Source organism: Lepisosteus platostomus, chromosome 14 (genome assembly GCF_059453375.1).
Source record: "Lepisosteus platostomus isolate fLepPlt1 chromosome 14, fLepPlt1.hap1, whole genome shotgun sequence".
Classification (NCBI taxonomy): Eukaryota; Metazoa; Chordata; class Actinopteri; order Semionotiformes; family Lepisosteidae; genus Lepisosteus; species Lepisosteus platostomus.
In genome coordinates, this window is record NC_142624.1 from 25,502,764 (window position 1) to 25,733,926 (window position 231,163).

The following is a 231,163-nucleotide window of genomic DNA, read 5'->3' on the forward strand; positions in this document are numbered from 1 at the left end:
TGTTAGTCTATGGAATTCAGGCGGCTATGCTATTTTAGTTGTGTTGAGCTGGACAAGAAATCTGTTAGACCAGGTCAAGAGGCTGTACTGTGAACTTACTCTCCTGAACTTTGATCACCCCTAGGGCTTCACAGTAGCAGTAGTTGTTGGATGTTATTGTAACAAAAATAATCACATTGTGGGATCTGAACAGGGAAAGATTGGTCTTGAAGAGCTGATTTCAGAAAGTGTGTTATAAAACATGAGGCAACATTGCTGACCCACACTGTTAAGTCACATAGTCCAGCTTGTCAGCTGCATAGTTCAGGCCCTTATCTTACTTTTCCATTGTTTCATATTCTGATGGATAAACATATGACCTCCATAATCTCAAGCATTTGCTGAGAAATATATTAATGTATATTAATGTTCAAGACATACTAAATACAACCTTTCATTATAGTGAACGTGGTCTACAGTATCTATACCATATTTCAGAGATATTATTATTGTCTTTGTTAATTTGGGCACAACCAACTTTGAAATTAAATCCATGTCATACTTTATCCTAAAAATAAGGAAACACACAATTGCTTTGGTAATCCCTGTATTTAAGAAACATTGAAATCTTAATAGAAAGAGAACTGATTTGTAAGATTCCGTATAACCCCAATCCAAGTGCACATTCCTTTATATGGAGCTTTAAAGTATATTCATACTGTCTACAGTATATACAGTTTTTATCTGTCTCATTTATATCTAAGCCCTGGAGACAGAGAGAGATCACTCATTTAAAACATATCTGTGGGGCTTTTCTGAATGGCTCAACTGGTACAGGTGCTTGCCCATGTGCAGGTTGAGTCCTGTGATGATGGGTTTGATTGGATTAGTCCCAGAGTAGGAAGGAATTAGTCAGCCAGGGCTCAGCCACACAGAAATCCATGCAGCGTCCTGGGCATGCAGTGCTCTCAGATAGGATGTGCCTCTGCTCTGTTCAGCGCTCCAGTGTAGGGCTGTGCTGTGATGTGTTAAAGGACGAGTGGCTCGAAGGGTCAGAGGAGGCTGCCTACACTACCTCACTCTCTCCCGTGTGCGCTCATGGTGTTTGTAACTGAGGGCTGCGACGTGAAATCACACAACTGTCTGTTCCAAATCTGCTGGTATATAACAAACTGATTTGGAGATTATGTTTCCTGTTTTCTTTTTCCATACAGGCACACTGTCACAATTTTCTCTCCAAAAAGGCCCCTTCTTTCTGTATTTTCAATTGAGGAGGGCCCTAAATACAATAATGAAGACTCTGTTTACCCTCACAGGACATGGTGATAGACTGATAGATGATTTTCCTCCCTTGATGAAAAGATTTATGTCCCAAAAGGATAAAATAAAAAGGAACTTCGATCCTAATTCTAGTATGATTGTCTTTGGGAATGTGTTTATTTCAATACATTTTTTTTCTTATGATATTAAAAAACAGATTTTTTTCATATGAAGTATTACATAGCATTACACAGTACACACCTGAATGATGTTCTCTGTGGGTCTAATAGAATCCAATACTGATCAATACTGTGCTGATGACATAGCGGATAGCTACACACATGCTTTCTGGTACTGGTCCAGCATTCCCTCAGTTGTTGAACTCATTTTTAGATATGTTAGCTGTCTTCTGGGGCTTTAATATCCCAGTCTCTTCACTTAATTGGTGATCACTCACCAATTAACCCATCTATTAAATGTTTTCTATTATATCTTTGCTCAATAACAATAGGTACTGTAGAGTAATCTTATTCAATTACAAGCATAGGCCAGCTGTCTGTAGTAATCAATGGCTTAGACTAATAGCCAAATACTCTTGAAAGAGTCATTGTATCTTAACCGGATTGAATGAATGAATGTAATTGCACCTAGCATCTCTTTATCAATTGAGAGATTATAATGATTCCTCATTTCAGGCAACACCTAATCCTGTCCTCAGATATCAGTCACAACAACTTCAAATGGAGGTGAGGTTTCAGTTGATGTTCACATGAAGACAAATGTCTTTGGCGTAAGATACATACACATTCAGAGACCCAGGACCACATCAGTGGCTTTCTTATGGATCCTTTCTGTACCATGCGTGACTCTATTGGCTTCTGCAAACCACTCCCTTTCACAGGATACCTGTTCAGGTAAAGTGGACTTCATCTCCCAAATAAGGGAAGCAGAAGCTCAGGATAAGGACCTACAGAAATAATTCAAAGAGCATTTGAAAATAAAACAGAAAGGTGGTGGGGGGGGGGGGAGGTGAATCCAAAGAAAGTCTGAAAAGAAGATACACAGGAAATAGAGAAAAACAAAACCAAGTGATCCAGCTCTTATTCCTAAATGCCAGTTATACAGTATTAGGAACAAAATGCAAGAGGTGCAAGCTACTGCTCTAGCATACAATTATGATTAAAAAATATCATTAAGTAATAATAATAGTTCCTTGCATTTACAGTATATAGTGCCATTCATCTCAAGGGATTCAATGTGCTTTACATATAGGATAGGATGGACTTCACTGAAGTGCAGCACCCACTTAGCACAAATCAGAGTAGTCCCTAGGGGAAGAAAATCAAAGGCTCGAAGCACTGGCACAAATGGTTTAGTCAATCCATTAAAAATATAAGGGGGAAAAAAACACTATATAAACAGATTAAAAAGAGCAGCACACAGTTAGAGAAATGGAGCACAATACTGCAAATTGCAAACACAGGGAAATAATACAGCAGAGAGTGAAGCACTAGTGTCACGCAGGTATTTACCAAGGAAGAAACTGACAACCTGCCCCCAACCGATTAAAGACGTCTTAGAGAAAGTCATAGGAAAGGCATAACTGTTACAAGTGTTAGAAACACATAAAAGTTATAAATATGCATGTCCCAAAAGTCTTCAACCAGTTGTACTTAAGGAAACAAGACGCTATATATAAATGATTAAAAAAGCTATTCCAGCACTCACGAAGGACAGGGATAATGCCCATTGACAGAAAGTTGCTAAAGTTGCTAAAGCAGCACCCATCCACCGGAAGGGAAACATCCATCCATTTTCTAACAGCTTTATCCAACACAGAGTTGCTTGGGAGCCAGAGACGATCCCGACAACCAACTGGCACAAGGCAGGGTGCAGCCTGGACTGGATGCCAGTCAAGTGCATTGCAGAATGCGAAGCATAAACAGTCCAAAAATTCACAGACCTCAAGTCTAGCTTTGATTACGCGTAAGACTGCGAAAACAATAACTGGACCTCAATTTAAGGTTTCTCTGAATGATTGTAGGTATCATTTTTAAATTTGTACTTTGAACAAGACACCACAATCGGTTGAACTGGATCACTTAGCAACAAACAATCAATATAAGAGCAGGCCTCTTCCCATTGGCAACCTTTCTTATGTTTCTGTTTATATGTATCCGTGTGTCCGTTATGAGTAAGCTTATCTTTTTATGAAATCTCCCAGGTGATGTCTTAGTTTGGTAAGTTTTTGCTTATATAGTAAGTACCATATGTGTATTGGTATACAGTATGTTTATATATTTATGCAAACTTTAACCTCTTAGCCTCTGCTATTGTGGCTATTTGTACTAGTATAAATTGTGGTGAAGGAGGATGTTACTCACTTCATTGTGTATATTGAAATCAAACAGCTTACTGAGTCTGATATATTTAGTGCGGATTGTACAGGAAACTATTTTGTATATCAATAAAGTCTGAAAAAAATGTTGAGTCCTTTTGTACATATATACATATATTAGTTCTATTTGTTGGGAGCTGATATATGGAGATAAAACATTTTGTTCTAAAATGGTGATTTGTGCTTTTTCCCCTTCTGCTAATAATTTTTCTTTCATGCCTTTTAGATCATTTCAGTTGGGCTGCAAAGCCTTCTGAGCTTTTTCCCGTTCACTGCCTAACTGCTCTTTGAAAGTTCCAAGCGTTGTTCTGGGCTACAATTCTGAGAATCAAAGCGAATCAACAAAAGCTAAAAATACGAATCTATCACAACTCACAGCATGGAAAGCCCTTCGCTCCTGAAACGGGCTGAAGTGGCTTCCCCCCATCGGTACCCTTTGGCTTAATCCATGATGAGCCACAAGCTCTTTTCCTCGGGACCGGCAAAGCTGTGTAAACAAGCTGCCCAGCCTTTTTGTTGAAGTTGATGCCCTGGCTTCATTCGGAGATCCTCCGATTAATCAGCTCCTAACTACTAAACAATTTGATCAATTCCAGAGTTGGGAAAGAGAGCAGGCCATTCAACCCATTTTGCCTGTTTAGCTGTGGTCCTCATAGAGACTTAATGGTGGATTATTGCTCTATGCATGCTTGTTTGTGATGAGCTTTCTTGAATGGATTCCCATAGATTAACTCATCACAAACAAGCATGCATAGAGCAATAATCCACCATTAGGTCTCTATGAGGACCACAATTTTGTCCATCTCAGGGCAAATACAGAAACAAACACCAGGACAGTAATGCTAACTGCTGTGCCACCATGCTGCCCTGGGCAAACAGTCATCTCTTTAAATACCTGTTGAACAAATGCGGGGTCCTCAAAGAGGAACGTAAGCAACACAGATATGCTCGAGAGATGGAGGACTTGGCAAATTCCAAATTCATGAAGACTTGAGCACATTAACCTACAGGCAGCACTGTGAATAACAGACAGGACAGCTACGTCCACATGGACAGAAACACGAACCAGAGGATGCAAGAGGAAACTGCAGTTAAAATCAAGAACATGAGGCACTTCTTTGCTCAAAGGGTTGTGGGGGTGTGGAACAAGCTGCCCAGAATTTTTTGTTGAACTTGATGCCCTGGCTTCGTTCAGAGATCCTCTGATCAATCAGCTCATAAGTCCTTAACAGGCAAGATGGGTTGAATGGCCTGCGCTCTTTCCCAACTTGGGCATTGATCAGAAAGTTCTTTCCACCACAAGACAGTGACATTGACATTCAAGACAGTTTAGAGCTCAACAAGCAACAAAAAGAAAACTTTCTTGAATTGACATACTGTAGCACTTTCCATCCCAAACATTCCATCCCAAACCTCCTGGGAAAAACTAAGGTTGCTGCTGGAAGAAGTGTTAGTGGGGCCAGCAAGGGGGTGCTAACCCTGCGGTCTGTGTGGGTCCTAATGCCCCGGTATAGTGACGGGTACACTATACTGTAAACAGGCGCCGTCCTTCGGATGAGACGTAAAACCGAGGTCCTGACTCTCCATGGTCATTAAAAATCCCAGGGTGTTTTTTTAAAAAGAGTAGGGGTGTCACCCCAGCGTCCTGGCCACATTTCCCATTGGCCCTTACCAGTCATGGCCTCCTAATAATCCCCATCTATGAATTGGCTTCATTACTCTGCTCTTCTCCCCACTGATAGCTGGTGTGTGGTGAGTGTTCTGGCGCACTATGGCTGCCGTCATATCCTCCTGGTGGAGGGGAGTCCTCATTACCTGTAAAGCGCTTTGAGTGGAGTGTCCAGAAAAGCGCTATATAAGTGTAAGCAATTATTATTTTTATTATTATTATTATTATTATTATTATTATTATTATTATTATTATTATTATTATTATTATTATTTTCCATACAGTATACAGTAGGAAAACCCCTACTTCATCCACCACTCCAGTGCAGTACCTGCCTGGGAGAGGCATTGGCAGCCAATCCCACTATGCAGCAGAGAAGCAAGAAATCATCCTTCCAGATGAAACAAAGAGGATTTTATAAGATCCAAATTGTGTAAGCCCAGACTGGGGCTGCAACAGAAGATTAAACAACATATCTGATCCTTTCATATACTGACTCATGTTCACATTGTGGAGATGATAATAGCAACCTTTTCCATTTCATGAGCAAAGACTTCCTTCCTGTCCTAACAAGATTTAAAAGGATTCAATTAAACAACTCAGAAGATATACAGTATTGTAACTTACAGGTGTTGAGAAAGGATGGGAGTTTGCTTTATTTCTATGTGGATGCATATTTATTGTTTTTTTTTTTAATTTCCCATTTTTGTAATTTAATTGAAGCTCGTAGGTTAGCTGGTAAAACTGTGCATGAGGGAATATTACATCAAGATTGTGAATTTCAACAGCCATTAGCAAGACTACATTCAATTAGAATGCAAAGAATCCTCACATTGCATAACATATGACTCTCTGGGTTTATGTGAATCATATCTTTTCGGCAACTCTTACATTATCTATATATGTTTGTTAAATTTATCTGACATGCACTTGAACACAATGCTAATTATTTTTATATTTTTAATTAAAAATATAAACTTTGATAAATGGCTTGCCCGATTCAAAATATATATATAAATTCTTGTAACAGCCTAGGTATTTTCAAGCTGATATCATTAGACACTATAGGAGAAAGACGTGCGGTGGCTATGTTACTCTCTAGCCATCAATTAGATTCAGTTTCAGGGTGCTGCTCTCATATTTCTGTGTCTAATAAATTATGTTACACATCAAAAACCGTGTGGGTACCTATTTAAAAAAACAGGATTGTGTCTGAATGCATCATAAATATGAAATATGAAAGGTAACAAAATGAGACAGTCAATAAAACGTAAGATTTGTTACAGCGCTAAATGCTATGTGGGAAAAGGTGATCCTGACAATCAGAAATTATGATGAAAGAAATGTACTTTGATTGGTGGTTAATTTTTTTCTCTGATGATACGGGGCTATGATAATCCTGTGGAATAGCAGACATTTTATATTCAGGAAGCTATTAATAACAAACATTTGTGCCGAATTTAACGTTTATTTTTCAGATATGCTTTTACTATTTTATTTTTAGTATTTGAATCTGAACATAACATTTTATTCAAAACAATGAAGGGCCTATTTAGATGTTTCAGATTACAGCAGCAATAATGAAAATTTCAGGTTATGTTTGTAAGGGACATTTTACAAACTCAATGATTTAATTCCTTTGCATGAAATAGCTTCTTAATAGAATAGTAGTGTTTTTCTGTTGAGCTAAAACCTGTAATCTCAGTAGGGTTACTTTAACACCAGAAATGATTTTTAAATTGAGGAGGCACGTAATGTACCATATTTCTGTTGTCATGTTTTGTTTTTGATATATGGATTTTTAATTGATTTTTATTTTTTTTCATGGAAGCGTTTGAATTACCTATGCTCAGTACACAATCTCTCTACAATTGACCAAAAGCCCTCTTCAGTTTGATGTATCCAGAAACTCTGAAGCCTCAGATTGTGAAGCTGAACTACAGCCTTTAAAAAGAAATGAAAAAGCCACCAGGAAACGATGAGCTCATTTCTTCACAGATACCTAACCCTAACCCTATCCCTAACACCTCAGGCAGGGCACATACAGTACTACAGAGCCCTGCTGGTGGCCAGCGCCCTATCTTAAAGCAGGTGATGCCCCCTGCTGTGAATAAAAAGGACTCATAAACTGAAACTTAAATGTGAGGTGACCCTAGGTCACAACTTCTGTGACGCCTGATGATATGACAGATTGATGTGCATGTATTGAACTGGCCGCTCTTGGCCTCCCCACTTACAATTATGTCTGCCTTAATGTACACTGAACACCCCAGATAGGAGGGACCACAGACAGAGTAAACACATTTGCAGGAAGCAGGCTAGTGGCAGTCTAATAAACCGACCATGATTGATTTCAGAGAACCTACGCCAGATTGGTTTATTGTGTAGGAGGAGTGATACCAGATTTTGTGCGTTTCTCCTGTAATTGCGCTGGCCTTTGCTTTTACAGCAAATGTGTACAGTGGGTGGGATGTTTGGTGTGCTGTTGTCCTGTTCTTTAGTCAGGCTCCAAAATGTCTCTCTCTTTGATCATGTGTGCGTTTCCTTTATTTGGGAAACCCTTACTGAAGTAAAGCAAAATGCTTTGCTTATTATCCACCCAGAAAATAACAGCACAAAAACTAGAGAGGAACTGCACGACAAGCTTTGTTTCAGAACAATGCTTAAATATGTTCTTTTGCACACATAAACGAAGCATCATTACCAAAGGTTTTGTTTTACAAATGATTTGGTTTACCAGTGTAGTATGGAACACCTCAAAGCAAATAATTTGACTGTTGTGTGTGTCTGGCAAAAAGTAAATTGGTCATAGCCCTGATTGAAACATTTATAGCAAAGCTTCAGATAGATGGATATGCTGTAGCAGTTGTGTTCTCATATCATTTCGATGAAAATTTATGCTTAGGAAGGGGCCCAATAAAAAGCAACTAATTGAGCATTCCGGAACTTGCTGAGAATGGTGTCTGCTATTGACATACTGCAGTTGCAGGACCTACAACAGACTAACTTTAGTAGCTCTCTGAACTAAGATGTAGGTCAGCAATTAAAGACAGGAAAGGCTTTTCCTATGGGTACTGAGAAGGTTGTATTCATGTTACCTGATCTCTTATTAAGAGTGGGTGCAGATATAAAACTAACAGAGTACACAACACATGCCTGGGAAAAGTACATGTTTATCCTAAAGTTTTGGTTTAATGATTAACTGTGTTTTCTTAGAACAATCATCTGAAAACAGTACAACAAACAGTTGTGATATTTTTAAGATTACTATGAACTAAAGTAGTTACTAAAAATTACAAAAATAATTACTTAAATGTTTTATTCTATGATACCTTTCTTTTGTGAAGCAGAATGTTTTGTGATAAATTACTTTTGTAGTATTATTAATCTGGTGACCTGCATTAATACTAGAAAAAAATATTCTAGCATTCCCCTTTAGAAACCGATATAGGAAAAAAAGAAGCATCCTTTAGTTCTGGAATTTGTCGGATTCTGGAAACTCGTTTGGCTATTCTAGAATGTTCCGTCCGCCATGCCACAATACAATGTATCTTTTTGAATCTATCAATCAGAATGTATTTTGTGTTCCGTGTCATTTCTGTTACACGCTAATATATTCAGATAGCAGAGACTTCTCGCAAAAAAGGTCGAGCACATTCCATTAACAAATGCCGACTCCCTGCTTTTTAAATCAGCTTCACACGCAGGCTATTAAAGAGCCATAAGCGGTTTGATTGTAAATCTGCATGACCTTGAAGACGCCAAAGGAAGCACACATCTGTAAACCAATCATCACACTCCTGTTTCTGTCATCCACACGCATTCACACATGCCTCCTCAGACTGCATTCCCTGACGCTGAGCAGAAGAGAACCGGGAGGGGGGGTTGGCCACAGTGTTTAATCTTCACAAGATGAAAAACAGCGTTCTTTTATCACATAATCCATTTCATCCCAATCATACTGAATTTAGGGCCGCTGAAGGCAGTAAAAACAACAAGCAAATTGGTGCTATTAGACGCAGGTTGGTCTGCTGATCAAGACTTTCCTTGTTAGGGCAACATCGCCATTTCACGACCAACCTAATGAATGCATCTTATTGATTGCGCTAGTAATTTAGCTGCTTTAACCGCCATTATTATAAGTATGCATTGCTGTTTTACGGATAAAAACGATTTAATAGCTTATTTAGAGGCGACTTGGAGGTCTGCAGCTGCTGTCATAGTTACACATGAGCGTACATTTAAAGCTTAAAGATAGATGTGTGGAAAAAAGCTTCAAACAGGTAAGCACCCAACTGCCATGCTTAGTGTACTGAGAGCAGTGATGGCCACAATGTGATTTTATTCAATTCTGCTATTCACTGGTGTTGTAGGCCAGTCTTCAGTTAAAAGTGCACACTTCAATTCAAGGGATTTTTACTTAAAATTAAAATGAATGCCCTGTTATGATCTCACTTAGTACACTGTGCACAACTCTGGTGTATTACAAAAACGGCGTTACTGGCCAGTAATCTGTTCAAACAGGAGCAACAGGTTTAATTCCTGGCCATAACGGAATTTCATACACAACAAGGTTAAAGCTGTCTGAAATGAACCTCTTCTGTCCTGGATAAAGAAGACTTATAGGGGACTACAGTCAGGTATTTAAAGTTGTGCAAGTACTGACAGTTTCATACCAGCACCAGCAGAGAAACTGGGACCCAGCACACTAGTGGGAGCTGATCATCATTAGAACAAAGGGCTATATTAATATATTTAAAACGTATATCTTCTAAAAACACATATCAACATATTTTCTGTGATCCATTTAAAATAAAGCATTTAGTAACAAGCAATTAAAATGGTAAAACTTACCATGGCTGTTTGAATATAAATATAGTTCTTGTGGACTATGTCCAGATCCTTTTTGTGACACAAGGATTGGATTTTTCCTTTGGAAATCGGGCTCAGAGAAAACCCTACATTTCCTGTGACTTTATTCACCACAACTGCATAATTAACAATTTTTCATCCAACCCCCTGGGCTATGAAAGGCCACATAAAAATGACTAACCACTTTCATTACTTTTTCTATGAAGAGATTATTATTAATAAGATATGATTATTTTCTATGGAAAGAATGAATAGAGTCAGTAAAGTATGCCTTAATAATTGTATAGTAGTTAATTAACGCATTCACCCACATCGCAATTCCCATAAATGTTCAACTTTTGTCTGAGAAATTAAAAGCACAAGCTGCCTGGTGACCAGAAATTGTTGCTTATTTTTTTGTTAATTGAAAAAAATGGTAATTTCATGCAATATCATCTCAGAAAACTGCATATGTAATTGGTTAAATTATCTTAGGTTTGCGGGACTCTGAATTTGCAGAAAACCTACCGAAATGGATGCATATTTAAATTTTAACTTGTCCAGTTGTTTTGCTGTGATTTGGTATGCCTTTCTAAAGGTAAAATACATCACAAAAGCCAGGGAGACCACACTTATACATTAAGCAGTCACCCAATTACTCTTACAGATGAAGGAGTGCAATACCTTCTTATGCCTTTACCGTTGAAATTTACATTCTACTCCTGCCCTGTCAAAAAATGTGAATGCTACATCTAGTCCTAGACAACAACAACATCAATAATAATGTTTCTCTGTTCTTAATTCTTCTTCAAAAAGCACCATGTCCTATATGTTTTTTTAATATCTTTTTTTAAGAAGCTGCTTACTGAATTGACGTTATTATGTGTTTTTAAATAATCAATGAAAATAAAGAAAATGTTCAGTATAATCATCCATAGCTTCTGTGTATCGGTTATCCTGGATACTAATTTCTCTTGTGGCATTTAAAAAATTGTAATGTACAGTATCTGTGACGGGTGAGAAAGAAAAACAATACTGTGTGGCTCAGCTTTTCTTACTTCTTTCTAAATCCCTGGTTGCCCTCTGTGTGAATATCAGTATTATTAGGGATTTGTGGAGAACAAAAATCAATGTTTTGCATACTAATCGCCTTTACTGTATACCTTATTGGGATCAAAACACAGCAGAGCTGTACTGCATGAAGACTTTCAACTGTTTCACAAGGCTGACTCAAGGTATGTTTTTATTGTGCACGACTGCAGATAGGAATGGTTTTCACTTTTGAATAATGATTTAGGGAGCATGTTTATTTTTATGGTAAATAAGAAAGGGAACTATTTACATACTGTGGTCAGAGCAGTTGTTTTATAGCACATTGTTAGACACAATTCGTGCACAGTGTACATTTTTCAATATCACAGAAGACTGTGAAATTCACGGCATGGTTTTATATATGCCATATAGCCTAAAAGATTAGCATGGGCTGATCAGGGGCAGTGCAGAATTCTTCTGCTGTCAGCTCAGATTCTACAGGCTTGTCAAGTGCTTCACTGAGGAGCAGTAAAACCTTTTCCCTTTCCTTAACAACGGCGAAAACAACAAGAACACTCTGAGTGAAGGTGCCCACATTTCTTGCAGCGTTTGACAGGCTATGTTAAAGGCACAAATTGTAATTCATAAAGGTTAAGAAGGTCAGCACCTTTCATTACAAGTCTGAATGCACCCAGCTAAAATTTGGATGGCATACAAATGCAATGCCTTTGACTGTCACGTACCGGATTTCAAACAGAGGGAAGGTGTGTAGGACTGGAGTGGTCTGACAGTCTTACAGAGGCTGTACATTTCTGAACATTTCTTGAAAAAGCCATAAACGATTCTCTTATGCTTGTTTCACGTTAGTTCATGTAGATTTGATGCCTGTGAAAGGGAAATATAACGGCACAGCCAAGAGCCAGATTATGTGTTAGATTATGCTGTGGGACAGCTGATTCTCTATCTGTGACCTAAACTGCCAGTCATCTAAACCTTGTTGAAATAGCATAGTATAAATCACCCTGAGCTTTACATGAACCTTGTGCATCAGGTCAATACACACTACCAACTTCTCTCAGTGTAATTTAAAATAGAAATACTCTATTTCTGCCAGTTTCCTTTACTCATGTCTTTATTACTGAAGGCAACACTGAAATGAGCATATCTGTTTCCATTTTCCTTAGGTTCTTTTAGGTACAAGATTACTTCTTTTGTGTTAGCCAAGAATTTACCGTTATTATGACACCAATCCATCTTAATAATGACAATTATTGCAATCTGGTGTTTTTTAAAGTCTCAAAATGTATCTGTAAAAGTCAACAAGCCTTTTTTCTAAGGTATTAAGAATGTGTCCAACTGGCTGCAGGCTTTTCACTAGTTCTAAGAGCTCCCTCTGCTGGTCAGAGATTCCAGGAAAATAACTTTGTTCTAGGGAAACGTTCGGAATTTTTCTCCTATAAATTGCATTTCTTGTATTAAAATGTTAAATATTCAACATTAATCGGTCATTTATAAGAAATACCCATATATAAATTAAACTTTAACAGATATTGAGTTTATAAGAAGATTATTTTTATTACTTTTCTATACAGAAAAATTGAGTTGAGCAAATTTCAGCATTTCAGTGTGTGAAGTAATACAATGAAATGTGGGAACAATAGTACGACTGACAAAAATCACAATGTTTAAAACACTTGTTAGTTGTAATAATCAGAGTATAAGAAATAACATTCCAACACCATTGTGATTCACATTTTACTCAAACAGAAACACACAAGTCCTAAATATTTTGAAGTACAGTTGTGATCTCTATTTTCTGTCTGTAAGATACCCGATTGAGATCTTATAACAAATCAAAGTTAACAGCCCTGAACTTTTTTGCATTTCTTTCCCAAATGACAAAAGAAGAGCCGTGTGATGAATTGTAGACAGAAACAAGAATACCATGAAGTTTGATTAAGAGAATTAATATTTGAAAAATGGCGAATCTAATTTAAAAACACTTATTACATAAATTATTGATAAATAGTTCTAATTAGAATCAAGCGTTCACAATTCATCACGGAGACTAAAACAGGACTGACAATTGCAATACCCAAGTGAAAAGCACAAAACACACATACCTGCAGTTCTGTTATTAATCATCTCGTACTCTGCGTTCAGAGGTATTCAGAAAGGAGACCAAAGAATTTAATCCAGTGGCTAAACAACCTAAATTCTAACAGGAGAACCGAAATCTGCAGAACCATTTTTATGAAAATTGTCAATTTCTTTCTTAATCATCTTTTTTTTAAACATTTTCTTAATCATTTCTTAATTCATTATTTTATTCTCTAGACAACTAAATTTATCCAGTCAAAATCTTTAATAAATCGTAAACATGTCAGTTGTTGTATGCCCTGATAAAACATTGGTTATGACTTCGCTGTATTATGTTCTTATGGCCATACTGACATTGAGATTTGAATGCAGTAAGGCATCCAGAATTAATATCAATATCAGTCTAGACTGTTACAATATGATATTTTAGAACTACTTACCAATAAATCACCTAAATTAATTTGGTGTATGTATTTCTGATTGCTCTACTTCCCCTTAAGACGTACTGAAAGGAAAAAAAAATAGCTACAAAAATAAACTGCTCTGTCAGAATTATCTAGTGGAAAAGCTACCTGTGTTTATTCGCACCCTTATTGCACAACAGCTCCATTATGGGAAAAGAAATGTATTTTCCAAAAGGGTTTTTCACGACGTTCGATTCTGTCATTTCATTGCTTGAGGAACTTTGAGGAAGAGGTGTGAATCGGTGGCTTCGCAAAAGGCTGTGTGAGGCTAGCAGAGCTATGACTAAAAACCTTTCCAAACCTGTACAAGACAGCACCTGAAGAACCAGTAGGGGATTCTTCAATTACAGGAACGGGCACAAAGGGATGCATTGCTCAATGTGCTCATTACCTTTGCTTCCTGCCCCCACTACTGGCAAGCCATACATCAAGAATAAAAATTCTCAGTGTGAACTGCAACACGGCGTGCCCGAGGTGCACATAAGCAGGTTCCTGGGACATTTCCTTTGGGATCTAAATTTAAATTCTCTCTTCAACAGGTGTAGCCCCAGCTGTATACACACAATACTGGCGACTAGCATTGTGAGGGTAGTGTAGTATTCTTGACATCTCTTATGTTAACTGTACACATGGATTGTCGTTTTAAATGTTTCATTTTTCTATACTACTAGGCCAACACAGCTATACAGTTGTATAATCAGCTTGGATTAACAAGTAACCTTATAGTAATAATAATAATAAACTTTATTTTATTTAGCACCTTTAAAGGTGGCTTCTCAAAGTGTTTTACAGAATGACAACAACAATAAATTAAAAAGAATACACAAGATAAAACACAATTACCATATAAAGAGGAGAACGTGGATGGTGGTACTAGAAAAAGCAGAGGGGTGAAGAATGGAACCAGTTAAGTAAAGGCTTTTCTAAAGAAGAAGGTTTTGAGTCTGGATTTGAAGGAGTTTAGAGAAGGTGACTCTCTGATATCCTTGCGCAGAGAGTTCCAGAGCTTGGGGGCATAACAGGAGAAGGCTCTGTCCCCCATACAATGTAGACAGGCTTGGGGGACAGTAAGGAGAGCAGAATTAGAAGAGCGAAGGTTGCGAGGTGGGGAGTATAATAGTTCAGATAGGTACTGAGGTGCCAAGCCATGCAGAGCCTTATACTGTAGGTGAGCATGAGGATTTTAAACTCCACATGGAATTCGACGGAAGCCAGTGCAAGGACTCCAGGATAGGAGTAATGTGATCACTTGCACTAGACCTGGTCAGGATTCTGGCTGCTGAAATTTGGACATACTCCAGTTTGTTCAAAGTAGATTTAGATACCCCAGCGAGTAGAGCATTACAGTAGTCAATTCTAGAGAACACAAATCTGTTGATCAGCTTTTCAGCCACAGTTTGTGATAGCATAGGGCATAGTCTAGCGATATTTCTGAGGTGAAGAAAAGATGTTTTGACAATATGCTGCTAATGTGGGTCGAATGTTAAGCCAGAATCGAATATCACCCTAAGGTTTTTCAATTTAGACTGAAGCTCCAGTACAGAACCATCTACAGATAGGGTTACAGGACTGGCTTTACGAAGTCGATGGGGGGTGCCAATAAGCATGACTTCAGTCTTGTCACAATTAAGATAAAGGAAATTTTGAGTCATCCAAGTTTTTATAGAATAGAAACCTTTTTTCTGGTTCATGATTAATTTAATTAGTGCAAACATAGCATAGTGTGATACAGTATATCCATCAATTTTCTAACTGGTTCTTCTGATTCAGGCTTGTGGAATGCAATTCATAGGTTTTGTTTAAAAATATTCTACCATTATGCTCTCTTTACAGAACACAGTGGGAGGCATGATGGTACAGTGGTTAGCATTGCTGTCCCATAGCGCTGAGGCCCTGGTTCAGTTCCTGGGGTGCTATATGTGTGGAGTTTGTATGTTCTTCCCAGGTTCGCATGGATTTCCTTCCACAGTATCAAAACACACTGGTAAGTTAAATGAACTTTGGAAAAATGGACCCTGGTGTGTGAGTTTGTGCCTGTACCGTATGTCCACCAATGTGATGGACTGGGGTCCCATCCAGGGTTTATCCTGCCTTGCCCTAATGACCCTGAACTGGAAGAAGGGGGTAGAAAATGGATGGGTGGATGTATAGCACTATACGATGTTTGCACTAATTAAATTAATCTAGAACCAGAAATGACGGTTATTTGTCAATCCAAGTTGATTACGCAACTGTATAGGTGTCTTGTTTTAGTATGCATGCACTTTCTAGGTATTTGTGGCATCCCTCATCACTTGTATTTAATAAGATTCCCTCCTTTGTAGTTTTAATCAATGATCTTATTTAAATAGAACTTATTGTTCAATGGACTTAAAATGTAACATCTTTCATGTCAGTTTTTCACATTATATGTACAGTACTGTATATGGGGGATCTTTAATGACCACTGAGTGTCAGGACCTCAGTTTAATGTCTCATCTGAAGACAGCACCCACTACAGTATAGTGTCCCCACCACTATACTAGGACATTAGGACCCACAAAGACTTCAGGGTGGGCGCCCCCCAATGGTAACACTAACACCTCTTCCAGCAGCAATGATTGCTTCACAGGAGGTCTCTTATCCAGGTACTAACCAGGCTCAACCCTACTTAGCTTCAGGGGGTTGCCAGTTGAGAGCTGAAGGGTGATATGGCTGTTGGCTAATTAGTAATGATGATGATTAGAGCAAATTAAACTGTTTTTGCATTGAGAGGACAGGGAATGTGCGCAAAGGCCAAGTATATAGATTTCAGCTTTCAACAGTAGTGGAGTCTTTCTATTTCTGAATGTCACTGTTTTAATTTAAGGACTGTACAAGTATGTTATATATATACCTGTAGACACCTTAAATTTAAAAAGAAATGTTTAAACGTTGATTTATACAGACTCAATTAGTTCCGTGCAGTTTTCCATCCCCAAACAAAATTGCACGTCTTCGATTAATTACTTTTGCTTTTGCATTTACCTCTGTAGTCATTGCAGACGTTTATTTTCACAAACGCAACGTAAACCTCGGCTGGTTCCAATCAAGTGCAACAGTAACTTGTCAGTTCTTCTGTTTTTCAATAAAGTTGCAGCGAAGTGACCTTGACAGCCGCCATCCGGGAGTTTGCAGGGAAAGAAGCAGACGCATGCGCAGTGGTTTCTAATCGGTTCGACCTCTGTAGCCGGTAAGTGAAGGGGAAGCAGAGAAAAAGGCGAAGGAATAGAACATTTACAATCCCATCTCATCCTGTCCTGGGGATCTTTGTAATTAAATAGTGGTTCTGGGTTTCATGAGTTTTCATCATCTGTGCATGCGTGATCTTCGTTTCGGTGTTGCTGTTGCAGACTTTAGGAGCAGAATTTCCATTGACCTTAACTCTCCCTTGTTCTTCACAGAGACAGACCCGGGTTTGTGATCAATTCCGAACTCAGCAACCAATAAATCCAGACAGAATGTACGCTTGTGCTAAATTCGTTTCCACGCCTGCTCTGGTGAGTTTCTGTACCACATCTGATTTTCAAAAACCACATTTTCTGGTCTTTTATTCTTATTTCATTGCGGGCCTAGTCTTGAACTTGAGTTTTTCCTATTTGTTTTCTAAACGTTTTCTGTTCACACAGGCCCCTTCAGTTTTTAGAATGAAATGGGGAAAAAATAAATAAATACAAACGACTTACTGTTCAATGGTTACAAAAGGGCAGTTATCAATATTAAAGTGAATTCATATCTAGATATAAATCCGGCCTTTTTAGTCAAAGTCGTGCTATTTTTCTAATTGCACAGTATAATTCTAACCTCGGTAAGGGATGAACCAAGTAAATAATGGTGCATTTGGAATTTTTAGTTTGAAAATGACAGCGATTTATTTTTTGAATGACTTAGGCTGTGCTCAGGGCTTGGGCCTTACTGCCTTGCTCTGCAGCTGAGATATGTCCTCTAACTCAGGACACAAGTAAAGGAGGCCGAAACGTAGCACAACAAGCATGATTAAAGTACTGGAATTACCTTTGGTACTGAAAAACTAAATATCTACCTGGAATTGAAATTGATTATTGTTCAAGATTTAAACGCCACAGACGTTTATAATTTCAGAGAGCTCAATATATTGACGCTGTATCTCTTCCTTTCTTCTCAGTGAAGCTCAGAAATTATTTACAAATTGTTGTTCGTCTCCCATAATCCACGTTTTGGGTATGTGGTGGACTTTGCACGGGCACATTATTTTATGATCATGCTAATACTTGCCCTTAACTGTATGTTTTCTGTAGGTGCATTTTGTTTTATCTTAAATAGCTACAGTGAAGTAAGATGATGTAAATGACGTCAGCTTCCCTTAAGGTGTGGGCTGATGAGGTGTGTTCCCTGGTTGATGTGGGGTTTGTTTTGGGTGCAGGTCCGTGCTGGATCTCGGGCTCTGTACAGACCTCTCTCTGCATCAGTGCTGTCCCGGCCAGAGGTCAGAACAGGAGAGGTGAGTTGAAAGAGTAGTGCTTCAGTCCTTGAAAATGTCATTTCAGATTGGTAGAATATTGGGATCAAATTCCATTTATTGGATTTTGTTTAGTGTGCAGACCTACATTCCTTAGTGGCCGATGTGCTTAAACATGAAAATTCCTCTGAACGTCTGTGCTGTGACCTTTAAAAGTGAGAACAGAGGTGATTCTTTACCCAAAGAGTTGTGGGAGGGTGGAACAAGTTACCCGGCTGATGCTGGTACTCTGGCTTCCTTCACAAAACAGCTAGAGGAGAACCTTGGATCAATGAGGAAATTACCAAACAGACATTATGGGCCCAGTGGCCTCCTGTTGCATTCCTAAAGTACTTTCCCAAATGATTAAAATAAGCTGCATCCAGATAGAAGTGTTTTTCTTTCCCTTCTACTTTTTCTACAAAGAATTAAAACTTTTCCAGGGCAATGCTGCAGCTGTGAGCGGGCCACAGAACTCTGTCTTGGCGCTCAGGGGGTTCCAGACCAGTGCCGTCAGCAGGGACATTGACACAGCTGCCAAGTTCATTGGTGCTGGTGCCGCCACAGTAGGAGTGGCTGGATCTGGTGCCGGAATCGGGACAGTTTTTGGCAGTCTTATCATCGGCTATGCCAGGTGAGAAACATCGTCATTTTGGAGCACAGGGCAGAGGTGCTTTTACAAGAGGTAGGCAGCGTCAGTGTAGCCTCAGATGGTCATACAGTTTGGATTCATCTGTAGATCTGTTAAGATTTTCATCAGGGACGCAAGTAGGTGTGTTCAGAATTGAGTGTTTCTGAGAGTTCACAGGGCTGCTTTTTCTAGCTACAATTTTTTTTGGAAAAAGTTTCATCCATTGCAAAACAATGATTTTTCGTGATTTCATACTTAAGATTTTTGTGTTAAACTCATTCCAAAGTCCTTCTTTATCCACTGGGGAATAAGAAAGGTAAGAAAGTGTTAATTAGGTAGGTCTGTTCACTGTAAATTCATGTTAAATTGGTATTGAACAACTGTAATCTGTAGCACTTGTTTTTACAGAAGACTAATTGCAGTCTTTCATTTCTTTGCCCCTGCAGGAATCCTTCCCTAAAGCAACAGTTGTTCTCCTATGCTATTCTGGGATTTGCCCTCTCTGAAGCCATGGGTCTGTTCTGTTTGATGGTTGCTTTCTTGATCTTGTTTGCCATGTAAAAAAAAATCGGCTTCGGATGTTAATTCTACATTAGATGTAACTACGTGTTTTACAGTGGTTACTAAAACTGTTCTGTGTTGGTGTCATGAAAGTGTACATTTTTCAGGATTTTGTTGGAACACTGTCAAACTACAAAAATAAAAACATTGTAAGAATGTAACCAATGACAGAATTAAAATACACGTATTGGCTTTTTAAAGTCTCAAATCACAGTTCCATTTTGTGTTCTGGGAATCAAGGTTTGTTTTAAAATCTCGTTATCAAAATATTTGTGCATTTCAGTACATTGAAAGCAAAAGATGTTTCTTATTGAACACTTACTACACTCAATTGAAGGATAAAGTTTAAAAGCACCCTTTGTATCATGTAGACTTTTTTTGCAATAGCATTAAGCAAGAAAAAGTGCTTTGTCACTTAGATGAATAAAAATATCAGTGCAAAATTTGGGATCAAAATGGCAGGTTTCATTTTATTGGAATTACAAATTTGGAGCCAGATGACATGTTTCCAGCTCTGTTTGAGGTAATTAAACTACTTTGTCTTTACAAATGTGCAAAAAAGCAGATGCATTTTAAAAGGGGAATCTCTGAATCCTTAAACTCTCTAAACTCTATGAATTGGCTACATTACTCTGCTCTCCTCCCCACTAATAGCTGATGTGTTGTGAGCGTTCTGGCGCACTATGGCTGCCATCGCATCATCCAGGTGGATGCTGCACATTGGTGGTGGTGGAGGGGAGTCCCCATTATCTGTAAAGCGCTTTGAGTGGAGTGTCCAGAATAAGCGCTATATAAGTGTAAGCAATTATTATTATTATTAAACACATTTTTTGTTTTTTTTTCAAATTACACACTTTGATTGTATTCATATTTCTCCCTTTTTTGAAGTGACATTTGACATTTTTAACAGGTAATATTGGAAAAGGTCATGCAGAAACTGGTACAAGGTTCATGATCTGCAGATGTCCCACTTTCCATACAGATCACATCTATGAGTCTATATGAATTAAAGTGGTTTAACTGCAGTAGCATGATGATCAGGTGTCCCAGCATCTTTACCTGGTTAAATAGTCATTGGATCAATTAGAAATCAAATGGGTAAGAATTGTGAACAATGGTCTCTTCTCATCTGCAACTAGAAGCAAGAATAGGCCTAGTTGTGTTGCACCTCAAAGTGTGGTCACTACTTTAATGGTTTGAAAAAGCATAATGCAGGGATTAAGGTTCTGAACTTGAACTATTAGGTAATTGGTTTAAATACCCAGTGGAAGCTGCTGTATCCTTGCGCAAAGCACTTTAGATTGCTCCGGTAAAATTCTAGCTGGAAAAATGAGTATGAATGTAAGTTGGATGCTTCTTCTCTGTATAATCAGGATAGTGTTGAGCCGTCACAAATTCACAGCCAAAAATCTCAATAACATTACAAAGTGGATATGATTAAATTATACACTGCTTTTCGAAATTACTCAAAGCTTTTAGGAACATTTGTACAGCATTAATGTGCTGATATGGGAATACTTTTCATTAAGAACTTACAGTATTATGTGTCGTACGTGTGCAATGAGGGGAAAAGCTTGACTGAAATATTACTGAACAAGTAATAGGTTTATTCCATGCTGAAAAAAAGAAGAAAGAGAACAACGTTTCGGCCGTGGAGCCTTCTTCAGAAGGCTCCACGGCCGAAACGTTGTGTTCTCTTTCTTCTTTTTTTCAGCATGGAATAAACCTATTACTTGTTCCTTTGCAGCCTACGCATGCTGATGCAGCTACCCACCTGAAATATTAATGGCCTACAGTGAAGACTAAATTTTACATTAGAATTATAGACAGTATTGTGTATTCATTCAATGTTCTTGAAGCATATGATCTGCATAGCATCCTTCAGGTAGATACATGCTATTTTATGGAAAACATGCAATGTGTGAGGATTAAAATCGGAAAGCATCGTCTTTGAACACCATTGCAGTATATTATATCAGAGTATTTTTATAGCAACATTGTCTTTGTTATAAGGCAGGTATAGGCAAATCCAATCTTTTGAGGAATTCCTGTAGAATTAAAAGGTGCTTTTCAGTTAGCAACACGTTAAGTCCTTATAAATTTTCTGTTCTTGGACAGATTTACACAAAGTAATTTAAACCAGAGGTGGAAGAAAAGTTAGATGATCCTCTGGCTCTTCCCTCTAGGGTATTTAAGACTAAAATGGACTTCATTGGTGAATATTGGAAGAGTGTCTGACACGAAGGAAACTCTGACATGTGCAGTCCAAGCTAAAGAAACTGGCACTCTTGACTGATGTCTTCCAGATATTGAGTCGGTTAACCCCTGAAAAAAAGTGATCTGTTCCTTTTTTAAAGTACAGGTTGCCAAGCACACACTGAAGAACAATGGGTGATGGTTTGTGTGCTGCTGGCTGGTTAGTCTCCTACCTGTAGCTGAAAGAAGCTGAAATCTTCGAATTTGGGATGGAACGTTTTTGATATCAGTACTAGAAGCTGAAAACACGTGGCACATGTTGGCCTCATTTGAGTAAAATGTTTTTTTCTCCTGCAAAAAATAAAACTGGAGTATGTTTTCATCTCGTTAGCAAAGTATGCGTGTCTATATTAAATCATTGAGGACTCACCTGAAAGTAAAAGCCTTTATGTCACGTATTGTGTACACCAACATGTTTAAAATATGTAAATGTAAAAAGTAGTTTTGTCTCATCCATATTTAATACTAAATACATTCACAACGATGAATATCCAAAATGTTAAGAACACTGTGGAAATGCATATTAAGAGACGAAGTAGTGTTCTTTCTATATGTAACTTCAGTTTTTCTTTTCCAATTCCGTGTAAAGAACGAGGTGAACATTTAAAGTTTGTCTTATTTAAGCGGTACAAAGAAGAATCAAAGCTAGTCAACCCTCTGCCCCACCCTCTCGAATCAAAATGCCCTTAATGCACGCGTGTACGACCACTCAGCCCGTTTTGCGCACGCCACGTCACGTTCGTGACGCTTGCGGAAGTGTCCGCGCTGGAGTAGCGGTCGCGAGATCTGGCGGCAGCCCGTGGGATTTGGCCGTGAGAAAGGTTGAGCCCGTGGGTAAGTGTGTAAACAGGCCGTATAAACCGTGACAGCCGTGGTAAACAACGACTGCCACACCGGTTAAGGTAGCCTGCTGCTGGAAAGCAGTTTAGAGTAGCAGTCTCTACTTATTTTGTCAACGGGCGATGAATGCTTTTATACTGCAGTAACAGTAGTAATAATAATAATAATATGGCGACGGGGGTATACCCAACCCAAGCCAAGAGACTGGGATGGTATTATAATGATGATGGACTGTAAACAAGAAACCGCATCTTGACAGTAATGTTCGCCAGGCACCCTAAATGTGATTTTAATTCATTAACATAGTGTGTATATATGCATTTTGCAGTCTTCGTAATGCAGCCTCCGCATTAGTGTTTAACACATCTAAGTCCTCTGTACAGAATATCTAGAACTTCTGCTGTTATGGTAGGGCACAGGTAGCATCTTTTACATGCAGGTATTGTAAAAAAAAAGCTGTTTTACAACACAGCAATCCAGAGTTGTTCTTTTTGTTCCCTGTTCGCCGTAGAACACCACTGTCGCTTTACTTAGAGAAGGTTAGCCCTGAGAAATACTACGATTAAGTTATATAATAGTACCTCACACGACACTAACACTGAATGGGAGTCGAATACTTGACAGAAAGGGTATCAATACCTTGTTTTCGACCGGCGTTAATTTTTAATGCAACTGAAGAGGATGCTCGGCACAGTTTAATTTGAAAATAAACGAGAGACCAACTAAGCCAGCTGTATAACGCTTCCATGTATATTTATGTTAGTTTTAAAACGAGTTTTATGCTTATTTGTCCAATGAGCTAGAGACCTTTTCTATGATGCACATGGCTTGTTGGCGTGTCAGTCACTCCAGAATGCTGAGCTGTGTGTGTGAGTACTTCAGGAGGAAAGCAAAAAACACTTTCCTAGAATCGCCAACGATTTGTCACCTGAAGTATTTGTAATGTGTTCTGTGTTATCTCCCGGGCTTTAAGTTTACAGACGTTTTCAATACGTAGTCATATTTTCATTGTGTTTTTTTTTCCTTGCATGCTTATGTGTTGAAATCGAGACTAAACGTTATTTAAGAAATGGTTTGTCGCCTTTTGCAGTGGTCCATGATGTGATTACGCGTGACAGTAGGTCTTGAAAGTGTGGTATCTTTCTCATCTAGGAGATAAAAGTATCTACTGAATATGAGTGATGACAAACCCTTTGTATGCACTGCTCCTGGATGCGGTCAGGTATGTATGGGTGGCAGTTCTGAAACTCTTTTTAAAAATAAAAGTTGGAATATTTTATTGGTTGCCTGTTTTACTTAACCTTAAGACAGTAACATTGCAAAACGCGGAATTAGAAATTACACAACCCGCCTAAATATTTCAGTTCATGAAATTGTTGGCTGAATCATTTAGAGATTCATTATCCTAAATACCTTTTTTAATTTAATGTTGTATTTTTTGTAGCGTTTTACTAATGAAGACCATTTGGCTGTCCACAAACACAAACATGAGATGACACTAAAGTTTGGTCCAGCGCGTAATGACAGTGTCATCGTTGCTGGTGAGTATCAAACTGCAGATCCCAGGAAGTGGGGAGTATTTACCAAGGGAAAGAGAATCTAAAGTGTAGGAAATTGACAAAAATGTCAGTTCAGGTATGAAAAATGTTATCAATAGAATTTGCTTGTATTGACGTAACGGAAGAGATACATGTTGAACTTCATTGATCTATCAATAGAGGAACAATTAATAGTGTAATCATGCGTTGTCTTCCTTTTTGTGTTGCACATATACCTAAAACCAACATTTAAAAGCTGAAGGAGAAAAACTGCAAATTGCTGAGCTTTTATTAGATACCAGAAGATAAAGGGTGACTTTGACGTATTTAGTGACTGCAGCAGAGTGAGACCGATGAAAGTTAGTTTTTTTCACTGACAAATATAGTGGGGCTGTTTCTGTTTTGTGAGTTATGAAAAATGTGCTCTCAGCCTGTCTTCTGGCCACGTTGGAAATACTCATCAGCTGTTGATACGGTGTGATCAGTCAGTCATAGAAGTGGCTGTTTGGAGTATCTTGTCTGTCATGCCTTGCAGTTAGACTGCAATGGAATTTGTCTTGGCAATCGTGTAATCAAATCGGTCGTGTTCATTTCTTTCAGTGTAAAGGAAATCTTAAAACCCCAGCCTGACTCATAACAGTTCCAGACATTGTGGAGATATATGGTTGTTGTAAATTTATTCTAGAAAAGCCCATTTTATATTTTTTAAATATATCTAAATAGTAGGAAAAGTGACATTGAAAACCTACAGTTGGCTATGCTGTAATGCATTTCATAGTGCATCATTTGGTCTTACCTATAAGTTATCACCATCTTTTGCTGTTTTATATTTTCAATATGGGAGAACATAGGCAGCAAAACCATAACTTTTAAGTTGTGATTTGTGTGTGTATTTGTGCTATTCAACATAAAATAATATAGATTTGCATTTTGTTATTGTTCCTCTACTGATAAAAAGAGCTCACATTGTAAATCTTTCTCATTAATAGGTAGCTGTTGTTAAATCAACTGAAAGACACTTTGGTTATATATTGTTTCAGACCAAACTCCAACACCAACCCGTTTTTTGAAGAATTGTGAAGAAGTGGGACTATTTAATGAATTGGCCAGTCCCTTTGAAAATGACTTCAAAAAAGCAACAGAAGAAGACATCAAAAAGGTAACGTTTATTAAGATGCTAAGAATGGTTATAATCGTGAGGAAGTCATTTGGCCCCTCTAGTCCATTTGGTATTTAGTAGCTAATTGATTGAATGATCAAATCCAGTCGTTTCTTGAAAGAAGCCAGGGTATCGGCTTCAACAACATTTCTGGTCGGCTTGTTCCATACTCCCACAACACTTGGGGTAAAGAGGTGCCTCCTGTTCTCTGTTTAGAATGCAGGTCCATTTAGTTTCCACGTGTACAAACAAACATAAAATGTCCTTTATTTTTTACATTATTTTGAAGGACTAGTGCAAAATTAGATGCCATACTGTTCTTAAACAATACTGTTTTTAATAGAAATTTGCCATCTAGGAATTGTTGAGACTGTTGCCACTAAATTTTTTTTTTTGGTTTCTCGTTTACTTTTTAAGATTGTTTTTGTCCATATTTCAGCTACCCTTAGATTTGTCTCCACTCGCAACTCCCATTGTAAGAAATAAAACTGAAGAGCCATCAGCTGTGGAAACCACTCACCAAGACAGTCCTTTGCCTCACCCAGAATCTACTACAAGTGACGACAAGGTAAATTCTACAGAAAATCTGTTGTAGATTGGAGTAGTTCCAAACCTTTCTATTAAATGTGCTGAGATGGAACCAAAGAAAGGCTCAGATTATTCTGTTTTTGGGAACAATCAATGCATTTTTTCTGTGTTGAACTTTTTTCAGTAGTGTAATTAATATTAATTGACAATTGCCTTGTTGTGCTGGCACAGATGTAAGTGATGTATTGCTGTAGAAATTAGGTGCACATAAAAAGAGGAAGGTATTAGAGGCTCTTTGCTTTAGTGTTTTTTTTTTAATCTCTACCCTTTTATATCCAGATATAAAATAAATTTAAGTGTTTTGATGTACCTTGTACGTTGTTCTGGCAAAGTTTTCTTGCTTTTGTGAACCGTAATCTTTCTCATATTGAAAGGAGCACGATCGGGTTCTATACGGAACAAGTCTGCTGCCAGCAATGTTTGCATTGATGTTTATGGTTTATTTTACTGTCGGCATGTTAAAATATATTCCACATCAAATCACAAATAAATCTGTATCTCCAAGGAAAACCGGCATAAATTCCCCTCCAGCCCATCATCCATAAGAATATATGCACAGAATTTCAACAGGGCTGATTCTGCTGATGGTGACAGCTATAAACTGCAATGTTACTGCTTTTCTGGAGACTCATTATAAGTTTGCAGTAATTGTGGTAGTGGTTTTGCTATTTGCCCTCTGTTTCTGTTCGCTTCAGTTTGACAGACGTACTTACCAATAACTGCATCTGTGCCATTTGCCTTCATAAAGTGAGAGTGCCGTACTAACATTTTGTTGTACCGGTACTAAAGACTAAGTGAACAGAAAAAAGATCTGTAAAATAGTCTTAATTATGTAACATTTGAAAAATAACATTAAAGCAAACTGGGGCAGCAAGTGGGGTGTGTAAATTTAAGAAATTATGGGTAGTTCTTGATTTGTGGGGCAGATACATTCTTGAAACATGATGTGTAATGAAAAAAATGTTATTTTTATCGGGAAAGTTGTTTTGAATGTACGTGTAAATAAGGAGGGGTTGCATTCCGGGGTCCAGTCTCAGCCAGAGGATTGAACCCCAAAAGAGAAGCGAATATATTTATTTTACGCAAAATGTTTGTACAGCTGTATTATAAGTTATGTTTAAGTTAAATGTCTGTTAATGTTTAGCATATGAACCTTCATGTTATATTCATTCCATTCTTCTGTCCTTCACTCTGTCAGATTTTTTAATCCTGTTTAATATAAAGTCTTGCAAATAACATTGCAAATATTATTTCCTTGTTGAGAGTTTTCGATTATTATTTTAGTTATTTTAGGTTTTATACAATGTTGGGTAGCACTGTGGTTAGCCTTGCAGCGCTAGGGCCCTAGGTTTAAATCCAGGAGTGTTTGTATGTTCTTCCCATGTTCTTGTGGCTTTCCTCTGGATGCTCTGGTTTCCTCTCCCAGTCCAAACACATACTGGTAGGGTAGTTCGCGTCTGGGAAATTTGGTGGTGTTGTGAGTGTATGTGCGTCTGTGTTTGTGTCCCATCCAGGGTGTACCCTGCCTTGTGCCTGTTGCTTGCTGGGATAGGCTCCCACAACCCTGAATTTGATGAAGCAGTTAGAAAATGGATGGATGGATTTTATACAATATAAACATATGCTTACTAAACAAACCTTTAAAATAGCTTTATTGTCTTAGTTTGTATTTACTGGGAGGTGAACAGTGGCGAACAGTCAGAACAGCTGCCTGTGTGTCACCCAGGCCATTCATCCTGGTGTAACAACTGGGTACACCCACTGTTTGAGGCTCAGTGTATTGTCTCTAACAGTCTTACAAATTGTCTGTTACTGGCCATGGCTAAGTGTGTTAAAGTGCCTAATTGAGAAATGGTATGTATATTTGAGGTGGGTTAGCCCATAATGTATTACAAATTAAGAATGTGTGATTCAAGAACTGTATATTCCAGTTTCATTTGTCAACATGTGGGTTCTAACATTATTTCACGTATTTTTAATTACATTCCGGTCAATTTCTAATGCAGCTAAGGTTCAATTTGGATTTTTTTTCAGGATGTTGCATTGCAGCCGACTTCACATCCAACATCTACTATAGTTCGTCCCGCATCTCTTCAAGTCCCCAGTGTACTACTTGCAAGCTCAGATGCGAACGTTGTAATACAGCAAGCCCTACCATCTCCAACATCTAGCTCTGTCATTACTCAAGTCCCATCCTCTAATAGGCCAATAGTGTAAGTAATGTGAAAATATTACTTATTTAATCTGTATATTTTCTGTATATGCATAAATTTGATTATTTTTCAATGTTTTACTAAGAGTATATTCATTGATGTCTTAGTTATCATAGATTAGCATGATTTGCAGCGTTACCAGTTGTGTTTGTTACAGTGGCTGTGAAGTAGCGGTTATGAAAAACAGTACTTGGAATACAATGTTATTTTTAGGTGATTGTGCAATATTCACACTCAGAATACATGTTTATGATCTAATGTGTTATTATATGTATACTGAGTCTGTAAACCATGGTAACAGATTTCTTGGGTGCTTAAAAAAATACCTATGATATTTTATAGGTAATATCTGAGTAATAGAAGTGTGTTGGCATCTTCTCTTTTTTTTTCTTTCTCTTTTGCTTTCAGACCTGTTTCTGGCTCCTTCCCTGTGCTTTTACAGCTCCCTAATGGACAAACGATGCCTGTGGCGATTCCTGCCTCCATTACGAATCCAAGTGTACATATTCCCACAGCAATCCCAGTAAGTTTCGGAATTCTATACTTCTTTCTCCTTAAAGATAAAAAGTGTTCAATTAATCAAAATGCATGTGCCTTATTATGTCGGACAATCTGCTACTGGCCTTTATCTCCTGTGACCACATCCCTCTTAGATTGCTCCATATAACACCCTTAGCAACCTACCAATGCTCTAGCAACCCGCTGGCAACACAGTCTGTCAGTGTAGACAGCATCCTTTCCCGTTAAACATTTCAGGCAATATCCAATCAGTGCACAGGAATGTGTCACATGATCCAGTGAGCTCTAGTGAGTAAACGTTTAAACATTGAGACCACTGGTGGAGCAGGTGGAGTCAGGACAGAAAAGTACTTCTGATCATAAACTTTATCTGCAGTTACTACATTACTTACACTTACACTTATATAGCGCTTTTCTGGACACTCCACTCAAAGCGCTTTACAGGTAATGGGGACTCCCCTCCACCACCACCAATGTGCAGCATCCACCTGCACAGAACACTCACCACACATCAGCTATCAGTGGGGAGGAAAACAGAGTAATGTAGCCAATTCATAGATGGGGATTATTAGGAGGCCATGATTGGTGAGGGCCAATGGGAAATTTGGCCAGGACGCCGGGGTTACACCCCTACTCTTTTCGAGAAACGCCCTGGGATTTTTAATGACCACAGAGAGTCAGGATCTCAGTTTTACGTCTCATCCGAAGGACGGCGCCTGTTTATAGTATAGTCACTAAACTGGGGCATTAGGACCCACATGGACCGCAGGGTGAGCGCCCCCTGCTGGCCCCACTAACACCTCTTCCAGCAGCAACCTTAGTTTTTCCCAGGAGGTCTCCCATCCAGGTACTGACCAGGCTCACACCTGCTTAGCTTCAGTGGGTTACCAGTTGTGAGTTGCTGAGTTGATATGGCTTATGGCACAAGTTAAGTTCTAACATTTTAGATTTTGCAATGACTTGTGACGGAAATAATCACTGGGTTAATTACTTTTCGAAATAGAAAACTCTGGTCCAGCTATCATATATTTATGTGTGCACCTAACTTTCCAATAACAGAACTCGATAACATAAAAAAATTCACAAAACATAACTGTTGCGGGACTTTATCCACAAAGTAGACAAAGTCAGTAAAGCGGTAGCTAGTCCAGACAACAGGCATGGCTTATTCTTAAAAATGGGACAAAACAGAAGTAAAAGTACACATGAGCTGTAAAATATTTAATTTACAGTATATTTAATAAACATTTAAATATTTGTACAATATATAATATAAAAGTAAAATATTTAATAGAAAATATTGTTAAAAACACATGTACCAAACAGTGATTGCATGCAATGTGCATTTTTAACATTGTTTGAATACATGAGTGTAAGCAACATGACACAAAACTTTATGGATTTACACAGATCTATGACAGTGGAGTAATGTACACTAAAATGAGACAAATAAGTAAGAAATCTGAGTAAAATGTAAAAAATAATGAAACCGTAACCAACATATTTTGTGCATTATACCTTTAAATAAATCTAAAAGACATGAAAAATCAGTGGTGTTGTACAGTATAGGGGTGGGACAATTGGTATATGGGTTGGCAAATTGCTCTTGATGAGTGGTGTTGTGTTTTATACGCTTTTGTGATTTTGAAAAAAAACAGTCAGTTTAGAAAATATACTAAAATGCAAACCATATGTAAAGAAAAGCCCTGTAAAATGCACCAATAATAAATCAGGGTAAAAATAAATTCTGCATATTTTATGCTGTGATCCGTGAGGTTTCTGGACCATGGCGAATAAGAAGCTGAGGTCCTTCTTCAGACTCTGTTTCACAGAGAAGCCTTGGGTCTTGAGGAAGGCTCGTTGGGAGCGGAGCGAGGCTTTAATGAGCCGATGAAGTAAATAATGCAGGCTGATTGGAAAAGGAGCTGTCTGAATTATTACTGAGCAGGAAAAAGGCTGACTTAATGCAGTGGAGAGGCTGGTGGGAATGAAGTTGTCCAAATTTAGGCGAAAGCTCTCTGAGGAAAGAGACTGTCTGGAAACGGCAGCGAAGGCTGGTGACCCGTAGCTTAAGTGGAGATAGTGAATGGAAAAAAACGGAAAAAAGATTGAAGAAAAAACGAGCTGAGAAAAAACACCATGAGGGCCTGCTGATTCGTGCTTGTGAATCAAAAGTGATAGAAGGTGTTAGTGGGGTGAACGCCACTGCGAAGCTAGCACCAAAAGCTTAGCTCAGTGTTGGAGCACTGAAGAAGTGGGGGCAAACCATTAAATAGCCTACCCAATTGCTTGATAGAGTTTGGGAGGCTCCATATTTCTTGTCTTAAATAGTCTACAATGGCAAATATTCAGGACCACAGTGACTGAACAGGTCCTGCAAAGATCTCCCCAAGTGTAAAAATCATTCAGGAAGTCACAAAGAACCCCAGAACAGTATCGAAGAGTCTGCTGACTTTTCTCACTGCAGTTAATGTCAGTGTTCATGCTTCAAGTGTCAGGGAAAGACTGAATGGAAGTGGTTTTCATGGGAGGATAACCAGGAGGAAACCAGGACAATTTTCATAAAGATCGAATTAATTTTCCTGTCTGAAATATACAAGAATACAGGTCAACCTAGGCCAACAAACTTATTCTCAACACTTTAGTGAAAGTTAGATGTGTCTTAAAAAGCAAGAAAATACAATTGTAGAATATGAGTATGTGAAACGCTTAATGAAAAGACCTGTCTTTGAGATTTTTTTAGATCTGAGATGCTTTAGTTTTCAACCTGTTAAATGTCATGCATACTGAAAATCAAGAGTAAAAAACCAAAGGCAACCCGCTCATCAAAACAATGCCATCATGTTCTATCACTGTAATTGTTCTTACACTGCCTTTACTACTCAGAAAAACACTAGGTTGCAACAAATCAGGCATCAATAGTTGAGCTTTGAGGAAATATCTTAGCGGTCATCGTTTGGAGGCCAGATGGACATACTAGTCCATCAGTGTTCATCAACGTAACAGAACAAGATAGTGTGAGCAACACCTCAGGATTACTTGCCAGCAGTGGAGCCAAATCCTATTTAGCAGTGAGTTTAACTTTTGTGTAGACAACCCTGACAAATGACTGCGAGTGTGGCACAGATGTACAGAATGATACACTAATCGTTGTCTACCACATACCCAATAATGAGAAGGTACAAGTGTGATGGTGTGGACAGGAGTCTCTTAATTCCTACCCGTTATTGCTGCCTGTCTACATAGCACTACATTGATTCAAGTTTTTGGTCCTCACTTACAGCAAGTTCAACCTGATTCTGACTGGACCATGGATGTACTCAAGCTCCTCATGTAATAGCAGCTTCCTTATGTGATGGTTAAGCTGATAGAGCTGGATGCCCTACTCTTCCGGCTTGAACCACATTCAACATTTTTGGGATGAATTGGCATGACATGGCATTTAGGACTCAGACACCAGGCAATATGTATACAGTATGTTTGTCCATTAACTAGAAGAATGAGACAGTATCCTACAAGACAACATCTGCAGTGTGATGCAAAGTTGTACAGCATGTCATACATGTATAGTTTATATTGCTTTCAACAGTGACCACACTTGCTCCAAGCCTGTGTCTTTCACAGTAGACCACCTGTTGAGTAGTTATTAATCAGAATAAGGAATTTACCTCTGTCATGTATTTTCAACAGAATGCACCTTTTACAAAGGTTTTCCTGTGAATTTGTTGCATATTTAGGTGTTGCCAGTCAACAAAGCTGTGATCTAAAAACATTACCTAAACTTGTACATTTTTATATTAGAACAAAGTCAAGATCAAGGCAACATTTCCTTTAAAGTACTAGAAATAACAGTTTAGTGAATGCGGTATTAAAGCATGTATACTTTGCAGTTAATTTAATGTGCTTCTGTTTTTTGTTGCACTGCTTTTCTTATTTTTATATATCTCATTAAATAAAAAAATAATTGCTTTACCTTATTTTCTGAAGATTCCAGATTTGTGTTTGCAGCTGTATTTTAATACAAAACTAACCTAAATTTCTTCCTTTTATCAATTTATTATTAACCATTATTTATGCATGAATGTGTATTTTGTGGGCTTTTCACTGTGGGACTTATAGTTCACTTAGCTTATATCAATACATTATTTATTAAATATGCTATTCTTTAAGCAGTGCTCAAGCCAGCATCTCTTTGTTGAACACCAAAACCTCCACTCAACTAATGCTTAAGGTGTTGAAGCATTTCAGCAATGTAGCTGATGGGTGCAGCGAGTACCATCATGGTCACTAGTTGTGAAGACTTCCTCTGTGCACATAGAACTGTTAATGCTGGGAACAAATGAACAAATCATGTTGTTGAATATATTTTTCTGATTAACCAGTACCCAGTCACGTGGTATGGTCTCATTTTTTCATTCTAGAGTTAGAACTCTTATTCTAAGCTGTTATTCTGACCTTACGATTTTGTGCATTTAAAGTTTCAGGGAAATCCACGTAAAACACCTGGATTCAGTATGTCGCCACAAACGTGACATTATTGAGCAAAACAATGCTAGCCAGCAACATTGTACGTCACAGAATATAGCACATTTGAGTTTTTTTAATATGCATGATTTTAGAAATCATTGCTTGTATTGCAAACTGGTTAAGGTGTAGGAAGCGATGGTGATCCAGTGTCTGCTTGTTTGACTGCTGGAGTGGAACAATGAACAGCAGATGATTAGCTGCTGATAGTGGCACAGTGGGGAAAAGGCATCTATTCTTCCTGCCTGTAGGGATTTCACTTCAAAGGCTGGCAAAGAAGATGTTTAGCAATATCAGCTTGCAAGGCACTCCCATTTACAGGCTTTTCAGTACATGTATTTCATTTCTCATTTGATAGTACAAATATTAAAAGTGGCACTGTTCATACTACAGCAGGATTCCTTTTCCATCGGCAGAACTCCATCAATATGCTATGCATGTAAGCTGTTCCATTGTTTATTAATGTACAAGGTGAAGTGGTTCAGTTCGGAACTCGAAATCTGAAAAGCAGGTGTAAATCTTTCTTGATAAAATTCAGATTATTGGCTTCCTACATTGTGTTCTGTGTATGTAATGGCTCAACGTGTCATTGCAGAGAAAGTGACTTTCCACATGGCTCAGTCCATGTATGAATCGGTAATCTGCTGTTTGTTGCTGTCTTTCCCTGCACCCTGACTGTCAGCTTGTCAGACCTGTCACCATAGTGCCTAGTGTTCCTGGAATCCCTGGACCCTCCTCCCCTCAGCCTGTGCAGTCAGAAGCTAAAATGGTAATCTGCAGTTTCTTCTTTAAACTTCCGATCTGTAGGTCGTATTTCTTTATTTGTTTATAAAGATATAGTCCTATATCTAGAATATTGTTAAAACAAAAGATTTGTATCTGTAAGGAATGCTTTCAAAATACTTTTCTTTCTAGCCGGGCAAGGAAATGTAGCTCTAATAGCAGTGATACAAATCTATAACTGTATCAGTGCTGTTTTATAAGCATTTAATAAATTCAATGTATTGATTTTTTTTTCATGTAGTTCTTGCAAAATTGAAGCATATTTTTATTTGATTTTTATGGCAAAAATTAAATAATTCTACAGATAGAACTACAACTTAAAGTTGTTGTTAGTAAAAAGAAAAAGGTTAATAATCTCTTGAAGATTTTATGTTTCTCCTTAATATCCATTTGTGAAAAGGTTTCGACTAACCTTGTGCAGCGTTGAAGGACAATTTGTAAATAAGATAAGATCACTTTATTAGCCATATAAACAGTATTGTCATTTGTAGTACAAGGAAATATTTTTACAATCTTTGAGATGCAATTGTTTAGAAGTGATTGTTTTAAACTTTGTGTTTATGGTCAGAGTGTAATGTAATGCTTTACCAAACCAGTAGGGGGAGCTATGTTAAATGCCATGTCCTGGTAACTGGTATTATCATCATCATCATCATCATTATGATAATAGTGATAGTAGGTTGAGAACAAATTCACATTCATATATGTTTCTTGTAAAAAGCAGAATGCTTATATAAACATGTCCTGGCTAGTGCTTTTTTTTAAACCAAAAATTTACCCTCTTGGTTTAATTATGTATATTTAATTATGTACTAAACTTGACATAATGCCATATTGTTATTGAGATATGTTACTTGATATCATTTTATTTTCAGAAAATTGTTTTGGAACTTTGAGGCAAGAGTTTTTCTTTTATGTTGCTCGGTTCTTCAGCATATTGGAAAAAAGGTAAAAAAAAGCATTATGGAGTGATAAGAATGCACTGGTTCATTCCAAAACACATCATTTAATCAGGTTTTACTACAAAATATATCAAATCTTTTTGTTTTGTGGGATAAATTAAAATAAGAACACTAAGCCTCTATAGAATTGGTACAAACTGAAGAATGTGGTCTATTTCTCTTAATTTTGTCTTGGTTATGCAGATTATTTTATTTTAAATTTCCACAGCTCATAGTTCAAGATCAAGTATTTAGTATTATGTCTAAACTATAAAACTTCTAGTAAACGTTTGTACAGTATGAAGCTTGGGTCCTTAGTATGCATGTTTCTTTCACGAGAGGAAACTGCTGTTTTTAAGAAAAACTGCTTTCTTCTTGGCTGATGGTGACAGATTAGAAAATACAACCAGAGGATTTAGCTGTTTGTCTTGATAAAAAAATCTTATTCGGTCTTATTTCAAGGTTACAAGACGTTGGTCTTCATTTATAAAAACTGGAAAACCCAAAAGAAGCATGAATATGTATGCCCTACATATTGGTTAGGGCCGTCTTGCCTGGAGGAGGGGACAGTGCACCCTGGACTTGGAACAGCTCACTGTTGCTCCTGTAGTATCTCTTGCATAGTCTGTAATTAAAATTAATGATTGCACAGACTGTCTGCAAATTATTTTATCTTTGATCAGGAGACAGCAAACTGGGTTAGTTAAGTAGCTTTTGCATGAAAACAAATTATTTTAGAGGGCAAATATTCCAAAGTGAAGCATGCCAGCCTGTGCAAACAGATGTTGGGATTTTTTTTTTCTTATTTTGCAAGAGGACTTTCTCCCATTCTGTATTTAGAATTGAAGGGCAGGAAAATAAAATACTGTAAATGAGATCTGTCGAGGGGAGATGAAGCATGTGTTACAGAGTTCGTAAGTGTTCACAGCATGACGTTCTTGTGAAATTAACAGGTAAACTACAGAAAGAAGGTGGGGGGGCTGGGAGGATGTGGCCGTGGGGGGAGGGGGACTGGTGACTGGTACAAACTTTGGTTCACCAGCAGCGTAAGAATGACAAACTGAGAAATAGCACAGCACACAGTGGGCAGTCAACAGAGTTTGCTGTAGGGGACTTTCGTGGAGGGCTGACAGAGGGCAGCTTGGCAAATGTTCAGAAATGTACATTAAGTCAGCTAAGCCCGGCATGGAACCTTTTGTTCAGCAGAATTCATCTGACCTACCTCCCTGCGTACCAAGCTCATCAGCAAACACCTAATGAGCCCGCTCCAAGGAAACAGGCCCTCTCCCAACCTCCTTCATTTCCACACATTCTCTGGGGGTGGAGAGATGCTGCTTTACAAGGACTGATGATGCTGCAAAGACCACAATAATGATAATTAACTTGCTGAATTTAGAAGATTATGCTGTTAATTAGTTGCAAAATAAAGATAAGTAATATAGCAGCAGATGGTAGAATAACACCCATGAGAAGGAGGGTTATTACACTGATGAGTTTTTTGTGGCAGATATGAAATATGGATCTTACTCTATTTTTTTTTTCACGGTTTGTTCCAAGAGAATAATATCTTGTTTGAGCAAGAGGAAATTCTGGATAGGTATTACTGGGCGAGCAAATTTGTCTGACGGATTAGTCTGCAGCACGTCAAGGTAGCAGCTGAAATAACATGCTGTTTTTTGTATAATAATTTACAGATTCAAGGAGTTGTTTTATTTCTCGATTGCTTTTGATTTTAGTATGTTTAAGGAGAAACATAAATTGGAATTATGTTGTCAATGGTGGGCAAATTACAGATAAGATTAATTCATTTGTTCATATTTTGAAAAATTAAATGGTGTTTTTCAAAAATGGAATTGAAAAAATGGATGATTCCAATTTGTGGGTGAACTATTAACTTGATCAAAGTTGCGTAATAACTGAATTTTAGTTTAAGCATTTATTTTGACACGCAGTACACACTCACATATATATATACTTTGTCTAGTTAATATCTTAAAGCTTGGTTGTGTATGTGGGGGAAATATAAGGTAGTGTGTTTGTGTATGCATATGTGATAATTTTTGTTTAAATGACAAAACATACTTAATGTACTTCTTGTCATAGCCTGTCTCAAATTAATGGCATGTTTTTTGTATTACTAGTAGCTAAGCTGTTCCCTTGGCACATGCCCTGGCAGTACACACAGACACTCAGAAATATCAGAATCTTGAATGCACTGCATGTGGGATTATTTAAAACATCTAACATGATGCCTGAGAGGAAATAAATTCCCTTGACAAGTTGCTGAATACCACAGGATTCTCCGGAGACTAGAAAATAAACCATCTCCACTTGTGCTCCCAGGAATACATTTGTGTTTTATTTGCATTTTGTTCAGTATAGGACGCTCAGAACTTATGCCGAAAAAGGTGAAAATACACATTGCTTAAAGCTTTAAGTTACATGATTTAAAGTCTTGTATTCTTTGAGAAACTGGTGTTTTCCTGTGTTGCTGTAAAAGTACACGTGTCTTCACTTGCTTTGTTTTGCTTCTTTTCTCAAATCAGAGGCTAAAAGCTGCACTGACACAGCAGCACCCTCAGGTAACTAATGGAGAGGCCAGCGATGGGCAGAGCAGTAGTTCAGCCAGGGCACAGTCAGAGGAAGCATGCCCCCAGTCTCTGCAGCAGCCTGCAACATCCACAACAGAGACTCCAGTGAGTACTGCCAGGGGCCCTGGCTGCTCTGTGTCCAGCATAGTGTTAGCTGGCTGTAGAAACACAGTACTTAATCATCTCAAATTCAGGGTTTGTGTGCATTAAGCCTATTAAAGTGTGGTTTGTTGATCATTTGGCCTTTTTTCCTGATTGGATAAAATTAGATTCATTCTAAAGGCACTATCTTTTATCCATTAATTTGATTTTGATGATTTAATACTAGGTAACCTGCTTTTCCTTTTAAACACAAAATGGCCTATTCCTGCATGACTTTTAAAATAAAAAAATCAGCATTTGTCCTTGTGTTACCAGATACCGCTCGTGAATTTTCATCCTCTCCATTGGGTGATGGGTTAGCTGGTAGCTAGCTGTCGTCTGTTTCAATTTTTTTTTTGTGTGTGCCAGGCCTCTCCAGCACAGCCTGCCCAGCACACCCCCAGCACTGGCGGCAGGCGCAGAAGAGCCATAAGCGAAGACCCCGACGAAAAGAGGCGCAAGTTTTTGGAGCGCAACAGGGCGGCTGCGTCCCGGTGCAGGCAGAAGAGAAAGGTCTGGGTCCAGTCTTTAGAAAAGAAGGCCGAAGATCTGAGTTCAATGAATGGACAGCTACAGGTATGATTAGGCGTCTCTTTCTAAATAAGTCTGGATACTGAAGACAGTCGTGACTCGGCGCAACATGTCGGTAGCTGAATGCGAGTCGTGGCTTTCTTCGTTATCGCATCGGTGATAAAATCATTAATGGCGATTAAGAACCGTTGCAGCTTGACAGTGAAAGCAATTGCACTGCGGGTGTGGAAACCCATACATTGATACCTCACTGTCAATAAAGATGTATGTCAGCTGCTGATGAGCATATCTCTTTTTTTTTTTTCCTGTCTTGGCAATTTAAAGGATGGCCTTGAAAATCTCCAAGGAAAATGTGTCTTTTTGAACCTTCATTTTGCAGAAAGCAATTAGGATCTAATGCTGACAAGTTCGAAACAGTTCATGTAACTGTTTTCTCTGCTGATGTCTTAGAACCAAGGAAAGCTAAATTTGTGTTCCAGACAATTTAATGAGATGTTGTTTATTTTGTGTGCTATGTTCTGTGTCTATTAAACCTGAAACAGACGTGTGTGTGTGTGGGGGGGGGGGGGTCATTATTTTTTTAAGTTAAAAATTGACTGCTGTTTTGTATTGATCTTGGAATTATGTGTCTGTTAAGGGTTAAGCTAATGGAATTGGATGAGGGTAGAGGAACAGTATGCCTCAGGGTACCAAGAGCTGAGCTGTTAAGTGTGAAGAACAGAATAACTTGCACAGAAAATTGAATGTCAGAGAATTAAACTCTTCTTTATATGAAACCATTAATCAGTTGTGAAATTCTGCAATAATTCCTATGCTGACGTGCAGGCACAGCTGATCACCATAGTTGGCAGTAATGATCCATGATTACTTTAACATTATCCTTAACTATAGTTTTAATGGGGTCATGTGCCTGCCTTAGGACAGTGAATGGCCTTCTGGGCTACCAGCATATTATTTAAACTTAAAAGCTTAAAATATTTTAAGTAATTCTATTAGAGTTTTATAATACTTTCTTTGGAGCAGAACCCAGTGAACAAGATCATTGACATAATGAGGTTTTGACTGCTGTTGCTATTGAAGCTGCTGTATTTTTCATTATCTTTTCAAATGTGTTTACTAACATCATTAATTTTATAAGAGATCATTTACTGTTCTTTTAAATGATGTTAAATGTTACAGATGAGCTCTTTGGGCATGTTCATTATCTATTTGTCTGAGGCCTTTTAAAACTATAGTCTTGTGAATGAATATGTGTACAGTATATACTGTACATTCCATGGAAGGCAGTTAATTTTAACCAGGCTATTTTAAAAACAAGCCTTATTGCACTATTAACTGTGAACCGCTAGAGCATGGAATATGCAAAAAAGTTAACACTGGGAAAAAATGCTCAAATAAAGTACTAGTAGCTGTGTAATGGGGAATGGCAGGGTGTACTGTACTGAGATATGCTGGACTTCAACAGCTGTGTTTAAATCTGTTTTAGGAACAGTTCAGACTTGCCAAGAGAAGCAAGGCTAAACAGATGGATTAAAATAAATTGGCTGCTTTTGGACTAATAGATTAAGCTGCTGTAGTCCTTTAAAACAGAGCAGAAAGTGTTTAAATCTGCCAAGGTATGTTACGCTGGCACTTGGCTGCTTTAAATCCTGTTAAAGTCACCTTCACAATAATATACTCCTCTTTACTGCATGCAAAATTCCCTACTCCCTCGGGGATTATAATGACAGTCAAGTGTAAATCTTAGCAGAGTCTTCAGAGTTGCGCTGACATTCTGAGGAGCCTGCCTCGGACAAATATGTAGTTTCAGGGCCATTAAAAAACCATGATTATACTTAAGGAACAATGTAATTGAAAAATTGCACCATACTTTGTTTAATTTAGCATTTTATAATATGTATATAGGTCCATTATGAACATGGTTAATCCTACATCGTTCATATATACTATATGAATGAAGAGCAGCCTTTGAACACTGGATGTGTTCAGATTTATTCACATACAAGATTGAGGCAAAGTTTAGGTATTTGTAACCTATCATTTTTCATAAATTGTTAATTCTACAAGTCTTGGGATATACAACACCACTAGTGCTAGTGTTTCATTTAAAAGAGAATGCTTTTCCTCATGCTTCATTCCTTGTATTGCTACAACTAGATTTCTTATACAGTCATAACTACACCTTAGAACTTCTTCATCAGAGTGATTTAGAAAATGTATTCCAATTGTTACAGGTTCCATAACCACCTGTATTTTTATTGTGTAGAATAGACTTGCAAAACGTTCTGAATGTTTTCTTTATAAGAAAACGTTTATAAAACACTTTCCAGTAAATATTTTGTTTTTCTCTTTCACTATCCATGTTACTCCGAAATTGAAATGCATCATTTATTTTGTCCTAAGGAGAAACTAGTTTATTTATGATGCTTAGCAAGCAAGTAAGGAGCAGTATGCAGCCTGAGGCACAGATCTTCGAGCCAGTCCATCTTGTTTTGTAGTTAACCCTTTCAGTGATTCTCAAACTGGTACGCGCACCACTTGTGGTATGCAGCGCGCCCCCGGGATGTATGCCAGATGGCCCTGGAAATTTGTTGTGTGCACTGAAAAACTGGGAATTAAAAATTGAATGATTAAAAATGATGTAAATTTTTCATCTGTAATATACTTAATTGGTTTCAGAAAACTTGAGATGGGTTTTCATATTTTCTATTTAAATAAAATTAGATTGTCAAATACGGAGCCTACATATTTAGCTACATTGATACAGCGCGCGCTAATACTTGAGTGTTCATACTCCTTTTTAAGATTTCAGAGACACAGCTTGGCGCCACATTCGCCAACAGAACAAGTGATCAAAAATTAATATCTCGCAAAAATCAAGTATTATGTCATGGCTGAAAGGAATAGATGCCAATTGTACTGACGCCAGCTCCGATAGATCATGCACACCTACTGAGAACCAAGACGATTATACATCGGCCACTAGGGTTACCATATTTCAACATAAAAAAGAGGACACCTTGAGAAACGTTCCTATTGTCTTATCTGGGAAGGGGGTCAGGATGGAGAAGGTTTTCAAAATATCCCTCTTTTATGTTTATTGGTTAAGTAACTGTGTGAAATGCATAAGTCCCCTCTGCTGCAATCCTCTGTTTTGCTGCCAGATTTTACAAAACATCTGTTCATTTGGTTGACGAACTCTGAGTCAACATGAGCTTGCAAGTCAAGTATACCTTTATTTGCCATGGAAACAAAAGTACCAGGCTTACACACCAAACATTCAGCTTCCCAGTCTTCTCTGCCACTTCGAAAACACAGAAATTAATTTTTTAGTTCTGCTGTGAATTTACACTTTCGCTTTGGCATTGTGTTTGAGGGAAGGAAAACGAGAAACAAAATAGGGAACCATTCGAGGGAATGCTTCTGCACTGCACATACTGAGTACAGACACTGATGCCCGAATTGTCGCTGTCTCATGACATAATCATACATGTAGAGGATGAAAACTGAACGGCGACGTAGGTCTCTAGTGGGGCCAGCAGGGGGCGCTCACCCTGCGGTCTGTGTGGGTCCTTGTGCCCCAGTATAGTGATGGGGACACTATACTGTAAACAGGCGCCGTCCTTCGGATGAGACGTAGAACCGAGGTCCTGACTCTCTGTGGTCATTAAAAATCCCAGGGCGGTTCTCGAAAAGAGTAGGGGTGTAACCCCGGCGTCCTGGCCAAATTTCCCATTGGCCTTTACCAATCATGGCATCCTAATAATCCCCCTCTATGAACTGGCTACATTACTCTGCTCTCCTCCCCACTGAGAGCTGATGTGTGGTGAGCATTCTGGCGCACTATGGCTGCCGTTGCATCATCCAGGTGGATGCTGCACATTGGTGGTGATGGAGGGGAGTCCCCATTACCTGTAAAGCACTTTGAGTGGAGTGTCCAGAAAAGCGCTATATAAGTGTAAGCAATTATTATTATTATAATTATTATTATTATTATTATTATTATTATTATTATTATTATTATTTATTTCTTAAGGTGAAATGGGGTTGAAATCCTGGACATTTTTGGATATTTGAGAATTCCTGCCAGACGGAGATATAAGGATCAAAATAGAGGACATGGCCGAGAAAATCCGGATGTATGGTAACACTTTTGGCCATCGACACTAGCTCTTCTGTTGAACCTGACACAGACAGCACTGCTGGTGTTGGCAAGCGTAGGAAAATGGCTACAAGGCGGTACAAACCAAATTAACTAAGTGCTGTTTTAATTATATGTGTGTGAGTGTGTGTACGCATGCGCTCATGTTGGTCATTAAGATTTTCTGTGGTTCCTATGAGAAAATAACAAATGCAGTACTTGGATGCTTTGGTTTGATCAAGGGTGGTACTAGGCCCCAAAATTTTGAGAACCACTGTCTTAGATAATTTCTAAAGCCCTGGAACAATTTAAGCAATTTAGAGATCACATGGAATGAAAATCAGAATTTCCTTCAGTCCACAAGGACCAGTGTTTCCTTCATTGAAACATTGGTTTCTTAAGTGATCAGTGTTCTTAATTTTTTCATAATATGTGATGTAGGCTGAGCTACTGTATAAGAGTAACTGGACGGGGGCTCTCCACAACCACAGCTGGAATTCCCTGGCCTAGACCTACAATGTGAACCTGTGGCAAATGTCCATATTTCTTTAAATGCCTAGTGAGCAGCCGTCAGCTTTTTTTCATGTGCCAGAGCTGGGTGACACTTTGGAAAGCCAGTACCAGGTTTAATTTGTAATGACAGTCCCAACTTCAGGTAATGGAATAGTTCTGTCAGTCTACACAATCATGGTTGGTTGAATGTAAAGGTGAGCAGCTCTTTTCAGGTACTTTGGGACCAGGAGATTGATCGGAGACAGTAAGTGTCTTCCATGGAGTATCAGTTTTGGATTTATCAGGGGAGGACACAGGAGAGAAGAGGTTGTTAGTCAGATGCCTACAGTTGTCTTCTGACTATTATCTCTAGTGCTAAATAGACAAACAGCCACAGTCATTCTTAACATTTTTAAACAAATTTGAAATCTCAGATTTGGGAGCCTATAGGTTGAAATTACATAATCCAAGCACTTTTGGTCTGTATGTCTTCAATAATGATGTACAGCTTTTGCCACTGGTCAGAATGATTGGTGCTGTAAGATCACTGATGTCTTACTACTCTACCTACTTTGTTGGGTCAAACCATTCCCATATCATTCTGAAAAATAGAAAATCTACATTCTAAATAGGCCCTACATAGTCTCTCAAACTATAATTTCTCTTTTAATGATGAGGTGTCACAACAGGTGTCGCAAGCTTCACAACACAAGACGTGAGCCTAGTTCTCCAAGGGAGCACAGCAGACAAAAATCAATTTTCTTCTGATAAATAGTGCAAATTTTTTTACTTTCTTTTTTTAAGGTAGTTTTAAGGTAGTTTGGAACTAACTTAACCACAGCAATTTTTTATGCTACGCAATATGATTCATCAGCTTCTAGTCTTTTAAATAATTATCCTGCAAGGTCTTAAACCAATATGCATAGAGCAGCTGAAAAACGTGACAGGTTACTAGTAAATGGCTGAAGTGTTAAGCTGGTGACCAGTGTTACTGATGTAGTGCACCAAACAAGCAAGCTACTTATGTTAGTTGGATGGTGCATTTTGATTCATGTTTAGTGTAGTTTTAATATAAGATATTTTAATAATCCTTTGAATAATGCATGATGAAATACTATGTCTCAGCAGTTTAATTAGACAAGGCCTACATTTTATCATATGCAGCACTGCTCTTTTGTTATGAAAAAAGCATTTTGTTGCATTTGCATTTTGTTTTGTTTACTGCTATATACAGTATGTAAGATTGGTCTTACTTTGGTCATACAATATAATGCTATATATATATTGCATATATAATGTAATATAAAGCTAAGCAGGTGTGAGCCTGGTCAGTACCTGGATGGGAGACACTGGGAAAAACTAAGGTTGCTGCTGGAAGAGGTGTTAGTGGGGCCAGCAGGGGACGCTCACCCTGCGGTCCATGTGGGTCCTAATGCCCCAGTATAGTGACGGGGACACTATACTGTAAACAGGCGCTGTCCTTCAGATGAGACGTAAAACTGAGGTCCTGACTCTCTGTGGTCATGAAAAAATCCCAGGGCGTTTCTCGTAAAGAGTAGGGGTGTAACACCGGCGCCCTGGCCTAATTTCCCATTGGCCCTTACCAATCATGGCCTCCTAATAATCCCCCTCTATGAATTGGCTTCATTACTCTGTTCTCCTCCCCACTGATAGCTGAAGTGTGGTGAGCGTTCTGGCGCACTATGGCTGCCGTCCGTCATCCAGGTGGGTGCTGCACATTGGTGGTGGTGGAGGGGAGTCCCCATTACCTGTAAAGTGCTTTGAGTGGAGTGTCCAGAAAAGCACTATGTAAGTGTAAGCAATTATTAATGTTCTTGATGAGTTTGTATTGTGGTTTGTACTGCCGCTTTGCCGGTATGTTATGTAATTTTTTAAATAATGATTTAAAAGGTTACTGTTAGCACTTGTGTAACCTTTTATATGCCACCACACTTAGTGATATACAGTTTATAAAAAAACGTGACTCTGGGCACTGCAGCAAAACGTAAGTTTACTTTTATGGTGTACGCTATATACAGCATACTGTATGTTTTTAGAAACAAGCAAAAATATTTTTAAAACAAGGAGAGAATAGGCCTGAATATCACTGGAAAAAATAAAACATTTAATTATTGTAAGTACCTATAGTACAGTGCCTTCAGAAAGTATTCACCCCCCATTGATTATTTCTCATTCTGCTGTATTACAAAGTCAAATTAAAACATATTTTAAATGGGATTTTTTTCCACTCCTGTAGAAGTAATTCTCTATAATGCTAAAATGAAATAAAGTATTTAGATGTCTTCAGAATTATATTAAAAATAAAACTCTGAAATGTACTTAATTGATAAGTATTCACCCCCTTTGTTTTAACAACCTAAATTGGGTGAGGTATTTAATTATCGTGAGAGATCACACTAAATACATTAACAAGGTACACCTGTGTTTATTTCGAATCTACCTGTGTTCAATTGCTTGATTGCACAATATCACTGACTCACTTTGTGAGGTCTCACAACTAAAACAGCAGATCAGATCAGTCCTGCTGTCGTGAAGACCAAGGAGCTGCCCGTGGAACTTCAAGATGAAGTTGTTAGGAGGACAAAAGCTGGAGAAGTCTATAAAAAGACTGGCAAAGCTTTGAAACTTCCTAGGAGCTCCGTGAAGTCCATTATAACAAAATGGAAAAAACATGGCTCAACCCAAACACTACTAAGATCAGGCCGTCCTACCAAATTGAGCGACCAGACAAGAAGGGCAATTGTCAGAGAAGTGACCAAGAAGCCAGCTACAACACTGACAGAGTTGCTGAGCTCTTTGGCTGAAATGGGAGAAACTGTCCACCAGACATCAACAATCTCTTCAGCACTTCACAGATTTGGCCTCTTTGGGAGAGTGGCTAGAAAGAAAGCCACTGCTGAGAAAGGCCAACATTAAGTCATGCCTGGAGTTTGATGGAAGCCATGTGACAAAACCTGAACCTTTTGGAAGAACATTTTGTGGTCTGATGAGACTAAAGTTGAGCTTTTTAGGCTAAAAGCAAAGTGCTATGTTTGGCGCAAACATACCAATGTTTGAGGGTATTTTTTGGGCAATACAGCCCAACACCCAGGTAACACCATACCTACCGTCAAGCATGGTGGTGGCAGCATCATGCTCTGGGGTTGCTTTTCAGCAGGAGGATCTTGAAAGCTTGTTGCAATCAAGGGCAAAATGGATGGAGCCAAATACAGGCATATCCTTGAAGGGAACCTGTTTCAGTCAGCCAGAGATCTGCATTTAGGGCAAAGATTCATTTTCCAGCAGGACAATGATCCAGAGCACACGGCAAAAACTATCAAGGAATGCCTTGAAAAAAAGAAGGTTAGTATTCTAGAATGGCCCAGCCAGAGCCCAGACTTGAATCCAATTGAAAACCTGTGGTATGAACTGAAAATTTCTGTCCACCGACGCTCTCCATCTAATTTGGCAGAGTTGGAGCAAATTTGCATTGAAGAATGGACAAAAATTCCACAATCTAAATATGCAACGCTCATACAGATATACCGGAAAAGACTCACAACTGTAATTGCTGCTAAAGAACTATGTACAAAGCATTGAGTTGTGGGGGGGTTAATACTTTTGTAAAGGAGAACTGTAAGTCTTTCATTCTGGAGAAACAAATGTTCTTGAGTAAAAAATATTTTGATTCATAAATGTGTTGAATTTATTGCGTTATTGAAGGGTGAAAAAATTATTTCAATGTGTTAAAATTTGGAGGTGTAACAGGAAAAATATGTGAAAATTCAAGGGGGTGAATATTTTCTGAAGGCACTGTATACAGGTACTTTCAATATTTTGCCTAGAGTAACCTATTTGGGACTGCACAAGTTTTGTGTAGTTCAGTATTAGAGGAATTTGAGAATGTGATGAATTCTTAAACTTATTGTATCATGTTGCACTATAGAGGAAGCTATAAAAGTTAACAACAACCTCTCTGTTTCGTGATGCCTGCAAGTAGTGTTAGTTAAAGTTTCAGCTTCTTTTTCCCTGCAGAATGAAGTCACCCTGCTGAGAAATGAAGTGGCTCAGCTGAAACAGCTTCTTCTGGCTCATAAAGATTGCCCTGTAACCGCCATGCAGAAGAAATCTGGCTATCACAGTGAGTAATGTTCCATTATCCATAGCCTTAGGCTGTTTAAATGAAATACTGCCAGAATGATCCGAGTTAACTGTGAGAGGAACGTGCATTACTGCTTAACATTGCATTAAAAAAACTGAGCTTATTAAAGTAATATTCAGATTGTCTTTTAATACTGCAAAAGTAAGGCAGTGATATTCTGTTTAATAGTGGAAAATTATGTATTTCATAAAGATAAGCAATACCCAATTTCTAACATGTAACATTTAGAAAATGAGATGGGATCTTACATTTTCCTTGCAAATGCAATTTTGGATCTGATAGCACAGGTGTCACAACAGTGAGCCGCATGATACAAGTCTTGACCATTACCATATCACCCTGTTAGTTCTATAGACAATTCAATCAGGTTTCAAATAAGCTATTCAGTATTTCCAGCGGTTCATAATACAGGAGTTTACTGCTCTCTGTTTAGAGTTTTATATTATGTATAAACTTTTGAGAGAGATTTGTTTTCAGTGGATACCCCAAAGTTGAGTACAGAGAGTCTGAAACATTCCAACTATAAGGTTATGTATTCATGTAAAAATAAGACTACTAAGACATCCATGTGCTCTCTTTGATATCTTCATTTGCAGACATTTTTAGATTTGTCATTTAATGTAACCAACAGTGCACAGAAAGAAAATGTGGAAATTCAGTTAGATTTCTTGGTGGTAAAACAGTAGGACAGAATACATGATCTTTAATTAGGAGGGGTAAGTGGAGTCTGATTACAGATTGTTTTATTTTTTTATTGTTACTCTGAGTTTCATTGTGTTGACTTTTTGTAAGGTGTACTTTTCAGTAAGGTTTACAATTCTCAACACAGCTGCTCCTGTTCGATAAATGACATTTGTCCTTGCCATAAACAAATGTATAATGAACAACAGAGCTCCGAATGCATAAGACGGCATTTATAATATATAGCACACATCTTTGGCGTTATGATTTAATGATGTTTTGGGAAATTTGTAAATCTGTATATTGTTTCTACCATATGTACCCACTTCATTTCAATTTGGTACTGTCAGTAGAGCCACAGAAAAAAAGAGTTTTGCCGTGCATTGTAGCAGTTCCTCAGGTGCTTGCGATAAAACTTAATGGCTGCCAGATTTAAATAGTCATTGTAAGCACTTTTATAAGAACAAGCAATATTTTTTAATTTTCAAGATTCCAGAGATCCAGCATGCTTCCATCCTTAGTGCATTTAGAATATTGATTTTGTCAGCTTTGTGCTCATAACTCAAGAGCCCTTTGATCTGCAATCAGTTTAACAACATGGGGAACCACATTTCGGCGCTGAGTTACAACTTTCTGGAATATGCTGCTGACTTATATTGACAATGATTGCTTCCAAAATTAGTCAATTATAGCCCCTAGCCTGACAAGACTATGGTTCTCTTCTGAAAAGCGGCTGTGCATCACTGCGCTTATTATGCATGCCTATTGTTAACCATAGAACTGACATGACTCATAAAAATAATGGGACTGATAGCTTATGGAGTTGGAATATGCTGTCAGTTACAGACCCTATTTGATGTGGACTCAGTTGTTTGAGGTGCTTTTAGGAATGAAGAGAACTATGATTCATGTTTGTTTTTCTGTGTTGTTATTTTGGAGACCTCCATGAAAGTTAGTCTGAAATTGTGCAGCATTGCACTGAAACTCTTGTTTAGCCGTGCACTAACAAGTGAGCTATTATTCCTATTCGTGTTTAGGATTTTCCTTCATTTTTCTAATCCATATATTCAAGAAGAAAGATAGGGTGGGCTTTGGCATCTTCTTAGAGAAAATACATTTTGTGGCTGTGTCTAAGAGTAATGTCTAATTATGATTCCTTAACAAAGCTATTAAATCACTATTCAGAAATTATTATTAAATGTCTGCATATTCCTGTCTATTTTTCCTTTGTGACAACATTTATATAAGTAGAGTTTTACCATTGGGTAACAGCTGCAGTAGGTGTTAATAGGCTCAGGTAGCTACAGATCTGTTACAAAAGTAGGCTCAACTACAGTCACCTATGGCACTTTAGATTAATTTATCAACATTCTGTGTATACTATATTTAATTGAATTGTCATCTCTAAATTCAGTGGAGTTTTTTTTACCTATGCCTTTGGATATTGGACTTTACACCGATTCAGATTTCATCACTTAGATTTGAGAAAGCTACAGTACAAAAATGTTTCCAGATCACCATGTTGAAACACCCTTTCACCAGCTACTATAAGAATAAGTGACAAGCATATTTAAGATAATGAGCAGGCACAATTAAAAGTGAAAGAAAAAATGTGGCCAAGTGTGAGTTAAGCACTAAGAGTCAGTATGCAAATGGATTTGATGGCTTACATGATGGTGAAGTTTGTGCTGTGGTAATTTCTTGTGGAATTCAAAATCATATTAGGAAGTAAAAAGGTTGTGAGAATCGCCATTCAAGAATTCATTCTTCAAGTAGAGGTTTTTGCAGCGTCAGTTAACTTATTTGGGTTTAAAATCTAAAAGAAAACACTTTTGCACGTAGGTACCTGTCCATATCATTGTCAGATTGATCACATCTGTGCCCCTTTGAGTGATAAAAGGCACTGTAATTATTCATGTTCTGTATACAGAAATATAGGTAATTACTTTTACATTTTGTGTATAGCATAAAAAAAGATTAGTTATGTCTTACACTTGATGTATCCTAATCATGTTTGTTTTATACTACAGAATCAAATATGCTTTTTAGTTACACTTTCATCTTCATGGAAAGGATTATATTGGTACATTTTGAATTGCAGACTCCAGTGTTTCAGCTGTCAAAACTGAAATGAAAGACAGAAGAATCATACCACCGTAGTTTAATTTTTCAATTTAATGGTTATGAGAATGAGTTATGCAGCCAATTCTGTGACAGTAACTCTTTCAGCACCATATAAGAACAATATTAAGTGCTATACCAGGGAAACCGGGAGTGCTGTTCAACAAAACACATCACAGACCACCTCTGAAATAGCCCATAGCCTTAAACTAGCTGTCTAAATGTGTAATGGTTTACAACAAATAAGCAAAGTACTCTTGAAAACTCGCTAGGAAGCATAAACAAGCTGTGCTCTTGAGTTAGTGTTATACAAATGATGGGAATTTCACAAATCCGTGAGGTTTTTACCTGTATTTCTTCACTCAGCACCTTACAAAGATTTAAGATTGTGTTACCTTTGTCCTGTGTCATAGTCAGAAACTGCAAAATAGTTTTCGTAGTGTAGGTGGCAGGACCTGCAAAATGGAGTTGAAAGGTTAAATCCCATTTATCTTTCAGCCAAGGTGATTTGTTTCTCCATTACCATCAGAAATGTAAAAAAAAATGCCCTCAGCTTTTTGCTTTTTACTGAAACATGTATATTTAATTTACATTGATAAGCAAGATAATTTTGTCAGACTCCGAGTTATCAATCACACAAACATTGAGCAAAATAACATTAAGCAATCTCCATTGTCAAGCCTGTACAGTTGCCATCAGATTTTTGAATTATTTTCAGTGTGTATAAACGGTGAAAAGGAGGTGTTGTGACTCTCATGCCTTCCAACACAGTAATGCAGTGACATGCCAGTAAACCTTTATGAATCAGGAAGGGACATAACGAGGCAGTAATATGCTTTTACCGCCACAGTAAAACAGACATTAGATCTTCTGAATAATCCCCAATGTCTGGAGATGCAGTGATGACTCATTTGTTTAATTCAAGGAAAAATAAAAGATTGCAACATTAGGGATAAATTATATTGGCTTCTGTGGATTAGGATTTGGCAAATGATAAAATTGTAAATAATTTGACTTAGCTTTAAAAAAATGGGCAGGGACTTACAGTATTTTATCATTTTGTTTTCAGATTTCTGACTGAAGTTCTACTTTCCATGTCTGTCATTTAAACCTGAGTGTCAAATCATACTGCACACTGCTTTGGTGTTTTTTTCTTGGTTTCACAGCCTGTACTCCTAGATAAATAATATTAAGATGTAGACATCCCAGTAAAAATATTGAAAATAAAATGCGAGAACTTCTGTGTTTATGAATACTTCGAGATGAGTATGATTCAGCAATGCTTCCTCAGACTAACAGTATGCTCCCTTTACTGCGCATTAACGTTTTTTTGAGTAGGTGATGAGCATAGCCTTTACTGGCTACCAGTATGAAGGAGTTCTGGAACACTATATGGGATCTGACAACGGAGTGTTTCTGTTATGTGCCATCAGTGCTTCAAACAATTCAGTGACCATGATCTCTTTTTTTTTTCTGCAGAATATAAAGAAAATAATATAATCTAACAGTTTAATAAACAGAACATGCATTTTTATGCTTATATTAACAGATAAACAAGTATTTCAGTGAGTCAAAGTATTATTGCACAGGTTAATGGCTGTACATTGCACTTGAGATTTCAAATATTTCGACACTTTTTATCCTTAATGGGTTTTCCTCTTCTGCTTTCATTTATGAGGATGTACAAGCAGAAAGATTTTATTGTGTTCAGTGAACTAATTGTAAAAATGATAGACATGTACATAGTGTTGAATAGGAGGCGCAGAGTTGGAAACTTGCTATAACTGCTAGTTGTATCCTAATATTCGATAGTCACATGCTATTTAATGCAACTTAATTTAATCTCATTAATCATGGCATCACTATCATGTCTAGGGGAGAAAGAATAATCCCTATTTTCAGAACAGGCCGTCACTTTAAAATATTTTAGGTTTGTTTGTTTACGCACACCAGACAGTTAATATGTGAGATTAGAGTGATATATTTAAGTACGGAAATATCCCTTTTTAATTTCAGCATTCATCACCAGATCATTTCAGCTAAATACATTACTGTTGGAAATTGGAATTCGGTAGTTTACAGAGGCCTCCAGTACCTGTTTGACTTACACTGAGAATGAAATATGAGCGTTTCATGCATCCCATTAGAGCGATGTTGCTGTGTTGTCCTTGTAATAACCGTGCTTTAAAAAATGCTAATCTGGTCACAAATCTAAGATGAGGTAAAGCCGTGTAACTAATATTGCTCTTAAAATGAAAATTCTCTTACATTCTCAACCCCTAATCATCTCTCAATGCCTTGCATGTAACAGTAGGGCTTCAAGCCAGCAAATCCTCCCAGCCAGGAGGTTGGGACTCAGGGGGCTTCAAGCTTTCTCCAGCCTTGCCTGTTAACATACTTAATCATGCAGCAGAGGCGGAACTGTGGCAGGTGGGATGAAATTATCCAACATCCCTTACAAATAAGCAGGACTAGACTTTTTTTCCATTGGCAGACTGTGCTCCCATCTGCTGGAAAAAAAAAATTAAAAAAGGTGCAGCACAGCCCTGGGACTTGACTGACTCAGAGTGCTCATTATAATATGGCACATCCCCTCTGTCCCTTGCTGTAATCTCACACTAACAGGTGTAATTAAATGTAGTTTGTATGAAAGAAAGATTAATATATCATTTCCTTATGAGAAAATAAAGGACGAAATAATTTATGACAATTTAAATTACGTCGGTACCAAATCATTTTATTAAACTCCCATCAATAAGAATGCTTTGGGAGCATTACAGACATAAGGCCATTTAAATGAAATTTTATAGTAACCTACATAAAAATACCTGCAACTCACATTTTCAAATACCAAACCTAACAATTAATTACCAAGTGCCATTTAAAGTGACTTTTTATCATTAGCAGTATTAATTATCTTAGTGGTCTGCATTCCTTTATGAGGCAGTACATTATAGAGATTTTTTTTTAATCAGGATCCAATTAATTCAATGCAACTGCTTAACAGCTGGTGGCATTTAGACTCCAAGTATTGCATATTCTCCTGTGTGAGCATCATTAAAATCAGGTGCTGTAATCATCTGTCGCTGCAGTAGTTGGCAAGGTAGCCAGAAACAAATGAAAACAATTTAAGATATACTGTAACACTATTACATAACAAAGAATGTATTAAAGCCTTATTATGTTTGTTTTAAATGACATTGTATCTTTAAGTATACAAAGAATGGAATTGTCATGAGAGAAAGCTCCAAGTTTTGTAATTGGTTCACGTAAGTGTGAAATAACAAAAATGGTTTCAACAGGATAGTTAGCAGATCAAATTTTGAACCTTGATGTTTGTTCTTTTTGGGATTTGTCTGTTTACTATAGTCTTAAAGCTGTAATACAAAAATATATTTCAAACTTAGTCTTACTACATAAAACAGGATAAAGTGTCCAAGTAACATAAAACTTAGCTGTCATCCCACTCTGTATAATTTGAAATGCATTAGAAGCCTTGATTTTTACGTTTCTATTAGTCTTTTAAAATTTTACAAATATTCTGTTTGTGTTTTATTATTCATTTCTATTTGTAAGTATTCATCATAATTGTATTATGAACTTCAATAATGAAGTAAGGAACACAACTTTTTCCTTTAAGATATAAAAGAATTGGGACATTATACCTTAAGCTATTGGTATCCCAATGCTCAGTTATAATAGCAGTTGTTCAAGATGCTATTTGAACAGTAAGTACTAATGTAAATAATAAGCATTATTGTGAAAACTATTGCGAATATTGTGAAAACAGGAATCCTGAATCAACTCTGGAAAGGAGTTTAATATAGAGTTTGAAGTTCATGACGCAGCTTTCTACGTTAGTCCTTTTAGACAAGTCCCTTGTGGCTCCTCACCTGAGCCTTCTTCATTTTAGCTGGTGGGATACCTGAAAGATGTTGTCGTCTAAACTCCACACTACTGAGGATGTGAATTCAATTGAATATGTTTAGTTTCTCCTGTCACTGCTCAGTCTATTGCAGAATTTGTCCATTTCAAGAAAATCATTGAACTTAGCAGGGTATTTTGAAATACTGTGTGACTTTCCAGTATTTGAGGATAATTATAGGAGTTTCATTAGGAGAAATCGCTGGTAGTGGTGACTCTTCCCTGCCAGTCCTCTGGAACTCGATTCAAATTCAATAAGTAGCGTCATAATAAGTAAATATAATTAGAGCCATGTAAACTGTGGTTTAATAAAATCACCGTGTAGATGCCACCATTAACGTGTTGAGTAAGGACTACTGTGTCAAATGGTGTTCCCAGCATGTTGTCGTTTGTGTTGTCTAGACACCGATAAGGATGATAGTTCTGAAGACATCTCAGTGCCCAGCAGCCCTCAGGCCGAAGCCATCCAGCACAGTTCTGTCAGCACTTCCAATGGAGTCAGCTCCTCTTCGGTGGCCTCCACAGCCCTAACCTCGCTGGCCGAGCAGAGTACAGACCCAATGAAACCGCAGGTAGTGGTGGCTCTTCCTTCCCAGGCACAGTCCTCGGGGACTTGATGGGTTGGACGTGCGGTCAATGCTTTATTTCCAGCTACAAAAAGGGAAGAAGGAACATTCACTTTTCTCCGTTTTGGAGAATGCTGTATTTCTTTTTTTTTTAAGTTCGGTTATTGTTGTTGTTGTTGTTGTTTTTTTATTCTTAATACCAAAAGTACCTAGCGTGGAGCAAGTGGTCATGCTCAAGGGCACTTTCCAGTCATTTTGAAAATTGGACTGATTGTCTTTTTCTCTTACATCTATTTGAATTGATCAAATTGATTGAATATGCCAGGCACCTTTGTCTATTTCTTTTACTCGGAAAGGAGTTTTAATTTAATAAAATGATACATCACTGATGAGACATTCCTACCAAAGTATGTGTCATACAGCTTCTGTCGATTTTTCTTGACATCTTTAAAGCACTATCTGAGAGAAAAAGACACAATTTAAGCAGTCACTTTGTTTATTTATTTGCCTTTTCTAATTTTGCACATGAGGGAGAAGAAGGATTTGTTTTTAAATTGTATTTGATTGTTCACCTGTAAGTATTGGCAGCTTTTAGTGGTAAATTTTAAGACTTGTCTTGTTACACAATATCAGTGATTGAGTTGAGAAAAAATATTTTGTATGTGTGAGTGGTATGGTGCTTATACCAGTAGCACTCTGTGGTTTGAATGTTAACAGTTGCCTCCACTTGTAAAATAGTCTTAATAAGAATCTTTGCTTAGAATAATGTATGTTCAAGAACGATGTTTTGACTAACATTCCATGTGTAGTTTCATTGTTACAGATAAGGTGATTGTAGAATTACAGTAATTTTTTTCTCATTATCCAGACATCTGCTAGGTAATGAATTTTACTAAATGTGCCATTAATATTTCATATTAAATTATTCACAGGTTTCGATTTGTATTGTAGGGATTAGAAAACATTTACAAATCTGTGCCCCAGTCATGATCATTTGGATGGGATTATATAACGTATCATGTTAATGCTTTTTTATGTGTAACATTGCTTGAGCTTATAGAAAAGTGACAGTCTCAGCAAATGCTGTTCAGAAATTACACTACTGTAGCAAATTAAAATGACTTGTTTTCATTTCTTGTATTTCAAAGACAATTTGAGATTCTATGAAATGTAAATGGCCTAAATGATGATACACTGTATGTGAACTTTCAGCAATGAGAGAAAATTGTACATTGTTTTTTTATGAAATAATGCTGTATTTGAGAGCCCATTATAAATGTTTTCTTTTATAAAAATGTAGCCTTTGTGGGAGTCTTTAAAGTAGGGATTCTCAAATTCTTCTGAGCCCAGATACTGCTGAAGAGATCAGGAGACCATATTTTTTTTATTTAACATAACTGTCAAACTCACATCTTGCTTGGCAAATTATTAAAATTGTTCTATCCTTATTTTAGATAATACTAACACTACTAATAGTAAAACAACAAATATTGGGTTACAGATCACAGCATCATTCATCTGCCTTTTATCTTACAATGTATTAGCTTACTACTGTGTAGTTTTATAAAGACATGCTGCATTTCTTCAATTCAAAGACCTTCAAATGAAAATAACATTCTTGTTTAAACAGGTAATTTGTACTGTCACTGTTTTGTGCTATTTGCATGTATAAATTCTCTGAGAGAATTAAACCAATATAAAAGTCTCGGTTAAATAAGTATCATCTAACATGTCGTGCCACCTTGAGTTCTAGCAAGATGATAATAGATTCATGACTGGTTCTGTAAGTACTTCCTTTTAACTTTTTTCTGGTTCAACTGCATTAAAAGGCGTGATACTATTGTGTTGGCAGTAAAGTGTAACTTGTGAAAGTTCTGTATAAAATCATAAATTAAAGTTGTAATAAATCTTTTAATATCTCTTTAAGGTCTATAAAGGCTGTATTCCATTTTTTGTAGGTTTTGTGTACTGTCACCCAGGAATCTTTCATACCAATCTTTGGACCTCAGCTTGAAGACAGTGCTTCAGTTTTGTGTAAATTTGCCTGTTAATTGCCTTGGTTTTTAAATGAAAAGCCCTGGGATTCTGCAGTCTCCCTGAAGCACATCATTTCTTTGGTTTGGCTTAGTAAAACCAAACTATAAGGGATTCTGAAACTGAAATCTTTCTCTCAGTTTAGTGTGTACTTCACATTAAGCAAAATTCTAGATGCAATGAACTTAGCTTCCCACTCTCTGGAAGGTATACATCTTAAAATTGTACTTTTACCTTTTGATGAACCTGTTGCCCTTTTATTTTATTGTATATCTAGTGTTCAGTTTTCAGGAGGACACTGTGAAATGACTTATAATTTCTCATTATTTTTCATAAGAAGACAAATTATTAAGAAATATGAATTAATACCTTAATAATGTCATTGATATTAATAGTTGATCTTTTTTAATTATATAAATAATGGATAAAGAAAGGATACACCAGGGGAGTGATTATTTTTAGGTGAACGATTTTTGTAGGTGATGTTATATTTGCAGATGTATAGCTGTCAGCTTCTTTTGGGGGTATCCTACCATCTTGTGGACAATCGTAGAATTACAATGATGTCATTTTTTGTTCTGACTGTTGGAGAGTCCCACCATGTTATACTGTATATTGTTCAGGAGATTCCAAACCCTATACTGTAGATCAACCTTAAATTCTCAGTTGATACAAACTGGGAACACTTGTAAGTTTTGATCAGTTTGGTAAGTAAATTAGTTTAATAAAGTCTCGAATAATCAACGGTTCTTCAGACCTGGAATTGCTTGCAAAAGTATTCACCCCTTCCAATGACATATTCAGTGAATTGTAAATTATGTATGTAGTTTGTAAAGGGAGTATGTTTAATCAAAAACTGAGTGCTCAAACTTAGCACTTTTATGGGTGAAATAAGTTAGATGACAGTAAAACTGCAAAGACAAGTAAAAAATAATATGTTGATTGCATAAGTATTCACCCACCCCAAAGGGATAGTACTTGTTGAAAGCCCCTTTGGCACAAATTATGACTGCCAAAGTCTTTGTGGATTATGTTTAGACCAATTTTGCACACCAGGATTGTGCAATTTCTGTCCATTCTTTGTTGCAGAATTGCTTCGGACTTGATTGTTGATAGACAGCAAATTTCTATCTTCCCACAGATCTTCTCTCAGGTTTGAATCGGGACCATTCACTTTGTTCTTAAGTTACTCCAGTGTAACTTTGGCTATATACCTTTTTGATTTTTAGCATTCTGAAGCAAGTTTCCTTGTAAGATTTGCCTCTGTCTTGCTCCCATCTGTTTCCCCCCTCAGTCTTGACAAGTTTCTCATTCCCTGCTGATGTGAAGCAGCCCCATAACATAATGCTGCCACCGCCATGCTTGACAGTAATGATGGCGATATGCTGTGGTGAGTTTGTGGCAGACATGATGCTTTGCGTTTTTAGACCAAAAGGTTCCAGTGTTGTCTCGCCTGATCACAAAACCTTTTGAAACATGATTTCCGTCTCACTTAAATGTTTCGTTGCCAACGTCTCGTGATTTGAGAGGTTTTATTTTAGTATTGGTTTCCTTCCTGACAATCTGCCACAGAGTGACGTTATTGGGGTGTCGTTAGCTCATTGCCGTTTCTCCCATCTCAACTTAGGAATTAATTATCTCTTTCCAAGTCACTTTTGGCAATCCTCACCAATTTCCTCTTTGATCAGCTGCTTTGTTAGGAGCGATAGCATGATCTAGGATAGTACAACACATTTTCCACTTCTTAATGATCAACTTTACTGTGCTCAGCAGTATACGCAGTGTGCTTGAAACTGTTTTGTACACCTGACCTGTGCATTTCTATCATTTTATTATCCCTGACATGTTTTAGAAGCTTCATCTTTCACATCGCGTATTTAATGCAGGCGTATTTGTTCTGAAATCATGTGAACCCAATTATTGTACAGAGAGGCCATTCAGCTAACTTTGTTACTTGTCGAAGTAGTTTTGTGAACCTGAACAAATTTTGGTTTTTCTTGGCAGAAGGGGTGAATACTTACACAATCAACATGTTTTAGTTTTGGAGTATCTTTGCCGACATTTGTTTCACCTATAAACGTGTTCAGTTTAATCTTTCAAGTTTTGATGTAAATATTCACTTCTAAAAAATGTCTGCAGCATTTGGAATTCAATACAATGGAACAAAATTCAGCAAAATTGGATGAAGTTGTATACTTTTGCAAAGCACTGTACAAGATATTGATTCATTTCAGTTGTCAATTCAAATAATCTCCAAAACTATTTGGCTGAACAACTTGCCTGCTGATGTGGTTAAAATGACATTTTCAGCTGATAACCTGATGAGTTATGCCAGACCTACTGTATAACACCTCGATTGTGACTACCCAAAACTTGTTCAACCCCATTATAGACTAAGAAATGTTTATACTGAAACACAAAAGATTGCTCTAGGTTATTTCAAAGACTTCACACTTTATCTTTAATAAATTATACATAATATAAAAAGCACTTTTTCACATTCCATGCTACACTTTTACATTTTCTGTAAAACACCACATTCATTTAGAAAAAAATATTAAAAAAAACTCTATAAACTACATGGTGAGTTAGTGGACAAACGTATAAAACATAATCTAGACAATATTTTAAACATTTTCTATTTTTCTGTTGACTGGCACGTCTAAGACATAGGAAAGTATTTGCATAAAGTTTGTATCTATAAGGACAGTTACATTCATCCTTACACTTAAACTCAAGATATTATACATTAGTTCACACAACGTGCATACTGTATGTATGATACGGTATCTGGACACTAGACTAGCAAGTGCTGCTTCGACTGAATTAAGGCGTGAAAGTTTCTTTCTAATGAAAACAAATGCATAAATCGCATCGTTATACACACAACTACAATATACACATTTCCAATTCAAAGCTGTAGTTTTTTAACTGAGGCTTACATTACAGTTCAAAGTATGTTCAGTCTTCTTACACATCACTATGATGCTTTTTCTGTGTTTTTTAATCCACCCTGGGCAAATCTATAGCACCTATTTCGTTTGGCTGGTAAGTCCCGGTGTGGGAGCTGTTAGAATTGTATCCAGAGTTATAGTCAGAAGGGAGACCTACACAAACTGCGGAACAGATGAGTCTGGAGGAGACTTCCTCGTTTTCTTAACAACTGCGCATATAATGATGACTAAGGTGATTGTTATCGCCACCCCGTTTGCTCCGCTGATGTACAGAATGACGAGCTGCGGATCGGGGGTTGAGTTTTTTTCGCCCTTTGTGACAATTCCAATACAGAGATCTCTTGGTGCTACTTCACAAACTTTCTCATTAACAACGCTTTCCACGCAGACAAAGTAAGAAGTTGACGCCCTTAGATCCCGAAGATTACAAACGTTGCCTTTGTTGACGTTTATGAAGCGACTGAATCTGATGTTGCCATCGAATTGGTCGTACATTATCCTAAAATACACATGTTCTTTACCAGCGCGGGCCAGATTCCACGATATTTCTGCTGAATTAGAGGTGACCACCCTAGCAGAAATATTCAAAATAGCATTTTGGTTGTAATCGCAGGGTGTAATGTTCTTCAGATGTGATGGTTTGTTAAAAGCGGTGGTTGTGACAAGTGTCGGTGTTGCCGTATTCTGCGACATACTCCGATTACCATAAGAGGATGTTGCTTGTGTTGTTAGACTTTGAGGCTTACCTGACTCGGCACTTGTTATATGGCTCTTTGTTGTATTTTTAATTACAGTTGTGAATGAATCAGGCATGGTAAAGACCCGGGTTGCTGTTGCCCTTGTGTGAGTTTCTTTCTCTTCCTCGGTGTCGTGCTGCGTTGCCAATCTGTTACCAGTCATAAATGTACCTGGTTCATCAGAGAGCATCGTATCAGGGCAGGCTGGGTCTGCGCTTTGGATAAATTCACTGCTTACAAAATCCAGGTACATTCCCTTAAGCTTTTCTGGTTTAGAACACTTTACAAACGTAGTCAGTATCCTGTCCGAAGAAGATTTTAGCCATTTTTTTAGATCAATTATTCCGCAGTTGCAGTGCCATGGGTTATCATTCAAATCTAAAATGGATAACTGCAGGTTGGTCTTAAAAACCCCGGGATTCAGATACCTCAGGTTGTTGTTGTTTAGTTTCAATACTGTTAGAAATCGTAAACCATCTAATGCACTTTCTTCCACCGTCCCGATTAGATTGCCGCTTAAATCTATTTCCTCCACATGAAGACTGCGACTCAAAAATTGTTTCCCTATCGCTGAAATTCTGTTTCCATCAACATTCAAGACCTTCAGTTTGGATAATCCATTAAACGCGCCTGAATCGATCTCGGTAATAACATTGTTACTCAAAGAGAGCGTTTTAAGTTCTGAAAGTGTCAAAAAATTACCATTCCATATTCGCGTGATAGCATTATCGTCCAATTGTATATCCGAAAGTGATCTTAAATGTTTAAAAACGTCTCCAGATAAGATTGTTACGTTGTTCCTTGACAGATACAACTCACGCAGATTCCCCAGTCCTTTGAATACATTTCTGGATAAAGATGAGATCCTATTGTCCTCCAGATATAACATCTCCAGCATCTTAAGGTCGGAAAATAAACCACTAGGTAGAGAAGAGACATCATTGCCGCTGAGCCGCAGTTTTTTAAGGTTTACTAGTCCATTAAATGCATCTCTTTGCACCGAGGACAACTGGTTTTTGTTTAAATCCAAATAAAGCAGATTCGATAGCCCGGAGAAACTTTGACTTTCCAAAAATGAAATACGATTGTGTCCCAGATAAAGCTCCTTCAGTTTTTTTAGCGATTCAAAGGAACGAGGCTGGATACTGCTGATGACATTGTATTGAAGATCCAGTCTGTTCAGTTGCGTGTAAAATAAGAAATCACCGGTGCCAACAGACCGGATGAAGTTGCCCCCTAAACTCAAGTATTGCGCCGGTGAATGTGTTCCGAGAATCTGGGGTACGTAGGTCAATCCACTGTTAGAACAAAATACGTCCATATCGTTGCAATTACAAGCTTCAGGGCACAACGACGCTTGAATTTTGTAAGGAAAAAGTGAAATAAGATAAATTACGAACTTTGCCATTTTGAATATCTTCTTTTAAGGGTCTGCTAATGACAATCGAAATGATTTTTTCGGCCTCTTCGCAACGTTATATAGTTGTCAGAATAAAGGGGGATTTACACTATAAACCTCCACTAAGAAAATTTGAGAATCTGGGCTTTCGAGATCTCCTTTACTGTATATTGTTTGGTCAGTAATGATGCACACCAGAAAGCCCCGGAGATTGAACTTCATTTGGCATTTCCCGTCGAGCGTGATGTTTCTGCCTCTGTCTTAGCTCTTTTAACTAATCCAAAATTTCCAGTTCCGTAAACGTATATCCCCCATTTTCCTAAATGTGACTGTTAAATATAACCATCTTTCAAGAAGTGGTCCACTCTACTGTTAATTAGTAAGACCGCATATTTTTTGTGTTTGCTGAAAAAATGTCGTTTGCAGATGTCTTTTGAGAGCGGACTAAAATCATTCGACTGAATGTATTTTTTTATTAAATTGTGTCTTCTACGTACAGTATATTTACTTTTTCGTATTTTCCTGTCCCCGATTAAAATTTTATTCATAGTCTTAGAGTCAATTTCACATTCAAATTAAATGAAGATCTTCCTTCTTTCATTCAGTCTAATTTGATTAATTTGTGTGTTTGTAGAGCAAGAATTATAGTCACAGACGCCGTATTTTCTCAATTGCTAAGCTATTAGATTCTAGAATACATTAATTCCTGACGTAATGTAAGCGTTTTAATTTTATTTCTAAAAGGTACAATGACGGCATTGGCCAATATTTAATATAATATAGTAATAGTAATAATAATGGGACTGTTATTTGCGCTATAATTGTATTAGTTTTCTTTAGTCAGTTTAGTCTAATATTTAGTCAGTCTTCAATGAAAATTTGACTTTGTTTTTAGTTGTATCGAACATGCATTGTACTGCAATGCAGAGAATACATGCATAATTCACTGTAAAACAAATTATTGAAATTTCGACCAATTCAGTAAATTCACATTTAAATAGAATCTCTTCACTGCGAATGATAATGAAATCATACTGTATATGTCCAGTTTTGCAATATTCTTAATCAGAGGACAGATAATAGCTAATTATTATTTTTAAAATATATTAAATAACTATAGTTTAATTAATTTTTAAATAAGATTCATATCAATTTGTATAGTTATTACAATAAACTGTTAATTGTTCGAATTAGATACATGTATTAATCAAACGTTTTCCAAACGCTGAGTTGGCTTTCCTTAAATATTTATATTTATAAAACGAAATAAAACAGGTGTGTCTTCAATGTCTGTTATTTGTATTCGTCTTATTGTTGATTCATACTGTATATACGCTTCCAGACAGAAAGTGTAGGCGGGAGTTCACATAATGTATGTACTGAAAGGTACAGCGCATGATATTTAATTTACATCACATGACATCAGCTACTGTATTTTTCATGATCTTTTCTCAAGAATCTAATTGAAAAACAAAATCTAGTAAGAAGACAAATAAAGACAAATGTATCACTGAATAATTTCATTTAGGATGAAACGTTACTTCTGTAAATAGATTCTCAACACCCATGACTACTCAAATTTTCTATAGCTTATTTCTTTTTATACATATACAGGGATTTCATTTTCTTTCTACTGTACATTAATGTTTGCTAATTCTACAATTCATTTGCAAATTTATATTTTTCTACTCATCTGAAAGGTTAGCATAGGTTGTGAATATATAGCAAGTAATTTGTTGTGCTAAAGTGGTGCGATGTTTGATTACAGAACGTTTGTGGTCCATATTCTTGTGTATTTTAGATAAAAAATGTAATGAGATCTTCGTTAAACGTCTTACTAAAACAAGAAGCTAACCTGATTCATCATATAACACAAACGCATATTTAGATTATTTTACTAACAAAATGATCCAACGGTAAATATCCTTGTGTAAATAAGTTCATGAACTGAGCTCTAAGATTCAGTAACTGGTAGCACCTTCTTGAGCAACTGGGCGTTTTCAATTACAGTTTATCAGTCTCTCACATTGGCTTTTATTCATGTTGTCCCATTCTTTCTTAGAGAAATGCTTCATGTTGGTGAAATATTAATGTTTCCTTGCATGAACTGCTCAATTCTGGTCCTGTCCAAAAAATGTTTAATGGAGTTTAAGTCCAGACCTTGATCTGGCAAATCTAAAATTTCTTCTTCAATCACTCTATTGTAGATCCACTTGTATGTTTAAGGGTCGTCGTCTTACTGCATGACCACACTTACAGCTCAGCTTCAGCTGACAAGTGGATGACCTGACATTTTCCTCTAGAAGTTGCCGATACAGCGCCAAAGTCATGGATTCATCGATGACATCAAGCTACCCAGCTTCTGGGGCAGGAGAGCAGCCCAAAACCACGATACTTCCACAACCACACAGTGTGATAGCGTGTGATCCCACTATGGGAGGCGCAGCGGCGAGCACCTGTAAAAAGTCAACGCCCCGGGTGAGGGAACGGAAGCACCGGTGTGAGGTTAGCGGCGACCACAAATACAAAAAGAGTGGAAAACATACAACAAAAAGGCAAAAAGAAAAGTGTGCCGCTGTGCCTCGTGATTTCCAGCTTGGACTGACCCTATTTAGCAGGGTCCAGTCTGGTGAGCAGGGTGCGTAAGGCAAAAACAAAACAAGAACTTTGTGTTGTGTGTGAGAAAGGTGTGTGCCTGCCCCGGCGAAAACACGTGATGGGACAGGCAAAAAGAAAAAGAACACTTTACGCGGGTGCAATCCGTCGGTGTAAAAATCCCCCCCACCCTGCTTATCCCGTCGGCGGGTGTCAAGTGTGGCTTAATGGGACCCGCCTATCTGGGGCTCATCATCTAGCAGCCGGCACAGCTGGGACTACAAAGGTAAGGCTCCACCCTTCGACCAGGGCTCTGCCTCCACACTGGGCACGCCCCCGCGTAATGCCACACAGGCTTGAGAGTTGGGATGAGGTTTTTCTGTTGGAAGGAAGTGTTTGGTTTCTGAACTGAACTGAACTTTTTGGAGTCTTATTGCGGCCAGAATGTTCAACTTTTGACTCGCCTATCCAGAGAACCTTCTTCCAGGAGTACAAGGTGAATCCCCTGCTGATGAGAAGCAGAACTACTGTATAGCATCACTCTGCCACCACCATGCTTGGCAGCAGGGATGGCGATGACCGCTTGAGGCGCTATACTGGGTTTGCTTCATATGTATGAAACCAAAAACTGTCCAATTTTCTCTTTCCTGTCCACAAAATCACACATTTGCAGTATCATTTAGTTTTGTAAGAAAAAACCTGTTCAGTTCTGTATAAACACCCTTTGTGGAGTGACAGTATATTTTTGACCCTTGGAGATTTTCTCCCATTTCAGCCACTAAACTCTGTATTTCTTTCAGTGTTTATTTTGGCTTCATGATTTACTTTTTAAGTTCTAGGCAGTGTCTGGGACACTTTTACTTCTTAATGATCAATTTCACCATGCTCAAAAAGATATTGAAGCACTTAGAAATAGTCATTCCCTTCTCCTGATCTGTGCCTTTCTACAACTTTTTTCAACTTACTTGACGTTTACTACCTGACAGAGGATAGTCAGAGGTGGGTGTATTCCTTTTGAAATCATGCAAACTACTTTTATTGCACATAGGAAAAGGTCACTCAACTAATTGTGGTAAGGAAATTGTGTTAGGCCTTATTAAGGTCATTTTGAGCACCTAAATTAATTTGAGATAACCAAGCAAGGGGTTTTGATACTGTACTAATGCAAAAATGGATTTTCCATTTTCCTAGTAATGTCTGTTTTTTGCTCTGAATGTGTGGACTAGGTTGTATATAGAAGAAATATTAATTGCTTCTTTCAAGTGTCATGACTGCAAGCTTTAAAGTAACAAAACTGAAAACTGTGAACTGTAAAGGAGCAATCATTTACAGTATATACAATGGCTTAATAAAATGACAAACACCAGGTGCTGGAATTCATAACATTTAAGTGCAAGATGTGGAACGCTGGTGTTTAATTTCCAGTCACCCTTGTATGGTGATTGGAGACACTGTGCTTTAAGAGATACCATGTACTGTATTAAAGATCCAATTGCACTTCCTAAAAGGTACGGGATGTTAGCCCCAGTGTCCTGCCTAAATTCTACTCTAGTGTTGTAGAGCTCAGCCTTCCTTAAACTTAATTCAAGTGGTGAAGCAGTTTCTCTGTAGTTTGGAACTGCTGTGTAGTGGAGCTGTTGGCACACCCAGCTGGGTAAGCACTTCACTAGCAGATGAAGTGGATTCCCCTCCAGCATGTAAAGTTCTTGGAAAGAAATGCAAGGACCTACTGTTAAAATAGCATAATAATAATAATAATAATAATAATAATAATAATAATAATAATAATAATAATAATAAACTTTATTTTATATAGCGCCTTTAAAGGTGGCTTCTCGAAGCGCTTTACAGGATGACAATAACAATAAATAAGAAGACTACAACAATAAATAAGAAGATTTCACAAGATAGGACACAATTATAATTACAACAATACAACAATAACAATAGAGGAGACCGTGGAAGGTGGTATTAAGAAGAGCAGAGGGGTGAAAAATGGAACCAGTTAAGTAAAGGCTTTTCTGAAGAAGAAGGTTTTGAGTCTGGATTTGAAGGAGTTTAGAGAAGGTGACTCTCTGATATCCTTGGGCAAAGAGTTCCAGAGCTTGGGGGCATAGCAGGAGAAGGCCCTGTCGCCCATACAATGTAGACGGGCTTGGGGGACAGTAAGGAGGGCAGAATTTGAAGAGCGGAGGTTGCGAGGTGGGGAGTAGGGCGATAAAAGTTCAGACAGGTATTGAGGTGCCAAGCCATGTAAAGCCTTATAGGTGAGCATGAGGATTTTAAAGTCTACGCGGAATTTGACCGGAAGCCAGTGCAAGGACTCCAGGATAGGAGTAATGTAAACACTTGCACTAGACCTGGTCAGGATTCTGGCTGCTGAATTTTGGACATACTGCAGCTTGTTCAGAGTAGATTTAGATACCCCAGGGAGTAGAGCATTGCAGTAGTCAATTCGAGAGAATACAAATATGTTGATCAGCTTTTCAGCCACAGTTAATGATAGCATAGAGCGTAGTCTTGCGATATTTCTAAGGTGAAAAAAAGATGTTTTGACAGTATGCTGTACATGTGGGTCGAATGTTAAGCCAGAATCGAATATAACCCCAAGGTTTTTCCATTTTGATTGAAGCTCAAGTACAGAGCCATCTACAGATAGGGTTACAGGACTGGCTTTACGAAGTTGATGGGAGGTACCAATAAGCATGACTTCAGTCTTGTCACATTTAAGATGAAGGAAGTTGAGTCATCCAATTTTTTATGTCAGAGATGCAATTAGATAGAATAGAGACAGCCACATCAGTGTCGGGTTTGGTATGGATGTATATTTGAGTATCGTCAGCGTAAAAATGAAAGCTGAGGCCATGTGATCTTAAAAGCTGACCAAGTGGGAACATGTAAATGCTGAAGAGCAAGGGGCCCAGTATTGAGCCCTGGGGGACACCAGACTTGACAAGACCAATTTCAGACCTGTACCCATTGAGAGAGACAAAGTGACAGCGATCAGTGAGGTAAGACTTAAACCATTTGAGGGCAGTGTCAGAGACTCCAAACACAGTCTCGAGACAAGAAAGTAAGATGTTATGGTCAACAGTGTCAAAGGCAGCACTGAGATCAAGAAGGATGAGTATGGAAAGAGAACCAGAATCAAAAGCTATTAGGAGATCGTTGGTGACTTTGACTAGGGCGGTTTCTGTGCTGTGAAGTTGACGGAAGCCAGATTGGAGGGGTCGAAAAGGTTGTTTGTCATGAGGTAGTTATGTAACTGAAGTGTGACAGCATGTTCTAGAATTTTAGAGAGAAAGGGTAAGTTGGAGATGGGGCGAAAATTGTTAAGATTGTCGAGAGCCATGTTAGGCTTCTTTGGCACGGGGGTAATAGCAGCAGTTTTGAGGACCGTTGGTACAATGATTCATGTTCATGCTCAAGGATTCATGTATTATATTGAGGACAATGGGACAGAGAGAAGAGAAACAGGACTGGAATAAAGTGGTGGGAATGGGATCTAAAATAGATGTGGTGGGTTTCATGCGCGTAACTAGTTTGTTTAGGGATGCTGAGTCAAGAAGAGAGAAACTGGAGAGACGGGAACCAGAGAAGTTGGATGAGGAGGGAGGAGGCAGGTAATGTGGTAGGGCAGTTTGGCTTGAGCAGTCTGTTGATGGTGGAGAAAAGATGTCTGGGGTTGTTTTGGTGATTTTCAATGATGTGAGAGAAGTAGGTGGATCTAGCAGACTATATAGTAACCTTATAATCAGATAAGTAATCTCTCCAGGCCTGATAATGTACATTTAGGCTGGAAAGACGCCACCTACGCTCAAGTTTGCGAGAGGCTGCCTTCATGAATCGCAGATGGTCATTATACCAGGGGGCAGGGCGAGAGAAGGAGATGGTTCGAGTTTTTAAAGGAGCAAAGGTGTCGAGGGTAGATAAAAGAGCATTGTCAAGTAACTGTATTTTGTCCTCTAGAGGGTCAGAGGAAGAGAAACAGGATAAGGAGGACAGAACAGAATTTGCAAACCTTGGGTGATTAATTGATCGCCAGTTGCGGAAATTTACAGAGCGTGAGGGGGAAGTGTTAGAAACAGGTAATTCCAGATTGAAGAGAATGGCTAAGTGGTCAGAGAGGCCTAGATCAAGGGGAGAGCAGTGGGAGACAAAGGAGTCATTTGCAATAATTAGATCTAAGGTGTGTCCTTTGTTATGTGTAGGGGTACAAACAAACTGAGTAAGGTCAAAGCATCCCAAAAGAGAAAGGAAGTCAGTCAGACTGGAAGAGGTTGAATCAATGTGTATATTAAAGTCCCCTAGACTTTAAAAATATAGATATTTAAAGATATATAAAGATGGTATGAATACCAGCAGTAATAAAAACAGACAGATGGAACCCATGTTTAGAGTGAATCATATAAAAAATCATACTGCCAGTCTGAGACTTAAGAATATTAGTGCAAAATGGTGGAAGAGTAACTGAATAATGTAATTGAAAGTTGAACGATTGCTGCTGCTGTATAAACCATGAGTCTTGAGCAGGTAAGATTTCTACAAGGTGGTAGTTATAAGTACATGGCTTAGAGTTACAACACCCACACAATAACCCTCACTGCACATCACAGTATTTATACCATCATTATTTTGAGCCATCTATGTGAAAGAGGAAAATACCTTGTTTAAGGTATGAGCAACTACAGTTTGTCCTGATCCCATAAACATCTAGGCCTAATGTCAAATCAATAAACCTACAGAAACAACATTTCAGTGGGTTAACTCTCTCACTAATCAATATTTAATCAAGCATATCTTTTAGCATTGAGCATTAAATAAGTCATGCTGGAAATTACTGTGTGGTGTAGTAATGTCATTACAGTTTTCACTACTAGTTTTGAAGAAGCCACCCATCCATTTTCACTAACCATAACGGTTCACAACAAGACAAGGCCCATTCTGACAGGTGCTGGCAATAAGGTGGAACTACACTTTGACATTTTAGTTCATCACAGGGTCTGTGCACATGCACACCGATGGGGCAATTTAGAAACGTCATTTAACCTGGGTAGCATGTGTTTCTACTGTAAGAGAAAAATGGAGCCCCTTGAGAAATATATAATCATCAGGAAAAGGAGAAGTGCTGCTCACTTTTGCAAGACAAAAAAGTTGAATACATTAATGACTTTGGTATTGTTTCTTTACTGGGAGAAGCTGGAAGGATAAATGGAGTGATAGATGGGAAAATTGATAGCTGTTGGGACAACAGGATATTCTACTTTGTTTTCTGGTAGGATGAGTCGATTATGGGTTATGAGGAAAAAGATTATGACATCATATGACATTCTTCCAATGGAATACTGGTACAACCAAGAGCAAAATCTCCAACATGATCACAAAGGACAAACACACCTGGTGCTCCGCAACATCCACTCAAAATCCTCCAGGAGAAACATCTGCCTGACTGAAGGTCATCAATCCGAAAAAAACAATATTTTTGGTAGATGCTGCCAAATCTTATGCTTACCATTGTAATGTGTAGAGCACCCTCCATATTCATTCATATTGCCAATGAAATAGGAACAATAAACATTAAATAACACAGATTTAAAGATTGGATAATCTTGCCGTTTTTTGCTTAAAAACCTCAAACTATTAAACAACAATCAGATTAGTACTCTACAAAGCAATGTCATGTTTGTCCGAGAAACACAAAGGTTACATTTATTCACACATCATTTCCTTCTTCAAAGCATTGTGTTTTATTCTATAAATCCTCCTCTGTCAGGTATTACACTTCTTAGACACCTGCTGTAGTATGCTATGAGGTTATGACACTACAGAGGTGGAATGTCTGAACATTCTTCCTTGCAGAATTGCTTTGCTTTTTCTGTAGTGAACTGCCATCTTGAATTATAATCAGAAATATTCAATCAGATTAAAGCATGAAGATTGGGATGGCCCGTTAAATATATGTATTTATGTGTGCATTTAACTACTCCTTTGTTGATATGGATGCATGGTTTGAAACATTGTCATGTTGGAATGTCCATTACAACCAAGCTTGAGTGTTTGAGCAGGAAAAAAACAAATGCTTGGCCAAAATATCCTGTTACGTGTTGGATATCATGACTGACAAGTCTTTGACAGGACTCCATCAGCTGTAGATACAAAACAACCTCAAAACATAATAGACCACCCCCACAATATGTTACAGTGGGGATATGTTTTTTTTCTCAAAATTATTTTCACCTTTTTTATCCCAAACATAACTCAGATGAACATGTCCAAAAAACTCAAATTTAATTTCTTGTGACCATAAGACTTTGTTTCAGATTGATAGCATCCCAGTGCTGTGAAGAAGGAATGCTAACCTTGGTGCCACCATACTGTCATAAAAGGCCAGATGAAATTTGTAATTGCTATCAACCCAAGTATCAGTTTCAGAGTTTCACCACTCTAAAAAAAATCATGCATGCTGAAGTTGTTGAGTGTGTGCGTGTCTGTGTCTGTGTGTGCCCTGCGATGGACTAGCATCCCATTCAGGGTGTATCCTGCCTTCTGCCTGCTGCTTGCCAGGATAGGCGCTAACTCCCTTGTGACCCTGTATTGGGAAAAGTGGTTAGAAAATGGATGGAAGGATGGACTTGAAATTTGAAATTTTAAGAGCTGAAAGCAAATTTACAATCACATCCCGAAAGTAAAACAAATAAATTAGCCTGGAAAATAACAGATAACAGTGTTCCTCCAGGACCAGACTAGGGAACCACTGCTCTAATACACAGAATTAAAGGCACATCAATGCTTTGTATTGTCTTTACTTATTAGCAGGGTTTTATAGTTTACAGAATAACTCTCCAAATTCAGCCCATACAAAACAAAAGAAGGCTTGCTTCTTACCGTTCAACCAATACTTTACCCCACTATATGTGGAATGTTAGGTGGATAATCCGATTACCAGCTTTTACATAAAAACCTATCCTCTCAGCTACTTGTTTCTTTTTAAACCAACAAGATTTCCTTCAAGAATTCCTTTTTTATGATTTCACCAAAGTTTGACAGACTGGTCCTTGTCTTATCACCCTGTCTCTGTGAAAAAGCCACTTAGCTCCAGTGTGCCCCACCCTTGTATTTCCAGAGCACAGGCCTTCTTTGCTAATTAGCTCAGGGCAAACATCCCAGTGGCCTTAATAAGCTGTGGGCACCCGGGAAAAGAGGGTTTAACATTCCTCTTTTGACTCCTGGACCTACAGAATTTGTAGCAGAAAATTAAATAGGGAAAGTTCCAGAGGGTAGATATCCTGGGTAGATACTAAACACCTCTGTGAGCGTTCCCCATTTTCCACAGCAGGGACCAGGATTGTTGTGTACAGACTCCCATTTGTGACATAGAACTTTTCAAATGTTTCCTCAACACGTTTGGCTTCACCACGGCATCTGTAATCAGTTTCCTGCTTCCTTCTCTGCTCACGTGGAAAGGCAGCCTGATCTAGTTAGTGTCTGGGTGGTATGATGTACACGCCACTTTTTACTTTAACGCAAAGGAATAAGTAATCTTCCCCTGTGCTTCTCTGCCACTTTATTCTCGACTTGTTTCAAAAGCTCCTAGGTCTTCCAGGTTCATTTGTCATATCACTGTCTCACTATGTGAGCTGTGGCTCGTGGCTTGAAATTCAATTGCATGACATTCTTTCTGAGGGCATTTCTCGAGACAGATCCTTTTACTCCGAAGTCAAGTTAAACACAGAAGGAGACCAACCTACAATTTGTTTGTGTTTTGTAAAACTATTCTTTTGCACCTGAACCGCTTTGGGGCTGCTGTAGCAAAGGGACTGAATACTTATCCATTTGAAAGAAGCTTCTGGTTTACTAATTTATTAAATACAGTCAGCATGTTTTAACTCATCACAGCACGCCTACACTCATTGCCATGACATGACTTCAGCTGGATCTGGGCCTATTTCACACAGGAATTCAGTTATGCTGCATACCTCAACATTTGCCAGTATTTACTCAGTGCCAACTCTGCTTAAATTGATACTTGGCATCCCAGTCAGATTACATGTTCTCATAGGCTCATGAAAAAAAGCAGACACTGGTGTTATAGTACTGTACTTAGGCACCCCCACTGGGATTACTTCTCTTGACTGTGTTTTAACAAGTTAAATAAGTTACCTTATTTATACAAATACAGTATATGCCCTTATATATGAAAAATATATAACGTTTAAACATTTAGAAACTGATACAATTCAGTATATCTGACAGGATAATGAAAGGATTACTTGTGCTTTTTTGCAAGCCTCCCACATCTATGTACATAAAGGATAACAATTATTTTTTTTAGATGCATCATGTCAGAATATAGAATCTTCACATTTTTTGTGTAAGTTAAGGTGTCAGTGCCTATAAAATGAATCATATGGTACTATATTTCTATGGGACCTATCTGAGTTTTTTGGGTCAGATCTGGGTCTTTGGGTCTGGGTATTTTTGTACCTATGATCAGATACCTTTTTAAGATTGAAGGATAAAATGAAACAGAAAACCGTCTTACTGGTTTTGTATGGATAAAGTAGAAGTAAAGGCACTCAGGGGAAGTGGTAAAGTCCATCTGTGAAACAAATTGTGGAAAGTCAGCATTCTTACTCAATAATCTGTCCTCAAATTGGAATCAATGGGATTTCTCTGACATCATTGTTGTTTATTTATTTTGCTTTTGTCTTTGGTTAATTATCATTTAAATATGATGTCCAAATTCAAAGCTTTGTCTTAAGGGGCTTTTGCCTGGACAGAAAAGTTTGCTACCTGGCTGGGGTTGTGACACTTTTAAGTGAAAGCCTGGTATGAAACACACTTAAAATATACTTTCAATTACGATTATTAAGACTTAGTGGCATCTTTTTTTCTGACTTTGTGTTTCAATGGCTTTTATAGGTATTGAATCTTTTATATGTGTCATTTAATCTGTGATATTAAATATTAGGTGTAAATATCAAGCAACTGCTCAAAATAGTACAACAAATACAGAAACAAATAGTTAATGAAAAACGTTTTCTATTCATTTCGTTAAGGTGTTGATCCAAAATGTTACACTAGCTACTCTTGATTTTTCTTGAATAGTTCGCGCTACTTGAAGGTTTAAGTGTAGGACAGTGCCCAATGCATGCAGTGTGTAATGCATAGATGACTGCACATATTCTGTTTGCAGAATACGAAAAAAAAAACAGTTCGGACTTTATAGGTCAGATACAATACATCGAAGTACAATCACATGTACTTACTCTTTTGGTTAGAAAGAAACCAAAACGAACAAGAGGTAAAGACCACACGAATGATCTATGCGGATTAAACCATTTGTTAGATCTTTAATTAATATAAGTGGTTTTAAAATCTAATTTAGAATTACTAGTGAGTTGGAATCGTTAATAGACTTAAAAGGAAATGGAAGAAATGTAACTTAGTCATGCAGGCAAGGCAACATATTGCCTAATGCATTGCTTGTTGTTACCCGCTCTCAATTGCGAATGGGTTAGGAGCGGTTTGATCTCATCTTTGGGAGGACCGTCACCGCAAGGAATATTTTTGTTTCCATGGTAACAAGACCTGGAAAGCCTGCAGTCCCGGTGGAGATGAAGCTGGTCATGTGGTAAAACAAGATGGCGTCTCTAAACCTGATGGATACAGTGTGAGTAAGTACTGCATTTATTAGTACCCAGTAGCGGTAGTCTTTGCTCCTTATTTGTGGTTTATCCTAGTTAATGTATTTTGCATTTGTGCATTACATCTTTAAAGATCTTATCAAACTTTCCATGTATTTTATCTTCATTTTGCGTTAAATATAAGATGTTTCCATTGTGAAATGCCCTTTTAAAAAATGAAATAAGATGTGCACGTTTTTATTGGAAAATTAGTTTTGTCACGACAGTGCCTTTTGATGTTGTCTTTTTTGTAGAAGATCAGTGTACTTGTACAAGGTCTCGTGAAGGACGTGAGGCTGGGAAGTTATCAATGTGTTTGCGGTGAGAGGCTTTGTCCATACCATCGGAATCGCAGCAATAAAATGGCTCTAACAGTGTTTGGTAAGTTAATTGCTGTCTTTCCAGCCTCCGGCTATAAACATTAGGAATTTTTAGGAAAACGTTACCTTTTCCTTTTGCACGAACTAAGTGAATGTGTTGCTACTACACTTGAAAATGCATGGCTTTATTTGGAATTACGCTGTTTTACTGTGCAGAAGTCTGCTTTCTGGGCGTGTTTCTCGCAAATTCGTATCAGTGTGACAGCAGCTCCTTTGTAGAAGTTATAGTGCTAATATGTTTCTCCGCAGTGTACGAAGATCTTCGTAATGCGCTAATGCAGGGGAATGATTAAATTAAAATAGCGTGCTTTGTACTTTAATCTTTTAATTAATTAGGGGGCAGCTTTTGTTATCGATTGCTCACCATAAATCAAAGCAGCGGCACATTAGTTATCACGAAAATGCAAAGTCACGCAAGCTTACCAGTCAGCTCTGTCAGAGCTTTCAATACTATTTAACAGGACAATAACTTTAAATGCTTAGGAAGAACAAGATAAGAATGTGTTATCTTGAAACTTTTTATTCAAAATCATTGGATTGCAAATTGTTTTTCGTCTGAAGTTTGTGAAATAATATAAAACAAGTCTATACTCCTTATTCTCTTCAAATTTGAAAAGTTTGACATGCCCTAGTTTAAATTATATGGCAATAAAAGAAAATGTGCAGAATTTGCCATGCAAAAATAATACACATCAGAAATGTGTAAATTTGGCTTTGAAATATCAGACCTAAATATAATAATTAAACATCTTTGTCCCAATATCTTATGTTTGAAGACTAAGAAAACTTTACTCATTTTTCTAATGAGATAGTTAATTAAATATCTGGTATGAGACTACAGCAATAAATGATTAAATGTCTTGGAAGTATATATTCTGAAATCTCAGGCTTAAGGAAACTGCAAGTCAGATAATTGGTATAACATTTGAAGGTTTGTGCAACTTCATAAAAAAAGTAAAGATATTGTCTACTCTAAATAATACCGATTAGGTACCGATGCAGGTATCAGTCTTGCAGGAGACTATGATGTTCTGTTTTGTTAGCATTTTTAGTAAAAGCTGAAACAAATGTCCATGTGGGTGCAAAAACAGGGTTGTAGTAAAATAGCTCTGGGTCTACTTTCTGCTCCAACTATCTCTTCATTATTTATGTACTATGCAATACTCTACTTGTTTTTACATTTATGAGGAGACTTGCCATTAGTCACAGGCTGAAACAAGTTTAAGAAGGTTAAGACACCCTTAACCTTGTATATGTTGTCATACTCTGCACCCGAAAATCACCAACTGTTTTCTTACCTTCATTGTGTAATTTGTTCTCCTTATCAAGCACAAGCCAGAACAAGGAATGCTAACAATATATGCAAGTCTAGTTTTTGCAGTTTATACATAGGGAAAGTACCACCTACAATTTGAAAAGTGTCACCATTTGCACAGACTATTGCCTGTATTGACAAGCCATGTAAAATAGGCATTTTGGGATATGGAGAAACCTGAGTGGTAGGTTTGGCTACCAGTGTGGTTCTTCAACCTAAACACATCCAGAAGAAGGACTGTTCAAATGCTTTCAACTAGACACACGTGACACACACTAGACAAACATGTCATATGAATATCCTATAAATATTTAAAGTTTATGAAAAGAGGGATAATCAGTGCTGGTACAGGAATTCAGAGAAGTATATGACAAAACACTACACAAGTCACAAAGTAGAGCACTTCACTGTAGTCCGTCTAAGATAATTGTTCAGTGAGCTGCTTCTCGGGGGGTAGCAGATGGCAGCCATCTTGTCCCAACTAACAAGTAACTAGATCATAGGAAGAGCTCAGAATTGGGGGTTGGGGTGGGGAGGATGAGAGCAGGAAATGAAGGTTAATCCAAGTTAAAAGTTAAGGTCATGTGTTGTAGCCAAGCTGTCTGTATGACAGGAAACCCAGAGCTGCTGACAATGGTATCAGATGTTTATATCTAAGTTCCAACTTTGGAAAACATTTCAATGAAAGGTGTGCCATTAGCTTGGCTGAAACTGTGAAGACGTGTGACATTCACAACTCATCAAAGCAAATCATTTTCTATTGTAGCAACTTAGGTAAGCCCTCAGATGTATCGAGTATCGCAAATAAACGATCACTTTGTATTGTATGTCATTCAACGGTTTTGTATTTAGATCATCTTGATGAATTGGTCATGACAGATCGCGATACACTTGAGTGACTGTTACGTAAGCACTAGATCACTCTTGAGAGAGTTGATTGGGCGCAGATGATGTGGTTAACCTGTTGAATGCCAGGGCTGATGAAATTTAAAAAAAAGACACAAAGGAACTAGTATGACCTGCACATCAACAGAACAAAACATTTGTGCCATCGATATAAAGGAGCAACACGTCAGTTGGACCCAAGTCCTCTTTTGCTCTTTTGAACGTCTTACATTGAGTGTAGTGCAGACATGCAGAATAAGATGTAAGCTGTTCAGTACAACAGGCCTATTGATTGGAGGTTCAAGTGTTTGGGAAGGAGTGTCTAGTTGGTACACTTCTCTGCAGAGAGTGATTTATGGCGTCCTGACTGCACAAACCTACATTGAACAAGTCCTGGAACTGCAGTAGCAGCCCTTCCTGCAGGCTGTGCCAGAATGATAGCGCATGTCCTAATGCTGCTCCTATAGCAACGACTGTCTTTGAGAAATGTGAGTTAACACCACGGATGCCCTACTTGCCAGACGTGAGCCCCATTGAACCTTTGTGTGACGATCAGGGATGAAGCATGTGATCAAGGGTTCACAGACCATTGAACAGGGTAGGGTTGTCACATGTCCTGGTTTTCCCAGGATTATTTCTCTTTCTGAAGCATCCTTCCCAGGAAATCTGTAATATAGCCCTGGACATTAAATGTTCCTTATTTTTGTTGGATCCCTGATATGAACTTTAGCATCCCTCATTAACGTTGTATGTGTCCTTTTCACATCTTCTTGAATGGTGAGCTATCCTGCTCCCCATGAGGTCTTGCAGACTCTTTTGTTAGCATACTCACACATTATTACCAAACACGGTTAGTTCTCGCATTCGATTAGATGTAATGTACAGAGGAAACAGGCGATATCTGAATCATCTACACTCTCCCTTTTAGAATACTTTCAGAACACGAAGGCGCACAGTGGGGTAGGATTCTGATAGATTCGGATGGAGCCTGTACACAAATGGAGAAATGGCTGGAAAAACAGACAAAGATGAAATGCTTGCTCTCCAACCACAAAAAAAGGCATTCATTTTCATCAATAAGAACATCATTTTCACAAGGTTACATTTATTTTTTATTTATTTTTTAGAAGTGCAGTAGTCTCTGAAACGAAATCTAGGACATCTGTTTAATTATAGATAAGACCTGTTGCAGTAAGGAAAGCCAGTTTTTCACTGGGAATTCTTTGTGGTGTTCCTTTTTTGAAGGCAGAGGTAGCAACCCTAGAATAGGGTTGTGGTTGTGCTTGTCCAGGCTGGAGCAATGGTACAAAAGCTCACATTGCCGTTTGCATTGCTTCCCAGGGTGGCCGGCTGCACATGTTACTGACTTGTGACTTTCACAGTAAGCCCCCTGTTGATCAAGCTTGTTGAGGACACATGCCAGTTCACTAAGTTGACTGTCATGTTTGTTCAATACAGTCTCTGGATCTGCAACATAAAACCTCATACCATGGTGAATTTGTTGCAGTTATAAGTGATATGTTTTTAAACGTTAGTGTTGGCAGCTGTTTTTGCTATACTCCCCCTGATTTGCAATAGGCAGTTGTTTTTTCACAGTGTACCCAGTGATCTGTACTCGGGAGAATGAGGAAGTGTAGGTAGACGCCTCTGACCTGCCTGTATTTAAACCACTCACCTTTTAACATGTGACGGGTACCATAGCGCCCTACTAGAGATTCTGCACCGATTAGAGGAGAGGTGGATTCCTCCTGGACAGCACCACATGCCTGCAAGTGCCCAGGAGGTCACTGGGAGCACTGTGTTTCTGAGAGATGAGAGCCCTGTCTAATTAATCTCACTCTGCTCTCTGCAGCACTCAGCAGTTCTGCATCCTAATTACGGCTGGGTAACAACAAGAGCCAGGCTCCAACCTGTGAACATGGAGCTCAGCCTGTGCTTGCACTTGTTTTGGATGAGCCACCCAGGAGAATTTTGCTGAAAGCATTTTATTAGATAAACCTGTCTCTAAGAAATGTTTACATATCGACAGTGAAAGAGTGCCTCTTAACTTCTTGCTGGTCTCTTTTTAGAGATAGTTAGATTGCCTCACAAAAGTATTCACCCCACCCTAATAATGTCTCATGTTGATGGATTACAGATGTTCACAGTTTATTTAAAATGAACATTTTGTGTTCATGACTGCAGTGCTTATACAAACTGAACACTGGTATATGTGAAGCAGTCTGAATGTGGCAAAACCCGCAGTGGAAATATACAAAATGAAATGTACTGATTGCAGACTGAAACATTTAGCCTGTTAAGTCTTGATTTGATTGAAACACCTTTGATTGTAGTTTATTACTTTAACCAAAAAGTTCAATTTTTGCAGTGTGTAAAAACAACAAACTCCCCATGTTTGTACAGTCAGCACTTGACTTACTTTGTTGCAAGCTCCATAAAAGGTCCAAAAGGAGTTTTTTTCAGCTCCTGTCACTTATACATACCAGCTAGCTTTATGCAGGGACTCTCATCTCAAGCATCATTGTACAAATTATTTTGATGTTAATGTTGGCTTCAAAGTGGTTTTCTGTAAACAGTGTCTTGCTTACCCAGGTTTCTGAATACATCTCTAAATCCAATAGAAATATTATGGTTTCCTTGACAAATAGTACTTGTTACCTCTGCTGCAGATCACATTGGAACATTTCTGCAGTGAAATGTCTGCTGCACAGCCTGTACTTATAATATCGTATATTAGATTATCGTGAACAGGAAGGGCTGCATCATGTCGCAATTTTCACAAACTCTTGACAACATGCCTACTATATAGTACTTTCACAAAGTCCACTATTTTTTTGTTTAATTTGGAATTTGTAACATTTTGTGATACTGTCAATTTATTTTGTTACAGAGATTGGGACTACAGTTCTCCTTTAATGTAGGCTTCAAAGTTATACATGAACAGAGGCTGTTATAGGAATTTTGTGACCTTTGAAAGAATCATTTGCTTCCAATTTAGATTTACCATAGTAAAAGAGCTGAATATGTATCCAACTGAGAATTTTCTGATTTTCTTTTAAAATAATTTGAAATGTTACGTACTTTCAGCATTTTTAGCTTTAGCTGTTTTGGAATAGGTTGTATGAATTCTATATATAACTCCTATATGAAAATTCCATGATTGCTAGCTCAAATAGCAATAGAATGTGGAATCTTTATGGTGATAATTAGTTTTAAGGCGCTATTGTTGAGAAACATGACAAAGTGTGTAGGAGTGTTATGTTACTGTTTAAACAATAATTCCTTTACATAGCATTCTGGGAATATAGGATGACTAATATTCAGTAGAAATCATTCAGATTTTGGTGATGTTGTATTGTGTTATTAATTTGATTTCTTTAAATGTGTGGTGATAAAATGCAGAGGTTGCATAAACAATTCCCATTTTCACACTAAGGAACACTGTATCAGGACACCAGAAAAAGCATAAGTTGCAAAGAATGAGCAGATTGCATGAAAATGTTCAAAGAAAATTTAAAATCTACCATTGCAGATACTTGTTAAAATGCAGCTCCATAGAGCCATGTCAGCAGTTTTTATTAGGTCATCAGTATAAATTCAAAAAAAGAAAGGGGAAGAGCACAGTGTTGGTTTAAATAGATGTATAGCAGAAGTTCCTAAATGTTAATTTCACATCATTAACCATATTTCAATAGAAACATTGGTAAGAAACACAAAATGCTTTGTGGCTTCTGTCAGGAGTCTCTGTGCATCATATAATGTTGACATGCAGTTCATGGCCTTATTACCTTGTTTGCATTTTTTATGCTCTGTTTATACACAGGGGTTTTAACTATCCTTTCCAGCAGAAGGATTTAAGAAAGTCAAACTTAACTGCCTCTCTGTTATCCTGCTGAGATGTGCAAATTAAAAATCTTCCACACTGTCATTTTTTTCCCCTTTATTGTAGTTCACAATACATGTAGAAATCACATAGACTACAGTACTAAAATGGCAGTATGTATATCTCCAGAGGCAAAGTATGAAAGCTTAAATGTGATAGAATGCTGGTTTTGTTATTTGTAGATAGTCCTGTGTGAACCATTGGGAAGAACAGACAGATCACTTTTAAAGTTTTTTTTAAACCTGATTATTCTTAGTTTTTCCTAAACCATTGATATTTGAAAACATAAATACAATTTATATTTGAAGTAGGTAGCTGTGTCAGCATGCATAGGCTGCTAAGGAACAAGTAAGGGTTTATTCCATGCTGAAAAGAGCCTTCTCCACAGCTGAAATGTGTTTCTTTTCTTCTCCTTTCAGCAGGGAATAAACCTTTACTCTTTTTCCTTTGCAATTTATACCTGGTTCTGTGGTACAAGACCCTTAACATCTCAGTCACAAATCACCAAAAAGGTATTGATCAGTTTCTTTTGGATTGACAGCAACCACCTTGTAACCTGAGCTCAACAGGTTTCAGAAACTAAATGAGGCTGGATCTCATACGTGCTGGGATGGGAGACTGAGGAAAACCAGGTTACTGGTTAGTGTTTAGTGGACCAGTTGGTGGGGATCTGCCTTCAACACCAGAATTTCCTGTCCATTTCTCTGGTTTGCTGACTATGAACAGTGTGCTTTAAGAGATGCTGTGTTTTGGAAGAGATGTTAAACTGAGGTCATAGGAAAATCCCGTGACATATCGTAAGTGTAGTGGTTTTACTCTGAAGTCCTGGCTCAGTTCCATTTTGATTGGTACTGTCTGGCCCATCTAAATGTTTTCCCCTTAATTCATTTTATTTTGTTAAGTAAATTCCCACTTCTCCGCCTGATCCGCTGTCCTACTGTGGGATGGAAACTACAGTAGAAATGCAAGGAATTACTAGGAACTAGTAGCAGCAACTGTAACCCTTTAATTTTAGTTAATAATTCAATGATAAAGATCACAAAACACCCAGTTAAAGATTAAACTTGAAGGGTTTCAATAATGAAACCAGTTGTTTTGCCGCTAGGAGACACTGTTTTAGTGCAAGGAAAACCTTTACATATACTGGTAAATAAAGAGTAACCATTCATTTTCTGCTCAGAACTGCAAGTCTTTTTTCTGTATCATTAGTACTTTTATCAAAAGAAAAGGACTCCCAGAGTTTGATTGTAATGAGATTGGAGCTTGCACATTGCCGAAATGCCACCTTGTATGCCCCAACAGATCAACATTGTTGACAGCTGAGAGCAGTAATATTGAAACTTTGATCACGCAGTGAGAAGTGCACCTGTGAATTTTAGTCTTGCTTTCAGGAAATGCTTTGATACAAAGTCTGGACTGGCTGACTACTGCTCTCATAGTCCATTCAAGAACTACAATGCTTTGTTTTTCATCTTCACTGAAAATGCTGCTCACTGCTAATTCACTTTCATGGCTGCATGTGAAATGTAAGGCAATTTAGTACATTTGCTCTCTTATTTTAAACTTTATTAGTCTGCTTACAGTTCTTGACTGTTTTTTTTTTTTACTTAAAGTATTAGAAGATTCTACTGTTGTGATTAGTGCTGCTTCACAGCCCTCTGTATGGGGTTTGTATATTCTCCCCTGGGTCAGTGTGGCTTTTCTGTGGTTGGTTTGATTTCATCCCGTAGTCTAAAGACATCTTGTCCAGGTTAATTGGCATCACCAAATTGCCTTACAATGTGCAAGTACTGAATGTACTGTACATATGCTCCGCAATGGACTGGAGTCTCTTCTAGGGTGTAATCACACCTTGTTCCCTGTGCCTGCTGGATTAGGCTCCAGCTCTTCACAGGCTTCTAAGGATAAGATGGTTACTGATGGACAAATGCTTTTTGCAAACGTCTGCTACCAGGGGTAGGCAACATTGGTTTATCTAAGGAACAAGAAATCAGGTTTATTCCATGCTGGAAAGAGAAGAAAGAAAACTTCTTTGGGTGAAGAAGGCAGCTCCACAGCCGAAACATTGTGTTTTCTTTCTTGTGTTTTCAGCATGGAATAAACCTATTACTTGTTCCTTTGCAGCCTACGCATGCTGACGCAGCTACCCACCAGAACTATTGTTTTTTCTAGACAATACCATTACAAACCTTCTATCTACCAAACACTTGGAATACTGAATTGATTTTTGATTTATTTAATTGGCCCATGTGCAGTAGATCATGCCGTTTAATTATGGTATACCTGGAAAATGACATGTTAAATTGAAGAGCTAAAGTTGCCACAGTTGATTGAGTGTAATTCGTGCTGAGCGCCACCAGGTGGCGACTTAATTTTATAAATGTGCCTTATTCAGCTGTATGCTGTGCAATAATAGTAATAACGATTACAACGATTGTAAGTGATTGCATTAAGATGTAATCAACTAAGTATTTGAATTCAGTTATTTAAGTTGGTATAATACATGGACTGTATGTAATGCCATTAGGTCTGCCAAGTACCATTTTTGCAATTATTTTTTAGAATGTAAATTCTCAAAATGGTTTTCAGAAGCATCTTATTTTACAGAAAATAATTGTTGGTCTTTGTAAGTGTGTGTATGATTCATGCTTGTATTTCACAATTGTACACTGATGAATATTAAACACTGTAGTTTTTAATACAAGAGACAATTTTCATTACTTGTCTCCCAAGATAAAAATACATTAATGAAACGGTGCCTTCAGCTTCCAAGTTTGTCTTGGAATCTGCTGGCCTGCTGGCCTGACATGACAGAATACAAATCTCAAGCATGCTCCAGTTCAGTCAATCAGTCAATCAGTCAATCAGTCAGTTTATTTATCAAATGCACAACAATACAGTGTGCAGCAGTAATTGCTGGCAATGAAATGTCTTTTCTGCGAGCTCACTGGGGGTATATATCACAAAATTTAAGTTACAAAATAAGGTTGCATAATACATAATAGTGATCAATGTCTGGTGATTAATGAAGGCACAGAGCGAAGACTTAAGGATGAGACGGCAACCCGTGTGAATAGATCCAAGTGAAGAGCAGCTGGAAAGGAAGAGGACTGTACAGTGTTCCTCAAAAGGGGATCAAGGTGTAGATCCAGGATTCAGGGTGACAGGAAGATGATGACAGACCACTTAAATTGCACAAAACAAAAGTGACATACACGCAGTGTGCTGACACAGGGACAGTGGTGTGTAGTTCTACAGTTATTGTGAAACATGCTGGGGATAGGATAGTAGTGGGAGTAAGGGGTAAAGGTAAGTGCACTTTAAACAGAAGACGATCACAGATGAGTGTGGAGGAGGCCCTGTAAGGTGGTCAGGGACTGCGTAGTTCTGACCTCTATATGCAAGGCATTCCCCCAGAGAAGGGTAGTATTAAAGGATGGGGCTTTAGAAGAGGGACCGTGAAGGGAGGCTAGTCAGTGAGATAAGTGAATAATTTACATGTAATTGAAAAGACTTTTAGGGTTTCTGAAACATTGACCCGTATCTCTTTTTAAACTAGTCTTTTTTTAGCAGCGTTAATGGACGGCCATAGACAGGGTATATGAAACTCTTAATTACTCATAAAAAGAGCACGATAAAGCATGATAAACTGAGGTAAGTGCATTGAGCATGCAGTCCACCTGGTTTTTTAGAATTTCTTAGGATTCCTAGGATGAGTGAAAGCATAGAAACATATAGTAATCTTGCCCATTTAAGTGAAATATTGGTTCAAATAAGGTAATTAAGTCCAGGATGGAATGAGAATCAGACGACACTGAGTCCCAGGAGTAGGAGATATTTGGCCAGATGGGTCAAATGGCCTCCTCTCATTTGAAACCTTTCTTTGGAATCTCCGGCTTTTTAGACCTTTTGTAGACATGTTGGAAGTAAATTATTTGTGCTGTGCATCCATCATAATTTGGAAAATCTGATTAACCAGTGGAATTTAATAACTCCACTTCTGAGTAAAATGCTTGTTGTTGTGTAATATTGGGGTCATTTGTGCATCAAACTGTAGCTTTTTGTTTTACAGTTTTGCTTGATTCGTTCTGTTGCTAAGGGAACCAGCTCTTTCAGTGTTTGTGGGCTAGATCTGGAGCTGATGTCATGAGAGCACTGGCGTTTTCAAACTTCTAACAATAGGGGCTTTTCAGGAGGAGACATTTCCTTGATGTATAACGTTTACAAAAAGTAAACTGCAATCTGCGTTGCAGTCAGTCAGTTTGAAAAAGATTTTTGGGTACGTTTTCCATCTGGCCTATGTGTGTGTCCAACAAATGGTGACATACATTTGATGCTCACGGGTCTTCGATCATGTTGATGGGTTCCTGCAATCTATAAACAAAAGCATAACTGGCAGGATATTTGGGATGCAATATAAAGGCTGTAAAACTTGGAAAGACTTAAAAAGTTAAATGCTAATCATATTATAATCCACATTGGGCAGTACTTGGACTTGTGTTTTCTGCAAGTAAACAGATCTTGGCTGTTCTTTATTTAATGGACCACACAACCTACAAATATCTTGAAATCAAGTATAAAACATTGTCTTGTATAAAACTTGTCTGATGTAGTTTGACGCATTTAGTGAATTTTGTTCAATCCCAGTGCCAAACAGTTTGTTTTGCAGCACTACATTAAAATTGAGCTTAAAAGCTTCATCTATGCAAAACCTTTTTTTGTAATTTGTATGTCTTTATTCTAGATAACGATGAATATAGACCACCTGTGTGGAAGTCTTACTGTAAGTATCGCTTAATTTAATTTCATGGTTTTGTTATTGCTGTTTTTCATTGTAAAGTAATGTGCATGGCAGTGTTCGAGGAGGAGGAGTTGTGTTCTGAACTCTGTTCAGAGAGTTTTTCTTCTGTACTTGAGAGCACAGAAGAAAAGCTCCTGGCTCAATTACTGACTGTGTTATCCTTTTTGTACGGCAGTGTACCAGTTGCAGCAAGAGGCACCGCATCCCAGGCGGGTCACGTGCACCTGTGAGGTGAGTATGTGAGGAGTATGGCCACTGGTCCAATTATTCAGCTTTCAGCCCTGTTCTGAGCTTTATGTGTACAGTAAGAGTGCTGTTGCCAGTCACTCACCTCCTGACTCGTCTTCTGTCTGTATAAACCTGAAAGATTAGGCAGGCTGAGTCCACCTCTTGAATCCCACAATGCATTGGAATAATTCAGCTGCCCCCCCCCACCTCCCTTTTAGGCCCGTACATTTAAAGGGTCTTCTTGTCATTATCATCTCCCCCACAAAATAAGACACATCAGTCAAGCTAGGACCTCTCATGATCCTAGTGTTTCACTGTGGATTAGTAGATTGTTGGCATGACAGTAGCCTCAGCAGAGGAACAAGATGTACAGCTGGGGTTGCTTTTGCCTTTTTAAAAATTAAAAAATAGAAGCGAAAATGGAGGATCTTTTGTTTTAGTGTCTGTTGTAATTGTAATGCTCTAGGCAGCTTTCAAAGAGGACTCGAAGCTGTGTTGCTTTTGCTTTTGCTAGTGCGCTGTCAGCATGCCTCAGCCTCTCACAGTAGAGCCCACACACTGCAGGAAAAGAGCAGATCTATCTCTCGGCCTGCTGAAGCTTCAGCTTCTCGTTTTGCAAATGTCTCCAAAGGGGCCCAGGCTGTACATAATGGCCTCCACTGAGGATTCATTTGAGAGCAACAAACTTGCTGCACTTGTCACTTGAGCTGGTTGTGAACCACCGTAATCCAAGGGTGAATAGCTTGAAAGGATGGCAAATTACTCCACCTCATTTTATAAACTCTGCTCATGTGGTTTAGAGCTTAAGACCATGAAACCCCCACTTGTGGAATGTTTATGCTTCCAAAACCTTGTGGATCCAATAATTTTTTTTTAATGACACTACCAATACCAATGCCAATGAATTTTTAATAAATGCGATACCTATTTTCCTTCTAATTGGCACTTTTTCATGCAAGTTGTCTTAATCAGTGATATTTTTTGTACTCTAACATACATTTGAACAATACTAGAGACCTGGCTGAGCCGCAACGAGAATGTACTTATGGTAGAGGATTATCCCTCAGGTTTTGCCTCCCAACAGAAGTTCTGCTCAACAGAGCGAGGAAGAAGCTTGCAGGAGCTGATTTGAAATAATCAGAGGATCAAACAGGACTCTTCATTTGAGATTTTACCGCCTGCTGTCTCTAGTGCACCGCCAGTATGTTTAATTATAATCTATGGACCTTCAAACCCTCTCCTCTTTTCTTTCTGAAATCAGTGGTCTCTATCAGCATAACTCCTTAAACATGACGTCTATTTCCATGTCCTGTGTAGAGGACCTTAGTATGAATGCTGACATGAGTCATGATTCTCATGCTTTAACTCTCCAATCGCTGTTAGTGAGATTTATGCAAAATGTTATAGGCCATACTACCCACTCCTACCCTGGACTTGATAATTTCCCCTGGTTTTGATATGCAGAATGTTTTAATTGCAGGTTTAACCCTGTTCTATAATTATGCTGTTCTTTCTGAGTAATGAGTACATGCTTCTGAGGCACACTGCTCATTATATTAATAGTTGGTCTTGAAATTTATCAACTAATAAAATGTTCTTAGAAACTTTGTTTGCTTCTATTGTTTCGAACCAGTTAATGTTAAATGTGGGTTGATAATTGCATTGATACTCTTACTCGTGCTTTGGACTTGGTAGTGTAATTCATTAAAAAAATCTCTTCTAAAAGACTCTTCTTAATGAAAACATAACGTGATTTACATGTCTTTGTCACATTTGGTGTTTCAGATTACAAGTACGTTATCTTGCGTAGATGGATAATGTTCAAAAGTTAAAGGGTATTTTTTTTCAGAATGATCAGCAGCAAAATACTCAAAAAGCAAAATATAAGTTTTATCAACAGTGACTTGAATATCCCAACTTTACTTTTGATTTAATGAAATTTTGCAAATCTGATATTCACACTATGAATATGTTATGTTTAAGACAACTTATAGTTGTCTTAAAGATGATGTGTTTACAAACAGGAGTATGTAGAACAAAAACAGATATTACAAAGTTTAAACAAAAAATATTATTCATTTTCTGAGGTAATTCTGCTGGATCTCCTGTAGTTCTGAATACCTTCATGCATTTTAGAAATTGATCCTTGAGCAGTCGGTGTACTGTAATTATTAAAGCAGTGGTTAAAGAGAGCTGTAACCATTTCCAGACAACAATGAACCATTAACTTAAAGTAAAGTATTATATCCTGCTGTTGTAAAATATACATTTTTAGGTTTGTTTCCAGCTTCCCATACCCATTTTAGGGAAGCTGGTTTTGAATCAGTTTGAAATACATAATATAGAAAAGTTAGTAGATCGTTTTTTATGTTTAAATAATTAATTAGGTAAACTCTTAGCTAGAAGGAAGGTCCTGATACAAGTTTACTTAGCAAGCAAATTAATAAAAGTGAATATCATGGTTGATTATCAGGAATACCTGGTGACGTGCCTTCTTTCTTCCTCGGTGTGGTTTCAGCAAATAAACAAGCAACAACTTAAAAAAAAAACTGTTTGCAGACGTTTACAGTACGAGTGAGTACCTGGAATTCTGCCTTTCATGGAGGCAACTTACCTGGTCTCTCAGAGAAATGTGGTCCCCAGATACATAAGACAAAAGTGCACAAGCGAGATGGGAAAAGTTGTTTCCAATGATTATTGATTTGTGAGAAATTGTAAGCATGTAAAAACATTTAAGTATGCATATTTTCATGAGGTAATAATGCTAATTATGCATAACATTGTTAATGTTTTAATAATAAACAAAGTTTAAGAATCTGAAATGTGCAGCCTTCTCTACAAATTCCTAGTTAAATACTAGGTTACTAGTTGTACTTTTGTATATACTCATTAATAGATGGTGGTTTTGTCTGTGTTGCTTGTTGGCATGGTGCGCTTTTGTCAGAATGTAGAGAAATAAACCCTAACTAACCCTATGACGAACAGGAAGGAAACTTTGTATACCAAATTATGTACCAAGATATGAAGTAAGTCCAAGTTTCTTTTGCCTGGTGGGTACCACACAAATGAAATAAATATTCCCATTACTTGTGTAAAAACACAGCCCCTCTTCCTAAATTTAAGGTTAGTCTCTTCAGTGCAAAAACCCTATAGGTTTCTGTCCAACAAGGGCCAAAGCGATGGGTGTGGAGCTTGTTAAAGATGGTATTCATCACTTGATGCTCCTTTGTCTTCTGAGTAAGAGAAAAGAGCAGAGTGTAATGTACTGAATGCAAAGAGACTTTGGCTTTGTGACCTCTCTGGGTGACAAATTTGTGCACATTGTGCCTTCATCTACAGGCCGAAACTGAGTGGTGATCAGAATTTTCCTTGGCTGGTCTATTATTCATATAGACATCCTTAATATTCTCCTGGCATGTAATATAGATAAGAAACTTTAGTCTTGTTTCCATACTGCCCACAGCGGTGAAACAGTTGTCAGAGTAGGAAATAACGTGCTGTTATTCTTTTATGTGGGTTTAGCTTTAGTGACTGATTAGATGGTAAGATCAAAATGCAGTAGTTGATACAATTAACCATCGTATTTTTATTGGATGGCCTGAAAAACAAGTAAGGTTGTCAAGTTGTGTACTGTCCACATTCCGGTTTTGTGCCTCAAACAGAAGGAGACATCCCCTATCTAAATCACATGAGACGTTCCACAAATATCTGTTTTTGGTCTGATTCTGTTTTTGCCATTTCTTGCCCCTGAGGGACATAGTTTGAAAAGACTAGGTAAACTTATGTTTTTGAGACCAAGTTATATTTATCATTTGAACCGGGAGATAGCTTTCTAATTTCTTTTCAACGTTGCTTGGCTATTATAATAAAATGGTTGTTGAAAATTGCTAAAATAAATATGATGCTATTTGGAGGGCATAATCAACTTTAAAGTACAACATTTTCTGCACTTTCAGTAGTCTCCCAGCTAACTAAATTGTTTAGTTAAGATATGGAGGTGGAATCTTAGGAGCTTTCCTTAACATATTGTCACACTTGTAACAACCAAATGACTGTGCAACTAGCCTGCGCCCATTGGCTCCCTGTTTGATTCAGGATTTTAAAATAAAGCTTATCACATCTACATTTCTCTGTGGTTGTAGCCTCCCATAACTAAGACCTGGTGATTCCTTATGTTAATAACCAGACTCTAAAATCACAGAACACTGCCATGCTTAGTGTTCCAAGGCTGTGGGCAGTAAAGCCAGTTTAACAGTCTCTTATATAGCCTAAGTTGTATCTACACTTAGGAATTATTGGTCACCATTTATAGCCGAGACTCCCTGAAAATAAAGGATGTACTTTTACAATTTGGTTTTAGAGCTCTCAGCATTTCTCCTAACTGGTAAGTAACTGCTGTTACACTTTGCTTTTGTACATACAGTATGACTTTTATTTAAGCATCCTGTATTTAGAAATGGATAATTATTACAGTTTAGAAATTCCTTTTATTTGGCATTTTTATCATTTTTGTCTCTGTCGCTTTGAAGTGATTTGGTGAAAAGCACAGTAATAGTTACTGATAGATGGCGACCTTTGAAATTTCACTCTGTTAAAATGCCCAATCTTAAACATGATTTTTATAGGATACTGTAGCTTCAGCATGTATATCATGCTAATTGATGTTGATGCAACAATAAATATTAAAAAACACAGAACTCCAATGAGAGAGTCTTGTATTGAGTAAACCAATATTGAGGTTCTTTTATTGCTTGAACATTTGTGCATTAGGACATTATTGAGGAAAGCTAACCAGAATTGCAACAGTTGTGGTAAGCTGGACGTGCAGCTAGAATGAATAGCAGAATGCCTTTTCTTCTTCCTACCTTTGTTTTTCTTTCTATAGTCACTAATTAGCCTACACTTACAGAGGTTGTTAAACGAGAGCTTTTTTGGGGAGCTTTCTGTTCAGTGACGAAATGCAGGACGCATTCTAGCAAATCCAGAATTAATGGGATACATTAATTAACATATGCACACGTTTTTTATTTTTATCAAGTAATTATTCAGAATAATTCAAACCTTAAGGTAATGGTTGTGTGTTCTTCATTTACATTTCTTATCAGCGATGTGAAATAGGATGAGCTTGACGGTGTACCAGTGAGCTTAGAGTGTGTGACTGTCAATCACTTGTCATGGCTTTGCAGAAATGTGTGTAGGAAGGCCCTTATCTATTAAAACTGAATGTTGCTTTTTGGTGTGGTAAAGGGAAAGAAATGTATCTGGCAATGCTATTTGTCAGTCTGACATGAATCCAGACAGAACAGCTTGTTTGTTGTCAGATATTTTGATGGCTACCACCCTGCAGCACAGGGTGGAAGCATATACCAGGTATTTAATATGGATTAAAGTGCTTAAAAAGAGGAGAGCCAAATCTTTTGGGGGTATTTTAGGTGATTTCTGTACCATCACCAAGTCTGAAATCTTATAATGTTAATAGAACCTTCAATGGGAAGCAGACAGACTGTAGCACCCATTGCTTTATTAATGTGTGAGGTATGATGTTTATAGCCCTCAGCTGTGAGTCTCTGCAGATTGCCTTTTCACTTAATTAGACGATTTATTAAGTCTGATGCACGCTAATTTATGTGAATTGCGTGTCAAAACGTGGGGTTGATCTTTTTTTAAAAAGCATTAAAAAATCGCTTTGAATAATGAAACAAAGTGCAGTTGCTAAATTGTTGCTCATGAGACTGATAATGTAGCTAATAATGAAAGACCTTTGCTTTAACTTGTTTTGTATGTTTTACTCTCTTAATTCAAGCCATCCAGTATTTATGCTACCTAATTTAAAATTGTGATTAATTATAGGCAATGCACAACATATTAGCACAGTGTTTTGGACTTAAATGCTTATTTCATTGTAACAAAAATGTGATTTTTGTTCGACAGTATAAAGTAGTAAAATCTTTTTCGGCTGTGGAGAAATTTGAACTCTTTGGATGATGTTATTGAATTTAAATAAAGCCTGTCCTTTATTAAACTTTCAGTACCCTGTCTTTCAACAAGCTCACAAGCTCTGCCTTTAGATCAAGATTTATTTTACCTGGAATGAGTCTTCAGTCTTGACCTGCATTGTTTTATGACTGGACATACAGTATGAGTTAACTGTAAATGTTTCTTGATTTGTATATGCTTCTGTATATTATTTCACATTAAAATGTAACAATCCTATTGTGCAAGAACAAGCAAAGAACCACTACAAAATAAAATAGTAATGGCAATTGAACTTTTGATTTCATGTCTTGGAAGTAAAATAATCTTGTTTATATTTAAAATAGTCAACCTATTTTAATGGTAAAGGCCAAGATAATCAGACCGTTTAGATACAACACTTTTGGGCATGTTCATTTTCATATCCAAAAATACTAACCTATTGCTCTGAAGAACACTGCAGACACAAAATCAGATTATCATCAAAACAATTATAAATTGCCGTTCTTGTACAATGCAGCATACATTATAACAGGGCATAATTGAAAATGGTGAGAAGGCTTAACATATTAGTCTTCATTAACCTTACCTTCACAGGGTTATGGGTGTAAAGAGGGAGCATGCAGATGATTAAAAAATAAAACTGTGTTGTGATGAAAATATAATAACTTTCAAAATAATCAACCCCGGTAACATGGATTAACTGATGAAATCAGAATTGGGGAAACACGTAGGTGAAGGGTATAATTGATGGAACCCTATGGTTTGATGAACTCAGTCTTTGAGCTCCAGTGTCCATATAAAACGTTGGTCTAAAGCAAATAGGAAAAGGGTGTAAGATTCTGTGTTTATGGCAAGGACAGTATTGTCATTTAGCATACTTTTCTGGATATATGTTTTAAGCTGTATTTTGTCCAATTGTAGATATTATTCATGTTTCTCTTGTAAAACCTGTTTTTCGTGTAAGACTTCAGAAATGTTAGACCAAGGAACTGTTTTCCATAAGCTAAACATTTTTTGCAAGATCTTTAAAGCCAAAAACCGCCTGGACATTGGAACACTGGCAGTGTTCAGCGATCACACAATGAACCTGATCCGCTCTCAGCCGAGGTCAGTCAGCCAAGGTTGTGATGCAAAGGAGTTGTTTTAAGACTGCCTGGCTCTTGGTTATTCTAAGTATGTCTTATCAACATTTTCTGTTGTCTTAATGTTTTTGAAAAATATCTGCAGGTATTTTTGTCCATTATTTTTCAGTGAAGAGAGATATAGTGCTATTTTTAAGCTGCTATGTAGCTGTGTGTTAAAAATAGGTAAAGGTCTACAAAGTAAGATGTTGTTTCTGTTTAATAATGGCTGAAATGATAAACTAGCAGAATTGTGGCAATAACTGGCTTATATCATCATCCTTCTTGTGATGCTTATGTTTTTGCATATTAAAAGCATACATTTGAAAATTCTGAGGGTATAAAACTAACAAGAATCACATGTGGCACGAAAGATATCAGATTCCAGGATCTGAAAAGCACAGGCCTGAGTTTTAAAATAAATTGCATCCAGCAATAGTTAGCATTCTCTCCGATAATAATTAGGGGCTTAGGAGGCCTAGAGTTCTCACTACTGATGAATTTTAACACTGCTGAAATTCCGTTAGCTTTGCCAAATAGGAGAAATGTCGATATCAATCATTGTAGACATTAATTATTATGATTGATTCAACATATCTCACACTGTCCACCGTTGCTTTCAGCACTTCAGTATCAACAACAATTAGGAAGTGAGAACTTGCCCTATAAAAGAAAGCTGTTCGGGCTCTAGGTTCATGCTTATAGTTTATTTACATGGGAAGGAACATGACAATTCAGTACTGAGAGAGAGCTTGTTTTGAAATTCCAGCCTCTCTTTTGTGTTTCACACTATTTGGTAATAACAATTCTTCAAGACTTCACGTCTATAAACGTGGTGCTTGGTGAGGTTACGTTTTTGACCCAGTTTACAAATGAGTGAATTTCAAAGCCACTGCATGTGCAGTGCCTCCCTGCATTGTTTCGGTAAGCTGTTTACTGTTAAGAGTGCCCATTTTGATAAAATGCCCCTATAAATTAGTCAGTACACTGAAACTGATGGACTCGGCATCTGTGAAAATCATCTTTTTTTATTGGTAGCCCAGGGGCTTCTTGTGTTGAGTTGAAGCTAATTATTCTCTGTTAAAACATGTTGTCCTTTAGAGGGAAAACAGATACCTTAGGTCAGTAAAAAAACTAACAGACAAGGTTCACCTAATCCCAAAAGCTAACTGTTACTTTTTTGACAGACTAAAATCACCTAAGTGTTACTTTACATTCCCTTTATTCCTTGATCTCATCTTAACAATGTATTAGGAATTTTTAATTTTATTTTCAGTAATTTTCCGCTGTATTTAAAGAGTGAATTTCAGATTTTACTGCTAATATAACTAATTGGTAATGCACCGGCATTCTTTAGTTTGGATAAATTAATACCTATTGGGAATGACAGTCAAGGTTAATGTACGAATGAATCAATAGAAAATATCCATTGAGGAGCATGCTGCAAATACCATATTCCAACTGCCTGAATATCTAGTGCACACTGTCCTTGTGTGAAATCATTTCAAGGGCTATACATAAAGACAGACTATTTTATAGGCTTAGGTATGAGAATTAAGAAAATAGGCAATTTTCTTTTACCAATTCTTATAGTCAGTGACAGTTAAGTTAATTTTTAGGTGTTGGAATTAGAAACGTTTTACTTACATTTTTCCACACAGCTATGAGCTCATACGTGGCTTAATATACTGTAAAGGGATAGTGTACCATGTAATCAAGAAAGGGATTCTGTTTTGGTGTAGCAGTGAAAAATAGTTAAAGGTTGTATGAAAATACCCATAGGTAATGCTTTATGAATAACAATGTACCACCTGGTGATAGTGTAGTTTGCTCCTCGCATGGTTATCGAATTCTGTTGTACTCTGGAAAACAGTTGTTTTGATTTATTGGCTTTGCAGCCCTCTTATTTAATTCATTATCTTGTTCATTACTCTCGCATTAATTTCACTTCCTGTTATATTCTGCCTCCAGAATGATGTCGGGGTTTGAATAAATTGTCTCTCTTCGGAATTTTGCTTAAAGAACAGCCTTAGTGAAAATGTTAGCTTTAACATTCTCCTTTGTGACAAAGTAAGGTGAAGTCCTTTTACATTCTGCAACCAGATAACATTCTGAAATGTATGTATCCTAATCTGTTAAATCCATAATTCTTATACTATATCATAAAAACAGAATTAACCAATGATTATTATGCAATTGAAGCATCATCGGTACACTGGCTATGTTGGGAATGCTTGAAGCACAGTAGATGATGAAGCTCTGCACATTCTGGAGTAAATGTGCACCAATATGTTCAGCTTTGGTAACTCTATATAGTACGTCAAAAGGTTTTCCCATTAAAATTCATATGATATCTCCGGAAATTGTGTGCTGCAAAGTAAACAACCCCCACCTTGCCTTTTGTTTCTTCAATCTTCAATTTAATCTACCACATACAGCCCAGAAGTAGGAGGGGGATCTTGGGTGATAAAGTGCTAAGCAAGCAGCTTTCAGTCTGCCTCTGCAACGACCCACAGCTCAGGTTGATTATTAATGTTCACACCGCCAGCCAGCAAGAAGGTTAAATATCTGGACCACAGGGCTTGTTTCCTCAGCGTGTTGTTGATCATATTAGTGCTCTTGAGCCGAACACGCACTGTTGGAGCAAAATTGCAAAAACATTCCCGTCTCGTAAGCCATAAAGAGCCATCAAATAAGACGGAGGCGGGGATATGGTCTTTTCTCTTAAAGTTTTAATCCTGTAGACTAATTCTGCTTTCTTGTGCTCAGCTCCACATTAAATAGATTTCCTATTAGCACCAGCTGATGCCTGTGGTCTGCGTTACTGCCGGCTCTTAAAGTAATTTGATCTTTCAGCTGTATTGATGGACTCCGCAATGGAGGAAATTAGACTTCCGGAAGGAAGGAATCCACAAATGTGTTCAAATAACCTGACAAATACCCGTTTTGCAACACTTTTACAAGCATCCTTTCTAGTGTCCTTTGCAACAGGACCTCCACATCCATCTTGATATTTTCCTGTTTGAAGAATAAGATTGCAGGTTCTTTTAAAAAGTACTGTACTGAACGGATTTCCTGTTCTCTCTCTTTTCAGGTGGAAAACAGGCCCAAATACTATGGAAGAGAGTGAGTAATCTTATCTCCCGCTACCCTCATGGCCCTCTAAAGAGTCATCTTTTTTTAGGAGGATTATGAAAATAAAATAAAATCAATCAAAGAATGCTTCTGGTTTGGTATAAACAGTGCTTCTTTTTACTATCCAAAAGGTACCATGGCATGATTTCAAGGGAAGAGGCTGATCAGCTGCTAAGTGTTGCAGAAGGATGTTATCTCATTCGTGAAAGCCAGAGGCAGCCTGGGACCTACACATTAGCCTTACGGTCAGTGTAACCACAGTCTGTCTTTGATTTGATTTGTACATGACTGTTCGATTTTAGTAGCAGCTGTCTTAGAACTATAATACTGCAGAGTTATATTCCATATATCACACATTCATCTAAAGCCCAGATACAGTATATGAAACTTTTATTGTGTGACAATAACATAGATTACAATTACAAGTATAGACATGTAGATATTTTTCCAGAGGTGACTCTGTGGTTGTCACACAGTAGCTATCCCTATCTTTGAACATCATTATATGATGTATTAATGCAATCCAAAATAAAGGATGCCTTAATTTGTGTATTTAATTTGAAATGGTTCTATTTAAATACATTATTTAATTCATTCTGTTGTTTAAATGTAGTCTCTCAGGTGGCAAGTACATAAATATCAGCGTTGTTATAAGTTATATGGCGCATGATAAAATGAATTAGCTTATCTAAAATGGTCAGGTTGTGGCTTCTTTTCATTGGCAGTGCTGTGGAGATGTTCTTATCTTTGGGCGTATTTGAACTCGGGTATCCCCATGTGGTCTGTCTAATGCTTGCACATCTTTGCGAAATCTTTCAAGTCTGTCTGCATTTGTTTTGAACATTTTCTTTGAATTCGTGGTTCTGGAAAAAGTCTAAAATATCTGTGAAGTATCACTGCAGATGCATTGCTATTTAGAACTGTTTGCAATTAGCTTATAAAATTGTGCACCTATGAAAAAATATTGATGTTCTAGACTACTTAAAATGTGCATTTATTAGAATTAGTGATATGAATCATGTTGGATTAAGTATACTATGAATAAGATGGCAGACGTAAAAGAAAGTTGGTTGTCTTGACAACATATGCTGCCATATTTAAAATGATTAGCTTGCTTCTATATAAGGATGTTCCCAGCACTCATGACTGTTTTTGTGCTTAACGGAAAATTAAGAAAAATGAAAACTTTTCAAGCCTCTTCTTTGTTGAAATAAGTTTGTAACGTTTCAGCTACTGAATCACTTCTAATTTAACTTCCCTTCTTTGCTAGATATTCTCTCACATTTTAACTGCATTAAGTAGAGGGTAACTGGATTAAAGCAGATTAAAATACCACTTTATTCCTATATATTTTAATTTCTTTGAGAGCTGTATCATCTAATGCAATTTACTCTTTATGGTAAAGTCACTGGTTTCTCAAAGCTGCATCTCCTACAATTAAGCTGAAGTTGCCTCTTGGAGTGTAAAATTGGATTACAGAAGAGACTGCTTACCTCAAATTTAATTATTAAATGTAAATGGAGTTAATGAAGGGGGTACAGTAGACTTTGCCTCCCCACATTTGACACACAGGAAGAGAGTGAGCCCATTGTTATGAAAAAGGTGCAAGAAAATGAAAGATTGGATACTATACTTTGCCATTAGCTTGTCCTTCATAAAATGACAGCGCCTAAAGATAACTTTGTAGCTTCTGCTTGTAGCTTGGAAAGTTCATCTTCTCACCACACAACACTCCTATCCCTTGGCTAAAGACACCCAGATATTCAGCATTTTCCAAAACACTGACTAGGCATTCCCCCTTCAGGCTGAACCGACTCCCGCAAACTGGGGTGGGAACCTGAGGTAAAAGCCATTCAGACTGTGCCAGTGACCTTGTGGGACGTCTGGTGATATTGACCTTTAAAAAGCGTTGGCAAGGAGAATTGACTGCTGAGCACAGCCACCCTCCTTGCTGCTACTCCATTCATAGCCCCTGGCCACACATTGAAATGGTCACCTCAGTGCTATGGCTGTTTCTGTATTAAGTAATGATAGATTGCACTCTTCTGTTTTTTTTTTTGCTTCAGAACATTGTAATGTAATGCTATGTTTTGTTAAAACCATGCATTGTGACTGTCCAGATCCTTTGCACTATAAAAAGGACTATAAACGATTTCACATTGTACCCCTTTTCCTGCCTTTTAATAGTATGGTTTACCTATCACATTGTGTTTTAGGATTAATATAACCTACAGTATGGATTTATTGGCATAAATGCCATTTATGGGTGAAAAGGAAGTCACTGTGAATGGAAATGTAACTGTCATTCTGGTAATCTAACAGCCTTTAAGCTAAGGCAATGATGCGTCTAGAATGGAAAGTGCTGTGAAGTAAATATGGCCTTATCTTTTCATTGGTTTATGTTTAATACGAAAATCCGGTGTTTTTTTTACCACAGTGTTTTTTTTTTCAGCAGTGTTGTGAAATATCAGTGTAATGTATAGAATACAAGATTATTAGCACAAGGAGACTGAGGGTGATTTGCACACCACCAACCTTCCTCTGCTTATAAATCATCGTCTTTGCTGCTGTAAACAAGTTGCTCATATAATGGTGACATTTCGGCTGTGCTGCCTTCACGAACTCCACAGGAGGTCAGGCGAACTGAAAGGTTAGCGTATTAAAGAGCTGATTCCAATGTCTACTACAGAAAATGGCGGAGTAATAGAAAACTCCTTGATCCCTTTGGCTTTCTTGAGAGATCTACCATTGTGCATTCTCACGGGTACGTTCTTTCATGTGATTAAGAAATGGTAAGGGAGCAAGTGAAACTGGGTGACCTAAAAATACGTTTGTTGTTTTCTTTTTTAAATTGAAATAGATTTGGTGCAGAAAGCACCACCCCAGATGTCAAGTTAACCTTACTGGCTGAATCATACTTTGAAACTAAGTAGAATGTAGATATTCTAAGTAAAATGAAACGGCCATACATGTTTTCATTATGATGTAAAGATGCAAATATGGTCTCTTTCTTTCAGTTTGAAAAAACAATTGTGTACTTGTCCAATTTGGAAGCTCCCATTGTCCCTTTACATCTTGGCTCACAATGACGTGAGTAAGAGCACAAGAGCTCCCCTGACCTGCCAACTTAAAACCTTTCATCTTCGAATATGTTACAAGCTCTTCAGTGATGTACAGGAAGTTCACCACAGAGTGGAGAAGAGGCGCATCTCTTATTGATGTCACAACAAGCCTTCTTCTGCCCATACCATTTTCTAAAGGCAGTAGCCTTGTTAGATAAAACCTGACATATGCCTCAATATGTTGTCATGTCAAGGCAACTGAATTATTTTTAACACCTTTAGTTGTGGGTGAAGACACTCAGTTCAGTTGAGGTCAATGCTGGGCATTGGATTTTGAATTCTGTTTAAACTAGTTTTGGACTCCATTACCCCAGACATGTCCTCCACCTTGTGTGCTTTGAATAAAAGGTTTTCATGTAGCTGGTTAGGTCCAGTGAGAGATCATTCTTGTTCTCCTGGGTTTTTCTAATAGCTTTGTATATTTTTCTTTGAAAGACTGGATTTTATAGTTCTGTCGAGATGGCACGTTGCTTACCAAAACGAGAATAGACTTTAAAGAGTTGAATAATCTTTTCCTGAGGCTGTTTACAGTTAGCTTCTCATTTTGCATTTTTGACCCATAAAGTTCTTCATCCGTTTTGGTGTTGCAAAAAAAAAAAAGGCAAAAACTTTGTATATTATGGCTTAATCTGTAATAACATATAGTTTTCATGTTCACACGGTTACATGTTTCTTTCAACATTAATCATAATTTTGGTGCACAACCTTATGTAAGCTTGTCTTCAAGAGCATCTTTTGACAATAATGTTTCTGAAACTGATGGAATTCATTTCGGTCTGTAGCACATTCCGTGATGTAAACAGGAAACAAATGGTACACAAAGCCTCTGGTGTTGGCTTGAAAGAGACCCAGAGTGCCACGAGTAACTTCTTACCACATGTTGTGTTTTTTTTCCTCCATTTGTGGCTGGAAAATTGCTAACACAGGAAATTAAATCAAATCAAGAAAAAGTAAAAAGTGCAAGAATGCTGATGGAAAAGTTCTTTTACAAAAAGAATTTGGGAAATATTCTTCATTTGCAACATTTTTTGTGTGCTTTGTGCCATCCTTTAAACACTTAAAGGGACAAATATCTAGCAGCATTCTGGTTGGAGAAGATTTCTCCAAGGAATGAATGTCAGCTCTAAAAAGTATCTAAAGTGTATATAGAAAGAGGTTAATCAGTAAAGATCAAATGGAATTTCAATGAGGGAGAAATGTCTGCCGTTTATGTAGAAGTGATATCTATGCTGACATATAAATGCAGTATTGGTTATGCATGGGCTGTGGTAAGTTGAATTATTTATTCTACAAATTTTGCTTCTGCAGCAGGGTTAATGTTTCATTTAATGTGTTTACTGGGGTCAGCAAAATAAACCTGTTTTAATGAAAGACACTCCTAGTCTGGGTGTTACTGATGCAGGGCTTAAGAGAGAATTTCTTTCTTTCTTCCTAATTTTCTAATAAAAATATAGATATTAGTAAATCTGTCATTCTATTTTTACATCACATTTTTAAATGGTTTGGGTGAAAATGCAGCTTATCCAGTTATTTCTATTAATTGTCTCTCGTGCGACAAAACATAGAATCGAAGCTGGTGGCCCAAACAGTAATTTCTTCCAACATACTTTGCTGTAGTATGCAATGATTTGTTTTTAAATATGTCTGTATTTATGAACCTCAGTAGTTTTGTTTCATTGAAATGCATGTTCTTTCAAACATGAACAAGGTTTTGAAATGCAAATCTACGTTTCTTCTGTTAATATAGTAGTATAAAAAGACAGTCTGTGGTTTCCTTTATGTAGAAACATTTTTCCCTTGTCAATGTTTTCTCTAATTGCCTTCCATAAATAGGTTTGTCTTCCGATAGAATAGAGAATTCTCAGTTGCCTTATATAGCACTTTTTTAGTTCGGAAATTGGTTGGTGTAATTGGTATCGGTAGGTTGGTTGTAATGAAACCAAAATATATGTTGCTTGAAATCTCAAGCTAATATCTTAAGAAGGTTTGTAAGACTTCCTGAATCTGTCACTTTTTGATTCTTGCAGATGGAGCTCTGCTTGAATCATAGTCTTAACAAGTGTAACACATAGGCACTTTGTATACTGAGTCAAAGAATTGGCCTTTGGCGTTAACCCAGAAAGAAAGAATGATTGCCGTTGTTCCGTTTATGTAGTGCACTGCTATGGTTTTGGCAACTCAGCTGCGTTAGTGTATTTGTTGGCTCTATTTCTACACTAAATCCAGAATGACCTTTTTTTCTGCTTTTGTGATGACTTGGGATAAAAAGGTCTAATACTAATATCAGACTTCGGTATTGATCATTAGAAATAGAGGGCTCTGTTATTTGCACCCATTGAGTGCAATAACTCAGCAATGTGAAACAGAGATAGTGTAGTAGGACCTTGGGTGGAGTATGGTGCCTTTTATTCCAGTTTTTTTTTGCCTCTCACAGCTGTAGCATAGAAACTGAAAAGGCTGGAAGAGAACAAGTCAGTCCTTTTAGGGCAAGCTGGTCTTTTTTTTTCTCTCTCAGGGTTGTGCCTTTCCCTACTTCGCTCAGTAGTGCTTTTTTTTTTGGCTTTGTGGTTTCTCTGCAGAGTACCCAGGAGTGAAATGTTACACAGATGAATCCAATGCAGGCAAGCCGTTTTGGCCTCTCTGTCTTCATCCCCTTTTTCTTTCTCTTTTGAGACAGATTTGGAAACCAAACAAGAAATTTCCGCCTCTACTATGATGGGAAACACTTCGTGGGGGAAAAACGCTTCGAATCCATTCACGACCTGGTGACCGATGGACTGATCACCCTGTATATCGAAACCAAGGCAGCAGAGTACATCGCAAAGATGACAATCAACCCGATCTACGAGCACATAGGGTACACCACACTCAACCGCGAGCCTGCACACAAGAAGCATGTGCCTGCCCTCAAAGACGCCCCCGACGGGAAAGAGCCAGTGGGAGAAGATGGAAACCTGGAAGAGAGGGTAAGAAAAAAGTTTAAACCTTCGATCATTAAAGCAAACCTCATATCTATCACCCGGATGAAAAGTAGTTGAAAGACAAATGCTTTTATACATATAACAGAATTTGTGCATAATATGTGCATGCATGCACCAATAGTTCACTCTTTTATTTGTTATAGTACTCAAGGCTGGGAATTAGACTTCCCTCTGTGAAGCAGTTTTAGAGCCATTTCAGGTTTTACAAGCTGCAGATCTGCATGTAAAACTAGAAAATGGGCTGGATGTTTTACATTCTTTTCTTTAATCTGAGAAAATCAGACACTCTTTACTTGCTTGACAAATGAAGGGTTTCCTTAATGTGAATTATATGAGAACCCAAAGCTCCTAAAATATTTCATATTCCAAAAAAGTGTGTTTCTTATATCCATCCCTGTTGTGATTGCTTTTATGACAGATAGCAGCAAATCCATGCTAATTGAAAACGAGCATTGCATTACTGGTGTACTACAAATCCCTGAGGTCAATCAAAAGATCCAAATTACGTACACAAAATGCCAAATGTAAATATTCTCAGCATGTTGACAAAGTAAAATTTATTTTCTGTGCAGTGCGAATGATTGATGTATTAACTCATGCGTGTGGACTTAATTTGAATGCACTTAATTTGCTGTATACGGTACTGAGTTTTACTGTATATAGTGACTGAATTAAAATAATCTGGACCAGACGTGATTTTAGAACAGGATGCTAGAGTACAGTATTTGTATAACATTTATTTATTCCCCATGAGTGAACAGTTTAAGTTTAAGAACAGTTATAACTATTTTTTCCACTTTATTATAGTGATTATTGGCTGATGCATTTCCATTTCAAAACATGTTCAAAAAATATTTAAAACATTTGGGTGGTGATTTTACTACTATATCACTTATGGTTACAAGACAGTAATGTTCATTTATTATTTTTAGCTGTTAGTTTCCTTTATGACCACTGTCATTCTTATAAAACTGAATTTTCAATATTTCATGTGTTTCATGTGATTCAAAGTTTTCTAAGAATAGCAGCATGAGCTTTCTTACCCTGTTTAATGTCTGGAAGATTTTTGTGAGTGTCTGAAGATCACTAGTTCAAAGAAAATCTTAGGGGATGATCTGAAGAATTTCTCATATGGTTTTTGTTACAGAGTGCATTTAATGTCACTTGGATGAAAAGCAATCCTTGTGTTTCTTGGTAATGTTTGCGCAGAATCGTTTAATACTTTTCTGTAAATTACATTGGCATCTCTAAAGAGTTCCTGCCAATAGCCAAGGTACGCTTGTGCAGGAAGGTTAACCTTATTAGTGGTTTTTCTTATAAAAAGTAATACTGTCTAAAACCCTCATTTAATTAAAAAAGAATGGCAGAAAAATTCAGACATTCCCTGCTAAGGTTTGCCAGTTCTAACTTCAGAGATATCGACAGTTAATTTTGTTGTTGAAAATTTAGCTCTTTTGCTAAAAAATCAGTAATGTTGAAAAAGAATGCTTCAAAAATGAAAAGGCTTAAAGAACGTCATGATTTACAAATAAAAAAGTAGTATAAGACTTTAAGACTCTTGACAAATAATGGAAAGTTATGAAAATAAAAACATAAACCGCATTGCTTTTTTTGACTAGACATTCTTTTATAAACTTAATGTAAATATCATGTAAAAAGGTTGTGTGCACTCCCTTAAAAAACATCTCCTTCAAATTTATACACTTACAAATGGCAAGACATCTGTTTTGTAATGAATGCAAAAAAACATTTGTTTAGTTTAAGAACATAAGAATGCTCATAAATGAGAGGAGGCCCATTTACCACACTTGATAGTAGTTAACTGATCCAAGAATCTCCTCCAGCCTCTTCTTGAAATAAGCCACGGTATCGGCTTCAACGTCAGTGCTGAGTAGCTCATTCCATACTCCCAGAACACTTTTGTCTAAAGAAGTGTCTCCTGCTCTCAGTTTTAAATGCACGTCCAGAGAGGTTCCACTTGTGCCCTGTGGTCTGTTTCACTGTCCATTCTGAAGAAATCCACTGGGTTGATTTTGTCGGTGCCTTTGGCATTTTGAATACTCGGATCAGGTCCTCTTGTAGTCTTTTCTGTTCAGGATTGAAAGTATTCAGCTCCTTCAGCCTGTCAGTGTAGGACATTCGCTTAAGACCCAGAACCTATCTGGTTGCTCGTCTCTGGACTGAATCCAGAGCAGCAATATCTTTTCTATGACATAGTGAGCAAAATTGTCCACAGTATTCTAAGTGAGGCTTTACTTGTGCATTATACAACTTTACCATAACATCCCTTGATTAAATTCTACACTTTTAACTATATATCCTAGCATTTTTTCTATTTTTTAATTGCTTCTCCACGTTGCTTAGGAGTTGTAAATGATGTGCCATCATAACAACCTCTTTTTCATAAGAAGCCTCTTCTTGCTCACAGTTCCTTTTTTGATGTTATAGTTCACGTTATTTTAGCTGCATACAAATCCAGATGTTTTTCCAGTTGTACATTCTTTCAAAATCTTTTTGAATTTAATTGTGTGCTTTTGCTAATCCTCCTAACTTGGTATTATCTGCGAACTTGACTAGTGTGCTAGTCTAGAATCCAGAGTTTACTATATTCCAGAATCTAGATCATTGATGTAAATTAAGAAGAGTAGAGGTCCTTGTACAGATACCCTTTGTTTATCTGTTTATGAGCCAATTCCCATCTCAGAAACCTGTTTCTCTGAATGCCTACCACCAGTATTTGAGAATTTATGAGGAACTTTATCAAAAGCCTTCTGAAAAATTGAATACACTGTATCACCTGCCCTGTGTGAATCCACTAGTGTTTTTGCTTGTTCAAGGAACTCTAATTAGTGTTAGGGGATATCTACCTTTTTCTAAATCTGTGTTGACATTTTTCTATGGCATTATTTCCACAGAGGCGATCCTCTAATTTTGTTTTGATAATCAGTCAGACTTACTGCTCCATAATTACTTGCAGTTCCCTGATGACTGCCTATGACTGTTTGAAGAAAGAATAGGAGTAAATGACAGCTCTGTTAGGGCAGCACGGTGGCACAGTGGTTAGCATTGCTGTCTCGCTGGGGCCCTGGGTTCAATTCCAGACCCGAGGTACATTCTCTGTAGAGTTTGTATGTTCACATGTGCTTCTTTCCACAGTCCTAAGACATAATGGCAGGTGAAATGTCTCCTGGGAAAATTGGTCCCAGCATGTGTGTGACTCTGTGTCTGCCCTGCGGTGGACTGGCACCCAGTACCCTGCTTTGTGCCCACTGGTTGCCAGCTCCCCCGAGGCCGTTAATTGAATGAAGCAGTTGGTAAATGGATGGATGGGCAGCTCTGTTTGGAGCTCAGGAAGAAGAGTCTCCCTTGAACAAAAAAGGACAGTGAGTGTTCTTTTTTATAAATTTCCTTTAAACCCTAGCATCCCAAAAGGGAATCCAAAGAAATATTAATGAGAAGATAAAATTCAATCTACATGTCCCATCTGAACACATACAGTATGTGATTACCCAGATGGGTACACATTAATTCACTAGCACTGCCTGAAGAGTATAAATATTCCTGTCTTGTGCCTTAGCTTCTAGAATTCCAAAAAATAAACCCGGAGTGGTGCTAACACCATAATTCATGGCTGCCATAATTTGAACACGCATAACAAACATAAATTGAAGCACCTTATGTCTCATAATGTTTACATCTTTCAGTCACAATGGAAAAGAAAGTAATACAATCTTTTTGATGCACTGCTGGAGTTGATGGTGTTCTTCACAGGATGAAGTCTTAAGGGTGACATCTTATGTGTATCACATGCTTGAGTGGAATAGTGTTGTGTTAAGATTTAGCTTGGACTTATGTAGACAATGACAGGGCAGAAATGATAAGCTGGATAAGTTAGTCCTGTTAGAAATTCTTGCTAGACGTAGATATTGTTGGATATCTATCTTTTTTTCCCGTTATTCTCTGTCATTGGCAGCAAGAGGCTGAAATGATGGAAATTTTAAATTCCTAGTATAGAGTAGTACTATATTGGTCTCACAAAACAAGACTAAAAAAATCATGACCTTACAACTGTAGATGTGCCTGATGACTGTAATCATCATCAAATGACGTCCCATTGTGGAAGCAGCCATCCTGCTGTCCAGCATTGATTTCATATGTTGTCTTCCTGTATCGGACAGTATCCTGTATCGGATAGCTGGATCTTCAACTATGGAGCACCAGGACTGGGTATAGCATTTGCGCCTTTAGTTAGCACTGCTGCAGTCCAGTAATGCTGGATTCACTGACCCTGAGTACAACAGTGACTTCATCCCGTGAGAACCCTGCCAACTACATTCCGAAAAGTGTTAATTCTATTGCACCCAGCAAGAAGCCTTAGGCGTCATTGCAGCGTGATTAAAACAAGTAAGCCTGTGTGCCTTTTATGCTTCCTCATGTCACAATCGTACATCCAGACTCCCAGTTTTATAACTGCACGTTCAGGTGGCAATTAGGAGAGCAAAAGGGGGACTTGAGATTGTTTTTTTATTTTTCTTATATAGGTGATATATGTATGTATAGAATGTACTGTATGTTATATATTATATATTTTGTTCTATACAGTATGTTACATATATCCATCCAATATGATAGCTCTGGTTATGCGTCTTCATGTCTCAGCTCACAGCTCCAACCCCTACATCCCCACACACGGAGAATGAAGTAGTTCACTGACCCACCCACCCACCTGTAAGTCACTAATTTTTGAATACATCACAGGCAGAGCAAGCCTGCACAAGAAGCTCAGCGCTGGCTGGAGGAGAGGCAGGTTCCTCAACAACCGCCCCATAAACCTTCAGGCAGCTGGGATGTTACAGGGGTACTTATGTCACCGAGCACCAAGAGAGACCAGGCCGACTTACCACAACCCAACCTTTGAAGGCGTTAGCCAGTTGTATGCCTTTTGCTCACAGTCAGCTAGTGAGATACCCAGGCTCAAACCCATGTTGTCTGAATCACAGAGTTTATCCTGTGCTAGGGAGCCCTGTATCTCAACCTTTTACAAAACTCTGTTCAATCAGATTGTAACTAATCAGTATTTCTTAATTAATACTGCATTTAAAGGTGACAATGTTTGTATTTTCTGAAGTGAAATACTGTATACTAGACAATGGTGAAAAATTTAGCCTGTAGTTATTTTTTTAGCACTTGTACAAGCAACAACGCTTAGCATACTGATAACAGCAGTGTGTCAGAAGTGAAGATAATCTACCAGCTGATTTTGGAGACCTTGGCTTGTATCTCTTTGTGACAGCATTGCCTAAAGAATCATAATGTATGTAATAATTAGGAAAACTCATGGTCTGTGGATCCATCCTTAAATCTGATAGCAAATGGTATAACATCTGTTATCAGTAGTCTCAGTGTAGTACGGGAGAGAATGAGGGAAAGCCAACAATTATTTTGTTCACTTCAAAAAGCATCTCTCTTCCCACGTAGGGAATGTTGGGAGGCTGAACGGCATTAATTTCCTTTGGTGTTGTTTTTATGGAGTTGCCAAAATAGCCAGCGTTGCAGAAAGTAATGAGACTGTTGTGAGAGAAAAAAAAACCACATACAGCCATTACAAATTGGAGTAAGTGCATTTACTAGAATTCCATTTGTCATGGTGTGTAAATGGAAATGATTTTACAGGAACTTTTGAAAGCAGAAGAGGAGAGTTGATTTCATGGCAGTAATAAAAGTGTTTCTATGTATTCTACAACTTAAATATGTCATGTTTATTCCTTCTTCTCAGATCTTAAATAACTATGTAATGCTGACCAAGTAAGGCAAACATTTCAGGAATATGTAAATTCCTTTTCTGTTTGTTTTAGAGCTTTGATCTGTAAATGTCAGCTTTAAAGAAAGATAAAACTGCCGAATGAATCGCTGATGAGTTTTTAGGTGGAAAGGGTCATTATTTGAAGTGTTTAAAAATAGTGCAAAATTGATTTAAATGCAAATTGGTTTGTATTATTAAGGGCAGCAGCGATTTAATGAATAGAAGTTCATTATTGGAGCATGAGATTTGTTTTGACAGACTTATATAACTGAAAAACACAGAACAGCTTTGTGTGTGCACGCTCACAAAACAGTACTTTCTGTGGTACATTCAAAACAAATGACAGTGGTGGGTAAATGTAGCATTTGCAGTGGTACCTAAAGAAACCTAAACAAAAGCAATGTGTAACACTTGTAGCATTAGGTGTTATCTGCATTATCTGTGTTAATTAGGTACCACTATTAAGAAGCCTATAGTTTTCGTTCAGTGTGGAAGTGGGTTTATACTGTATATGTTCAGGTGGGTAGCTGCGTCAGCATGCGTAGGCTGCAAAGGAACAAGTAATAGGTTTATTCCATGCTGAAAAAAAGAAGAAAGAGAACACAACGTTGTGTTCTCTTTCTTCTTTTTTTCAGCAAGGAATAAACCTAGTACTTGTTCCTTATACTGTATATGTTTACCAGGGCAGCATTTATATGACAAGTTGCTACTTTAAAAACATAAACCTCTGTACAAGTCACCTGCTAGGCAATACTGTTGTGGTAACTGCTTTCTTCAAAACCCATTAGTCAGTTAACTCAAAACTTTTTAGGTATTACTCTACTGGGAGTACAGTTAACATAATATGAAATATGGCTCCTACATTAAAAAAGGCCACCTGAGCTCCATGCTGTTCTCGCATCGCAAACTCTGCCTCTGTCTTGAGAAACACTGCACCAATGGACTTGAAACTTTGAATGTTACATCACATTCAAACCTGTTTTCCCACCTGCACCTCATAAATCTTTTTTTGTGAGTCATCACATGCTTTGCAGAACATAATAGAACTCTCTCGTCATGTTATGTCATTCTCCTTCCTTAATTGTTTGGCCAGTTCATTCCAAACCTGCTTGGTATCATGCTAAAGACTGGGTGCCAGCATGAGCCAGAAAGGGTACCTGCCCGTTGTTTTACTCTCAATACTCAACCTGTACTGCAAACTGCTCCTGTTCCAGGACAAAGCCAACAGGCCAATTAATATCAGACTAGAGTGGTATCCTTCTAGTGACGGTACAGTTAACATATCTAAATGGAGTACCTAGTTGAAATGAGATTCCTATCTGGCTGCCATTTTATTCTCTCGTTGATGGTTTCCAGTACCACAAGCTGCTATTGTGTAAAAACTATTTGGTCAATTAACTGCTAAGTTGGTAGGTGTCATTTTTCTGACTATACAATTGAAATACTGCGATTGAAATATGTAATAGTTCCTGTGAAAACCAGCATGTCACTGCCATGCTACCATTTTCCAGAGTGATGTCACAGTGCCTCTGTCATGGGAAAAGCTATGCAGAGTGCACTGATACTCACACCTCACCTGTTGCAACAATACCTTTTCTTCTGCCCCCAATGGCTTATTCTGAAGAATAGGCTGGGGCTTCTGTGATAGCCCTCAAAACTGCTAGCAGTTATCACGTGTTCTTACATAATCATGAGGTTTCAGCAGGCATGGGTTGAATTTGTATTTGCAACACTTTTATAATAGGTTAAAGGTAGTCATTACATTACCACCGGGTTTATTGTAAATGTTATTTGTATTTGTATATCTTCAATTCAATGAAAGTCACTTAAATGGTATTCTTCTCTTTTCAGCAGTTCATGCATGAAATGGTTAACTTTTTCTTCTCAATTTGATATTGAATGTATCCTCTGGCAGCCATCTACTGTAGGTCTGTTTTGTACCTATGAAACATTGTCCATGCAGAAAAGGTCAGTTTAGGCTCATTTTCTCTGATGCTTCCAAATTCACTATTGATTGGCCACAATATGATATTGAATTGGGTTTTTTTTCACCACCACTTCGTTAATAATAAAAAACAAGATGTCATAATTTTGATTTGGTTTTTTAACATGGTACTTTTGTATACATTACAGTATATGCTCATGCTCATGAAACAGCAACACAAAGCGAGTGTACACAAACACATGCATTTGCTCTGCACAACAGTGACTTGATTGTATTTACTCTAGTATTTCTTTAATTAGGTAATTGTTAGACCCAAGTCAATAAACTCCCTGCCAGACTGTACGGTCAGTTTTATATTCATTGAGTGCAGACAAGACACACAATTGAGACCAGATTCCAGATTAGGCAGTTTCTGGCTGGTAGAGGGGAACACACTATTCATTTTCCAATTGGTTTTTTGCCAGAGAAACCAACTGAATAGAATTATACAGTGGATAAATTGTCCTGATGTAACTGCCCTAGATAATGCTGTGCAGAAATGGGCCTCCAAAGTTATTAAACAACATTTATTTCTGGAAAATGCAGCAAGGTTTTTCGGTATGTTAAAACACATGGTGCACCTCAGCCATTGTTCCTTTTGTTCCAGGAGGTACAGTTAATGCCTTAGGTCCGATTAATTGAACAAGACTGACAGGGGCAGCATTCAGATGAGTTACATCTGTCTGCCCACAGTGAATCAACATACTGCATATGTGAAGCATCTACAAACCTTGCATGTCAAAAGACACACCTTCGGGCTCAACAGCTCCTCTGAGGAAATTGTTCTGTTGAGAAGAGTTCAAGTAGTAGTTTACATATGAATAAGGTTTCCTGAGTCAGGACATGAATATAAAAATTTCAGAAGAAAATGTTTTTATTTTGAGGCAGAGTTAAATACCACTTTTTTAGAATCACACAGTCCTGTGTAACTGGCTTGCTGTAGTTTTCTGTTTTCAGTTTGCTTTTCTGAAAAGGCAATCAGATAATATAGAAACAATAGCATTATATCTCAGTGGAGCTCTAATTATTTTGTGACCAGGGCACTATAAAGCATTTGGTGCTGTAGATAAGAATACCACATGTCTAAGAAAAATTGCTATGATCCATTTTTGTCTAATGCACTCTAACATTTTTCCTTTAACTGTAGATGTAATTATTTGAATTACTTTCCTTTCTAAATACATTCCACTAAATATGTTACTTATGTTTTTCCTGTATTTTGTAATGCAAGGTAATGTGTTTCTTGGTGGTAGATCATTTCTGAAACAGTACAAAGCTCTGTAACCTGTTATATGGGTAGGTTGAAATGGGGGAACATTGCAACTTTTGAGGTGAAAAGACTAAAAAAGAAAAAAAAGCAATACTAGGAGACCTTAAAGTACCTTGTGTTTTCACAGATGGTATTCAGTTTATTCTGTGTACATAACAGTGAACATTTCCATAATATTGTTGCTATGTTTGTGCTGTAGGGTTAGCTTTTCCTGGAAAACAATTTAGATGACTACATCTTACCATGCATTTTCACCACATGTTCTCCTGTGTTGTGCTGGAAAGCCCATGTATATTTCCACCTATTACAGCGTGTCCTGCTCTCATAAAGGAACAGGATGAAAAATTCTGGAGTGCTATCTGATCTCAACATCAAGGCAGTTGGTGTTTCCACCTGATGAGCTGAATTGTGGGCTGTCAGAGTGGTTGTCTGCTTAGTGGGAGTTTGTGTTGCGGCAGCCAAGATGGGCTGTGGCTTTGGATTCAGAACCAGTTTTATTAATTCGTTGTGATTAGAAACGAAAATTTGCGCAGCATTTCTTGCAGAGGAAGCAGAACAAATACGGAGAGCAACCTGGGTTCGCCTTCAAATACAGAAGTGAAGAGCTCTTCTCAGATTGATTGTTCTAATGCTACTAAGCAGCCAAATTAAGACATTTTCTTCACAACATGACCAGATGCCCTCAAACCAATTGGTTTACTGTCAGTTTGAGTTATTTGCTATTTATGGCAAAATGCCCCTTACTTTAATGACCTCCCCAAGCAAGAAAATGAATGGGTTTCCTGGTGAGATAATCTCTACTACAGTTCTACTTTAAAAACAAAAACAACACATGCAAACTAACATGCATATATACAGTATATAGAATGACTGTCATCTAACACAGTAGCAGCAAAAGAGTTTGTATATAAATAGATGAGATTTATTTGTTGTTGTCCTAATGTAATTCAAGTCAGTCACGAACAACAAAGGCAGTATCTTCCATAATAAAAACAAGCTATTTATACAGCTACTCCCCCCTTTTGCTTATTCAGGATATTTTTTACAACCATAATATTAGTGTTTATTTTGCACCTCTTCTTGTGTTCTAAAGGTAGTTGTAAACCTAATTGTTAAGTGACAGTAATTGCTTTGCCCAGGACATGTGGGACATATTGATCCCCTCTGTAAAAAAGGAGAACCTCCTAATGAAAATAACTTTTACAGTACTAAAATGTAATTGTTCAAATACTCTGGCTACCAAGGAAAAGCATACTGCCTTCTCTGAAGATAAGCCCAGGAAAAATAACCATTGGCATACACAGGAAGTGTAGAGTGTACACTGTTCCTATGGCAACAGTGTACTTTGGTGCAGATGTAATAACACTCGTCCGGACTAGATAAACATGGTATCATCTCCATTTCCATTTCATAACATCAGTTATGTTTCCAGCCAGGGCAATAAAATATGAAACAGTACCAAAACTACATTTAACAAACATAATGATTGATCTGAAGGTTACCCTGAACATTAAAGAAATCATTAACTTTAGATTTATTGGTTTTAGAAAGTATTTATTGTAATATTGTATACAATCTAATTGCTTTGTAAGAATAAACTGTATCCCTTCAGCTTTTACGTTTAAAGCTGTGGCTTCTGTGTTTAGTTGAGTGAAAATCTAAATTTGTAGATGCTCGTTCAATCTGTAATTCCAAATGTGCAACCTATTTATTTTGCATGATTCACTTAATGCCGTAAATGTGGCCTTAGTAATCCGTACTGACATGCACTATTACAACAAGGGATAATTTGTGTCAGTGAATTAATAGTCATTTATGTCCCCTGATCATTTGATGCAGAAGATGTTTAATCAGTTTGGGAATGACAGATGTGTTGAATGCCTGCACAAAATGTCCATGGAAAGATGTCATTTTTTAATACGCAATTAGCTGGAGCTGCTAATGGGTTTATATCTGAGCGTTTTCACGAGAGCAGCACACTGTGTGATCTGTAAGATGAGCTGTGTGTCCAAGCAATCAGCAGTCCCACAGTCCCAGGCCTGCTTACAGTTTTATTGCCAATCCATGTGATGTTTCTGCACTGGCCATGGTGTTTGTGTGAGTGGAAAGAGAAGAGATGAGCTGATTTTGAAGTAACCTCTGCTGATGCAGGGGTCATGGCTGGTACTCACTTCAAACTACTGGTCATTACTTTGTCTTGTGATTTGTGACAAAAGTAGTCGAAAAGTTGTTGTTGTTTTTTTTTACTTCAGATTTCTTCACTATAGCTGGACAAAGATGCTCCAGGGTAATTCCGATGCTCTTGGTTTTTTATGTATATGGTATGGAAATATCTACTGATGAGATGTGTTGTGTTGAATGTTATACTAAAAGAAGAGCAGCAAGAAAATTTCTGTCATTGTAATGTGTGGAAGCTTTCCAAATTGAGAAAGGAGGAGAGTTGAAAATTCACATTCATTTGCAAGAAAGTTTTTTGCAGCTGGATGCAGCCCATACACAACTATCTACTGTGGAAGTAAAATAAAACCACAGCAGAGAAGGGCATGTGATCTGCTTGGAGCAGAAGCTTGGAGCAGAAGTCTTTTCATCACTCTCCTCTAGGCCCACTGCTAAAATGTGATCTGATTCATCGCAGTGGGCCTAGAGGAGAGTGATGAAAAGTCTTCTGCTCCAAGCTCATCCGGGGGAGTCTGTACAATGCAGTACAGTTGTATAACAGAATCGATCATTTTGAAGTTCTGCTGAAAACTCGGCATTGGTAAAGGGGTTATGTCAGATTCATGGATTTCAGTCTGTGTTGTTTTCCTAGCCAAGGGTGGGATTAACCACTTCACATCTGGTGCGCTCACAGGATGAGTTAAATATTCAGCAATTAGTGATTCTCCATTATGATAATTAAGGTAATATTTAAATACATTTTGTGCTTTTCCTTTTAGCTGCATGGCGGCAGAGCGAACATCTGTGGTTAACCACAAATGAGTGAATCGCGTTCCAAATGAATGTGAGGTGGCATCTGTGCAGGCACGCGCAAACGAAGAGATTCGGTAAAGAGGGCTTTGGCAGTTGTGTTGTGGGCAAGCCCATGCGAGCTGGCATTCATCCCTGAGCAGGGGGAAGAAGATGCAGGGGATGCTGCAGTGAGGTCTGTGGCATGTAAATATGATGAGACTCTCTGCAAAAAGCATGGAAAAAAAAAAGCGCCCAGGTAGCACACTCTAAATTTTAGTGTGTGAGGAGGTATAATTTGATCAAACATTCTGGGTGACTAACTTGCGATTGAAAGTACTGCGCTTTTACAGGGGAGAACAAAGAACCAGCCCTCCTTACGGGGACAAATCATGCATCCTTTTCTTTTGTGCTTCGCCATATACAAACGTAGAGTGCCATGCCTGCCTCACTTCCTCCCGTGACCTTGATGTGTGTGTGAACAGGCTCCATAAATCAATGTCTAGACCTTGGTGGGGAGGGGGGACTGAGTGGGATAATTTATTTGTCTTGAAATACTGTGTAATTTGTTTTTCAAGCTTTTGCAAAGTAAGCAAGAACAGCAACCTATGTAGGCACCTGGTAGTTGATACAGAAAAGGAATTCAGTGCTCAACTGCTGCAGGAAAGTCACTGTAAAAAGTTTATGGTGAATTTGCCACACAGAAAACTGGCAGCTCCTCTGATAATGTGTAAAGGTGAAAGCAGGATGGGGTGTAGGCGGTATGAAGTGGTTTTCATGATCTAGATGTTTCATACTGAAATTGAAGTTACATAATTTATGATGCTGTTGTTGGCCTTTTGTCTCAGAGAGGCTTTTTTTTCCCAATACTTCATGTTCTAAAACGTGTCTTTTCCCAGATCTCTTATTATTAACTTTAGTATTATGCAGATTCAGAGCTCTTAGGTTTCAAAATCTGTTTCTTAAATATTTACATGACTGTTTTGGATATGGCTTCCACTCTTTTCTTTTTTTTCCCTGAATGCCCAGGTCTGTTCGTTTCCCAGCGCCACACATCTGTCTGCGTAGAGCTGCATGTGTTCTGTTGTGCCGAGCTGCTTGAGTGACTAATGGTGATCATTAAACTAAAGGAGCACAGTCAGGAAAAAAAAGTATAACTCATTATGTATGTGTGAAGAGCACTTGTGCTCTACAGTCCGTGCCCCTGTGCTTGAAATGGCTTAGAAAGTTTAGGCCTAAAACGTTTTTATCGTAGCCTGTTATGCAACGTCTTCTGAAAATGTTCTTTTTCGGGGACGTTTTTGATGTTCTGGGATGTTGTGACAGCTTTCCTCTCTTGAGCACTGAGTCCACCCCGATGATAAAGGATCGCTCGTGAATTGCCCGGCTATTTATCACGGCTCTTTTCCCCTTCCAGTTTTTTTTCTCTCTCCGTCTTCTGTCAGCCTTATGTAACAACTTGAGCATTAAGGCACTGCTGTACAGCCCGCGTGCTTTCTGCACTCCTTCAGCTGCACGCAGTGACCTCGGAATAGCACTTTCCCAAAGGCATTTCTGCATCTGACCCTTCAAGATGTATCTGTGTTTAACAGCAGATCTTCACATGAAGGGGTGCTCATAATGTGTCAGTCTACCCCACAAGCAGTAACCTGCTTCTAGGAACAGAAGCAAAGGCCCTGTTTCCCAGATGAAACTAGTGTTGTCCAGAAAGGTTACTCTGATGAGTCGAGTAGAAGAAGCAGCACCCCAATTTTCTGATATTGTTGTAATTATACATCACTTTGTGTTACATAATGTTATGTAAGCAATGCCGCCTACATTGTTAAAAGAAAAAAAAAAGTGTTGCCTGTTAGCATGATCCAAACAAATGTTCTTCAATTTGTCTTTGTATTTCTCCAGCGTAATAAATGCACTGATCTTTTCTCATGTTAGACCAGAGACATAAAGCTAATTATATTTTCTTGCTGACCTTACAGAAGTTCTAAAGAGGCTATAGCCCATTATTAATCCACCTTATTATCCTTGTAAATAGGCTCACATTGTAATGCGGCAATGTTAGTCACTTTAAATATAAACCGGGTACAGATAAAAGAATGTCTGATATTAGTTGTTCCATTTAATCAATGTTTAGTCAAATTGAAACCCAGTGCTTCTACGTAATTAAATTTCATTTCCAAGCAGTAGCTCAGTGAAAAAGAACTGTCCTGTTTAGCGGTTCTATTGTGATGAGAGAGTCAGTGAAGCATGTAAATGAACATCAGCTAACACAAAGTCAGTCCCTTTCCTGCCGTTCTCAGTGAACATGCTCAATTTACCTTTTTTTCTGGCACATAAATGGTTAAGCCTGTTTTGCTGAGATATTGAGATAGAAGGTCGCTGTGGATTTTGCTAGGCTGTGGTTCCCATTTGTCATTTCTAAGAGAGCCAAGTTGATTAATAGCTAAATGGTAAACCCCTGACCAATCATATTTGTAGTCCTAATAACAAGCAGGACCTCAAAAGAAATGAACCCCCTCATTCCAGGCAAGACTTTGAAAACATGGGACACCGATTTTACCCCTGTAGATGCTGCATTTCCCCTTATATTTATCTCAAAAGAATGTTTGCATCCATCTTTTTTACAAATAGCTCATTCAGTGAAAATCATTCTACATAGCATCATGTAGACTGATCTTTTCCAAGGTCAGCAACGGAACAGCTAGTGCAGCACGCTAAAAAAAACACGTCGTTGCTCTGTTTCAAATCACTCCAGGTAAAGCTATTCTTCAGATGTGCAGTAGCGGGTAACCAGTTTCAAAACAAATGTCGAAGGCTGCATTATTACTGTGATTTAAACCTGGCTATTTTGAGGAAGGCGCTACTGGAGAGAACATATGGAACTCTAAAGAAAGTAATTAGGGGTTTGTATTCCTCTCTGTCCTTTTGCAGATTGATGTGTTATAAAAGAAAAAGATTGAATTAAGGTGCTTTGCATCCGTCTTTTTTGTGGAAAAGAAACTCAACCTGGGATGGTTTTAGGAACAGTGAAATCAATCAGTGTCAATTAAGAGAACGTTTATAGAAACTCACAGCCCGAGAGTCAGTTGCCAGTCTTCTGCTTAACAGCAGGCAATGTAATTACGAGAAAATTGCTACAACCAGCATTTTGAGTCGTGAAGATATATGCCGTATATAGAAAGATCAGTACCTTTATTTTCTTTATAATTTTAATGGTATATCTTAATGGTACAGTTTTAATGGTATAAGTAATTTTCATTGGTTTGAGTAGGCTGGTTTCATGAAATGTCTCTGCCCTGCAATCTTTGTTGTAGAAATAAAACCAGACTCAGATATCCAAAAAGACTGCACAGTGATAGGTGTTGAAATTGCTTTCTAAACATGTGGAAACAGTTTCTCTGCGTTCCCTTTGTGCACGGGGGCTGCCTCTCAGGAGCTAGCGAAGACCAATGTAAATAAGCTCAGGTCTTAAATAATTTAATAATTACTAATGTGAGAAGAGTGCAGGAGTCGGCAGACTGACTTGGTTTTGTTGCCGATTCCATCCCAGGGGCATTGTGCCAGCACAAGGCACTGCCAGCTGAGCCATGCTTCTCTAATACAGGAATGTGTTAGCATCTCGAAATCATTTCTAGCGGTGTTCATGTGTTTCAGAAAGAAACTTGTTTCGCTGACCTGTGTTCATTATTGAATAGCCAATGCTCATTTTCAGGGTTAACACCAACCCAAGAATATAAGGGAAGTTACATTCAAATGAATAGTGGTGCCTATTTTCATAAAGGTGTAGATAATGGTGTGTTCATTCCAGGAACTGTGGTTGCCACTTTGTCTTTGGAGTGTCTCTATTGAATTGTAGCCTTGTGTTAAAATTCAAATTGGTATCTAAGGTTTATTCATTTATTGAAATAATCGAGATTCAGTGCTCAAAAGAGCACTCTTCAAAAAGTTGTATGGTTCATTAAACCGATTTATTTAGCTGTTTATCTTTTTTCTTTCTAAAAAAACGTTAGAAGGTGGATTGCAGCTTTGCTAAAATTTTTATTCCTGTATTTTGTAGAAAAAAAGACTTAATGTGTGTGTCTTGCACAGTATATGTAATGCCTACCCACATCAAGACAGAAGAACTGTTTTGACAAACAGAAAATGCTAGTTCTTTGCTGTTGTGGTTACTTGCTTCAGTGTTCTATCCCTAATTCTTTGTCAAATGTATTTACTTTTTTACTCCCGTCCTCTAAAATCTCATCTGAAAATACCAAGTATCTGAAAAAAATATATGGATTTCCCTTCTTTTGGGCTTGTTAATGAGTGAAATCGGCAAGTACTTTTGCATGACAACAGAGTTCTTTTGCATAATCCTTCATTCTTTGTTTTACTGTAATGCACTGGTCACATTGATAGATGTGCCTGTCTGGAAGACTTCAAAGGTTTGCAATTCGCTGAGAAAAATACATTTGAATAATGGAAGGGCTAGAGATTTCCCGCAAGTGGAATTAAAATTGGGCCTTTTATTCTCTCTTGATTAATGTCCTAATTTTCATGATGTTGCATTACATTTAGGCTAGATATAGCTTATATATTTAAATCTCTTTAAACTGCACTAAATATTTTGGGAGAAGATGGAAGAAAAATCCTCTCAGAGAGCTTTTGCAGTATAGACAACGAAGCCAGTGACCATCTCCAGAAAGGAGATGGTCTAATTAAATGACTGTTGTTGTTGTTGTTGTTGTTTTTACAGCAGAGATGTACAGAATTCAGTGATGATGTGTGAGTCATTCATCGTTCATTATCATCCCACATTTTTTTTTTCCCTTCTTCCCTGAGCCTCCGTGCAAGTGGAGCGGGGGTTCAGAAGCGATAAGGCTCTTGTTATTGGCTAGCTGCTTCCTTAATGTGACCTGACTAATCCAGCGTGACTGCTGTAGCCCAGCCCCCTTCTCCTTTACACTGAGCTTGGCAGCAGTCCTGTAGCTAGAGACTGGCTGCATCCACCAACAGCACTGCTTGTGCTTCAGTGCAAATATCAGTCCGGCAATGTGAGATTAACAGCACTGACTTCCAAACATTTATTTCTACTGTTCCCAGCTGCAAAAGAAGACAAGGGATGATGATTAATGGATTTTGGTATCTTCACCTTTAAACAGTTCAGTGTTTAATCTACTTTTACTCTGAGATTGGTATTTGTCACCTCTCTGCCAGGAGGAAGATTGTTAAAAGGTCTTTTGAAATTCAAACAAGTTTTTTTGTTGTTGTTTTCTAACTTGACGTCGGCAATCTGCTCTTACAGAAACAATGTAAGAAACACCATTTGTTCTGCAACGTGTGGGCTAGACTTGTGCGCTAACGTGCCTTGAATACATCTGCTGAAGAGTGGATTCCGAAAGTTTGACATAAAAGACGCTGTGGAGGTTCAGCTCGGTTTTCAATTTTGTTCAGTTGTGGAACTTGAAGGCTAAATATCAAAATGCCGTCCAGAGAATCATGCTCTGGCACGAAAGGTAACAAGTCTCTGGTTCACAAGCCAAAACAAGAGACCCATCAGCAGGATATACTAGCCGCTGCACTGGGGATGAGAATGGGACCTCAGAAACCACCTGCAACTCTGTGGCAACCTCTCAAACTGTTCGCTTATTCACAGCTCACTTCACTGGTCCGAAGAGCCACCCTGAAGGAGAACGACCGGACCCCCAGATATGAAAAGGTCCATAATTTTAAGGTAGGTTATGCCTTCTGTCTCTTCTTGTTGACTGGTTTGGTAGATCGCGCATTGATGCTTGAACTGTTTTTACAGTGCTATATTACATATGTGCTGCATAGTTTTTTAAATATTACAGAAACACTCAAGATGTGTGTTTGAGAAGTGAATATGATGCCTGAATGATCAAAGTGTTTTGGCTGTTGAGGAAAGCCAGTGTGAAAAGGGAGGCAATCCAGACTTCTCTAGACTGTCGCTCATTCGTTTTGGGAAACAGATGGAGAGATTAGGAGATTTCAGGGGAACAGTTGAGGGCTGTATCCTTGTTCGGCTTCTATCAGCAAATGGTGCTCCTGCTTGCCTATTCAGATTTGCTAATGAAACGACTAGGAGATGGAGCAGGTTGCACCGAAAGGCAGAGAAACTGCTGACATTTGCACAACTGTTTTTTTTTGCCACTTAAACTGTACGCTTCATTTCACATTTTTAAGGGTTGCAGACAGATTTATGTTTAAATGTAGCGTTATGTTTGAAGATAATTCACTCCTGCAGAAAAAAATGCACCGTTTTGCTGATGTTTCCATCCACACTTCACAGGTCAGCTGAAATGTTCAAGAACTTGAGGCTTGATCAGCACAAATAATAGACTAAATGTGACATATATTTAAAAATTCAATTTCTGTGGTAGTGTTTTATACAAAACTATAAATAGAGTTGTGCCATGTTTTGGGCATGGAGACAGACTTGTGTTCTGTGAGCTAGGCAAGCAGAAGTGAGGGCTTGTTTTCCAAAATGAATAATCTTATCTTGAATCTATAATTGAATTGATCGGTTTTGAGAAATTTGTGCACCAACTGAACTAGTACTCCCAGGAACCAAAGTTCTGTTGGTGTTCTTAGTCCTGCTTTTATGAATCTCAAATCAGTGGCTTACAGGTGAAATTTATTTTATTACACGTTGTTTTTAGCTTGTGCAGTGCATCTCCTAATAGCATGTACTGTATGCCTGGGTCACACAGGCTTTGAAGAGGCTCTGTGCGTAAGCAGCGTATTTCCCTAATTGAGGGAGAGGGTTGAGTATGCCCATGCTCACAGGGCTGTTCAGAGACTCAGGAATCAGCCCAGAGTGTTCACCTCATTGGTGGGTTGGTTACCTGGCTGCATGCGGAGGCTTCCTTTGATTTTGCTGCTGCAGCAGCGTTATTGCTCATTGCCATGACAACTCGCCCCCTCAGAGTCCAGCACGTCACTGAAGAGACGTCCTGCCTCCCCCACCTGATTGCCACTTTTCACTCTTTAATAAATGTGCGAGATGATTCGTGTTTAGTTATTTTTTAACCCTTGTCCAGCCTTAAAACTTGCTTGTTTTCGAAGGGCTTTAATTCACCATCTCTTTCTTTCTTTCTTTGAATTTCACATTTATACATGGTTTTATTGTATATGTTTGGTTATTCTACTTTTTTATATGCAGCATTTATTTAAAATGCCTTGAGAATGCTCTGGGCTGAAAGGCACTAAGGATAAAATTGAATCAGATTGTTTCAACTTTTTTCTGTCTGTCTGGAAACCAATGTCAGTATTAGCCTCACAAAGTGTTACATTTTATGTTTCTGTTTAGTTCTAAAGAACATGCCATCACAAAATGGCTGTGAGACCACCCCCAAACCTGGAATATTACTAAATGTGCATATTTTGTGTTTTTTTTGTAGGTCCATACATTCCGAGGACCACACTGGTGTGAATACTGTGCTAACTTCATGTGGGGTCTGATTGCTCAGGGAGTTAAATGTGCAGGTACACTTATTATGTATATTTTCCTTTTGCCTAACATTTTTGACTCTTTCATAAGCTCTTAGGGGAGTTCTAGTTCTGTTTTTAAGGTATTTGTTACTCTTCATTTGTTCTGTCCAAGGATAATGATGTTGATCATAGTTGCTGTTGATTTCTTTAATGCAAATGTGTTTATCTCTTAGCTGTCTTTTGTGATAGAGAGGACAGTGCTTTTATACTGTACCACAGAGAAGGCAAAGTGACAATTGTAGACTTTAGTTAGTGTAGATACTATTTTACATGGGCTCTTAGCCAATGCTATGTTATCTCTTTTTTGTTAGAAGAGATACTGTTCTACATGTTAAAACTTTAGATTTTTTAATGTGCAATATAATTAACATTGAGATTTATTTTTAATTTTTTTTTTCTCAAAACTTTACTTAATGCACGTTTTATAACAGCAGGGGAAAAATGGACCCCAGTTGCTGTGATGCACTAAAATGTTAAGTGCTATATTGTGCTACCCAACCGGATAGCTTAAGTAAACACAGCTAACCAGGTTTTTAACTGTAATCCTGTAAATAACTCAATTAAACAGCCCTCAGAGGACTTATAAACTGGAAGTTTATGGTGTGAAACACAATAGAAATGCCTCTGTACATATAAAGGTAAATCTTAGTCTGATACATACCCTTTTGACATGATGTGGTGAAATCACTTTCCCTTATAAGCATTTGATGTGATAAATTAAAGCATGTACAAAGCATGTACTACAATGCATGTAAAGCCCAAGTCACTTGCTCAATTAAATGAAGAAAAAGGTTCTCAGGAAAACTACGTCTGTAATGCAAAACTGAATTTTTCCCCAAGCCACGTATGTTATTAATGTACAGTAGATAGATTTGATTAAAGTCTCAATTAACTATTCTTAAATATGGGCATTATAACATGCTACTTAATGTATATTAATATACTGCATTATGGAGTTGCTCTTGGGACCTGTCCTTCACTAAACTGTAGTGTACTTAAAGCCATGATGTTTTCCAGTATTCCTCATGGTCTGAGAGTCAGGATAATTATATGAAATGTGCATTTAGTTCTGAGTTGGCTGTCTTATTTTGCACACTCAGTTTTTGTAATTTATTAGCAGTTAATCACTGCGGTTGGGGATTCAATACCAGTACATATTTTAGCATTGGAAAATCTGCTTCACAGTGTAAAGTGTTGGCATAATTTATTGAACAGTCTAGATGTGAAATACTTTCATGAAAATTCACACTGCATGCCTTTTCAAATTGATTAGACTACATCCTACAGTTTGTGGATTCATTGTAACGTATTCTTACCGAGAGCTGTAAAACTTAGTAAGAATCATGACATGTACTGTATTTGGCAGTAACTTGGCACGTCTAGGTATTTACATCATATACATATAAGGTATTTTCTTCAACAATATTTGTATTTAAGTCAAAATGTCAAGAAATGCAGGTGAAAATGTTCGCAAATATGCAGTGGAACTCTATCAGCTTGTCCTTTGAATATTTTTAGTGCAATGTTTTCTTGTTTGATTTCCTATGATGCTTTTTATATACAGTATATAGTCTGACCAGCTCATTATGCCAACAAAATAGAGGCTGATTTATGTATTTCATATATTATTAATGTGACAAATTGTACTACACATATGTTCAAGAGAGCATAGTGATCAATTATTTATGGGTTTGTAAAGCGGAATATATTATGCTAAACATTTACTTTTTACTGAGGCTTTATATGTCAAAACATAGGTTTATTTTTTGTCTGTTGATCCACATTAGCCATAATGTTAATGAATATTATTCTTTTCAGATTTATATGAAATAGAATTTTAATTTGATCAAATTCAATTTTTTTTAATCTCTGCCACTGTTTGGTTGGGTGCCAAAGTACAAGGCACTGTCGGTGCGTGTTGTGCCACATTTCCTCATCAAAGGCTGCCTTCAGCCTAATATCATCAAGCCTGTGAAGGAAAACAAAGCTGGCATTTCTTTTTAATGATGAGAGCAGCTCGAAGCAGTTTGAAAGATGGCTATTTCCATAAGCATTAAAATTCAATAACAAAAACAGTAGCTAGGTCACAGCAGAAAACTAGCTGTGAAATTTTTAAATATTTTATTCTGTTTTGAATAGAAACTGAAAAAAATCTGAATACATTTTAAAGGTTTTATACACTATTTAGTATTTTCACCCAATAAGCAGATGTATCAGTTAATAGGTGTATTGAGCTGTAATGAACAGCTCTCACATGCGTTTAACAGCATGATTTTATTTTTGATTAATCCTTCTCTTATGTTAACTAAACCTTGGTATCAGGCTTAGAGCCAAATCTACATTTCTTAACTGGAGCGTCCTTGGTTTGAGACATAACCCAACATTATGGTTTATTTGTTTGAAGAGTCTTTTGTGTATTCAATATTTTCAAAATGCATTAAACTAAAGGTATCTGACTGAATTAGAGATCAGAACACTGACACCTAGGTATAATAAACTTGTAGATTATAGTGCTTATAATGACATTTTTTTTTAAAATAGGACAGTCTATTAAAACAGCTTTCGTGAGCACTTGAAAGATTCATATCTCCTAAGGTAATTACATTTCTGCATCACTGAATATAAATAAAGGCTTCCAGACTCCTCCAGGGTATATCTTTTAAAAAAGCAGTCAGCATGCACAGGAAAGCATTGTTCCTCAAGCTTGAAATTCTGATCCCAGAATTGTAAAGGCACTTATTTAGATAGCTGTATCTTATTTTGTTTACTTGCTGAATTATTCAACTTCTTTGATAAGATCTGTTTTTAGGGGAATTTTTAAAGCGCCTGTTTTAAGATTGGTGTACTACCAAATTAAAGCAGTTTAGGAACTTTGGAAAGGTCAGAAATTGGAGTCTGTTGGGAAATGCTTCCTACTGGTAGCTAACCATTCTCCAGATTATGTTTCTGTTTATGTGTTTTGTCTTTTATCATTGTCATTGTCTTGTTGGTAAGCTTAAATTTGACATGTTTCTTTTCCTCTGCAGAGAAGGTTTCAAATGATTTTCTCTATTAAATTAATAATAGCATTTTATGCTTTAAAAGATGTTTATATGTGCATGTTTATTGATGTTGGGGGTTAAGAGGGTGAAATGCATTGCTGTCAAGACATTTAAAAGTTTTTGAAATGTGTGCTTTCTTTCTGAATCTCGGAGGAAATGTCCTATTTAATGTTGGTAAAATAGGTCTTGTATTGCCTGCAGCAGTAACGTTGCTGCTGCTTGCTATTATAGGGATCTCGGGATTTAAGAGAAAATAGAAATCTGCTTCAGTGTGCCTAATAGAAAGGCAGTACTTTTCATGTATTATGCCTCCTGGTGATTAACATGCTTCTCTCTCCTGGGAAACATTGTTTTCATAGCATAGCTGTTAATCCACAGAAAGACCACTCATTGCAACCATGCAGTTTCCCATGCTACTAAAAGTGTACGTCTGAATTCATGTGCTCAGTGCTAACCTCTACACTGGAACACAATTTGGAAGGTAACCTAATTTTCAGTTGAACTAAGAATGTGTAAGACAAGTGCTGGGAAAAACTGTTTTAATAATTTATGCCAGATAAGGAATGGATTTACAGCTGAAACATTGAACTCAAAAGAGGTGAAACCCCTACCTTCTGTGAATTGTTTGCTCTGGCAGGGCAGAAGAATAAAGAATACCGAGTTTGTCTCTGCCAAGCAGATGAGATAATCGGTTCACGCAAATCTGAATGTGACACTAGGACTGCTCTATCGAAATGAATGGAGCTGGTGCAGTCACATGCTGGATTGCACTGCCCCCTCACAGATCTGGGGTCCAGGGTTTGAGCCCAGGCTGGGGCTCCATCTGTGTGGGGCTCTCTGGGCGTTTGTAATATCCTCCCTCTGGTCTCTGTCGTCTCCGAACCATCCCTTTGTGGTTGCGCCTGTGTGTCTTGGCTCTGAATTACTGTTACCCTTACTGAGATTAAGCAGCTTTCTGAAAGTGGATGGGCAGATGGGTGAAATTAATATATTAAAATAGTTCCTCTTTTTCCTGTCTCCAAATATATTTTTAAAGCTGTAGCACTTCGGTATATACACAAAGTTTTTCGAACGGGATTTAAAAAAAAAACGCTTTATAAAAGGTCTTTTGTTTTCATTAATTACACAGTTTATTCTGTATAACCACTTTGATGCACAAACGACAGGATCCAAATCTCTCTTTTGTTTCATAAGAAATTGAAAGTTGGCAACAGTATTTTCTAACATTTTGTCTTTCCTGTGGGGCGGGCTTTCTAAATGCTGCAACAGTAATACATTGTTTATGCTTTTTCTGAAAATGAATGAAATGGTTTATGTGAAAGATTAAAAATAATATTAATAAAAATATTGCATGCAATAATGCCTTTTGCAGTTTTGGGAAACTATAGTGAAGTTCTAAAATGAAGACTTTAGATCTACATCTAAAATAGCTTATAACTTAATATATTCTTGATTATCATTACCTGGCTTGTGTCCATATTGACATTGGCTATAGTACTTTATCCCCGATTGAATACTGGAAAAAGTCCCAGTAGAAAATGTGTTCCAGGTGCGGGGATATTTATTCATTTGTTGTAAACTTCTGTGGTGGAGCTATGTATACAGGAAATTTTCATCATTTATTATACTTTAAGCCACTAAAGGGAAGTGCACACATCTAAAAGAATTACTTTTAGTTCCTCATTAATTTTGAGGACAGAAAATTGTAGAAAGAGACCTAAAGTTATATAATGTGTCATCTAAATTTTGTGATGAACTACCATGGTTTTATCAAAATACAGAGCACATAAAGAATTATATACAAATTGCTCATAGTAAGATTCAGGAGATTAATAAATGATAATAGTGATGGTTAATAATTCACTATAGCAGGGGCCTAACTATGAAGCTGGAAACTAGGTCTAATGTTTCTAGTGTCTCGCAATGTGTAACATTTAATCTTGCTGTTAGCTACGTTGAGGCATCAGTTCAGAATGTACCAATATGGATGTACACTAGCTTCTTGTTTCCAGAATGCTGCATTAAATGAACAGTCCCAGAACATGTGCAGAAAAACACAAGCTACACTAAGATTACAAATATTGTAAGACAAGTGAGGTGTCATTTTCATAACAAACACCTTCAGGGTGTTGCGTGGGCTCTGTAGATAAATTAATACACTACACATTTCAATGAAACATCTAAAAATCACATTGACTTTATTTCACTCTAAGATTACTGTTAGTAACTGCAAAAGCTGCTTATGCTCAGCTAAGAGGGTTAGCTTACCCTAGACTAGACTAGTCAGATATTCGTTCTTCAGTGAGCACACTTATGTCATTATCTCTGGGAGAGAGGATGAACCGCAGATTTAATATTAATCTCATGGGCAACAAATCCGCCTTTTAGAGTGATTTGGACAGGAGTAAAAAAGGAACAGAGAATTTGCAGTTAAGATTAACTAGCCTTTCAAATGTTGTCTTGATCAGTGTTTGTTAACCTGCTTTTGTATTTGCTACTTCTCCATCAAAATAAATTGAGTGTTCAAGGTTATCCAAACAGCCCTGGCTGTATCCAGGAAATGGTGCCATTTGCTATCAGAGGATGGTGTAGAATTCAATGCCATGTCTAGGGCAAGTAGTGAGCAAGTAGGTGTGACTGCTTCTGTGTAACGCAAAGACACAAACAAGAATCAGTGTAAAATAGTTTCACCTATTGTTATTGCTCTTCTATTGTGTAGGTAACGCAAGATGTTTCTTGCTTATGTTAACACTGCTTTTCACTCTCATCTCACTCCTCCCCTTGTTGTGTTTTAGACTGCGGTTTAAATGTCCACAAGCAGTGCTCCAAGGTGGTTCCCAATGACTGCAAGCCAGACCTGAAGCACGTGAAAAAAGTCTACAGCTGCGATCTCACAACGCTGGTGAAAGCCCACAATACCAAGAGGCCCATGGTGGTGGACATGTGCATACGGGAGATAGAATCAAGAGGTGAGAGAGAGAGACCTACCCAACATCAAGCTTTCATTACCCAGTCTTTATGGATAAGGATATGAACAGAGCTCTGAGATTAAGGAGTATCTGGGGACACTTGCTTCTTCCACGAAAATCCATACTAGATGGACTAATTTATGTGTAACAGCTGTTTAGTGTCATTAGCATCTGTGTTTTATTGATTTACAACATTTTTTCATCCACTTCCCTTCCCCCTGCACTTTCCCACTTTAACCACTTTAAAGCCCTTACCAAGGACATTTTAAACTGTCCGACACAGCTCCTGACCAGCAACGAACCTGCAGTGCAACAGGTTTGAAACAAAATCAAGAGAAAATGAAATTTTTCCCCCTCTCTTTCTTTGCTAGCAGTGCAGGCATTTTTGAAAGAAATCCCAGAGAAATTATTTTGAGGAATTGAGTCTCAGTGCGGTTAATTAAACATAACTGGGAATAAATAATTATACTCTGAGCTGTTCCAGGTAGATAAGGTCATCTGTACTCCACTGTTGTGGCATTAATGTTTTTATCTATTTTTCTACAGGGAAATACATTTTACAGATACGTCTGAATAAGTAATTAAAACATTTTAGATATATTGTGGTATGACATCTTGCAAAGGCAATTTTCTGGCATTATTGGATGAAGCATCTCATGCTTCTTGAATATGTGGGCTATCTCTATATGTGATGCTGTGCTTATTTTAAGCTTTCCATTCTTAGACATTTTCCAGTTTCCTTTCCTAGTCAAGAATAATCTGACATTGCTTTGTACAGTTTCAGACCCAGAACAATCTGTTACAGGTTTCAAACAAAAGCTGTACTGTTAGAAATACAAGCACGACTATAAGATGGGGTTTGATGGCTCCTTTTAATTACATATGTAATATACATTTTCACCTTGTGGCATTTGTTTCCTTAAAGGTCTGAAGTCCGAAGGCCTGTACAGAGTATCAGGATTCAGTGATTTAATTGAAGATGTCAAGCTGGCATTTGACAGAGGTATGTTTTTACTTAAAATACTGCAATATCGGCTCTTTAACAGATCCCATGTGTGCTTTACACTGAAGTGCCAAATTGGGTTACACCCTAATGGGAAGATAGGAAGAAATATTGGTGCTTTAATAGTGGTATGTGCAATTGTGTCCCAGACTGAAAGATATTATATTAGCTTTTAGGTAATAAAACCCTCCAGTGGAAACAGGAATGTCACAGGTTATCTGCTGGCTATCAAAAACGTCTTCTAAGCTCCTTCCAAAAAAGTTGTTTTGTAAACTATTCCAAAGAAATGTTCTCAGGTTTTGCTTCAAATGCAAGACTTGATCAGTTACCATCAAATGGTATTCATGAAGGATCTATGGGGCCCAGTGACATTATTTGAAGTTAATACAGTCCTGTCACAAGCGCAAGCACGCTCTTAGAAACATTCCTGCCTTAAAAGAAGTGAAGGCACAGCTGCTTTCACTTAACAGCTTAAATCTATCATCTTGAAGTTTACTGGGCTCTGAGATTGCAAGCATCTTTAAATCTCTCAGAAACGAAATCAGAAAGTGTCTTATTCTTAGGTCTAAATAAGACATTCGTTCCTAAATTACAGGTTGGCAGTGAAACAACAAACCTAAACCAAAAAAATGTTTTTTGTGTGATTCTGATTGTGCCTCTGTGTGGGCTATCTTGAGTGCGCTGTTGATTGTGATTAAGAAGCAGATCAGTCTTTTTATTTTCCAAACCTGTTAGTCGAACTGAAATAGCTGACAGCTTACAGCACTAGTAAAATCTGATTTCTTGCCTCTTTTCATTTTCCAATTCCACTCAGAGCAGATTTCAGTTTGTGGCAGATCACAATTGCTTTCATATAGTGTCAGTACAGTTTCATCAATTTTTCTTAATCTTTGTCTTTTTTTTAAACGTGGGACAAGTGATATGTATGGTTTCTCTTTACAGATGGTGAAAAGGCAGACATTTCCGTGAATGTGTATGAAGATATCAATATTATCACTGGTGCACTTAAACTGTACTTCAGGGATTTGCCCATTCCTGTGATCACATATGATGCCTACCCCAGGTTCATTGAGGCTGCAAGTAAGTATAAAATAAATAAGATGTCTTACTTACATGCACATCAGGTGGGAAATATGAGTTTCAAGATCTATATTGTTAAAAAACTAGTAAAATATTAGGTAACTCAATATCTGTAGGCATTAGGGGAGTTAAAAATGAAACCTTAAAAAAATCTACAAGTCACGATCCAGTGGTATTTTTCTGATTAAGTTATAAGAAAAATCAAACCCTAAATCTTATGCTTGAAAATGAGATTCACTTACAATATACCATGCCCTCTCCACCCTTGTATTCTTCATAAATTAAATACAGAAGTGGCACTATTTTAGGTATGCGATTTCTTGCTCTGCTGCATCAGGACATTTGAAATGTCTGTTGAGCAATTTTTACAATACTGTTGATTTCAGTACTGAAGCATTACAACGCAAGTCTCTGCACTGGGGAAAAAAAAAAAACATTCCAGTTCAGAGATTTCAGACCCATTACCCCTTTCACAGCTTTTCTCTGTGAGTGGAATCTTTTGGGGGAAAAAAACCCTTATAAATTGTCAACTGTAAGTTTTATTTATATTTTCTTTTCAGGCAATAGCGAGATTATGATTGAATTTCTTTGTATAATGGAACATAAAAAAGGTTACTGAGGAGAGAAGGCAATTAAGACCATTTAGTAGTCAGTAACTGATCTGCAGTTCTCATTTAGCCACCTCTTCAGAACAGCAGGATGAGATCATAACTTAATAAAAGTTGGTAGAAATTGCTTTAGTAACATTCATTTTGATATCTGATGCTCAGTGTCCTGTCTTCCTTCTTATTCCTGTATGAAATATGAAACGCTAGTATCCCAATCACATTCTGTTTATCACGTGGCTTGTTTAGAACTGCCATGAGGAGCACCATACATTCAGCCCTTCTGCTTGAACGCCTAATTGAACTTGTTTGTATTGCAGAGCTCACAGACCCTGATGAACAGTTAGAGGCGCTGCATGAAGCGCTGAAGCTGTTACCACCTGCACACTGTGAAACGCTGAGGTATCTCATGGCACACTTGAAGAGGTGAGCCGCCCAAGGCCTCTGCCTTTCACGCTCAGTTCCATTTCAGCTCGCCATGTGTTCAAAACTCCAGATCCGTCTTGCTGGCTGGGTAGAACTGCTGCTCCCTTTACTTGAATTATCTAGTCGCATGGAGCTTGAGCCCGAACTAAAAAAATAAAAAAGATCAGAATATGCTAACAGCTAAATTGTAGCAAGCACCATTGAGGATGGTGATTATGCATTATTGGTTGTGTATTTGTCTTTTGTTTACTGACAGTTCCTTCCTTGGATGAATCGTGCGCAGTACGTGCAATGCGGTTTTTAGTGCCATTTTACACATGGTCTCCCTTTATTCTATTTGGTGTTTACTTATTTTAATTATAAGGTTTTAAAATGTGTTTTTTTCATGCAGTAAAGTCTTTTTTTATTTATACGGATATATGCGTTTTTTTATATTTGAGTGGTAACTGTAGTACCAGTCAAAAGTTTGAGTACACTTGCATGAAACCAGGTTTTTCCATGATTATCTGTGCTTTAAACTGTATAAAGGTGTCTATAAACACTTAATATTTAATTTCATGATATGTGCAATTATCTTAAACGAACGGCATTGAAAATGTTAATTTTCATTTTTAATAAAATGAACACCCTAAGCAAGCAGATTTCAGTCTGAAGCCCAGGTTAGTTAAAAGTCAGAAATAACATGGTGTTTGAACACTAAAAGAAGTTTAAAATTGTCTATGTTAGATGTTCTCACAGTTAAACTAGCATGTTACCTCATTTTGTCACCAACTATTGGTAAACAGGCAAGGGTCCGTGATGACTATAAATATAGGGAGCATGGGCAAAAGTTTGTAGTTCCTGAATGCTCACCAAGCAGGGGAAAAAGAGTCTATAATTATTTTAAGAAATGAAGGTCAGTCTTTAAGACAAATTGCAAGATCTTTGCAAGTGTCAGTAACTGCTGTGGCCAAGACTATCAAACGATATGAAGAAACTGGCCCTCATGAGGAACGAAAAAGGTCAGGCAGTCTGAAGGTGACCTCAGAATCGGAGAATACCTTCATTAGAGTCACAAGTCTGTGAATACCAGCGACTAACTACCCCTGAAATACAAGCTGAGCTCTATGCAACTAGAAGTACAGATGTTTCAACATCAGCTGTTCAGAGGAGGTTGTGTGAAGCTGGCCCCCAAGGTCCAGTTTCTGTGTTTTTTGGCCCAGGCAAGTCTCTTCCTCTTTTTCCGCACTCTTTACAGTGGTTTATTTGCAGCAGTTCTTCCTGGTAGGCCAGGTTCTGTATATGTTTTCATGCAGTGGTTAAGAAAGGGTCTCTTCCGACGAGGGTAAAAATCGGGTTGCGGGAAGACTTGCCGAAATCCCGCCACCTCGCTGCCATTAAAAGTGCACTGTCGCCCCCTGCAGGGTGACCGTAAATGAAAAAGACAATCTGATGAACGCGGAGAACCTGGGGATCGTGTTTGGGCCCACCCTCATGCGGGCCCCTGACCTGGATGCCATGGCTGCTCTTAACGACATCCGCTATCAGCGGCAGGTGGTCGAGACGCTGATCAAGAACGAAGACATCTTGTTCTGAGATGGCAGCAGCTGAACACTACGGATGAAGGAATCGGGTTTTGATTAACTCAGCTTTGAGCCTGACTTGTTAAGTCTTTTGTTTTTGCAGAGACTTGAATACGAAGAAACCTTTTTACGACAGTAATTTTTTTCACGCCAATGGATCTGTATAAAATATACCTTTTGCTTCCCCTTTTAATGGGTGTGGATTATTTTCTTTTTACCTTAAGATAAATGTATTTGCATGTCTGACTCCCCATTTTTGTCGGGGGTTGTTACAACAGAGATGGACCAAATGTGGCGGAGTTTCTTTATTTTGGATAGCCATTAGCAGTAATCTGGCATGTGTTAAAGATTGTGAAGTCTGAAGCATTGTTACTCTGCTTTTCTATTGTCCTGTGGATGTAGCTCATTATGCCAAAATGGGCAGATTTTGTGAAACACTATATCTGGATGTTACATAGATACAGTAATATTTTTTAAAAAAAGTGATGAGCTTTTTTTGTTTCGTTTAGTTGGTTTTGTTGAGTTTTATATATTTTAGGTGAATTTTTACACCTCTAACAGGAATAAAATCTAAATGTTTATGGAAGTAATCTGCCGTTCAAAATTCAACGTGCAACTTTAAATGTTTCGTTTCTGCTTTGGTTGTAATATTTTGTATTTGATTTGCGCATGGGTATATTAATTTATTAAACTGCTTTCAGGAAATTTTCTGGATTTTGTGTAGATTTGTTTGGTGTAATAATAATTGCTTACACTTGTATATCACTTTTTGTGGACACTCCACTCAAAGCCATTTACAGGTAATGGGAACTCCCCTCCACCACCACCAATGTGTAGCCTCCAACCTGGATGATGTGATGACAGCCATAGTGCACCAGTATGCTCACCGCACATCAGCTTTCAGTGGGGAGGAGAGCAGAGTGATGAAGCCAGTTCAGAGATGGGGATTATTAGGAGGCCATGATTGGTAAAGGCCAGGGTGAAATTCAGCCAGGACACCAGGGTGTACACAAGGGATCTGCCTTCCACTTGCTATCTGGACTTCTTCACACACATACCTAATTATCGGTATCAAAATCTGTTGAATGTTTAATTATGGATTTCAAAATTAAATATGCTAATGAACCTTGATTGGAGGAAATAAGGAAAGTGCATCAGTGCAAGGTAAGTGCCCTTGGTGATTGTGGTGATGTATCATGAAAAATTGACATTTTTTGATTGGCTGTGTGGCAATTCTGGATGTAACTTCACCCTCCAACAACCTCAACTCTTAACCTCACCTTTCCATAATATAGCTACAGACCCACACCAGTCTCACCCTTATTTATTTAATAAGCAATACATTCAGGAAAATCCAAAACTATTGTAATTTTGGGGTTAATGTAAATTGCACTATGATTTTTTAGTGTAATTTCTTTTTATGCAGTATTTTTTTTTTCATATTTAATTACTAGTATCAGCATTACATCTCTCATAAAGCACAACACTCAGGACCACTTTTAACCTTGTGATGTTGAAACCTGTAAAAACCATCTTTTGAAAACTGTTTCTTTTGTCATCTAATGTAAAATTTTATGACAAGTTTCATGTTGTTTTGCTCTACCTTATAAGAATTTAGAAACAGTTTTCAGCTACAAAAATTCAATGCTATCGAAAGGCAGTTTTCATATTTAGCACTTTGCATCCATTCTAAAACTTGCTCTCTAAATATGATCTATAAAGGTGCAGACACCAACTTGAATTCCAGATCCTCACATGTCACCATCATTGGGTGATCCTGATGTCTTTGCTGGGTAACTTTCCGCTCTCTCCTTGCCTCTGGGTTGGAGAACAGGGCTCATCTCTTGTCCCCATGTCCTCCTTTGAGACGCAAGAGATCTCAGACATCGCTGTTTTCAGGTTCCCTTATGGGGGCAGTCTGATCCTGCACAGCCATGCAGCCAGGAACCAGGAGGTGCTATTGCAAGCTAGCTGGATCTTATCTTCATCTCCCCTGCAGATCCTGGACTACCACCATCATTATCCACAGAGCCTCCACAAGGTACTCTGCATTTACTTTTTACAACCTCCACCTGAAAGTCCTCCTTTTCAGGAAAGAAGTTCAGGAAATTGTCCCCAACATTGCAGGGAGTGAAAGACTTCCTTCTACCTCCACAAAGCTCTGCAGGAGAACTAAAATACTAGCCTGGGAGCCTGCTTTTTAATTTGAAGCTCCTCCCCCCTTGTTAGCACCCACAAGCCTCTTAATGAGGTACTGCAATGCTATTTTTATATTTTGGGGTTAGAAAGAATCAGCATTGATGAGTGCATTTCAAACCACAATGAAAGTCAAATGTGCACAGTAATGTGTAAAACCTCCAATTTACATCACAAAAGATTAAATTTCCAGGTATATGTAGCGCCATATTCTGAGATTCAGAAAAGGCCATTAAACTTCTGGTGACATAAAGCGGCTTTGGTACACTGTAAACAAGCAGGTTTGTGGATACAGCTCTTTTAATCCAATAGAAATATTGCTCTTGATTTTGAGAAGGTTTTGCTGACAAATACTACTTCTTAACTCTGCACGCAGATCAGGATGTAACATTTCTGTGGTGAAATGCCTGCTGCTCATCCTGTACTACTTCACTCATGTGATCACATCATGTGACACTAGCCATTACGGTGACTAGTGAGCAGGAAGGGCCACTTCATGTCACAATTCACGCGAACTTCCTCTTTCGCCCATCAATGACGAAAACCGGGGTTTGCGACAACATAGCAACTATGTAGTACTTTGACAAAGTTCACAATTTTGTATTTAATTCAGAATTGGTAAAATATAAAGATACCATCATTTTTTTTTACTAGTTTTAATAACTAGTCTGAGCGTTTCGGACCACAGTTTCCCCTTGAAGACACTTTATGTAAAGCATACATACATGATACATGAGGTACATTCTTTACATATGTATTGGTGAAATTATATATAAAGAACAGCATTCTTCTCATACAAATGCTCTCAAAGATATATTTTATTTTTATATTTCCTCAAACATTCGTCGCACAAATATCACTCACTGTATTTGAATGGCTGGAGAGGCCAGCTCTCCTCCACACCACAAGAGGGCACTGTGAAAGCAGACTGGCAGTCTTCTGGTTTCTGCTTCTTGGGCTTTATTTTTGTGTATAGTGCAGGTGGGAGCTCCAGTTTACAAGTTCATTTTGTTTTCTTTGCTGTGCTGTGGACTTGGATACAACACAAATTCTCTGGCGGTAAATGCACAGCTTGTCTTTATGCTTAGAGGCACCAAATCAGGTTTGCAGGACGTGGCATAGTGCCCCCTGGTACAGTATATCCTGGATACAGTGGATCTCACATCTTATCTTCGACCACAATGCCAGTTAGTGGAAAGAATCTTTTTCTCGCAGTTTAAAAGATTAGTTGTATTTTTTTTAAAACAGGTGTATGTGAGACCAGAAATGCTGTGTATTCTAAAGAAGACATGCAATAAGAGATCGGGACAATAAACGAGACTGACGCATAGCTGTACAGTGTGTTGCAACCGCAGGAGATACTTTGATTCACATCAAATGATGTTTGATGAATTAATTATGGGTTCTATTCATTTATCCACACTAATGAATCCTAATTATATATTTCTCTCCCACCAAAAATTAAGGGACCGTCAACTGTGTCTGACGAACAGGGGCTCATTCAACATGCAGCAAGCTGACCTACTTTCTACGCAATATTTTTAAAAGATGATGAACCATTAAAATCAATATATGTAAGTGTCCAGACTGTTTCCATGGTGCTAACACTATTTCACACAGCTCCAGTCTCTTTACAGGCGTGATCACTTAGAGGAACAATCCCGTTTTCTTACTTTGAGGGTTATGACTCACTTTTATAATACTTCAGTGGGCACTGGCAGATTCTTCAGTCTTTTCTGGTGAGCTTTTCTCGGAGTTTAAAAATGGAATTTGTGAACATTAAATTAACAACGAGGCATTTTTTGCAAGCTTTGTAAATTCATTTGATTTACTTTGCATTTTTGTCTATGGAAAACATTTAAAAAAAACGGTCCGTCTTCAGCTCCGAGTTTTCTGACGTAACTTAATCCCTAAATACGTTTCAGGTTTTATGTCTCATGATTTTACAATGTGAAAATCCACTCTGTCAACAGAAGTTGTAAAAGCCCAGAAACCAGGCTACGCTGAAAATATCCTTGAAAGGCAAATTTATTATAGCTTCAGCTGCAAAAAGGATTATAATTACTAATAGGGATTTTCCTCCACCTCTTTAACCCTTGAAATGTACTAATTCCTCCTTGGCCTTGGGTAAAATGTAAATTCCAAATTTCATTAAGAAGTGAAAAATCTGGATGAAATCTTAAATAGCTGTTCGTTTAAAACGGCTCTTTTATTGCTTTTGCACTTTTGCAGGCACACATGGTCATTAAACCTCACGATCCAGGACAGTATTTCAATTTGTGGAGCCTGAAATAGCGTAGAACACGCTACAGTATATATATTCGTAATATAAATCCCCTGCATCCAAAGATTTGGTTCATCGCCATTGTCAGAAGGTTTCGGAGAGCAACAAACTGCTGTTGTGTAATTCGGATACTATGGAGCTTTCTTTTAAAGGAATATATAGGTTTTCATTTAAAAAAATGAAAGAAAATAAACAAATCCACACCAATATGGGGTCAGAAACAATTAAGATCAGACATCCAGCAGCATTACGCGGAACACAGTGGAGAGTGCCAAAAACGTTGCGTTTCCCTCTGACGATTAACAGTAGCAGGTTTTCCCCATCTTTGTAAAACACACTGGTATTTTTTTAAGATTAGGATTCGGATGGTTGGGAATGGACGTGCACGTATAGAAAAAAAATGCTACTCAATTCTGTATTCTCCGGAGTTTCTGCCAGACGCTAATGGCTGAAGCCGATGGCTTAGAGACCGGCGGAGAAATCGAGTCGCTTTGTTCCGTCTGTCCCACTACTGAGAGAGAGCAGCTGTACAATTTAAGAAGAGCGCTAATTAAGCTTCTTTTTCCATCTGGGAGCAACCTGAGCTGGTCTGATAAATTGTCTTTGTGTTCTAACTGCAAGTAATCACGCTGCTGTTTTTTTACGACAGTAAAACATCTAGATGTTATGCATTTACGATGGTGCAAGTGTTAGGTGAAATTTGATACTGCGAGACTGAAGGTTCTCGTCTAGAGGATAAAGCACAGTCCCCAATAGTTCATTGAAAATTAAAGATTTTTCATCAATAAACTCGCCTTTCGACCGCTCGTTTGTTTGTATTGTGTTCAAAATCAGTGTTTGCACTGAACTAATTACATTCGTCCAAAAAACGCCTGTCCTTGTTTCCGGAAGTATTATGCTCGTCTTTTAAAGAACCGTAATTTCCCCTCAACAGACGAACGAAAAATAACATGATCAGTTACCTTTTTAAAACCTAGTTAATCCTCTGCAGACCTGTGCTCAACAATGTTTATCCAGGCTGAAGCCAGTTTCGCGCAAGAAAGGCCAGTTTTATTTGATTTTTGGCGACATTTACCAGTCTGGTTTGATTTGTTGTGTGTGGTTTCTGTAATGATTTTTTTTTTGCTAATCAGATTAATTTAATCAAGAATAAAAGTTATCTCTTTCTTGATTGTGAAGTATCGAGCATTAGGAGCTGTAATACGAGGGACAAGCCTTTCTAACTTTGAGCGACTGTGCCCGAGTCGCCCTGTGAAGCGTACGGGCAGGCTGTTACAGTACTTGGACGGTTTCTACAAAGATATTTCATTCCTTAAATCGCCGAAAGGAAACCCGTCTCTTCTTCAAACACAGACACTGACTCACTCGTAAAAATATTGACTCGTTAGTAGGATTTTGTAGTTGTTATGTATCTTTTATTACCGTTCTGGGGGAGTTTCTGCAGAGCCTCGTTAGCGCAGTAGGTAGCGCGTCAGTCTCATAATCTGAAGGTCGTGAGTTCGATCCTCACACGGGGCAGAGCTTTTTTTTTCTCTCCGTTTACTTTTATCGGCTTTAATCAATACATAATATCATCACTATTTCATTTACACATTAACACTTCATTTATGTTAAAGTGATATTCTTGATTTTTCTAAGGAAACGAGACAATCCCCGCTAATTAGCTTGGGTGCAGACATGAAGACATTTTAACTTGATACCGGATGTCGGGAAATACTGTATCTCCCAGTGACAGCTATCAGCTGTCGGCCACTGACACAGATGGGACACAACAATAGCTCAGCTCCAGTCCTACTAAGTTGAAGAAGCAAGCAGTGAGCAGTCAGGATAGTTTTTCTCCCTTGTTTGTGTGATCAACCATGATCTGATAATATTCCCATAACGACTGATTCAACTCGAGCTGTCAATATGACTCATTTAAGGTCCTTTTCCAAGCTGGTGCCACTTTTTGTCATTTTAACGGGTAAGTTAAAATCTCCACCTTCTGGGTTGGCTTTCAAACTGAACCAAATGTTGCCACTGGGTTATACTGCATGCGATAGCGTTATTTCTTAAAAGAAAAATTACACAATGTTTTAATTAATTCTAGTGACGTGCACGAGGTGATAAACGTGTATTTTAAAATGTAATTTACAGCATATGAAACATATTAAACGACTGTTGTTCTTGTAATATTCCTGAAACCACTAAACTGTTCTTTGATTCTGAATTTAATTGACTTTTTTACACGTGTGTGCTTACTACAGTACACAACCTCTGAAGCACAAATAAAGACAGCACAGAAAAGTATGCTAAGATCGTTACAAACAAAAGGATTTTAATGTCTATGTCGAAGACAGTACACTTGGGATTCTGATTGACAGGCGCATGTGGACCCAAGCACAGCTTCTAATTCCAGTTCCACACACTGGAGTGAGGAAAGCTAGTGTGTAGAGGGGGGGGGGGGGGAGTTTCTCAATTGAATTCATATCCAGTGAGAATGTCAAAATGCAGTTCCTTTCATAATTGTATCTTGACAGTTTGCCCTATCTTGTGAAAAATTCGCAAACTGTGCAACTGCAATCTGTAAAACTTCCGCTTCAAGGTCACCCACAGAGCGCAACTGTACACCCTTGGCGTCGGTCCACTGTGCGGCGGAAATGGCTTTACAATACCTGACATTGCTGGCTGGGCTCAGACATCATTCCGCCTGTCAAGCACAAGAGGCCTGAGTTTGACTCCGGCCAACGTAATAAGAACACGTGCTATTATTTTGATCACAATCGTGTGGAAGGAAAACGCAAGGAAAAGTTACAAACGGTAAACTGGAGTAAAAATTGGGTAAATTACACAACTCATCCTCAATTTTAAATGCACTTGATTCGTCTTTCCAAACACTGGATTATAATCTTGGGAAGACGGTGGAACAGGACACTTACACCACCCTGTACCTTTTTCTTATTGCAATTATATTTAAATTATTGCACGAATAGCACCTTGCGGATACAGAACAGTAAAACGGAACTGTCCCTAAAACCACAGGTCACGAAATGTTTTTTTTTCCCCTCACTGAGGGGGGCAACATGTATGCGTCGTCACCAGCGCACAACCCCACACACATCTGCGTGTGATTCAGCGTTACGCACATATACTTTAAATGACTGAAATCAATATACAAGACGTACAAGTAACCACTAGGACAACAGTAATATCCAAAGAAAAATCTAGACCTTGAAAAGAAAAAATAATCAGACGGAAATGCCACAGAGAAAACACTGCAAAAGAAAAACCAACACTTTACTAATATTCAAAAGATGGCTTTCCTCGAGACCTCGTAATTCTCTTTTTATTTTCCATCGGTGTCAGGGTTTTCAATGAAGATTCTTCCCCCATCTTTTCACTTCTTCGTCTGGGTTTGGTTTATACTTGTGACAGTAGACTTAAATGAAGTCAGTCCTTTCTGCGTCATTACAGATCACAGATAGTTGCTGCCGCAAGTTGTAGCAGATATACTGCACATATTCGTTTGTGGAAGAAATCACCACGAGCACCGCACTCCTTGCACTGCATTTTATCTATAATCGCTATAATTATGGGTACGTTATGTTATTCTCTTACTGTCCAGCAATATTTCCCATTGTATGCAAGCGCTCAAAGTCAAAATCGCCGGCATGCAGTTCCAGCACTGCAAGACCAACAGTGACGTCACTGCCCTAACTGCGTAGCAGCGGTTTTCTCTTGATCAATGCCGAGGACAGAATAATAATAATAATTGCTTACACTTATAGAGTGCTTTCTGGATACTCAAAGCGCTTTACAGGTAATGGGAAATCCTCTCCACCACCACCAATGTGCAGCATCCACCTGGATGACGCGACGGCAGCCATAGTGCGCCAGAATGCTCACCACACATCAGCTCTCAGTGGGGAGGAGAGCAGAGTAATGAAGCCAATTCATAGATGGGGATTATTAGGAGGCCATGATTGGTAAGGGCCAGTGGGAAATTTGGCCAGGACGCCGGGGTTACACCCCTACTCTTTTCGAGAAACGCCCTGGGATTTTTAATGACCACAGAGAGTCAGGACCTCGGTTTTACGTCACATCCGAAGAACGGCGCCTGTTTACAGTATAGTGTCCCCATCACTATACTGGGGCGTTAAGACCCACAGGGCCTGCAGGGTTAGCGCCCCCTGCTGTCCCACTAACACCTCTTCCAGCAGCAACCTTTAGTTTTTCCCAGGAGGTCTCCCATCCAGGTACTGACCAGGCTCACAGCTGCTGGGCTTCACTGGGTTGCCATTTGTGAGTTGCAGAGTGATAAAATCCCATTTAACGCTTCTATGAAAGCGGTTTTCTTCGCAAAATAAGCATTGCGAGTGAATCAGTTAATTGATTACGCCAGTCAATGGACATGCATTTTCTCTCAGAAAACCGGCGACTAAGGTCTAACAATTTACAGCACGAAATCGCTGTTTAAAAGACGTTAACTTCGATGTCCCTGTGTCATTATTTGCTTAGCTTTTCCCAGTTACACTTCAGTGGAGCTCTGAGTTGCAAATTCAGATAAACAGCAACGATGGGGTTTTCGGGTGCAGCTTTCCAGTGCCATTTCGGTTTTTCGTTTTCGTGTTCTAAAAGGACTGAATTTCCAATTCTGAAACCACGAACAACAACCGGACCTTTTTTTTCTTTAAAGTTTAACCCTTTGTGCAGAACAGTGTTTAATTAACCAGTGATTAACACCAAAATTAACAGTCTTTGAACCAATTCGCCTAAACCGATCTTGTCAGCTGTGATAAGGGGGTTTCTTGAACTCAGAGACCATCGGGTTAAGCAAGCCCGTCAAAATTGATGCGCACAAACTAAGATTTTTTCCAATTCTTCTACGTTTTGGAATTGGCCCTTTCTCCCAATCGGTTCATGGAGTTCCAGGTGTTAGAGCTTCGTCCCTTTGTTTTGCTGAAAACGCATTTTCGCCAAGTTACCCTAGAATCGCAAAAAGATAATTCAGATATTTACACACGTGGGGGTTTGGAGCATCATATATGCCGCAAATAAAGCAGCGGTAAAGATTTCAGATTAGCTTGGGCTTTTCTGCTCTTATGTTTATTATTAATGTGCTCAGCGTTGGTGATGTCATAGTACGGGGCCTAACAAGGGCAACAACTATGCCTGAAACTGAAAACTGCTGGTTGTATACATTTTTAAATTACAAGTTAATAGTATTATGTTGTATGTTATTGTAACGGATTTGGGTTCTCAGGCTTGTGCCCTCACCACTCCCACCCCAGTTCGTCCCTCCACTACACAGGCGCAAACTCAGGTCTCCAGCGTCGCTCAGCAGGGGTCTTGCCGGCTGAGCTAAAGAAGACCTTCCTCAGCCCAGGCGGCCAGGATCCCTGTTATGCGCAGGGGCGTATTCGTTACATTATTATGTCCAAAGGCATGTGTATAACTAAAACACTGATACAGAACAGCCCAAGTGTAAAATCAGTTACAAAAAGTGTCTCTTTGCCATCGGTTATCTGATCACGGCAAACTTGAAACACGACATGAAAAACGTGCTAAACACGTGCACGTCTAGCCTGTCTCAGCTGCGCGCTCTGTTGGTTTTACATATCCAAGCAAATCTCGTAAGGCAGTAGGTATGTTTTTAAATTTAGGAAATAAAAACGGGACATTCCTGGATTAGTACAAGTTAGAGGTTATTCCCCCAAGATCAAGCGGATGAGCCTTTAAGACGGAAAAAATACAAATGGCGGTTTTGGGTAAAAATGCAATCTTGTCTGTCACCATTCAGAGAATTTATAGTTCGTATTGGTCATGCCGTGCTCAACTCAGCGCAAACCATCATGTGTGAAAAATTACAAATAGACATATGACATACTGTTTTGAACAATAGTGATAAGTGAAGTGAATAAGTGATGTCGTTAAAATAGCTGAAATCAGCTTTTAAAATCTCTTCGTTTTTACCGCTATTTTGTGAATTATGGGCTGTTTTTTTAAAATTTTCGAAACAGTTGAAGACAATGTAATGTTGGAAGGCAAAAGAGTAAAAGAGCACAGCAGCCATTACGCAGGTGAAAGATTAATCCACTCATTTAATACAGTACTTTAAAGGGATGCTTTGCCCTGTCTTTTGTAGGGTCTACCCTGGGCTCAGAACATGAAACGCGTCTAGTCAAAGACCTTTTCAGGGGCTATAATAAAGTGGTGCGACCGGTCGAGAACTACAAGGATCCTGTAGTGGTCACTGTGGGCCTTCAGCTCATCCAGCTCATCAGTGTGGTATGTAATCAGCAGTTTCCAAAGATTGGACAATGCTGTTATGGCAGACATCTCTTTTAACTCTTCCAAAATCCTTCTGTTGACAGGATGAAGTCAATCAGATAGTGACGACAAATGTGCGTCTGAAACAGGTAAATCATCTACAGTTCTGTAATGTTTGGTATCAGACACGAACAATAGAAACAATGTAATAGGTGAACAACACCGAAGGTCTGAGGTGTGCACTGATTGGTTCATAAATAAGAATCACAGAGTAACCCAAAAGGTTTTTGTGAACAGCCTCATGAAGAGCTGGTAAGGTCAAACATGATTACATTATGACAGCTGCTGTCACTTTTGCTTTTCCCGTTCTTTAATTAGATAAGGAACCTACACAACAGATAAAAAGCATAGTTCTCTTAAGGGCTCCAAAAATCTGTAAGTATAATGAGTGCAGCTCTCTCAGTTCCTGCTGGAATTTGATCCCGGTCGCTCGCAGGCTCGGAGCACGTACAGCGCCAGTAGCGAGATAGAGGATAAATCCACCACAGCACAAGACCAGCTCACCTGCAGCAGAGCTGCTCACTGTCCTGATTTCAGAGAGGATTGTTAAGTGGCTCAGGAGAAGAACCCTGTCCCATCAGTACAGTACTCTAGACTGGTGGACAGATCACGTGGATCTTGCTGTTTATAAAACTTTAATGTGAAGAAATGACAGTGGAGTAGTTGGCAACATGGGGCTCTGATGTGGCATAATCCACAGAGTGGCTCGATCAGGTCAGAGCCCAGCCTCAGACCCACAGTCTAGGCATTGCCACTTCAGTCTGATTCATTCAATTAAGCAAACCTTGCTCAGATTCTCCAAGTGGCAGCACTTCACAGACCCATGGGACCTGATGGGTTAGAGATGGACCGAGTGTCCTTAGCTTCCTGCACAACAGCAGGCCAACTGGAGTGCTGGGCACCTGTGAGTTTGTAGTTTTATCAGTCGGAGCTGCAGCTCTGACCTAGCGCTCCTGTCATCTCCTTGGGATAACAGTGAAAATATGATGGGGGTGATCAGACAAGTGCAAGCCTCTTAGCAGATGAGGAGGTATGCTCTGTCTTACCTCACTTATTCGGAGCCTAAACTGTCGATTAAGAATTGTGTTTTCCTAATTTAATTTAATTAGGTGGGCTGAACCAGGGAAAAAAAAGATGCAGTTAATAATGTAGACATATATATGGGCAACTGGTAGCTAAAATTATTAGAACATCTTGTTCACTGCACGATAGAATGAATGACTGTTTCATAAACATACAAGAGGTATCACTGAAAAATACTTTAGTTTAATAAATTATATTTAGAATATTTCTTATATATAATACTAATAAATGTGTGGATAGCCTTGTTTCAGATATAGAATCCCATTACTAATGTTTTATTTAAACTGTAGGCTATATTATATTATTTTTATTTACTAAGAATGTTCTTCAAAAACATGTTGGATAAAAATTCAGCACATTTGCTTTGCTGTTATGTGACAAATTTATTTTTGTTTTCATGCTCGAATTTTATTTTGGTTGAAACGTTTAAGGTCAGCATAATGTTGTTTCCGTGGTGTTTTCTATTTTTCCTTGTTTCTGCTATCTTTTACTGCTTACTCTTCTTCAGCAATGGAAAGATGTCAACTTAAAATGGGAACCAGACTCGTATGGTGGAATCAAAAAGATCCGAATTCCATCGACTGACATCTGGCGACCTGACCTTGTTCTCTACAACAAGTAAGGATCAACGAGAAAATAAAGGAGCAATTAAGTGAAAAGAAAGAAGACCCTAAAGGAAAGTGATGGTTGGGGAAAAAAAAGAATCAGATCCTCCACAATATTTGTGTTTCTCAGCTCATTTTGTTTAGGTTGGGCCAGGGGTTATTTTTCACATTTGCTTCAAACAATGATAAAATACTCTATCGACTGTGTAAATGACACGGTTCACGCAGTTCCCATTGAAGGACTTCAGTAAACCTTTCCTTTAATCTCTTATCAGTTAATGCCTAAGCTGATATTTATTTTTGTACTATTTGTAACAAAGAAAATAGGACATGTCCATGCTGGTATGAAAACATATTTTTTTTACTATGAAACCCATTTCTCCAAACTTTTAACTCCCTAAGTTAGCGCAGGGAATTTATGAACTTTCAGAAATGCTTTGTGTTTCCATTGTAGTGCTGAGGTCATACAGTATGTAAATAGCGAGAGGTGGGACAAGGTATTTTCAAGGAGCATAGGTTTCTTTCATCTTCTATTGAGGCCATAAAAAGTCACATTTTTGTGAAGTGCTAATATCATTGGAATTTCAGACTAGTGGAATTTTTAATGGAATCGAAAGTTTTAGTGTAAAGGCAGCAGGTTGAAAAGTATTCTCTGACACTTGTGAACCTTGATAACACAGGTTCTCTGAAGACTGTTAGCTGTGCCAAGCTCAATGCTATCTCTTCCTGACAGCCTGTATCTCCAGAAAAAAAACTGGATGGCTGGCTCTTTTAGGCCCTGGGCAATCTCACTGCTTGCCATGCTGTAAATATTCATCAACGTGTACACCAGTCATGGTTTTAATTGCTGTCTTTGCAGTGCTGATGGCGATTTCGCTATTGTTCACGAAACCAAAGTGCTGCTGGAACATACAGGCCTGATCACGTGGACTCCTCCGGCCATATTCAAGAGTTACTGTGAAATCATAGTCACATACTTCCCCTTTGACCTGCAAAACTGCAGCATGAAGCTGGGGACCTGGACATATGATGGCACATCAGTGATCATCAATCCGGTAATGATACACTTATTAAGCAATGGGAATCAGGAATTGTTTCCTCTTTAAACGTGCACATAGGTATTATAGAGACAAAGAACATATGTCTCACAGGGACACAGACATTAGAGTCAGATTATTAAAGTATGGTTTGGTCTTTAAAATGTCGCCAACATCTATTTTTTGGTCTTGGGATGTCTTTTCTGTTTACACTTTATTCTGCTGCTTCCTACGTACAGTAAACTGTTTTGTTTATTGCATTTAGAAATTTAGAAGGGTACATCTTCTAGTCTGATCGATGTCAGGCAAAGCTGGCTGGCCAGTTACTTGCAATCTTTGAGTTCAGAACGCAGGGATCGGTTTGGAGACAGTGTTTCCCCATTTAATTTTTCATTCAGTGCCCCCAACCCTGAAGCTCTGGGGAGCCCTTAACAAATTCTGATTGGCTTCTTTCCAGGAAAGCGATCGCCCGGACCTGAGCAGCTTCATGGAGAGCGGGGAGTGGGTGATGAAGGATTACCGTGGCTGGAAACACTGGGTCTATTATGCCTGCTGTCCCGACACCCCCTATCTGGACATCACCTACCATTTCCTCATGCTGCGTCTGCCTCTGTACTTCATCGTCAACGTCATCATCCCCTGTCTGCTCTTTTCCTTCCTCACAGGCCTGGTCTTCTACCTGCCCACAGATTCGGGTACGTACTTTCCAAAACAAGCAAGCAAAGCCAGATTACTTGAGATGTGCTTAATACAGCTCTCACAAAACCCATGGGGTAAAACAATCTCAAAGCGTTGTTTTTTTTTAACGCATTTTAGTGGTAGCCCCCTCGAAGTGTTAAAAAACGGCTCGATAAGTCCATGACTGTTTAGACAGCGATCATTTCCAAATTATTCAGCATCAAACAAAGGAGGCGCTTGTGCTTCTTGGCAGTCCAAATCAGTGGGTCCCTTGCTTTTGCTGAAATAGCACTGAATCCCCTCAGATGAACTTCATTGTTGGCTGAGACGGGGGCAGAGTTAAAAATAGCACTCAAGCACTGCTGGATGGGAAGGCACAAGGGGTGCCAGTCAAAACCCAAATCGCTGGCACAGCAAGCAGACTTGTTATCTCTGAGCCTTAAGTCCCAGACCACCTGGCAAGACAGTGCTCAGCTGCAATATGCAGCCTTTATGCACCTGGGGACGTGCAGTCCCTCTTACCCTCTTCCAATGTCATCCCAGTTTATTAAATTACAAATGACGTACATACATCTTTTTAAATGACTATTTTTAAATAAAACCTGACTGCTCAGCTTGAACACGTTATAGGTGAAAATGTCAGCGAAAACTGCAAAGGAAAAAAAACGCAACTTAAATGTAAATCTTCACCCCCCGTGCTAGGGCAAACCTAAATTAATTTAGATGTTCAAAACTACTTTGACACGTCACACAACTGGCCCGTGTCCTTGTGCAATAACAGTGGTTCACAAGATTTAAGAATAACTATCTATTTTTGTCAACTTTTTTGGTCAGGTAATGAATTTAAAACAACGATACAGAGCCATGAAGGCCAAGGAGCTTTGAAAACAACTCTGAGATGAAGTTGTGAAAAGGTACAGATCAGGAATAGGGTATAAAGGTTCGTAAATACTGGATATTCCTTTGAGCACTTTGAAAACGATCACGGAGAAGTGGAAGGGGTATCACCCATACTCCCGGGATCAGGCTGTCCCTCCGAATGCCAATAGTGACTTTGAAAGAGTTACAGAGTTCAATGGCTGAGATGGGGGAAAATGTCAATAAGTCAATAATTTCCTGGTCACTCCACAAAGCTTGCCTTAATGGCACAGAGGCAGGAAGGAAGCTCTTACTGAAACAGAAACCCATCTTAAATCCCTTATGTAGGTTTTGTGATCACACAAGAGAAAATTAGCACATTTTTAGTCTAACTGCAGAATATCACATATGGTGCACACCCAATGTATCAACCAGCCATCAGAATCTCTACCGTCGAGAATGGTAACGACTGCATTATTTTACGGGAATGCTTTTCATCAGCTGTGACTGGGAAATTTGTCAGTACTAAGGGGAAAATGGCTAGAGTAAAGTATAAGCAGATCTTAAGGAAAAACTGCTGCAGGCTGTTAAAAACCCAAAACCTGGAGGAATGTTTATCATTCAGCATGAACATAACCCAAAGCACAGGGCCAGAGCTGAGCCACTGGAGTTGCTTAAAAATAAGAAAATGAATGCCTCTGAGTGGCTCAGTCAAAGTCCTGACATTAAATTGTGTAGAAATCGGTGGCAGCAATGAAAATTGCTGCCCATCAACAATCCGCAACCAAATTAGCAGAGTTTGAGCAAGTGTGCAAAAAAGAAGGGATGAAAATTACACCATCCTGGTGCTTAAAGTTGGTAGATACATAACCAAAGAGTGCCTCTGTAATTACTGTCAATGGGTCTTCCACCAAGTGTTGATACTGTCAACTCTGGGACTCAATACTTATCCAATCAACATATTTTAGCTTTTGATTTTTCTTTGTATTTTTTGCTGGCAATTAATTCTTTCGCCCATAGAACTGTTCAGTTTGAGCATTGAGATTTGATGTAAGAGCATTCATTTAAAAAAAATGCAGGTACATCACTTGGGAATCAAGAAAATGGGACATCATTGGAAGAGGGTGATTTCTTGTAGAAAGGCACCGTATGTTTTTTTCGGTACACATTCTGCTTTGATGGGAGTGAAAGTCATTGCAGATATTGACAATGTCAGATTCACCCATTTTCTTCCATCAAGAAATACCGTGTTTTGCTCTGTTTTGGTTGGAGGTGTCTATTCTGGTATTTTCACGACAGTCGCATGGACATTTCTTGATGAAGAAAGACTGTTCTAAATTCTTTAATCCTCATTCTGTACGGATTTTCTCGTTCTGTTTTGGCTCTCATTAATGAGGAACATTTGCCCTTCTTGTCATGTGTGTTGTGAACCAGCTTTACTACTATGAGGTGCACAATAGATGTCTGGCGACCTCTTCCTTGTGCTGTTCTTGGGGGTGCCCCTAAAAAGAGACCAGCTCCTCTGTGGGATTTCTCTGCTTATCTGGGGTTGCATGAGCAGAAAGCATGAAGCATGAAGCACATGGCAGGTGATCAAAGAGAGCTTGTGGGGGAAGTTTTCTGTTTTGTACAAGGTGATGCTATCAGCCAGCTTGCTTTTCATCTAGGGACTGCAAGGGTATTGGAAGGACCTCAAAGACCATTTAATTCCATTACCCTAATGAACATACACTCGATCCAATCAGCTATTAACTTTGACAGTCAAGTACAGATGAGCCTCTGCTTTCATCCAGTGCTTGGGTCAGGGACTTGCACGCTGCACCATGGAATAAAATATCCAATAAATAGCATTACTGAAAAGTTTAATTTATTCTTGTCTCTGGGATCACATGGATTTGTCCAAGGATTAAAATCTGCCGTGCCTCACAAAGTGTTTTCTAAAGGACAAGCAAGCCCAACCTGACTGGAGTGTAACTTTGAGAGAGTTTATGCTTCTTTTTAAATTCCGTTCTCATGAATTCCGGAAAGGCCAAAGGACTGTTTATTATACCTGGCAGGTTCGTCTCCAGTGGGACTCTGATCACAGCTCATAATCTGCCTCTTTGACAACTTCCATACTAGTATGGGAGGATATGTGCCTGATTGGGATGACTACAAAGAGACTAAAATGAACAAAAAGAAAGAAACAATTAAATAACAGCACAAAAACAAGACACAGCAGATAATAATAAAGTCAGAAGGCTACCAAATTAGAGCACCCACTAGGGGTGGGATGCCGACCGTGACGAGACCTGTGCATACTTTTACAGAGATGCTTTTATTTGATCAGAGTAAGTTCCGTTTGTTATATGTGTCGGGTTTTTTTTTTATATTTCCTCTTATGATGTCTGTGAGTTGCAGCATTTGTAAGAATAATGCCCCTTGACGAAAAATGCATAGGAATAGCCATTATGTAACAATATTTGTTATACAGTCCACATATTAAGTCTAATAGGTTGGGTTTGTCTTTGCAAAAACATTGAATGCCTGAGTTTCAAATCAGCTGTAGAAACTGCATTCAATGCCAACAATACAGAGGTTTGTCAAATACATGTATGTCTGCCTTTTGATGTCTTATAGCAATAATCATCGTTAAAGCTGATGCTGTGGATTCTGTTTGTCTGATATTCCCATTTGCTTTTATCACCGTTCAGTGTAAAGAAAAACAAACTCTTTTCTGAAGCCACAGTGATTCCTTCTCCAAAAGGCAGCTATCGGAGAGCCTATTAAAGAGAAAACTGTCCAAGCTGTCCCTCTTCATCCTACCTGACACATGATAGCCCTCTGGATAAATGTATGCCTTGCTCCTCTCACCTTTTAGCTATTTTTAAATGAATTCTCATGCAGCAATTTTAAATAGCTTTGGCTTCCAATCTAGAGAGGGGTGGACTGTTAGTCCTGCGGTCTACCCAGCAGCTAGGTGTGATTATGGATGTATTTAGGCACTAGCTGGTCATTATCCGAAAAGGTATTCATTTTGTTGATGCATGGGGCTCATTACGGCGCCTACTGGCTCTTGTGGGCCACTGGTGTATTGTCTGCTGAGTGCTACAGAGCTTCTTGTCCACAGGTGAGAAGATGACCCTGAGCATATCGGTCTTGCTGTCCCTGACTGTGTTTCTGCTGGTGATCGTGGAGCTCATCCCTTCCACCTCCAGTGCTGTGCCTTTAATTGGGAAATATATGCTGTTCACCATGGTGTTTGTCATCACATCCATCATAATTACAGTGATCGTAATTAATACCCACCACCGGTCGCCAAGTACTCACACCATGCCACAGTGGGTGCGTAAGGTGAGTACAGCTGGCTGGATATTGGGTGGCCACCTTTTGTTTTGCCCTTTTATGCCTCTTTCTCAGGGTTTATTCAGTCAGAAAGGGAATAGCTACATCTGTTCCTTTCTTATCTGCATTTTCAAACACATTTTGTGTAGCAGTACACATAATGTTGGGCCCCATCACCTACTTTGCAACATCCAATAATATAACAGAACATATTTAGTCCTCGGTGCTGTAATTTTCTTATGTTGTGAAGCACAGAATAATACAGTGTGTGAATGACTGAGTAGTTGTCAGGCAGAACACTAAAACTCAGGTGATACAGATGAGATTAGCATGACGCCTGTACACGAGAGCAGTATGGCGTAGTGGTTAGGGCTCTAGGCTCCAGACTAGAAGGTTGTGGGTTGAAGTCTTGGGTATTACACTGCTGTTAGACCCTGTGCAAAGTACTCTACAACTTCAAAGCAACCGTAACGGATAAAGTAAAGTATGTCCAGGGGGAAAATGGGAAACCTCTAGACAATGAAAGGGAAGTGTTTGGTGAAGTAAATAAGTATTTCACTCAGGTGTTCACAAAAACAAAAGGCGACATCACGCTTCGGGCAGTGGAAGGACAAAGATGCTTATTAAACAGTATTAACATGGAAGAAGCAGAAGTGTTACAGGTACTAGAAATACTCACCGTTAAGAAATGTTCAGGGCCTGATGTTATCCTATCAGTTGTACTTAAGGAAGCTAGATGGTTTCCATGAGAAATGGTTTTCCAAGTCATTGATGAAACTCAACAGCTGTTCAAGACAGGAGTAGGAATAAATTAACCAATCCATAAAAAGAGTGACAAAATTGGACAAGTAAGTATAGACTAATAAGTCTGACTTCTTTTATACAGTATTTGAGGTTATGGAAACAATTATTAGAGCTAAACTAGAGGATCACCTATTTTGAAAGAGAGTCCTAAGGGGATAGTTGCCTTGTTTAACTTTTCAGAGCACTTTGAACACAGAGCATACATTATATTTGTATTGTGATTTTAAGAAGGCTTTTGATGAAGTTCTTTAAGGAAATTTTTGTTTAGCAAATTACAGGAAGTAAGCATTCAAGAAAATCTGTTTCATGTTTATTTCAGTATTATGCATATTTATCATTAATGACACGTTAGCTGTAGTAATGAGTTAAAACAACACATAAGAGATCTCCCTTTGAACAGCTCAGGTTTACCTTTCTAAAGATATGCTGTGAAAACACTCTGTAAAAGGCAAAAAGAAAATATTCCCTCAGTTTCAACATACAGTCTGCTTTCAGTTTACTGATAAGGTGAAATTGGAAAGTTTAATTTAACTGGAGATTCACCTTTAATGCCAGGGTGCAAAAGAGATTTCTGGAGCAGCATTGCCATCTACTGTCAACAAAGGGGCAGTCTCCCCTCTGTTTTCTTGCAAACTGAATAACAGTGTTATTAAAAGCTTAATAATGTCACGAAATTGAGCGTACATTGTGAATGTACTCTATTGTTTCTGCTTTTGCCAGAAAACAGTTATCAAATGTACAATTCCATCTCAGGGGCACATCAAAATATTTTTTTAAATATCACAATCATTAATTGTATTTTAGTCACCTACTGTAGCCCTTTTCTGAAGTTGTTTAACTTGATTTCAACCTTCTGAAGTTTAAATTGTGCTGACGTGTTGCTTAATCTGAGAAGTTATAATGATAAAGTTGTTGACCGAAGTACTGTATCTGTTTAATATTACTTTATATTGTACATTTGTTTGCTGCTTTCTATTTTCTTTTGATCAAATTCATTGGTGAATTTTTTTCTTTTACCTCTTGAGCAGAAATAGGAAACTTCTGAAAAACATCTCCTTTTTTATTCCATGTACAGTACTTACACAATGCCTGCACCACAAACACAAATTGCCACAGGTGTACTCTGTGTTTCGTTGCAGATTTTCATTGACACCATTCCCAACATCATGTTCTTCTCGACGATGAAGCGGCCTTCAAGGGAGAAACAAGAGAAGCGCATTTTTGTAACCGACATGGACATCTCTGAAATTTCTGGCAAACCTACTCCAGCCTCCATCACTTTCCAGTCCCCCATCACCAAAAACCCTGACGTGAGGACCGCCATTGAAGGAGTCAAATACATCGCAGAAACCATGAAATCGGACCAGGAATCCAACAACGTAAGAGCACACAAAGACATCAACATTGACAGCATGTTAAGCAAATTAATGTTGTCTTTTTTTTAGAAACATTCTTCGTCTTCCATTTTCTAATAGCTACAGTATATCCAGTAGGGGGTCGCAGGGGAACTGGAACCCAAGAATTGTTTATCCCAATAAACAATGGGCACAATGCAGGGTATACTCTGGATGGGACATCAGTCCATTGCAGAGCACACACAGACACAAGCACACACACACACTCAAACCAGGGCCAGAAGCCACTTCACCTACCAGTATAACTTTGGGCTGTGGGAGGAACCTCATGCAAACATGGACAGAGCATGCAAACTCCACACAGATAGCACCCCAGATCCAGAATTGAACCCAGGGCCCCAGCGATGTGAGGCAGCAATGCTAAACACTATGCAACAGGGTCGGCCTGTTCTTAAACATAGCATCATATCTTTAAAGGAACAAGTGATAGGTTTATTCCATGCTGAAAAAAAGAAGAGAGAAAAAACACAACGTTTTGGCCGTGAAGCCTTCTTCAGGTGTGAGAGAGACAAGGCAGTAGGCAAAGGTAATGTAGTGGGAGAAAAAAGGCTGGGAGGGAGGAGGGGTTAGAGGCAGGAGCAGGGGACAGAAAGAGAGGCCAATCAAGAGGTGTGAAGTCAGGATAGGTGTAGAAAGGTGTGAAATGAAAGTTCCAATGAATGGAGAAAATTTAGTAGAATGGTAGTCTGTCGTTAAGAGAAGGAGGAAGGTGTGATCCTAGCCTGACCCACCTGAACTATCATATCTTTAAGTAGTTTTATTTGTTGCTTTTATTTCTGGAAACTGGTGATACAGAAATTGTCACAAGAAGTTAACAGGTAACTTTAAATGAACAGGAGCCGTGGCCCAATGATTTAAGACCCATTTTAAAAACAAACATTTGTCGTTGTATATCCACTGGACTGCAATACCACAGAAACATCTTCAGATAAAAATGAAAATGTCTGCATCACCAGCTTCGCTCCACTGTGTGGTTAAGTTTACTAATCTTATGTCATAATGTTATACATAAGCAGCTATGATATTTTAGTTTCCCTGTCTTTGCGCTCCATTTTAGGTTCTACAATCACAAATAAAAGACATACGCAGCATGTTTAGCCAGTTCATTGTCATTTTTTATGAGAAACGTTCTTAAATATCAATTTTCTAACCACTTTACCCAACACAGGGTCACGGGGGAGCTGGAGCCTATCCCAGCAAGCAATGGGCAAGAGGCAGGGTACACACAGGCACAAACACACACACACTCACACCAGGGTCCAAGTTTCCTAGAAGCCAAAAAACCTATCAGTATGTCTTTAGTCTGTGGGAGGAAACCCAAGATGAAGACATGTAACAGTACAAATGGTGCAGATTGTGCCCCAGGTCTGGAATTGAGCCCAGGGGTCCGGCACTGTGAGGCAGTAATGCTGACCACTGCGCCACTGTGCCGCCCGTCTTTACACTCTACCTTCAAAAAACAATTAATTCTTGGACTGTGGATAGTTTTGAATTTGGGGATGTTTCTTCTGTGCTTTATTTGTTGTCCACTCTCTCTTCTCATCTTCCCTTTTTTCAACAGGCCGCCGAGGAATGGAAGTTCGTCGCCATGGTGATTGATCACGTCTTGCTCTGTGTCTTCATGCTTGTTTGTATCATCGGCACGCTGAGTGTCTTTGCTGGCCGTCTCATTGAACTCAATCAGCAGGGATAGGCCTTATCCTCAGCAGTGCAGTTGGAATCACACTTTGGGAACTGCAAGCATCCAGGCCTAGACATTTATTTACAAATAATGGAAATGCCCAAACCTTTGAACTTTTCACAACATACAGAAATTCTACCTTATTTCCTTGTGGCAGTAGTTTATGATGTGTGTACCTGATGTTTTTGCTCTGTTTATTTTGTTTTATGTCCTGCAACTAACATTATGTGTGAAATCGTGTTATAGATTGTTTCTAAGGAATGAAAGTTTCACCCTTCTGTACAGTAAGTACCAGTAATAGAGCAAGACAATTTTCGGGGATTTGCAAAGGTGAATGATGATGTGTGCATTGTCATCTTGAATGGAGACTGGAGAACAAGTAAAATAAGGTGTGGTTAAGGTGGATTTCTAGTCAAGTGTGAAGATAAAATTATTTGTTGAGAGATAACTGAAGGGGTTGGATTTTTGTTGGATTATTCAAGGCATAAACAATTTATTTTGTGCTGCTAAGTATGAATAACAAACTCCATGGGTTTAAAATTAAGAACAATACTAGTGCCTATGTGAATGATCTCGGCATTTTAAGTTTAACAAACCCCTTCAAACGCAGTCTGAGCTCCCTCTAGTGTTCTAGAGTGTTCAAGATTTTTGATACATGATTCTGTTTTTCGTCTTTTTATTTACGGAATTGTTTGGAATAACTAATAAAAAACTTAAAATTCTACAACGCCTTGGTGGTCTCTAAATCCTTTTCATGTTCCCCATAATTTGACATATTATTATACGTGGCGTTTGTTATCTGTCTACATTGGGAGATACTTTTTCCACAGGCCAGCATTTATCTTAAGGCTATACAAAAATATTAAAGGGGGGTTATTGAAAAATGCTAGCATTGAATTTTTCGTTTTTATGTCTATTATTTTAGTTCTTTGCACGGTAAGATGCTATACATTTGGCAATTTTACGTGAGCCCCTCCCCTTATCAGGGGACATGTGATTTTAAAGGAATTTTAAAATCTGACGAGTAGTAAAATCAACGAAGCAGCAGTAGAATAGTAAATATTGATTATGATTATGCATCATACTTGCCTAAATGAAAGTGCTGTATACACTCCATGAGATCAGGGTTCTAGCAATTCAGTCCTCTGGCTTCTAGTGAAGCAATCTTTTTATTTTCCTGGCGTTCCCTGAGAAAGAGGGAAAACACGCTATACTAGGCCACAGCTCTTGCTTTGAGTATGCAGATTATCTCCCGTTAATCGAATCACCATTCGATTAACACAAGGAGTGATTAGAAAGGTGTTTTCCCATAAAACAGAAAGCTGAATGCGAGTTAGAATACGTTCTAAATAAAAAAATAAAGTCATTTTCAATGAAAAAATACTGCCCTGTCTTCCCTTGTACTCCGATTTTTATTTTTTGGTGGAAAAACAGCAAACGCCTACATTAGAATGTGCTTCATTTTACCTTATAGTGGTAGAAAATGCAAGTTAATAACGTAACAAGTTTAAAATCATCCAAATGCAATAGAATTGGTCAAGACTGAGAAATGTTTGTTTCATATTTCTCTTTTCAGTATACACTTGTCTCTCTCTTTTCTAAAAATAAAAGTTTTTTTTTCTCAGAAAATGAACAAGAGTCACATCTGGAAACATTGCATCACTGTGAAATGTCCCGGATTTGGGAGAAGCAGAAGTTGCTCTGCAGACGAAGACTATAAATAGCTCGCTCCGACCAAAATGCCCCGTTTTCTGAATCTGTAAAGACAATTAAACAACAGTGAGTGATGTAAGAAAACTGAAAACTGAAAACAAAAGAAAGTGACAGGTAGGCGTACAAGACAAAAGTTTCTACTCCAAAATGCATCTCTCCTTTTAACGGACGCAACGTGTTGAACGGAAATAAAAAAATAACTTGTGTTTTTATAGTGAAAGGAGTGGCAGAAGTAGTTTAAAGAGACGTGAAGTCGTAACCCTGTAGATAATCGTACCAAAACGGGAAATGATTTCAGAAAAGTGAATCCAGAACGTTATGAAAACCGAGACATTGTTTGCATTAAAAACATATCTTAATAAAAGAGGCACACGGTGCGCAGAAACCGCTACACAAGTTGGAAATATTCACTGTAAAGACCAAAGCAAGAAGTGGAGTAGACATGTGTAGGATTTTTACCAAATTCCATTTTTGCACGAATTTAATGTTTTGTTCCCTGTAATGTAAGTTCTGAATGACGCGATGCAACTGTTAAAGGACTTAATGTCTGTGACAACTGTAGGATTCGACCGTTTTGGGCTCGCCTCAGCGTTTCTACCGAATTCACCGGCTTTTTTGTTACCACTTTTTTAAATTGGCATCCAGGAATTTGTAGATTGTTGCAAGGATGCCATATTTCAGAGCTGATTTAAACAGTTATTTGTATTTGTTGATATTATATGCGACATATAACGGAATTAGTTAAAAATGACAAACATATCTGAGCGATCATATTATGGTTGTTTACAGCTTATAGTTGATGCATCTGTCTAATGAATCTAATAATGTAAGTTTTTTATATTCTGATCATGTTAGCTTTGACAAAAATATACTACAATGTGTAGTTTGGGGGAAATGAAGTTACTTTGTAAAGGAGTTTATTTCTGAATGCATGTTCTTCCATATTCTTATTAATTTTAACACAACTTTAACCTTTTGGCAGTAACTTGTAACTATAGAAAACACAACGTTGTGTTCTCTTTCTTCTCTTTTCAGCATGGAATAAACCTATTACTTGTTCCTTTGCAGCTTATGCATGCTGACACAGCTACCCACCTGAATTACTTGTAACTATAACCTATTACTCTTGGAAATAGTAATAGTGTTTTCCCAACACTGACATAAAAATTGTATGATGCACACAAGTGTTTTTAAATGTAAAGATGTTGTAGAATTCAGTCAAAGTAGGGAACAGCGGGAGGGGTGGAGACTGTATATAGCAAAATATTCAATCCAGTTGGTTAGCTGACATTGGCCACAATCTCCCTACACAGTAAAACAGCTTCATGCTTTGTGTTCTCCTTTTTAATAAGGATATAGGAAGGAGTTTGATCACTGTATTACGTTTCATTTTGTAGCAGGTCCAATAGGTGAGAAGTTTAACATCTATGATAACCCTTGCAATGTTTGTAAAGCCATGTTTATTTGAATAGGCCTTGATGTTTGGTGGTTATGTTGCTCCATTGGTACCTTTGACTTTTTTATCATTTGCATCTGTTGTATAGTGAAAGACTGGAGAATGTCTATAGCATATTTCTGTTTTAATACAGGCCGTGTAGCGCAGTGTTCTGAATTACAACCTTGCCTCCTTTTCTGAATGATATTATATACCTGTAGATACAGAATGTGAAACACAAGGTCTTTGAACTCGCATAGTCAAGAATTCAGTGTTTCATTTGATGTTTTGAAACGTGTTTATAAGACAAATTTTCTATTGGGGAAAAAAATAGGCTTAGAATTTGCCTTGTATAATCTTACACCTCTTGACTTCCACACTTAAAACAGGATTGCAAAAGCAGTGTAACAGTAAAAGTTCTGCTGATGCCTTGTAGATATTGTATTATAAGTATATTCACATACTTTTTAGTTTTTGTTCCCCTTTGTCTGTTTTACTGTACTAATATGACAGTTACTATAAATGCTCACAAAGAAAATGCTGTGTGTGTGTGTGTGTCCTGTTTAAGCACATTAACATCTCTCTGCTTTTACCAGGCTACAGTAGATTACAGGCCTACACTATCTCTGCTGGTCCGGCTTCAATCAGTGACTTGAATTACAGGATTATTATCACGGTATATTGCATCAAAAGAGAAAAAGATGTAATAGCTGTTAGCTATACAGTGGTTGTTTGTCAGCGATGTTTTATCTTTCATAGATTGACAGGTGCAAGGCAAGTTGTTAATTTACCTGCTCCAGCTGATCAGTGTATAATTGGTAAAAGATAAAGAAGCTTCAATGGGATAAAGAGGTACTGTGGGCGTTTCCCACAGAGCAATATTGTTCAGGCCAAACTTATTTAATTTTTTTTCTTTTATGAAGTAAACAGGAAGTTACAAAAGTGTAAGCTTAGGCTGAGAATGTGAAAAAGACTAGGGCAGGAGTCTTAAATTCAGTTCCAGGAAATGTTAGCATCTTCTGTTGTTTTTTTTTGTTTAAACCTGGGTAGTCAATTAAACACTATGTAAGAACTATGTTAGTGGTTTTACCTTGATTTCTTTAGTGAAGACCATGTTTACAGTTTCTGACATTTTCCAACTTTTGACTGCTCTGTCAGCTTTGCAGAAGTGCTTTTAGGTAGTAGTGGTCTGTTTACCTAATCATCTTCCTGGTTAGACATTTAAAGGATTTTCTTCATGCCTTTCACAGTTGATTGTTCAAAATACTCGCTTCAGCTCATTAAAGGAACAGTTATGTAGATCTTTATGAAGTGCAGACTTCTATGCAGACATTTTGGAGTCTACTTAGAAGAAGATAATTAGTTAAATAACCGGGCCCACTATGTAACTGAGAGCTCAGGTGTAACAAAGCCTAGAAGATGCAAAACCCTCCAAAAACCAAGTGTGAGACACCTGAGCTAAGGGTTGAACGCACTGATCTTGAGTTCCATACCTAAAAGTTCTCTTCAGCCTATTTTCTGTCTTTGGTTGGTTAAAGGAAGGCAGATCTCTGATTCTGATCTAGAAATTCATCCCAGCCCGCTAATATTGAAAGAATTTTAAAAACAATGGGATTCCCTTGCTATCTGAATCAGTTACATAGAAGTGTCAGTTGGAAACCAATTGTGATCTTGCCAATCACCGAATGTACTCTTCTCTTTACTGAAGCTGTCTTTATGCAAAACTGTAAAAAGTGCAAATTCATCACACTAGGTAAGACAATAACCTCGCGCTATCTTGTAATTAAAGAACATACGGCTACACACATAGTAAGTGAACCAATTCATCTGAATTTTTAAAATCCTATAGAACATCTTGATTCTGTTTCAGTGTGTTAGTGTGATAAAAGAGAAGTATACTGAAAGGCCTGTACCGGTCGGTATTCTGGTGATTTGAATGCACTGGTTATTGTTATGCAAAAAGTGCTTGATCTATGTGGACTGAACTGAAAGAGTTTCTTTTTCTCTCAGTTATGTCATAATTTGTTAAGGTTAAGAAAAAAGAATTTTTGCTGCTCTATATTTTGTTCCGCAAACTAGTAGAGCGTTTGTAGAATAATTGTTAGTTGCACATCTATGTGAAATTGAACGTTAATGGCATCAATTATGTGTTGGTTATGATCTTCTTAGTTAGAACGCTCTTCCCAGCCATGTAATGAAAGCAGAAATATTGGAGTGTTTCAGGAAGAGTCTGGGTGAGATCTGGGATTTAATAAGCGAATGGACCTCTTGCTAATTTGATCTCTAAGAGACCGCCTCTTATTTATGAATTGGCTTCATTACTCTGCTCTCCTCCCCACTGATAGCTGATGTGTGGTGAGCGTTCTGGCGCACTATGGCTGCCGTCGCATCATCCAGGTGGATGCTGCACATTGGTGGTGGTGGAGGGGAGTCCCCATTACCTGTAAAAGCGCTTTGAGTGGAGTGTCCAGAAAAGCGCTATATAAGTGTAAGCAATTATTATTATTATTATTATTATTATTATTATTATTATTATTATTTGTGACAAGAGTGAAATGAGTGAAGTGTGTTACCTTACTAGAGACCTTCCTCTTGCAGAATTAAGTCCTTTAGTGACGAGTTCCCTAAATTGCTGCTTTGTTAATTTTGTGGTGCGTCATAATGAAGGTCATATTGGGATAGTGTTAATGTTTACCCCAGTTTGGAAAAATAAGAACTATGTTTCGTGGTTTTACCTTGAGTTCTTTAAAGAAGCAGTTTTTTGTCTTTGGACTTCTCTTTCGGCTTTGCAGAAGTACTTTAAGGTAGTAGCGGTCAGGGCTCTTGACTTGCCACTTGATGGTTATGGGTTCAAATCCAAGGTCTAAATGACACGATTTCAAGTTCCTTTGGATAAGAAGCCAAAGAAACGAATAATATTTTGTAACATCAAAAGTGCGAAAATTGTTAATGATGGAATTCCAAGTGCTCTTAAAGCCACTGAATGATAATAGTATTTTTACTAACTAAAGGTTACTGAGGTTATTAACGAGTACAGGAATGTGTGAAGGAAAGCTGTTGAGCTTTGTGCTACAGCTGTGTTTTGATAAATTGGGAAATGTATATGTTTGTATTGTCAGAGGCCAAGAGTACAAAAAAGTGCCTCTTGGCCGAAACTGGTCTCAATTTTCGCAACCGAATATAAAACTACTCTACTTCAGTGTACAATCCCTCTTGGACCAAATGGGAATTCTAGGTTTGCCTCAGGGTTATCACTTTTTTAAATGGAAAGAGTTTCACCTGTTGGCACAACCTAAATATATTGCTTTTAATACAGAGAGGGACTCTCATTCAGAACAGAATTTTAATTTGGGTAAAAATGAATGACTTTTTAGCTTTTTTTAGCTTTTGCCATTGATCTTTTTTGTGTACATGTTTGATGTTTTTTTTGCTAAATCTGGGTAAATGTATTGCACTGCCTGCCAGGTCAGCTCAGACCTCTGCCTTGCTCTGTACAGTACATAGAGATTCAGCAGATAGCATGACCTGCAAGCCACACAAGTTTTATGAACACGATACGATCGGTGAGCGGAGTGAAATCTTGTTCAAACTTCCTGTAGAACTGTAAAAGAGGCAGGGTCAGACAATCAGTTCTGGTAAACGGCAATATTAATGCTGAAGGCAACCAAGTAGGCTGTCCTTTCTGTGAATTGTGACTGGTCCATTGTAGTGCATGAATTCATTATTGCTTACTCACTGACTGCAAGGAAGAAAATAACATCTTTTTAGCCATTAAGAGCACAAATAGTAATGAAAAGGTCTCTATATGATGGAGTTTCTCCCAGACAAAAAACCTTCTGTACTTCACTGGTAATGAATATGTGGCTGATGGCAATTTGATTACAATACTCAGAGGTTAGGATAGTTCAGTGTTGAGACTATTAACTATAGAAAACCCAGTGGAAGTGCTTTTACCATCCTATCTAAAAAGGTAATATTCTGGTTGCAAAAGGTCCTTAAAAATCTTCTATAATATTCTCTTAGCCTTGGTTTAGTGGGTTTATTTTTACCTTCAAGGAGAAAGAATTCTGACAAGTTACTTTTTGCAACCTGTAGAAAAACCAAAGCGCTTCTTGTAAGGGGTTCTATGTTCTCCTTGGTCCGATCTATGAGGTTTCTCTGGTCACGGAAGCGTCTAGGTGCAAGCGATGGTGAACTGGAGTAGAAATCTAGCCGTGAATCTTCAATGTAGAAGGATGCCCTAGACTGGCTGGAGATCAGTAGCAGGGGAAGGTGATTCTAAGCGGCGCATGACTGTGAGCAGAGCTCAGAGAGAAGAGAGCACAGTGAGGAAGTGTGACGCGAGGTCTGCTGGTTACAGGAAGCCTTCACCGACGAAGGAACTAATGTTAGTGAAAGCTGCTGAGAGCACTAAGGTGAGCATTTCTAAGGTTTTTTTTTTGTGTGTCGCACGAACAATCAGCATGCAAAAAGAAAAGAAAAGGCCTTGTTTTTAATTTTCCTGCGGCTGGTACTGGACTCTCCTATAATAACGCAAGTATTTTAGTTTATATTATTATTCTTTTATTTAATGGCTAGTAACTCTTTGTACCACCGTCATGGTGTTTGAACCCTAACCACAGGAGGAACTGAAATATAGCAGTCCACCAGAAAGTGGAACTTTGACTTGTACTATGAAAGAAAACAAGGAAATGTAAAGAGGTATCAAGATATTGAGTTAGTTCTCTTTTATCATGCCGTTTATTTTTTTAATTTAAAATTAATTCTGAAATAAAACTGTTTGGCCATCGGTGAACTAAAGTATCAGTGAACCCAAAAGAATCCCAATACTCTTAAGGTTTTGTTTGAGCAGTATGCAGCAATTCATTGCTAATTGATTGAATATATTCGAATATATATCAAATACATAATAAATTATCTGCATTCGTAGTTATTTGCCTTATTTAATTGTTTGCCAATACACTCTTATGTAGTAAGACCAAACTGGATTAGCTTCCTGGTTTATGGAGTACCTACTGTTTTGCGAATCGGTCTCTTTTGTTCGAACATTGTGTGGGGAAAACCAACAGACAAACAGCCAGCTTGTTAACTTCCGCTGTCTTCAAACCATAAAAACGTATTCCTTTTGGTCTGGGGTAGCATGCAGGACCAAGTGGTTGAAATTGATGGTGAAACTGTTCGACCCACTGATTTGCATCATTTTCATTTTTTTGCGTTATTAGGATTTTTTTTTTTTCCAGAAAGGCCACTTAAGCGTGTTAAGTAGTATACCTTTGTGCTTGAAAACACAACTCTTTTGCCGTTTCATGCTGTTTTATTACTGAAAAGGATTGTGAAATCTCGGCGGCACATCCTCAGGTGCATTACTTGCAGATTCTTTAACTGCCGTAAAATGAATTTAGCTGGACACTACTGTATTGCTTAGGGGGGTCTTGAACTGCCATGGGATCGTTAAATGAGCAGGTTAAATGGTCGACAACACCCACAAAACATAATAACGGATATGACAGGAACAGTCATGTTGTAGACTTCTCAGACTCTGCAGCAACAAAGGGGGTGACAGGGATACAAAATGACATACAGTACCAGCTTTGGTGTGCCACACCTCAGCAAATATACAGTAACATTGGACAGCAAATATTAAATTCAAAGTTTTAATCTCTACCTGATTAGTGTGTAAAAACATAACCATTTGAAATATTTAATACATTTGCTAACTGTAGGACCTATACAAAGTAAAACTTAGTTTTAAGGGAAACAGGTTTGTGTGGTCATAGGTTAGTGAAGGCAAGACAAAATGTGTAACTAGAGATATCGGTTTTGCCCTTTTGATAGGAAACTGTAATGAAGTATATAGTATAATAAAAGTATTTTATTGAATAGAACAAAGTAGGCTCTTTTTGTGACTTTTCATATGAAAATGAGTGGGTGATTTCATTTAAGAGGAAAACTAATTACCTGTTTTAACCAATGCATTTTCAGAAGCAACTATTATTAATATAGCATTGTGGAAAACGCAAAAACATTTGACATAAAGCGTTGCATGTATGAGTTCTAGTACAATAAATCCTTATAGATTAGTAAAACTCTGCCATAGGAGTAAAGTGGAAACCGCTCTTCCATGTTGCTTTATTTTTATGTAATGTACTGTATGTTAAACAGCTGCCATTTAACTCATTTTAAGTGTGCAAGCAACAGGCCATTGAACGAAAAAACTTCTTAAATATGTCCCAAAGGGGAAGCACCTCCTATGGGAAATCCCATGTTCTGTTTCCATGACCATCTGCAGAAGTTTTGCTGTATGTCCCACTGCTTGATGGTTTTTTGTTTTTGTTTTACAGAAGTATTAAAACAAAAACATACTTTAAAAAGACAACCAATCCACAATGGCAAAATTCTAACTTTCAAGCTGAGAAAGCTGCATAGGTGGGGGGCTTTGTATTCAGTCTCTGGAACGTTTGAGTAAGCCTGGTCACCTACATGTTCATAATGTTAATTATAAGATCTAAGCGTTTGATTCGAGAATCATTTCAAAACTGTCGGGCAAAAGCTCCACAATTTAGAACGTAGAACTTGCACTTTGGTTGAAACGGGACTGTTTTTTTGCTCTGGTGACAGGAATAAACCGTCCTTAGTCCGCCTAAGGGCTGCAGAGTATCTGTGTTAGAGGCAGCAGATCGGAGACAGATGTACAACCAGACAAACTGCCAGCATTTTATTGTTGGCAGAAAAATAGAGAAATGTTTATTCACATCCCCCAGACTGTAAGCTCTGAGAATGCCTTTTCATTTTGAATGTGCTGTATCCGAGGGAATGCTTTTTTTTTTGGGTTGTTTTCATACAGGATGTTATTTGAACCAGTCAGCAAAGATTTGGACCGTGCTGTCTGACTAACTGCCATGTACAGGGGGGAGAAAAAAAAGCTATATAAGACATACTGCATCCCATTCATCGCTTAGCAAGGAACGTAGCATAATAGAAACCCAAGGCTTTAAACTGCAAGTCCACCCACGGAAGATTTTGTCGAGATTCGTTTGAGGCAGAGCAATTGAAGCTTCATATTTTTTTACACCTGAGAACTGCAATACAATGAAAAAAAATGGTGTCAATTCAGTATCCTCTTTGATGCGGCAAAGACCATTTCAGCTTCCATTCTATAACTCAAACCAAACAGAAGAAGGGCAAGGTGCTACTGTAACATGAGGATTCTGTGAGAATGACATCAGCCTTCATCTGCAACTACACTTTCTCCAGCGTAACTTCACATGTAGGTTTAGTTCTCTGGCAGGCTGTGTCATGTAACCTCTTCCAGGCCTGGAGGGGATTATTATCGGGACCTCATCTTTGTTCTTTTTATGGCCTTCGAATGATATTTGGGGCAGTTCTAAAAAGCATCTGAGAAATATGCCGGGTGAATCGATGGAGGAAACCAAGTGTATAAGACAATACACAGCACTTCACATTCCACCAGTATCTTGCACGTGCTCAACAGCCCTCACCCAAGATGTTGTGAACCCGGATGTCGCCAAAATAGAAAACTTCAGACCATGTTTGTCTTGGTGACATCCTATTTTTAAGACTGATCTTAATGGCTTATTTTTGTGAAAGCAAGCTATGTGGGATACTAACTGTACGTTTACTCAGTGATGCCTACACACGACTACACGCAGCCCACAAGCCTTTTCTAAAACCCCAGATAGTGCTCCGTAGGTCTTGTTTGAGACAAACCTGCTGTTTTTACATAGTGTCATGACGCGTACTAGTAAGAAGTGAAATAGCAGTGGCATTGCTAAAGAACTGCCCCCTTGACATAAGCTATTTCCTGAAATACATGAAAATGATATTAAGGTGATTGAAATATTCTGGTGTCAGTTTGTGGATAGCAAGTGCAAGTCTTTGTAGGTGAGGTAACCTTTTACAGTTTGCATACTAGTCCTCCCCTGAGCTTACAGATTCTACTGAGCAGCGCTCTTTCGCTCTGATTTATAGTCTTCAGGCGAGCAGGTTTGTAATGCATGCTCGATCGCTCGGAAATAGTGATGCACCCGCAGAAAATCATTGCAAAACTTTCCTTTCAAAGCTAAAAAAAAAACTGACCTTAGTGTTGGATTTATGATTATACAAAAAGTATCCCTTAGCAACAGCTTGTGCAGTATTTTGGCAGTAGAAGGTCTGCGTCCAGATGGATTATGACTCAGCCTGTTAAAAGCAGCTAATGAAATCGTTAGCAAGAAAAAAGGGGAATATAATTTTTTACTTTTGTAATTGGCAAGATTTTGAATTATTGGCTGGTGGCGTACAGCTATCCCATCATGAGCGGCATCGCAGGGGATCATCTACACACTTAAGGTGTTACCTGAAACATTACCTCGACCCTGTGATCTGCCCTTTAGAAGAGGATTGTAAAGTCTCCATTCTTGAAAAAACTGATAAGAAGCTCTGATCTCTCTTTCTTTAAATCAAGTTCTATCTCCGGCATTCTAGCCTAACAATTCTATGTTTCCCGGAAAAAAAAAACATATTCCGACTTGCATGCATTGCTGACCTGATTTGTTTTGACGTTAACAGTGCTGTGGGAACAGTATACAGAGAAGACGTCCAGCAGTCCTGAAAACAAGTGGTGCCACTGGCAGCTGGTTAGATGAGGAGCACAGCTGTCGGAGCAATAATGAAACAGACTCTGCTGAACGAATCTGTTGTGGTTTTTGTTCTGTTCTTCTTTCCCCACAAAAACATCATTTCATAATTTCTTTTTGAATTAATAGCCGGTTTGTGGTCATGCCACTAGTGTGGTGGCTAATTTTCTTTTGTACTAAAGGGGTTTGGATGTTTCTGACACAGGCAGTACCTGTCTTGCTGATGTTTAAACCTGTGAAATGGCCTGTAGGTCATCACAGCTCTTGTCCTGGGGCTGAGAGGCCTGTCGCCTTGTGGTGAGAGAAAAACTAAAGAGAAGAGAAGCTAAGAGATCTACTTCTTATCCAAAGGAAGTCCCTGTCTTCAAATTTTCAACATTTCTGTAGTATTCAATTATGTATCAGTAACAATAAAAATCAGAAAATAGTATGGTTACTGGAATTTTATTACACATATTGATTAGACAAATTTAAGAACTATTTGGAATCTTTACTGGCGGCATATTGCATGGCTTTTTTGCAATATAGAGAATCATTTATGTACACCTTTATTTTTTGAGAATATGTACACAATATTTATCTGTTGTATGGCTCTCCTTGTCTCTCATACACACAATGTCTGGAAACTTTTTGATCCGATATCCACAGCTTAGTTCACTGAATTTGATACCAACAGATTTGAAGAAAGCATCATCTCTTGCTGCATTGGAATATTGCATTCTGTTAAAAAAAATAAACACATCGATTTGTTTTAACAGTAATTGAAAGAATATTAAATGAGGCTTCCTCTGCTCCTGCAATGTGTTGGTTGTTTGTGAGCAATGCTACTCTCTGCCTGTTTGCCTTGAGGGTGGAAAAGGAAGATGAAAGGCAGACATTTTAAGAGTGTAAACTGCAGTCTGAGAGTCTCAAGCAAGATGCTTCAAAGGGCAGCTCAGCATGAAAGGCAGTGCCAGCATGATGCTCAGGCACTTTTTCCCCTTAATTCAACACCAAGAGCCTTAGCAGCTGAGGCACTTTCTGTCAGAGCCACATTTCTAGAAGAACATTAGGAAACAATTACAGGAGGAAAGTGCTTCAGTAGCGCGAGTAGCCTTTTACGCTAAATTTGGAGCGTTCGGTGTAATTCTAGCATCTCCACAAAGTAAGGGAATTTCTATGCAGGCTTTGTGGTGGATAGTCCTGGATGACTTTTTTTTATATAAATTCAGCAGAACATGCCTTGCAAGTACTTTCATTGAAAATCTGACGAAGGAAAATGGTACGGATGGGTTCCAGATTGACTCCACTCTGCTGAATTATCGAGCACCATCTTTCATGGTAATGCATGAAAAGGCCTATTGTTCCAGATATTCTGCTAATGTTAGCAAGCAGCATGTGTGTCAGTAGTGCAGGCGTTCCTCACAATACTCGATATGTCATGCGGAGTCTGGCCTCAGGGACTGGGTTTCAGCTCTGAAGAAAGACATTCAGGAGCTAAAAATAAGACTCGGACAGACAAGAATATTGAAGTCAAGACAGTCCTTCCACGTCAGCACACAGGATTTAGAGACAGATTCTTTTCATCACTGTTGAAGCTTGGTATTTATATCACAGACAATTAACACTACAAAAATAAAAATGTTGCCGGAAAAAGGGGTAGTTGATCATCAGGTCTAAGGGTTTCAAAATCTTGTCTGTATTGCGATATGAAATGATTATTCCAGAAAAATACATAAAAGGAGATTTTAAAAAGTGAAGGCATACCATTGCTTTGTTTTTCCTGACCTCTTGTTCTTTTGGATATTCAGGTGTAGACATTTTCTGGTATCTCCCCTGATTTAGTTACGTGTCAGTTGAGGTTTGTGAGAAAGTGCCTCTACATGAAAAACAAGCTTTTTTTATACAGTATGTCATGTGTGGTCGAAGGCATGGCTTCTTCACACACTACTTTTTGAAAGGAAGCTTGGGAGAGTTCCAAAAGGCGGTTAGCAAATAGTTATGTCCAATTATCTGGCTGGGCTCGGTACACATTCAAATGAGACAAATGGTATCCCAGAGCAGTTGCAGCAGTTGCAGGTTTATTTTTGTAAAAAGAGAGCAGCTTTCAAACTGTGGCTCACTGACTGCAGCTGTCTCAGTTCTGAGAAAGGAGCTGAGTTCAGGGTGGTGTTTTACTATGGATACATGTACACATTCCAGGCTGATTATAGTAAGTAGGTTATAATAGTGGAGGACTCTGAATTTAACCAAGGTTTAATGAATTGCAGGTAGAAATATTCTATTTGGTACTCAAAAGTGTTTGGGAAGAATTTCACTCTTCGATTGTAACAAAGGCAGAACAGTTGGTACTGTTCTTCAGAATGGATGTGGCCTTAAAGAATGGAAATCACTGTTCCCTGAGAGCTGGTTTAATGAGACGATCTCCTCAAGTACATTGGAGAGGATTCATTTCTATAGCGATTTTGTCAGTACTGGGGTCTGTTTCTTGAATGTTTTGAAAATGACTGAGGTTTGTTCATAATTTTAGTCGTTTGACACATCCGTTCATTTTGTGATTACTGACATCCCCAGATTTGGACTTTTTCTTATCTCAACAAGAAAACAGTGTTTTTTGTTTGTGCTTTTGTATGTTAGCTAAACATTTTCAAAATGTCTTCAATAAAATACTTTTTGATTGTATCCACCTTCAAAATTCATCTTTCTGCCCTCTTTTCAATATATGCTTACACCCATATGCCAGTTCTTTGTCTCCAGGGTTTATTTTAGTTAAAATATTTAATAATTTTCTGGCCAAGTGCCAATTTGTCACTGGAAGATAGGGACCCCGTACATGCAGCTACTTCTACTTAGGTGGCAGAGGAAGTCTGAAGACTGGACAGAGAGAGCTTTGTGAAGTAAAAATAACAAGTGCACTAATGCAGGAGATGTGTTAATTCTGAAAGGTGGGAAAACATCCACCATATTTAAATGTCATTTGTCAACACAAACCTCTCTTATATTCCAGGCAGAACAATTTTGTAGGAGATTTAAATAAAATGCATTGTTCTCTACGTGGGCATACACTGTAATTAAAAAACATGGTCATTTTAAGGAAGAGTTTAATGCCTCTTTAGATGAAGGCATGCAAATTCCGTCTATTGGTTAAAACACTTAATATTGTTACTATGAGGTGTTGTTTGTTTGGCTTTTTTGTGCTACAGCGACTCGCAGTAGGCATTTCTCTGTAGTACAGAGCAGCAGTGCTGCGAAGCAGAAGCGTTAAGCAGCAGGATGGCTTGTGGGTTTGGTTGAAGCACGGATCTTCCTGTTGACCAGTTTCACAGGAAGTCAGAGGCCTAAGTTAAACCAGTCTAATTCGTTTCAGTTTGACATGCAAATCCAATACTCTTGTCTTGTGAGCTCTTATTAATGCGTGTTCTGCAGACAGGAATTACAAAAACAGTACAATTTAAATGCATTTCTATGCAAAGTAGTCTTTCAGGAATCCTGATGTGTCTGTTGAAAATAATTTAAGAATTACACAAGGCAGTACTGGCTAGGTCCCTTTCCTAGGGCTAAATATGAATTATTTTTTTTGTATACAACTGTGGCTTCTTTCGGCTGTTTTATAGTAGGCTTTTTATAATAGTCAAACCCAGGGCAGGAGCAAGATCAAACAAGTGAAATTAGGTTTTGATTGCTTATTTCTCATTTTTATTTAAAAAAACAGTTTTTGTAAGGCTGTACCTACATTATCATTTCCTTGTGAATACACACTATTGAGTTCAAAGCGCGAGTAATGCTTGCTAACATGCTTGCAACAAAAAGTATTCAGAACCTTACAGACCTTCAGGCACCATTGCAAGAGCCCACTTTCAGGAAGTGGATCACAAAACAAGATTGATTGTAATGACTTTATTTTAATTTAGAAATGAAAGGTCTTTGCGTGCTTCTTCAACACCGTTAATGACGAGAGGAGTAGACAAATTGTCTTCTCTTATATTGCAAGTCTTTATCCGGCTATTCAAATTTGCTAATGATCAACGCTTGCTTATTATATCCCCAAAATATGCATCAGATGTCATCAGAACATTATTCCCAAAGGAACGAGTAACCTACACTAGAATTTTTTTCATTAATCCAAATGACACAATTAGGTTTTTTTAGATGAATAAATCAGATTGCTTAATACCTGTGAAAAAGATTTCCGTAAGAAATTCTGATCCCCCCCCCCCCACCATGAAAACTAAAGTGGAACCACAGCTCAGCTCCAGCAGGTGCATAATGAAGGTTGCTCATCGAATCTCCCAGATGAGGAATGAACAGGTTGCCCTTGTGTTTTCTGCCTGGCAGGAGTAAGAAGCTTCAGAAGGAATACTGAGGAGAGAAGATGCCTGTCCCCCCCCCTCCGCCGGCCGCCCCCCCTCCCCCCACATTTGCTGTGGTAAGACATCACATTCAACATGCAGATATTAAGCTTTTTAGGGCATCGTCATGAGACAAAACTATGGGACTGTCGTGCTTGTAGCTTGTTTTTTCCTTGGCCTCTCCCCTCATTTGTTCACTTTGAAGCTTTACTCGTTTAGAACCGCCAATTGCCATTTTCATATTGCAGAACTACAGGCTGACATTGCCAGTTGATTTCGGCATCATCTCCATGGCAACAACCCCTGTATCTGATACAGCGAGAAAGAAAACGCTTAGACGTGTTCGTCCATCACGCCAACCTCTTGATCTATTCAAACTTTGACATGTACCTACTGGAAGAGGGGGGCATTATTATTTATGTTTGGCTGATGCTTTCATGCAAAGTTACTTATATTTGTACCAGTTTACACAGCTGGGCGTTTTACTGAAACCATCAGAGAGAAGTACCCTTGAGTACAGCACAACACGACTGCCTGGGGTTCCAAGTCACAGCTTTCCAGCTATGGGTTTAGAGCACTAACCACTTCTCCGCGCTCCTGCATCTGTCTCTCACACCTGTGGGTCCCTGACGACCTGCAGGAACTGTTATCGTATGGGGAGCTGGGAAACCTCTGGCCAGCTCATCCCAGCTCCTCCCTCGTGTTGTGCAGTCCAGTGTATACTGCCACCTGGGTAATCTTAGTTACAGCTGGCAAGCGACACGACCCATGTCTGGCTTTATGATATCTGACCCATAGTGGTCAGTCTGAACGCTTTTGCGGATTAAACCACTCACAGCCCCCACACTTATTTTTTTTAACGTGTTGAAAACTAAGAAACAAAATCCCAGTTTTAGGTTATCTACACATTTATGTTTTTGAGTTAAAAATGTTGCTGTGGTCACCACAATTGCAGGCTGTATTTACACAGCTGCTGTGTTCCAGTGGAAAATCTTGTCTTGATTTTTTTTAAGGAAATGCAAGGCAGCTGAAGATGTCCAACTTGCAAGAAATAATTAAATTATAAGACAAACGAACTGTATCAAGGTTTCCGGTAATGTGAATGACATTTCTTAATCTGATAGTTCTCTAACACTCCAAGACAATTAAGTGATTTAAGCCTTAGAAATAAAAAAGTGTTAAGATAAATGTACAAAGAAAATGTAAATACATATACATTTGAATATGCATTTATTTGGCACAGCACAATCAATGGCCTCTATACAGATCTGAGCCTTTGGACTTAGAAACTGTTGCACATAAACTGCTTCTTCACAGTTTATTGGTTTGGAATTTCAGGAAACTTTTGTATTCTCAAAATGGACATAATCTTTCTAAGGATCAGAGCGTTTAAGGGCAAAATTAAGCTTTATACAAGCTTCATTCTCAAACAAAAAGTGTAACATTCAGAATGGCTGGCACCCCAGTATTAAAACTGATTTTAACTGCATTTATCCTAATCAATTAATTTGGTTATTTCTTTTGGGTTGTATATGTGACATTTATATTCAAGTTTTTTCCTTCATTCCATGTGTCATCCTTTAAGAGGTCCTCTTAATTAGGTACCCAAAATGAGTAGATACAACTCACTAATTGAGCATTAAAAAGTAGAAAAGTTAGCATAAATAGTACCAGCTTTTATCCTTTCTATGTATGTAGGACATCAAAGCATAGATTTGAACATTTTGAATTGCAGTTGTTTTCTTCCTAAAAATGAAGAAACATTTTTTTGTTCTGTGTGATATACTTTCCTACCGACTGTACTTGTGTATGGCATGCTTGGTTGGCAAAGAGACTCCTCCTTTTCTTTACAGCGCCATCTGGTGGTAGATCTGGCCGAATTCGCTCTTAATTCTGACAGAGCGACAGATGCTCTTCCTCCGAATTGTGCTACTACCTTTCCAAAACGCCACTCCCTGCTGCTTCATATCACTGCCAGCTTAATCCAGCAGACACATGGGTTTATACGTAATGCAGCACTGAATAACATTTTTCTTTTTTTTCCAGCTAGTAGTGAGTGTGTGAGGGAATAGTTACTATTGCCTTTCATTGTATTGCAAGTGTACAAATTAGAGAACTTGCAATTGCAAGTGAATGGTTCAAATATTTAATTTCAGCTGTGGCTGGTAAAACTGTACTCTTTCTTTCTAGTTTCAAATCTTTTCTTTTTTGCCTGAGGAAAATTAAGGTGAATATCAGAGAGGTGGCGATTTATAGGTTTCTATCTGAAGTATGTCTATATAATTTATTTAATACTGCTAGTGTTCACAATCAAGAGTCATTTTTATTTTGTGTCCTAGGCCAATACAGAAAAGCCTGCTCTCAACAGGTCTGAACAGCAAGGAAGAAATGCTCTCCTATCAGATATAACAAAAGGAGCTAAGTTAAAGAAGGCCGTTACTAATGACCGAAGTGCTCCAGTATTTGACAGTAAGTAAAATGATACTGTTGAAAGCCCCTGTGTGGTTGTGATGGCATTAATAAAGGAAAAGAAAATACATTTCCCGCATAATTTTGCAAGGCATTGGCTAAAATACTTTTTCTTTTTAGATGCAGATGCAGTGGCATCCTACTGTACATAGTATTTATCACCTATTACATCAAATTTCTGTGTGAGCCAACTCGGCCTTAAACCACTCAGTGAAGTGTAGAAAAAGGATTAAATGGTTTAAAAGCAAGGCCTGCCCTGAAGGAAACCTGTTTAGATGATTATGCAGTGACACCTGAGGAGGCCAGCTGTAGTCAATAATTATTTTTGCACAATCAAGCACAGCATTTGGAAAGATAATCGTAGGAGGAGAATTGCATTTTTACCTCCAGCAGACATCATTCAGAATTCTTAAACCCATTCACTCATGGTGAATCCTGTAGTTATAGCTGCAGTTCCAGACAATTATAGCTATAACTGCTGGGAAACAGGTTTACAAAGGTTGCATGACTGCCACAAGTCGGTTAGTTCAGTGTGTCTTTATACCGTCTTCCTGTAACACTCATTCTTGTCTGAGAAGTTATTGGAAAATGCTCCCAAATTGCAGAAGATAAGTTGAGGACCCTACTCTAATTGTGACTTCCAAAAGGTGAATTGTGTAAAAAAAAAAGTACTGTGCCTTAAAAACTTCAGTCACATAAATCCAGGATTAATTAGTAAAGCTCCAGTCTATGATTTTATGCTGCAAAGTATTTGTAGGTGTTCTTGGTTGAATAATGCATCGTCCTATGATTACTGCTATTTATTTCAAATTATTGGATAAAATGTTCCACTCCTTCCCTGATATTAAATCAAAGATTTGTCATGCAATTATGGAAGCATACTTAACATTAGGAATTCCAGTTACTGCCCAGATCTGTCAAGCACCATCTGTAAATGTTCTTTTCAGAGAGAGTAGGTGGCTTGTGTAAGGAAGCAGTAAATATCATCCTGCAAAAAAGGCCAAAGTGTGTGTGATGATAGATTCCAGTGCAACGACACTGGTTTCTCAATTGTTTGTTGCAGGCACAGTGAAATTTCCTGTTTATAACCGGTTTATAACAGTGAGTTCTAGTTTGGACAGTGGTGGCTATTGCAGGCCTATGCTGTGGTTATCAGTCAGTGGTGGTGATCTGTCCAGGTAAAGCCCTGGTTTTTTTTTTCAGAGCCCAAGGGGTCAGGAGGAGGAGGAGGAGGAGGAGGAGGTGGTGGTGGAGGAGGAGGTGGAGGAGGAGGAGGAGGAGGAGGGGGCGGATTTGGGGGAGGAGCCCCCGGAGGACTCGGGGGTCTGTTCCAAGGAGGGATGCCGAAATTGAGGTCTGCAGGAAGCAGAGACAGTAACGGTAAGTGGAATTAGAAAATTGTTTTTCAGGCCTAGGAACAGCCTGGAATGTGTGTTTTTTGTTTTCCCCAAAAATGTCTTGGCAACGCATTTCTAGTTGCCGTGTACTTTAAACCCGTGCTAAACCCATATCATTCATCTGGCAATCTGAGCACCAGACAGAAGCAAAATATCTCTGTCACAAACAGGAAATCACCCCGAAGGCATCGTAGATGTTTTGGATTGAAGCCTTGCAAAGTAAGATGAAGCTGAAAAAAGATGTGTAACACAGGCCTGCTTGTGTACCCTGCTGAAGAAAATGTTGACGGTCCGAAACTGTGAAGAAATACCTGAGATAATTCATTGAATGCTGCGCTCTGCAGTTTTATCTCTGTTTTTATTTTTCCTTGCAGACTCTGGCGGGGGCAGATCTCCATTGCTGCCCCCTGGAGGACGAGCAGCTGCCCCCAAGCCCTTTGGAGGGAGCTCCGGCGCCCCCCCCAGGCTCCCTGGCGCACCCCCCTCCGCCCCGAGGAGCAGCGGTCCTGAGCTGCCCAGAGGACGTGGGGCTCTGCCCCGGCCGGAGCCTGGCGGTGGGCCGCCCCCTGTGCCCAACACCCCTCGGCCCTCTCCAGGGGGCTTCCAGAACAGGGGCCCCCTACCCGTGCCAGGAGGTGGCCGGCCCCCGGGCTCCAGCCCCGGTCCTCCGCCACCGGCGTTACCTAACCGGAACCAGGGGCCTCCTCCTCCTGTACCGGGAGGCTCCCCCTTCTCCCGGCAGCCATCTCTGTCCAGCCCTCCTGTGGCCAGCTCAGGCCGGCCCCCCCTTCCCCCTGCACCTGGCAGGCTGTCGGACGACCGGCCCCCAGCTGTGCCTCTGGGAAGCAGGCCCTCCCTGCACAGGGACGGAGCCCCTCCCCTCCCCTCTCAGAACATCAAGCCCCCCGTCTCCTCGGCTCCTCGTCCACCCCCGTCCTCCGGGGCGCCCCCACTGCCGCCCGGCAGACCGGGCCCGCCGCCCTTGCCTCCGACAACAGGCGCGGACGAGGAAACTCCCAGGCTCCCTCAGAGGAACCTGTCCTTGAATTCCCACGCTCCTGCGCCCCCACCAGGCCGGACCGGCCCCCTCCCACCACCTCCCATTGAGAGACCCCCGCCTCCTGTCCGAGACCCGCCGGGACGCACAGGTAGGAAGAGATGGAATGCAGTCACCTTGCGCGTCGGGATGGCGAGATTGTGAAAGGCTGTCCCCTTGAAGGCCTGGCCTGAATTAACCGTGCTGTGTGCGCAGTGCCCTGTTTCAGAAAACACGCTCTAAAGTCGCCTGTTCCTTACGGCCTCCTAATTCCACACAGGACCCCTACCACCTCCCCCAGGCAGAAACGGAGGGAGCATGAGGTCATCGCCAGCCCCCCCGCCGCCCAACAGACCAGGAGCGGAGCCTCCCAGAGGAGGGCACAGACCGCCTCTGCCCCCTGACAGGCCTGGGGCTCCCCCTCCACCCATGAGGAATGGCTACCAGGACTCCCCACATCCAGCGGGTGGAGGTACAACTGACTGGAGATACCCTCCCTAGAAAAAATCCATTCAAAATATTAATTCACTTTTCACAGCATACTACCTTAAAGTCTAGACTGAGAACAAGAGGCACCTCTTTACACAGAGGGTTGTAGGAGTGTGTGGAACAAGCTACCCAGCTGTTTATCTGAACCCAGTACCAAGGCTTCTTTCCAAAGCTACATGAGCAGCATTTTGTTAAAGAAAACAAAACATTGAATAAACTCTAGATGACATCCTTCCAATAGTAAAAAATGTTGATTTATACTGCATAGTATATGTCCTATACATTTCCTAAACTTTAGACTGAGAACGGGAGACACCTCTTTACACAGAGGGTTGTGGGAGTGTGGAACAAGCTACCCAGCTGTGTAGTTGAAGCCTGTAACTTAGCTTCTTCTTGGAGTTCCTTGGATCAATTAACTACATACTAGCTGCCAGACAGGCTTAATGGACTGAATAACCTCCTCTCATTTGTTTTTAATGTTTTTAGATTCACTGGATTTAATTACTATGCTTAATTTTTAATTAAAAGAGCAGCACATTATTTTTTTAACTTTCAAAAGTATTAGCACTGTTATAGCTGACAATAAGAACAACCTTTTTTTCAAGGTTTTTCAATTGTGTTTTTGCCAATTAGGTTCCAATATCTTGCAAATAACTCAAAGAACAATTTTCTCATTTGTAAAAATATTCACTGTAGATAGATAGCAAGCCCTGTTCAGACACCACACAAAATCAAGTTTCACATTTTAGGTATCATTTTGGTGTTTAACTGGCAGCCTCAAGATCACAAATGTTAGAGATTAAATTAAATTCTGTCAAATTTGTATGTATAAATTACTTGGGTTTTCTAACATACAATTTAGTTGACTTTTTTGGTCTTTGGCATTAGTGTACATTTGTAAGCACACTGCCATCTGGTGGTCCATTCAAAAATATATTTTGGATGAACCTTTGAAAGCAGAAAAATATACGAGAGGATTTAAATTCACCTGAATATATTTTGGAGCTCCAAAAAGAGAAAAGAGAAAGTGTTGCTTTGGTGTTGCTGAACCCATCTCAACACCACTCCTTCAAGATGGAGTCAGAGTGTGAGAAAAGTCATCATCGTAAAAAAAAAAATATTCATAATGTTGTAACTGGGCACTATGAATGTGTGCAAGAAGATTGAAGTTAAAATTGAAAAGGAAAGAAGAAATTCTTATATTCCAACCATTAGCAATAGTTTTTCTGTTTTCAACAGATGACTGGGAAGGCCGGTTTTTCTTCCACCCTCTGTCAGATTTGCCCCCTCCTGAGCCCTATGTGCCCTCCCCGAAGACCTACCCCAGCAAGCTGGCAAAGAGCGAGACCAGAGGTGAGCCTGACCAGCCCAGAACTTGGGAGTGGATATGAGAAGCACTTTTCCTCTGGCTGAGCTGCATTGCTTCCTCCCTTCTTCCTTTTTTGGACCTCATATTGCCGTTTGAAATTCTCCATAGGATGACATTTAAGGGCAGAGTCTTAAATGAGGAACCGTGCTTTCTTAAGGGTTTTTTTTTTTGTGTTCCCTGGGAAAGAGCAATAAAGAAATTTCTCATATCACGTGTTCCAAAAAATTATCATGTGCAGAAACCTGGGGAAATGGCATTTTTGAGATGCAATGCCTTATTGTAGGCATTAAAAATAGAGGTTTGGTAACAGGTTGGCATAGTGGTTAGCATTGTATCCTCACAGCACTGGGGCCATGGGTTCAATTCTTGGTTTCCTATCTGTGTGGAGATTATATGTTCTCCCTGTGTTCATGTGTTTCCTCTGGGTCATTCAGTTTCCACTCGCAGTCCAGAGACTTATTGGTAGGTTAATTGACTTTTGGGAAACGTTTTGTGAGTGTGTGTGTATTTGTGTCTGTGTTAGCTTGTGGACTAGCATCCTTTCCAGAGTGTGTCCCACCTTGCACCTGTTGCTTGCTGGGATAGGCTCTTGCTTTCCAGAGACTCTGTATTGGATAGCACAGCTTTAAAGTGGATGGATGGAATCAAAGTAGGCACATTAATAGACTGAAGTGGTTTTTGACATTGTTTTTCCGATGTCTGAAATCAGAAGGATGGCACAATGAGATGGTTTGTAGTAAAGAACAGAGAGAGAGATGACTTCATGTTCCAAAGCTACATGAGCAGCATGTTGTTAAAGAAAAACAAAACATTGAATAAACTCTAGATTAATCCCTCCTATAAAATGCAATAGTACAATATATTGGTTTATGGCAACCCACTGAAGCTCAGCAGGTGTGAGCCTGATCAGTACCTGGATGGGAGACCTCCTAGGAAAACTAAGGTTGCTGCTGGAAGAGGTGTTAGTGAAGCCAGCAGGGGGCAGTCACCCTGTGCTCAGTGTGGGTCCCAATGTCGCAGTATAGTGACGGGGACATTATACTGTAAAAAGGCACTGTCCTAAAGATGAAATATAAAACCAAGGTCCTGACTCTCTGAGGTCATTAAACATCCCAGGGTATAACCCTGAGTAAAAAGAGTAGGGGTGTAACCCCGGCATCCTGTCCAAATTTCCCATTGGCCTTTACCAATCATGGCCTCCTAATAATCCCCCTCTATGAATTGGCTTCATCACTCTGTTCCTCTCCCCACTGATAGCTGATGTGTGGTGAGTGTACTGGTGCACTATGGCTGCCGTTGCATCATCCAAGCGGGTGCTGCACATTGGTGGTGGTGGAGCACTTTGAGTGAGAAAAGTGCTATATAAGTCTAAGGAGTTAATTTTTAATTACTATATATAATGGTAACAGCATGTCCTACTGTATAATATTCTGACATTACTTCTGAGATAACAGCTGTTGGAGTGTTAATTGATCAATAGTACAGTACCTGTAGAGCTACCGCAGGGTCTGTTTTCTGTTAGTGCCAGAGTGGTTTTCTCAGCTCGGATTAACAATCAACACAATTAAATGTATATTTGACTGGCTACTTGAGAAGCATAAGGTTTGTGTTCAGCAATTAACTTTTAACTTGTAATTGTGTTGTTTTTTTTCTTGAAAATGTAGTAAAAGCAAACAGTATTGTTTAGTGTTTCATTTGTAACCTTTCTGATTTGTTTTAAACATTGTTATGTAAGCCGATGTTTCAGTGGTAACTTGTGTTGACAGTACGCAGCTCTTTGTTTATTTCATCCTTCAGTATCTAAAGCCACATTTATAGCCTTAGCCTTTGTTTAAGATTTGCTAAAGGTATCTTAGCAAAATCTGATGATTGTCTATATGAAGGTGAAGACATTTCCGTTACTTTGTTAATGAGAATCGAGATGCACACCACACAGGAAGCCTGCCAGCGAAGAACATCCCTCTGTGCAACAGTTTGTGTGAAGAATACCAGAGTTAAAAAAAGAAGTAATACTGTGAGAAGCAAGAGTTGTTTCATCCCTTTTCCTGTCAGAATATGTGCTTATAAAGTTGCCATGAGTTAGGTTTTGAAGTTTGCTTTAATTCTCCGGAGTAGTATTACAGCAATTAACAAAATATGAAGAAAAAAAATGGACGAAGTGGTGTCTGTACCTTTTCTGCAGTATTGTTTTGTGTTTTTCTTACAGGCTCAGGGCGAAAAGAAAGGGGGGCCCCCCCACTTCCTCCCATCCCCAGGTGAAAGAAGACTTCCTGTGAGCCGCACTGAACGTCCTGGGAGCACTTCCTGTTTCCATCCCAAAGACACTGTCTGCGGTTATCTCTTTCGGCTTAGTACTTCCATAGTTTTCTGCAGCGAGAACACCAAGAGCGCGTTTGTGCTACAGTGATGTGCAATGCTCAGGTCTACAGCCCACGATTTATAATTATGTTTGACTTACCAATACGAGTGCCTTACATTTCGAATATTGTTTACAAAGTTATAAGACTTGGGGGTCCTTTTGGGTGGGGTTTCTTATGTCCTGGTGAGCTCCGCTATCAGGAGAAGACCGTTTTAAGCAGCCATGATAATTCTGTAAGAACAATTTATTCCCCAAACATCGAAAGATGTTGTTTTTGGTGCCTTCAAGAATTGTGCTAGAATTTACAGGATTTCAATGAAGCAATATACAGCCAGTCTATTCTCATGTAATCTTAAAAAAACGTAGCTTTAAAGGAGCTGACTTTACTCTTTGGAGCCTAAATAGTGCCAGTGTTACATTTTGAATTTGGCCTTTCCTTCATGTCTTATCTTTATTTTGTATGTGAATAAATGGCTATTGAGCTCTCCCTGGTGGAGAAATATTTACAGTATATAAAGTTAATGGTGTCTCTGTAAGTGTCCTACTTATTTTATCTATAAAAAGGTCCTTGAATTTTTTAGATATTTGAAATGGGATGAAACATTCAAAACCTGGGATTATTAACCATACCAATAACAATTTTGTCAGTAGTAGCGAAAAATGAACAAATAAATGAGAATGCTACAGCTGAGCTTTGTCAGTATTTGAATTAATTGCAACCGTTTAAGCATAAAATAATCAGACAATGTTTTTCAGCACAAAGTATTGTAATGCGTTGATTATGTAAAAAACAGTTTCAAAAACCTGTAAGTTCTTCAAAAATATCGTTTTTTTATTTGTTTGTGCATTACAGCCTAAAAGCTGTACACAGAAATGCTTTACCAGCAATTTTTATTTCATTAGGTGTTGAAGACTAATTCTGTATAATAAAAATGATCATGCATCATGGACCTCTCCATTTTAAAATAGCCAAAGTTGCAGATGCAGAGGTTTTCGGCGTTAATGACACAGAATTCCTGTTTTAATGCACAGTACTCCTTTTTTTGGAAATTATTATATTGTAATGATTGAAAGAAAAACAACTTTGTTTATAATCGCTACTTATTTAAATAAAAAGTTAGTTAAAAAGCAAGCAAACAGTATTTTAGTCATGTACATTTGGATCAAATTAAAGGTAAAAACAAAATCTTATCCAGGTCTAAGTTGCAATAGAAATACAGCACCACATTTAGGAGGTCTGATCTGCATTATAATTTGGAATAGTATTATTGTGTGGTCTACACCATGCTATACAACATCAAACATGGGCAGTCACTTGATAATACACTAATCCTATGAGAAGATTAATTTTAAGGTATAGGAATTTTGACATTTTATTTTGCCAGCTTGGCACACATGACAACAGTTCTCATCAAGTTAACAATCAAGATGATTGCAGGTGTTAAAGACATGATTTTGCTGCAAGAACATAGGCTTTGCTGCAACCTACAACAGAGTTGTCTGCAAAAACATATTCACAGAGAATTAGGAGATAAAAATAGGTATAGGACAGCACCTTTGCAATTTAAATGAGAAAAGTAAGGAATTAGACATTTTTTTATGTTTTGTGATTGTAATTAATACACAATGTAGTTAAACGTTAAACTTAATTGTTTATTTTAAGCTTTCTTAGTAATCTGTATCGTCTGACGAGATTTTACAGGTTTAGTTTTAAAAACAATAAAAATAAGCGGTTTGAAAGTTTTTTTCACGCTGCGTTGATGAAGCAGGTATTCTTAAATGTGAAACGTTAAATATGTTTTTAAAACAGGGGTGTTACCCCGGCGTCCTGGCCAAAATTCCCATTGGAAATTTACCAGTGATGGCCTCCTAATAATTCCCATCACTCTGTTCTCCTCTCCACTGATAGCTGATGTGCGGTGAGCGTACTATCGCACTCTGACTGCCGTCGCATCATCCAGGTGGGGGCTACACATTGGTGGTGGTGGAGTGGAGTCCCCGTTAACTGTAAAGCGCTTGAGTGATGATGATGATGATTATTATTATTTTATTAAACTACACCCGTACACGTTATTTTGTTAATGGGAAACATAGTCCTCACTTGACCACTAAAATGACTGTGGTGTTATGGAACACAATCTGTGGCAATGCCTGCCACAGGGATTGTGTAATCACAAGCTTATGTCTTAATTGGCAAAGACGACATGAAATAGAGAGGCTGCAAATGACCGTAGTGAATGCTAACAGCAGATTTGCCGCTTGCGCTACTGCTTGTATAAACATGTATTGTGTAATTGTGCTTATAGAAATCTCTGAATTCACAGCTGGAAAGCTACAGCACCAACAGAATTACTTCGTATTGTATGCTGATGAGGTACCGAGCAAAGCTGTTGTTAAGGGAAGGGTCTTTCCATTTTTCTTTTATTCTGACTCGGGGTACCCGCAGCTAGATCTTGGGGATCGTTTAAAGTACATCGTCTTAGTTACATTTTAGTTGGCATAGTTTCTTTTATAGCTGCTGCTGTTCTGCTGTGCATAAGAAGAAAAAATTAATATTGTTGAGTAATTCAGCTTTTCCCCAGCTACGCATATAAATCTCTGTTATTTCTTTGGATCTATGGATTTATAGATCCAGTATCTGTGGATGTGATGCACTGCACTTTATCTGAATAGACACAGACAATTCAAAACACATCCGCAGTATATGTAACATAATTTATGTTAATATGTAAAGTATGCAACTTAAGAGTTCAACACATACTGGTAAATCTTACTTTAATAAGCATAACTAAAAAGGTTTAGAAATATATTACTAGGGGAGATACAGACTGCATTACAACATGCTTATACATACATTATGTACAGTAGGTGCCCTAAGGTTAAGCTATTCTATGACTGCAACATGAGCTCAAGGAACATGAATATGTTCACATTATGTATGAAAGGGGCCGTACATGGATGTTAATACGTATGGGACATTTCCACGCAATGAAAACACAGCATACCGTGACGTACCCAATTGAATATCCCCTGGAAATAAAGGGGATACAGATTTCCAAGGGATACTGAATTGGATACGACACCTGAGTGCTTTCGAAAAGCGCTCTGTGCAAGCTTATTGAGTGTACCCTACAAGATATAGTTTAAATAAAGCTAAAACAATTACCTTAAGAGATCATATGAGGCTTCACGGAATTGTATTCGATATTAATAAATATTATTTCTTATTATTTATTTTGTACCATACAGCAGTAAGTTCCATTGAGCCTATAGTATATATACTGACCCTGTTAAAACAAGTCAGCCCTACAAGCGTAAGGAATGGAGAATGTATTTAGAATGGAGACGTTAATATTGTACAGTATTCGATGGTTTTAAACATTGAAAGTTGAACATTTCAGTGATTTACGTATTAATGTTCTTCGTGGGTTCGTGTGTACATCAAATCACAGGCCTTTTCAACTCATTCAACCCACATCCACAATTCATTTTTTTATTTTGACTTCAAATAAAAAAACGTATCGTACAGTATATGGAGTCCAGATTTTATCCTCCCAGCAGAAGTTTTATTAACACTTTTAAAAATGAAGAAACTTTGAACAAAAACATAAACTTTGCGCATGAAATCCTGAAAAGTATTTACTGTATAGCGTTTTAAGCCTCTCGGATAATTTCCGTTGCTTTCAGCAATATTCTGTGAGATCTGCACACCTCAGACCACAGCACTAGAGCACAGAGGCACCGCAACGCGACACTGTTTCAGCTTTTTATAGGTCGCACCTACTATTGACCTGTGACGCCTGTGTTGTCTGTGTAAACGCAGCGTATCCATAAACATAATGTCGCCGGAAAGTTCAGGGCATACACTTTTAAAGCCCGTTACTTCTTTGTGCAATAATCAATGTACTGAATCGCTGAAACAATATTTTGAAATATGTCATTCCAAGAATATTTGGGTAAGTTATCTCGCAGAAGCTTGCGAAATGTATAATGCTGTATTAAAATGCATTTAAAAGAAGTTGTATTCATAGGAGAAAAACAGGATGTATTTTCCATAGTAGTGGGTATCTGAAGTCTTCATTATAGATCTCAAAGGCTTATGAATGATGATCTACAACCATTTGAAGGTCAGCAATCTTGTCGCAGTCAAGTCACTTTGGGAAACGTGATTTATTAAGTTACTTTTCTTCAGTCAGAATATATCACATGCCTCTTAAAGCATATCATATGATAAGATACGAAGCCTCCAATCTTGTGGAGACAGGGAGTCTGAACCCCGAGATGGAGCTTGAAGTTAGCGGCTGGGTTTTCTGCCAATTCATTGACAGCAAATAAGTGATTAAAAGATCAAAGTCAAATGGTCTTGAGAGACAAGAGGAAAGTTTCAGCAGTACAGAATCTTCACTTTTGGGATAGTTTATTGGCAGACAGAACCTATCAGGTAGTAGACCAATTACACTAAACTGCCCATATCATTGAGCAAAACAAAATCTATATAGCACACATTTTGTTTGTAACTTATTTTTTATTGAACTGATCTTTCGTTTCTGAAATTTCGAATTCCCTCACAAATGAAATTTAAGACATTTCATTGACAGCAACTACTGCTGCACGCCGTATTGTTGTGCATTTGATAAATACACTTTTATTTGAGGCGATATGCAGGAGAAACGTTGACAAATAAATGATTTGATGAAGATGTGTTAAATTTGATGATATAGATAAAATAGCTCCTTATACGCAATTCTGTATCATATTCTCAATTTAGGTTGTAAAAGTATGTACAAATACGTATAAAGTTGGATGTAACTGGATGTCTTTGCAAGTGCTGAACGACACTATTTGTAGAAATACAAACGGTGTCAAACACACTGTTAAGGGAGTAACAGGATCAACGTGTTATTTAAACAGTAACCATTGCAGGCGAGTGAAATGAAACCACGTGAAAAAAACATGTGAATATTTTCGAGTCCCTCCCCCCTTCCTCTTCCCTCTAACGCTACTGATTGGAAGGGTTGTGCTCGGCCCTCATAGCGTTGCCACCACCGGTTGGTTGGAGTGAATGTCAATCAGAGCACGGGTAGGCCCCGCTGTAAGTACACAGCAGGCGACAATTGGGAAGTGGAGAATGAACGCTGTAATAGCAGGAGGGTTAAGGTGAGTGCGTTTTATCTGTCGTTCAAAGGATACGAAGTGAGGTGCAGATTAGCTGCCGGAATGGTGTCTACCCATAATCGCAGGGAATGTAATAAATGTAAAGCTCTTCTTCCGGTTTCAGCCTGTCATATCTGGTGTTGTTTATGCGGTCATTCAGCCTCGGACTGTACAAGCTTGAGACCCCTGCCGTTTTTCTATGAATGTTTTTATTTCATAGCGTTATAAATCCGTTTGTCAGGTGACCTGATTCTGCTCGTTACCCCGTTCACGGATCTTCGCTGTAAAATTCAAACTTACGTAAAGCTGCATTTTGCACAAAAACTAAATTACATTGCGCTTTTTAAACAGAGCTGATGCACGATTCTGAGGGGCACTGCTCGTTTTTTCATTTGATCTCGTTATACTGAACAACTTTCTTGAGTCTGTTTAACAGTTCATGAACTGAGTCAGTGTAGCTGTCGCTAATACGACGACAAAACTTTAGCTGCAAATATCTGATTTATATACAGTATAAAAACCTTAAGTACAGGTTTGTACGTAACATCTCGTCATGATTATTAGAATGTGTAATTATTGCTAAGACTGAAAGGAAGCAAAACTGGGGAAGGGAGCGAGCGCAATTATTTTATTGTGCACAGAATAATACAGTAAACAACAATTATTTGACCAATTGCAGAGCTTTTAGAACTGTATGAAAACGTACTCATCAGTAGCACTGTCTCTGAAGCCCATGAATACCTAGACATTCTGTACAAAAAGGGAGGACGGAGTTTTATTTCATAATACTAGAAACGATACTAGGATAAACGATCAACAATTAAAAGTTATCTGCAAAATAAACCAAAGTACTATGCAGTTTTAAAATGTGTAATAACTGTATTCTGTACTATAGTCTTTGATACCTGAATATATTTTAGTTTTAATAAAGAGTGTGCCCCCAGAATACACTAATAAGTCAAAAACCTATTCTGAAAAATATTTTTTTCTTATGTTTTTATTCTCTTCTTGATTGTGGCAGTACAACGTGAGGTAGTTACAATGCTCCTGTGGTTCATAAGGTACACATTTCTGAGTAAAACTAACTCACTGTTGAGTTTTTTTAACTAAGAGTGCTGGATGCACCTGTTCACCAGGAGCTTGCATGCATATACAGGAAAGCAGTGCTTATAATCTTCACCGGAACAAATTGAACCAAGCTCTGTTATTCTAAGTGGACGTACTTTACAGTACATTGTTATAACGTCCACTCATTAAAGCAACGATAGATGTTTTTGAGGTGCACGTAAGAGGCCTTCATTCCATACCATGAGTGCTTCGTCCTGATAATGATCTAGGAACACATTCGCAGTTCAAATAGGTAGCTGTGTCAGCATGCGTAGGCTGCAAAGTAGCGATTAAAGGTTTATTCCATGCTGAAACGAGAAAAAAAAAACACAATGTTACCAGCTCCACACCTGAAGAAGGCTCCACAGCCGAAACATTGAGTTTCCTTTCTTCTCTTTACAGCATGGGATAAACCTTGACCTGTTCCTAGGAACACATTAGCCATTGTCTTTGTATGCAAATACACATTAATAAGCGGCTCTGATGCTTGTCTAATCCAGTATGGCACACAGCCCGCAGAATGGCGCACAAACACACAGGAGGTACCATGCGCCTGCTACAGGGGCAGATTCAGAATGGATCAGCAGAGCGAAGGGCACTGATCTGCATTGCTGAGAGAGAGGTATAGTAGGCTTGTGTGATTTATGATGAAGTAATGAAAAGGGACAATAGAAATCCTGCTTAATTTTTTCACAGATCTGCTTTGCCTTTTTTTTTAAGGTTTAAGAAAGTACGGTACACCATTGTGACACTAAATTCATTCACATTCCCAGACACTTTTCTCCTTTTAGCTATAACATGACATCTTAGTGGGTGTGTAAGATGTTGGTCAATATTTAGGGTGGCTTCTGCAAGCTGTAATTTTTAGATTAGCTGTACTACAGTGTATGGAAAGCTCGATAAAAAAGATACCTGGCTTCATTTGTTTTTTAAGATTAAAAGGCTTGGGGAGTTTGAGGTTTCAAATACAACTTAATCTTCTGTCAGTCAACAGGAAAGCACTGTTGAGAAGTTTTATTGCATGCAAAATTATTCTAAGCACATGTAAAAACTTTCAGTTATCTGTTCATCTCTTACAATGATGTATATAGATATTCTTGAGTCATCTCAGATTGTCCTGGTTCTTTGCTTATTTTGTGTTACTACATGTAACATACACAGTTAACATACAGTGATCACTCTTGACTCTTGATCACTCTTGACCACACCTGAAGAAGGCTCCACGGCCGAAACGTTGTAATCTCTTCTTTTTTCAGCATGGAATAAACCTATTACTTGTTGCTTTGTAACATACAGTGTATGCTCAACTTCAGCACTCTCAGAGTGAGGGCAGGAAGCAGTGCAAGCAGAAATACATGTCAATAATTGTTTACCGGGAGGTTAGAGATGGTGATAAGACCTCTTCTGCACAAGAGTGATCACAGCTGTTTAGGGCTGAATTAAAACTGTGAGATGTGACTGGGTGAAGTATGTTTTAGCTTGAACAATTGTCGTCCTTTCCTTTAGAAGGATTTGGCACAGACGGTCTGGAAGTGGCCTCAAGTGACCTGCACTTGTCTAGACACAAATTCTTATTTCCTATATAAAAGTTTTTTTTTGTGTTCTTGAGTTACTCAGTATTCTTTTCAAACGAAACAATGGGGCAGTTGTGCTGAAGAGAAATTAAGCCTGTGTTTTTAAAAAAAAAAACGAAAAGTTTTTTTTTTTAAATATGTAGATTTGAATTGTTGGAAAAGTCCCATGGGTTTTGAAAATGTTCTTCATTTGGGCAATAGGTCTTGTAGCCGATTTACTCACGGCAGAAGAAAAAATTTCCTTTTGCTTTCATTTACTGTTTTTCGGATTGATTTTTTTTCAGCATTTTGTAAGCTAAACTGACACCCGCACGTAGGTCGAAGATCTCCTGAAGTTCAACTTGAAGGAGTCTGGAATCACTATCGCAGCAAACATGACGAGCTCTCCTCTGGACGAATATGGGCTGAACGTGTCCCACAACTCCTCCACGCCTTCTTCACCTTCTATGTCTATAGATCAGCTTTTCCCGGCTTTACTGGAATGTTTTGGGATTATCCTGTGTGGATATATTGCTGGGAGGGGAAACATTATAACATCTTCTCAGGCCAAAGGCCTGGGGAACTTTGTCTCGAAATTTGCACTGCCAGCCTTACTGTTTAAGAACATGGTGTTGCTGGACTTTGCCAATGTTATCTGGTCCTTTCTTTGGAGTGTTCTAGTTGCCAAAGTGGTGGTGTTTGCTGTCGTCTGCATTTTAACACTACTGGTTGCCAGTCCAGAGAGCCGTTTCAGCAAAGCGGGGCTCTTCTCCATTTTTGCTACCCAGAGCAACGACTTTGCATTGGGGTACCCTATCGGTGAGTACAGTCACCTCTTATATTTATATTAATTATGTGACAGATGGTAATCTCAACGCGACTGTTCTCAATTTGGTTTCTAAACTGCTTATCCTAAGCAAGAATGGGAAGTTATTTTTAGTTTGTTCTGCTTTTTCCATTTCACGTTTTAATTTTTCTGCTTCCCTTTTGATAATACTTGGTAAAAAGGAGTCTCAAATTACTTAAAAGGACATGTGCCGTAATTTTTTGTTATTTTATAATAACATAGTGAAGTTAATAATCATTTATAGCACATTTATTTCTAAAATTCAGATGGATTTTCTCATTGTACTGCAGTGATTCGAAATGAAGTTAAGGCTTTGTTTCTTAAAAAGGGGACATTAGTTTTAAATTTGGTTTGACACCTGAAGAAGGCTCCACAGCTGAAACGTTGCGTTTTCGTTCTTCTCTTTTCAGCATGGAATAAACCGATTACTTGTTCCTTTGATTTTAAATTATACGTCTTGTGAAAAAGTAATAATAATGCACAGGTGGTGTTTAATTAAGTAATATAGTGATCATTTGGAACCAAAATCAGAATATCCCTCAGTCTTCAAGGATCTGTGTTTCCTTCATTGAAATGCTGCTAACGTAATTGATAAAATGCTTTAACAAGAGCTTTCAGTCGTTAAATAATAGGTGATCTGGGGTAGGTTACAATAATAACTGGATTGGGGCTCTCCAGGACCAGGGTTGGAGACCCCTGCTCTAATAATTGCTTTAGAAGATGGGTCTTTCAAAAGCAAAAGATGCAGTCAAGTGAGTCTTACAAACATTTAGGCAAGGCCAGTTTTCTCGCACATCTGTTTCCGAGGTTCAATGCCCACCTGGAGTTTCTCAGAATAAAAAAATGAAGCGTAAACTGTACACTTTCGTATCGAGATCTGGTCGTCTAGGCCGGCTGTCCTTCTGCTTTCATTTGTACCTTTTGTAATGATAAAGAGCTTAAAACCTTAGCTATTTTACCTTCTTACGCAAGTACATATAATTCTGTAAATTAAACAGGATGAAATGGATTGAATTTCTGAAACCTTGGCTTGTTAGGGAGAAAATACATTTTCTTTCAGGTTTTATTCAGTAATATATGATTGTCAGAGAGATTTACTGTACTACAATTAAAATGTTTGTCACATTTCTTGCCATGAACCACTTATTTGGAAGAATTTATGGTGTGAATATTTGTGTACTTCTGTTTGCAAAATGTAAGCATTTAGAATCTAACCATTTCAATTAAGTCTAAGTCATTTTTAGTCTTATTTACCTTTGCCCTCAGGCAGACCATGAAAGTAATCAAAGATCACATGCAAGTGATAATATATACTGTAGTAGAAACTTTGAACTTGACCTTTAATCTAATATTGAAGCACATTTGTAATGGCCTCTGAAATGTTTCTGTTTCAGGTTGTTTTGCCAGGACACTGCAAATTTGTGTATATATTTTTTTGCTATTTCTTTCAGTGAAGCCGTTAAAGGCACTGGGCCAAGTAAAAAAATCATCTTCATTGTTAAATTAGTAAGTTATCAAATGTATTTTAAAATATTGTTTTTATGGAAATATTGTTCCATAGAATCAGGTCCTTTTTCAAGGTTTTAATATTCTGCTTAATGTACACTGACTGTTAAGATCTATTTCCCTTCCTCTACTCATTAATTCGATTTGGTAGTCTCTGAGGTTAATAATTATAATCAGAATTAATCTGTACTGATGTTGTCAAAATTGCTGGGTTTGTCAAAACATAAACATTATTTCAATGCATGAAGGATTGTTTTTTTATGTTGAAATTGCACTGATTTTAAAATTTAACAAACTGAGGCCATATCTACACCCAAGCTGGCTTTCAAGTATTACTTCAGTATACACAAACGGGCTTTTGTGCAAAGAGATTATTTCCCATATTTAGTCAGTTACTGTTACTGTTGTTTTGAAGAATGTACAGGCATTTTTTTGTGTTCCTTCTTTCAGGAGGTTGTTTCATCGGGATTGAAAGCAATGTCCTTGGCGTTGAAGCGTGTGTGTTTTACGCTGTCCCTGTTTGCCTTGCAGTGGAGGCCTTGTACAAGAATACGTACCCAGAATACCTGCAGTACATTTACCTCGTGGCCCCGGTGTCCCTCATGATCCTGAATCCGGTAGGGTTTGTGTTCTGCGAGGTCCAGAAGTGGAGGGACAGCCCCTCCCCGCAGCAGAGCAAGCTGAAGATCGTGGGGACGGTGATACTTCAGGTCCTGAAGAATCCCATTGTTTTCATGGTGGTCATCGGCATCGCCTCGCACTTCATCCTGAGCCGCCAGATCCCCGTTTTCATGGCCCAGTTTTTGGATGGCCTGGCTAACTCCTTCAGTGGGTCAGCTCTGTTCTACCTCGGCCTCTCCATGGTTGGACAGCTCAGGAAGCTCACCAAGTCCACCTTTGTCGCACTAATTCTGCTCATAACGGCCAAGCTGTAAGTACAGCCGTCACTCCTCAGGACCCGTGGGAACGTGAATTTCTTTATTCTGTTGGCGTCTTGATTCGGAAATCACTGCCTGTGGGAGCGCGTCTTTTGTCAAAGAGGGCTCCGGTCTAACCCTTACGGTGCATGTGGAATCATCCTTGCAGGGTCTTGAGTTGAATGCAATGGCATCTGTATGAAAACCCAGACTTCGCTTTTCATGTTCCTGTTTTTTGTTTTTAGAGTAGGACTTCAGAAAATGTTTGTTGTCATTTGGTCGAATAAGAAATGCTGTTCACCTTGCTCTTGGTCATATCTACACATTTAGCTAAACGCAATCACGTAGCTGATTACGACATTGCAAATAATAATTCTTTAACTGAAGTATCAGCCAGTAGAATGTGGAAAACCCTACCCACACAACAAAAAAGACTAAAAGGACTTGATTCTTTTGGAAAAACTGCAGTCACCTTAATTTAGTGGTAAAAGACGAATGTAAAACGGCTTCAAATGTTGTTTAATTTTGATTAGTAAATATATTTTGCTCTGGCATAGCCAAACGGGGTATAACTTTGTGAGCTGCTGGTCTTTCCAGTAGCTTTTGCATTTGCAAGGATGATTGCAAAGTGACATTTTCCTGGTATGTTTTTCAGTGCTTGTCTTTTGAATTTAATTGCAGACAGAATTAATTCCACTCAGAGTGCTTTACAGATAATGGGGACTGCCCTCCACTGCCACCAATGTGTAGTCCCCCACCTGGATGATGTGATGGCAGCCAAAGTGCGCCAGTACGCTCATCTCACATCAGCTCTCAGTGGGGAGGAGAACAGGGTGATGAAGCCAATTCAGAGATGGGGATTATTAGAAGGCTATGATTTGTAAAGGCCAGGGGGAAATTTGGTCAGGACACAGTGACAAAGTTATTTTGTTTTTTTAGTCTTTAGTCATTTTTGTTGTGTGGGTAGGGTATGTCACATTCTGCTGGCTGATAGTTCAGTTTAAGAATTATTATTTCCACTAGTTAATATAGGCCTAATGCTTTTCTGTTATACAGGTTGTTGATGCCACTGATCTGCAGAGGCATGGTTGAACTGTTGGACAAGAGCAACGTTTCAGTGAATCATACCAGTCTCTCAAATTATGCATTTCTGTATGGAGTCTTCCCTACTGCACCAAGTGTAGCTATCTATGCAGCCCAATACAACATGGAACTTGAAATTGTAAGTCCTAGAGCCTTTTCGTGATGCTCAGTAGCAGTGCAGGGTTTTACTGTAATTCTCCTGCTGGAATTCTGAGTGCTGCTCTGAGTAGAGGTGGAGTTTAAAATTGAACTAATGTCAGGACTAAAACTTCCGATAATAGAAACACTTTAATTCCTTAACGCACCTGGCTTACAATTAAACATCACAACATACACAACACTACATTAATGAAAATCTCCCTTTTGTTGAAAAGTTGCACTTTCATTATTCATGTCACGTACAATAAATCATTATTGAAAGTATATGTCGTATAAACATGCTACAAGTAAGGTGTGCAGTAAGAAACAAGTACCAGACCAAACTAGAAGTATATGTCACGGGAGTGCTACTTAAACCAGCAAATTGAATTAGTAGAAAAAATTACTAATCACAGGAGTACAATGAATGGAATCACAGGCTAAAGCATTTTGGAACAATAATAAATACTCTTTAAGTTGATGCAATTAAAGAAAGATACCAGTCTCACATGATTATGATTGTAGCTTGTATCATATTTATTCAGTGATGGGTCCGTACACTGGATCCCTGTCTGTCTTGAGCTGGGTTTAATAAAACAAATCAACAAAAAGAGATTCAGATTTGTTCAATTGGAGAAACCCCGTCTACATACAGCACAGTACGTTCTATAAAATATTTTCCAATTTAGTTTAACTGGAAGGACTTTCAGCACTTGGAAAAAGAGGTAGAGTTGTATGCACATAACTATGGTATTATGAAACAACGTGCCAGGTAAGGTTTTGAAATATGTTAGATGTTATTCAAGAAGCCGTTTGACAAGCTTCTTAGACAAATCTGCATGAGCACAGTGGACCAAAGGGCAGCTGTCTTTCCTTTGTGATTTTGTCAGTTTTAAACACATTGCCTTTGAGCCACGCCTTACCGTATATACATATATATGAAAAATGTCATGTGTATTTAATACATTATTTTTAGTTAATCTGATCTTAAATGAGTCTTATGTTCACTTCCCCTTGCAAGTATCGCATATTTAAATACTGAAGGATTAAAAATAAACATGTGAAATGCTGTATTTTGACGTTGAACACATTGTCTTTGGTTCATATTAATAGATGTTGTTTTTTTTGTAGGTTACCTCAGGGATGGTAATAAGTACATTTGTGTCTGCTCCAATTATGTATGTTTCTGCTTGGTTACTGACAATACCATGGATGGATTCAAAGCCATTAGCTGCTGCACTTCAAAATGTCAGTTTTGACATAAGCGTAGTCAGTTTAATTGCTCTGGTAAGTCTTTTTTTTTTTTCTTTTCCTAGAAAAGTTATTCGTTCCCATCAGCTTGCTCAGGAAATGGCTGTGGGGTTTTATTTTATGTGTACCAGTATGTATTTACGTGTTCTCCACCACCTTGGATATTTCATTTTTCCTCCAAATAATCCTTCACTTTAAAAAAAAAAAGACTACATAATTGAATGATTTTTTAAAGAAGAATGCAATCTGCTTGATTAAGGGTAAACCTTATTTTTAGGCAACAGTTGTGTTTTTTTTTATTTAGTTCAAATCTATTTTGTCTGAGCCCTTCACAAGAAAAGCCAGCAAAGCCAGACACTTGTTTCAGTATGTGGAGGAAAAATGTTTGTACTGCCAGTGTACTGAGAGCTGGTCAGAAAAAAACTGAAGTGAAGGTTTCAGCAGTTGGGGAGATTACTGGTTTCAGTTTCTGAAGGAACGTGTTGAAACATCATTACGGATACAGCACAGGGATCCTAGGCTTATGAAAGATCCCTGTTGCTATTTCTGACAGCATTACAGTCTTAAAAATCTGGCATAACAACTTTTTACTCTTCTGTGGTAAACAGTCATGGGTTTGTTCTCACTGGTGACACACCACTAATACTTCATTTTCATGTCTGTTTTAAAGTTGCAAAACGTTGTAATGTTGACATGTTCCTGAAACTTTGAATTTGCTTTAAGCAAATTCTCCCCCCATTTGTTTTACATTACATATGTTTGGCTGCACTATTCAGTAACTTCAGTTTAGATGCATCTGTTTTAAGGGTAAGTTATTGTTTAGTTGAAAACTCCCTTTCTGAGAATTCTGTGTCAGCATCTCCCTTGAGAGGCTGTAATCTCAGGAATGAAAAACCAGGAGCTGGTCTCACTTGTTTGCCCATGTATTTTCAGGTTTGGACTGTGACTGTCATGTTTCTCAGTAAGAAATTTAAGAGGCTCCCACATCTTTTCATGATGAACCTGCTTCTGGCACAGGTAGAACTGAGGAATGGTGTCCTGATTCATGAATCCAGTTTGTTTTCTTGTTGATATTTCTACAGCTTGTGCTTTTTTTTTTGTAAATAATTGCACAGCCCTGTGTTGAACAGATATCCTGGCTCTGCTGTATTTCTGGTAATTGTTTTTGTCGCTGACATTACGTTTCAGGGTTGCCCGCAGGAAAAAGCTTAGGTCAGGTGGTAACCCGCACACCTAGATTACTGTACTAGTATGCGGACTCACTATCCTATTATTGTAACTAAACAATATCATGAGCAAGATGTTATTTGACCACAACAATTAGTCATCAGAGATGTACTGTAGGTTACCCATGATGCTACCCGAGAAAGAGCTTTGTGGTTGAAACCTATTGCGATTTTATGTCAAACCTTCATGATGTTAATCTTTTTTTGTTATTGAGGCGCTGCGTATTATGTTGTGCTCGTTCAGGCAGTAAGTCTTTGAAAATTATGTAGCAAGCGACGAAGGGACACAGTATTTGCCTGTGACCAGTTGATTCAGCTGCAAGGAAACCAATTTTTTTCACCAATTACAAACTTAGCTCTCAAAGTCAACCCTCTCTGGTAAAAAAATTGCGATTGCTTATTATTTGTATTGACAGTTTATTTTATTCATATACAAACCACACATTGATTAATTAACAGAATCTCAAGTGTCAGCAATTATTTCAACATTTTACGTTTATGACTTCTTTTTTCGTAATTAACCTAGACTTGATGCAAATACGTGAAATTTTCAGACCAAGGTGCAAGACCGCGGGATTTCGTCCCAATGCATGAGACGTCAGAGCTGTGCGATTACGTACTGTACATCGCGGCTGCTGACAGGCAAGTGATAGACGAGTATCATGTTAAAATGATATCATGATAAATATGATAAATGAGTGTATTACTAGGAATCAGGATTTCATTATGGATTCTTGTGTACATTTTGGTCGATGCTCATGCATTTGTTTGTCCAGACAGTACGCCTGTACTGTATACAACTGTGGGGAAACTCTGAGCTGAGTAATTAGGCACTGATGTCTGTTCTCTCCTGACATTTGGTCAATGTTAAATTCCATTAAACATCCCAGCAAAAAACGTGCTTGTCTCTTGTCTGAAGCTTTCGAATCGACACACTGTTAGAGATTCTAGTTGCTATCAGTAGGAATTCAGGGTAGCACTGTGGTAATTTTTTGATGACTACAAGCAGGTTAATAATGTTTCTAATTATGTGGTCAAGTTTTGTAAGAAAATGTAACAAATGGTCAGAATAGAATACTCATCTGTTACGGCATCATGAAAATGTTCAAATTCTCTTCCAGTTCCTGATAAAGGCTGTCATCAATCTGCTTCAAAAGTCTTTGCGCACTAGGCTGAGGTAACGCACAGCTGGTTATGATAGGGACGATTTTAAACAACTTTGAATTAAAAAGGTTGCGAGAGTAGATACATCAGTGGCCAATTACACAGTTTGAAAGCGTATTACAGTTTGAATTGAAAAATATTTTTCTAGAAAAAGACTGCACAGAAACATCTATTTGGTGCAGCTCTTCATTCATAATAAGAATTGATTGTTGTGCTCTTCCTAAGTTGTCTTAAAGTTTCAAAACAAATCTACAAAACGTCATCTCTCTTTTCTAGTTTCTTGTCTGCATTGGGATGATTTTGTGGAATTTCATCATAAAGCAAGACAATATCATTGGCCATGTCCTGTCATTCATATTACTCTACAGCTCCCTCTACAGTACTTACCTGTGGACAGGTGAGTTGTGTGCCACTTCTCACACAATAATGACTTGAAGTCCAATTAGAATTCATTTGGCAGCTGCTTGTTGCTTGGTTTTGTAAGACCTCAGAAGCCAAACAAGGCTGGGCCTAATTAGTCTTGGAATGGGCAGCCTCCTAGGAAAGCCTCATGGCTCCTGTTAGTGGACCAGTATGTGGCACTCTTCCACCTAACCAGTGCTGTAGAAGGGTGGTCCTACGGATGAGAAGTTTAACTGACTGCAAGGCCGTTGAAGATCTTGCGGCACTTTTGGGTTGCACCATCGGCCCTTCCTAGATTTCAATTTTGATTCTGTTGGAGAAGTAATTTCTCTCTTCTCCACCTGATCGGCTGCTGGCACATCATGGCTTGGTAGGTGCTTCAGTAATCGACAAATTGGATCCTGTCTAACGGGTAAAGTGCTTTGAGATCCTTTTTGATTAAAATGCTATTTAAATACAACAGACCGTTACTTTTATTTCTTAATTTTAGACGGGCTTAAACAGTGACCTTGGTTTTGGGAGAATGTTTTGATCTTCATGGTCGAGGGCACTGTCGGCCTCGTGGGAATATTGAACGAGCCCTTTTACATAAGGTTCATTTTCCCCAAGATAAAGCTATGTCAAAAATAAAGCATTCTGTAGCTCTTCAACCCAGAAAGTGATTGGGTATTTGACTTTTGTAAAGCATAGAAGGATATAGGATCTCATTTTGAGAACTAATGCACACTGATGTTTCTGTTTTTTATTAATAGTAAAAACGTCAAATAGATTTTTTTAAACAGAATTGTTTCTGTTATTCCAGGCCTTATTGCCCTTTCTCTGGTGCTAATGAAAAAGGACGATGAACTTAAGGTTCAGCCAGCGATTTTCATGATAGCAGGCTGGGGGTAAGTCCATCTGATTTTCCGGCAGTAATGTTTTTAGCTGAAGACTGTGTTCCTCTGCTTATTCCCTTTACAATTATTCAACAGTATTCCAGCGTTTATAGTTGGAATCCTTCTGATTGCTGGGGAGAAGATGCCAGACAACATTGACTCTGCTTTCTTTTATGGAAGAGCGCAGGTAAGAACTACAGCACTAACAACAAAAAGCATTTTGGCAAACTCTACTGGACTGGAAGTGCCAAAATGAGAGCTGATTGTACATCTCGGTTCTAGATCATCAGCACTACCGTGGTCCTTTCCTGCAGCATCCTGCTTGCAGGAGCCTCACTCATGGGCCTCAGTCGAGGCACACAGAGTCCTGGCTATGAGGTTCTAGACCAGAGCTCTGCGATGGGAACCGTGGAGGACGTGCGGACCCAGAACAGTCAGGAGACCACGACAAACGAGCACTCAGCCCAGACAGACGCCAGCATTAGTAAGGGAGCAAACCTCTCTAAGGTCTGCTAGTGCGATACAAAATGATGATGAATATCTGACTGATGGTGTGCTAAACGGAGCTTTTGGAAATGGAGGGTTTTTGGAGTTTTTTGTCCAAATAACCACTTCCAGATTAAAGTTGAAGGGTCAGAGTTCTTCTTGGCCTGTTTGGCCGTTAGTTCTGTATGATGCTTATCAATTTGATGCTAGGAAATATGAAAGAAATATTTTAAAAATTGACTTGATCAATCCAAAGGATCTTCCTGTATTCGACCTAACTGTATTGATTTGATTCTGAAGATCTTAACCTGCAATGTCCTTGTTCCCCAATAGACTGTTGTGCCTGTGAGCAGGCTAGGAGAGGGAACTGTTGCCCAGCGCAGCCCATGCCTGACATGATTGCCAGCACTCAGGAGAGTGAACCCCCCCCTGTGCCATCAGGTACAGTTTCAAGGCAGCGGAAAGGTGGTTTAATTAATGCGGAATTAAAAGTACGAAGTTCCTGGGAAGCTAACCTACCATTTACAATTAGAACAGTGGGCAGTAGCTGAGGTTTTCGCCTGGTATGTATTTTGCATGATTTTGTGAAAAGATAAATACTGATCCTCATTTCTTAATAGAGCTCACTCTTTTAATATTTTTGTGTGCCGTCTCTGTTAAAGCAGGTAAATTAGAGAACGCTCCTTCTTTTCAAGTATGTCACGTCAAGCAGTGGTATTTCTTTGCCTGTAAACCAGTACAGTGTTTTTATAAAGGCTAATGTAAGGATTAGCCAATCGCAGTGTGGCTTTTATTCTTTTGTAAAATCTCTGTAGATGTGCATGTTTGTTGCTTTCTACTGTAATGAATATAAAAATGGTTACAATTGAGAGCAAGCCCTTTGACCCATCTAGCCTGTGGGATATTGATGGGCTTAATGACCTGCTGAGTATCAATCATTGGTAGCTCTTTTGACAAAGGTACACGTATTCATGGTACATCCATGTAACTGACTTCTCATGCTTCATTTTGAGGGGCACCTGCTAGTATATAGAAGCATTCTGATTTCCTCCTGCAGTCTGTGGTTTTATAATCTACAGTTGTGTTTCTTCTTGAACACCTTTAAACTCTAATCCTGAGTTGTTAAATAACTCTGATTTATTGCCACAAGTAGTGTACTGAAATGGGAGGCATAAGAAGTGTGGATGTTTCCTCTGAAAATCGCACTGTTCGAGCCCTCTGCAGTATTTCACCCACACAGTCCCACAGTGTCATCGGCAGGGTTGGCATCAGTCTGCCCTCTGCTGTTACTGCTGCATGCCAAGCTGAGGACCTCCTTGCAGTACGTGGTTAATGACGTGTCGCAGAGTGAGGAATTCTGGCCTGTGAGTGGCTTAGTCCATACATAAACCATCAGGGTCTGGACTGAAGCAAATCCTCAGCTCTTAGAAGCTGGTTAAGCTTCTCAAGAGCCATAAAAACTTCTTAGAGTGATTTTCTGTTCTACAGCTGTATATTATTGATATGTTGAGGGTCAAATTTACATTTAACTCTGTAGGATACTTTGCCCCTTTTAGATGAATTTCTTGTTTAGACTCAAAAGAGAGTATAGAGAAAGCTTTTTTAAGAATTACACAAACTATAGGAAAATAAGTCCTAAACAGAACATTTTAAAGTAGGTAAGAGAAGATCACTTTATTGGCCATATACAGTTTCTTGTATTGGGAATTTGTCTTTTTGCATACCCCAACTTGCTCTCCATGAGACACACGGACAGGGAGAGAAGCTTGGGGTCAGAGCGCGGGGTCAGCCATTTTATACGGCGCCCCTGGAGCAGTTGGGGTTAAGAGCCTTGCTCAGGGACCCAATGGATTCCTCTGCCAGCCATGGGATATGAACTGGCAACCTTCCAGCCACTGGCGCAGATCCTTAGCCACAGAGCCACTCCACGGCACCCCAAGTAATAACAACATATAGTGCCTGCTTCCCATTTTCCTAAAAGCCAGTTATACTACCAGTATGTTTTTGGACTGTGGGAGGAAACCAGAGCACAAGGAAGAATGATCGCAGGGAGAACATGCAAACTCCACACTTATAGCAGCCCAGGTCTGGAATCGAACCCAGGGCCCCGGCACGGTGAAGCAGCAGTGCTAACCACTGTGCCGCTCCTCCAATAACTACAGCTACTGTAAATGCATAAGAAACATTCAGTACCTTAATAAAAGAGAAAAATAAAAATGCATGGCAAATAAGAATGGAGTAGGACAATATATATTTTGGGTAAGAAAGAACAATGTAAATGAAAAAGGAGCATGTTTTACAAGGAGGTATCAGACTAATTAGAAGGTATTATTACTTTGTGTTACTGTATGATGTTAAACATGTTTTTAAAGAGGTCTCACATGTGCGTCAGCACAGTCACACAGGATGTCTTTGTGCGTCTGACCTTTTGTGTCTGTGTGCTTGTTTTCACCAGGTCAGTGCGTGAGTCACTGTGAGTCTGCCAGCTGCATACTGGCACAGGAGGAGCAGCTGCTGCAACACGCAGATCGCCAGCTGGCCAGACATGTGCTGCTGTGCCTTCTCCTCATTGTGGGCTTGCTTGCTGTGAGTGGCTGTCATCGCACTTTTTTACAGGCAGACAAGCCCTTTAGCGGGTAGCTTTCCTGGCAGCCGGCTTGCATTGACCAAATCCTGCATACAAAGCCTGTTTATCATTACATGACACCTGCTGCAATTTTAAGACTGGTGCACAGCTCGGTAATTGACAGCAGACTCTTGTAAATGCCAAACGTAACGGTTTCAAAGCAGGTATCAATTCTGTCTCTTGAGTCACACCAAACTCCCAGCTTCCTCATCTCATTGGGATGATTATTTTTAATTGGCACAGGAATGCGTGCGCAGTATAGCCAGCGTTCCTGAAATTGAGGCAAAGTGCTCACATCCGTTCTAGAGAGTGGCCTTTAATAACCATTTTGCTTCCTACCTAATTTGATGGAATTGTGTTTCAGAACTTGTCCAGTTGCCTGTGGTGGCTTGTTAACCAGGAACCCGGAAGGCTTTACGTTGAGCTACAGTTCTTCTGTGCCATTTTCAATTATGCACAGGTATTACCGTTGTCCTCTTATCCTCTCAAAGAACTCATTCAGCGTACTTGCAGAACTAATAAAATTGCATCTAATGGGGAATTTTATGGTTTTGTTTTTTTCTCTTCCCAGGGCTTTATTTCTTTTGGTATTTTTGGGTTGGATAAGCATTTGATAATCTTACCCTTCAAAAAGAGGTGAGTGTGTTGTGTAAAGCAAAAATACTGTTTTTTTTGTTAATCAAATTTCAACTTGAGTGCCCATTGTAATAGAAAGGTTGAAAAACAAAAAAAAATCAAACAATCTTTCCTGCCTCAGCATGAGAACAATAACGGGAATGCGTCAGACATTTTCCTGCAGCCTGTGTCTACAGTCATATCTCCTGTGGACTAAAATAAAAATTACCTTTTCAGGAGGTTCATTCCTCAAGGATTTGAAGTCCTGACCACTAATGGAAGGAGTATCTGAGTAAAAGAGAAGATTTACATTATTTAACTACTATTGAACATGAATTGAAAACTTTATTCATAGTACATTTGGCTAAATAAGAATGTGTCTCGAGCATTAATTGTACTGAGAGAAGAGACATTCTTGAAAGGGAAGTACACTCTTTGAATTAAAATGCAGATGTGAGGCACCACATAGAAGTGACCAATTTTGAGTTTGTGTGGTTTTGGTGGTGAATTTGTTGTTTATTTTCTTTTCAGGCTTGCAAGCCTATGGCAAAGTAGAGACAGGGTTGAACAGCAGGACTCTGATGTTCCAGAGGAGATTAGGATGACCTGCACACAGTTTGTCAGATATCATCAGGACCAGTGTGTCAAGGACATTGTACAGAAAAGAAGGTATCCAATCCTCCATATTGTATGTTTTGGGAAATTCCCTGCCATTTAACTGGAGGTGAGATCGATACATAACATAAATTCTTTCTGCAGTAGCATCTTTTGTATCTCTGATGCTGCAGTTCATTTTTTGTTTATTTATTCATTCTGAGGTGGACAGGTGCATTAAAATATTGGTATTGATCATACAAGAAATGTACTGTATCAGCTTGACTGTTTTTTGCGTGGTTTAATCTTCTCAAATACTTTGTTCTGCCCTTTTAACTTTTCCATTTTGAATCACAAAAATTAACTAACATTGTTTTGCTTTTCTGCTCTTACGTATCTGTATCGTATGAACTAAAGCTACAGAAACTTTGTTTTTCTCTCAGACTTAGGGCATTGTGCAAATGTTTCTGATTATTCGGACTGTCTTCACACCCTCATTGCTTCTAAATGAGGTGTCGTTTGCATCTGGAGCAAATGTACAATATTAAAGTCTTTTCAAAGCACTTTAATGATGTATTCAGTATGGTATTTCTCTCTATATTTTAGAATGCTGTACTTTTGCGACGAACGATGCAATGACAGTGCATGCAAACGATAACGACGATCTGTTGTTGTTTTTGTACACCTGCTGATTCTCTGGCTTTGTTGAGCAACTCTTCTTGCTTCTTTTAATCTTCTGTCTTTCCCACCTCTCCTGCCCCCCTGGCCTTTTCCCCTTCTGTGCCTAGCAGTGCTGGTGAAAGCTTAGCAGGACAAGTGGGTGAATCCTTCCTTTGATACACAGGTGTGGAGAGAAGACTTTGGCAGGCGTCTTTTTCGGCAGCGACCTGGTGGAGTGGCTCCTCCGCGTGGGCCTGGCACACGACCGCGGCGAGGCGGTACTGTACGGGGAGCAGCTGCTGCAGGGCGGGGTGCTCCGGCACATCACCGGCGAGCACGAGTTCCGGGACGAGACCCTGCACTATCGTTTCGTGAAGTGAGGCAGGGCCGGGGCAGTAGTGAAGACCAGCTTTTTTCGAGACACTTCTGGTTTTAGCCGCCCCTACCAGTCCAAACTGGTTGTAAAACTAACCTCCGGGAATATATATAGATTTTTTTTTTGCATGAAAAGCAAAAGGGGCTGGAACTGAGACTTGCCACAGCACTTTCACTTCATCTTAGCTGCCTTTGCTACTCCTTTGACAGTTGGGACTGAATGCCTAGAAAGTGACATGTGACAAGGAGAATACTCCTTAGAAAATGTGTGTTTGTTTTTTTTTACGTCTCCTTTTTGAGGTCATGTGCAAACCAAAAAGATGGAAGCAGCGTACTGTTTAGTGAGATCCGTCTGAGCGGCGCAGCCTTCACGACTGGGCGGATGCGGGGACGATGAGGAAGCTTTGCAGCTCAGAGAAGCAGACAGTCACCAGTCGTTCTGTACAGTGTGTGGTTCAAGGGCGCTACAACATGCATGTTCTTTGGTCGATAGGTTCAGCCAACAATCCTCCTTCACCACTCGTCTGCAACTGAAACACAGGGTCTGACCCATATTGTCCTTATGATTTCAATGTACCTTCTTTATACCTTTTTTTACTGGGTTTTACCCACCTTCCCAGAACCTCTGTTAAAAACTGGACTTATCTTGACAATACCACGTGTTAAGGCAAAAAGAACAACCTCGCTTTTCGACCTCATCAGCCAGAAGCAGTGAGGGAGGAAATGATGCCCTGATCTGTTACGTTCTCGCTCACTGTTAACCTTTCTGATGAGTCCTGCTTCTTTCCCACAGGATCTGTAAATGTGCGTGGTCCCGGAGAGGGCCTTCAGAAAAGGGTTGTATTTGAATTTTGAATTCGAGTTGCTTAATCCTTAGAAAGGCGCTCTCCAAGGTAGAGGACATGCCTTGGGATTTCCTTGCCTTTTCAAGGTCTATTTGGAGCTGGAGTCGGAGCTCCTTCTCTAAATTCACTAAAACCGGACAGTAGATATTAAATGAGGGCAGAAACGTGAACAGGTATATGTACTTTTTAAACCTTTAGTGGTTTACTGACTTGCTTTACTACTGACATGTCTGATGTTTTGTATTGGATTGTTTCATTTCGGTAGTCTTTGTTTGTCTTCAGGGTGTTATTTTTATTCAGTCATAAATAATTAAGCTGGGACAGAGTGCTTAAAGGTTAGTTATAAAGAGGGAAAGTGAAAGCCAACAAGTGTCATTTTGTTAATGGATTACTAAAGCTGAAAACGATTATTTTTTTAACATTTGTGCTTTTCAGGGTAGGTTTCTGTCTTAAAAAGCCATTTTGTAACATGTCTTCAGCCTAGTGCTTCTGAATACAGAAGCGTTCCATTATCTTCTGTCTCAACATATTCACTCTTCTCTCTTATTTGTTACCTCCACTGTAGAGTGTTTTGAGATGTCTAGAGAGTGCTATATTTAAATGTCTATAATTTCAAATTTTAGTCTAGTTTGTAATCTCTTGCTGTTAGAGTAAAAGTCATCTGTAGACACAAAGAGAACTGCAGTATTGAAGACCGGGGGGAAGTGACATCCGTTGATATAACTTAGTAGTTTGATTTGATTTTGCCAGCTTTAGTTTGTATTTCATTCAGTTAACATTCAGTAATTACAAGACTTGAAGTATCACTGCTTAGTTTCTACTATTGTACAGTAAGTCTTGTAATGGTTTTCATTTAAATGAGTTTTATTTTTATTGGTGAATGGGTATTTAATATAACTTTCAACATTTGCCTTCTCCCACCAAAAAGTGGTAGGGTAAGGCAGCTGGATTTTTCTTATAGTGAAAATCATTTAATGAAATTGTTTTTTTTTAAAGAAAACTGTACATCTACCGGTAACTGGGAGTGCTTTAGCTCTGCAAAATCTCCCATTGTAGCACAGAAACCTGTAGCATCTGCTACTTGAAGAATGAGAAAAATGGGATCGCCTACAGAGCCTTTGTACAACGAAAGTGACAACACTTAGGCTGGATTTATGTTTTTGTTGTAGTTTATCCACTGAGGAGGCCCTTTTCTAAAATGATACAACTTTGAAAGTACCAGACTATTCGAAAATATTACTGAGGGCAGGTTTATCCACCTATAGCAACAATTACAGTTTCAACACCGATATACAATACAGCCTTGTTATTTGTTAGTCCTACAATCGTGATTTTATCTATTCACGCGAAATTTTTAGTGACCACTTAATCTGCAGTCGCTGACCAAATTTGCTTATTCACAGGCTGTGCAGTAGGATGGTAAATGCAGGCACATCTTCATGCAGATTTACTTTAAAGACCTGCACTGGTCTCTATAGTAAAAGCACAGCTTGATTAATAAAGAGCTAACATGATGCACTTGTATTAAATATGGGTTATGCTTTAGTTATTGAGTTTCGTCATGAGAGCATTAGACTTACAGTTTATTAGGTTGTGTGTAGATCTGTTATGATTATATTGCCTGTATGAGAGTGTTGTGCTGCAAAGTAAAGGAAGTGTTAAATATCAAAACCAAAACCTCTTTGGTCATCACAGTCTTGGTTGTTGTGTGTCTTAGCAGAAAAGCATAACAAAAGAAATGAGACGAAGAAAGAGAATTAGACAGACTGCAGGAGAGTGAGTTGGTTAAGTGAGTGTGCTTAATTTACTTTCCAATCTGTTATTACTGGGCTGTAATAAACTTTACTGCAGTACAATAGTGCTGCACTTCTAATACCAATTTAAATGGGATGTAAAAAGTAAAGAAAATGCATTCTACTAATAACGAAAAAACAAACTCAGTGTAAACTATACTATAATAACAGTATTGCTGTAATTCACTTGAATTAAAGGGGAAAACAATGCTTTGTTTTACGTTTACAGTATTCATTTTAATTAAAAATATTTACTGCAAAAAAATACTTAAACTATGAAATAGTTCAGTCATAACAAAAAATAAGGTGTTACATAAGGCATTAAGTCCTACATTTGCAGTCCTTCTTCAAGTGTACTTTATAAAATGTATTATCTAAGCATGAACATTTCTCAGTTAAGGAAACTATGGACCTTTGAGGGCTGAAGGATATTCTGAATCGCATCCCACCCTGACTAGAACTCTAAATTAACTGACCACTGTTAAATTATTATATGTCGTACATAAAACCTGATGGATAGGGGCTTTGAGGCTACAGGCAAGATTACAGGCATGTGACCAACAATCACGTCCTTGTAAAGTAACTTATATTCCATAGCACAGCGCAGTGAGGAAAAGGCCTGATGCCTGATGTAGAGAATAGCTCTAATATTTTGGTATGGCAATGTAGAATAATATGGGGCATACTGGGGGTGTAGAAAGTTTTTTTTACTGTACTTTCAAAGCTTTCTTTCCCAAAATGTACTAGACATAACTAGATTTTGCCTAATGGAAAAATGGATAATATGTTATATTATCATTGTTTGGCATTCAACTTTTGTTTTGTTTTAGTTGAGCATACTCTTCAAAGAAGCTGAATGTGTGAGATGGTTTTGCTTAAAATATTCCATTCAAATATTTTCCTGGTAAAATATAAAAAACGCCAGAAACAGGGTTTAATATAAAATTCTTATTGTGCAACATTCTAGTGATTTTGTACAAGCTGCTGACTATGTTATTATAAACAACAGTCTCTGTCCTTCTGGTCTTGGGACCTAAATGATGCCGATATGAGTCATTGGTACTGCTTTGGCAAGCAGAATTGCTCAATTTTACATGGTTACATCACAAGATGATTTAGATAATGGGTAACCCTTGACAAATTGCTGTGTTATGTATTGCCTCTGCAGAGTTTAACCCCTGCAACTTGTACAATGTGTGATTTAGTGTGAAATGTCATTTACAATTGTGTGTAATTGAAAGAAGTTTGGTAGTTGTGCTCCCAGACTTGTGGAAAAAAAGATCTGGGAACTTGGTCAGTTTTCAAGCACTTTATAATAAAACTGAACAGAAATATACAAAATGCAAGTGTTGTGGGGCCCCCAGGATATTGAAGGTCTGACACTTTTTTTTTTATGGTGTTTTGAAACAAACATGAATGTATTTCGCAAAGTTCTGACCAGACATTATACACAAAATGTATTCTTAAGTAACGGACTGGCTACTATGCCCAGTAATACACGCCAAATGTTTTTTCTTCTAAATTATAAGCTGACTTTTATTAGAAAACTCCATACAGGTCAAGAGAGGAAACTATAGTGATCCCCAAGCTACTGCCATAAGCTGAACATATTTTACATGTGTATTTCTTACCCTGGCATTAAGTTTCTCTTATTGATTTATGCTTTTTAATATGTTAATTTCCTCAGGTATAAAAACACCAAGAATATGATAACTTGAATGAAAGGGGAGTGGTGCCACTGTCTGTCAGTATTCCTGTACTACAGCCCAATATGTGAACAATTCTATACAATTCACAGTTGTCTCAATGGTACATTTAAATAAAAACAGAGTTGTAGCATTTTTTTCTAGCAGAATTATTAAGTATTCCATTAGGCTTCCTACATTAGATTTCCTCCTTTGGTTTCAGATCTTATGAATCTATGTGGAGTACCAGTCATGCTATAGGTGGAACTGTGATGCACGCTGTAAACATCTGAAACACTACATTAACTTTGAATTAGAACTTAGAAAAATTTTTAAAACACACGTTGCCATTATAGAAACCTCTTTCGGAAAAGGAATGAGGTGTGAAGCTTAAATAATGTTCAAAGGTAAGATGACTGTGAGAGTTTTTAATTTTTAGGTTAACATTAAAAAGGGGGAAATGCAACTACTGCACTTAAAATATAAGTATAAGCATGTAATTTTGGGTAAGACAATGGTGTTAAAGGGATAACATATGAAATAACTCCTGACATTATTCCCACCTTTATATGTCTGTAAATATAATTAAAAGAAATGGTGAAAAAGGAAAAGTGTCTGTGTTTGTATAGAGAGGAATATATAAATTATCAGGTGTTGGCAACTATGTAGTACAAGAATTTCACTGCCATTGAATAAAAGTTTGACCAAACCACAGTTACTCTTTCAGACTGTATAGCCTTGAAATAAGAGAATCTACACTACATTAACATATGTACTATGTAACATTAGAACATTTTTCTATGAATCACAATTATGAAATTAAATGCCATAATATTTTTAGTATTTTAGTTTCCATGTCAGGAAGTAATATCCTTGAGTTATATTGGGGTTTCTAATATAATTTAATAATTTAAGAAAGTTTAAATTTAATTTATTTTAATTACAATTCAGTAATTTAAAAATGACCTTCTCCGTGTTATATATGTTTATACCAGGAAAGTGGAATGAACACAGTGCAATAGATATAATTTATTGTAGGAACAGAAAAATATGTAACTTTCCAAGAAAATGATCCAAATAATACAGTGATCTTAACATTTAATTCCCTCTTACAAGCCATGTATCTTACCTGACTAGTGAATACCAATGCCTGAAAAGCCAAAGAATGTATAACTAATACAGTATGCTACAGTAAATGTCAGTCCAGGAATATACTTTTTAGGTACAGCTGCAAGACTCAGCCTCTCTCTGAAACATTTCTAAGCATAAAAAAGAAGACCATTTATTCCAAAGCATTTTAAGGTATTAAATATTTGAGCATTTTGTGATTTACTGAAACCCCATATTCAATATTTACTAATTGCTGGGCTTTGCCCTTTTACTTTCTTAGAAAAGAAGGTAACTCAGTTGGATTTACAGACAAAATATTTGAATACTAAAACAAAGTTATTTTTAATCACAGTATCGTAGGCAGCATACCAGTATACTGTGAAATGATTTCTGAAACTTCTTAATGCATCAAATGTGATAACCTGTCATTGAAGTATAGAATAATTACATCCTACCGTAGAAGACTCAGCCATTCTAAATACAGATGTGCATTAACAATGCAAATACTCATAACTGTTGAAGCCTCTTACTTCTAGATGGTAATGTTCATTTTAATTTGCACGACCTTGGCGTTCTTTAGCACTTTAGTAGTCAAACATGTCCATTTTCCTTATATTCTTAGATTTTTTTTTAAGCATGACAATTCCCATCTTAGCTGTATGCCTTAAGTTCTTCCTCCACAGTGTTGGCAAAGAGATGAACAACTATTGTAGGGTCTTCATTACCACACTGTAAAAACTTCTCCATTTCTGCAATTTTCTCTTTTTCCAACTGTCTCATCTTCTTCATCATCTCTGCGCCCTTCTCCTGCAGGAAGTGAACACAGATGACCGCCCTTAAACAGCGCAAAAACCTTAAGGCTTCAACTTCCACAGCTGAAGGCGTTCATAAACTGTAAGAGTCCACGGAATCAAGTCAAGAAAATTTGAGCTCTTTTTCAAACCTGAAAATAGCAATCTTACACTTATGATTTTGTTAAAATGTCATGTTACACTCCTGGTGTTAATATGGATTATAGTCCTTGAACAATTTAGTGTGTAGTATGAGTGATTATAGAGTTATAAGTCACAGCTTGATTCTCTCATTATATTCTAAGTACTATATGACCAGCTAATGTCCTTAGGGTGGCATTATACCTTTGTCGTCTTGATTATTTTAGCTGCTACTTCATGTTTTTTGTATAGTGCGTGTTTGCGGTCCGGCTTTGACTGAAACCGGGGCTGCTTCTTCACCGGATCTTCTGGTCCGTATCTAGGTGAGCTCGTTTTCTTCAGCTGTTGAATGTTTTTCACAAAGATGAAGGGCTTAAAGACTGACCTGGCAGCAAAAACACAACAGGGTTGGCATTTTGAACAGCAGGTCCGGTTGTTGTACATTCGTGGGGCATTCTATTTGCTGATATCTCAAAAATACTGTATGCGATTTGTGTCCAAAAGCCTGAATGTCTCACCATAAAAAAACAACTGTACTGAAACTACAGTTAGAATGTTATTCTTAACCAAAAACACATAGTTTCATATTTGTGGTTATGTTTAATTATGGAAAACGCATTCAAGATATCTACGAGCACAGGGAGCCCTGGGCCCAAACTGTCAAATTCGTAGATTTTTAAATCACTACCAAAATGTCCTTAAACAACAAATCAGATATGCAAGGCCTATGTTAAAGTACTGCTGTACTAAATAGGTTTGTGTTTTTTTCCTTTACATTATAGATGCTTACATACAAAATCCATTTCCAGAGCAGTGAGCATGTGATAAGTTGTCACCTTTCAGGATCGGGAGTCCCAGTGAAGTAGTGCACTCCAGGCAGACTGGGATCTCTGGGCAGGACAGAGACCATGCTGCCCGTTGTGAGGAAAGCTCCCTCCATGTTTATGCCACTGTCCTTGTCTCTTAGAATTCCCATCATGCTTTCAGCAGTAATACTTCCTGTTGAAGGAAACAATTGTGTCATACAGCTGGAGAGAGTTGGAAATTTGCCTGAATTCGTCTTACTTAACTTGAAGGTGTACTTAACGGACAACAGAAGGTGCAAAAAAAACATTTAGTAAATGCCTGGTAAAAAAATATGATCATGATTCATTTGGCAGAACTTTGAAATAGCAGACTACATTACAGGATGCTGAGTGGGCATAAAATTGTGCGTTTTTGCATTTTTACAAGGAATTGGACTAATATTTCCTACACTTCACTCATATTATTGACATCGCTTTTCAAAGGTCTCGGTCTGATGGATTTATAGAATTCAGCTTTGTGAATTCAGCCTGCCTGGATCTTTCTATGTTCAGTTTAATGCATGTTTTCACACAAAAAATTTTTTGAAAACCTTTATTTTTTTCCAAAAGTTTTCGGCCCTCGCAGTATCTGCTGCCAGAGGCATCGATTCTGGCAGTGTTCGCATATGAATAGACGGCAGCAAAACTGAACTCCTTCTCTGGATCCCACCAGCCCCTGCCCCTGGCATGCTCTCTCAGCTCTGGGTGCTCTCGGTCAATCTTCGTTGTTATGGAGAACTGGTTCGAAATGTTGCAAGTTCCCTCTGAAACAAGACCAAAGGAAACACTGTACATCACTACAGCTCTCAGTGAAGTAACTCTAAATACGTGAATTGAGAAGTAGTACTTCCAAGAAATGAAGTAACACTAAATATATAACATATGTGTTCGGTGTAAGTCCTCCGTAGCCGTGCAGCACAACTTAGGTGAACAGAATCCCCCATTGTGTCCACACAGTGGAATTTGAACAATATTTTACTTGTAACTGAAAGACATTCAGTGCATTTCATTAGTCACACCAGGATACTGTTAAGTTGTCAAGCAGCAGAAGTTTTATAGTTGTGAAACAGATTCCATGAAACTTAACGATCCAGGAAATGTGATACAGGTTAATACACACCACAAAAGAACACTTCTGCTTACTTTGAAGGTGCTATATATACTTTAATCATTAATTTATTCGGCTGACAGTTCTACCTAACAAGTATTTGTACCTAACTTGCCATTTTATTGAAGAGATCTGAGTGAATTATCGTGCCTGAGTGCACAAGATGTCCCACAAAGATCTGGACAAACTTGATTGTTACAGACAAGACTTCTTTACTCAATTGACTGTGGGATGGTGGACCAAGCTGCCCAGCCATGTTGTTGAAGACAATACTCTGGCTTTTTTCAACTAACAGGTCCTTGATGAATTGTCCACTAACCACCCAACAGGCTAGATGGGGCGAATGCCCTCCTCTCATTTGTAGCCTTAAATTCGTAACTTTTTACTTACATTTAAAATCAATACCGGGTTATTTTAAAAGCAATACTGTTTGTGTAATTTACATTTACAGATGACAAATTTATTTTTGAAACGATGAAAAAAGCACTTAAAATACACCAGAAATCCTTTTTAAATGCAGAAAGCTGTTGTAGGATGCCTTAAAACAGTTGTCCCTTAACGTTTAAAAGAACAGTAGCCAACTTTAGTCTTCAATGGCCAAAGGGTCTTCTAGAATTAATTCCTGCTCAACTATTTAATTTACTCCAATTACTTAAAAAGCTTAGCTCTCCAAGACCTGCTGATTATTAAAGAGACAGATGTACTATGGTTTTAAGGTAAGTCCTGGTCAGCTGTTGTTGAATCAGTCAGCAAGGACAGAGTACGATTAACATCAGGCCTTCTTTATATACGAGAGGTGCCACATTCATACACATGGTGTACCTGTTATCTTCTCTGCTGCCCAGTGCTTCCCTGAAGTCTCCAAGACCCAGGCCACAGTCCTGTCTGCAATTAAGAAGCTGTTGTGGTATGTAAAGGTACACTCATCTTCCATGCAATTTCCTCCTTGGCCGTACTTTTCCAGTAGGTCCACAATGACGTCGAGAGCCTTCTCAGCAGTGTCCGCTCTTTCTAGACCAAGTCTGAGAAATTAGGACAACAGGGAAGGTTGCCTTACGAGTTAAATATGTAACCCGACCTACCTCTCAGCTGTAGGAGGTTTTAATGTGCGAAAAAAGCAAAAGGGTTTTATTAGGCTACGTGTTTTACAATGGAACTAAACTTGTTAGAAAATTGTAATTATAATCATAAACATGGTAGAAATATTAGCCACAAAGTCATGGTCCATAACTTATGGTACAGACGTAATACATTACAGACGACTGAAGAGTTAATGTGCAGTTTATTTATCAGACGCAAGCACTCTCTACTCGGCCTCTTTCTTTTTAAGGCTCTTTTAGGGCAGAGATGGTTTTCAAGGGCCAGAGTGCTGCAGGTTTTATAGTTTACTTAAGGCATCTTTCAACTTGACTTGGTATCCAACCAATAGGTTGAATTAAGTCATGGAGATCAGATGGCATTAAACCCGGCAGCCTGCAGTTCAAAATGTCGGGATTCTTGCCCCTGCATTAGGACACAGCAATAAAGTAAAATAAACAAATGGTATCTGCAGATAAAAAGATCGAAAGATCGAAAAGGAAATGACTCAGCTATGGTTGTAAGGGGTACGATCAGTGAGTCTGCACTGAGGATGATGGCCAGACACAACTGTAGCCATATTGATTTCCTGACAGATAAAGCCTGAGCTGAAAAAACGTATTTGGCATTCGGTATGGTGTTCTTTATTGCACAGTCTCCTTCCCTGCTTGCTTACCTGACCAGATCCATGCCCAGCAGGGCTTCTGCGTCGCTGGCCTCCTCTCTCCCCCACACGGCTTCATTCCCGATGCAGACCTGATGCTCATTCGCCCCCATTTCAGCTCCCCAAAGCCAGGCGGGTCGGCTCAGCACCACAGCGTAGGTTTCAGGAACCTGATCGATCTTGATATACGTGCACTGCAGCATGGCAAGGCAGTGGGAACAAAAAGGAACACATTTCTTTTACCCGCCTACCTGACATGCAAAAAGAAGAAAAGGTATAATGTTTCAGGTGTGGAGCTTTCTTCAGGTGTGTAGGTTCTTCTTCGCTTCATCACTAAAACCAGTACTGGTTCATTTTAAAACCAATTCTGTTTGTGTAATTCACATTCACACAGACTTTAAGAAGGCTTTACACCTGAAATGTTGTGATTTCCTGCTTTCTTCCTACTTTTCAGTGGGGAATTAACTTCTATCTGCTCCTATGCATCTCCCTACTTGAACAAGGCTGACATACAGTGTGTGGTATCAACATGGAAACCATAGCCTAAAATTCAAAACGTTACGTTTTCTTTTCTCAGGCTGACTGGTGTACACAGTCATTTCCAAACTAGTGGAAGTACTCCATCCATCTGTTTCTGAACATCTTTATCCGGTACGGGGTCACAGGGTGGCCTAGGCAGAATACACCCTGGACACTATGTACCAGGGCCTATTTGAATGAATAAGAATGCATTTGACTGATCCATCAACACTAGCATAACGTTCACTTTGGTTGGAAATAGTTTTATCATTAAAATGCATTAGGGTTTTTAAATTCTGCAAAAATTATACATGGTTTTATTTACACAGATTTACTAATTACAATGCATGTGTTGGGGATTACTGTGTACTGTAGTGGAGTCGAGTACTGTTTATTTCACTTAAATATGGAGCTTGAGACTTTTAAGTCTTTGCAAATGGTCGAAAAGCTAACTAACTGAAGACTGAATTTCTAAATGATATTCCAAAATATTCCAAGGTTTTGCTTGACACGAACTCCAAAACGGATAGCTGTTTAATGGATGGGAGAGAAAACTTTGTACCTCCAGCTGAGCTCCTGATTCGTACTTTTTTGCAGGAAAATACACCACCTCTTGAACTTCATCGCAGGGCCTGTCGGAATTCTTTCCAAAAATAACACGCTCTCCCACAGTGGACTGCGGAAGAGCCACAAAAGTGTCACAGGAGCAAGGGTACCTCGGCCGAGTCGCCATCCTGCAGAAAACACAGTTCAGTAATGATTTACACTGCGGTGCCTTTCGAGAAACCCACGACCACGAACCTGTTTGACAATAAATTGGTTTGAATAGTTTATTTAGCATAAATATTAGATTTCGTATTTTACCCTTAGAAATTCAACGATACCCAATCAATTAGGGAAAATGTCACCACGTATGCTGCGGTAACATTAAACAATAAATAATTATACATGAAATTACTATTTTTTTAAGTAAACGAATTCCAAGTACACAATATACTAATTATTATTAGTATGGTTCACTCTGAATAGATCCTGTATCATTTTATACATGGTTAGAATTAAGGATCAAATATATATATATATATTTTTTTTACTTTGGCATCTTCGTAATAAATTTACTTATTGCAACATAAATTTGCTCTGTACCGCATAACGTACCTGTTACTTACTTAGCAGATCTGAATGAGAAGACACTACAGTAGGAGCGAATAAGCGATTTGAGATTGCAACTGTACAAATCTCCAAAAGTTTCACTTTCTCTTCTTCGCTGTAGCTTATTAGTTTTCATATGACTCGTCCACAAAGAAAGATGAACTGTCGCCGATTGCGCCTATTTTCGACATCATACGGTAGATTAAAGCTCCTTCTGTCACCCGGAAGAACAAACTGCTGCTGGGGTCGGTGGTGGTGTTGTTGTAGTTAGGAGGAGGAGGAGTAGTGCGTTGTTGGAAAGACTGGATTTGAACATAATTTAAGGAGTTTAACGTACTTTGCTAGAGTTAACCATGGGGAAATCATTTGCAAATTTCATGTGTAAAAAGGATTTTCATCCTGCCTCAAAATCCAATATTAAGAAGGTGAGTCCCCTTGGTGCTATATTTTAACGCGATTCATTACGACTTCCCAAGTCTGGTTTGTAAATACGGAAGATCAACTACACCATTTTTTTTAACCTAATGCTTAAGTGCGTTATAGTGTGTTTAATTTACAATACCAAATTACCTGAAGTATTCTCAGGAGAATAAAGACGTTTTCAGGCTGTTTAGTGTCTGTCAGTGTAACAGTTACTGCTCATTTGTGAACCCAAAGATAGATTTACTTTTATGTTGTAGACACGAAGTATACCTACGAATTTCACAAATTCAAAATAATATATAAGAGTAGCTCTAGCCACGTTACGAATTATATCTTAATGATATCTAGTACAAACCGAAGTTTATCGACTTTTGTTTTTTTTTACAGAAATGTTTTAATGGTCTGGGCTTTCCTCCACAGATATCTATTGAATTTTTATTTTTATGCTAAAAAATATAAAAGACCACTGTTAGCCTTTACAGTGTATATATATATGGATACCGCAATATAGGAGTCAAAAGTTTAGGCGATGTTGAGAAATTTAGCACTGGTCATGAAAAACTTTATTACTTTGAATATTGGATTCCCTACAATACTTTTTCTTTAGTTTGATGTTTTCGCTAGCTAACGGCATTTTCATACCAATAGCCGAGTTAAATTTTAATGGCTATTAAGTGTTTGTTTTTTACATTAGGATTAGATGTAGTTTACATTATCATAGAATGTCATTTTCGGTAATATGACGAACTTCTAAGTTGGGTGTCTTTATCGTAAGGGTCAAGCTGGCAGTCAGTTCTTATGAAATGAACAGATGACCCACATTGGTATTCTACATGTTGCATTACTATTCCTTATATGTTGTAATCTTTTGTTCGAAACCAAGTTTATTTCAGATTTGCTTGCCTACACTGACACGCATGTTCTAACTGGTGTTTTTAATTTTAGTGGATCATTGAATAATAATGAATTAAATTTTAAACATGAGTTAGAGACATGCATTTGACTGTAGAATATTCGAGCTATTGTAAACCTTGGGGTAATGCATTAAACATTAAGGACTACTCTTTCACAATTTTAAATGATTATTTAACTTGTTTGCTTGATTCATGAGAGTCTGATATAGGCAGAGTCAATTTTCCTCAGGAGTCATTTAGATAAACGTTTAATGTTTGTAGTTTTGTCGTTGTTCCAGGACCATGGTTTTTGTCATGATTTGTAATTTAGGTTATTAAATCTTATATAATTAAAAAAACAAAAATGACACATAAGTAATTTATGGTGTGTATGAAAATTAAATTTATTTGCCCAGATCAATAGAATATTTTTGCTTTGCAGGTATGGATGGCTGAGCAAAAGATAACATTTGAAAAGACGAAACAAGAGGAGTTAATGCAGCAGTATCTTAAAGAGCAGGAAACATATAACAACAGGTGAAGTATAAAGTAAAAAGACTTTTAAAACTGTATAACGCTGTTCCTGTATGTACATATATAACTTTCAATTCTATAAGTTGTGGCATACCTCTTAAGTTGCTGTTAAAGTATCAATTCACTTTTAATTGCCTAGTCTGTCGTCACAATAGAGTAGATTTATTTTTTAAACAACTACAATGCTTGCAAAGTCATTTGTTGATGCACTCATAGTGATTTTTAAAGAAAGAATTAAATATTACATTTACTGCACTGTGTATTCTGAACAACCCTCAGTGGTGAAGTTGGGTTTTAACAAACATCTAAATAGGAACTGATACAATTTCTTACTAACATTTCAACTATATAGTGAAGGGTTTCTAAAACCATGTTTAGCATAACAGTAAAAAAATAACTCTCCTTTTGTAATCCTATGCTTTAAGCAACTGCACCCAACCTGAATACTGCAAATATATTTTAATCTGAAACTCACTGGGTCTCAGATCTTCGGATCTGTTGTGCGGGTCCTAGTGGCATTGAAATTTGTGGTTGCAATCTGTAAGTTCACAAACCTCAAATACCACAAACTAAGACAAGAAAATATTTTCAAAACATATTCAAGACTAATATAGGCAAAATATCTGTGTCTTGAACAAACAGGTACAGTGCATTTCAGATTTCCGCAAAATATTTGCATACATTTATTTTTTAAACGTTTCTTCAGGAGAACTTGTTCTTCTGTCAAGAATGTCCAACTGCTTTGTCTGGACTGACTTCAGGCATCTTGGCATCTTCCTGCCTGTGAACGTGTAACACAGTCAGAGTTATCTTGCACTTCTCCTTTTAAACACAGAGGGGCAAAGCAGGATTTGAAGTTGTCAGGAGTGAAAAGCTACAACTTGTAGTTTTCAGTCCCCAGGATTACTGCTGATTCAACAGGCAAAAATGACATTTTATACCCTGCTCCCGGTGTGATAAGATGTCTTTAACTCCACAGGGGGGGTTTCTGTACCTCAGAACTGACTTACCAATGGCACTGAGAAGCCAGAGAGATGCTGAAGAAGAAACTTGAAATATTTTTTTGTTACATAAGAGAAGAATGGGCCTTTATTTCTGGTGTCTTAAAAATCAATCTTTTGTGTAATTATCTGAACAATTTTAATAAATATAGTTATTTTAGAATTTGAAATGGTTTGGGGCATGTTACATAAATTATTGTACTTATTGATGTGGTTTTATTTAGGGTTTCTGGTAATTTTGAGAGGGCAGCTAGTGTATGTGTTCTGCATATTGCCAGAAGATGTAGGAATGCACTTGATAAAATGAGAGCTGTTTTCGTCCATTGGTCATGTATCACGTTTAACAACCGATGCTTTTTTTCCAGATTGTTGATGGGTGATGATCGTGTGAAGAATGGTCTTAATTTCATGTATGAGGCACCACCAGGAGCATCTAAAGGTATATGTGCTGATCAGAGCACTAAGAAAGTAAAAAAGGAGATTATTGTTATTTTTTCTATTACTGTCTTATTTTGATTAACTTTTTTTCTTCTTTTATTATTGTTTTCCTTCCTGCTGAGAAGAAGAGACAAAGGAGGTAATTCTTATTCATTTTTGTATTGGTTAAATCGGCATAATTCATTGTATAATTACAAATAAAATTAATGCGTAAAGCAAGTCAGTAGAATTATTGCTCCAGTGGAGTCAAGTGGATATTCATTAGTGTTTAAAAACATTTTCTTTTGATTCTGTTGCAGCAAGAAGGAGAATCGGACTATAAATTCGAATGGCAAAAAGTGGCTCCACGTGAGAAGTATGTATTTAGGATTTCTTGATCATTTTCTCTGTTGTAAATCAGGTGTCCTGAGTCAACATTCTTTAAGTACTATTTGAAAGCTTAGTTATTTCTGGAAGCAGACATTATTATTTGAATGAAAGTCTGCAACTATGGGTTCAGTGATTGCATTTGTTTTCTTAGTTTTCAGATACTGTGCTGCTGTTCTTTTTTTAATTTTTATGTTATAGATCTCCATTTTGTACAGTATATATGCGCTTCTCTCAATTCAGAAAGTTTTTGTGATGTTTAAGAAGTAGACTTGATGTCTAGCAGTTTTTAAGTGAATGTTTTCTGTCGTCAGTGACGATGGGTGCACAACTCTTCCCAGGTTTCTTTTCCAATTTTACATGTTGATTTCTTACCCACGTAGATATGCAAAGGATGACATGAACATCAGAGACCAGCCATTTGGAATCCAGGTAAAAAAATAAACACGCGTCGATGTATAAAAGAAGTGTGGTAGAGTCTTGTTTTATTTCTGGATTTCTTGACTATGAACTGTACTCCATAGTGGAGGGCCGTGGGTTCAAATCTTGGGTGGGCCACAGCCATTGTATACTTGAGCAAGGTACTTCATTCACACTGCTTCAGTCAAATGCTCATATACATAAAAGGTTACAAATCTATGTTACTTTGGATAAATGTGTCAGGGAAAATATTTTCTGATTCTATAAAGGGTGGTTTATAAAATGAAGAAACGGGTGCTTTATATGTACATTACACAAATTTGTTCTTCAGGTCCGCAATGTGAGATGCATAAAATGTCACAAATGGGGACACGTGAACACAGACAGAGAGTGCCCGCTCTTTGGTTTGTCTGGGATCAACGCAAGCTCCATGGCGAACGACGGTGCAGGTATATTGATGAGATTTTAAAAAGATGTGAAGTCTGTAAATGCTGGTTATCTTGTGAGTCATGTAAAGATGGTCTGTGTGTGCAGGGGGCATAAAGTGTCTTTAATAATGTACAGCTGTGCTGCAGCTAGCGAGGACAAGTAAACCACAACTCATCTTGACTGTATACTTTGACCCCCACAAAACCACGCTTTTAAAATATTTAATTGCTTAACCGTGACAATAACTGTGTGTTTGTATTTGTATCAGTACTGGAGTTTTACTTATCAGGGAAGACAAATTTCCAGGTAGTTTATTTCACTTCCAAATGTGTTTTTCAAAGGAACAGGAGCAGTGTCCACATTTCTTTGTAGCGTTTCATGTACTGCAAATGTTTAAAAAAAATGTTGTTAGAAATGACACATTCAAATGCAAAAAAGGTAAATTTCTCTTCCATTTCACTTGCACTTCACTTGATCTGTAATCAAATGCTGCAATCATATGCGTCTTTTCTGTTCTGAGTTTTCGAGCACGGTATCATGTAATTTTATCTACTTTTAACAATTTTAACACACTAAACAAAGAACATGGGTGATACAAATTCAGAAGCTTTTCTTGTCCCTAGACGTTTTAGAATCCTTTTGCTCACAAATCAAAATAAGCATTTTCAGACAGGATACAACCTAAACAGTCATTTTCTGGAACGATGTTTTTCCCCTTAAACCTAAGAGCAACATTTTGCAGATTGTTTTGGGAAACAAATTCTTAAAATTAATAAAAATCACATGTCCTCATTATACCATTTTTATGGGTAAATGTGTGTAGCCATTAGAGAATTTTTCAAAAACTGTCTAAATACCTAAAAATGAAAGGGCATCTAGAAATCTTTATTTTGACCTTGCAATTCCCTTGCCCTCTTCATATCAAAGAAATCTTCAAACATAATTAAGGATATGAGTTAGAAGTATTTTTAAATGCTTGTTTTTTAATTTGTATTTTGAATTAAGTCACGTTTTAGCATGAGGTGTAGGAATATTGGAAAAGGGAGGTTTTGGTTTGTTTTAATTGTGAGTAGGTAACTTAAAGTTATAACTACCCAGAACATAAGAATGAATTATTAAAATTAGAAAAAATCTCTCTGTAAGTATTTTATTCAGAATAATGGTATGTGCCAAGAAGTCCCTGTATGTGAATAAACTATTCATAAAATTATGTGAAGTAATATTGGACCCAGATTTCATTTAATTTAAAATTAATATTGAGGATTAGATACATTACATGTAGAATATGATACTTTTATGTTTCTTAAATTGTAAAATATTAATAAGAAAAAAGGAGTAAATCTTACTCTTTAATGATAGTTATTTAAGTAGAGTTAAGGTTAATAAAGAACTTTTGGTACATCAAAAGAATTCTAATAAAAGTGTTTTTTTGAATATTTAATATACACTTCAATGTAATGGTTAGAGGGAGCTACAGAATTTAAAAGTTTCTGTATACTTTTTTAAAGTTGCTAACTACTTAACTGCTATGTCTTTAATGGTATTTGAAGTGTTCTCATAAAATGTTCAGTATTTCACAAGAGCTTTACCTGTACATTTTTGTACCATTTTGACTCTTGCAATCAGAAACTTTAGTGCCTTGGCAATAATCTGTTTATTCAGGCAGAGTCCTGCTTGTATGTTGTTGATAGTGGAGTGGTATGAGAGACCTCCCCCTGTGCAAGGAGAAAAATGCAATTATTTTGTATTCTGAATCTTCTAACTGCTGCTTTGGAGAATAATATCTTATGATTTGCTCAGCAGAAGATCAGTGAGTTGATTTAGTCTCACTTTTTGTTAACAAAGCCACAACTGAATTCCTACTGTGGAGTCAGTGGAAATGTAGGCAGACATCAATGAGACATTCAGGCTGTGATTTTTCTTAACAGGTCCGTCAATGCACCCCTCGGAGTTAATGGCGGAGATGAGAAACAGTGGGTTTGCGCTGAAACAAAGTGTACTGGGGAGAAATGTGACTCTTTGTGATCCATCGCAGGTAATAATCTGTTTTCTCACAAAAAAACAACAATATCTATAGCAGATCCTGAATTTAAGTTTGATTGCTTTAAAATGCCCAATTATCCAAACCATAAAGCTCCCAGCCGCCCAAGTTTAGTCAAGTGGGCAGAGTTAATGAGACTAGTTTATAAAATTACAGGAAAGCAGAAATATCCTGCATTTGCTGTTTTTCCTCTCCCAAAGCAGTGATCAGCTGTTGTTTTTTTTGTCCTATAATCTAGACTTAAGTCAATTTCAGCTCAAAGAGAAAACTATACATATATATTCAGTGGTGGCCTGGGGTTTAGTTTCTATATGTATTATAGATGCTGTGTATTTCAAATGCATTTAATTGAGCATCTGTGTTCCCTACACATTTGCTTTCTGCTTTAGGAATATGTAGCCAGTGAAGAAGAGGAAGACCCTGAAGTAGAATTCCTGAAGTCTCTAACCACAAAACAAAAGCAGAAGCTGCTGAGGTAAATGTACAACAAATAGCCAGTGTCTTTACGGTTTAGGGATGCTGTGTCTGGAACATAAATCAAGGAAGTTTCCTTTTGTGTTTCAGAAAAGTCATATTGATTCCTTGATTTTTGTGTTCCTTTGTCAACTGACATCACTTGCTATATGTTGCTTAGACATGTTTCAACTTTCTTGAATATCAATTGCTCATAGACTTCCAGAAATGCCATTAAAGTGAGTGGCACATTTGATGGGTGTTTGAGAAATAACGTTAGAAAGGTACACCCTCTTTGAGATAAAAACAACATCTAATAATTCTGGCAGATAAATATTGTGGATGGCTTAACATGGTATGTATGCACTCTCTCCCCGGATTATGCAAGACTCGTCTTACAAAAATTCGACTTTACGTAAAAACCTCCTGTGGATCTCCTAATGAACTCTCCCGAGGTAGGGAGAGTTTAAGATGCATGCATAAAAAGTAGTTCCATGAGTTCCTTCCTCAGGGGAAATGGCACAGAGTGAGAGTAATGCGGTCTCAAACAGCATTCTATTTTACACCTCAGTCTTACTTTGCCGTTGTGCAGATTTGGTAACTGCCACATAATATTTCACACTATTTCAATGAAAGTGTGGGATAATATGTATATTTCTGATGTACTTTATGAATTCTATTCTGTATTTAATTATTGAACAGTACTGTGTGGGATAATGAAATATACAGGTTTTTATAAATTTGGTAATTCTGAATTATTTGCTGTATGTATAAGTGGATTCTATGAATTATTCTAATTCTAGTGGTTTTAGAACATTTGATTACATTCACCGTTGTTTCCTCTCCCCCTATGTAAAGGGGGAGGTTTCACTTGTCTCTCTACTCTATGGACTGTTAGCTGCTGCTACAGTCTCTCTCTTGCTCTTAACCTTCTTCTGAGATTAGCGCAAACACCTGTTAACCATTAAAGGACAATAATGGTGAGCCTGCAGTTGTACTCTCCTGTCCCGCCTTCCTCACTAGCAGACACAGCTAGGGTAAATTAAGGAGGACTGCAGCAGTACCATGGGTGGTCATTCTCCATCACCCAACAGCTAAGGGTCACGACCAAACTTGTTCAGGTTACTTGAGGAACCTAACTCTTGCATAACTCGGGGCGTGGGTATATATGGAAAATAAACATGCAGAAATTTAACATTCAGAGGTTTAAGTATAATTATATTATATTCTGAGGTCTGTGAAATGTAAGTAAATCGACAGGTCCCACACCTGACTCTGCATCTTGAAAATAAATCCATGCTTCGATTGCAGGTCAAGGTTTCAGTAACGAGATGGGTTTCTAGGTCTTGATACATAACCCCAAGATGGTGTATGCGGAGCCAGCAATTTAATTTCGAAGGTTAGAAACCAGCTTTGGAAAAAATATATACGATGATTTTGATCATTTTATTTAGAAAATGTGAGGCAACTTGTACAACTCTTTTCTACTTGCTTTTCGTCCAATTCCTGTCAGTTTTTCCTAGGACAATTTAGTGACTGGTTAATCTTCATTTTCCCTTTCTTCCCTGAAACGAATTAGAATTTAGCGGTGCTTCTGAACTTGTCCTTTGCGTGTAGCTTTCTTGTGATCTGAATTTGTGCTGGAATGTCAACAACTGTCTTTCCTTTAACAAGGAAACTGGATCACCTTGAGAAGAAAGAAAAGAAGAAGAAGAGGAAGTTAAAACAGAAGAAGAAAAAAAGCAAGAGCAAGCACAAGAAGCTGCAGAAAAGGAGTAGCAGCAGCAGCAGCAGCAGCAGTGACTCTGACTCTGACTCGGACCCCGACTCCCACAGGAAGCGCCAGGCCGAGGGCCAGAAGAGAAAGAAGAACAAGAAGAGCAGAAGAGATTCTTCCGCAGACAGCAGTGCCGACAGCGAGAGTGAAGACCGGTCACGCAGCAAGAAGAGAGCCGCAGCACGTACAGGGAGGCAGAAGAGGAGCCGCAGCCCCAGTACTGATAGAAGTAGGTCAGGAAGCAGAAAGGTCCAGGGAGAGAAAAGGAGAGATGACAGACAAGTGCCGAAGCAGAGAAGCGGGAGTGGCGGCAGACAGGGGGACAGGGAAGACAAGGACAAAGGTGGCAGAAGCAGTAGCACTCGGGAAACTCACAAAAGCAACAGCACCGAGGGGGTGGCAGGAAATGGCCCCCAACACAGATGTCGGAGCAGAGAGCGGCACGCAGACAGAGGGGAGAGAGTCAGGAGCAGGAGCAAGGAGAAGCACAGAGAAAGAAAAGGGAGAGACCGGAGTGATTGTAGAGGGCGGCACAGGAGCAGAAGTGGCAGTCCGGGGAGAGAGAGACAGAGGAAGAACTGTGAAAGACGGATTTAGAGAGTGCAGAGAGTTCTCAATAAAGAGGGATATTGAATACAAACAGAGGGGTTGAACGTCTCGAAGATGGCAGAGACTTCTCTGAAGAATCGAGTTTTGCTTTGCTTTTATTGTTTTAAACATTGACTTGCACCCTTTTTGTAAGTGCTACCCCTGTATTTGGCCATGTTCCTGCATTTGGACAAATATTGTACAGCAGTGTTTAATGTTTTTGCTGCATTTAACAGGGAATAAAAACAGCTGCATCGATTAAAATGCCTTGTGTTCATTGTAAACCTGTGTTGGAAATATTAAAGGATAGTACCATGAGGAATCCTCAGATGGATTATTGATAAAAAAAAACGTCCAACTTTATGGTTGTTTGTATTGCCAGTTATGATTTGGTTTTGCTGTTATTGGTCCTTTTTATGTTGAAAACTTTTTTTTTTTTACTTGGAATGGCTAATTGTTTTTTATTATAATCACCTCATTTGAAATCTTAGCTCATTGCTACAAACCCTGTGGCTGCACACAGGAGACCGAGCAAGTGTAGACTGACTCCTCTGAGCCGCTGGTCTTTGAACTCATCATATGCAGCACAGCCACGTGCAGGAGGTTCTGTGCTGATTTGAGGAGATGTGCACACTTTTCTTATACAGCCCCGTATGCTTGCAGGTGTCTTGGAGTGTGCTAGGGTCTGTGTGTTGCAGAGAGACCCCTTGTCCACACATTCCACCCTGTTCTCGGTGGGACTGAGCCAATTTTGCACCTCTTCTTGAAGAATGCATTTTGGTTTAGCATCACGACTCGGGATCAAAAGGCAGTGGTACTTCTTGAGCCAGGTGGGACACCCAGCTGGAAGGAAATGTATTCTTTCTTAACAGACCACAAGATTTATGTGGTTGAATATGATCGTAGGTTTAGCTCAGAGTTTTTCTCACCTGATCACAGTTCAGCGATTAGTAAAAATATTAGGTTAAGTCGTATTCGTGTGCTGTGATTTTTTTTTTAATTCAGCCATTCTATATAATTGTGGTTCCTTCGCTTTCACTCTCTGGCATGGGGTCATGAAAGACCACCATGATCTCCCATTCCAGAATTTCACATTTTCGTCCTATAACTTAATATAACTGAGATGTAAAACTGAGGTCCTGACTGTCCGTAGTCGTTAAAAATCCCAGAGAATTTCTCCAAAAACAAAAGTAGGGGTGTAACCCTCATATCCTGGCAAATTTCCAATGGCCCTTACCAATCATGGCCTCCTAATAATCCCCATCTCTGAATTGGCTTCATCACTCTGTTCTCCTCCCCACTGAGAGCTGATGTGTGGTGAGCATACTGGTGCACTTTGGCTGCCGTCACATCATCCAGGTGGGGGCTACACACTGGTGGCAGTGGAGGGCAGTCCCCATTACCTGTAAAGTGCTTTGAATAGAGTGTCCTATATATGTGTTATATAAGTGTAAGTATTATTAAGGATTGTTTATTATAATTTGTCATGCATGTGATTACATTTTTTAATCTACATCTTAATTCAACAAAGCGTGTCTGTGGGGTTCCCTGGTCCCCAGAGCTTGTGTTTCACACATTGCAGGGAAAACTGAGTGTAAAGGGCAGGACAACAGATCTGGTCTCTTCACACTTCACCAGGAATGGGAAATACTGGTCTTGCAGAGCTGCTGTATCTGCAGATTTCCTGTATTTCTCCAAATAACCAGGTGTCAAAAGAGGTAAGAGAAGTTGTTAAATTGATCTCCTTAAGTCAATAATTTGATTTAGGTCATTAAGATCCAAGCTCGAAGGAAAACCTGTAAACACGCCAGCAGGATCACTGCAATCTGGTACAGACACATCTCAGGTAGGTGAAGACATTTCTTGGGATTCTAGAAAACCTAGGCCTTTGAAAACCCTGGCCATCGGGATAGCCATTTTAATTTTATTCCTTTTTTGACTACTCAGAGATGTGGTGTGAAAAGACTCTTCCATTTCTGCTTTTGTGGATATCTCTCATTCACCACTGTTTCTTTTTTGTTGATTTGTGATTCATCACGGGGCTCAGAGGAAATTTTGGGTGGCTGGTGTTACTGTGCTGAAAGAAAGGTCTTGGGACAGTGGGTTTTGTCCTTCCTCTGGCCCATGTTGTCCGGGAAGAGGACTCTCTGACAGTGGGATGTGAAGACTTGTTGACCTTGCCCCTTAATAATCCTATGTGAGGGAGATTCTTGGGGTTCTCTTTCATCGGGGGAGGAATGGGGTTACCACCTGGGAGGAAGTGATGGGGTGGGGGGTCTGAGGGAGAAGATGGGGGTTTTGTGTTTAATTGTTTTGCTTTCCCCAAAATAGAAACCATTTCATAAACAATATTTCAGGCTGTCTGTATTCTTCAGAACTACTGTTGTGCTACGGTAAAAAGCCATTGTGTTAAAACTACATTTTAATCAATTCTTAATTATTTGTGTTTGCCTTTACTTGGCAGAGAGATATACGAATGATTCGAGCACAATTAAGTGGGAACGACATTTTGCACGTGCCGATTTAATTCACACAGTTTGGGAAATGTCTTATTTTGTAAAATTAATGTAAAGTCAGGGTGGAAAATCCTGAAAAGGTACAAGTGTCGGTAGTCTTTAATGACAATATATTTCTATAACAATAGTAAATTTCAATTTTATACTGCATTTCTTTTACGAATTTTACATTTAAATATTTTCCGAAAAATCGATTAAATTCGAGAACTGTCGAAGTTGAGAGGGGTTTGCGTACATTGTACCGTACATACCCACACTTCCTAAGTAGGATTAAGTGTAAAAATATATTCACGATTGTATTGACTTGTTGTATGTTATTGTACCCATTCCTACTCTTACGTGGGGTTTCTCTACAGAGTGTAAATTATTTAAAGATTCACAAATATTCAGAAGAGACCATTTCAATTGCAACTCCGATACAAAGCTGATATAATCTTAATTCCAGCATTTGCATATGAAGCTGTTTTAAAACATTAAATTTATAATGAAACAAGCTTCATCAAAACAACACAAAAGTAAAAACAGAATACCGGTAATCACTGTGTTTTTGCGAGTTCAGCAAGTCCACGTTAATTTTAATAAGCTTGAAATATTTTTCGCCACAGCTCTTGTCTGGTTTGAAAATGGGTGGCTCAGTTATGATGTTTCCAGCAGAGGGAGCTAGTGCATTCATCATGTAGAGAATACTTAAAGTTTGTTTTGTTTTCGTAGTGTTTAGACATTTAAACATATTTTTCTCTTTAAAGATGATGCATTTTCAAAAAGATGTATAATGTATATCCCGCCAGTTTTTTCATCGAGACCTACATTTGTATTTTTAATTTAACTGAAGTCGAGTTGAAGATTTGACGATTCATCTCTTTTCCTTTCGTCGTTAAATTGCAAATATTCAGGCAAGGGTTTTATAAAAAGTGCCGCAAATTGCCGGTAAATTGCAACTTCAGAGTTTTAAATCATTTAAATTGTGTGCCAATATTTAGTAACAATCCCGGTGTGTGTGTTATACACAGACAAGATACAGGCTTCATCGGCGTCATACCGCTTAAAACGAAACTGAATAACATTTTCTGTTTCTTTCAATTAATCGTACATGTCGCTGTATTGGTAGTACTGATAAATGGAAAGTTCAAAACACAACAATGCCGACAGTTTTTACAATTTATTTGCCATTTAATACTCGCTGTTCTGGTATTCGGTGTTATATACGAGGCCCTTTAAATTCTGAAAGCGTAAGATTAATTTAAGTTCAAGTCAAGCAAGTTCAGTTTTTCGTCTTAGCATATGAAGCAGAAGGAAATACAAATAAAACATGAAAAATGTGGAGGCTAAATTTTAAATCCAACTTGCTTGTCGTTATTTAAATGTTAGTTGCGTTAGTTTTAGCTATAAATCTCTTCCAATTTCTTCAACGCTAATCTAGAAGGTCCATTAATAATATAGTATTACTTGAAATTCCGTCGTGATAAAAGCTTTGTCTTCAGATTTATTATCTGTTCAATAGCCTCTCCTGACTCTAACACCCGATTACCTGAACTACAGCGGAATGTAAATATGGGATCCCGCTGAACTACATTGATTTAGAAATCTATTGATAATTGTTTTGACTTCCCACTTATTTCTGACACGTATTATCGTAAAGCCTTTTACATGTGGTCATTACTTACTGGGTTTTTATAATACCACCTTACAGAAATTTCATTCATTTCACACGTATCACCAATTGCATTCCTTCGTGTGTATTTTAATATGATCAATTAGACCTTTACGTTCAAAAGACTTAAAACCAGTCACATCAAAATTATTAAGTTGGTTTTCGGTTTAATGAAAAATGTATTTGATGTCATTCGATATGGAAAACGCATTTATTTTTTTCTTACAGATTTGTAGCATTTTTGTGATGACATTATGTGAATCAAAACTTGGCCGTGTTGTGATCATAATTGAAATTCAAATGTGAATTTTATTGATTCGAATTGGAAAAACCTGTAGATCGCTTTTTATGTCTATTGATTGTTATAGATGCCACGCTTCGCAAATTTCCAAACTGCATTTTTTAAAGAAAGACAAAACCCCTCTAAACCAAGTGTATTTATTTATGATAAATTGTCTGACTATAAATAAAGAAAAGAGACACTTCCTCTGACCCTTTTATTGTTTTTGAGTGGGGTGTTTAACAGAATCCATATGAACTCGTTGAAATTATAAATTAGATCGGTGTGCCTTAAAATGTATTTACCGTACCACTTACCTTTATACATTTACAGATGTAATTAAAGAGATAAAATGCTGTAAATTGGTAAATCGCAGATTTTCAATATAATGTGCTCAAAAACTGGTCATGTAGAAATGATACTCGCAATGTGATTTTTGGCTTCACCGCTAATGAATAACGAAGAGTCATTTCGTGAATAGACGCTTCTGACAGAGACCTAGTTCAGAAGTAAAGTCGGTATTTATGTACAATTTATTGCGCCCTCGAGGTCTATATCGCTCATTCCTGTTAAAAACAAGGTGCAGTCATGCAGTTGGAGACGTTCAGGCAAATGAACTTGATAAGGCTTGCTGCAGTACTGATGGAGAATTTATTATACATTTTGCTCTTTTTTTGTTGGAGGGATTACCACGAAAATGTTAGTTTTCCGCTCTCCCGAACTAATGTAAAGTAATAGCTAAGATGAGCAAGGGAGTCGAAAACAAACCTTTCCAACTGAATTGACGCTGTAACACAAACAATACAGGTTTCCAACAAGACCCACCCGTTAAATCCGACGCATTCACAAGCAGAGTATAAAAACATTTTAATTTAACTGAGAGGTTAAAAAATTAACATAATATGCTTACTTTGTTCATGTAAAAGACACATTACACACCAGGTCCAACTCTTGGTATGCTCATCGCATCAAGTTTTCCCCTTAATTTCACTTCGCAGCGCAAATACATCTACATCAGGAATTTAAGGTGAATCAGTACGTGCAGATGCTGATATACATTGTCTATTTCCATCTTTTCAGCTAGCAAACAACAATTGAATAATCCAGCCATTAAGCGGAAAGAAATAACGTCTAACATTTAGAAATACTGCAGGTTTCTCTTAAATATAATGAAGCTCACCTGAACGCTAATAATTGCTGACATTTTATTTTGTTATTAATGTCTTTATGTTTCTCAATTGGTTGAATTCGATTGCTTTTCTTTTAAGAATCGAGTCCATCGATTTGGTGGGGTGGAGAACACTTTATTTTTCTGTTTAAATACATCTGGGGTCACATAATACGTGATTTCCAAAATATGTTTGCTACGAGAACGCAAAATCATTTTACTAACGTTGATGTATTGACTGTTTCCGTGCATTTAACGATTTCGCATATTTTTTTTCTGAGGATTTTCACCAAATTCTGAGGTCTATGGTACACCGCTCTTGAAATTTAAATTAATATTTATTAGGTCTTGTATTTATGTTGTCATTGATTAATTCTTCCTCTCTAGCTCATTAGATTTCGATTAAGAATGATTTGATGTTAATGTAATTAGTATGTAATTCTGATGTACATAATTACTGTAATTACAACACTCAGGTAACCCGGTTTGTGCTAAAAGGTTAGCTTCAAGCTCCAATTGGTTTTCTCCTTGACGACGCTGTCTATTTGGAAGCATGTGTGCATTTTTGTGGCGAAAATGCCCAACTTTCTCAAAAATTAAACTGTATGCGTACTCTAAAAACGTGTTGAACAGGTTTTCCAGGTGTCATAAAAACAGGCGTCTCTATCGCAATATAAAACACTAGTTCACAATGAATGTGGTCCAGAGTTCGGAATATCAGAACCCAAGAGCCTTTTTTAATTCATATTTGTAATCGTTACCGAAGACGATGGCGAGAACCAAAATACATTATTTTTAGGAAATATGTAAATGAAAAGAAGTTAATTTTGCGGTTTATTTTTTCCCATTGATGTGATCCAAAACTAAACATACACAATGTATACTTGTAAATAATACCGTCATTCCATAACTGTAAAATATTTGTCAATTTAAATGGAGTATCTTCCGATGAAACAAGCACAATTTTTCTTTGTTGTGAGTAATTTGAGAACGTTTAAAAAATCGATTCAGAAGAGATAGGTCAATGGCCTCATTATACCTGTAGGTGTCGCTAATATGTTGAAAATGCATTTTTGCCTCGAGAAAAAATGAAAACTAACGTGTCGTCGCGCAAACAGAATCATAATCATAAACATTTTTTTTCGAAAATTATAGAAACGGAAGGCATGCAACGTCAAGGAGCTTTATTAGTTGTGATACGGATACTACAAAAAGTAAATTGATAATTGCTTTTAATTTATAATGTTGAACCGATTTCACAAAAAGTTCTGTTCTTTACATATGTATGTTTTTGCCACATAAACCGTTCAGTACTTACATACAATCTTGCGTTAACCTGTCATTTTTTAAAATAGGTGTTCTTTTGTTATATGCCATAAAGTCCGCTATTAGTGTGATCATTTTCATGAATGCATTTGTATTGTATCTCATGTATACTTGAAAATCACATAGCATGGCAACTGTATCTTTTCCAATAACATTCAGTATTTTTTTTCGATTGAGCCATTTGTTCTTTCCATCATTTCATACATTGTCACTTAAGGTTCCCAATACAACCAGCTACAACTAGAGACAAATGTGAAGCGTTTTCAACTTTCCCTGGAAGAGTGTGACGTGATGGACATTTTCTGACCCGGGGAAGGCGAAGACATCCTCGCTAGCTCCTTGATCACTGAGCTGGGGTAGTGTAACCTTGCGCCCTGTCAGACAGGACCCGGACTCTTCCCTTTGATCTCTTTTTCATTGTTGCTTGAAAACAAAACCGACTTCTGCCCAACACCCAGCAAGAGCGCATTCCAGAGAAACTTAACAAAAGCAATAACTGACAACAGTCACTGTCCGCAACCCCAGGCGACTCTTCTCCCAAAGATTTCACCTCACTTAGATCATGTCGAATTCAGTCCCCGTTTGTAAAACTTAATGGCACCATATAATTGCTAAGTGTGTTTCACTTATGTCGTTCAATTAACTTTTTTTCCTTTATCGACAGATATCGTTAAAGATATCACCATCCTTTTCTAAAAGCTATTAAACGACGCATTTTTGAAAATGTGAGTTGGAGAATTCTTGTATATTTCCGATATACATTTGCATTTTTGATATGTGCAGAATTTAACAGCTGTTCCTAAGGCCGGCGTAGAACGCCATTTAAGCGTTTTGTTTACTAAATCGAGCTGATCAATCATAATACGTTTTAATAATGTTGTATACAAACCTTTTTAACATTTAAGAAACTTAAATTTGTTCAGATCGACACACATCTGAAGCCTAGAGAATGGCAGTATAATTATTGGTGATGACTTGTCGTATACAGGTTTTCCTTATCTTAGCAATAAAGCCGGCCGTCAGAACACAAAGGGAAATGAAAATAATTTTCGTCTAAATAATTGCCTTCTGGTCAATTTAACAGTGCCGTTTTGAAAGAGATTTTCTAAATGAGATTCCTGTCCCTAACGTGTTCCCAGGCCTGGGCTCAGACTCTAATTATTCCTTGGATTTTTTCTTTAGAATCGGACGCTGCACTGGGTAATCACAAAGAAGTCAGAGAGCATCCTTGAACCTTTTCAATGCGGAGCTACTGATATTCAAATAACATGCAAGCACCATTTGACTGCGCAGCGACATAAGCATTTCAAATTCACCATTTGCATATATCTTTTTTCTTTTCAAAAGAAATGGAACAGTTGCCTTCCCATAACATCAAATCAAGTGTTGCGGGTTTTTTTTTTTTTTGGCTTTAAACCGCTTCACGTTTATTCTTGGATTGCCATTTCTGCGTTTGACATGCAAATGGCAGCAGTTAATTTGGAC

The 231,163-nt window shown here is 38.3% G+C and overlaps 9 protein-coding genes and 1 non-coding gene across 28 annotated transcripts; 8 read left to right on the forward strand and 2 right to left on the reverse strand.

Moving 5' to 3' along the window:
* Nucleotides 1-16,865: 16,865 nt before the first annotated feature.
* On the forward strand, nt 16,866-19,648 carry atp5mc3a (ATP synthase membrane subunit c locus 3a). Its single transcript, XM_088605241.1, has 5 exons — nt 16,866-16,964; nt 17,176-17,271; nt 18,174-18,251; nt 18,692-18,882; nt 19,326-19,648. Exons 2-5 carry the CDS (start codon nt 17,233-17,235, stop codon nt 19,438-19,440), a joined length of 423 nt encoding a protein of 140 aa, XP_088461367.1. The 5' UTR covers nt 16,866-16,964; nt 17,176-17,232; the 3' UTR covers nt 19,441-19,648.
* Nucleotides 19,649-22,422: 2,774 nt separating this feature from the next.
* On the forward strand, nt 22,423-56,087 carry atf2 (activating transcription factor 2). Of its 8 annotated transcripts, none has more exons than XM_088605232.1 (12): nt 22,424-22,530; nt 23,689-23,758; nt 23,981-24,077; nt 25,115-25,233; nt 25,673-25,801; nt 27,856-28,034; nt 28,443-28,557; nt 33,760-33,846; nt 37,348-37,497; nt 37,903-38,109; nt 46,733-46,838; nt 53,988-56,087. In XM_088605232.1, the coding sequence occupies exons 2-12, from the start codon at nt 23,711-23,713 to the stop codon at nt 54,200-54,202; spliced, it is 1,452 nt and encodes a 483-aa protein (XP_088461358.1). In that variant the 5' UTR covers nt 22,424-22,530; nt 23,689-23,710; the 3' UTR covers nt 54,203-56,087. The 8 variants fall into 8 exon arrangements, with proteins under 8 accessions (XP_088461364.1, XP_088461365.1, XP_088461358.1 ...); XM_088605235.1 differs by having other exon boundaries at nt 22,474-22,530; nt 23,627-23,758; XM_088605233.1 differs by having other exon boundaries at nt 22,523-22,598.
* A 2,532-nt stretch (nt 56,088-58,619) lies between these two features.
* Nucleotides 58,620-62,140, reverse strand: LOC148649076 (uncharacterized). The gene has a single exon (XM_088605242.1). The coding sequence runs from the start codon at nt 61,282-61,284 to the stop codon at nt 59,293-59,295; it is 1,992 nt and encodes a 663-aa protein (XP_088461368.1). The 5' UTR covers nt 61,285-62,140; the 3' UTR covers nt 58,620-59,292.
* An 11,281-nt stretch (nt 62,141-73,421) lies between these two features.
* Nucleotides 73,422-132,265, forward strand: chn1 (chimerin 1). Of its 2 annotated transcripts, none has more exons than XM_088605243.1 (14): nt 73,422-73,547; nt 73,811-73,937; nt 84,764-84,802; nt 84,996-85,051; nt 95,240-95,271; nt 95,412-95,525; nt 101,080-101,368; nt 119,019-119,096; nt 120,784-120,868; nt 126,711-126,884; nt 127,810-127,887; nt 128,830-128,967; nt 129,893-129,998; nt 131,402-132,265. In XM_088605243.1, exons 2-14 carry the CDS (start codon nt 73,919-73,921, stop codon nt 131,571-131,573), a joined length of 1,380 nt encoding a protein of 459 aa, XP_088461369.1. In that variant the 5' UTR covers nt 73,422-73,547; nt 73,811-73,918; the 3' UTR covers nt 131,574-132,265. The 2 variants fall into 2 exon arrangements, with proteins under 2 accessions (XP_088461369.1, XP_088461370.1); XM_088605244.1 differs by having other exon boundaries at nt 73,473-73,543.
* Nucleotides 132,266-137,485: 5,220 nt separating this feature from the next.
* Nucleotides 137,486-137,558, forward strand: trnam-cau (transfer RNA methionine (anticodon CAU)). The gene has a single exon. It is a non-coding gene; the product is annotated as a tRNA-Met (tRNA).
* Nucleotides 137,559-137,746: 188 nt separating this feature from the next.
* On the forward strand, nt 137,747-154,561 carry chrna1 (cholinergic receptor, nicotinic, alpha 1 (muscle)). Its single transcript, XM_088605251.1, has 9 exons — nt 137,747-138,003; nt 142,165-142,307; nt 142,394-142,438; nt 143,941-144,050; nt 144,897-145,092; nt 145,532-145,769; nt 149,720-149,943; nt 151,878-152,117; nt 153,715-154,561. The coding sequence occupies exons 1-9, from the start codon at nt 137,949-137,951 to the stop codon at nt 153,844-153,846; spliced, it is 1,383 nt and encodes a 460-aa protein (XP_088461377.1). The 5' UTR covers nt 137,747-137,948; the 3' UTR covers nt 153,847-154,561.
* Nucleotides 154,562-155,497: 936 nt separating this feature from the next.
* On the forward strand, nt 155,498-179,756 carry LOC148649080 (WAS/WASL-interacting protein family member 1-like). 5 transcript variants are annotated; one of them, XM_088605246.1, is made up of 8 exons: nt 155,498-155,661; nt 169,933-170,023; nt 172,286-172,415; nt 173,619-173,795; nt 174,187-174,960; nt 175,129-175,320; nt 176,577-176,690; nt 178,913-179,756. In XM_088605246.1, exons 2-8 carry the CDS (start codon nt 169,970-169,972, stop codon nt 178,963-178,965), a joined length of 1,494 nt encoding a protein of 497 aa, XP_088461372.1. In that variant the 5' UTR covers nt 155,498-155,661; nt 169,933-169,969; the 3' UTR covers nt 178,966-179,756. The 5 variants fall into 5 exon arrangements, with proteins under 5 accessions (XP_088461372.1, XP_088461371.1, XP_088461374.1 ...); XM_088605248.1 differs by lacking the exon at nt 155,498-155,661 and adding an exon at nt 161,246-161,397; XM_088605247.1 differs by lacking the exon at nt 155,498-155,661 and adding an exon at nt 161,379-161,515.
* A 4,335-nt stretch (nt 179,757-184,091) lies between these two features.
* LOC148649081 (lysosomal cholesterol signaling protein-like) lies at nt 184,092-206,578 on the forward strand. Of its 4 annotated transcripts, XM_088605253.1 has the most exons (17): nt 184,167-184,222; nt 185,827-185,948; nt 187,185-187,698; nt 189,764-190,163; nt 191,206-191,371; nt 192,502-192,657; nt 193,555-193,638; nt 195,288-195,408; nt 196,216-196,300; nt 196,385-196,475; nt 196,571-196,771; nt 197,104-197,215; nt 199,230-199,360; nt 199,765-199,860; nt 199,972-200,036; nt 200,547-200,684; nt 201,454-206,578. In XM_088605253.1, the coding sequence occupies exons 3-17, from the start codon at nt 187,275-187,277 to the stop codon at nt 201,647-201,649; spliced, it is 2,466 nt and encodes an 821-aa protein (XP_088461379.1). In that variant the 5' UTR covers nt 184,167-184,222; nt 185,827-185,948; nt 187,185-187,274; the 3' UTR covers nt 201,650-206,578. The 4 variants fall into 4 exon arrangements, with proteins under 4 accessions (XP_088461380.1, XP_088461378.1, XP_088461381.1 ...); XM_088605254.1 differs by lacking the exon at nt 185,827-185,948 and having other exon boundaries at nt 184,092-184,222; nt 196,571-196,772; nt 197,108-197,215; XM_088605252.1 differs by lacking the exon at nt 185,827-185,948 and having other exon boundaries at nt 184,092-184,222.
* Nucleotides 206,579-206,976: 398 nt separating this feature from the next.
* scrn3 (secernin 3) lies at nt 206,977-213,549 on the reverse strand. 3 transcript variants are annotated; one of them, XM_088605256.1, is made up of 8 exons: nt 213,392-213,548; nt 212,785-212,956; nt 211,716-211,897; nt 210,785-210,984; nt 209,406-209,618; nt 208,846-209,008; nt 208,214-208,394; nt 206,977-207,884 (listed from the first exon to the last, which is right to left on the reverse strand). In XM_088605256.1, the coding sequence occupies exons 1-8, from the start codon at nt 213,508-213,510 to the stop codon at nt 207,729-207,731; spliced, it is 1,386 nt and encodes a 461-aa protein (XP_088461382.1). In that variant the 5' UTR covers nt 213,511-213,548; the 3' UTR covers nt 206,977-207,728. The 3 variants fall into 3 exon arrangements, with proteins under 3 accessions (XP_088461382.1, XP_088461383.1, XP_088461384.1); XM_088605257.1 differs by having other exon boundaries at nt 213,381-213,544; XM_088605258.1 differs by lacking the exon at nt 209,406-209,618 and having other exon boundaries at nt 213,392-213,549.
* Nucleotides 213,550-213,603: 54 nt separating this feature from the next.
* Nucleotides 213,604-223,001, forward strand: cirsr (corepressor of RBPJ and splicing regulator). 2 transcript variants are annotated; one of them, XM_088605260.1, is made up of 10 exons: nt 213,604-213,799; nt 215,133-215,227; nt 216,591-216,664; nt 216,789-216,802; nt 216,963-217,018; nt 217,413-217,461; nt 217,781-217,898; nt 219,807-219,913; nt 220,309-220,394; nt 222,047-223,001. In XM_088605260.1, exons 1-10 carry the CDS (start codon nt 213,728-213,730, stop codon nt 222,744-222,746), a joined length of 1,371 nt encoding a protein of 456 aa, XP_088461386.1. In that variant the 5' UTR covers nt 213,604-213,727; the 3' UTR covers nt 222,747-223,001. The 2 variants fall into 2 exon arrangements, with proteins under 2 accessions (XP_088461386.1, XP_088461387.1); XM_088605261.1 differs by having other exon boundaries at nt 216,966-217,018.
* Nucleotides 223,002-231,163: the final 8,162 nt, after the last annotated feature.

Coding starts and splice junctions, on each gene's coding strand:
- LOC148649076 (XM_088605242.1), bottom strand. CDS start 61,284: ATGGCAAAGTTCGTAATTTATCTTATTTCACTTTTTCCTTACAAAATT.
- atf2 (XM_088605232.1), top strand. CDS start 23,711: ATGAGTGATGACAAACCCTTTGTATGCACTGCTCCTGGATGCGGTCAG. Junction 28,035..28,442: donor TCCTCTAATAGGCCAATAGT/GTAAGTAATGTG, acceptor TTTTGCTTTCAG/ACCTGTTTCTGGCTCCTTCC. Junction 28,558..33,759: donor ATATTCCCACAGCAATCCCA/GTAAGTTTCGGA, acceptor CCTGACTGTCAG/CTTGTCAGACCTGTCACCAT.
- LOC148649081 (XM_088605252.1), top strand. CDS start 187,275: ATGACGAGCTCTCCTCTGGACGAATATGGGCTGAACGTGTCCCACAAC. Junction 192,658..193,554: donor TAGTCAGTTTAATTGCTCTG/GTAAGTCTTTTT, acceptor ATGTATTTTCAG/GTTTGGACTGTGACTGTCAT. Junction 193,639..195,287: donor TGAACCTGCTTCTGGCACAG/GTAGAACTGAGG, acceptor TCTCTTTTCTAG/TTTCTTGTCTGCATTGGGAT.
- chrna1 (XM_088605251.1), top strand. CDS start 137,949: ATGACTCATTTAAGGTCCTTTTCCAAGCTGGTGCCACTTTTTGTCATT. Junction 142,308..142,393: donor TCATCCAGCTCATCAGTGTG/GTATGTAATCAG, acceptor TTCTGTTGACAG/GATGAAGTCAATCAGATAGT. Junction 152,118..153,714: donor CGGACCAGGAATCCAACAAC/GTAAGAGCACAC, acceptor TTTTTTCAACAG/GCCGCCGAGGAATGGAAGTT.
- scrn3 (XM_088605256.1), bottom strand. CDS start 213,510: ATGAAAACTAATAAGCTACAGCGAAGAAGAGAAAGTGAAACTTTTGGA. Junction 210,985..211,715: donor CTGGGCATGGATCTGGTCAG/GTAAGCAAGCAG, acceptor CTAATTTCTCAG/ACTTGGTCTAGAAAGAGCGG. Junction 209,009..209,405: donor ACTTTTGGAAAAAAATAAAG/GTTTTCAAAAAA, acceptor TTCCTTCAACAG/GAAGTATTACTGCTGAAAGC.
- chn1 (XM_088605243.1), top strand. Junction 119,097..120,783: donor AAAAGGTCCATAATTTTAAG/GTAGGTTATGCC, acceptor TTTTTTTTGTAG/GTCCATACATTCCGAGGACC. Junction 120,869..126,710: donor TCAGGGAGTTAAATGTGCAG/GTACACTTATTA, acceptor GTTGTGTTTTAG/ACTGCGGTTTAAATGTCCAC.
- atp5mc3a (XM_088605241.1), top strand. CDS start 17,233: ATGTACGCTTGTGCTAAATTCGTTTCCACGCCTGCTCTG. Junction 17,272..18,173: donor TCGTTTCCACGCCTGCTCTG/GTGAGTTTCTGT, acceptor TTTTGGGTGCAG/GTCCGTGCTGGATCTCGGGC. Junction 18,252..18,691: donor CAGAGGTCAGAACAGGAGAG/GTGAGTTGAAAG, acceptor AAACTTTTCCAG/GGCAATGCTGCAGCTGTGAG.
- LOC148649080 (XM_088605245.1), top strand. CDS start 161,272: ATGACTGTGAGCAGAGCTCAGAGAGAAGAGAGCACAGTGAGGAAGTGT. Junction 173,796..174,186: donor AGGAAGCAGAGACAGTAACG/GTAAGTGGAATT, acceptor TTTTCCTTGCAG/ACTCTGGCGGGGGCAGATCT. Junction 174,961..175,128: donor AGACCCGCCGGGACGCACAG/GTAGGAAGAGAT, acceptor AATTCCACACAG/GACCCCTACCACCTCCCCCA.
- cirsr (XM_088605260.1), top strand. CDS start 213,728: ATGGGGAAATCATTTGCAAATTTCATGTGTAAAAAGGATTTTCATCCT. Junction 217,899..219,806: donor CATGGCGAACGACGGTGCAG/GTATATTGATGA, acceptor TTTTCTTAACAG/GTCCGTCAATGCACCCCTCG. Junction 220,395..222,046: donor CAAAAGCAGAAGCTGCTGAG/GTAAATGTACAA, acceptor TCCTTTAACAAG/GAAACTGGATCACCTTGAGA.